The sequence below is a fragment of the Pseudorasbora parva genome, chromosome 17 (genome assembly GCF_024679245.1).
Source record: "Pseudorasbora parva isolate DD20220531a chromosome 17, ASM2467924v1, whole genome shotgun sequence".
Lineage (NCBI taxonomy): Eukaryota > Metazoa > Chordata > Actinopteri > Cypriniformes > Gobionidae > Pseudorasbora > Pseudorasbora parva.
This window is the reverse complement of record NC_090188.1, coordinates 11,577,323-11,828,451: the sequence shown is the minus strand read 5'-3', so window position 1 is coordinate 11,828,451 and position 251,129 is coordinate 11,577,323. Positions and strand designations below refer to the sequence as shown.

The window sequence follows — 251,129 nt, the reverse complement described above, 5'->3', positions numbered from 1 at the left end:
TGGATGGAGCCAAATACAGGACAATTCTGGAAGAAAACCTGATGGAGTCTGCAAAAGACCTGAGACTGGGACGGAGATTTGTCTTCCAAGACAATGATCCAAAACATAAAGCAAAATCTACAATGGAATGGGTCAAAAATAAACATATCCAGGTGTTAGCATGGCCAAGTCAAAGTCCAGACCTGAATGCAATCGAGAATCTGTGGAAAGAACTGAAAACTGCTGTTCACAAACGCTCTCTATCCAACCTCACTGAGCTCGAGCTGTTCTGAGCTCGAGCTGTCCAGGAATGGGCAAAAATTTCAGTCTCTCGGTGTGCAAAACTGATAAAGACATACCCCAAGTGACTTACAGCTGCAATCGCAGCAAAAGGTGGCGCTACAAAGAATTAACTTAAGTGGGCCGAATAATTTTGCACGCCCAATTTTCTGTTTTTGATTTGTTAAAAAAGTTTGAAATATCCAATAAATTTCGTTCCATTTCATGATTGTGTCCCACTTGTTGTTGAGTCTTCACAAAAAATTACAGTTCCATATCATTATGTTTGAAGCCTGATCAATGTTTATACGTGAAGCTTATTCATTCAGGGGTCCGTTTCAACCAACTCTGAGTTTAAAATTGAACCCTGAGATGGCTTACCCTGAGATGGGAAACTCTTGAGTTTTGGGTTTCAGAACAGCTGAATTGAGTTAGTTCAATCAACTCTGAGAAGACTGACTTGATGCTGAATCCAAAATCAATTTGTAGTGGTGTCCAAAACCATAGTCTATATAGCCTATATTTATACAATTTCACCACTTAAAGTTGTCATGAACTTTTTATACTGTTGTCTGAAGTCAACTATAATGTCCATGTGGTTTTTACATTCAAAAACATAACTAATAAGTAATAGGCTATTTTCTACACTGGTTTTGAGGCTCTCTCCTGAACGCTGGGTTTTGATGGGCGTGACGCACTGAAGACTTCGAAGTAAACGCCCACGGCTAGGATTGTATAAGATTTCCATATTTATAGAGCTTCATCTCTCCTGCCAGTTCAGTTCACATGAGGGAGGGATTGTTTTGAAAGCGGCAATCGGAATGACTCTCTCGACCACAGGGTTTGTAAACGTCTTTATCAAACAAACACCTTGATTTATTTCCTCATCCACCCGCGATTGATTGGAATATAGATTGGCCCACATGATCGATGGATATAAGCATGAACCCAGATCAAGAAAGGAATATTATTTCACTATTTGAGATTCACCGGCCTGCTGAAGGGCTTACGTTTTGGTAGCTCGTCTGGAAAACACGGGACTACTATTACATATAAAAAATAAATTTTATTAACATAAGTTTGTTGCACCATTTTTGTCGGAAGGCACAACATTGTGTATGCAAATCCACCTGAGACTTGTTTACAAATGATTCCGCAGTGAAATGAAGCAAACACGCGAACATGTCTTCCACATGAGCTGGAACTAATATTAGCAGCGACTGTATTCTTCCACAATATCTTGCTATCTTCTTCGGCATGTTTAATGCTGCTGGTTAGCGTGATCCGATGAGTCGGTCGGCGGGGCTACTGAATTACACATGCTTTATTCTGTAGAGGCGGTGTTTCGTTGCGCGAGGATGTAAGAATGAAGCACACGATTTTTTTCTGGGCCTGGTGTCTATAAAAGCTTTTCTTTGAATAACAATGAAGTTTTCAGCTCTGAAACTTACAGGATATTCTTATATTACCATGACCTTTTATATATCAAAAGCTCAAGGGAAAGTTAATTTCTCAATTTATCATCCCTTTAAATTCTTCTATCTTATATTTTGCTTGTTGGAAATGCTTGATGACGATCATGGAAAATAGTCTGTGTGTGCATTCAAGTGTTTATTTAAATGTTTGAGTGACAGGAAGTGTGTCAGTCACAGCTGTTCAAGGCAGTGTGCTTGAAAGTAGATTGGGTCAGGTTGTATTTGAGTATGTTCAGAAGAATGAGGAATTTCATTATGTAGAAGCCACTCTGTGATTCTGATCCCTGATTAAGGATCTAATTACCCAGTTTAGACTGTAAGTGGTCTATTTGCACTTGGAGCTGGAGTTGAACCCTTTCCAGATAACTATGTGTGAGAGAGAGAGCGCCCATGTGTGTTTCTCTTGGCCCAGATAGTGTGATTATGAATGTCAGCTGCACCTCTGTCTCCACTGTCATTTAGCAAGCGTGCACAAATGTTTAGTGTGTGTTTGAGGACAATGCATGTGAGGGATTCTTGTGGAAAGAGACATCTTACCTCTAAGAATAGCATATTAGAAGTTAATTAGGTCTAAAGTAAGACAGTCATGAGGGAGGAAGCTTATTCTCGTTCGGATTGTCATAATGTCATCAAGCAAAAGATGGGATTGAGATTTGTGAATTGAATAATTGAACTGATCATTAAAGGTTAGTTCACTCAAAAAAGAAAATTCTGTGATCAGTTATTCTCATCCAAAGTCATACACTTTTGTTAATCTTCAGAACATTGAAAAGATTTTTCACCCAAAACCAATGCTTCAAATTGTTCACAAAAATATTGTAAAATAAATCCATATGAATGGAGCAGTTTAATCCAAGTCCCCTGAAAAGACCTGGGGCCCGTTTCAGAAAAGAGGGTAAGTGAATATGTTAACCCGAAAATGAGGGAAACTCTTGAGTTTTCTGTTTCAGAATGGGAAGTAAGTCAAACCCAAGAAAGCAGGGAAAGTCAAGCCCGTTTCTGAAATAATACAAACCAAAACCAGATAATTTTTCTGACCCCACTGGCAGATCATTTGCAAAATAATACATTTGTCATTAGGTAATTTTTCTTATGTAAATGCATCTGATTTATGAATCTTTATAGTTTGACTGGAAACAAGTAGACAAAAACAAAGTAAGATTATACAGGACATTCACTTGATAAACCTGTATTGATGACACTCATATTCCCATCATCACACTTTCTGAAAATGTAGTAGGCTACTGTGTAGAGTTAAAAAAGGATGTCAGATGGACGTGTAGCCTGAGATATAGCTGTTAAAAAGAACACAAATTATTCACAATTTTATGTTCATCTTTATTTTCTACAAAAACTTAGTAATATTCCTCCGTCTCTTCTTCATCTGCCAGTGGTACTGGTGTTTTGCGAGCCTTCTTGCTGTTGGCTGGCCTGAGATGTTGAATGTTCATTTTATTACTCTAATTAATAAATGTAACAGGTTGGATCAGAGAACATTTAATTATGTGTAAAGATCATTAGACTGTGGAAAAAGCTGTTGCACATTGAAATAGACACTGGATGATATTTATTTAATGTCAAATGTTTGTAAAGTCATGAAACCTACACCCTCGAACCTTTATGCTTAAAGCTTTACCTGATTAAATAGTGTTTTATACTTCATTTTTAGCTGCTGCCACATTCTTTTTGTTTTTGTTTTTTGCCTGTGGGATACCATGAAAATGAAACTAATTAAGAATTAAACCTATATATTGACCCGGAATTATGCAGATGTCTTTTTGTTGGGTGCTGTTGCCACGGTGAATCATAATTTCGGAGCTCCATTGATCATGGATTTTCATAGACACTGCGCATCGCTTAACTCAGACTCAATCTGAAGTAGCCTCCTAAAACCCTCAATCACTATTCCCTGCTTTGGTCCACTTACTTGAAGGAGTGAATGAAAACAAGTGAGTGAATTAAGACAGCTGTTGAGTGTACATCGGCTATACACTCATTGTGGTGCAATATGGGATAGAATGAGTGCACATGATAACGTCCACTATAGGCTAGGTGGAATTTTATCAAAAATTTGTTTTTGTGCTTAATGTACTGCAAAGAGTTAAGTTAAAGGGTCAGTCATGAACAGACAACCTGTAGTCAGTTTCTCAGCCTATATACTATATATATATATATATATATATATATATATATATATATAGGCTGAGAAACTGATTACATAAACTATATAAACTCACCTAAAGGATTATTAACACCTCTTTAATTTCTCATCTAAACAACCAATCATTTAGGGGTGTGGTCCTGGTCAAGACAATCTCCTGAACTCCAAACTGAATGTCAGGATGGGAAAGAAAGGTGATTTAAGCAATTTTGTGCGTGGCATGGTTGTTGGTGCCAGACGGGCCGGTCTGAGTATTTCACAATCTGCTCAGTTACTGAGATTTTCACGCACAACCATTTCTAGGGTTTACAAAGAATGGTGTGAAAAGGGAAAAACATCCAGAATGCAACAATCCTGTGGGCGAAAATGCCTTGTTGATGCTATAGAGGTCAGAGGAGAATGGGCCGACTGATTGAAGCTGATAGAAGAGCAACTTTGACTGAAATAACCACTCGTTACATCTGAGGTATACAGCAAAGAACTTGTGAAGCCACAACACGCACAACCTTGAGGCAGATGGGCTACAACAGCAGAAGACCCCAACAGGTACCACTCATTTCCACTACGAATAGGAAAAAGAGGCTACAATTTGCACAAGCTCACCAAAATTGGAGAGTTGAAGACTGGAAAAAAGTTGCCTGGTCTGATGAATCTCGATTTCTGTTGAGACATTCAGATGGTGGACTCAATTTGGCGTTCATGAGAACATGAATTCATCATGCCTTGTTACCACTGTGCAGGCTGGTGGTGGTGGTGTAATGGTGTGGGGGATGTTTTCTTGAAAAAGACTAGGCCTCTTAGTGCCAATTGGGCATCATTTAAATGCCACTGCCTACCTGAGCATTGTTTTTGACCATTTCCATCTCTTTATGACCACCATGTACCCATCCTCTATGGTTACTTCCAGCAGGATAATGCACCATGTCACAAAGCTCAAATAATTACAAATTGGTTTCTTGAACAATGACAATGAGTTCACTGTACTAAAATGGCCCCAGATCTCAACCCAATAGAGCATCTTTGGGATGTGGTGGAACAGGAGCTTCGTGCCCTGGATGTGCATCCCACAAATCTCCATCAACTGCAAGATGCTATCCTATCAATATGGGCCAACATTTCTAAAGAATGCTTTCACCACCTTATTGAATCAATGCAACGTAGAATTAAGGCAGTTCTGAAGGCGAAAGAGGGTCAAACACAGTATTAGTATGGTGTACCTAATAATCCTTTATGTGAGTGTATATATATATATATATATATATATATATATATATATATATATATATATATATATATATATATATATATATATATATATATATATATATATATATAAACTCCTGGTGGCGCTGGTACATCATAGCGTCCCCAGCAGACGTTTTGTGACTTACGTGTAAACAAAAAAGATAAAATGTGAGACATTTTCCTACAGTAATATTTTGATAGGATTACAATGTAAACATGAATTTCATTCAGGAGCTTCCCCTCAGGAAGTTTTCTCTCAGACAGAACACAAAATGACCATTGCATTGACGCATGTATCCAGTTTTAAATGGTTTGGCACGGACTACCCAACAATGGGTTACAATGACCCAGCATAGGTAGCATATGTGATGACCCAGCAGCCCCCTTACAGAAGAACTACCCAGCACTGGCTAAAAATATATATATATTTTTCAAATAATAATAATAACCCGATAAAATGACCGGGCAGACTGAACCCATCATTTGGGTAAATAAACAAAAAAAAACTGCATTTATAGCCTACATGTGTCCCATTGTCTTGCAGATTCTTCTATTTATTTATGAACTGGTGGTCTCATGGGAATAAAACAAATTCCCCAAGTGAGAAGATTAATAATGTTTCCGCTAGGTCAGACGGATATTATCCTGTCAAAACAGCTCATGAGACTGCAGACGCGTCTCGCGGCCTTGTCCTGTACTAGACTGGCGTCGTGGCCAGTGCTCGCGGGCTCAAAGCGCACACTTGTTTGACGCAGCTGGCCGCGCGCTGCGCTTTTCTGTGTTCTAGGGCTTTACTCGCGGTGTCGACTTACAAACTAGAGGCATCAAGATTTTCTTTGAGTGGTTTAACTCGATTTAGAATTTAATTATCCGCTAAACTGCGTGCGGAAGCATTTTGTGGGAACAAGCGGCACTTCACAACCTCTCGTGTCAATCATACGATAAAGAGGGGACACAGATAGACTCAACAAGCGACGTTACCCAAATCACAAATAAACTAAAGATGATCTCTATTATAAAATATAAAAATCTTTTAACATTTCAACATATTTTCTTACTTAAGTGTCTAATATGATTTAAGATGTATTGATGATTTAAATAGGCTTTAGGTTTATGGACTAGCCTACCCAACACAGAATTAAGCTTGTCTATTGATATTTTACTTATAATTTTCAATTATGATTTTATTGGCTGAACAACTAATTTAAACATAAATTATGTAGGCTATAATAAAAGTTAAAACTGCTTTGCTTATATGTAAACATATTTTGCAGTGACTTATTTATCATATCATTTTTACAGCTTGTCACACATAGTTTAATTTATTTTATTAATTGATATTATTTATATTTAATTATAAATAATGCAGCACAATTCATTACATTTTGTCACAATCGTATTGCATTCAGTCCACTTAATTTTGTAAGATTAATGCATGTGTATTGAAAATACAGAAATAGTGTAAGTTTGCACTAACTGAAATTTGGCAGGGGTTGCTAATTCCCAGCATGCTTTGCATGGGACTGGATGGGAAGAGTAAAGGTTCAAAGTCTGCAGTGCACTGTTGCTAGCGAGTAACTGAAAGAAGATGAATTTACTTTTGACATGTCTAAATTTATCGGGATTACTTATTTTAATTTGTTTTGTAAAAAAACAGTGTTTCCCTTATAATGTTACAGCATGATATTCTGTCACATTGTCCGCTGGTGGGTTTTCACAACAAAAATTAGTTTTCATAAATGCCAGATCTGGTTCAGTAAAAAGGAGCACATTTTTTAATTTTGGAACAATATTACATAACACACACAATAACTATTATGTATCGATATTTTCACAGCACTCAAAAAGACACTTTACAGCATAAAAGAAAAAAGCAAAATCTCAAAAAACAACAACACAAAACATACAATTACATGAAAATAAAATCAAAAAGCAATATTTGAAACACCAATGCACGGAAACTGATTAAATGCAAATGATAGCCTTTACTCTTTAGGATAAAAAAAAGAAGAAATAACAAATGAGTCATATTCCTTTCCATGATGACAGATGTCTCTTTTAATTTCAATCACAGAATGATCTTTTGAACAGAGAAAGAAAGATTACAGACTCAATTTGCTTTAGGTTTTTGAGCTAACCATTGTGTGGAGTTTGAATGAGGGTCCGTGTTTGAATCATAATGGTCCAATCTGTCAGTGATCTTCAGTGTTTATCTAACAGCTTAGATAAGGCAAATAGACACTTGGGTTTGATCTTGAGGTCTATTGTGATTGGACACCACAATGAGCAGACACTTTTGAGCAGGTTAGAGGTGGCAGGTCAAAGGTCACAGGGTTTGTGGTCATGATCATGGGTGGCATATCCCCACAAACATCATAATTTGAGATTCTCCAACCATCTGTGTGCATTTATGTGTAAGATGATTGAGTATAACAGGATAGACACACAAAGCACACACCAACCTTTCTCCTCGTCTCTAATTCAAGGTCTATTGCCATGATCACTGCAAGGTCAAGAGATGGACCTCAGCGGGAAATATTGATTATGAAACTGTTAAAGATTCTTTGCTCTTGAGCCAATATAGACGAAAAAGTTCCATGTGGAACCTTCAAGGGTTCTGTCAGGTGCTTCATATAGAATCTTTCATAATTTTAGTTTATATATATATATATATATATATATATATATATATATATATATATATATATATATATATATATATAGCTAGCAAAGGGCTTTTCTTATCAAAAGTATTCTTCCCATGTTCATATTGACCCGCACACATGCTTCCCTTCTGTGTGACCCTGGATTAAAGGCGTACATGCACCATAAACTCTGGAGCTAATCGAACATCGTCTGCAGGTTTAGGTGTGTCATTTGTTTATTTGTTTAGAGGGAGGCCATCATCTCTGGCGGTCCACATGTCGTGTCAAAGCCAAAGGCGAATATCTCTGCGCATTAATCAAAAGGATTTTAGTTCATTTATGAACATGCTCGCCCAGCTCCGCTGTTTTAAACTCTGCTGTCTTAATCTGACTGAACTGTGCGTCTGCCATTGTTTTGGTCTTTGCCCTTGACCGCTGATTGATTTGTGCTCAAACGGGTCGGTAGGGATGCATCTGCTAGCAGTTTGGAAGCCAAACGTCATTAAACTATAAGCATGGCCTTCGATTTTAACTCCGCATAATCTGATGACCAGAGAGAAAATAACAGTTTCTTTTATTAAGACCATTATCGAAAATGAACGATCATTAAAGCTACACTATAGAACTTTTTTTTATTCAAAATTACCTAAGTTTAAATAATGAGTCAATATAATCAGTCCTTCTTCCAAAACATGTTTTTTGTCTTACCCTGATTCACTATGATAAGCATATTGAATGTTTTTTATATTTCAGATGTGTTGGGATGGTGAGCGAAAAAAGGATAACATGAAGCACGCTAAATCTCGAACCTCCAGAAAATCCCCCTTTAAAAAAAACATAACAGAGGAGCGTCCGCTCGCAAAAATAGAGAGCGACAGAGCGCGTAATAAAACAGGAATCAACATTGGCTTGGCTTTTTGACGATGGCGAGAACTGAGGGGTTTGAAATGTTTTAAAAGCAACGTGAAGATTACTTTTTTTTTGTGCTAAACAGGTGAGTAGGTATATTAGATAAACTGCCATAGCTCTGCAGAGTTCATTGTAAAGAAATATCAATTGTGATTTTTCATTAAGATTGTTGTAACGCTGGAATCCTTTCCATATTAACTGGTTTTCCATAGGTACTGTGGACAATATATTGGATAAAATATCTCACAATTATGTAACCAGAGAAGTAAATTATAAATTCTACTTTGGCTTGTATATGGATTTTCACATGTTATTGGGTGTTGGATGTACCATGTAAACATGAATATCTGATGATTTAATAACGAATGTGTTTTTCCATTTGTCTTATCAAAAGGTTTAAAATGAAACATTTTTATTTTACAGTGTAGCTTGTGTCGCATTAATATATATATATAAAAATATATATATAATTGGTTTAACTTAAAAAAATAAGTTACCTGGTTATATAGATATTCTATATTCTGAATATCTGAACCACATTAATGATGCAAATTTGTGATAACAAATCATGAAAATATTTTTTACAGTAGCAATGTGATCTTTTGAGTCTCATTCTAAAACATTATATTTCATTACATCAGCATTTCAGAAGATATTTACAGAATTGACACCCTGTAAACATGCGTGAACTCACTTTGCAATTGCGAATTTAAGTGTTCACCCAAAAAAGAAAATTCTGTCATTTACTCTCAAGTTGTTTCTAACTTGTATGAATTTCTTTCTTCTGCTGAACACAAAAGAAGCTATTTTGAAGAACATGGGGAACTAAACAGTTGATGGACCCCATTAACTCCATAAGAGAGGAGAAATACTGTGGAAGTCAGTGGGGTCCATCAACTGTTTGGTTACCAACATTTCTTTAAAATATTCTCTTCTCTTCATTAAACTCTGGAGTGAACTAAACATTTAGTTCTATGTGTGAATTCAGTTTGATTGGGACACTTTTGAGATGAGATGTCACATTTGGCAGTGGACTTGCAGTGCCTATATTAGACTGGGGAAATAAAACAGCAGGCTAACACAAGTCATTCAGCTTAGTTACCACATACGGTGCAAATGGTTCACAGAAGACCCTCGGTTTTATATAGGGGACGTGTAAAGCAACAATCAGAGAATATTCAAAAGAGTTTCAGGAAACGCTAGCAGATCGCTTAAGGGCAGAAAGCAACAGGAGAGGATTAACACAATTGAGCGCAGGAAATGACATTTAACTTGTTAATATTTCTAGCTTTAGATTAATGATAAATTGTCTATTATTTTTTCCGTAAAAGAAAGAGATAAAACTGGTGTTTGGCCGAGGGCCCGAGCGGCGTTCGTATGCAAAGTGACAGCCAATTAATGAGCGCTGAGTTCGGCTAATGACGTCATGCCTTTCAGCGTCTAGTTTCGGGTAATGACTTTCCAATTCATCTACTGATTGAAATGTAACTTGCCTGGCCTCGGGCGAGCAGCTAGAAATAGCTAGAACAGAGGCAATCAGAAGATGGTTGAAGACAAAGGATAGCCTACTCCGGTCCTTACAAATCAGTTTCTCCGTATAGAGCTGCAGCCAGCCGATATTGTGAATCTATCGCTACGCGAGGAGATAGGCCTATGCATATAGCCTATTGATGAAAAATAAATATTACGCCATAGACTGCTTCCAGCAAACATGCATTAGCATATTCATAGTAAATATGAAGGCTATTTACGATAATAAGGTCGGATTATTCAATTCAATGAATGTTAAATAGATGAGCAAATAGTATGCGTTATCTACAATGACTTCTATTTATTCTTCATCTCTTTCCAATTGAACTCTTCATTTCATTTAACTTTTCTCCTTTTTTTAATTTCTGCTTTTTTTTCTTTTTTCTTTTTTTTATAAGTCTACCTAACGTCCGGGTTATGTGCTGAGGGTAGTTTATTTGTGAGTGAAATCCCGCCCTGCGGCCAGCACGCGGGATAAGCGCTTTTTATTATACACCACCACAGATAACCGTGAAGATTAGCGCGCGCGAATGCTATGCATAAAAGTATATGCATGTGGATCAAGATAAAATGATGCCATTTCCGCGCGCATGTCGTCCCATTTTGTCACAGTTAGGGTAGGCTACTCTGCAATTGTGTGAGTCTATGAGAAAAGTTTTTAAAGAAGGGGGTCGAAAAGCAGGGCTAAAGTCCTGCAGAATATCTTCAACCAGCTTTTGCTCAGAATTAATTGCGCCTACTTGAAAATTATGTGGCAAGTGGACTGGAACAGGTTTGGAACAAGACTGCGGGCTGTGGCCCTTCAGGAGCTAAGTTTGGCACCCTCTTTTCTAACTTGTTCTCTTTCAAAAATGTAAAGAAAGCTATGGAAAATGGCCACGAGCTTTTGGGGCCGGTTGCGTAAACCTCTAAGTGTCAAGTCATCTTTTTTTCTTTTCTTTAAAGACTGTTAAAACAGTTTTAAAGCAGTTACTTTGGTCTAATGTGATACGTAAAGACTGATTGACCCTTGATTAATTGCTAGTTGGTCATACTAGTAACATAATGGCTATTTTTATGCTGCAACTGGCTCCACTGAATATAACTGTTCCAAGAAAAACTCAGGCACGTGTGAAACAACTTGACTAAGAACCATTAACACTAAAAGCTCCCTGTCAAAAGACAATTACCCCACCCATTTAGCCCTCTAAAATAATTTAACATGCAATACTAAAATATTAATGTTTATAGTGTATCTTGCGTAATTCTAATTACGTCATAATATATGTAGCCTACTCATAGAGCCTACTAAGTACTTTTTATACGGTTATGGTATTTGTCTTTATGGACTCTGCTGCCCTCTTCAGGATAGTTATATGAATTACAAATACATTTGTATCCCCCATTCATACAATTGAAAGCTGTGGAGATTTGATTCATTTTGTGTAACTTGATATTTGTTGGACTGTTGCACTTGCAAATTTTCAGAACGTTGCACAAAAAATATTCAAAATGATTTAAAAAAAAAAAAAAACAATTGTTTAAAGATAATTTTGTTTAATTGTGTAATTTTAGAATTACAAATAATAATAATACAACCCCAAATCAGAAAAAGTTGGGACAGTATGGAATGTGCAAATAAAAAAAAATGAAGTGATTTCTAAAATTACTTTGACTTGTATTTAATTGCAGACAATATGAACACAAAATATTTCATGCTTTTTTTCGTCAACTTCATGTCATTTGTAAATATGCATCCTTTCCTGTCATTCAGACCTGCAACACATTTCAAAAAAAGTTGGGACAGTAAAGCATTTACCACTTTGTAATGTTGCCATTTCTTTTCACAACACTTAAAACACGTTTAGGGACTGAAGACACCAAGTGATGAAGTGTTTCAGGTATAATTTTGTCCCATTCTTCCTGCAAACAAGTCTTAAGGTGGGCAACAGTACGGGGTCTTCGTTGTCGCATTTTGCGCTTCAAAATGCGCCACACATTCTCTATTGGAGACAGGTCGGGACTGCAGACAGGCCAGTCAAGTACCCGTACCCTCTTCCTCCGCAGCCAGGACTTTGTAATGTGTGCAAAATGTGGTTTTGCATTGTCTTGTTGAAATATGCATGGACATCCCTGGAAAAGATATCTTCTTGAAGGCAGCATATTATGCTCCAAAATCTCTATGTACTTTTCAGCATTAATGGTGCCTTCACAGAAGTGCAAGTTACCTTTGCCAAGGGCACTGACACAACCCCATACCATGAAAAACCCTGGCTTTTGGACTTGTTGCTGGTAACCGTCTGGATGATCCTTTTCTTCTTTGGTCCGGAGCACACGGCGTCCATTCCTCCCAAAAATAACCTGAAATACTGATTCATCTGACCACAGTACACATTTCCACTGTGTAATGGTTCATCCCAGATGCCTCCGAGCCCAGAGAAGTCGACGGCGCTTCTGGACACTGTTAACATAAGGCTTCCTTTTGGCACAGTACAGTTTTAACTGGCATTTGTGGATGTAACTACGTATTGTGGTACTTGACAAAGGTTTGCCAAAGTAGTCCTGAGCCCATGTGGTGATATCGCTTATAGATGAATGACGATTCTTGATACAGTGCCGCCTGAGGGATCGGAGATCACGGTTGTTCAGCTTAGGCTTGAGGCCTTGTCCTTTACGCACTGAAATTCCTCCAGATTCCCTTGAATCTTGTAATTATGTTATGCACTGTTGAATGTGAAATATCCAAATCTCCTCCTATCTTTCTTTGAGGAACATTGTTTTTAAACATTTCAATAATTTTCTCACGTATTTGTTGGTAAACTGGCGATTCTCGGCCCATCTTTGCTCCTAAAGGATTAGATATTTCTTGGATGCTGCTTTTGTACCAAATCATAATTTCAATCACCTGTTGACATCACCTGTTTCAAATCACATCATTATTTAACCCTTTTACCTCATTACTAGCCCTAAATTGCTCCTGTCCCAACTTTTTTTGAAATGTGTTGCAGGTCTGAATGACAGGAAAGGATGCATATTTACAAATGACATGAAGTTGACCAGACAAAACATGAAATATTTTGTGTTCATATTGTCTGCAATGAAATACAAGTCAAAGTAAATTTAGAAATCACTACTTTCTTTTTTTATTTGCGTTTTCCAAACTGTCCCAACTTTTTCTGATTTGGGGTTGTAATAATAATAATAATACACTTAATAGTTTAAATTATTGTTTAACTATATAACGGTAAACTTCTTGATTCTTCTTGACAATAACAAAGAGAAAAGAATAAAAGAAAGGGTAATACTAATGTCACAGTACACTCGCCTAACAGATTATTAGGAACACCTACTTATACTGTGTTTTACCCCCTTTCGCCTTCAGAACTGCCTTAATTCTACGGGGCATTAATTCAACAAGATGCTGAAAGCATTCTTTAGAAATGTTGGCCCATATTGATAGGATAGCATCTTGCAGTTGATGGAGATTTGTGGGAAGCACATCCAGGGCACGAAGCTCCCGTTCCACCACATCCCAAAGATGCTCTATTGGGTTGAGATCAGGGGCCATTTTAGTATAGTGAACTCATTTTCATGTTCAAGAAACCCATTTGAAATGATTCAAGCTTTGTGACATGGTGCATTATCCTGCTGGAAGTAGCCATCAGAGGATGGGTACATGGTGGTCATAAAGGGATGGATTTAGTCAGAAACAATGCTCAGATAGGCCGTGGCATTGAAACGATGCCCAATTGGGACTAAGGGGCCTAAACTGTGCCAAGAAAACATCCCCCACACCATTACACCACCACCACCAGCCTGCACAGTGGTAACAAGGCATGATGGATCCATGTTCTCATTCTGTTTACGCCAAATTCTGACTCTATCATCTGAATGTCTCAACAGAAACCGAGACTCATCAGACCAGGCATTTTTCCCGTCTTCAACTGTCCAATTTTTGTGAGCTTGTGCAAATTGTAGCCACTTTTTCTTATTTGTAGTGGAGATGAGTTGTACCTGCAGGGGTGTTCTGCTGTCGTAGCCCTTCCGCCTCAAGGTTGTGCATGTTGTGGTTTCACAAATACTTTGCTGCAGGGGGGACTTTTTCATGGAATATTCGACCTGGACAGATTCTGCCATAGTCGTTGCCTGGGTTACGTATGTGTGGGGCGGAGCTATCAAAATAGGGGCGAGACCCTTTTGGGGGTAGGGACGTGTTTGTTTTGGTGATTTGAAATAACAACAACGGTTACCAGAAAGCACTTACCCCACCTTTAAACAGTTGAGTTTTCTGGCAGTAGATCTTTTAGCATAGCTTACCATAGATCATTGATCTGATTAGACCATTAGCATCTCGCTCAAAAATTACCACTGACTTTCGATATTTTTCCTATTTTCGATTAGTCGAGACTGTTTTCCAAGATGGCGCCTGTCCGTGAACGTGTAATGTACTGTCTTTATAAAGTATCTTCTTATTAAACTGTTTGTACACTTACAAAGTTCTCAATCCTTCGGTTTGCATGTAGGGGCCCTCATTATGCTACTGTGTTAGTGGGAGGCTATTTTTAGCCTTGTTAGTGGTATTAAAAAAAAATCATGATTTGTTATCACAACTTTTGACCATTTGTCAAATCAACTTAGATAATTATAGTGGTTCAGGTAACACAATATTTTGAGGTTCTATTTTTTAACAGTCAATTTTAATTTCAATGAACTCAATTTTGAGGCAACCAGGTAACTTACCTTTTTAAGTTAAAACCAACAATTTCTTTTACAGGATTATTCCCTGTTTTGTGAGTTTATTTGATAAAAAAAGTCAATAAAGTGCTTAGCTTAGTGACATTAAGCTAAGAGCCTCCAGGATGTTTTGGAACCAGTTTTTGGAAACAAGAAAAAAAAGTCCATAGCCCTACCAGTGGATGTTATTTTGTTTGTTTGTTTACACTACAAATTATATTTTATATTGAAAAGGGAAAGCATATTTAAGCCTGGGTGTTTTCCTGCCTAAGGCCCAATCAGAAATAGGCTCTAGCATCCCTACAACCTGTACATATAGGACAAGCGGCTTTGAGAATGGATGGATGGATGAATGTGAAGTTTGTTTATCTGTTTAGTTTATCTCAATCAGAGATCCTATTTGCTGTTTTCCAAATACAAAACTCTCTCTGATCCTCTGCTGAAATTTCTCTCCATTGAATATGCTGCCCTTATTTCTCACATTGTTTATGTCAAAGACTGTTATTAAGAGATTTGTATTTCCCCAGGGCCAAATACATACATACGTCTAAAAGCACTGACTGACAGGAGAGAGAAAAAGAAAGATTGTGTGCGTTTAGAATCTTCTATAAAAGCTGGTCCCTCAAGTAAAAACATTACTTTGACCATCTGGGGAAATTCTCCAAGAGGGATAAAAATAACCTCATCAACTGACCAGTGCATGAAGCAAACATTTTTTGCTCTTTCTTTGTTGTTAGAAATTGCAAAAGCAAAGCCAAGGGCACTATGTCAAGAAGAAAGTACATATACACACTGGCCCAGAATGATAAAAGCAGGTCTGAAAGAGTGACTGCAGGGCCACAATATGCTTGAATACAGCCAGAATGATGTACTAAGAAATGATTGTGATAAATGCAGAAAAATACTTTTATTCAGCTGTAAGTCACACAGGAGATGCTGGATAAAACAAAATAGTTCAAATAGTTTCCCCCAAATCTCATGTTTTCAAATTCCACCGTAATCCTCCATTTATACATAATTGAGTTTTTTTTAAATAGTTGTTTTATTCAAAATCAAGCTCACAATGAGTGTTATGTTTTGATAATTATTTGAACGTTATCTTTTTTTTTTTTTTTTTACTTATTTTGAATTTGTGATCAGTGAATATTTCAGTCATCATTTGCCCTGTAGAAAAACACAACCCAAAAATATAGCCTAATACTTTTTAATATTGTTTACTTCGTTCAAACTGCACTGGTGAGAAAAGGGGGAATGCCATTATTATGTTTCAAAAGCATAAAGATAAAGCTGTGTTTGAGTTTCCCTTCAGCTACGATGACGTTGACGCTTGACGACACTGAATGGCATCTCTTAAAATATCGCATCTGCAGCCAAGCGCACGCACAGAAAGGTGCATCCACAGCAGAGCAGTTCCTACTGGAGTTGGACATGGCAGCCAACAGCACATTTGTGAGTTTCGACGGTGGCATTCAGCAGTTAGAAGGTGAAGATACTAAAGTAATCGTACCGGCTATTCTCAGCACAATCAGCGGGCTTGGGATCGGTGGGAATTTTTTGGTGCTTGTGATACTAATCTACGTTTTTGCCAGCCAGAGTGTATCCGAAGCATATGTCTTGCTTGCCAACTTGAGCGCAACCGACTTGTTGATACTCTCCCTGTGCGCTCCTGCGCGCGCACTCACATACTACAATCGCTCTTGGACACTCGGTCTACTGGCTTGTAGAACAACAGAGTGGATCCAGCATAGCTGTCTGGCCGTCAAAGCTTTCACACTGTTGGCGACGAGTCAAGCGCGGCATGACTTTTCCACCCATCCCGAGGACCAGTCGAATTTCCGTCAAAAGAACATTGTGATAACCTTAGTGCTCATATGGACGATTGCGCTCGTGTTTCCGGTTCCCGATATCGTTTTCTCCAGGTTAAAGGAAGAGGGAAATATCAGTCTGTGTGTCTCTGAATTTACCTTTCACTCCCAAGATGCTATGCGAGTGTTCAGTAAGATGCTACCGTTGGGTATCTATGTTCTTCCCATCATCCTCTCTGCGGTGTGCCACATCAGGACCATCTTCCTCATCAAACCGAGTACCAACGAGGAGGTTTATCTTTCACACCAATATGAGAATTCTTTGATGTATTTAAGTGTCATTGCCGTGAACACGCTCATGATGCTTCCCGAATGGGCCTCTTGGGTGTGGATGCGTCACAGCTCAGGCGAAAGCTGCAAACCTTCAGCCGGCTTGCTGATTTTCGCTCAGGTGTGCATTTACTTGAGCAGCATGTTCTTTCCCGCCATCCTTCTCACCATGCACGTGCCGCTCAGAGAAAGCCTTAGCAATCTGTGTTCGCTGTTGGCTTGTCGAGGTGCTAAACACAAACTGAGAATTGAGGGCAACGGAAGTGAGATGCGCACAATGGTTATGAAGGTGTTGGATGAGCGGGGATGTGTGATTATAAAAGAAAGGCGTTCAGATGCATCCTGTCAAACTCTCCCAGATCTTGAGCATTTTTGGAGCGAACGGCGAAACACCACAGTCATGGAGAATAGTGACCCATTACCATGGGAGCAACTTAATCAAAGTAATGTCAATCTCTAACCCTTGACCTTTCGTTCCTGTGTTGGAAATTCCAGTTTAGGATGATATTTTAGCTCAATCTGGCCTGGTCCAAGCTAACCCGCTGCCAACTGGTCATGCCATCTCATGTTGGTTCTTGGAACATAGTAGCTGGTAGCATGGTGAATAATATAACTCCTTATAAAAAAGTGATGACAGAAGTCTAGTAATATTTTGTACATATGACACCTTGGAAAAAAAAACTGTGCAGTCTATGTGCAGGTGTATTGACTAATGCATGTATTGACTACGCAAACATGTTTGATTTTTTTATGAAGTAAAGAATCTTATTGTCACTAGTCTGCTTCTGTTTTGTCGGTTGTATGTTTAATTAATATATGACATGTTCTCACTCAGAAATGTTTTAAGTATGTAGACAATAAAAATATGCTTTACAAATTATTTTAATGTGTATAGTTTATTCCTGTTGTTGGCTAGCTCTTTTCAAATGCAACTTAGTGTGTTGGCACTAACGTTTCAGAACATGATTTGTTGACAAATGTTTCGTAGAAATATTACATGCATGCATTTTACTCTGCTAGAAAATCCAGCAGAAACCAGTCAGAATTCCATGAGCAAAAGTTAACTGGTGTAGCTGGTCCACCAGAAACCAGCATCCAATGCAAAAACTTATGTTGGTGACCCGCAATGCTGGATTTTTCAGCAGGGACTATACACTATATATTTGATAATGTAGGGCTATTATGTCTTTATTTGTATGTGGTATCAAAAGATTAGAGAATGAAAGGAAAGACTGAGGCTCACAAAAACACGTGAGCTTGCTGTATTATCAGTCAAGAGCGCACAGTGGAGGCTGTTTTACTGTAGGCTCTATTAGTGCCGAATGGATGAGTACCTTTAGGTGCTTTTAGCAAGTGATGCTTTTAAAAGATTACAGTTCTTTCAACTAAAAGCCTCTTTAATACACTCTGACAGTGACATGCAATAGGCCTAATATACAATAGCAATGAATGGTTTCCCTATATGTGACTGGAATACACACACAAATGCATATGCTTTTATATATATATATATATATATACACTGTAAAAAATTATTTAGAAAAAAAGTTACCTGGTTGCCTTAAAGTTCATTGACATCGACATTTTTGAGATTCGACAACCTTTATTAAAATATTATTAAAAGATTTTGTAAGCATATTGGGTAATTGTGTGTGTTTTATTTCTGATGATGCAGTGAAACATGCCAAATAGTGCTATTTTCATGATTTATCAAATTTTTATGTGGTTCAGATAAAAAAATATTTTGAGTTTCCATTTATTAAACAAATTTCTTTCATTGTATCAACTCAAATTTTTAATTTCAATAAACTCAAAACTTTAAGGCAACCAGGTTACTTACTTTTTAAGTTAAACCAACAAAAAACAACCAAATTTTTATATAAAAATATATATACACTGGCAGGTTTCTTTTGTTGGTATATGCCAAGTCTCTACTGTATATCTATTGTTTCTTGAGAACGTACCACTACTTTTGAAAATCTTATCTCCTCCTGGGACCCAGGAATAGACTTGTGTCCTCTGTAGTGGACATTATATTTTAGTAAATTTCTCAGACATCATACATGTCACAGATTTAATAATAATAATATCCCTCACTCGTGAACAAGATCCCAAGATATACTTAAACTCCTCCACTTGAGGCAAGAACTCTCCACCAACCTGAAGTGAGCAAGCTACCCTTTTCCAACTGAGAACCATGGCCTCGAACTTGGAGGTGCTGATTCTCATCCCAGCCACTTCTCACTCGGCTGCAAACCGTCCCAGTGCATGCTGAAGGTCCTGGTCTAAGGGTGCCAACACGACAACATCATCTGCAAAGAGCAGTGACGAAATCGCGTGGTCCCCAAACTGGACACTCTCCGACCCTTGACTGCGTCTAGAAATTCTGTCCATAAAAATTGTGAACAGAACCGGTGACAAAGGACAGAAAAACTAATTTGACTTACTGCCGGCAATGCGAACCAAGCTCCTGCTCTGGTCGTAAAGGGACCGTACAGCCTTAAGCAAGGGGCCCCGGACCCCATACTCCCAGAGCACCCTCCACAGGGTGCCACGAGGAACACAGTCGAATGCCTTCTCCAAATCCACAAAGCACATGTGGACTGGTTGGGCAGACGGATCGGTGCAGCATATGCAGTAATGCGGGCGATGTACCGATCTGTCGTGGTGAAGAATGAGCTGCGCCGTAAGGCGAAGCTCTTGATTTACCGGTCAATCTACGTTCCTACTCTCACCTATGGTCATAAGCTGTGGGTCATGACCGAAAGGACAAGATCCCGTATACAGGTGGCTGATATGAGCTTTCTCCGCAGGGTGGCACCCTCCGCAGGGTGGCCGCTCCCTTAGAGATAGGGTGAGAAGCTCGGTCACTCGGGAGGAGCTCAGAGTAGAGCCAGCTGAGGTGGCTCGGGCATCTATTTCGGATGCCTCCTGGACGCCTTCCCAGGGAGGTGTTCCGGGCACATCCCACCAGGAGGAGGTCCCGGGGAAGACCCAGGAAACGCTGGAGGGATTATGTCTCCCGGCTGGCCTGGGAATGCCTCGGGTTCCCCCGAAGGAGCTGGAGGAATTGGCTAGGAAGAAGGAAGTCTGGGCATCTCTGCTTAGACTGTTGCCCCCATGACCTGGCCCCGGATAAGCGGAAGATAATGGATGGATGGATAATCATAATATTTAATATGAATATTGAAATATAATTAATTTCCTTATTCACTTATGTCTCCCAAAATGCTGGCCCTGGTGTCCTCTAAAGTGGACAAGTATTTAAAAATGTAAAGGGGGTATAGCACTCGGAAAGCGTTCCACCCATAGGGGCGGCCATTGCTAACCAAGCCATCACCTGCTTTTAGCATCCCCATTGACTCCCATTCATTTTTGAGTCACTTTGACAGTGAATAACTTTACATTTGAGGCGTTTAAAGACTCCATTTGTCCATTGTTTATTTCTAAAGAAACACGACAATGCATAAAAGGCTCCATTACCTTGTATTTTACACTATCGCCCCGTAGAAGCTGTTTTTGTAAAAATAGGCTAACAATTGCGCCATAACCAACGCGACTCTGTCGCACAGTTGAGAAATTACCGTATAGACAGGAGGAGACGCTCAGAGGCAATCTTTTACTGTCTACCAGACAGTCGGGGGGACGTGGAGACATAAAGTCTGATAAAGTCAAGGGAGAAGAATGGGGAGAAGCCCATAGTGAGCCAAAAGCAACGGGACAAAACATTTAAACAACGTGATTCAGATTTCACTTTCCACAACTACTATAAGACTTCCAACTGTCAGACAGGTTGCTTACGTCACATCTATGTCGACAAACTCTTGAGCAGCCTGTGCAGTTCGCTCAGCCATCAGGAAGTGAGTGCTTCTAATTGACCTCATTATCCGCCGTTGAAGTCTATGGGAACGCTCTCTTCATTTCTTTTACTGTCTATGACTTGAATGGGCTCTTTGCCAGACTACTTGCAGAGCAAATCTAAATTTGCCAGAAGCTGTCTGGGTCTACTGACCCGGTCATCTATCCATCAAAATGTGGCCCTTATCAAACTCAAATTTTTACGCTTGCTCATTTTTGCCCATCAACTTTGAGGACAAACTGTTCACTTTCTGCCTAAAATATACCACCCAATAATCAGTGTAATTCACTGGTCATAATGTTATGTGTATATCCAGCAGAGGGCCATACAGATTCATTTATTCTTCTGTATATGGCCAAATACTCATATCAAAACGTTATTTTTGGTATAGTGTCCGTTTTTGCAATAATGCTACATAAATTATTTATTTCAATAATCAATAATCCAAATGTAAAAAAATACTTAAAATATAAAAAATAAAATGTAGATAAAACTAATAAGCAGAAATGAACAGGTGTGTGTGTGTATGTGTGTGTGCGCGCGCATGTTTTTCTAGCCTGATGAGGACTTAAACATGAATGCACATAGATTCATGGGGACTCATGTCACTGTGGGAAACTAAATTGAGGCCCCCATGGGTACAATGGCTTATAAATCATAGAGAATCAGTTCTTTTGAAAATGTAAAAATGCATAAAAAGAGATAGCCTAGTGTAGGGGGATAGACTATATAATTTGTACATTATAAAAACCATTACGTCTATGGCGACGAGTCCCCAGAAAGATAGCGCACCAGACGCGCGCGCAGATAATGTGACAAAACTCACTTAATCTCATGCAAATATACATTTTTATTGAGGGAAATGGACCCCAAAGACATATGGGTTATAAAGAAGGTGAACATCAGTGTTATATTTTACAAGCTCATGAGGTTGAAACAGAATCAAATAATATAATAAAACACAGCTGGGATGTATATTAGTAACGCAAATCACTAAAGAATGTACATTTGGGAGAAGCCACTTTTTCTGTTAAAGCTGTTCAAGCAACGCGCATGTCTGAGAACGCGCGTCTGCGCAGTGGGTGTACACACACACACACACACACACACACACACACACACAGTCCAATAGAATAGATAGAATATTTGTACACATTTACTATTTATTTTTTTGATGGTAACATTACCCGTGCCACAAAAACTTCGGCTCAGGGACTTAGATATAACTGGAAATATAGCACGTTATCTGCCCTTCCTTCGGAGAGTTATAAAGTTAAGTTTTAGGTTTTATCAGCTTATCTGCTGCCATCCCTTTAGATACCGGTAATTAAAAATTGTAACCATGTAGGCTGCTATTTCAAAGTCTATCTGCCCAGGCATAATTTTAGTCTATTTTCGACCTCACAGTTTGTCCTCTTTGATTGCTAGGCTATTCCAGTCCAATGATACAAATAATAATATTATGTTTTTTTAAAGTTTGCCCATTCCATTAAGATTCCAAAAATGATTTTTGCAACACGGAAACTCCAACCCTAATATTGTAGTTGATACACAGTTCGGAGATCCAATGAAAAAGTCAAACAGCGTGTGATGCCAGGGAGGGTTGTGCTTTAAACGCTGAAGGGAAGACGTGCATATCGAAAGTGCCTCAGTCTGCGAAAGACTTGATAGACTGACCTTCCTATAATCTAAAGGGTAAGTTCAAATACCTTACATTCCTCGAATGTTAGCTGTTTTGTGTGTAAATTATAGGCTACTTGTGTGTCGTGAGTATTTGTTGCATAAAGCTCGCTCACCAGTTATGCTAAGGGTTATGTCCTAAACTAAGTCGTATTGTGTCTTGTAAACACGCTACCCCGTCACATTAAATAAATAATTTAACACGTTTATGCGCGTTTTGTGTTTCTGTATCCCGCGACTCGTTTTCAGTCGTAAAATCGACTTACATATGTTCTCCTATATTTCTGTGAACTCTTCGTAATCACTTTGGCTTGGGATTCAAAGGTTGTTCTTTTGTCGCTAATCTTAGTCATGCAATGTATACCATACTTTAAAGTGTGGTTTACTGTATATCAAATGTCACCTCAAAGTACTTGAGAAGGTTTCTTAAAGATTTTACAGGGAAATAGGACGGTCGTTTAGAGGACATTTCACAGTAGGTTTGCCAGTTTCCTTGAACTGAAGCCAATTAAGCAGTCTGTCATTGTGACCTCAACCTCGTGCTTTAAACCCTATAATAATTTATTAAAAACTGTGAATAGTCTTGAATCTGGCTGGCTGTACATTAGCTCCGTACAGCACCTGAATACCTGTCTAGTTTAGTGTGGAAGAGTGCCCCTCGTGTCTGTTATCATACAAGATGACAGATAATAACACATGGCTCTGTTCCAGGTAAAAAATTTCATGTTTGACCTTTGAGGGACATGAACTGTGGATTAACCTGCCAGCGCCTTAGTTTAAAAGAGCAGCACTGACATTGAATCTGACAACAGATTATAATTGCTGAGCTGTTTAAGTGCAAACAGACCAAAGTCTCTGATGACCTGTTCCCACACAGTTATTCTGTAGATTGAACCCGTCTGGACTACGGGTCTCATACGGGACCATGGGGGACTAGAGTAGTCAATGGCTGCCGAGATCTGCTTATCTACTAACATTCTTTCAAATATCTTCCTTTGTATTCAGCAGAAGAAAGACAATTCATACAGGTTTTGAACAATTTGAAAGTGAGTAAATGGGTGAACTATAATTTTAATAAGCCTATACTTTTTATATTGTAATGTATACTATACTGTTATAAAGTAGTATTATACATTATTCTACTGTTATTCTATTTATATACTACTCTTATACTAATATATAACAGAAAAGATTACTAATAATGAATACAAGGAGTACAGTTGGTGTGTGCTAGACTGGGTAAACCCAACCTAATCTGCCAGCGATTTGATTTCGCCCTCCAACTCAGTCTGGAAACCTGTACATTCATTTCTGCTGCTTCAGTTACACTTTTGCGGGAACCAATCACAGACTGGCTCATCCACCTGAAACGCTATTGGCGGGTTTAATACGATGACAGATAGAGAAATGATGGGTCGTTGCCCATTGATTGGTTGAAGGTCTATCCAATTGCGTACAGAGTCAATCAAATAATGCTCGTTTATCACGCCTCTTGTGCAGTAGAAAATACAGAGCAGACTCCCCGGACCAATGTTCAATTTTAAATTGAGCTTGGTCTGGTGATAGCCAGACAATCCTGGTAGTTTATGCCCCATAAAATGTTGTATGAATGGTATTGAGTGTATTTATTGCGAGTAAATAGCCAGACTGAACTGGTTAAATGGCATAGTTGAAGAGCAGGGCTTTGAGCTGTCACGACTCACTTTACTACATTGGCTTTTGGCATTAGTTTTGTACATGATTTCCTTCCTTCTAGAAACAGCACTGTGTAACAACATTTTGAGGGAAAGAGGGCAACGGTTGCAGAACAGCATTAGTTTTATGCTTTGATGTTCGGAGATCATTGATTTTTCCACCAGCTTGGTAATGCCCAGGTCACATCAGATTTCTACTTGTACCATATAGAAGATATTCATTCATTTTAAGGTCACTTTGTTACAGCTGTGGTGTTTAGTTCTAGATAATATGTCTACTATTGACCATTTAAAGCGCACTTATTTAAATGTTTTAATGTTTAAGATAAATGAAAATGATTTACAGATATACTGTACATATATTTACATTTACATTTAATCATTTAGCAGACGCTTTTATCAAAAGCGACTTACAAAAAAAAGGGGAGAGCAATAGAAGCAACGAAACAAACAAGGCCAACAACCTGTAAGAGCTGTAAGAAGTCTCAATTAATTAGCACAGTACACAATTTTTTATTTTTATTTTTTATTTTTTATAGCCATCTACAATAGCCACCTACAACAAAAACTCACGTACGTAAAATACAGAACACTGGATTTTGATAGCGATGATAACAACCCATTAGGACTAAGGCTGTTGCCCCAATTGTTGTCGTTAATGCAGATTCAGTGGCCCAATGGGTTGGTTTTGTATGGCATTCTAGCTAAACGCGCAGCAATAGCCATCTACAACAAAAACTCACGTACGCAAAATACAGAACACTGGATATATTCAGAAGCTTAACACACGTGTCTGCAGGAGGTAGAGATTTGATCTGTCCCGAAATATATTTTATAAAAATATATGCCCTCTTTACATGATTTAGAAATACATTTAAAAAGACGTCCACATCAAGATCATCAAATACTTTACATTATAGCTACATTACACTATTGATATGGTTCCCAATCTTTTTCTGCCAGGCCCCCATTTTGTTGAGAAAACTATTTTCAAGCTCCCTACATGCACCCAAATAAAGACAATCTCAGACATGACTTTGCTTGCAAAATCCTAAAGGGTTTATTTGAAACATTGTAAAAAAAAATTTTTTTAAATACTGTACTACACCTCACCTTCTCATAACTCACCTTCAACAAGCTTCTCTTTGTGTGATGCGAAGTTTCTAAGGCTATGTTCCCACTGTTAGTACAAATCAAATTCAAATCTGATTGAATCTAATTTAAAATTATTGACTGTTCACACTGTGTATTGCAACGGTTCAGATCCAATTTGTGTCTCCTGTGCCGCTCTTTCGTTTCTGAAATATCTGCATTGGTTTCTATGGCAGTGACATTGTGCTGCTAGCCAGAAACAACAACGACCGCAACATGAAGAGGTTTGCAATACAGATGTTTTCTTAATACAGTCTGAGGACTGCAGCTTCAGGCCAACAGTCTTTTTTTGTTTTTTTGGCAAGTGATACGATGCTAACGATTACAATTAAAACGACAGTTAAGAACAATAGGTAGGTATGGGAAGGTCTAAACATGATAGAACGTGTATGTGTTCTTAGAATGAACACAAAACGACAAACTTTGGTGTTTATGGAAACACACCCCATAAGAAACAGAAAAGTATTCTTGCAAATCTCGTTGCCTCCAATGAAATAAGTCGTTCGGGCACACTTTCTGTTTGCCGGGGTCTTCTTAGTGGATGTACTGTGCGTCTGTTTGAAGGGGATAAAGATAGAGAAATGGGTAAAGTCCGTAACCGTGGCTATAGTGTTGGGGTCAGGTGCATGTCATTAAGTTTTGACGCAAATCGATCAGAGGGTCAAATCCGCCTTTTGCCACACTCTCTAACCGAGAAACACTTATTAATAAACACGTTAGATGCTTTATTTCCACTTTTCTAATATTTTCTCAATTCTTTTTGAAAATAAATGCCTTTCCGATCTGATATGTGATGGGAAAAGGGAGTAGAGAGAGTGTGGCAAAAGGCAGATTCGAACCTCTGATCTATTTGCGTCAACTTGATGACATGAGCCTTACCCCTACACTATAGCCATGGTTACAGATTTGACCCATTTCTCTGTCTTTATCCCCGTCAAATGTTACTATCGATATAGCCTCTGATTTCTTACGGTACAACTCATCTGACGCCAGCATACATTCTTCCTCTTCTTCCCCTCAGTTGTAGATTAGGATATTATTCAGTCTTATTATGCCGCTTTCATCGTCGCTCAGATCATCTCTACAGCCGGCCAGAGCGCTGCATAAATAATTAGCCACACCTCCCTTGAAGGGCGGGGCAATAACAAAAGCCAGTATGGAAATACACACAGACAAAACAAGGCGATTTCAACCTCAAAATGTACGCTTTTAAATATACCATTAATGCCATCTCAAACACAGAGAGGTTTCTTCGTGATTTCAACTAACAGATTCTGCAAAAAAGCGAAAATCACATAATTTGCTCGAAAGTAGAGCTGCCGACTTGTGTCCCTGGTTTCCGTGAAGGGTCACATATCAGAGTGAAACGGCCTCTGAAATTAGAAAAAATGTAGGACGGGGCTTGATTTTGTCCATTAGGAATAGATTGGATCGTTGGAAGTTGGGCGTTGCTAACAAATTCGAGGCAGATTTGAATGCCAGTTTGCGCTCAGTTGTGGAGGATCAGAAACGATAGCCACAGCACATGACCAGGAGAGAAGAGAAGTTGCTTCGAGGGGGAAGGGGAGGTTAATGTATTTGATTATTTAGATACATTTATTTTTTTAAATTAATAAAGTGCACAGATAAATCATTTACAGTAAACACTACAATATTACATATAAAAATACAAATTGTAAAATTTTATTTCATGCTTTAAGGGTAGGTTTAGTGTGGGATATGCGATCACATCTGATAGTTTTGAGTTTGAGGTAGATTCATCATCTGCTTTACATTTACCTGCCACCGGCAGTCCTGTTATTGCACAACCGATAACAGATTGCTCAAGTGGGTACTGCGAGACATCTTGAGGTAATAAAAGATGACATTGTTCAATCATTTATTATGTGGCTGGTAGCTGCATAATAAGCTGGATAATTTCACTTGTATCACCCTGAAGAGGTTTCTTTTGCATAACAATCTTCTGACTATACACTATTCCTTAGCATTGCAGCAGCACAGAGGTCTAAGAGGTCTAAAGTGTGGCTACACTTTATAAAAGTAGATGGTGAGTTAGCAAAATGCAACATATGCGATAAGAGTATTGCAACCAAAGGCGACGGTGTACTCACATTAGGCGCTCTGAACTCTGCCCAAGTGCGCTTGAGCCCCAAAGCCCGGTTCGTTCGACAAGTGTGTGCGCTCCGTTCCGTGCCCTGGCGCGGTTAGTTTTGCTGGTCCTAGCCCGCTTTGAAGAGGTGAGCCAGAGCGCGATTCGGTTGGGCCAGAGCGCAGTTCGGTTGGGCCAGAACATGGTTCGGTTGGGCTCGAGCGTGGTTCGCACCCTGGTTAGCACCTTATTGATTAATATAAATTGCAGTTTGCGAGTAAAGATGTAAATTCGTCCATCAAAGTAAGCTACCTCCGTAATAATCTTTTGATATGTGCAGTGCAGTCAAGACAAACAAAAACGCTGCGCGGCATAAATGATAAATCTATTAGGCAGTCTATTGGTGAAAGCGCTTTTCTTCTGTTCTTCTTCAAAACAAAAAGTTGAATCATGAAAGACGTAAGCGTGCGGCCAGGTGCGTTAAGTCAAGTGTGAGTGCAGGCCAGCGGAGGAGAAGGGAGGGGGACAATCGTGCTCGGGGAAATACTTGACAGATAAGTGTAATTTCGCTACTTAAACTGAATGCATCCCCATAACATTGACTATTACTTTATGTATGTTAGCTTGTGCTGCTAGTCGGTTGCATATGGTATCGAAAAAAGTATTGTTAGGAACCGGTATCGAAATTGGCACTGGATCGAAAGATTTTGAACAATACACAACCCTAGAGCTCTGATATAATGATTAATGTAGTACACTTGTGAGTTTGGGGGCATTCATGGACTATCCCCTGTATAACATTTACTCATCAATACAGCCTGTATTGATGAGTAAATGTTGCAAAGATGATGCAAAATCTGCTCTACATTCTTCACATCCGCTCTACATTTCACAAAAATGTATGGGGGCATTCAGGGACATCCCCTGTACTGATGAGTAAATGTTGCAAAATGTATCTGCTTTACATTAATCACATCTGTTCTACATTTCTGGTTTGAGTTTGCAGTTATGTCAAATGGATTTTTGTTTTTTCCCTCTTTGTTTAAAACCCTTTTCTAATGAAGGCCAAATGGGAACTTAAGGATTTCCCTATAATTCTTAAATAGTTTTCACTTTCACTTTCATTTTAAGCTTTCCTTATCCAGAAGTGCTGTCCAGGATGGATTATGAGATGATGCAATCATGAGATCATGTATGATTCTAGTTCACAGTTTTCATGATGACTTTCATATTAAGCTTTTTTGAAGCTTTTAAGGGTTTTACATCAAAGATTTGAATGATAAAAAAATTTGTCTAATTCTTTTCCCAGCGCTGATTTGGAGTCCAGATTCAGGGACACAAAGAAGAGGCTGTTGAATTTTACTCTTTAAAGCAGGTACTAATATTCATTTTACAGTATGTGTTTTTATTTAGTGTATTATTGTTTTATTATAGTGTATTATATAGTATTATTGATAACAATAAATCACAAAAAAAAACTTTTTCTATCACTCTCTTTCGAAGTGCAAAAATGTCATTGACACGTGAACAATTTTATAATAAAGCGATCAGGCCAAATTTGGCTCGCTTTTCATCGATGGTCAAAGTGAGAGATATCATGCCTCACCTGTCATGCCTCACACAAACCGATAGGGTAAGCAGGATCACATTAAGCTCAAATAACATCATAACTATACCCAGATATGCAAGAGTGAAAAGCACAGTTAGTCAAATTGTTTTTGTTTACTATTTTATATTTTGCAGGAAGAGATCGAAGCTAAGAGAGATATGTCTGGAAACTTCATTGCTATGCAGACACTTCTGGACAATTTACGCAGACGAGAGAACTGGCCTGAGGAGTTCATCAAGGCACTGATGAACTGTGAACATAGGGAACTGGCTGATGAGATGAGCACTGCTTATGACAGGATCAGGGGAATCACAAGTAAGAGCCATCTTGCTTGTGTTCAAAGCAAATTATAAAAAGGGAGGGACATTATTTAAGAGTACCTTTTTTCTTTATGTTTTGTTTATAGATAATACAGCTGCTTCAGCTGCTCCTGTGCCCAGACCTGCACCTACTCCAGCGCCTTCTTATTCTTCTGCTGGTGCCACAGCAACCGTAATCCAAGCAACAATTCATACTGTCCCAGCGACCACTTCTCCTTTGCTGATTCCACCTGCAGGGGAGGTCCCAGCACATTCAAACGCCCCTTCCATCATGGCAGCCCCAGAACCATCTCCTGCTCCTGTTCTCAAAGTTCCAGAGACACAGCAAGTGCAGGAACTTCCTACTCCAGTTCAAGCACCTTCTCTTGAACCAGTATCCCAAGTTGAAATTGCTCCTTCTCAAGCACCTCCCCCTGCTGTAGTCTCCAAGGTCCCAACCCACACTGGGCCAGCTGAGAACAAAACACATGTTTTAGATACTCCAGATGGATTGGCTTTAGCAGACCAAACCACCACCTCATCAACTGGTGGAACTCCCCTCTCCACCTCAAGTGCTCAACCATCCTCCTCAAACACTTCTCAAATTCAAATTACACAGCCTTGCACCACTTTCCAGAGTTCTCATATCCAGGTGCCAATCCCAGTCAAGGACACTTCCACCTCTGAGAAGCTCCCTGTCCAAGACACTAATCCCCCTTTGAAAAAGGGAACAATTCAGGGGCCTACAGAGATTTCTGACCCAACTGCAAATGAGGTAATACTTAAACCAAAGCACTTCATTGTTGGTTTTTAGGCAAAGCTTAAGTTTGTTTTCTTAAATTTCGTACATTTGTTTTCAAGTTGTTGTTAATCTGTCACATTCTGTGGTTTAATCTTGTTTTCTCTGCAGCTTGTTCAGAGGAACAACACTGTTGGATTACCAGTTTTGAATAGCCAAACAAATTCAACTATAACAGGTCAGGCAACATCATCTGCACCTACTGAGGGTGTTATGCACTCTCCCTCTTCCATCGACCAGGAATATTTCAGCAAACCTGGCATCCTTCAGCCAGAACCACAACAGAACAGAGCAGAGACTCTTCCTGTCTTGCCAGAAGATCCTTGCTCAGTGGTTTCAGATGAATTGGAGATCAGCAGAGAAACAGAATGTTCGACAGAGCTTTCTAATATTCCTCCTCCCTTGACTCCTAACCAGCCTGAGGAAGACCACTATGAATCTGTCTTTGAGAGTCAGACACTGACCAATTTAATCCAGTATGCTGAACAGGCACCTGCTGAAAATTTAAATGGTCAGCCACCAAGCATGCTGCAACATAGCAGAGTCATCTCTGAGGACCAGCATACCCTGAACCATGTTGGGACAGAAAATATAGTTCCTCTCAGTGATCCATCTGGGCATGATTCAGAGGCATCAGACTGTAAGAAGTCAGCCACCATCAACTACCAAGAGCAAGAATCTAATGCTAGGCCGGCAACTATACTACAGCCAGAGCAGAGAGAAGAGGGCCGTCCAGAGTTATTCAGGATAAACAACTTCCAACTCATTGCTGCTGCTGCTACTGGGATCACTCTGTCTGTTTTCCTGGCCTGGAAGCTCAAGCATTAACCGAAAAGGTCTTAAAAGGATAGTTCACCACAAAATGAAAATTTGTCATTATGTACTCGCCCACATGTTTCATGGAACCCTTTTTGTTTTTTTAAATTAAACTTAAGGAACTTAAGCAGACTGCCCAGGCTGCTCTTTCCCACAGAACAAGAGTGGACACTAACAGCTAGTTTAGAAAAGGACAAAATGTACCATAAAAGTAGTCCATATGATCCGTATGTACACTACCAATTATTTTAAAGCCAAAACAGACTGAAATTTTAGTTACTTACTGAATATTCCCCTCTCCTAAATAACCTCTGTCACCAAAGTCTTTTGTTGCTTTTTCCTTATGTATTTATTTCCATGTGTGTGGGCAGTTGTGGTTAGAGAGTTGGACTTGTAACCCCTTGTTACGAGTTTGATTCTCAATATCGGCAGGAACATCTGAGGTGCACTAACTCCCAATCGCTCCCCAGGCACTGCAGTGTATGCTTAACGTGTGTGTGTCTTCAGTTTGCAATGTGTGTGTGTTCACTAGTCACTGCTACTAATATCTGTGCACTATGGACGAATTCCAAGTATGGGTTGCTTTGGGCTTATATATAATCCGGTTTTCCATGTGCCTTATACATGTCTTGCATGCCAGGACTGATAATGGATTTGACTGCCGTTGCACCTGTAAAATCAGATTCACTGCTAATAAATGGAGTGTCATGTACTTTTTTGTAGACCTAGTCTAGCCTAATTTGGAAAACCTAGCTTGACATGAATTACACTTTTAAACATTGCCAATTGCAAGAATATATCTTGTGTGTGACAGAGAGACTCTATTTATTAGAAAATGCTTGAGCAACTGCTCCAAATGAGTTATGTAGTAGACTGTACAATTGCTTCAACCCTCTCCGCTAGCCCCTCATAGAAGATTCTGCAGCAGTGTATGTTATCAAACTTGTTTCTTATGTATCCTCAATCACCAACATCTTAGTGAACTGTATCTCATCACTGTCCTGTAATTTCAGGGCAGTTTGACCTCTATGAAACTTTGTATTTTACGGAAACAATTAAAGCATACACACATACACACAGGATGCATTCCACCGTTGACAATAATTAAATGTTTTGCAGCAGGACAGGAAATGTGGGGAGGTTAAAGGGGACTATGTCCAGGGAATGAATTTCAAGGGTGGGACAGTTCTAGTTCAATGTAATAGCCTCCAAACATGTAAATTTCATACATAAATCTAATAGGATTTTCTGCATCTATGGTTTAAAAATATACAATATGTCCCCAACTAGGGTCCCCCCTGTAAATCTCTCCCATTTCCATCACTGGCTCTAAGAGGTACGTATAGCGGAGTAACTGTTAAGATGGATAAAGCTAAATTCAAATACAACCAAGTGCCTAATGTGGAGGAGAAAACGTTGGGTGTATATTACAGCCCTGATATATATGGTCTATGTCTGAAACAGTCCCCAGATGCATTTATCTTATTTTATTCAAGGTATATATATTTTTTCAGGGTACATTCTCTGGCATTCAAACTCATGTTCTTCTATGGGGTTGCTAGCGCCTTGCTATCTTTTGAGCTGGAAAGTGTGATTCATGCTATTAGCATCAAATTATCTGTGTAAGAGTAAACAGCATTATAATGTAAACATTGTGAATAACTCAGAATGAACGGAGTACACTTTAATGCCCGGTTTCACAGACAAAGCTTAAGCTAGTCCAAGTCTAAAATGCATGTCCGAGCTGTTTTAAAGGGGTGGTTGCATGCGATTACACTTTTCTAATTTTAGTTAGTGTGTAATGTTGCTGCATGAGCATAAACAGTATCTGCAAAGTTACAGCGCTGAAAGTTTAATGGAAACAGAGATATTGTGTTTTAAAGTTAAGGCAGTTTATTGCCTACAAAAACGGCCGGTTTGGACTACAACAAGCTTCTTCCTGGGTTGGTGACATCATAAACCCTTGCTAGTCACCGCCATCTAACCAATCTAAGACCACTGCGTTTTTCAGAGGGATGGGCTTCATAGAAGCAGGAAGCAAACGAGTCGCTCAAAGGATAGTGGAAACTGGTGTGGAATAAAGGTCAAATATAAGAAAAATACAGCATTTAAAAAAAAATTATTAAGACATGTTATACTGCACCCCATAAACACAACCACGCCTAGAAAAAAAACACGGAACCACCCCTTTAACTGAAAGAAACTTGCACTGACATGTCTTAAAATATGTAAGACTGCCATTGTTTTGTCTTAAGATGCACACTAGAAATGTATTTTTTTTTTCTACGGCACATTTATAAAAGCTACTTAAATGTTCTAATTTAACTAAGGCTTAATCCTGTCTCATTCTGAGCCCTGTCTGTGAAACCAGGGGCTAGTTGCATAACTTAGCCACTATTAAGACTGTGTCTTAAGCACTAATTTGTCCAGCTAGCAATTAGTCAAAATGTAATCAGTCTTACTTTTCTAATTCAAATTGAATTGATCTACCATTTTATGTAACTGATTTTAAAAAGTTAGGACCAGTCTTAAAGACAAACATTAGATGACTTACTTTTAAGACTTACGTTAGTCTAAGTGGTTTATGCAACCGGCCCCAGGCCTAAATGTAATATTTTAATCAGCAACTGCACTTTTATCTACACTTTTTAATATAAAGTTTAGACGTATGATCGAACATGATTTTAAACACTGTATGCGGTAATTGTTACTGATCTTTAATTAATTATTATCTGGGACTTTCTTTTTTGCTATACTGTATTTCCGAGGAATTATTTATACTTCGGCTAAACTATTTTGCTTTTTGTGTACTGCTCATTCGTAATCATGTACAGTCTTAATGATTTCCAGGAATGTTTCTGAATTCTGAAATAAAATGTCTTACCTTGTGTCTTTTTGGTCAGTCATAGCATAAAAGACCCAATGCTGATGCATGTAGTGTTGTATGTGAAGCGCGCCATCTGCGGGTGATGAAGACAACGTGATCGCCAATGAGGACTGAGAGAACTTGATTGGCTCGCTGCGATTTCAGTTGACAGGGAGAAGCGCATTCATTGGTGACTCGAGTAACTGCTTGTGTTGTAAACACAGCGACGTAAACATTTTCTATATAAATCTAAATAAGAAATACTGACAATGCATTTATATTTGTTAACGTTGGTTTTTCTGCTTGACAATCGATGTAGAGATTTTTGTTAAACTACATAATGGAGCTGAACGGCTTTCACTGTGACGGCGAGGGATGTGCGGAGGAGCAAGAGGAAGAATCTACAGCGCTCAGGCTGCCTCGATCAAAGACGGAGACGTCATGTAGCATAATTGCTACACCGGGTGCAGACAATGCAGCGGCCGGTGGCAGTGCACTCAGAGAGCAGCAGATGTCAAAATCGACACCGGCGATGCTGAGGCTCGATTCGCTGAAAAAGAACAGGCCGCGTAGGTGAACCATCTTGTTATGGCTGTAGGTAACGGAGTTAACGGAGCTCATGCTCACATCATAGGGATTCAAATGACGAATCTAAATAAAATAAAAACCAGTAGTCAAATATTTTATATCCACGTTTGTCAATTTTGTACGCCCAGGATTAACACCGATTAACTCCTGGTAAAAAAATGTAAATTGGAGGTTCCTGTTAATCTGCACAACATATATGCACTGTAAAATATATATTTTTTAACGGTGTATGATATGCAACAGTCCCGGAATTAAATATCGTTTAAATGATAGATGAGGTATAAATGTATTTAGAAATAAACGTAACACAATTCAGAATATTTCCGAATGGAATTAATAGTCTAATTTCCAGTTGATAAATTTAATAAGCAAATGATTCCTGATTTAGATTTTTTTTCCAGGTATTTTATATTGGACAATACGTGGTGTGTGAATATATATATATATATATATATATATATATATATATATATATATATATATATATATATATATATATATATATATATATATATCATGTTGTTTACACTAGATTCTGACCCGACCGACTGAATGTTGCAGCAGAAATCAAGATTCGTGCAATGATTTTCCAATTCTCTATTGTCCAATTTTGGTGAGCCTGTGCAAATTGTAGCCTCAGTTTTCTGTTCTTAGCTAACAGAAGTGGCACCTGGTGTGTTCTGCTGCTGGAGCCCATTTTCTTGAAGGTTTGATGTGTTCTGCATTCACAGATACTCTTCTGGATACCTCAGTTGTAACGTTATTTGAGTTACTGTTGTCTGGCCATTACTCTTCTGACCTCTGTCATCAACAAGGAATTTTTTCCCTCAGCCCTGCTGCTCACTGGATATTTTTTCTATTTCAGACCATTCTTTGTTAACCTTAGAGATGGTTGTGTGGGTGAAAATTCCAGTAAATCAAGCAGTTTATGAAATACTCAGATCAGCCCATCTGGCACCAACAACCATGCCACTTTAAAAATCACTTAAGTCACCACATAATTGGATGCTTATTGATTGCATCAATAACTAGATTGCACTAATAAGCAGTTGAACAGGTGTACCCAATACGGCTGGTGAGTGAATATGTATGCATGCATGCATGTGTGTGTGTGTGCATATATATGTGTGTGTGCCATCTCAAGCATTTTGATTTTCTCAAGTACAATTGGAGTCATTTTTGATAACCTATAATCTAATATTTAATTCTATGCAGTAAAATTATTTTAAATGAGTAAAATTTACTCATTGTAGTGTTGACATCAAGTGCAACCATTCAACCCCGCCCAAGTGATTGTGCGAAGAACAAATATTTGATTTATGAGAAATATAAGTTTATTATTAACTATTTCAATTTATTTAAAAATAAGCTTAAACAAGCTTTTAGTTTTATTCTAGTTTACTTGCAGAAAATGTGTTTATAAAATGCACAAGGTACTCAAGTCACTTACCTGTCATTGGTCCACAGCTTTCCCATGGTTTGGCATGGACATTGGTGGCACATTGGTGAAGCTGGTCTACTTTGAGCCCAAAGACATTACAGCAGAAGAAGAACAGGAGGAGGTGGAGAGTCTGAAAAGCATCCGTCACTACCTCACCTCACACACCGCCTACGGCAAAACAGGTATTCGAGATGTCCACCTGGAGCTGACTGACCTGACCCTTTGGGGCCGCAAGGGCAGCCTGCACTTCATTCGCTTTCCCACGCATGAGCTGCCTGCCTTTCTGCAGATGGGCCGAGACAAGCACTTCTCCAGTCTGCACACCACCCTCTGTGCCACTGGAGGTGGTGCATTTAAATATGAGGATAACTTCCGTAAAGTATGTACAAGCTCACATTTGCTGTTATGTATCATTTCTATTAAAAAAAATAGAAATAGTTTTAGTAAATGTTTCACTGTGCTGTCTCTCTTATCTTAGATGGCCAATCTGCAGCTGTTGAAGCTGGATGAGCTGGACTGTCTGATAAAGGGGGTTCTGTACATTGACTCAGTGGTCTCAAGTGGTCTATCCGAATGTTACTATTTTGAGCACCCAACAGACCCTGAGCGTTGCGAGCAAAGGCCATACAACCTGGAGAACCCCTATCCTTTGCTGCTTGTCAACATTGGCTCAGGTGTCAGCATACTGGCTGTATACTCTAAAGACAACTACAAGCGTGTCACTGGAACCAGGTTGGTCATGGCTTTATAATATTGCATTCATTTCTTAATAACTCTTAAAACTAACAGCTTAACAAAATATACAAGGATTTTACTGTAACGCTATATGGTAATTTTTTCAGTCTTGGTGGTGGTACATTCCTTGGGCTGTGTTGTCTGTTAACTGGATGCTCCACCTTTGAAGAGGCATTGGCAATGGCCACTGAAGGGGAAAGTACACGTGTAGATAAACTAGTCAAGGACATCTACGGGGGTGACTATGAGCGATTTGGCTTGCCAGGATGGGCAGTTGCCTCCAGGTACAGGCATATACACTACAGTTCAAGTATTTATTTTTATTTTTTATGTTAAAGGGTTAGTTAATCCACAAATTAAGAAAATTAACGTCAATTACTCAAGCTCATGTCAAAAATACTTTTGTTCATCCAATCACACAAATGAAGATATTTGAAAATAAATTTGACAGATTTCTATCCCTCCATTAACAGACCATTCAACTACCACTTTGATGCGTCAAAAAGTTAATAAAGAGATTGTAAAACTGATCAATTTGATTTGAGCAGCTTAGTCCAAATTTTCTGAAGAGACTTGTTTGCTTAATATGATCAAGACATTGAATTTTGGCTTTTATTCACATAAAAATATTGATCTGCGAACATAAACAGAAGCTCAACCGGATTGCCAATAAAGTCTTTATTTTTAAGAGTGTGTACTACTGATACATGTATATGGCAAACAATTACAATTTAATTCCTTATATGATATAGACTAGGTAAACCCAGCCCGATTTGATTTCGCCCCGCAGCTCAGGCTGGAAACCTGTACATTGTTTTATCCTGCTTCTGTTACAAATTTGCGGGGACCAATCCCAAACTGGCCTATCCACATTGCGCGCTATTGGCGGGTTTAACACAATGACGGATAAATAAGTGATGGATCGTTGGTCTGATTGGTTGAAGGACTATCCAATTGCATACCGATCATTTGAACTATGCATGTTGATCATGCCTCTTGTGCAGTAATCATTTTAAAATGTTTCCATTATGACACATGTAAACAATTTAATCAATATAATGTATGTGTTTTGTAGTTTTGGGAACATGATGTGCAAGGAGAAGAGAAACTCGGTTTCGAAGGAGGATCTGGCTAGAGCAACACTTGTCACCATCACAAACAACATTGGCTCAATCACGCGCATGTGTGCACTTAATGAGGTACACATGTACATCCACACTGTCAATTGCTATTTTGTTGTCCTTGCCCTTGTCTGTCAGCCTCTTTACGGTGCTGCCCTTGTCTGTCAGCCTCTTTACGGTGCTGCCTTGTGAAATCTTGATCAAGCAGCATTGTACAGGGCTATGAGAGACCAGGGGCCAATCAGCTCATGGGAAACTCCTCTTAAAAGAATAGCATTTTCTGGATGAATGCTTATTACGAGTTTCTTCTATTTAGAACATTGAAAGAGTGGTGTTTGTTGGGAACTTTCTCCGAGTGAACACATTATCCATGAAGTTGCTCGCTTATGCTTTGGACTACTGGAGCAAAGGACAACTCAAAGCCCTATTCCTTCGACATGAGGTATGTGCGAGTTTGTATAATGCCTCCAAAAGCTCAAACGATATCTAAACAAATCACTTATAACCATTTTATTTTGTTTTTCAGGGATATTTTGGTGCGGTGGGTGCACTTTTGGAATTACCAAACCCATCCTGATCTGCTAATCAGTCTTAGTTCATATCTTTTACCAAAGGACATATTTATGCAAACAGACCAAAGTTGCCTTCAAATATCAGACCATGCTCTCAACTATAAAGACCATGCCCTGTTATCTACCACATACCAAAAAAATTCAGGTCAAACTATTAGGACAACTACATGGTAATACTAGTTCTAGTAATTGCTGCAAATGTCAAATATATTTGAACCTTTTCAACGTCTATGGTATGTCAAAAATAATAGCTGATAGGAGAATAAACCAAAAAAATATGATCTATAGCTTACACACAATGAGGTGTTATTTATAATACTGAAATGTGTCCACTATCATATACTGTGTTACTGTTAACTGTTATTGAATTGCATCAAGCAGCTGACAAGGGATTGAAACCTGTGTTGTTTGTGGTTATAAGTGACAGTAATCATTACACCGGTGTACTATAGGTTTCAATATTTTTGAGGAACAATCATCGTTTACTCAAAATCAAGCAGATGTTACTCAAGCACCTTTCTTTTTCATATATTCTTTATATGACTGATGCAATGTAAAATGCAAAACAGGCAAATATAATTGTTATGGAGGTTATTTTATGTAAAGTGAGTTCAGAATCAGAATTTCATGGATATACGCAGCTCATGTTGTGCAGTGTTGTGTTGCCTGACAGCATTTTGCATCAAAAAAATCTATTAAAGAGAAAGGGATCAGGCAAACCTTTGACATTATCAGGGAGGGGAACAAACAATTGTACACTATGGATAATTCTCTTCAAAGCTGAGAGTCTGTCTAATCTTTTTGTTTTATTTGTTGAAATAATTTTGGTTCTATGAAATGACAACAAAGCACATGTTGGTTTCGTGGCATGAAACAACACAAAACCAACATGTGCTCGGGTACCATCTCCAGTCTGTTGTATATTACTTGCTTGATTGTTCATGTCTGTGCAGGTAATAGGCAGTTTGTTCATACACCGGCAAATATTATGCCTTGTGTTTTGTTTGTTTAAAACATGAGAAACCGGTATTGTATTCTTCAACAAAACATCCTTTGTAACTTTTAATCCAAATAATTTTCCTTTTGTATTAAATAAAAGATGTCAATCTTAATATAATTTGTATTTTTTGTGCTTTTGATATGTAGAAGCATTTTAAAATCGAATCTTACTGTTAACACTTTACAAGCGAGCAATATATTTGTTACAGTATTTATTTGTTAACGTTAATTAAAAATTCAACTTTTCAATGTTAATGCTAGCTCAGATCAAACAAATAATATTTACACCTACAACTTTTGATTTAAATAATGTATTAGTAAAAGCTGAAACGAACATTAACCCAACCCTTTTGCGATCTTATGGACATTGTTGTCTTTTTCATTTTTTTGATAATTTAGCATTTTGTGTAATTTTTTGTTAATGCCAACTACTTACTTTTTGGCACTGGTGTGTATCTTTATTGCAATTTAACTATTTCACCCTCATTTTCTTTTATAAACATATTTTACACCAGTAACACAAAATTATTTCTCTCAGGACCTTTTATTTCCCAATCATTTTGACATTTTTTATTTTTACTATATTTTATCAGATGGTTTCAAAACACTCGCTTTATTCATGTTTTCTGCTTATGCTTATAATAAAGCCATTTAGATCAATTATACAGCTATAATTGTGTGTGTGTGTGTGTGTGTGTGGGGGGGGGGGGTTGTTGGTATGGATGCCAGAGTGTGGTTTGTATGTGTGTAATACAAAAAAAAACAACAAAAAAATGTGTGTGCGTGCTTGTAATATTTGAGAGAGAAAAACTACTTTACTGTAAATCACAAGTTCACCCATTGTGTGTACCAGTGAAGCTTTGTCGGCATCCAATGGGGAAAAATGTTGTGCTAGGCCCAAACAAAATCTTACTGAAAGCTCCTTTTTTTGAGATATCAAACTCAAATTTGGAACACAACTTGTTTAGATTTATTTGATTTTCTAGCAGGTTTAGAGTTAATCATGTTTCATAAAATATATATTTTATATAAAATAATGTTCATAAATCATTTTCATTAACCTAAACCTATTTTTTATTTTATTTTTAGTTCTTGACCCTAATCTGCCAAGGGTCTTCTTCATATTTGTAGTTTTTGGTAACACTTTATTTCACAGTGTCCTTGTTACATGTTATTACCATATAATAACAGTAAATTATGTGCAATTACATGGAACTAACCCTCAACCGAATCCTAATCCTAACCATAACATTTAAGTACATGTTAATTAATTGTACTCAGTACTTAACCCTCTGGGGTTCTTCATTTATGGGTCACACTCAGGACCTTCGGGTCTAAAAGGACCCGGAGGTCGGGAATCAAAAAAAAAAAAATTGAGTAAAATCAATGAAATATATTTTTGTTCAATAATATTTTTTCTTTTCTTTTTTGGTGTTTTGAGATAATTTTATGATTTATAAATAATATTTATGCAATAATTATGACCCATTTTTTCCCATTGAATATAATAGAATTTTATTTTATTTATTTTTTCCTTTTTTTATTAAAGCTGTATTTCATTTTAGAGTCAAGCCTAGGCCTCATGAAAGCATTTTTTTTATTTGATTGGTGCCATCTGGTGGACACAGTGAGCATTTTTATCACGCAATAGCACATTTTTACCACTAGAGTGCATTACAGAACCTGTGTGTGTGTGTGTGTGTGTGAGTTTTTGTTTGTCTGTTTTGCACTCTTGATGTTTTAGAGATTCACCCCTTCACTGTTGAGTCCTTTTTTTCTGCATCCTGGCTGATTTGTAGATTATATGCACAAAAAACTCTGTATTTTCATATTTTTGCCAATTTCCCATTCATTTCCTATGGGGGTCTTTTTTGACCCGAAGGCCCCGAGTGTGACTATTTTTTTTACGACCACTTAGACTTTTCCAATCCTGTCCCCAATTTTTTTTTCTGTCCATATACCAAGTACCAATACCCTCACCAAGTTTCGTACCATTCAGATGAAGCTACGATTTTTAACATTTCTTTCAAAAAAAAATTCGGGTCAGAAATGACCGAAGAACCCCAGAGGGTTAAACATAATTACACTGTAACAATGATGCCTTAAAATAAAGTGTTTTTGACACAGACATTTTTGTCCACTATGGACCACTATAGTGTAACTTTTTATTGATTTAAAAAAAAAAATGTACTTAAAGCATTTGATTAAAATTTCACGAAGATAAAAATCCCTCCGTGTACTTTTACAAACGTAACATGTGTCTGACCAGATGAACGTTCCGTTATGTAGAATGTAGGAAAATCTTTTCCTGAACTGTGAAAGGGCTATGTGTTTTTCCTCAAATAAATCCTGCCCCTTTTTTATTCGTGTGAAGTCGTCCACGAGTCAGCTCCACCTCTCCCTCCTGTGCCCCGTCTCTCTCTCTCTCTCTCTCTCTCTCTCTCTCTCTCTCTCTCTCTCTCTCTCTCTCTCTCTCTCTCTCTCTCTCTCTCTCTCTCTCTCTCCCACCCGCACGACTGTCCAGCTGGCAATTCACTGCCATTATCACCGCTTATTAGGTGCCTTTCTTTGCTTCGTATAAAGTCTTGGTCCTGAAACAGTTATCCCATTCTTTTCTGGATGCTTTTCAGGTTCTGTGCATAAATACAAACCGCATGAAACTTTGCTAAGACTGTGTGGAGTGAAACCGACTAACTTGAGGTAAGGGAAACACTGAAATCTTTTGATTTCATCTAAAAGTATTTAATATTCGCCTGAGTATGTTGCAAAGTTTACTCTTTTGTGGAAAAAGTGTTAAATACTGTCGAATGGCTTGTTTGCACCGAGATCAGAAAGCAGCTGGACGCAGCCTACACTATACTGTATTTATCTGTTTTGTAAATAAAAGTTGTCAATGCATTTTTTTTTTTACTTTATAGGCTTTTTATACTTATGTTTCAAAGACTACTGATAACGGAAGTTTCTTTTCTCCTCATCCGCTTACACGTTATTTCTTAAGAATGGACAGCATAGTTCAACGGTCCTAGAGACGTTGAACTAGATTTGGAGTCGCAGTAAATAAATACATAAATATTCGCATTTCTCCGTCACACGTTTAGGAACTTTATGTTAAATACTAAATTGGTCCACGATCCTTCTCCACATACCTGGGATCCAGATCTGGCTGCGTCTCGCCGTTACCTCAGCAGATGTGTTTAGATAAGCATTTCAACGGATAAACTTTACAGATGAGATAATTTGATCGTGTTCTTAATCCTGTTAATTTGATTGAAGCATATTTACAGTTGAAATACCATTATAATTTCACGTGCTTGCGAATCATGTGCCCCTGAGCTACCGAAGATCTGTTTTCAATTGCGCGCCAGTCTCTTTACTACCTCAAGTATAATTGGATCCATCCATGGGAGGAAACTTCGTTTGTCTATTCAATTGGAGACGTTTGACATGTTTTAACAGGTTTTACACATGTAACACTCGAAATTACTAATAAGACTTGTCTTATACAACTATATAGATTGAATAGGCTGCTACTTTTTACAAAAGAGACAACGGGAATATGATACATTTGATGTAAAACGTAGATAGGTCTCTCTTGTAAACAGAATAGTTTTTTTTTATTTGTATGTCATATTAAATCAAGTTGTCATTTTGAAAAATTAGGCAAGTATGATACCTACATGCTAAGTTTGCCATTTTATAGCCTATAATAATAATTCTTCTGGGTTCCATATCCCCAGCTGTGACACTTTATATTGGCTGGACTTTATTATGTACTAACAAAACCTAAAAAAACCTGTGGATTTACTGTGTAACTAGCCTACATATCATTCTGTAAATGCCCAGATTTACTGCTAATGATTTTGATGTATTAGATTTGGAAGTAAAAGGTTAGGATTATAGAGTTTAGAGTGTAATTTGGGGGTTACAATTAAGGGTAAAAGTGTACAAATGTTAATTAAATGCAAGTACTTTTAATGTAATTACAATGCATCAACATGTATCAAATGGTAATAAGGCCACCTAAAATAAAGTTTGGCCAATGTGGCCATATTTAAAATAAATATTAGGGAATCACCCTTATATGAGGATCTGCATGTAAAGTCCAAACTCATCTTGCAGTTCATAGAGTTTGTGAAGTTTTTCTATGGATTTAAGTTTGTGTTTATGGCATACTTGATATTCAAATGAAGGTAATGCAAAGATGCCTTCTAGACCCAAAACTGACAGTTGAAGGACGTGTTTGGGTAACGGGTCTGTACCCGCTCACAGCACAGCAGTGGTCAAGATTTACATTCCTCTGTGGCCTACAGGCTCCAGAGTGACTTGTCTGTTAAGCTGTTGTTACATTAGTGAAATCCCAAAGCCACACCAGTGAGGGGCTGTTATATCATCACCATCACAATTTTCTGTGCAATGTTGTACTATATACAAAGGGTTTAAACTATTCTGTCTACAAACATTATGAGATGAACCTCATGTCAATCACACATTCAGTGTTACTGCTTTCTTTAAAGCCATTATACCAGCTGGTAATGGCTGCTGTATCAAGGGATTTTTTTTTTTTTATTGCAAAAATGTAACAATTCTGCTTTGAATCCAGAGAACTACATGTACAGCTTGTTCACACTGGGTGTTTGATTCATGTATATTTTTGTAAACTATACATAACTGTAAATATCAAAATATGTGTTTACACATGAAATTAAGTAAATGTTAACTGGGATGTGTGTGTCAAATTCTTGTCTGTTTCCAACTCACTTTTTCTACAATACAGCGGGTACCCAAGGGTGTGTTGGGAATCTGGGATACATGCACAGACCTTTGATTTGTGAATGAATCTCAAGAAATCATGTCTGAGACAAAATTTTGCCCCCTGAAAAAATAAGAACATTATAATTTTTTAATTCCAGCACTTTTTTTTTCTTCTTCTTCAGTGAACAGTCATTTTTTACATTATTTAGAAATACGTTTACGGTAATGAGAATATAGGGTGGGGCATGCTTAATAATCTTGAAAATTGTCACATGGCAAAAAAAACTTGATGGTATTAAAAATAGCATTAATGTTGGCAGGGATAATGTAGAGAAAAAAATGTTGTGCAGGGCTTGATTTTTTTCCATCAGGATGTCCATTGGTTTGCTATTGCTGTGATGTCCTGCCCTCGCGCCATGACATCATCAGATAAGAGAAGAGATGTTGCTATACAAGCGGAAGGGGAAGTTATTTTAATTAAAGATTATAAGGGAAATGTGAAAATTAAAATAAATAAATAAATAAATACTGCAATATTCCATTTAAAAAATAAGATTTGTCCATTTAGATTTCATAGTGACTTAAATTAATTTTAAGCAATATACAACTTTGCTGTGAAATGTGATCTGAACATATTCCCATTAATAGCTACCACCTCAACCAGTCGAATTTGCTGTACTACATGTTCTGATAGTGACCAAATCAATTTAAACTCACTCTCACAAAACAAGTAACTGTGCTCCCTCTCTTTGTTTCTATTCCCTACTCTAGAGCCACACATGGAGCTGTGTCACTGGTGGCTACACATTTTCTTCTTACTTATTTCTTGGATTCAATTATGCTTTGCCCAAACCCCACCGCCAGTACGCTCAAGCCCCACACCGACCCCCCAGACGGCAGAGGGACCAGAGACTCTGAAGTTCCGCCTGTCTGGTTTCCCCAGGAAACACAATGAGGGGCGAATTGAGGTGTTTTATAAAAACGAATGGGGGACCATCTGTGATGATGACTTCTCACTGGCCAATGCCCATGTCCTCTGTCGCCAGCTTGGCTTTGTGTCTGCCACGGGCTGGGCACACAGCGCCAAGTATGGCAAGGGCACAGGTAATCTGCCTGCACTCATTCGCACATTTACTCAGACCAGATATAAAATGTGATTTCTGCATGCCTGGTATGTGCTCAGACAGCTTGTGTTTGTTTCAGGGAAGATTTGGCTTGACAATGTGCAGTGCAGTGGCAGTGAAAGGAGTGTGTCGGTGTGTAAGTCTCGTGGCTGGGGCAACAGTGATTGCACTCATGATGAGGACGCTGGAGTGATCTGTAAAGATGAGAGACTACCGGGATACATGGACTCCAACGTTATAGAGGTAAAGGACCCTACACCAGTGCTGGGGAAAATTACTGTAAAAAAGTAATGTGCTACCGTATTACGTTACTCCCTGGGAAAGTAAGTAATCGTGTTACTTCATTACATTACGTTTTCTCGGCTGGGCTGGGCTGGGCTTGGTTGTTTGTTTTTTTGATAACAAAAAATATGTATTTTTGGTGCAGGCACTAATGAGGAATCTTTTTAGGAAGATCAAGATCAAGATGGCGCCAGTGTTTATGGCCTGCCGTCTGTCTCTGTGCTCTCTATTTGTATTTATGTTATTGTTGTCAATTATTATTGCAAATGTCAACTCTCTACTGGTCTACGACCGTCAAATACTTTTAGACCTTCGACCCTTGGTTACAAACGTGGTACCATTTGAGCATGATGGTCAAAAAACCTTCTGCCCCCCGTTTCTTACGGGAATACCAGCTCACCTTCGCCGTGTGTCAGTTCCACCTTTGCGCAGAGCGCGCCGTAGACGCCGGGGAAAACGTGGTGGCTGGCTGGTGAAACAGAGGACCTGGCTGACGTTTTTCTCCATGACATCGCCAGGATCCCGTTCGGAATTTCGCCGCCTCACGCCGTGGCGTTCTGCGGACCCGATCGAGTCCTGTTTGGTTCCGGTGGCTGGTTTGGACGTGAGGCTCTCTGCCAGCCGTGTACAGACTACTTCCCACCGCTGGCGCGGGGTGAATCACAAGAATCTCCGGCCGCTTGCTCGGACTACACTGGCTGCAAAAGCACCGGATCCAGCTAGGTTTGCCCTTGTGAATGCTAGATCGCTAGCCAATAAAACTTTCATCTTGAAGGACTTTTTTGAGTCGCGGGATCTGGATTTTCTCTGTATAACGGAAACGTGGATTCCGGTGGGTGAGTCGAGTGCTTTTTGCGAACTTTTACCGTCTGACTGTTTGTATTTTAACTTCCCGAGGTCGTCAGGCCGTGGAGGAGGACTGGCAACAGTCTATAAAACAAATTTTAAGTGTAAACAGCTCGCACTCGCTGCATCCTTCGCCAGCTTTGAGATGAGCTTGTTTGAACTGAGTGGTGCATCGCCAGTGCTGTGTGCACTTGTATATAGACCACCCAAATACAATAAGAATTTCATCAATGACTTTTCTCAATTTTTGGCTGAGTTTGTGCCAATGTATGACTGCCTCCTTATTGCAGGGGACTTTAACATACATGTGTGTTGTCCTGAAAAGCCAATGGCAAGAGCCTTTTTAGATGTCATTGAATGTTTTAATCTTGTACAGTGTGTATCTGGCCCCACGCAGGAACGTGGGCACACTCTTGACTTGGTTTTAACTCATGGCTTGGCTGTTTCTAATCTTGAAGTCTGTGATGCTTTTTTTTCCGATCATATGCCTGTTGTATTTGAAATTCCCCTCTCTTGTGTCGTAGTTAAACCGTGCGCTCCTGTGCGCCGTGGTCGGATAGTTAACCCTTCCACTGCTGCTAAGTTTTCTTCAGTTTTTAATTTAAACCATGTATCTGTCTGTCCTAACACAACTATTGATGATCAATGTGCTTTTTTTAACGCTGCTTGTCAAGTGGCATTAGACACAGTAGCTCCCATAAAAACCAGGCTATCTAAACCGAGACCTGCCCCTTGGCTGAACGATGTCACCCGCGCTGCTAGACGTGAGTGCAGAAGGGCGGAAAGAAAGTGGAAGAGGGACAAACTCCAAGTGTCATTTCAGTTACTAAGAGAGAGTTGGCGTTCGTATCAAATAGTTGTAAAAGCTGAAAAGACCAAGCATTTTTCTGAAATTATTTCTTCTAATGTTCACAATACGCAAGTTCTTTTTAATACCATAAGAACTGTTCTTAATGTCCCACAACTCCCATGTCTGTATGACCCATCAAAAATGTGTGACGAGTTTCTTCACTTTTTTATCCATAAGGTGGAGAGCATTAGGGCCCTTATCGGCCCACCCCTATATGACCCTGGCATCTCTGTAACCTGTTCTGCTGTTTTTAACCAGTTTGAGCCTGTTAGCTTGCCTTTTCTAGAAAAAATTATTGGACAAATGAAAATCACTAGCTCACCCAATGATGTGATTCCCCCTCGTCTTTTTAAAGAGGTTCTTCCTACATTGATTCCATGCATACTTGATATTGTTAATGGCAGTTTACTTAATGGAGTTGTGCCTGTGAGTTTTAAACATGCAGTGGTTCAACCCTTGTTAAAGAAACCTGGTCTGGACCGATTTGAGCTCTCTAATTATCGGCCTATTTCTAAGCTCCCTCTGCTTTCTAAAATTGTTGAGAAAGTTGTGTATCTGCAGCTGAGCACATTTTTAAATGATAATTGTATTACCGAAATGTTCCAGTCTGGGTTTAAGTCAGCCCATAGCACCGAGACAGCTCTGCTGAGGGTTTACAATGACATTCTTTTGGCTTCAGACTCGGGTGATACTGTTGCTCTGCTGCTACTTGACCTAACGGCTGCGTTCGATACAGTTGATCACCAAATCTTATTGTCTCGACTGGAGAACAATGTGGGCATTAAGGGGATGGCCTTGACCTGGATTATGTCGTATTTGGAAGGACGAATTTTTTCAGTTCAAGTTAATGAAGCTGTGTCCACTTCGGCTCCTCTGACGTGCGGAATCCCACAAGGGTCTGTCCTTGGGCCACTGCTTTTTTCATTGTATGTGCTGCCTCTTGGGTCAATCCTTAGAAGACACAATGTTTCGTTTCATTTTTATGCTGACGACTGTCAAATATATGTGCCGCTAAGCCAGTCAAAAACCCTTTTAGAGTGTCTAAATGAAGTAAGAGCATGGATGGCTATGAATTTCTTGTATTTTAATGAGAGTAAAACTGAGTTCGTGTTATTTGGTCCGAGTGACTCAGGTGCTGGAGTGCCTGTTGATCTGGGCTGTTTAAGCCGAGTCATTAGCCCAGTGGTTACAAACCTGGGAGTAAAGATGGACGGTTGCTTAAAATTTGATGCTCAGGTCAGTGCAGTGGTGAAGACTAGTTTCTTCCAGCTGAGGCAATTAGCCAAAGTAAAACCATTTGTATCTCCACAGAATTTTGAAATTTTAATCCATGCTTTTATCACTACTCGTTTAGATTATTGTAATGCCCTTTACACTGGTCTTAACAAATCACTACTGGCACGCTTACAACTAGTCCAAAATGCAGCCGCTCGTCTTTTAACCGGAACCCGGAAACATGACCATATTTCACCAGTTCTCCAGTCCCTACACTGGCTACCTGTGCATTTCCGCATTAATTTTAAAATTCTGTTATTTGTTTTTAAATGTCTTCATGGCCTGGCCCCCAAGTATTTATCTGATCTGATTGTGCCTTACACCCCTTCTCGCTCACTCCGGTCGGCAGATCAGGCTCTGTTAGTCGTCCCAAAGACGAAACGTAAAATTAGAGGTGATCGTGCGTTTGCCGTGGCAGCTCCGAGACTATGGAATGAGCTGCCTCTGCACATTAGACTGGCTGAGTCTCTCCCTGTTTTTAAATCCTGTCTCAAGACTCATTTATTTTCTTTGGCTTTTGGATCAGTTTGAGGGTTGACTTTGTTATTGTTGTATTTATTTTATTGCTATTTTGCTGTTTTTGTTTTGTGAATTGTGTTCAGCACTTTGGTCAACAGTGTTGTTTTTAAGGTGCTTTATAAATAAAGGTGGATTGGATTGGATTGAAATCAAAAAAGTGAAATTAATAAACCTCAGGCTGAAGGAAATGCACATTTGTGGCTGTACAGTAGAGGGCGCAGCTCAAACAAACCTTTAAGCTGTGCTGCCATTCTGGATTGCAGAAGAATAGGATGCTGGAAAAGAAAATTCAGTGCTGCGTCCGAAATATGTACCCTTAAACAGGTTACTAAATAGGGCTAGCGAATTTGACAGTTGCGCCAAATGAACTCCTGCGTCTCTCCATCTATCCATTTTGGAGAGGTCCAATGTGGCTGGTCCAATGTGGCTATACAATGTGATATGATACAGGTATAAATTCCTTTTTTATTTGGTGATTAAATTGTTTAATTAAGGTTTAGTTTCCATGACAAAGATCAAAATAAATATTATCATCTTACTACTGGAGCTGCCAGTTTGGTAAGTTTTAAGTGATTATTATTAGCATGCTCCTTCAAGTTGACTATATTAGTGGAGGAATGTAGGGAATAGGGAATTATGTTAAAGTGTTATGTTTAACTAAAGGTTTTTTTTTTCATATTTAATTAAACCGCTGTTCGCCAGCTTCTTTGTTTTCAAGTAGCAGGGAAACTTTAGCCTGACAAGCCAGACCCACATCAAGATGTTTGGTCTGGAAACTCACCATATACAGGGCTCAATCCGAGGGGCGGATAAACGGTTGTCTTTCAAACTCCCTCTGCACGCGATAGGATAGCGCTACACCAACCTTAGCAACGAAGGTGAAGCAGAGCTCGCTGACTGATTAAACATTCGCCGTATCCGGTCGGCTAAACTACGAACACATCTTCCCTTCTTAAGAATGACTTCAGTGCCGCTCTTTGTTCTTTTCTCAGAGAAAAGCTTAACTCCAAGTCTTCCAGAGTCGCGGTCAAAGCTGATTCGCCAGTTTCTGTGTTAACTAGAAGCACGCAAACGCAACTCGGCCGGGCAAATTAAATTTGCTGCCACTAGGGTGCGTCTAGATTTCTAGGCTAGGGAAACTTACGAGGAACCGTGCAACTCTGCTGTTATTGTGTTAAGCTTACCCACTGACTCTATGTGATTACACTATGTGATTGGCCGGACTAGATTTTGGTTTTTCAAGCGCACAAGCCAACGGAGAGTTGCTAGACGACCCTGGCTGCAAAATAACATTTGCTGCCACCAGGGTGTGTCTAGATTTCTAGGCTAATTAAATACTTGATTTCAATAAAAAAAAATAGTTTGAATAACTCTACACCCTTGCTTAATTTAGTATACACAAAAAAATTAATATACAAGTTTGCCCCGCCTCCACACACTCACATGAGCTCAGAGATCCACTCGCTCAACTTTAATAAAGTTACTGTAGTAAACGCAAAGGTATCATTCTTTACATTGTTGGACACATACGGTAACAGTAATTAATATGATTAGCCTTTTTCTTGACTACATTAGCATACATCTAATAATGTGTTGCCAATGTTAAACAAACCATGTTCCCGATCGGCCATCTCAGTTTGCCTTCTAAAAATCAGTATTCTTAGAAACGCCTTGAACAACTTTAAACAAAAATTTCAGTGGAGAAAGGCATATAGTTCACCATAGCATCGTAATATACATCATATGCATAATTTATTCATACATATACTCATGCTTTTTCACTCTTTGTTCTTGTTTGACTGTCCACATAGTTTCTTTTCTTTGCGTTATGCATTTCTCTCAGGTGCAGGTAGATGAAAATAAAGTGGAGGAGGTCCGTTTGCGTCCTGTGTTCACCATGGCAACTAAACGAATGCCGGTCACTGAGGGAGTGGTGGAAGTCAAGAATAAGGACGGGTGGGCTCAGATCTGCGATAATGGTTGGACACCCAAAAATTCTCGAGTGGTGTGTGGCATGATGGGATTCCCCCATGAGAAGAAGGTCAACAAGAACTTCTACAAGTGAGTGTTCATGACAGGCTGTAGATCTCTGAGATTTGAGCATTTTTGTATTCATATGTCTTGTGTGTGTGTGTGTGTTTCTGTGTGTGGCATCTATACTGTGGCTGTTTAGCCAATGTGAGAGGAAATTATGTTTACTTTCTCAGTCATCTGTGAAATGCAGTTTAGCTCAGCAACATACACACAGTTTAAACCACAGATAAACATCCGGACAAGGAAACTATTACATAGACGTACGACACTCATGCACACTAATTAGTAGAAAGTACACTGGGGTCTCATCCCCCAAATCCAGTGGAATGTTACAAGAATGTTCCACTGACAGGAATAAGCCATTTGCTGGCTTTACACACTTAGAAAAGACAACCAGTGAGGATTTGATAATGAGAAGAAGCTAAGAGGACATCTGCACTGTACGTCTGTCTGCATTTATTTCCCATGTGTTATTTTATAGACTACATAAAGGTTTCATTTCTCAACCTGTCTCCCCATGGCACGTATGCACCATTACCAACCCAACATTCTTGAATCAATGGCACACTGTGAATGATGTTTCCATAACCTCAGAAAATCCAAATTCGAAAAAATGCCATAAGCTCCATTAAAATATCCCAAAAACTACAATAACAATAATTTAATGGAAAAATAACATTTTCTTTTTGAATTCCAGCATAGTAAAATAGCAGCCTGATTTATGTTTTATATGGTCTGGTCAGAATAACACACAAAATACACTAAAATTAAAATAACTAAATGTTAGAGTAAATATGATTTGTATGCATATTGATTTTATATACCCCTTTGAAAAAGAAACACTTTAGCATACTTTAAAAAAAGTACTTATTATGAAAATAATGTACTTTAAAGGAATACACGGTAACACTTTTCAATAAGGTCTCATTTGTTAATATTAGTTAAGGTATTAAGGAACTAACAATAAGCAAAACATTTGTTAATCTTTGATAATGTTAGTTAATAAAAATAAGTCGTTCATTGTTTGTTCATGTTAGTTCACAGTTCATTAACTAATGTTAACAAATACAATGTTTAATTTTGATAATGTATTAGTAAACGTTGAAATTAACATCAAATAAGATTAATAATCCTGTAGTATTATTGTTTATTATTAGTTCATTATAAGTTCATATACTATGGTATAGTATGAATGTAATGTTTTCGGACGGATGCAGTCAAACCAAAAAATATTCAGACACAAGATATAATTTTTTACTAGTAGGTGCAGGACACTATAGTTGTTTATACATAAATAGTTGTATTTATGTATGTGAGGATAGCAAAATAAAGTAAACTGTGACATATCATTGAATTCCCAAACATTCTTCACACACAGAACTACCAGTAAAATTGATTTAAAAAATTGGGACCAAAATTATTCAGACACTTGACCTGATGTTTTTTCTTTAATTGCAAAAGTAACCTTTTACCCCACAGACTGAACACAATTAAGCATTGCTTTGTAATTGGTTGACCTAGATTGGTATTATCTAAATGTGTGCTTAAATTTTAATGTCATTTCTATTGAAACTTGGGTCATGTTGTATTTGTAATATGTAATGATGACATTGCAAAATTTCGTATTTAAGATATAACGATTTAACTTTAAAATACAGCATTAAATGTAATATTTAATAACAAACTTCAGTTGATAGTTTATACACTTACAGTTTATACAATGATACGTATTGTGTACAGTATTTTACTTGTATGTTAGTCAACGTACTTTAAAGCATAACAGAAGATTATTAAAACAATGATTAGAATATACTTTATCATTACAAAGTGATATTTTCTAAAACCTTTTATTTAATTCATATTATATTATATGCAAATACCGTTTTTTTATTTTAAATCTGTTTTGACATACACTGCAAGTGCACTTTATATACAAATAAGCAAACGTATTTTTTTTTATAAGAGTATAACCATTTCTATTAAGGGTTATGGTTATGCTACACAACCTTTCCATCTTTCCCAACCAGCCTGAAGTGGATCAAGAGAGAGATACTATAGACAGTGTGTATGTGTGCTTGACCCCATTTCCCTGTTTTCAACAGGCATCTCAAAAAGAGATCTGCTGAGACAAAAGCTAAAGTTAAAGTAACAGCGTCCAGGTACCATCTCTGAGGGAAAGAAACCAGTAGTGTTCTTCTTTCCCTAGAAGACTGAAGCACATAGCGTGGCTTTTGTAGTATCTTAAACGCAGCACTATTAGTGTTTGTCATCCTCTATACTAACTTCAATCTAATGTGTGTTTTAGTCATTTTGTGAATGAGTTGTGTTGAGATGTGAGTGTGTATATCTGAAAGAGTGGCGGACGAGACATTTCCCCATGAAGAACTTATTACCATCTGTTAGTTTTACTCACATAGTTTTGTGATGAGGTTGTGCTTTTGTTAGAGTAAAAGCTTTCGGAGAGAGATCTCTTGAAACAGACACGCTCATAATAATACTACTAACAGAAATTCCTTCTTCTGCTTACTGCATGTTTACCTCAGATATGTGCGTTTCTAATGTGCATGTTTCAATGTATATAACAGGCATGGGAAAGTGAAATACCACTAACATTGGTCTGATGTGGGATTTTGTAGTTACTGTCACTTAGCATAATTATTATATATCAAATAATTATTCATTTAGGTTTGTGCCGCACTGCATCTTGTTAAATCTCATTGCTCTCTTTCCCGTGCAGCTTGTATGTATATGGATGTTTCGGTGGACATTTGAGTGTTTCTGAATGCTAAATGGATGTTTGCATTACAGGCAGGAGCCCAAAGCTAAGGCTATCACTAAAACTAGCTCTAAGCCTAAACCGGGCAAATCAGCTGCAGCTCAAAGGTAACCTTGGTAAAAAGGGGAACATATACCTTCATGTCTCAGACATTTCTATCCTTCTATTTTGTTCTCTAAATCCAAATGTGTTGCCTGTCAGAAAGGTTGCATTTCAGGTGATTCTGGGGCAAATTCAACAAATTATTGAAATTGGTTAAAAGATAGAGTAAAAAAAGATCTACATAAAAAAATATGTAGAATACACTGCCATTCAAAAGTTTGGAGTCAGTAAGATTTTTTTTAATTCAATTTGTACTTTTATTCAGCAATGACACCTTAAAGGGGGTACACGTTTTTTCATTCAAGAATTGTCATGTGTAAATCACTTTTTTATTGTCAATGTGCGAACAGCCTGTAAGGAAACCTTTCCTGACTTCCCCTGGTTGTCTATGAAAGCCTGTAGACTGATTTTTGTGTGAAGGCAATGCAGAGAGATTCATTCTGTACTGTCAGGTCAATGTGTCATGCACAGAAAACCGATTCATTCAAATGATAGTCTAACATCTATATCGTCTATGGTCTCAAATAAAGGCTTAAATTAAAATGAAACTATCAGACCAATGTAATTTTAATTACCTCATATGTCAACATGATGCAGAGACAAAGATGGTGCAAACATGTCCATATCGCTACGATCAGATGCTTTCTTAACTGCTGTTTTCTCACTGCTATCATTTTTGTTGTGTTTATTTTGTTATCAAGAGGAAAGTTGCTGGCTGTAGTTCACGTAATGGCCACGTAACGGGTGTCACTGATAACAAGGTTTTTTTTTTTTTTAATTCTGCATAGTCCCTTCAAATTGTTTAAAAGTACCATTAAATACATTCATGAAGTTACAAATCATTTTTAATTCAAATAAATGCATTCAAATCAAATGCTTTTTGAATGCATTCTATTTATTAACGAATCTTGGAAAAAATATTGTGGTTTCCAAAGAAATTTATAAGGTACAAAATGTAAGATTTTTTTAGTTAAAATATCCAAAGACTACTAGAACAATGTTTTATATTTTGTTGACTTTTGTACTTACATTATCCTAAATGTTTCCAAGAATGTTTAAATCCAGAGAAATAAGCTATTTTAACCAGGACACGCTCCATGTCTGCGTGTCACTTATCAATGACATCATACCAGTATTACCCTCGATTTCCAAAGACTTTAATATATTACGAGTTTTGTTAGACAGGTGAGCAACTGTTTGGATACATTCATCGACAGAAAGCGAATCATTGTGTTAAAGCTCAACACAGTTAGTCTTATTGTTTAAATTGCATATGTTATTTTTGATTTACCGTGAGTACCATGTTTTACCATGCCTAATATCAATCTAGCGCACTGCAGTTTTTAACAAGTATAGTTGCCGATGACAAACGCACAGTTGCATTATAACATAACTTTCAACACACTCAAATGTGTCTAATACGATAAAACAACAGTGTTACCCCACATACACGAGCGGAAGAAGCGGAAGCGGTCGTCTGCAGCATAATAAAAGCCTCATTAAATAATTGCGTCATCAAGCTACGCCATTGTTTTGAATAAGCGACTGACCTCTAGTGGCGAAAAATTACATTTTATGACTTTTAAGCAGTACAACTGTTTTAACTTTGATGATAATAATAGTAATAACTGTTTATTGAGCACCGGAAGAATGATTAGAATAAGTAGAATGATTTCTGAAGGATCATGGGACACTGAAGACTGGAATAATAAGTAATGATGCTGAAAATTCAGCTTTGCCAACACAGGAATAAAATATATTTAAAATATATTTAAATAGAAAACAAATTATTTTACATTTTAATAATGTCACAACATTACTGTTTTTTTGTTCTAATAAACTAAGCCTTGGTTAGCAGAAACTTCTTTTTAAAAATATTTTAAAAATTGTACCGCCCCCAAACCTTTGAACGGTATCCAACATTATGCAATTTTGCTGTGCTGTTGTATGTCAATGTTCAGGACGTTAATTCAAGTTTATTAATGTCCAAAATTAATAAAATGTTGCAAGCACCACCAATATTTCGATTAAGAAAATCTGAGAAAAAGATTATGTGGCTTATAGAAATTATGCTAATTATATCTATGCAAGAATATTGCAGTAGCTGTTGAGTGTGTAAACATATTTCTTAGAATAATGGCTTGACCTGAATATGGGCCTTAATCTGGAAATGATGTGCATGTAAACATGGAAAGTGTCTCTTTCACTTCTCCTCTCTCAGGCTGTATGCCGAGCGACAGAAGAATCACTTCCTGGTTCATTCAGTGGCATGCTTAGGCACAGAAGTGCACTTGGCTGCATGTCCTCTAGAGTTCAACTATGGCAATGCCACAGAGTCATGCCCTGGAGGAATGCCTGCTGTGGTCAGCTGTGTACCTGGCCCACTGTACACACAGAGCACTACCATGAGGAAGAAACTCAAGATGCCGGTAAAGTGTTTTCATGTGTATGATGCATGCAAAAGACTCAATTATACATGTACTGTATTTCATTAGTGCTGTGGTCACTACTACTACTTATTTTCTTCCTCCCTTTTTTATCAGTCTGCTATACGCCTGAAGGGTGGAGCGAAACATGGTGAGGGCCGTGTCGAGGTGCTGAAGGGAAGTGAATGGGGGACGGTTTGTGATGATCGCTGGAATCTTCTCTCTGCCAGCGTTGTATGCAGAGAATTGGGCTTCGGCTCTGCCAAAGAAGCCCTCACAGGTGCTCGCATGGGACAAGGTGAGAATGCAAAGGAAAGACAAAATAGATTAGATGTAATACAAAAAAAAAAGTGCTTGCAGCAATGGAATGCACAAATGACTTATTACCTGATGAGTGAGTTTGACTCTCATATCTAAGGTCATCAGAGATAACAACCCGTCACTCAATATTATAAAAGCCCTCATTTATTACCCGACTGCCTGGAATATGTAATTCTGAAGATCATTGGTCAGTTGCTACAATCTGCAGCCATATATAATGACCAGGAAACTGTCTACCTTCCCTGACAAACTAGTCTCCTATATAGCTATGCTATTTTTATATTGTGTAACTAAAGCATTGATTTCTTTAATCTGCCCTGCCAAAACAGCTTAAAAGCTAATGGATTTGTAGACACCCATTGTGAAAAAGAAGTGTGCTTAATTACATTGTGAACTTGTAATCTTAAAAGTATATACATTTTTAACTATTTGCAGGTAACATAACATTAATGAAACAAAAAGCTACATAGGTGTATTTAAAGAGAGTACACTTTCATCTGAACATTAAAGACTGGTAATGTGTAATCTTTTTAAAAGTTGTGTACATGTATTGTAATCCAGCCTTTCATTAGTAAATAAATCATTTGGAAATGTATTTTGTATTATAGCAACATTCATAATTGTTTAATTGTTTGTGGCCTATCATGTGTTGTAATATTAGAGTCAACGTTTTACATAGGTACAGGTCCTAGGACACTAAGTCTGAATTTTTGTAAGCATTTTTTTGTGTTCTCTTTCAGGGTTGGGGCCTATCCATATGAATGAGGTGCAATGCACAGGTCATGAGCGCTCTCTGTTGAACTGCCGCTATAAAAACATCACTGCGGAGGACTGCAAACACACCGAAGATGCTTCAGTCCGCTGTAATGTCCCATATATGGGCTTTGAGAAGACGGTCAGAGCAACACACACATACTCGCACTCATAAAGTTTCTTCTTTTAGTTGTGTATTTGTTATACCAAAATAACATGTTTATACACATTGTTTAGAATCTTTACATGTGTTCATTTATGTCATTTTAACACATAGGTCATGTGTCTGTCATTCTGATGTTTTCCGAAACACTATATTACACGCACTTTTTTATTACACTGTTTCTCAAATGAATGATTGATGTTGTGCTCAATATTCATTTTGACTCAAAATGGATGACTGGAGTGTTGGGTGTCATTGTCTGTATCAAGAGACAATTACTTAAATTAATCATCTGTTGCAAATTATGACAAATAATCTAAACAGATGATAACATACCTCAACCATTATGCACCTACTACTACCTTTTTGCATGTAGAGGTCACCGGGGATAACTGTCACACTATATAAACTCACACACGCTATCTGTCTCTCTCTATATATATACTGCTCAAAAAACAAAACATACAAAAATTATATATTTATACACACTTACCTAAAGGATTATTAGGAACACCATACTAATACTGTGTTTTACCCCCTTTCGCCTTCAGAACTGCCTTAATTCTACGTGGCATTGATTCAACAAGGTGCTGAAAGCATTCTTTAGAAATGTTGGCCCATATTGATAGGATAGCATATTGCAGTTGATGGAGATTTGTGGGATGCACATCCAGGGCACGAAGCTCCCGTTCCACCACATCCCAAAGATGCTCTATTGGGTTGAGATCTGGTGACTGTGGGGGCCATTTTAGTACAGTGAACTCATTGTCATGTTCAGGAAACCAATTTAAAATGATTCATGAGGACATTGCGCTGGGGCCTGATCTATGGAGAAGGCTGGGGCACTGAGGAGGCCATGGTTGTGTGCAGGCAGCTGGGCCTCGGGTACGCCAACCATGGCCTACAAGTAGGATGCTAACAGTAACAGTAACACACACTTCATGCTAACAATTCCTGGAACTTTCTGCTACCATCGAAAATAATAATTGTCATGTTCAAGAAACCAATTTAAAATTATTCGGTCATTATCCTGCTGGAAGTAGCCATCAGAGGATGGGGTCATAAAGGGATAGACATGGTCAGAAATAATGCTTAGGTAGGCCGTGGCATTTACACTATGCCTAATTGGCACTAAGGGGCCTAAAGTGTGCAAAGAAAACATCCCCCACACCATTACACCACCACCACCAGCCTGCACAGTGGTAACAAGGCATAATGGATCCATGTTCTCATTCTGGTTACGCCAAATTCTGACTCTATCATCTGAATGTCTCAACAGAAACCGAGGCTCATCAGACCAGGCAACATTTTTCTAGTCTTCAACTGTCCAATTTTGGTGAGCTTGTGCAAATTGAGGCCTCTTTTTCCAATTTGTAGTGGAGATGAGTGGTACCTAGAAGCCACTCATCTATCAGCTTGAATCAGTCGGCCCATTCTCTTCTGACCTTTAGCATCAACAAGGCATCTTTGCCCACAGGACTGCCGCATACTGGATGTTTTTCCCTTTTCACACCATTCTTTGCAAACCCTAGAAATGGTTGTGCTTGAAAATCTCAGTAACTGAGCAGATTGTGAAATACTCAGACCGGTCCGTCTGGCACCAACAACCATAGCCACGCTCAAAATTGCTTAAATCACCTTTCTTTCCCATTCTGACATTCAGTTTGGAGTTCAAGAGATTGTCTTGACCAGGACCACACCCCTGAATGCATTGAAGCAACTGCCAGGTTTATTAGATAATTGCATTAATGAGAAATTGAACAGGTGTTCCTAATAATCCTTTAGGTGAGTGTATATATAAAACATACAATCAAAAATACAACCTGATATATATTTACTAGAGTAAGTGTCACAGTTAGCCCCAGTCTCCCCTAAAATTTAACTGTACTGCCTCTAACCCCTTGTCCCTGGTTGTGCCTTGCTCAGGTGCGCATCTTAGGGGGCCGAACTCGCTATGAGGGCCGTGTGGAGGTGTTACACACTGAGGCCAATGGGACATTGCGCTGGGGCCTGATCTGTGGAGAAGGCTGGGGTACTGAGGAGGCCATGGTTGTGTGCAGGCAGCTGGGCCTCGGGTACGCCAACCATGGCCTACAAGTAGGATGCTAACAGTAACAGCAACACACACTTCATGCTAACAATTCCTGGAACTTTCTGCTACCATCGAAAATAATCAGATGGTTGCCAGCTTACACACTCCCACACACCTTTTCAAAGCCTTGAACTTTAAAATCACATGAAACCAGAGTCAGTGCATGTTGTAGTAGAGGGACAGAAGGAAAAAAAACCCTGCTGAAAAGATCAGTCAGCTCTAGCCACATTTCGCTGAAGAACAACTTGGTTATACTAGCTAGACCAACACCAAACTAGTACTAACCAGTCATGCTGTTCTATACTAGGGCCTCATTTATAAAGACATGTATAGAATGATCCTAAATGTGAACAAATTATAATTTACAAAATGTTCTTATGAACGATTTATGAACATGGACGGAACGAAGGGGATCAGACCAATCCACAGAGCGCCAAAACACTCTTTTAGCCAATCAACAATAGGTGGCGTATCCACTCCTGATGAAGGCATATTGTAGGCATAATCCACATTGTGGTTGTCATTTTATCTCACATTTTAATATACAATGTTTAATTTTTTTGATTACTGTTATATACGTGTTCAAAAAGTTTGTACGGATGATGCTCCTTTAGGATCTGATTAGATTGTATGTGTGTTTTACGAATGAGGCCCTTGGTCTTTTCAGCAGGGTTGTCTCTGCCTTTTTTTGGGAAAGCATCGAATGGCAGGAACCAGGTTGATAAGCGTGGTAAGATATGAGTGTGTTTGACGTTGCGTAGGTTGTGATTTCAGGTGCGTCTGTCAGGTGGGCGCTCACAGTATGAAGGGCGAGTGGAGGTGCGGGTGGGGCAGCGGTGGGGCAGTGTATGCAGTGAGGGCTGGACCACCAAAGAGGCCATGGTGGCATGCAGGCAGCTAGGGCTGGGGTTCAGCATGCATGCTATTACAGTGAGTACATGACATACACAAATGATGACGCAGAAGCTGCTGTTTTCAGCTGTAGTAAGGAATAAGATGTTTCTTGTATTTTATTTTTCAGGAAAATATGTTTAATATACGAGTATAGACTAGAACAACCACTGACGGTTTGGATGTTTTACTCTATTTTTATTTTGTGAAGTTAGCCCATGTCATATTTTACCCCAAAATAAATCAATTATAGAAATAATTCATGACCAAGATTTTTTGCATTGTGACCTTATTTTCATAACAACTGAAACATATAATAATAATAATATAATAAATCATCTTTTTTTTTTTTTTTAGAGTGATGGTCTTGTTTTCCCCAAAATAAGGAAATTACAGAAATAATATTTTTATGACCAAGATATATTTTGAATTGCAACATTATTTCCAAGCCATTCAGCACATTTCCCCAAAAATTCTTAATACCATAATAAATAAACAATCTTTTTTTGTTATTATTATGAGATGAAGTGTGACCTGGTCATGCTCTACCGAGTCTACCCTAAAAGAAAGCATTGATAGGAAATACATTTTAAGAACCAAATTTTATGACAATTAAGCAAATTTCCCACTAATTCCCTAATTACCCTTGTGCAAAAAAACAAATATATATATTGAGTATAAAAGGAGAAAGGAGTCTAAGAAACGTAATGCAATCTTCAAATAGTTTGGAAAATGGCATGTTTACCATATAGGTCTGTGTTGGTTAAAGTCCAATGAATTTATGACCATTTCATTCTCTACATAGTAAACTACTTATCACTGTCTGTCTGTGTTTGTTTGTTTTGATGCGTGTTTGCTAAGGAAACATGGTATTGGGATAGCAGTAACGTGACAGAGATGGTTATGAGTGGAGTGAAATGTACTGGAGATGAGATGTCTCTAAGCCAGTGCCAACACCACAGAACGGTCAACTGCCAGAAAGCAATTGCACGATACTCAGCAGGAGTTATCTGCTCAGAAAGTAAGTAATCCTACATGCACACACGGATACAAAGTGACATGAACACATTTAAAGGTCCTGGAATTTGATTGGCTGAGCAGCTGATATTAAAGGGTTAGTTCACCCAAAAATGAAATTGATGTCATTAATGACTCGCCCTAATGTCGTTCCACCCGTAAGACCTCCGTTCATCTAAAGAACACAGTTTAAGATGTTTTATATTTAGTCCGACAGCGTATCTAAGTTTATTCACACTATACTGTCCATGTCCAGAAAGGAATAAAAACATCATCAAAGTAGCCCATATGTGACATCAGTTAGTTATTAGAATCTCTTGAAGCATCGAAAATACATTTTGGTCCAAAAATAACAAAAACTACGACTTAATTCAGCATTGTCTTCTCTTCCGCGTTTGATTTCAAACCTCAAATAAAGATTTAAACAGTCATGAATCAGCTTATTGATTCATGATTCTGGACATGGACAGTATAGTGTGCCTAAACTTAGATATGCTGTGGGACTAAATATAAAATATCTTAAACTGTGTTCTGAAGATGACAGAGGTCTTATGGGTGTGGAACTACATTAGGGTGAGTCATTAATGACAAATTTCATTTTTGGGTGAACTAACCCTTTAAGCTGGTATTTAGACCAACAGCACGAGGACTTTTGACTGATTGCAGCTCTTCATCTGGGCGACCAAATATGCCTGCTTTCCTACTAAATAGTAAAGGAAAAAGAGTTAATGAAAATATGATGTCTGAATATTGAAACTTAATATGTGATTTCTGATGTCTTTTTGAGTGAGTCACTAAATCATCCACTCAATCGATTTGTTAAAAAACCCTGATTCATTATAGCAGGGGTCCCCAGACTCAGTCCTGGAGGGCTGCTGTCCTGCAGAGTTTAGCTCCAACCCCAATCAAACACACCTGAACCAGCTAATCAATGTCTTACTAGGTCCTGTGAAGGCATTGGTTGGCTGTTTCAGGTGTGTTTGATTGGGGTTGGAGCTAAACTCTGCAGGACAGTGGCCCTCCAGAACCGAGTTTGTGGACCCCTGCATTATAGGATCGAAACGCCACTACTTGGTGTTGCTCGAAAAATTGACAAAGTAATTGGCAATATTGTGTCTAAAATGTAGGTTACCCAGTATTAACTTATTGATTATGGAATGATTGTTTAAAAGCCATTTCAAATCCAGAATCTTGTACTGTATAGTACATTCAGTCATTATATTCAAAATATGTTTAATGGATGACTGGAATTCTCTCCTCAGACGGTCAGTCTGCTGCTGATAGTAGACCTAAAGCTGTGGTCAGTCTTGTTTATCTGTCTCTGAGAACTAGGCTGTAATTAGTGAACCTCACATGGCAAAGGCTTGACTTCAAATTACTTACACCTGTCTGGATTATGTATACAAATGAGGCAACATATCATTTTCTTTACTGTTGTACATTTAGCAAAACTGTTTGTTCAGACAACAAAACCTCAGAAATCCAGTTCTGAACTCAACATGTCCAACATGCATAAAAATAGAAACAAAACTCTAAATCAAATTCCTGGACCAACAATATATATATTCATCTTTGAACTTTCGTTTTAACTCTGAAATGGTATGCTGCCAATTTGTAGCTTGATCTTGATGTACAAATGTATTTCCTCAGCTGCATCAGATTTAGTGCTGAACGCACCATTAGTGCAGCAGACAACATATATTGAGGACCGGCCGTTACACATGCTGTACTGTGCAGCAGAGGAAGACTGTCTGTCCAAGAGCGCTGCTGAAGCTAACTGGCCTTACGGTCATCGCCGCCTGCTCCGCTTCTCCTCACAGATACACAACATCGGACGAGCTGACTTCAGGCCCAAAGCTGGTCGTCACTCGTGGGTCTGGCACGCGTGTCACGGGTAACCGTACTGTTAAAATTTCTTCCTTAGAATAAATTAATTGTTAATCATGTTGTGTTGAAAATCTGGGTATACCTTTGTGTTGCAGGGTCATTGGTTTCCATGCAATTGATATGAAAGCTTATTTCTGCCACAGAATACAAAAATACAAACGGCAATTGCAAAGTTTCACAATTTTAACTGCTTTACTTGGAATATCAAGTTTATATCTCACAAATAATCCTCTTTTTCTCAGAATTCCAAATTTACAGTATATCTCACAATTCAGACTCTATAACTTGAAATTTTAAGTTTATAAATTCACAATTATGAGGAAAAAATTGCGAGGTATTCTTTCCTCAAAATGGCAAGTTTATACACTACCAGTCAAAGGTTTGGACACACTTTCCATTCTTTTTGATGGGAAAGTGTGTCCAAACTTTTGACTAGTGGTGTATCTCACAATTCAGACCTTTTTTGCCTCAGTATTGAAAGAATTAAACTTGAAATTCAGACTTTTCTGTCTTAATTTCGAGGTTACATCTATTGTGAAATAAAAATTGCTATTACCTATTTTTTATTCCGTGGCAAAAACTAGCTTCCATAAATTTGGCACAAAAAAAACAACACTACAAAAAAAAAAATAACTAAGGATTAATGGAAAAACATGTCAGAGATTAAAAATATAAAATATGATAAATTATTAACTATTTTCTTCCTTTGTGTTTGGGGTGAATTTTACCCACACATTTTGTTTAAAATTAGCTGCATAGACACAAAATGAAACCATATCCTTGATGTTTTTAGTTTTTTTTAATCTATACTTATGGTGACTATTTGCACAAATAGTATCTAACATTTTTGCTTGGTGTAAATAGTATGTCATATGATATAATACAATACAATAAATAGGCTCTTCTTTTTTAATATCTGGTTTTTAAACCTTTTTAAAAAAATCAACAACCAAAAACAATTTCACAGATTTTTTTACTGATCAAATTGATGAAGAAACAAGAAATGTACTGTTTGACTTTGCATTTAAAGTTAAAATTAAAAACTTTTAAATTAAACGTGGGTCAAATTGACCCACAACAAAACATCCACTGCTTTTCTAGCTGGTTTCATTTCAGTCAGTTCTGATGGGCTAAGGGTGTACAAGTTTATAAATGTTTGATATGCGTGTTTGTGACTCCACAGGCATTATCATAGTATGGACATCTTCACGCACTATGACCTGATGTCTGCCAATGGCACCAAAGTGGCAGAAGGACACAAAGCCAGCTTCTGCCTGGAGGACAGTGATTGTGAAGAGGGTAAATCACACTCCCACACACACCATAAACATGTGCAGTCAGCAGTGTTTAGTTAGACACATTATTAGTTATTTAAAAATCTGTGTTCATTCTAGGTGTTTCTAAGAGATATGAGTGTGCTAACTTTGGTGAGCAGGGCATCACTGTGGGATGCTGGGATTTGTATCGCCATGACATTGATTGCCAGTGGATCGACATTAGTGATGTCAAACCAGGAAATTATATCCTTCAGGTCAGAGAATGAGGGCAGATCATTGTCCCAATGACCAAAAACATGTCTTTTATTGATTCAAGAGTATCTGGACATGTTTTTTCTTGCTTGTTTGTTCTAGGTTGTCATAAATCCTAACTATGAGGTTGCTGAGAGTGATTTCACAAACAATGCAATGAAATGTAACTGCAAATATGATGGCCACAGGATCTGGCTCCATAATTGCCATATTGGTAAGACACGTATACAAAGGTTAAAAATTGCTAGAAAATGTGTATTGGGTTCTACTTACTGAATTCTCTGCAGTATATATAGCCTACTTTTAAAAGTAGTTTAAGAAAAAGATTTACGCAAACAGTGGTTTGCTACATTCCTGTCACGTGACCTCACAAGATCAATGACATCGTATATAATTCAGAGAGTGGTTATTTTTCATATAATTCAGTTTTTGACAAACTTTCTTGGCAGTCTGATCAAACAATGATTCAAGAAAAAGGTTGTTGTTGTAGCAAGATAGTATGCTATTCTGAATATTGTCAAAATGACAATGTATTTAAAAGAGAAAAGTGTTCCCATTGAATGTCAAATACTGAAAGATTTCTTTTTCCATGTCTTCATTTCAGGTGATGCTTTCAGTGAGGAGGCGGAGAAGAAGTTTGAGAAATACCCTGGACAACTTAACAACCAGATCTTGTAATCATATCACCAGAACTAATTAGCATATTGAGTAAAATATGTATTCATTCAAACCAGCCATAAATTATCCTCTCAGTTACAGAAAACCTAAAATCTACAATATCCAGTGTTTTAAAACCAAGAGTATAATTGGTAAATAAACTCCAAAAGACACTCTGGGCCACAGAGTCTGGCTCAAGTAGTGTGAAGATTAGATGGAAATGAACATTTGCCTCAGGCCGTGCGGTTGTACAGCCTGCTCTGTGAGTTTACAGTGCAATCAGGTGCTTTTGTTCTTAAAGGTTTAAAAAGGCTTGTTGATGCATCACACAGCCAATGTGCTGCTGTCTCTGTGAGTTAAAAGTACTTGAATGTTTCGTATTCTAGATGAGCATTCGTGTTTAAAAGCTGTTGCAAAGTGTGAATGTATGTTATGCTTCAAAGCTCTGACTCAAATGTAGGATCCTATTTTACTTTCAAATTGTCTTTTATGTATGACTTGTTAAAGCTTCAGTGACTTTTTTTTTTTTTTTTTAAACACACCGCCCTGTTTATGCATTCATGTGTTCAGCTACAGTAAAATGAATCTTCAATGTCACGGGCAAGTTTTAAAGATGAAAAATAAAGTATTTAAAGTTGTAATACAAATAATTTCAAGTATTTAACGTTTCATGAGCTATTAAACAAATTATTAGTCATTCTTTTATAAGCGTAAAGAGCTAGGGGAGCAACATGCATTTTGACAAGAAAACTGGCCATTGCTTTGGGCCGTTTTATCAGCCACAGATACTGTACTGACAATCTGACCCAATACGGCTTAGTTTTTCTATGTATGTTGCTCTGTCGAGCAGCAGAAGTGATTCTAGATAGGCCGTCATCGACAATTGTAGTTCCTGTCAAACACATTTCATAACCTGCCTGCTAAATATCTCTTTCATGTCGGTGACGAATCAGAGCTTCTCTCAGATCGAATCTTCGATAATTCAAACATAGCCATAATCATTTATGTGAACGACCACTGATTTGATTACAATTTTGGGCCTTTTTCTCTACACTATCCATTAAACTGTCAGCGATATATGTGTGTGTGATTCTATAATTGGAAATTACATTTTGCATTTCAAAAAGTAAAAAAAAAAACTGTTCATAAACAGGAAATCTTTTCAGCGTCTTATAGAAAACATTCAATTTGCGCACAAGTTACTTCCTTTTTTTACTTTTGATAAAATTGTTTTTTATAGCATTGGTTGTCAACTCTGTTACATAAATATTAGGCAAAGTGTAGAAATAACATTGGTAACATTTTTTGGCCAAAAACTCCACTTGCTAGCATAAATGCTAAGAGCACATGGCACTAATTAAATCAGGATTAAAAGACTTAAACAACCCTCTGTGTGATCAGTAATCAATTCTGTTTTCATTTTGATATTGTGCTAACAGTTTTAAGGTTTTACAAAATATCTATTGGTCTAAGAACTTTTCAGATATTTTCTCAGACAGAGCACACATACCTTTCAGTGCTTCAGATCTTATCAGTGGAAAAGTGACATCATTTCCTGTATCTTGCATAGTTGTGGGAGATAATTCCACCCATGTAAAGGCAAAGTGTGGTAACAGAATTGAGTAACAAATTATTAAAATAATTAAAAATATAACCATTTGAAAATAATGACTTTTGACACTTTATATATTTATTTACATAGACCCTTTTTGAGATCCAAGACCGGGGCCTGTATCATGATGGTAGTTTAACAAACTCAGGGTTAAAGGATTAGTTTCAAGTTGACAAAACCAAATCAATCTATTCAGACTTTGTTGGTACCACGATGCTGATCATCAGCTTTCTCTGTCAACTCAGACTTTGATCCTAGGTTCATCAGTCTAGCTGTGACACCTGTAGTGAACAGCCAATCACATGCTGTGGATCAGAGGAACTGAGATTCACTTCTCACGAGAGAGAAGCAGTGACATTAATTTCTCTCTTCTGCAGAATATTACATCATTGAAAAATATTAAGAATTTAAACAAATTTAAATTTTAGAGAAGGACTATTAAAGAGGACAACTTAAAGAAAAAAATATATGTCAATGCAAGTAAAAGTTAGTTTAGTTGATATATAGAGAGAATTGAACATTTAAGCTAAGTAAGCTAACCCACTTTAATGGTACCCAAAACCCAGGACTGGCACAAACTAAGCTTAAACATATCTTGCTAGCCAGCTAAACCGACTTCATGGTATAGGCCCCCGTAGTGTGAAATTGGCCCCCTGTGTTTTGACAGGAACTGATATCGGCAACGACAGTTATGAAGAGTGAAAAGCACAATGGACATTTTTCACACACTTTCACCAATTAGGTTAAGTTTTATATATTTTCATAAAAATAAAAAACACATTTATAATGCTACGCTTGGGTCTAAAAAATTATATTGGCTTTCGTCTCCCGTTCATTATTATAGCCTAGACTAGAGGTTTACCAAACTATGATGATTTCTGCTTCTGGAAATGTGAAAACGGTCCATCAGACAACTTTTAAAGCTGTGTGTAGGTGGCTTAAGCTGATATTAATTTTCTGGATCAAAGTCTATTTGGTTACATGCACATGAGCTCTGCACTATTCAGAATGTAAATTCAGTAACCACAAAGCAGGATGCCGTTATCAGGACGGTACTAAAAGACTGAATATTCTAGAACTGATTCTGCAATCTATCAAAATGAGTCAGGAGTTGATTACTTTCTGAAGGTGAATATAAAATGGAGATGAGCCAAATAATTTGATATTCCAATGATTTAATGCAAAGTCACAGCTGTTTTTATAATGCATTAAAATACAAATGTTGGAACATGAGATAAATACAAAACATCTGCAATGTCGTAATAATAGAACCCCCTTTTATTAGGGCGGTCAAATGTTCATCGATCTTTTGACAATCCCAAAAACGAACAATTAGTGGTTTTTCCTTTAAAAACAATACTGATACCGTGTCATTTGCAAGGATGCACTGATATTAAATCAGAATCATCCACACCAATCCATATACTTCCAAAAAAACACGTGCACAAGCTGCACAATTTCTACGCGAATGTCCACCTATGCTAAACAATCTAGACAGTTCAGCCCTTTACATTACCTTCTTAAACAAAATGTCAACAATACATTTTCCTCACATTGATTGTCATTTCTCTATAATTTTTCACCATCTATCCTCAGCAGAAGGTTTTCTTACTCTCTTTTTTAAATGTATAAGCTTCACATAATGTCACTCCGTGGACTCTGGGGTCATGTGCAGCATGAGGAGGTCGGCACCCCGGCGGACCACTGCGTTTAAGCTGTCACTTGTCCTCACAGCGTTATAGATCTCCTCTGACGTGTTCACCTTCGCCCCGTTTATCTCAACAATAACATCCCCAGGTTTCATTCCGGCTCTATGAAATAGAAAACAGGAAATGGCATCAACAATAGGAGGCTTCAAATCAACAGACCACAGCACTGAGAAGAGCGCAGTCAGGTTAGACCATTCCTGCTTACCTACTGGCTGGAGATCCTATAATAACACGGTGGATAAGAACTCCATGAGAAACATCAGGAAAGGACATATCACGCATTTTCAGCTCTTCGATAATACTGGGGGATAAAAAAAACACCACTGAAACTTTAAAAAAAAGTCACTTGGCTTGACACTTCATTATCTCACACATGCTTACGGACCTGATACACTTCAAGCGGAAAAACAAAGAATGACTATTAAGATGTCATTTTGAACAAAATAGGGCCAAACAACGTTTGCTTCTGGAGTTTGGAACAGCTTGCCAAAGAAAACTTTCTAGAAAAACCCACATCGCTATGATCAGAGGATTTCTTAAAGCTACACTGTCACTTTTTTAGTTTATTCTTATCTAAAAACGCTTAGTTCTTTCAAAAATATGTGCTCATTAATGTTTCTCATAAGTTTATAATATGCCATTGAAAATACATACGGGTGAGGGGTTCGAATGCCCCTCCATGCTGCCCCTCCATCTTGACAGTACATTAGCCAAAGAGGGACATACCCGTAAATTCAAGCTTCGCCTTTCGCGTTTTAACACTTGTTGGCACTCATAGACGAGGTCGAACTGGAAGCCATGTAAATCTTGGACTAAATCGGCCACCGTAGGAGTTAAAACGAAATCGGAATTGAGAGGAACAGAAACTATTATTCACTGGATGGTCATATACCTTTACACCGCTAGATGGGGGAAAATATCACACAGTGTAGCGTTAAAGGGTTTGTTCACCCAAAAATGAAAATGTTTCCATAATTTATTCACCCTAAAGCCATCCTAGGTGCATACGACTTTCTTTTTTCAGCCAAACACAAGTCTTATTAAAGCTACACTGTGTGATATTTTCCCGCATCTAGCGGTGTCAAGGTATATGACCATCCAGTGAATATTAGTTTCTGTTCCTCTCAATTCTGATTTCGTTTTAACTCCTACGGTGGCCGATTTAGTCCAAGATTAACATGGCAATCCCCCTCTTCACATTCGACACGGTGCCATCGAGTGTTAAAGCGCGAATGGCGAAGCTTGAATTTACGGGTATGTCCCTCTTTGGCTAATGTACTGTCAAGATGGAGGAGCAACATGGCGACCGACATTCGAACCCCTCACCCGTATGTATTTTCAACGGCATATTATAAACTTACGAGAATACTTTATTACTTGAAAGAAGTAAATATACATTAATGAGCACATATATTTTTGAACCCACCTACAGGGGGTTAATAAATGGGTTTTTGTAAGATTTTTTTTTCTTCATATTTATAACTTTTATCAACTAATTACTGGCTTCCAGTAATGGCCATAAACAAGTTGAGTTCTGGCCGAAGAGTGACCTCTGACACGATGTATGACGTAGGCTTAGGTGAGAGTATATGCATCTCACAGTTCAAACAAATAGGGCAACAAACTTAAGCTCCTCCAAAATTTTGTTTTGCTCTATCCTTTGTGCTTTCGTGTTCGTCAATACGCCAATAGGATGATTTTCATTTTTGTGTGAACTTTAACTGCCGCTTTCTCACGTGTGTTAAATTTTGTTAGTGAGTGGAAAGCATACAGCACAAATTAACATTAATCTAAACACCGATCCCAGTGTGGGTCATGTCGGATGTTCACTAACAGTGTATTGCTGCAAAGGCATTTCCAACTCCTTTTTACCCCCAAGCAAAAGACCAAAAAAGAACTTCACTGTGAGTATAACGGGCCCTTTAGGGTGTGGAATAAATAAATAAAAAACAGCTTGTCACCTGGGGGTCAAAGTCAACATCATCACTCCAATGTAACGCCGTTTCGATCCAGATTCTCCAAACCAGGACTCTGGAAACAACCAATACACATCAAAAACAGTCAATGAGCTCAAAACAAGTGAAGACAAGAACCTGTGAGGTCAAGGGTCATTCTTACTCTGCTTGTCTGCAGCATGATCAAGGAAGAGGCGGACTCTGTCTGAGGGAATAGCGAAGGAAATCCCTGCAGTCACTTTCATGGTATTAATTCCGATGACCTCCCCATCCTGAAGGTTACAAACATAAAACATCATTCCATGAGGCTACCATGTGACCAATCATTAGGTTCCCAGATGGAATGATCAGATATTTGTTCTTCTTGTGGCTTATATTTGTTTTATACAAATGAACTGTAAATGAAATTTGATGTGCGAAATGAAACGCCTCAACTTCTACGTTCCTAAATACAAAAGGCTCAAGCATTACGTTGCGTAAATGTCTGTGACTCACCAGGTTTATAAGGGGACCTCCTGAATTTCCAAACTGTAAAATAGAAATTAACTACTGAGTGATGCAATATATTTATTATTTGATCAATTAAATTATTGTAAAGACATAAATATAGCGTTTACATGCAATTACATCCAAAATCTTCAATGTCATTTCCCCTGTGCACTTACATCTATGGTAGCATCAGTCTGGATGTAGTCCATGTTGGAGTTGGACAGGCCCAGTTCTCTACCACCTCTCTGGGCGGAGCTGACGATTCCAGATGTGATTGTGTTTTTAAGAGAAAAGGGGCTCCCCATGGCCACCACGAATTCACCCTGACGCACATCAGACGACTGACCAAGACGTAGCGTTGGTAGGGGATGCTGGGGATGAGACGGAGAATACAATGAGACTAGCGCTGCGTCCAAAATCACGTACTGTCTGAGTAGGTACTACATTTGAATTTGAATTCCCTTTGTGACCATTAAAAAAAGTTCTCTATATATACAGGGTTTGAACTTTGAACACACACCTTTCAGGCAAGCAGAGCATCCCCTACCATTGAAGAAGTTTTGAAAGAAGTCTCACTCACTAAGGCTGCATTATTATTTAAATTTAAAACAACTGCTATCAATTTTCATATATTTGAAATAGATTCCTTTGATTAGCTGAATGGTACCTTAGCGTTGATTTTGATGGTGGCGATGTCTGCAGCCTGGTCTACATCCTGGACTGTGGCATTGTAAGTCTCTCCATTGGTCAGTTTGACACGGACGCCACGCTTGTTGGCAACCACATGGGCATTGGTCACTATCAGGCCATCACTACTTATGATGAAGCCGGAGCCATTCGAGATAGCAACTTCACGCCCAGAAAAAGGGTGTCTAAAAAGAAACAGTTTATAAGAGACAGTCATTTCTTTAAAAAAAATCAATATACATATGTTAATTGATTCAAAAGTTCCCTGTTGAGATAAACAACTTAAACCAGCCTAGGTTTGCTCAACTCCAATTCAGGTCATGCTGTCTGGTCTGCTGGCTAGTTTAAAGCCACATTAAATTGTCATTTTTTCGCAAGGAGACCATATTAACCACACACCTTTAAACCAGCTAAGACAGTTTAAGTCTAGTTTAATAGGTTTTCAGCAGAGCCAGTACACTGTTTCATTGTGTTTTTGATAGACTTACCGGCCAACGATCTCGATGTAGACTACAGCAGGAGTGGACTTCTCCACCACATCCGCGATGAAATTGTACTTGTACCGCGGGCTGTCAGGTTTAAATGGAGATGCACATTGGACAGTAGGTAGTATGCTGTCAATCAGCAATTGTCTGACTGACACTGTGCTCTGTATGGCATCTTTATTGTTCTCGTCTCTTAAAGAAAACAAGACTGCTGCTGCTCCTCCGAGTCCCAGTCCAAAAGCGACTGCCAGGCGAGCGGTGCGACTGCTGCCTCCTGAACTCCGGTGTGAAACTACAGTTCGTACTTCTACATGTTGCTCCTGCTTACCTGAAGAGGAATTGGAAAAGTGTCCTAAAGGCCTTGCTGTCATCAAATTTGGTTGGCGACGGCTGTCCCGGAGACATCTCGTGAGAGTCCTTATGAGACATCGATTTACATGTGTACTTGCCATGTTGCATCAGATGTATCGTAGTAGAAAACACTCAGTCCAGATGGAAGCAGGACTCTGACATCGCTGTGTCTAACACATTATATTAACAAAAGTTTTTTCGAAATTAAAACAAATATTGAATCTTTATTATATATAAGAATATGCTGTTAAAATGTTCAAATGCCTGTAGAGGTGTGCCTGTCCAATCCTCTGCTCGGACTGTAGTGTAGTCTGTGAAAGGCACCGGAAGTTGTAGTTGGCCAACGCTTCTGCGCATGTATAGACATGTCTGATGAGAGTGGGAAAATCACCGGTGTGTAAATTACAAACGTAACTAATCGGAAATATGATCTAGATTTTAATAGACGAAAGTGTAATAAATATAGTCTTATTAACAATGACCTAATACTATTCATTTAACTAATCTTTAATAATTTTATGAATATAAACAATGTAGTATTCCTAACCTATTACTGAGTAGAATTATTCAAGATTAATTTATTTCGGAAAATATTCACGTGAACGAACTAAGATCTGGGCGGCTGGGCCCGTATTTATCAACTTCATTAAGCATCTTAGAATTACTCACAAGAACAATGACTTCGAGTAAAATAATTCTTTGCTCGCTGCGCTTAAAAGTTAGTTATCAAGCATCCCAGTCATAGGCTACTCTTAAGTGTAGAACTAAATTTTAAGCGTCATTGCGTCAATCTGTTGATTCACGACACTTTTCTACGGGATTTTAGAGAAAAGTTTTTTTTTTAAAACCTCGAATCTTGCAAAATGATTTCGAAGCTCGCGTTGGTGACACCTGTTGGTCAGACCAGTGTAAATGCAGCAAAAACCCAGCCCACATTCCATGCAACACATTTTACAAACCAATTGCAAATGTTTAATTTGAGTAATAATTAAATATTAAGTATCTTTATGTGTGATAATTAAATTGTAGGGCTTATGTCCATTTTATGGAGTTTGGTAAATCAGACTTTTAAATACAATTCTTCCTTTTCATTATACAAATGTGTGTCATATCTGTACAAATTTATAAAAATCTATCAGGTAGAGATTGCCCTAACAATTTCAATTTCGAAAGTTGTGTAACGAAGCCTCGTGACATTGAAATTATTCGCAAAGGTTTCACGAAGCGTTTTTCTTTTTCTTTCTCTTCTCAAAAAGCGTCCATTATTTCTGAATGGAACTCATCCACAGTATCTTTGTAACAAGTTTGTTAAAGTGTTCATGGCTATATTTTTTGGCACTTCACAATCTGAGGGATGAGACAAAATTATCTGCTGAAGTTTCTTATTTTTACATTTAAGGGAATTATGATTCATTAACAACACACCACTTTACTGGAACTTATGCCAGGAATTTACTGTATGGACTGCTTTAACTAATGAACACCATCTGAACAAATCACTTCCAAGAGATTTAGTATATTTGAGATGTTTTGAAAATGAGTTCCTCACAAAGTACGCACGCACACACACATAATCCTTAGAGGGTCAAAAGACAAAGAAAAATGTTTTTGCCCAAACAAACGGTTTAAACCATGACACTGCAGTATGTACATAGGTATATTTGTTCTTTTAATTGAGTATTTATCACTGAAACGCAGTCCGTTTGACAACACGTCCTTCTTTATCAATAGCAAAATTATAGTTTTTCGGGTTGTCAAGAGCCTCTTCAATCCGCTCATCTAGATTGTCCAGTGTGATGAAGTCCTTTGCCTCTTCCTGAAACAGATGAAGGCAAAGGGTTAAATCATAAAACCATAAAAACTGTATCAAATGTACTTATTAAATGCACAATAATAATAATAAACATCCTTTTCAAGAAATATATAAAAACTTAAATCGTGCTAACAACTCATACTTTGTTTAAACTTGGACAAAATGTATGCAATATAGCCATTGTCAGAGGTCTTATATTGTGTTGTTGCATTCTGTGTATAGTACTGTAGGATTCACCTGTAGTTGAAGAATTTGTCTTTCTTTCTCTTTAATGTAGTTCTCTAGCTCTTGCTGGCGTAAGAGGACTGCTTCTGTCCTCTTTAGTTTTGCGGCCTCAGCCTCCATCCGCACGCGCTGCTCTCTGGAAGACCAGATGATACACATCCATTTAAGTCAGCAACAAAATGCAATGTATCCGACTGCGTCCAGCAGTACTACAAATGAATCAGAGCGGTATTTAAAAGGTTAGTTCACCCAAAAATGAAATTGATGTCATTAATGACTCACCCTAATGTCGTTCCTCACCCATAAGACCTCCGTTCATCTTCAGAACACAGTTTAAGATATTTTATATTTTAGACTGCATATGATCTGTGACTATGCACACTTTACTGTCCATGTCCAGAAAGGGAATAAAAACCTCATCAAAGTAGTCCATATGTGTCATCAGTTGGTTGATTAGAATCTCTTGAAGCATCGAAAATACATTTTGGTCCAAAAATATTAAAAACTACGACTTTATTCAGCATTGTCTTCTCTTCCGTGTTCCTCGCATAAAGATTAAAACGGCCATGAATCAGTGAATCGATCAATGATTTGGATCGCCAATGTCACGTGATTTTAGTAGTTTGGCAGGTTGACATGTGATCCAAACTGCTGAAGTCACGTGACATTGGCGATCCGAATCATTGATCGATTCACTGATTCATGGCCGTTTTAATCTTTTTGTGAGGAACACGGAAGAGAAGACAATGCTGAATGAAGTCATAGTTTTTGTTATTTTTAGACCAAAATGTATTTTCGATGCTTCAAGAGATTCTAATAACTAACTGATGTCACATATGGACTGCTTTGATGATGTTTTTATTCCCTTTCTGGACATGGACAGTATAGTGTGCATAGACTGCATATGCTCTGGGACTAAAATATAAAATATCTTAAACTGCGTTCTGAAGATGAACGGAGGTCTTATGGGTGAGGAACGACATTAGGGTGAGTCATTTATGACATCAATTTCATTTTTGGGTGAACTAACCCTTTAAGGCTAAATGCCCGTTCACACCAAGAACGAGAACGATAAATATTTAGTTCTATAAATTATTTTAAATATAAAAGAATACCACAACTCTACCACAACAATAATGATAAATGCAAAGAGAAACAATATAGTATAGTTAGAATAACTTTCAGAACGTTTTATTTTTCAAGCTGATGAATGATAAAAACAGACAGCCAATTAGAATCCATCCTGCTTTAAAGTGCTCACCGATTTAAAGGGATAATTCAACCAACATTTTAAATTAGCCCATGATTTACTCATCCTCAACTCATTCTTAGATGTATATGACATTCTTTTTTCAGACTAATAAAATTGGACGTCTGTCAAAAGCTCGTTATTTTAGTTTATAAAATGAAGTATCAATATTTTATAAATTCGCTTCAGAAGGCCTTTATTTTAATCCCATGGATTACTTTTATAATGGACAGATCCACTTTTATTGACTTCATAAAACAGAAACAGCCATTTGCTGCAATTATAAAGCGTGGAAGAGCCAGGACATTTGTATTTATATAACTCCGATTGTATTCATCTGGAAGAAGAAAACCTAGGATGACTTAAGGGTGAGTAAAATCTATATTTTATATATATTTTTTTTATTAGATTTGATTTACAGTAAATTTAAACTTCCATAACTTTTTCATACTTTCATTTTTATCAAGTGCTTTCAGCAATAATCTGCTGAGAGTCTTCTTTAAAGGAGTCATATAATGTCATTTTTATCAAAGTTAATATGATTCTTTAGTGTCTTAATGAAAACTTTGTAATATACTTTAATTAATAATTCTCATTAGTATTTTAAGAAAACACTCATTTTACCTGGTCATAAAAACAGCTCTGTTTTCACCAAGACATTCTAGTGCATACGGCTTTAAATGAAGAATGACCCCACCCCTCTGTTCTGTGGGGCGGTGCGAGGAGTGTTGCCATTGACAACAGAGGCGAAAGAACTGCTACACGAGTCTCTGAGAGGACAGATCATAGACCGTAAAAAAGATCAACTCTATCAATTTGAACCAGAGTCGGACCGGGACAAGATGACAGCTCCAACGAAATTTGACATTTAAGGCTAAACAGGACGTTTCTGAATGGTTGGTTAACGTAATGTCACTTTGATCTATCGTTATGTACTGGCAGGGTAATGTTAGCACAAATGCTATGTGTTTACTGATGTATACATTAGTTCACTGACATATTGATGTTACACCTAATGCCAATAAAAACTTTTTTTCTGTTAATGTCGATTTGTCAGTGATGCGTAACGTTATCTATGCATTGTAATAACTGTTACAACTGTTATTTTTAGACAGTAACAGACACCGTTATAAACCATCTACATAATTAAGCTTAGTGTTAACTTACAACATCCACGTTAACTTTAAAAACAGCGTACAGTTTGTAATAACACAATAACCATAACGTGTTGTTCATTATAAACGTGGGATTATGAATTATATTGAGAGCATCATACATAGAAAGCATGCCGCAATTTAACGTTAACCTGTAAACTTTAGCTGCAGTTCATCATGAAGCGTTTCGACTTCTTGTGGAGGGGCAGCATAAACACGAAGAGCTGGTACAGATCTTTATTCAGGGGCAGCTGAATTAAATGTTGGGATTTAGGAACATCAGAATGACTGCTGTGTTCATTATTACACCCAAGAACAGAACACTACAATCGCCCAGCGTCTCTACTTATACAATGGCGGACTGTAACGACGACCATAGACATCATATAGATTTGAAACCTATATGATGTCTATGGTAACGACGACAGCTTGAGCTCACTCAGGGCGAGTCTGAGATGAAACGCTGCTGTCAATCAATAGTCGTGGGAGGGGTGTCTGATCATGTGACGCCACACAGCGAACGGATCGATTTGAGACATATAAGGAGATTTAAAAAAAAAAAAAAAAACCTTTTTTTCATTATAGGATGCTTGTGTACAGGCACTGCCAACACACATTTCCATACAATCAGCTTGTTAAAGTGCATGTACCATTATATGACCCCTTTAATACAAGACCAAACATATCTTGAATTGAAATCATGAATTATAAACATTTAAGTTTGAATAGTGCATTTTCATGAAAATTCTTCAAAAAGGGGGTGGCAGTTAAGGGGTAAATTACGAAACGCAGTATTTTTAATTTGATTGAAGGGGAACAGTAAGGGTTAGGTTTGTAGCTATAGCGTTACCATACAATAGATCTGTATTTAACTGTATGGTTTATTTTACCTTTCAATAGCAGTTATTTCACAACTTTAAGCAATATAATTTAGACTTACAAGCCTTTCTTACATAAAAAACATGTACACGAATAAAAGTACTTTGATGACATCCATGCTTTTTTCTTGAGACGTGGTTTGCAGTACTATGGGACGCAGACAGACCCTTCTCGCAAAATGCCCCTCGCGTACAAACCTGACATCTCACAGTAATCAAATCTACGTTACATTACTCACCGCATTTTACGCAATCTAAGGTTTTCAGCATCATTCCAGGCCATTAGTGACCGATGCTCTTCAGCCTCCCTTTTTGCTCTCTCCTCTGCCGCGGAACCAACCTCATCTTCATATTTCTTCCTCAACACCTGCTCCTTGAACTCCAGTCTACATGCAGAAAATGTTCAGCTTGTCAATCTCAAACTTAAATGACAAAAGATACCACTGTAATGATGAAGAAACAATTAGACGGGCAGAGTGACCTTGGTAATCACAGGTCTACATTCACTGGTCATCATAATCCTGACTGGTCATCATAATCACTCAGGAAATGTCTTACCGCAGGGCTCTGAGGATCAAATTGTACTCAGTGAAACGCTCTTTTAGTACAAGCATTTCCACTGGATCCACGGGAGGGGGAGTCTTTATCCGGTCCAGTTTTGACTTCGCTTTGGGGTCTGTGCGAGATTTTCTTCCCCTGACAGTTTCGACCATAACAGTAGTGCGGGGAGCGAGAAGACGGACTACAGGATCATGACACCTCGATAAAGCCCGCAACATGTTGAAGATTATAAATTGTTATGATTAACGGTAAGCGTCTATACAGTTAAAACCTCAATGAATGCATGGATGAATATAGCATAACAAATTCCAGCATGGCTAATATAACATTGGGCAGCTTCACTTAGGCCGCCATGTTCTTGAACTTTAACCGCGGAAGATGTTGTTGCTTCACTCGATGTACAGTCACGGCGGACCTGAACGCAAAGCGCTCTCTACTGCCGCGCGCTGTACATAAACTGAACTGTCTGCGAACTGCAGCGAAGGAAATCGTGAGGTAATTATCGATTCTGATTCATCTGAATGATTTCATTCTGTAACTAGGGCTGGTCGATTCCGGAATTTTTGGAATCGATTCCGATTCCAATTCCTGTTTCCGGAATTGACGGAGTCGATTCCAAGAATCGATTCCGCACTGTTGTTTTCGATTCCTTTTCGATTCTTCTTTTTTTAACAAAATCAATGGAGGAACCTAGTTCCGGAATGACCGCAGGATGCAAGGGTGTAGAAAGTATCCTTCTCCGAAACTTTATTTGTAAAATGATGATACATTTCCATAACTCTGATGAATTTTAAATGATGGATTCTCCTGAAATGGCCCATATAGCCCAGAAGTAAATGCGATTTAGCCTAATAAATAAAAAGGATAGCGCATTATTCATGGATGTGCATTTATTGCATGTTTAAAACTACATGACATGTCTAAAATGCATGTGGCAAAATAACCACAATATTAACGAAAACAATAATATAAGAGTGCGCAGTTTATTTGTCAATCAGATGCGCGAGCAAGTTGCGTTCATTACTATAGCAACATTAAACTCGGTCATTACTCTAGTCTAGGCGCATTTTCTTCTATTTTTTTACAGTCTATGATTTTCTTTCAGTTATCAATGGATTAAAGAGAAAAAACTAAAGAAAATAGAAAATTAAAATAAGATCTTCACATCTGCATCTGTAAGCAGCGCTCAAAACCTACCGTTGTGGACAACAGAACCATTTCACAATTTAAAATTATGGAGTTTTTGTGTGCAAAATGTAGCAAACTTGTCCATGATGCAGGATCACAGAAGGAAACAATGACAATAAACACTATTAAACCAAGTGAATGAAAGGTATAGTAATAATCAGCGATATGCGTTCACATATGGCTTGATTTGAACGTTTCATACCATAAAAATAAGTAGTTAGAATTACGTTCTAGGGACGTCATCACGCAATGACGCAAAAAACCCCAGCTGAATTGCTTTATTTTTAACTCGTTATTTGAAACTAACTGTTCAAAAGAACCTTTTGCAAAAATTAAATAGACTTCCAATCATTATTATTAAGCGAGAGACAAGTGAAAAAAGAGGAGTCGATTCCCCGCGATGGAATCGATTCCAAACGTTGGAATCGACTCTCGATTCCCAACGCCTTGGAATCGAGGAATCGATTCTTTTTGGAATCGATTCCCAGCCCTATCTGTAACGGTTCCAGCCTTCTCAGGAAGAAAAAAGCCGTTGAAGGCGGCATGAATTAGGTAATAATGTAATCAGGTAACGTTAGTCCTAACTGTTGGATAAAAATACTAACGTTAAACAAACAAGCATTTTTCATATGTCGTTTATTCATTGTTGATTAAACACTAGGCTACTGACAAAAACGCATAATATTTACACAATGTCTTATGAACAGCCATTAACTAAAACTGACATAATATAGGCCAAATAATGTGTTCGTAAATAGCAGTTATAGCTAGCATTAAAAAATGGTAGGCCTATATGTCCTTATTGAAATAAAAAAATAAGGATTATGTTATTAAGAGTCGAAATTATGATACAAAAAGTGGAAATTAAATTTAATTGATTTGAATTCGTATAATTACAACTGCCATAATATTTACTGTAATAATTTTTAATCTCATGACATTTTATACTTTAAACTTTTTCATAGGCTGATTATGACTTCTTAATGTCATAATTACACCTTGTCACAAATCATGATTTTTTATTATTATGTTATGAATGTGGTGTAGATTTAATTGTCACAGTTTGTGATTTACATATAGGCAGGATTTGACTATTTCAACATGCGCCAAATTGTGATGGCTAGATGACTGGGTCAGAGCATCTCTAAAACTGCAAATCCTGTGGGGTGTTCCCGGTCTGCAGTGGTCAGTATCTATCAAAAGAGGTCATGGGCGTCCAAGGCTCATTGATGTACGTGGGGAGCGAAGACTGTCTTGCACACAGGCTCACACTCAAACACACAGCAGAAGAGGTACTGTTGCTTTATTCCGCATGTTTTAGGTACAAACATACAGCACCATTCAGTTCAGAGACTGTCATGATAAACAGACTCGGTTTCTTGTTCATTTCCAAATTACTGATAACTGACTAACATTATAACTTAGATGACACAACAAAAGCAGATGAGAGCCATGAGTCTAAAAACTCCAGTTCTAGAGCTATTTTAATTTCTACTCTTGATTTTTCCGTCATGCTTTTATCATGTCAAACACTGTAAAATCTAAAGCAAACATTTTAAAATATCCTCAACAAAACAAACACATCATAAGCAGAACACAGACAGATAGCAAACTAAATGTTAGGCTACTACAATGTTTGCTACAAAATAATAAATTCTAACATAAATAAAACATGACTGTTGCACTAACTGCATATAATCTAAAGTGCCAGGGATGGTGGACAGTGTCCTGTTGGCTGATTCTTGGTCTAATGTCAAATCAACAAATTGGCTTTAGTCTATTCCAAGCATCCAAAGCAAGTTCAGTTAACAATGATTCACCTCAACAAACAATTGGTTAAAAGTTTGCATATCGGGGATCATTGGCTTATCGGATGCTCAATGGGTGCTGGGAATCAAATAAATTACAAATCAATGTAAATTTCACTGGATTTATTTGCAGAAGAGTAATGCTCTTCAAGCAGAACCTTATATGGTCCTCCATGAGAATCTGCCAACATGACACTGAGATCTGGCTGAGTGAGTGCTGCCCCTAGCGATGTCTCCAAGGTGGTCATTTTTCCATTTCTAGTGTAAAGAAGAAGGGGGACCTCCTTATGTGTACCTCTTGTGTGACACAAGGGCTCGTCTGACTTTAAAGCAATGATATGCTGAGGCTTAGTTTCATGGTTGAATGGTGGACCTTGGGTGTAAGTAAGGATCGGAGGTAAATACAATGCTTATGGATATGAATCTGGCAAAGAGGGTCTTAAATGGTGGTCCAGGGCTGCGTTTCTCTAAAGCATTGTGAGACCAATCATAGAGACCATTGGTGCAATTGTTCTACAATCAACTTAAGCTTACGATGCTTTTGGGAAACACAGCCATGGTTGTAGAGTTTTTGGAGAGAGAAAAAAGTAGGTTTATTCACTTATTAATGTTTGAATCAGGGGGATGATGTCACAAGTTAGGATCTTAACATGGTTCTCTCCCTCAACGGCACTCAATATGAATGTGAGTGTGTGTTTTAGGGGGTTAGGCAAGGGCTGGGAAAGTGGAATATGTAAATCGAATTTCTTCTCCCTCCAGGAGTTTCCTGTTAAGATAAAACTGAAAGTCAGTTCAAAACAAATGACATCACACCAATACCCATTTATTATCTACCATCCAAATTACTTGAGTTAGTACTCACAAATTTGTTATTCTTTTGACAATGAACTGTGACTCACATGTGAGTCATACTGTCAAAGTAAATCATACCTGTAAGCTGCAATCTCAACATCCAAAGCCATCTTCACGTTAAGCAGATCTTGATACTCCCGCAAATAGTGTGACATTTCCTCTTTCGCTTCCGAAATGTCCCTCTCTAGGTCACCTATCCTCCCCTGGAAGTTATTCAGAGAAAATTTCACAGCATAAATTGATGCCTAAATGATTAGCTGACAGAAACATTCCTACATCCTGCATTAGTGCCAGATATACAGAGTGATACCATTATAGATCTAACAGATTTTGCTCAGCAATACCTTTCCCTCTAGAGTCAGTCTCATCTGTTCTACTCAGTTTGTCAGTCATGACTCAGCACTGATGGAATGAGTCAGCATCAGTAACATTTCTGCAACTTTGGTATCACTTGGACAAAAGCACAGCAGAAAGAGCATTCCATCAATGTTGAAACAATGAGTAGAACAGACGTATGTTCCTGAGGCTCTGTCAAGTCTTTGTTTCATCATTTGTTTTCTTATGAGGAAGCACAAAGACTTTAGACAGAAAATGGGGAAAATTTGTCCCTTTTATGGGTACAACAGCTTATAACTGGGGCAATACCCTTAAGGAACAACTTTTTTAACCTTCTAGGTATCACAGTAGTAGCTTGAGGGTACATGTTACAAACAATCTGCATATTTTATAGTAAGATACGGTACAAAGTTGAACCTTTAGGGTTTGGCCTCAGTAACAAAATCTTGTTTCGGCAGTCAATATCAAAATGATCTCACTTTTTTCAGTCTCTACAGAGGAAATTATTTGGTTGTACTGCAATTATGATTAATTAGTGCCAGTGATCTATACCTGGTACTTGGTGACCTCAGTGTTCTGCGTCTCCTCTAGTTCCCCTAGCTGTGCATTCAGTGAATCGATGACGTTCCTCAGTGCTTCAACCTCAGCTGAACGGGACTGCAGCAGCCGTCTGTACTCAGTGGTCTCCTCACGTACCAAGCGCACAGCCTCCTCCTGCTTATCTGTCAGCTCCACTACGCTCGCCACCTTCCCCTGGAACCAAGCCTCGGCGGTTTGCATGTTGCGCCCAGCCAGGCTCTCATACTGCGCTCGGATCTCTCTCAGAGCGGCCGACAGGTCAGGTCTGCTTGTGTCCAGCTCCACGCTGAGGCTGGCAACCTGTAGCTGGACCCTCAGCCCCTCCTGCTCCTCCGCGAACACTTGCTTCAGGAAGGCCATCTCCTGTGCCAGGGAGACAACGCTGGCCTCCGCATCACAGCTGCACAGGGCGGCTTGGCCTGCCTCCTCTCGCAACCTCTGCACATCCGTCTCTGCCTGGCCACGCCGCCGCGCCTCTTCCTCCCAGCGCTCGTGCAACTGTGCATGCGCCTCCTGCAATGTCTCCCTCTGTGCCTCCATGCGCGCTTTAGCCTGGGTCTCTTGGTGCAGCTGCTCCCTGAGGCCCCGTATCTCCTGAAGGTAGAGCTGCTGCAAGCGGGACGGTTGACTCTGTCTTCGCCGCAGGGCCTCCAGCTGCAGGAGCAGAGCTCGGTTTTGCTGCTCGAGGTGTCGGACCTTCTCAATGTAGGACGCAAATCGGTTGTTTAGGCCCACCAGCTGCTCTCGTTCTTGGGCCCGCAGATCCAACAGCTCTGCGTTCACTACACTCACCTGACTCAGGTCGCTCTGCTCCCAGCGCTGCAGAGGCTCCAACCGCATCGGCCACCTGGAGGAAGACAAGGGCCCCCGGGAGAGCCGATAGGTGGTGGTACTGGAGTAGGAATCTCCCCTTCTCCGGGAGAGGGAGGAAGAGATGAATGGGTCAAAGCTCATGATGCAGGATTTTTTGTTGTTTTTTTGTTTGGTTTTCAAATGATGTTAATGTTTTGTTGGTTGAAGAAGTTTTTTCTTTTTAAGTCCCCCTTGTTCTGCACACCATTAGTGGAGATGAACCGGCACTGCACCAGTTCAGAAATGCTGCAGAGCAGTCTGCTTTATACAGGACACACACACACACTCTCTCTCTCTCCCTCTCCACACACACAGGGATCCTCAGCCAATCAACAGCTCAGCAGTGTCATGATGCTGCCGATTGGTTTTGTGTTTCTTTTTTAGCTAGAGTAGCATATCAGGAGAAAGGGCTGATTTATATATTTTTACTATAGGCTCAGTCTGCATTTTTGCAGTTTGAAATGTTATTCAAATGGCTATATGAATCTATGTGTGATTTTTTTTTTTTTTACAGAAATCCATTGTTTAAAATAAGAATATGGGGATGAACAATAATGTTAAGGTATTTTTTTCACTACAATTTCATATACAATTAATTACTCAAAGAATCAGTAAAACATTTAATTGTACAATAATGCTTGATTTTTTTTCTATTGAAAGAAATTGAATTAAATACATTTTAAATTAACATTAGCTCATCATAATTGATGTTACTGTTTAAACTACCATTAAACCTATTGTTCTTGCTCTCCCAGGAATGAAGCAGCCTCTGGCTGACATCTTTGAGTCTCAGAAAGGTGATTATCTAAGCAATGATCTGATTCACCAATGTCTTCTTCCTGTAATGGTGAACACACAGTTATTTCAGGATTTATAGGATAAATACTAAGAGCCCCATTGAGGGGTTTTTCCACTAGATTCTGGCATCAAAACCTAAATATTAGGTTAACCCAAATTACAGCAATGCAATAAAGGTTTTAAAAAGTGTTTAACATTATTTTGTCCCTTAATTGTTTTAAAGAACAAATTAGTTTTTAGTCAAACAGCTTAAACCTGTGACTTTATTCTTTGTAATCAAATATTCAGCCTCTAAAACAAAGTTACCTGTGTTGTGCACTGTGCCGCAATGTCCCTTAGCACATACAGTTCCTTTTGTACACTGAAAGACATTAAATTAAACAATGCAAAATAATACTAATAAACTTCAACTGCTAACTTGAAATCCAACAGTTAAAGGGAAAAAATGAAATATTTAAACTTACTCTCTCCCTGCATCTGTCCCTGTAAATCATGAGTAAAGACAATGACAGTGAGCTGTGTCATTAAAAAATCTTATACATGTTTCAAAATGCACCAATGAAACTTACAGTATGCATGGATCTGTAAAACCAGCCACACACCAGACATAAGGCTTTCAAACGGCAGCACTATTACACGCAGATCATCCACTGTTCTCTCCCCCTTGTCTTGTAAACACAAGAATTTAGTGTCCTTTCCAACAGAACCGTACAAAAATATTGTTTAGATATTGACACTTACACACTTGCAGAAGTAATTCCATAGCAAGAGAAACAGAGTTGACCACTGGCAGACCTGCCACCCCATACATAAACAATGTAGTGTAAATAACATCTGCAAAAGAGAAAAAGTTATATTTTGCCACAATGTAGCCAAAAATCTCAATTTTTTCTTGACTTTCTTTTCTTCGTTTGTTACCGGGAACTGTTCTGGAGAAATGTGAGGGTGAAATCGCAGTCAAGACGTGGAGCAGAACTGTGACAAAGATCCATCCAAAACGCTCTATGATCAATAACACATTATAATAGTCAGTTTACAATTGCTGGAAAGCCATGCGATACCATGACAGCTAACAAAAAAATACAAAGATACATTTTAGCAAAACACACAAAACATTGAGTAACAATGCAAGCATTTAAAAAAAAAATGAATAGGGCAACAGATTTTGCTGACGTTTCATACCAACTTACCGTTAGTATACTCCAGAATCTTGTTAAGATAATATACAATGAATGCACTATGTCCGATGAGTGTACAAACCATAACGTTTACCCAAACTAAATCTAGGAAAAAAGATAGCAAGAGACAGAAAGATCATCATTAATACAGCCAACATGTTTAATAATATAATATAACACATTCAGAGTGAGGGGATCTAAATTTCAGTCCAAATTTTCAAAGTCATTCCCAATCAGCAATGCTGTCTGCAAGCTAATTATTTACATGTCTTAAGTAGTGGTTCTCAACCCGGGGGGCGGGGCCAGATTTCCAAGGTGGGCTTCAGATGACTTAATGGTATTAAAATAAGCTAAAATGACTTAAAAGGTCAGTTCACCCAAAAATGAAAGTTCTGCCATTAATGACTAAATATAAAATATCTTAAACTGTGTTCCGATGATGAACGGAGGTCTTACGGGTGTGGAACGACATTTGGGTCATTTGAGTCATTAATGTCATCAATTTTCATTTTTGGGTGAACTAACCCTCACTGTAAAAAATCCAACTTATGTTTTGTGTGACAAATTCAGGTTTTAAAGTGTATTCAACTATTTATCATGAATAAAGTTTAGACAACTCAAACAAAGTTTGTACAACTATTGACCCTACGTTGAGAAAACTCAAAAATGTTCTGCAGCTGGTTGCCGTAAACTTTTAAGTTTTCTCAATTTTTTTTACAATTTTTTTTACAGTGCTTTAATGTCAAGATATATCTTATTTTAATTCAATTCCCTTTTTTGTCTCTGACAAAAAACAGAATTTCCAAGGTCTAGAAAAACCTTGATTACAGGTGGTTTCATATAAAAGTTACTTTATTTATGACTTAATTTAAAACTCTGTGGGAAATTTTAGAATGGATATGCATTCTAGTTCTGCCAACCTCTAAAATATTTCTAATAGAAATAGTGAGTAAAAAACTTATCTATTACATTATGAACAACTGGCAAAGTTATGGAGCCTTTTAATATTGTTGTGGACAACAGGGGGCCTTGAAATAAAAAAGGTTGAGAACCATGTCCTAAAGCATTATTTCCTGACCACCATTTTGATTTAATAACGACATGGTTAAATATTTAATTTAAGCAGCCTCGTCATCAGCCAGAGGAATTTTTTTTTTTGATTTGTGACTTAAAATGACTACAAAAAACTATATTTGTTGGTGTACTTACAACATCTCCATTTAAGTGCATACAGTTGTATTGCGTTAAGTTTTGAACAAAGGTACTGTCGAATTGCTGGAATTGGAAGAACTATGAGTGATATGGCAGCAGATATTCCCCCAAAAGCATATGTCATTATAATCATGGCTGAAAATGAAAACAGACACATTTTAATGACTGCCAGTAAATAAATGATCTTAAAAAGAGTTTCTGGATAACTTATAAATACAATTACTATACTGACATTCATCAACGCTTGATGATCTATAGAAGAGAAGACGCATTTGAAGAAAGTTGCTTGACTGCATGAGAACATGTCCTAACGACTCTATGACAGAAATCACACATATGACCATAGACCATTGCAAATAACATGGAGCCTAAGATCTGGAAATCTGGTCTTGCCGTAAAGAATACATTTTTACATACCTGCTACAAATCGAAGGGAAAAATGAACATCAAAAAAAGGTGTCAAGAAAACATTGCTTAAAGCTTGAAGAGTTGCTGGCATGGATGACAGCAGAATAACCCCAACACTGAGAAGCACAGCTTCACTCCACTGAGATGCATTCCAAAGATCATGAAGAACGGCTACAAAAGAAAGTTGATACAAGAATTACGCGGTACATACCATAAGGCAGGCCCGATTAATGGACTTTACGGGATATTCCGCTAAATTAAAGTCCTCTGCAGTCAATAATTGTATCCCTTAAAACTCATCTTTGATAATCAAAATGACAAAGTATATAACCGTTGGAAATTGTACTACAATAACCATATTAGAAACATGGCTAAAAATAGCTTGAATGTATTATGTACCCGTTTTTTCTTTTTTCTTCCACAGGAGGTATATATCTGAACATAGTAAATTATTATATTTTTAAATTAAGACTTCAAAACTGGCTTCCTTACCTGAGCAAAATGCAGTGGAAATCAGAAGATATGCAATAGGAACACTAGTACGTTCAATTATTCTGTGGATCAAATCTGGAAAATCAACTGGGGGAAAAAAAGGTACATTTGTAAAACTTTCCAAACATTTACATTTTTTTAAAGAATTTTAGAGAACTAGAATTTAAAGGTGCCCTAGAATGAAAAATGTAATTAACCTTGCCATGGTTAAATAATAAGAGTTCAGTACATGGACATCACATACTGTGAGTCTCAAACATCATTGCCTGCCTCCTACTTCTTATGTAAATCTCGTGAATCCAAAACACCACAGAAAAAAAAGTGCTTCTCAACATAATGCCAACTGTGACGCAAGCATTAAGGATCATTTATATGCACGCCCCAAATTGTCAGGCGGAAATGACAGAGCGAATCACAAGCTGCTCGCATGGACACGCTTCATGTTCCAGGCTTTTCTACCCTTCCCACAGATAAAAAATGTCAACAGTCACGGTTGATGTTTATAATCCTATACCACAACAATTTAATTCAAGATCGTTTGTTTGTTCGGCCCATTTCAAACAAGCTTCGCTCAGCGTCTTAAACTGAAGAAAGTGGCAACTATATTCCTGCAAGCAGTAAGTAGCGATTTATCCACTTATTGATTTAAACAATTTCTGATTAAACTGAAAGTTTCTGAGAGAGGCCGCATTGATAACGCAAGACGCTTAGAGTAACAATAGGAAACTCCAAGCACCATACAAAACTAAATAGTGTCTAATGACAAAGGGTAATATTATTTTGTATTAAAAAATACAACCGTAGATACTTTGCTTAGATCGTTCACTGGATCCTTTTAGCAAACGTCACCCTTTCCACCATATAAGTTAAAATGATAGTCATTTGACAAGGCTATTCATTTTGTAAAAATATAAGTTATACAGTATATTTATATTTTGGAGAACTGAAGTATGGTGTTTCCTATGATGTTATTGCCTATTTGTATTTCAGATTAGGCTACATCACAGTCACTGCGTAACATTAGCCTACATTGTGACTAACGTAATATAAACATGCAATATCGTTGACGAAAAAAGGCAAGTCTAAAATGTAGGCTGAATGACACTTTAAGCAGAACATTCTCGTGCGCAGATGATCTGAAAACACCAATAAACAAGTAAGCTGCATTATCAATCTTTATTTGAGATGTTTTGCTTAAAGTGTCATTCAGCCGGCCTGTGTTCTGTCAGGAGCTGAACTGCTGTGAGCTGTGAGCTGCTGAAATAAGCCAATCAGAGCAGAGCTCAACATTAATTCATGACCCTTCCAAATTAGGCAAAAACCGAGCATTACATCCTAGGGACAATTTCTAGGGTTGTAAATGGACCTGTTAAACTGTATCTGGACATTTTTTTTCCCTTAAATAAGCCACATACCCTCTATGTAGATATCAGAGAACAATTTAACATATCGTTTCAAATCATTCTAGGGAACCTTTAAATGTAAACCATTTCATAAAAACAAAACCATATTAATATGGTTATATTTGCAAATGTATATAAACGTATTCATTGTCAACATAACAGCTTCTAATTACTGTAGAATTTACTGGAAAACTAAGAATTTCAATTCACCCACAAAATGTGAGGTCTGAAAAAGAATTCTTAGTTTTGTTCATTCTACAATGTACAATCAAACAGTGTCTGTCTTTCATTTAAAACCACATACCAGAAACTGTTGTATTCCATTTATAATAAGGGGCCATGAGAAACAATAAAATGATCCTTGTCAGATTAATTATTGCACACGCTGTTACCTCAACTACAGACCCTGCAAAGAAAAGCAGTAACAAAACAACAAAGTCATCAGAGAAAAAAAGATGGGAAGATAAAAGATAATGCTGACAGCCTGACAATGCATACAGGCTTAGAAAAGTTCATGACACGTACCTTCAATTACACCCCACAGAACAAATGCAATAGATAAACAGATGTTGGGACAGACAACTTGCAAATAATGTATGTACATTGGCTTTGTCCCGGTATCTGCAGAAGAACATAAACGTCATGTGCAGTTAATATGTCTTTTTTATTATTATCTTCCCGTGTATCACTGTAAAGCTGCTTTGAAACAATCTGTATTGTATAAAGTGCTATATAAATAAAGGTGACTTCGATCCGGTGGAAGAATAACCAAACAGCAACATCTTATTAATTTACATTTGCTATACATTAATAATATAATTCTTAAAAGCATACTTCATAATGCTTGGCCTACTTACCTTTTCGGCTTATATTGATTGTGACTGGAATACTTAATACAAAAGTCACGAAGAGGGAAATAAAGCAAAGCATCAGTGTAATGATGTGCAGAGCAGACATTCCTACATGAGAGACACATCGATTTTACTGGCATTAGATTAAGTTTGACAGATTTGACATAACATTTGAGTCAAATAATTTTTTACAGTGCCTTGCGAAAGTATTCAGCCCCCTTGAACTTTGCGACCTTTTGTCATATTTCAGGCTTCAAACATAATGATATGGAACTGTAATTTTTTGTGACGAATCAACAACAAGTGGGACACAATCATGAAGTGGAAATTTATTGGATATTTCAAACTTTTTTAACAAATCAAAAACTGAAAAATTGGGTGTGCAAAATGATTCGTCCCCCTTAAGTTAATTCTTTGTAGCGCCACCTTTTGCTGCGATTACAGTAAGTTACGTCTCTATCAGTTTTGCACATTATTATTTTGTTACTTTAAAGCGGTACAGTGCAATTCTCAGGTGACTTACCCAATCGCCCTATTTCCACAGTTGCAGAGCTCACTGAATATTCTGCGTGGACTTCACACATGTATTCTCCCTTGTCGGCAGTCTGGACATTTTTTAGCCTCATTGTGAAGTTGCCTTTGGGAATTTCTTCTCTGAAGAACTCTGCTCTGTCTCTGTAACGTTCGTGAGACGATCCTGGGAATATTGTCCCATTTTGAAACAGCAAGACAGGGATGAAGTCTGAGATCTTGTCCACCTTCTTCCACGACACCTCATCAAATTGTTGAGGAGGAATATGCGAGTCAACCATGCAATTTAGGACAACCTCCTCGCCAACATTTGCAAACACAGTTTGATCTTCTCCTGTCACAACTACACGCTCTGTCATAAAAAAGAAATGATCATTACAACAACAAAAACAGACATGTAAAAAGGCACAATATGTAAGATTAAAATATCTAAAAACCACTAGAACAATGTTATATATTTTGTTGACTTGTGTACTTGTATTATCCCAAATGTTTCCAACTATGTTTAAATCCAGAGAAATAAGCTATTTTAACCAGTATAACCTATTAATGACATCATACCAGTATTATTCTTGATTTCCAGTTTTATTTTGTAGAAACCATGGTAACACCAAAGACGCTTTAATATATTATGTGTTTTATTAGACAGGTGAGCAACTTTGGATACATTCATCAATGGAAAACTAATAAATGTTATATAGCTCAACACAGTTAGTCTTATTGTTTAATTCTCGTTTTCTTAAGTTACAATGAGTACCATATTTTACCATACGTAATATCGATCTAACTCACTACAGTGTGCAGCAAGTGTGTCATAGTCACCGCTGCCAAGTGAACACACACACAGTTGCATTATAACACAAGTTTCAACACACTCAAATGTATTTAATATAATAAAAAAGCACTGCATTACCCCACATAGGCTACACATGAGCGGAAGAAGCGGAAGCGGTCATCTGCAGCATAATAAAAGCTCCACTAAATCAATGCATCATTAAGCTACGCCTTTGTTTAGAATAAGCAACCTCTAGCGACGAAAAATTACATATTGTAGCACTTTTTAAATTGGATACTTACCTACATATTGAACTGTAATGGGGATCTCTCCAACATCCTGGTCAAAGAAAACTACACATTTGTAGATACCAGTGTCCACGACTGTTATATTTTCCAACAGGATTGAAAAGTTTCCCTTTAAGACCTGCTCGGGGAAAAAATGTGCCCTGTCCCTGTAAGACGGATACTGAGCCTCAGGTCTGTCCTCTCCATTCTGAAACAAGTGCACTAATGTCTCTTCATCAGTCTTCCTCCATTCGACTTCCAGCTCATCTACAGGTAATGGGGTTTCCACAGAGCAGGGCAGGAGGATGGAACCCCCCAGTTGTGCAACCAGAGACTGGGCTGGTCCTTGAACCAAGAGCCCTTCAAAAACAAAACATGAAACAACAGCAATTCAGACTGTTGGTGAAGAATATGCAGTGCACTAGTTATAAACACATGCAAACAAGGAACAAAGCATCTTTACCTTTAGTTGTAAGAAGAGCTGCTGCTGCTATCAAGAATCTAAAAGTGTTTGAGGTGCACATATCTACAGAACTGTGGAAATATCTGCAATAAAGAGTAAAAATAAGCAGCCCTATTAAGAACGGACATGATTTACCCAAAGGTCTTCCTACTTTAATTTTAATCAAGGTGTGCAACATAGCATTTGACCAAAGAATGACCTCACACAGCCATAAAGGGTGTTGTTGTTGTTTTTTAAACCCCAATTGATGGCTCACTCTTAGTTCTACTCTACTAATCAAAAGTTTGGGGATAGTACGATTTTGTAATGTTTTTGAAAACGGCCCCCAATGCTCATTGAGACTGCATTTATTTGATCTAAAAATCAGTTAAAAAAAAAACAAAAAAAAAACACATTAATAGCTTTAAAATTAAAATTAAAAATAGCTTTTTAGAATTTGAATTTTTTTGAGGTCTAAAACCAATGACATGGCATATGTTTTTTTTTTTTTTTAAATATAAACTCGGGCTGTCGGTGTGAGAGAGAGAACGAACTCTGATTTGGTGTTCAGCTAGCGAACGAATCAGTGCACGAGCATAAGAGATAAGAGCTAGTGATGATAACGCGGGTAGACGGTAGGCTATGTTTGACGTCATCTTACCTGAGCAACTCTCCGCGTATATTTCGATATTTTTATAATAACATGAACGGAAAGGAATAAAGAGCGTGATTAGGTTATTCAAAACGGTAAGCAAGCGCTGCTTTGTAGCCTATGCAGTTTCGCTTTCATTTTTGAATGAATAATATCCTTAAAGGGATGCACTGATTAGCATTAAGCTTTACCTGAGAAACAGTAGGCTATTCAAATGTTCGTGTTTCCCTCCCTCATGTCCCCTTAAGACTTCTGTATTTTGTCTGGAAAAAAAAAAACTCATATGACGTAAAACTCGTCATAGTCACCTGGGGCTTTTTTGGGTCAATGTTCGTACTGTGTATTCTCCTATGGTATTCTCGTACTTTAGTACTAATGGTGAATAACGCAATGAAAATTATCACCTTCACCCGACCCTACCTCCAAATCCTACCTATATTGTGGCATGGGGAAATCAGGTAACAGAGGAAAACGCCCCTCTGTTTATGGCCTCACCCACTCCTATTACTATCCTGCAGACCTAAGGTGTGTTCGACATCGGATTGGGCAGCGAAGCGGCTACTCTCGCCGATCGGTTACAGAGACATGAAGTCGGACACTTTCTGCTTCCCGTAGTGACGTGTTTGCATATTTTATGATTTTAACACAGCTGAAGTAAAAAATGCAATGCACTACACAGATGTTTCCTGTCTATGGAGGTTTTAGAAATTCATGTTATACTTTATGCACTGCTTAATACAGCATTTGTTTGTATAAGAATAAAGTTTAACATATAAGCCTGCTATCACTGAAGTGGTCTGTTTTTTATCAGTTTTATTTCAACAAACATGACCCTGCTGGAAAAAACAGGTCTATGCTGTTTTTTCCAACAGGGAATATAACATTGCGAATACATGAAATGAGGTTTTACTGTTATAAAATACAGATATGTGAGCATTATTAGAACGGAGGAAACACTGACCAGTTTATTTTAGAATAAACACTGTCACGTGTTGAATCAGTCAGTCACTCAGAAGCTGCGCAGAATGCACCAGCCGGCTGCTCTGGTATTGCTATCGCTGCATTTTGTTGACATACAAAGTCACGTGATGTGGCCGTTGCCTCAAGTCGGACAAAATTTCTAACCGACATGCACTGCTTCGAATCAGCCGCCGATCGGACTGCGCATTGCTGTATGAAGTCAAACAAGCCTCTTTACTTGCTTTTTTGGCCAGAGGATAGAGACTAGCCAGTAGTAGGAGCTAGATGCGCATGTTTTAAACCTGCCCACAAGGTGTGGGATGTGAAACAGAATGTAAAATACGCATGGCCACTCGGGCATTCATAACGGAGTAATGCGGAAAGCAAGTGTTTTCAATTATTTCAATGAAAGTCAAGCTTCCATAGGCATGAACTGAAAATGAACCAGACTGGACACGCACCGTGAAGGAATGCCCATGCGGCTGTGAATGAATGCTGTGTTCATTTTAGTTTCGGTTTAGAATGAAAGCCAATTTGTGGGCGTGTAGCTTGAATTGTGGGTTCATTATTCTTCTTAATGAAAAACTCAACAACAAAGCGGTACAATGATAAACTTTGGCTTTGAAACCAAATCTTCTGCGATCATCTTGTCTGTCAGCTCCTCACTCTCATGATCAATTAAATCCGACTCCTGCTCCTGATCTGTGCTGCGACTCTTGTTCAGTTCACGCTGTATTAGTCAGACATGTTTTTTTTTTTCAAATTGTAGTGTCTGAAAATTGAAAACGGCAGTGGGGGCAGTGCCACAGTGGGCAAGTGATCGTCTTTAACCGGTTGGAAGCTGTGGCTTGTGAGTGGCCCATTTGGGCAGTTAAGCAAATACATTTTTGGAAATGTCTTCCATCCACTAGCAAAAAATACATTTTCAGTCTAGAAGGCACCAACTTCTAAAATAATTTCACATTTCTACTTCATAAATGAATGATCCAATTTAAATACACATTCATCTTTCCTGCAGTGAAATATATATATTAAAGGTGCCATAGAATGCATTGATACAATATATTAAATTGTTCTCTAATATCTACATAGAAGGTATGTGGCTTAGGTCAGGGCCATTTTCAACCCTAGGATTCGTCCCTAGAATGAAATTGGCTTTTTATACCTTATTTGGAATAGTCATGAATAATAATGTTGAGCTCTGCTCTGAATGGATGTTTCACAGCAAGGCTCATTTCAGTAGCTCACACAAGTGCAGTTATTCAGCAATCACAATCGCAAACAGCACAAGCGGCCCACAATTGGGAGTTCAATTTAAAAAAATGTCCTGGATCTTCCAAGATTTATAATGGCAGTGAATTGCCGTTTCTGTTAAGTCCATAAAAGTGCATCTATCCATCATTAATGTAATCCATATGGCTCCGGGGGTTAATAATAGCCTTCTGACATTTTATGAACTTCACAAACTGTAATCTCTAACTTCTTCTAACTTGGAGATATACAGTTTGTAAAGTTTTAAATACGGATTTGTCTTAATCGCTTCTCTTCGGAAGGCTATTATTATAACTGCCACTGATGGAACAACAACATCGACCAGAAGTAAACGGTTAACTGCCATAGCCCAAGAACACAAAAATCACTAAGCAACAATAAGTAGCAGTTAAAGTCGCGCATGCGCAATAGAACGCAGTTGCCGTTCCATCAGTGGCTGTTGCTTAAGTCCCTATTTACCCCCTGGAACCATGTGGAGCACTTTTATGATGCATAGATGCAGGTTTATGGACTTCAAAACAGCCATTATAAAGCTTGCAAGAGCCAGGGCATCTTTTTTTTTTTAAACTATAACTTGTCTGAAAGAAGAATGTCCTATCATAAACACCTAGGATGGCTTAAGGGGCAGTAAATCATGGGATAATTTTCAATTTTGGGTGAACTATCCCTTTAATGAACCCTAATATAAATTTTCTTTTTAATGAACTTTAGTTGCAGCCAGAATATTAGGTAACAACTGATTAAATAAAACTAAATAAAAAAAGAAAATAAGATATTACGATTTTTCAGGGCACCATTTATTGTATTAGAGAGCCATTTTGCATTGTTTTACCACTGGTACTCAATTACAATTTATTGCAAACTTTCCCTCGTCAAGAGATATGACACAATACTGTTTATGCTGAATCGTTTCTATAACAGAGGTGGTACAGATCAGCATGTGTTTGGAGAGATCTGAATTCAACTTGACACATTTTAGCTGTTACAGAAGCAGGTTAGAAGTCCAAATAAAATTTCTCAGAGAAAAACAATACTTTGAAACCCTCAGACAGGTTCATAAGGCAAATATTTTCCCCAATGGTTTAAAAAAAGTGAACATTTGCAGCGACCATTCATTAAACTTTTGACAGCCTTAAAATAATATAAAGCTTCTAGCTACGGTCTTGCAAAACATTAAAATCAATAACTGACTTATTAAAAGGGAATGCATTATTTTGTGGGACAAAATAAGTTGATTAAATCTCAACCATCATACCTGTTTGTCCAAACTCAAACTCTCTTTAACTTGTGTATAGACTGATATTAAGACTTGAACTATTTTTAAACAAAATGTATGAAATATTCAGATGAATGACCAAACAAAAGCCCCAAGCTGTTTTATGCATATGACATTTTAACTATCCAACTAATTACACTGATTGAGATGTTTAAATCTCTGTCAGTGTGCTGCGAATCAGGGGTGTGGTTTGGCTTTATGTCGGTCAATGCCCTTGTTTTCTGGAATATGCTTGTAAGTGCAGCGATCATTTTTTAAGCAGCCAGATGTCCTCCAAAAGTAGCACTCATCAGGCTGTTTGCTGAGAAAAAAAAGGAAAGACAAAAATGTAAAATTACCATGAAAACATAACTATTAGCCTGAGGCTATTTGCAAATAGCGAGATAAGCCATTTACATTATTGTCTTTGCACCTCAGTGTATTATAGTACATTGTTAAACAGCATGCAATAACATTCATTGTATTATATTTATTAAAATCATAAAATTATACTGCCTTATTGGGACATTGATTGTCCCTGTCCCTAAAGCCCTCCCGTACAGCTAAACCAAAACACATTGATCCTGCTGATCAGTAAAAGTGTCCCCAAAGGTTCAGGAAGAAAGCCATGGTTATATGGAGTATACTTTAACAGGCTATGAGTTCTGCTGTGTGCATACTCTAGTAATCACATCCTTTTTTTTTATTTAACATCTAATAATTCAATGTTTAATAAAAGTTTTAATTGGGCTTAACACAAGCTGCACAAGCAAGAGAATGCTTTCCACATTCGTTAAAGCTTATGTATTCACAATTGAACTCCACAGAGTAGCTACCTTTTAATGAAAGAATGGGAGATAGGATGAGATGAAGAATGGGATCAGAAAAAGGCGAACTTATAACGGTTGCGACTAAAGAAGTTGTCACTATCCTTAATATTCGTACCACTATTCCTGTGATCTTAAAGGTTTCTTTTTAAAGTTTGTCTGGTTTAACCAGGTTGCACTAGTGTATATAGCCACAGCAAACAAGATGGGCAATTTGCAATGACACTCTAGAAGTATTAAGCTACATAATATCAAGATAGTTTCATTTTTTTTTCTACTTCTTTTATTAAATTAAATAAGTTTGTGCTAAACACACCCCCATCAAATTATTTGTGCCAGTTCTAACCTCTAAACACAGTGATATTTCATTTGTGTTCAACAATTCAAATTCAGCAAGTTTACTCACTCAATCTTCACAGGAGCCTCTGTAGAGGCATCTCTGGACACTCCAAGACGTGCGTGAATCCTATCAGGGTAGCGCACCACAAGAGTTGTCCCATCAATGGCATAACCCTGCAATACACAAAAAGCATATATAAACTGTAATGTTTCCCCTCATTGAAAAGACAAAATGTATTCCATCCCCACTGCAAGACCTTTATCCCAATATCACCTGACAAGGGTTACACATTATCAGCAACTATTATTTTATTAGCAGCATGCTTAACATTCAACTAAACAAACAATGCAACTGAGAAAACGTACTTACATTTAAGTCTTTTATAGCTTTTTCACAGTCGTCCTTCTTGGTGTAGTTAACAAATGCACAGCGTCTCATTAGTAACACTCTTACGCTATGGACTGGTCCAACACTGTTTCACAAAGAGAAGCTCCATCACATCAAAACGGAATTAAACATTTTACTGGTTTTACAGTTATCAAAATCAATGAGGTCACTTACAAGCTGAATAGGTCATAAAGCTTAGCTTCAGTTATAGAAGGCACTAGATCTCCCACCCAGATAGGGAATAGCTCTCTGTTTAGGGACGAAAGACACACCAGGATTGAGATGATTTTAAAGTGAAAAGTTGTATTATGAAAGCCTGAATGTGTGCATCTTACGGGGCATGATGATGAACTGGAGAAGCGTTTGGCATACTGGGTCGAGGCTCATTCTGAGGAAGAGGTCTGAGAGGGAGTTTAGCTGGAGATTGTGGATGATACGCTACAGACATAAACTCATTTTCTCTGGGAACTAGGACAGGGGCAAAACCTAAAAAAAAAAAAGGTTTTAAAGTAATACATTTCTCATATTGTAAAACATTACATGAGCTCAAAATTATTACGTTTTGAAAAAATGATTACATTCTGAACATTACAATAATTATAATTTAATAATTATTACCTTATGTGCAGTCATTGCATTGAGTTGCTACACCCCCCAAATTCAAGCTCATTTAAAAAATAATTTATTTTACTTAATTGTTCATATAAATAACTTAATACATCACAATGGGAAAATATGGGAAATATCCCCATAGGGAAAAAATATCCCCTGAAAGGAAGTGTTCATTTCTGACCCTAATATGTATCATCATACCTGATAGCCCAGAAAGAGCTTCTAAGGCTTTTTCTACAGTTCCATGAAGAATAAGGGCATTTGAACTCTGCTCTTTGGTGAATCCCATTTCCTGTTGGAGCAGCAAGCATATTTTGATAGGCTCACTCAGATGATTTATAACAAATTGGCAACTTAAAACCAATATTCAGCTGCAGACAACATTCAAGCAGTATCAACGCTGAAACAGTGTGATTCATTAGTTACTCATATCTACTTACCATAAGCTCCATGAGCTGCACCCTCATTATCTCCTCAGCTGCATCCTTACATGCAACGTCCAATTTTAACACTTCATTATATGTAAGTCTGGCTTCAAAATATCTCTGACAGAAGGGAAAACAATAAGATTGTATTAGAATAAAATAGCAGAGGGGCTTTTGTAGGTCAGTCTGTACTCTAAATGATGAAATGACACTGGCAAAAAGTTGTGGTAATACCTTCAAACCAACCAGCGCTTTGCCTTTTCTGTAAAGCCCTTTTATCCATTTGGGGTTCATAGAAAGAGCAATATCAGCATCAGTTAAAGCTTTCTCATACTCCATCATCTTTTCATAGCAGTAAGAACGATTTCCAAACAACCTGCAAAGAGACACACACACTTTATATAAAGGTAACCTCTTCAAAGATATACATGATTTATAACCAATTTATTCATAACTGATGTTTGAGTGTTGGCATGGACTCTTACTTATACTCTTTAGGGTTGTTTTTTATAGCATCTGTAAAATATTTCACAGCCATCCCTAGGTTTCCTGAGGCGGCATACTGGTTACCTATAACTATAAAAATAAATGTGGGAATTAGGACATTTCATTACTAAACCATTTTTAAAGAAAAACTCTAGTCACACACCTGCCAGCTCCACACTTCTTGTAATACAATCATTTGCATTGACAGTCTCCTCTGACTTCTCCTCCGACTTCTCCTCCTCGTTATCAATCTACAGGAATGACAAAGAATTTAGTTTTATGGACACATAAGTGAAGAATTGGCTACATCAGAAAGCCTGTCTCAAAAGGGTTTGGTCATGGTAATATACAGATACTTTTGCAAGAATATGGTTATTAAGCCTGCATTTACTGGATCAAAATACAGTAAAAATAGTAATATTGTCAAATATTATTAGTTTAAAATAATGTTTCTGTTTTGATATGCTGTTAAATGTAATTTATATTGAACTACAATTTCATAATCATCGTGTGAAAATCTGCACTACTCCATCCTGTTCTGCAAATGCTTATGTGAACACTGTTAAACAGTAACTACTATCAGGGCTACTTCAAGGGTTAGTTCACCCAAAAAAAAAAATTCGGTCACCCTCATGTCATTAATTTGGAACACAAATTAAAGTACGCTTTCAAGGCCCAGAAAGGTAGTAAAGACATCGTCGCTTCATAACATTAAGGTTAATCCGCTGGAGTCGCATGGGCTTTTTTTTTAAGCTTTATTATTTTTCTGGGCCTTGAACGTGTTAATGCCGTTGACGTCTATGTGGGGGTCAGAGAGCTCTTGGATTTTAACAACAACCACAAAAAAAAAAAAAAAAAATTGTGTTCTGAAGATGAATGAAGGTTTCATGGACTTGGAACGATATGAAGGGGGATAAATTCATGACAATTTTCATTTTTAGGTGAACTAACCCTTTAAATAGCCTTCTTTAACATCCTATCAAGGAAGCACACCTATTACAATTTTCATTTTTATCTCTCTCTGGTTTTCTTTCTGGAATATATAAACATGTATTTTTATTGCTTTGTATAGGCCTAAATACTCACTCTATAAACTTTTTATTTTATTTTAAATAAATGACTTAAAAATGTGTAAAATCAAATGTTCAATGTTAATCACTTTTGTTGAGGGATGTGTCAGTCAGCTACCACAGAGGGCAAGTTATAATGCTGACCGAAACACCAACTTACATTTTAGTGCATGTGAATGTTGTTTTAGTAGACATCGGGACAAGTAAAGTACAAAACTGTTTACAAAAGAAATGATAGGTTAGTAACCGAATGTTATATCGCGACCATGCATTTGGATTTGTGCCGAATTAGAGAGGTACATGTGAGCCCATACATTTTAGTATTCTGTTTTGCGATTTTACAAATTTATTAGCTCGTTCCTCTGGACATTGAATCTCTCGTTTCTTTTCCTAAATCATCACTACTCATGTCTCCTTTCTAAAGGGGATTATAAATCGCATCCTTTACTATTAGCCTACTTTATCTTGTTAGTTTCAATCTTTATCTCATCAAATAAAATGTGACACTGTTTGTGCTTGTTAGACAAGTTAAGGCACATCAAGTTTAGCACATTTCACATGCGCAGGTAATTCAGTTTAGTTTTCTTCAGGCTCGCAGCATAGCTATTCATATCTAGCTCATGTAGAAGATAAAATTTGCTCTTCTGACCTTTTACAATCAGTGCCCGTTGCTTTGGAACATTGGGAGAAAACAAAGATATTAGACAAGAGATGGGCTCTGTCCTGCTCGTTTTCCACGGTCCTCTCAAAGCACAGAGCGGGATATACGAGACAACATTAACCTTTGTGGAAAAATATAATTAAACTCGACAAAATATCATGTAATTTCTTGCTTCCATGGTCAAGGTTTAGCTTTGCCTATTGTTTTTATTTTGAAATGTCCTTTTAAAGCTTGAATCACATTAAAAGTAATTTTTCACACACAAAAAAAGTAATTTTATGCAATTCCATTTCTAACTGTCCATTTTTTGGGGTCATTTTACGAAATAGAATTTATCAAAAATTCTGTAATCAAATATCAGAGAAATAAAGCTACTAACCGACACAATTGATGCTGAAGCATTGAATCATTTAATGCTCACTTTATTTATAATTGTAAGCTTGAGGCTGTTTTGTGTCATGAATTTTCTTTTTGGGGAGGGGGTCCCAAAGTTATCATGGTCAGGCTGAAAAAGTTGGAGAACCACTGCATTAAACTACCCAGTTTTATATAACAATGACAACTGTTAACTTGTTGCCTTAATCTCTTATATCAGTAACTGTTAAAGTTCCGTTAAATATGAAAGAACACTGCATTACACCTATCTTCCCACCCTTAAAAATCTATTCAAAAATAAATCTAATTTATAATCCTGTGTAAACAATTGGGCAGTTGATCAAAAAATACTCGACATAATGGAATAAATATCTCCGTTCTTTCATAAATTGTTTAGTTTCAACTAAAAATGTATAACTAAATTTCCACTAAGACTTAAGAACTAATTAAAGGGTTAGTTCACCCAAAAATGAAATGTGTCATTAATGACTCACCCTAATGTCGTTCCACACCCGTTAGACACGGTCATGAATCAGATCACCAATGTCACGTGATTTCAGCAGTTTGGCACGCGATCCAAATTATGAATCAATCCGCTGATTCATAACCGTTTGAATCTTTATTTGAGGTTTGAAAATAAATGCGGAAGAGAAGACAATGCTGAATAAAGTCGTAGTTTTTGTTATTTTTGTACCAAAATATATTTTTGATGCTTCAAGAGATTCTAATTAACTAACTGATGTCTCATATGGACTACTCTGATGATGTTTTTATTCCCTTTCTGGACATGGACAGTATAGTGTGCCTACACTTGCATGTGCTCTGGGACTAAATATAAAATATCTTAAACTGTGTTCCGATGATGAACGGAGGTCTTACGGGTGTGGAACGACATTAGGGTGAGTCATTAATGACATCAATTTCATTTTTAGGTGAACTAACCCTTTAATTTTCACCTGGTTGTATCCAAAGTTCATTTGAATTTGTTTCTAGATCAATAAACATGACACTGAATCACTAGGCAGTAAGACAGCTGATTTGTATGTTAGACACACCCAATAGCTATCTTTCCATCCATCATTTCTTTGTTCTGCTGAACACAAACGAAGATATTTGGAAGAATGTTTGTTACCAAGCAGATCTCACCAGTCATTGACATGACATTCTTCCAAATATCTTCCTTTGTGTTCAGCAGAAGAAAGACATTTATTTGGGTGTGGATCAATTTAAGCATGACTAAATGATGGCAATTGTTATTTTTGGGTGAACAATCCCTTTCAAGCACAAAACTGGAATATCATATAAAATATCTGTGAATAAAGCAGCATTTCCATCCCTGGTGTTCAAGAGAACAAAATAGTCACTTCCTGCGAAATTGGTCCAGTATAATATCTACAGTATAATAAAAAAGGAAGTTGCTGCAACTGGGGAAGCTATTGTGGCTCATTGTCCTACATCATAAACGACTTGCATCTCAGAGCGCACCGATAATACAATAAACACTGATGAGTTTCTTACTATCACAACAAGAACCCATCAAAAGCAAAACCCTCACAATTTTCCTACATGTCATCTTTTCACATTTCTAACCTGTTTTTGTGGCGTAGTGGTGACTTTCTGCTCTGACCCACGTGGTTTTCTTGAGTTTGTTTGAGCAGGTTTCTTGTCAGGTTTGGGTTTTTGTTCTAGTTTGCGCTTGGCGATAGCAGCTGCGTTTGACACAAAGCAGCTATTCATGTCAAGCTCCTAAAAGACACAACCATCATGAAAACCAGTATTTTCCAATGAGTGAAGAGCTCTTCATATATAAAGCAAAACACTTTTGTAAATGACAAGTCATATTGCCCACCTCTGGTTCCATATTTGACTCCTCTCTCTCTTCATCATCTTCCTCATCATTACTGCTATCACTGCTCTGCACAGGTGCTGAGGTGAGTTGAGGACCAGATGAGCAATTTTTGTTTTTAATTTTATTTTTATTTTCATTTTCATCTTTATCTGCATGTTTAGTCTTCTCAGGTCCAGGGTCAACTTGTACCTTAAAACAAAGCAGCACCAAGATAACATTTAGTCTCAAAACGATGGAGGTATGACGAGTGGCCACAAACTGCATCAATTCAACTAATACTTAAACCATATACAACATATCAAGTCATTAAATACACAAAAATTCTCTCTCACCAGTTTAGTTTGTTCTTTATCTGCATTCTCCTTCTCTATTTTTTCCAGCCAACGCCTCTCTTTCTGTCTCTGTAATATTTCAGAAAAATTTAACTTGAAAAAATATTCCTGCTTATTATAATTAGACAAAAATATTTTTTTTCCATGTATGCCCTTACTATCTTTTTCTGTTTCTTCTTCTCTGCCTTTTTCTTAAGTTTTTCTTCTTCATCCATTAGTTCTTTTGCATTTCTTTCTGCTTCCTTAAAAGAAGTTAAATAATGTTAAATGACAAGTTAAAACAATGAGTGAACCACAAGTGTTTGACACAAACCTCAGCTGTAATGCGTTTGGATGGTTTTGGCAGGCCTCTATCAAGAAAGTTGCGAGAAAAGCCACAATATCTGTTGTTTGTACGGATGTCATTTTTATCATTATTGTCGACATCATCATAATAATCCTCATCAGATGACCCTTCATAGCCGGGAAACTGAGCTGCAAAGTGGTCCAGTTCTGGAACTTCAATAAAAAATAAAAAACAATTACCTTAAATACCACACAAATCAGCTCATTAAGTTGAAATAATCAATACAAAAACACAAGTTATACAGATTATATTGTGACCCAGTTCATCTTTTACCTTAAAAAAAAAAGTTTGAAAACAACTTTATTAAAGTCACAATGAAATGGAAGTTGTGAAAGACTTTTCTTCCTGTGAAGTATGTAAACGAGTGAAACCGCTTCTCAAACAAGAAAAATAAAAAAATATAGATGTGCATGGATAATTCATTTATAATAAATTCTGCAATATTCTATAAAATATGAGTAGTCAATTTTGAATTCAAGGTGACTTTAATGCCTTTATACCTTAACGAATCAATAATGACTTTAATATAGGACAAAAATATTTTTCAACTATTTTAATATCCAAAAACATAATGCACTGTCAGTTTTGAATATTTCAATACGAAATGCTGAATAAAGTTCAAGTTGAATGCACATTATCTTTTTATTTATTTAAAACTTTAGAGCACTAGAAAACATTTTTTGAGGTAGTTTTAAATTATTGCAATGATAGCTAAATTTGAATTTTAGAACAGCCCTACTACCGGTATTAATGTTCTAAATAAGTGACCATGTTTGAGTAAAATAAAGCAATGTCTTACCAAATCCATAACCAATACTCAAGGCATCAAAGATGTTGCGATTTGGCGATCTATCATTTATCATATCGACCACAGCCTCCTAAAAATTTGAAAAATATAAATTACGAACTTAAAATTAAATTAATCATGTTATCAATTAAATGCAGTAACCTAATAACTCACGTGAGTCCGCATGAGGCGCTCGTCGTCACGAAACCGGAAGTATTCTGAAAGAATCATTGGAAAAATTTAAAAGTTTGAACATGACTTACATAAACACAGATATACCAAAGTGCATTGTGTGACTCAGTCCCGCCATATGTGATCAAACATGGCTTCTCTTTCGTATTCTGTTGAAGTCTGAGATATACAAACACCTAAAATATACTATAGATTAACAAGACAGCATGAATAATAATACAAGAGAAATTGGTAACTCTTTCAGAGCCTCTGAACAATTTCCAGGTCTGTATTGCTAAACGACACGATACGATACAAATCTATTGTTGTTAGAGCTACATGTGTTTGCATGAGCTGGCGAAGTTTTGTTAGACGACATGGAAAGAGCCGAGCAATACTTACCCGGTCCCATGGTGTTTTTTCTTGACATTTTAGCGAATATATTTATATATGTTAAGTAATTCTAAATTATAAAAATATTTAAGTAACTTCTAAATGGTTTTACATTCCTTCCAATCGTAGTGTTTTTTTCGAGATTCGTTTCCACCATAGACTCCACCTTTGCACATACACAGTGCCCTCTAACACGCATGCGCACATATTTTCTAGACGGACGCGTGGTACACCACGTGGTGCTACGTGCATTTATGATACGTTTACCGTGCAAGTGATCCATTTATTTACTAAATATAATAATGTAAACACATTTCCCCTTTCTGCATTTTAGGTTGCTTATCGAACAGATTTACAAAATAAAATGCTAAAGATATATGCCTATCTATTTTTCTTAATGTAATTTAATTTTTGGTTAAGATATTAAACTAATTTGGAACACCAACATGTTTAGTTTAGTTTAATCATTTCCCCCACATAAATCCACTGCAACCTGAACTATTTAGATTAAGTTTATAGTCTGGTCAGTGCATAGGTTTGATATTGCAATATAGCCTATATTTTTATTAGAAATACCCTACAGTACTTTTGTGGAAAGGCTTTGGAGCACTATGAGCAGCACTAAACTTCAAGTCTTTGTAAGCTCTCTTTTTAGTGAACCGTAAAAGTTGAAGCTGGAAGCTGTTCTGCAGGCATCTCAGATTTAGGCCTACATTTGAAAGTGAGAAGACAACAATAAGAGGCAACACCTTTCTACAACAATAAGAGGTAGGCTACAATATCAGTTTACCTGCTGGTTTTCCTCAAGGAAAGATATTTAGCTAAATAGGCCCACACATTTGACACTTTACCTTGTAAGATTACTTTTGTGTTGTAGACTTTCTCTGGATCACAAAAGTATGATCCTAACAGGTTTTAAGGGCAACTAAAAATTATAGCCTATCTCAACCTGTAAAAACTTCAAATTTATTTTTTTAATAGATTTTAGTTACCTTAATGATTATTTTAAACTATTTATAAGTTAAATAGTTCCTACTCTATGAACTAAATTACAGGCAATTAAATACATCTTTAGTTGTTTATATAAATAATATAATTAATTTACATTTTCTCTAATATATCTATGCAGGTTTCTGATTCTAAAAAAAAAATCGACATAATAGCAATGATCTTAAAATAATGCTTTCACCACTTATGCCTTGTAGTCTAACTATGTCAAGACAGAAAGATAAGAAAAATATAAGAAAAGATCGAAAGATAAAATACTGGCTTCCCGACTGTCACTTCCCGCGCAACGCTGCGGGCTTTTCTTTTTGCCATAGCAACAGCGTCATTTCGATTCGCTACTGGATTTCTTCTTGCATTTATCTAAACAGGTGTGGATATGGGATCTTATGTTTAACATCATGCTCAGAGATAACTAGATTCACACAATAGAGAACAGTACGTTTTGTTTCTGAAACCGTTTTAAATACACGGTCAATCTATCTAACCTGCCTTTATTTCATTAATTCAAACGCCTGTGCAGTGTGCAAGTGCGCATGCGCGCCAACGTCTGTGTCCGTCACAACATGGATTTAAAGGAGGATGCTGCAAACGTAAACAATGTAAGTATATGTAAATTGCTGTAACGTAATACAACTAGAAATAGTGTTGCTTACGTGTTTTTGTTCTGGAATGTGCGAGCTTTTGATGTAAGTTCTACATAACTGCTCTTAACTCGTTAATGGAGACAACCTTCTTGTAGATGGCAACACTGCATGGCAACAAGTGAGCTGTGCTCAAAGTTAGCTCCAATGACTGTCCAGTGACTTTCTGGCACTCAACGTATGATTATTAATTGATATCGTGTATAAAGCACAAGAAGAGACTTGGATAAACGTGGAAAGCTTTGTAGTCATCGGCTACTCACTTGCTAACTAGCTGTTTCAGGCTAAATATAGTGGGTAACGTTAGCAGATAAAGCATCACCAAAACAAGAGTTTTAGCAGTGTAAAGTTAAATCTCTCTACTGTAACTTACTCCACTTTACTGATAAAGAACAACGATCAGTTATGGAAAATAATGGCCGAATTAAACACACAAACATTTGCATGATGCTTAGATAATTGTGTGTTTATTCCTGATGCAGTGTGATAATCAAGGCAGACGAGAAATAATATAGAAATCTAATTGTATTAGTAATAATAATACATTTGGTTGTACGTATCATAATAATGATCATGTCTAAATAAAATGAAAGCATAAATCAGATTTATGACAATTAAATCAGTTTCAGTCCTTAAGCACATGAAATAATATACTAAGATAACGAAATATAATGATTAATGGATTATAAATGTATGGAAAAATAATCACAAAATATACAAGGTATACATTGAAAATCTGGTTATAACTATGTGAGTATAATGAAAAAGATCACAAATAAAAAGACAATCTTAAATACACAAATTCCTATTAATAGGTATGTTTTTACCTTTCCAGACCCCTGCAGAGGCTCCTTGCCAGCAGCATGGACAAAATGTGCTTTGTTCAGAGGCTGGCAGACCATACGCTGATCCTGGCAATTCTGGAACACCATTTAGTAACACTCAGGATTTGAGCGTACAACCACTCATAGATAGATCTGAGACTCTAAAACTAGGTACAGAGAGCATGTGTATTTATACAGTGGGCTCCAGAGATCTGTGATTCAAACTAATTTACACCTGGAAATAAACAGTTTTTGGATTGTGACATTTTGAAATATTAGGATCTCCAAGAGCAAATCTCTTTGTACAGATGGTCAGATGTTTTTCCAGTGAAGTGCAAGGTGCTCTTTGGATCATCTCAAATCATAATGAAAATAAACATGATCATCAGGGTTTCACACAAATGTGTCTAGTTCAAGCAGCTTGAGTGATACTGTAATTAAGCGGGTTAAACAAATTCTAAGCCATTCTTGTAATTTTTTCAGATAATCTTTTCACTTGAATGCTGACAAATTTGTTATGGATTTTTTATTTATTTAATTAGAAAAACATAAAACAGCATTTCTCAGATGTTTGAACCCCACTGTACATTACTTAATGCATCAGTGCACGTTACCTACAAATGTGTTTCTTTTCAAATTTACATAATGACATTTAAAATCATTACATCAATTGATTTTCTTTTTCAGAGTTTCAGGATAGCCAGATGTCACCTGCACTTACCCTTCTTCCCTGCCTGGACAAATCTCACCTTCTTTCTGACTCCACGTTTTTTCAGCACACGGATGCAGAATTTGTCCCTCTTCGGTACTGTTTGTTTACTCATGTTCATTAGGGGTGTGAATTATGATTACATCAATTAGATTACATTATCATGTCAACGATTCAATACGATGCATCACAATGTTGCATCCTCAGTTTTTACCATTACTGCACATGGCTTTTTCGTCAATAAATACAAGCAGTCAGATATGAACTCCTTTTTTTATTTGATATGCTCCAAGAAAGTATGAATATAGCAAACATCAAACACAACTTAGGTCTGAAGTATGAATGACTGGTGCATTTAGAACTAATAAAAACGAGTAAATAGGCTACTAAAAGCACATGGAACTGTCAAGTAGTGTACTTAAGTTACAATAACATTCGCACACACATGCTAGCAAGCACACATGCACCCGCGTGCACGCTGTAAATATTAAAATTGACAACAATTTCACGCTGTAAGTTTTAAAATAGTGGTTTTACATTTTTGTGTTAATCACTTTTAAGTTTCACCTCCCATCCCCATTACTGCATCGATGCAGAATTGTCCACGTCTCTCGATGCAATGAATAATTTCAACACCCCTAATATTCATGCATAGTACTTTTGGCTTTTCTTTCTTTCTTTACCTTTGAATTTTTTAGATAATATTTTCTCTTGTATTCTTGTACACAGGGGATTTCCTGACCTCTCAGTTGTCTCTGAGAGATCTCCCAGGATTTCACATGAGACACTAACTGATGCTTCCCACCTCCAGCATACTATTTATGAGCAGTCTACACTTTCCCAGCATCCTTTGGAGGTACCAGCAGCCCTGTCAGAGGGTGAAAAAAGCTGCTGTTCGCTGTCCCAGCACAGCTTGTCACCTGGAGACCATTGCAAAGGACTTGAGGATCAATGGAGTATTTCATATGTTTCTGTGGACAAAATCAACAGACATATGGAAGGAGAGGAGCAGACCACTGCTCAGCAGCTTAGTGAGGGAACGTCTGCGCGGCTCCTATTAGATTACAGGAAAGAGGATGTTGTTGTGGCTGTTAGCAGCAGTAGTGCTGTTTCCTCTGCCTCAAATACCCAAAACACAGACAAAAGCCAGTTAGATCATTCAATGAATCTTCTAAAAGGCCGAGAGCAGCCACAAGGAGGCTCACTTTCATCATCGTCTTCATTTCAGAAGGCTGCAGTTTCAGTTATTGGATCGGATGTGTCAAATATTACTTTTCGTGAATCACAGATGCATTCATACCAATCAACTGACCATCTCCAGGATCAGCTTCTGTCTGAAGGACAAAGAGGCTCAATCTCTGCACCAGCAATTAAGCATCATAGTGGGAACAAAAGTGGACTATGTGTCACACCAGCTGGTGAAGGTGTGATGCATGTACCAGGTTTTCAGAGAGTGCTCTGGAGCTCTGGTCATCTAACAGCAACAGATGGCTCATTCTTGAGCTCACAGCCTGTGTCTCAGTCCACACCTGCAGTACCTCTCATGAGACCCCCGCCAGCATTGACCAAACTCTCACTTATACACTCCAAACAAGAGGCTATTGCCCTTGTGGCTGCATCAGCCCAAAACAGTCATTCCAAAACTGGCTTAATGCCATCATTGGACCTAAGTGATCAACATTCTTCTCCCATCTACTCTGAAACAAAAGCTACAGCCTTTGTTGGACCTTCAGAGACATCACAAATTATGTCACATGTTCATCCTGTCTCAAACGAACAAGCCCCTTTACCTGTTTTAAATCCACCAGCCTCTGATACACTTCTCTCCATCACTAAGCCCTTTTACTCTGGTACAAAGATGAAAGATCAGGTTTCTTGTTACCCCCTTGGGAGAGTACAGTCTCTTCCCAGTCTGAGCTACTTACAAAAAGTAGATGCCTGGAAAGCCAATCAAAGTTCTAGCAGGTCGTTTTATGATAATTTGGACCTACAGGGGTCTGATGTTGTGTCGCCCAAGAAAAAAACACAGGATACAGTGTCTGAGGCACTTAAGCACATGCTTTCTCGAGACACGCATCAGGCATTTTGTGCTAATGCAAGCTCCCAAGTGATTCAGCCACGATCCTCCTCTCATTCTGGAAGTGGCTCACCCCGTCGGGTGGATGTAGTTGGGGCGGGTGCATGTAGAGGACAAGCATCTGACTCGCCTGTCAATCGTTCACACTCTCATTCCTCCTTGAGCTCTGTGGTGACTTCTATTCAGAGAGACACTGGCACGCACAGTCAGCAAGTTCCAGCTGCACAATCTGATGACATCATTCCAGCCACCAGATCACTGGACAGTCAGCCATCAGTACTTTCAGGTGGAAGAGGTGAAGGAGGGAATAATTCAGCTCCTCACATGGACAAAAGCTCCATCAAGATGTCTCCTTTCCTTACTCTTGGTCGCTTCAGTGATGTGTCATCAAGCCTCAACATGAGCAGCACTCTCTCCAGCTCTCAAGGCAGTTGCCATGGCGAGCGGAGTATGCGGGCGTCAGTGGGTGCTGCCTCTTCTGTAGTGAGTCTTGAGGTAGATAATTATGCACCCTACTGGACCTCCAGACCTGCGTCTCCTCCTTACACTAAGGAGCTCAACATTGAAGACAGAATCCCTGTAAGTTCACATAGTGCTGTAGAAGAACTAGTAGGATGTAGTTAAGGAAAATGAAATAGTTTTTCTGTTGTATTTTCTTAATCAGTGTTTCCCAACCATGTTTCTGGAGGCCCCCCAACACTGCACATTTTGCATGTGTCCTTTATCTGACATGCCCATTTCAGGTCTTGGAGTCTCCACTAATAAGATGATAATTTGAATCAGCCGTGTTTGATTAGGGAGACATGCAAAATATGCAATGTTGAGGGACCTCCAGAATCGTGGTTGGGGAAACACTGTTTTTAAATGCATCTTAAAGGGGGGGTGAAACACTCAGTTTCAGTCAGTGTCATGTCAATCTTGAGTACCTATAGAGTAGCATTGCATCCTGCATATCTCCGAAAAGTCTTTATTTTTTTTATAATTATATAAGAAAGATGCGCTGTTCCGAGTCTTTCCGAAAAAAGCCGAGCGGGTGGGGGCGTGTCGTGTGAGCGGAGCTAAATAATGACGTGTGCTCGCTGCTGCTATTGTGTTGAGTCAAGTGCGTCGTAAAGCTGTGTCATCCCTAACAGCGGGAAAAAAACTTTATTCAAAATAAAAATATGGCTTTTAATCAGATACAGCCATACATCTATGATCCGGAATCAGACCCAGAGGCTGCAGTTGAACAGGAGCAGCAGCAAAAACGACTAGAGCAGGACGTCTCTATGTGGTACAAGTTATACACTAACTATATAATATGCTTAGCGGCTTGTGTTATTTACATATTTATACTTGAATTATATCGTCGTATTTTTGTCTTTGAAGGTGTACATGTGGGAAGTGCAGTTGTGCACGTGTGTTTGTGTGTTTACGCGTGGTTTGTGTAACGTTAGACAGTAAGCGGACTGGTTTTGCACGGCAGGTTAAGTTAGTGTTTACATAGAAAGACACGGAATAGTAGCGCATTTGAATGAAGAAGCGTGCTTATTTAGTTCAACATATTTCCCCCCTCTTTGTGTATTGTTGTTTGGAGTGCTTTTACAATACACAAACATAAAGTTACACATATAGTGGCCAGCTAAACAAATGTACACGCACTACACATCGCATGCTCCATTGATCAATTAACTATACGTGATCATGTTTGGGCTACTTGATGAGCATTGGCAATAACACAGACATTTGAAGCAGTCTTACTCACCGCCTGCGGTTCTAACGTTGGGACTGCTCCATCCTTCAGCATTAGGCGATCGGGAAAATCCGGCGTCGAGCTGGGCCTTGTTTATGAAACAGTCGGCACCGAAATGCAGCGAACAGATATAAACATTCGCGCAACTCAGTTGCTGATCCGGAAAAGCAAATTACATCCACTGTTGCCTTAACGCGGGGTTTTGGGGGAATCTGTGCAGGACTGTCTTGGTCTGGCAACCAAAAACGCACTTTTTTGGTGACATTGTTATGTGCACATCACCTGTCCAGCATCCTACAAGCCAGCGCTTTGATGGGCGTAGCTTGTTACTTTCGCTCTCTCCCTCTCTCTCTCTCTCACGCGCTTCCGGTAGAATTGTCCGTAAGGCCCATACAAGGAAATTCCGCCCCCATTAACGTCAAAGGGGACGCATGATCTCAAAAAACTTGCCGAAACTTATGACTAACCGGAAGTAGTATTTTTGACAAAGAAATACTCCCATCAAACGTCCACCTTAACTTTTGAAACTTTGTCTATGTTTAGTATGGGATTCCATGTCTTTAACAGTGTAAAAAGATCAGTATGCATGAAACAGCATTTCACCCCCCCTTTAATCTTATTGAGATCAATTTATTTATGCATCCAAGTAGGAGGAACCTTTTTAACATTCAACCTTTTTAACTCTCATGACTCCATTGTCATAGTCAATAATCAAGAGGCCCCTGTGGTAGATTATACCCTAGATATCATCCAAGAAATTATAGGGGTTAGAAGTTCATCTGACTACTCTAGTCAGCTTCTCAACATTTCCACTGTTTTAACATATCAATCTTGGTAAATACTTTTTGTTCTCGAGTGTTAAAATGTTAGGCCTGTAGGAATAGGAAAAATAAATTTTAGTTAATTATGATTAGTTCACACCCCTAGGATATGACTTTAAGAGTTAGTTCACCCAAAAATGAAAATTCTGTCATTAATTACTCGCCCTCATGTCGTCCCAAACTTATAAGACCTTTATAACAAATTAAAATTATTTTAATTAATCTGAGCGTTCACTGCCATGGACAGCTATTTAATTATTTAATTAATTAAGGCCCAGAATGGAAGTAAAGAGTGCTGTGGTTCAAACCTTAATTTTATGAAGCGACGAGTATACTTTTTGTGTGCAAAAATAACAACTTTATTCAACAATTTAGCCTGTCAGTCTCCTACACTGTTTACGTTGCTTTCATGTGAGCACCACGATGCATGCATGTGAAGATGACGCAGGAGTTGCGCTGTATTTTCAACGTAAGCTGCGTAGGAGACTGGCACAGGCTAGAAGGAAATTGTTGAATAAAGTCGTTATTTGTTTTTTCAGTACAAAAACTATGACAGAATTGAGTTTTCCATTTATTTAAAATTAGCAGGGTTCCCACTCATCCTGGAAAATTGATGACACATTTTCCAGTCCTGGAAAACACGTGGAAAATTAGAGAAAATGTCCTGGAAAATCTTGTTGTCCTGGAATTTTTTTTTTTTTTTTTTAAAGCTCTTCATATGTGTGACATAAAACAGTTGCATAATTGTTATAAAGTCATTATTGCAAATTCTGACTTTTTGCAATTACAAGAAAAAAGGTCAGAATAGTGAGATAAAAAGTCACAGTTAACTTTTTTAAATGTATTTATTCTGTGGTGGAAACAAGCTTCCATAGTCATACTGTATGATTAAGAGCTCATATTAATAATGTATTTTCTAGTTGAGTCATGGCAATATACTTTTTTAAACACCTTATACAAACTTTTTTATTCTTTTATTCCCGTCGTATTAAAATGTTAGATGTAATGGAAAATGATAGCTGAAAAAGAGTGGGAACCCTGATTAGGTTTCCTCCTTTATCAAAGTTTTCCTGGCTTCTGAGGGGGTGAATTAAAATAAGAAAATATCTAGATTTTTAGCTGTTTTATTTTAATACTTATTTTTTTTAATACTTCTTTAGGTCCCCTTATAAATTTGCTGTGAACCCTTGTGAGCCCCAGACCCCAGATTGAGAACTGCTTATTTAGTGTGATTTAGTGTGATTTAGTTGTAATTTGGTTATCTACCCTTATAGATCAGCCATTTAAAGTTATGATTCTGTTTTAATATATCTATAGATGTACCTCCTTAATTTGGGTATCGACCAGTCACCTTCAACAATCCTGAATCCATTTACTCGGCGAGGACCAATCAGAGAGCCTGAATTCTCTCCTACTGACTTATGTACCATCAAAGGCTCCATAGGAACACCAACTAAAAGCACACAGCCATCTGAAGGTAAGCCAAAGACATTTGACATCTTGCTCATTTATTTTATTTGCATACTGTTGCTGGTCATATTTGGTTATAAGGCCGTATGTTTGTTTTCTATGTGTAAGTTGACAGTCTTCAAAAGGAGACATTCTCCAGTTCTAGCCAGCTCTCAGCTGATTCCAGTGCTTCTGTCACACACCACCAATCAGTGCATGAGCAAAGCCAGCCAGCCAGTGACAGAAGTGTTAAGTTGATATTCACTGAGGCGGATACTCAACCACTTCATTCAACATTACATCTTTCATCAAGCCTACTACAATCTGAAGTTCCACAAAGTGAAGGTAGTGGCCTCCCAATCCAGCTCAGCCCAGAATCTGTGCCTCCTCCAGGTCCTAGAGAAATGGTAAAGAATGATGATGACTCTTTAGTGGGCTCTGGCACACTGCATGAAATCAGGCGTTTGCTGGGTCGTGCAGAAAGCCTGGTTTCTGGTCGATCCTCTCTGTCTTCCTCCCCTGGCTCACACCGCCTCTCAGAGAGTGACACATCCCTTGTTTTAGGACGAAACACTCAAGGTTATCACGATGACACATCTCTGTCAACTGGTGGGAACCTTTCACTACTGCTAACTCGCTCTTCATCAGATTCGGCTTTAAAAGGAAGCTTATCGTCCTCTCAGGGGCCACAACAGACAGACCGCACAATAGAGCCTGCTGCTCTCTCTTTGAGCAGAGAGGAAAGTTTGAAGTCACGTGACCTCTGTGTGACCCCAAGGCGGGCTGAACCTGAGGGCTGCAGTGCTGCTGACCCAGACAAGGCAAAGCCATCTACAGCCACATCTGTCATGCAGATTAATGTCCCTTCGATACCAGGGAACCTTCAGCAGAGCCAGGACAAGACCGAGGATGTTGCGATTGGTTCCTCCGAGAATAGTTCATCTCATGTCTCAGCTGAGGTTGGAAGTTTGAGTGACAGCGGCAGCGAGAGTTCATTGGCTGCCAGAGTGGCCAAGCTTCTGAAGAGCGAGTCACCTGTTTCTATGGTTACAAGCCGGCCAAGCACCGCTGACCCAGAGGAGAGCCGTGCCCGAGGTAAACAAACTGATTTGTCAATCAGGATGTGTCATATACACGTTTTGTCACAGTGGTTGTCACTGGTATTTAAAAATTTAAATTTTTTAATCTGTTTCTATAGAATGGATCCTAATGAAGGTTTCTGGCCGCCGATGTGAAAGCTTAGAACTAAATGCAGAGGACAGGGAGAGAATTGAAGATATCAAAAGAGAACTTCTATTAAACACCAAATACACCAAGGTAACATCCATACGGCAACACAGTAAACAGAAAGATCTGCCGATTTTATTTCTTTGAATGTCAGCATTGATTGACTTGCTGTTGTACCCAGTTCTATCAGATCAATTAAATATGTGACAATAAATACCGTTTTTTCTCAAATAAAAGCCTGTAGTCAATTAAACGCTGGGCCTCTGATAGTGGCTGGGGGCGTGGTCAACACGAACAAATAAAGGCCGGTCACCAAAAAAGGCCGGGGGAAAATAAGTGGATAATCTCCTAAATGCCGTTAATTTAATGCGAAACCATCCTGATGCCACTCGCCCAGATGCGAATTATGCCAGTGCGACACACATTAATCCTGGTCTCTTCTATAGTTAACCTAAAAACTTTACAGGGATTGCTTTGTAAATTAAATTGAGAATATAACGGATGCATGTTTCATTTTAAATAGGCTACTGTAGTCTATGAGAGATGCGACGTCTGTGAAAATACCTGTCACCAGGCAGGCTACAAATATCGATCTTTAAAATGCGTGCGCCTCAATCTGCTCAGTCAGTAGTCAGGGCACTGACTACTGAACTAGGGAGCTGATTAAGACGCACCTAATATTAGCCTCTCGTCTCTTTTATGTCTTCTTAAGGGGGTCGCACCCAAGCCTCGAAGCTCAGCTCCGCACAGCGCTGCGCCACGTCTCAAGCCTTGTTTATACTTTGCCTGTCTCCGCTGACTGCGCGCGCTCCTCCCCAAACAGGCGAGGCGTTTATACTCGGCGCGCTCGCCCACGTGCTATTCTTTGAAACGACAGAGGGCGATTCGAAGTAATTGTTCTATAAACCAACAGGAAAAAGCGTCAAGTAGAAGTGGGATGACATGCACAGGTGTTGATATTTATTTTAGTAGGCTACATTTCACCAAAAACCACACTACTAAAGAATCGTGTAAAACTCAGTAAACCTTGGCTTGATATTATTACTTGTGACATAAGAACAAAATATGCACTAAATTAACGATCTTGTAGCCTAAATATTTCCTAATTTCACTAAACTTTAATGTCGTGATTTATTTATTTATTTGCTTAAATTTACATAAAGCAATTATATTTCAAACAGATGAAATTAGAAATACAGACATGCCCCTAATTTAATTGGCAGTTCAGGTAAATAAAGGCCCCGGTCTTTATTTGAGGAATTACGGTATGCACCATACTGGTTATCAGGTATATTTTTTATAATAATTTAAATAATTGTATTCAGTATTGGTAGATAGTGGATATGTAATTGTGTGTGCTCAGTTTCTCATTTTTGTACCATCTACCAGTCACTTAAAATTAACTTTTAAAAACATTAATAATTTAATGACACTGTTAAATGTAATCTTTAGCACATCTGGAAATTTCAGTTTTTCATAATGGACATTATAATGTTGGGATGCCTAAACATTTAAAACAATTGTAGCTTCTTCTTTTTTTTGGAACAAAAAAGATAATACTTCATATTATCTATTTTTGAAATTATAATTTTTTATATTATGGCCAATTGATTACTGATAATTATCATCATCAACCAGAAATTTAAATTTGAGTCTGAAATAATACGAGTTTTGTTTCTGGTGCGGCAGACTGCATTGTGGACAGTCCTGATAGAGAGTTTAAGGTAAAGCTGTTGTTTGCTCTCACGCTTGCAGTGTTTCTATTGACTCTCCCACTCAACGCTATCTACTTCCCACAGTCCTCACCAACCCTAGCTTTCATCAGCAGTAACACATCGTTGTTTCCGTTCTCTTACTTTGTTTCACAGTGGAGCTCAGATTCTGAGGGCAGTGCTCAGTCGAGTGTTGGTCCTGGATCTCAGCAGACAACGAGCTTTGTTGGACTGCGTAACATGGAGAATCATATCTCAGATCAGCTGCAGAAAGCTGGTTTAAAACCTTTGGACACCATTCCAATTTACATGCCTTTGCAACAAGATCCAGGGGCCAAAGTTCAGCAGATTACTAAAGCAACCGATCACCACACTCCATCTCCACAGTCACTGCCAAATTTCCCTATCACAGGTAGTGCAGAATTGGATGATGTTGGTCCTGAGTATGAGACGTTAGAGCGAGATATCCACTACAGAGGAGTAGATGCCAAAGTGGGAACACAACTGAGACACCAGCCAGTCATTAAACCTAATGTATCTGGCAGAAAAAAAGAGACGGAGAGAGAAGGACAACATATAGAAGAAGAGAAAAGAGAAGAAATGACTGATGACAAAGAGAACACTGTTACGAATGATTCCAAAAGTGTCCAAAGAATGCCTCAATTGGATTATACTGTCACAGGCAGTAACCAGATATTATCCAGTGCTGCGTCAGTCTCAACCTTTGGCTATAATTCCCACCTCTCTCACATGCATGTGACCTTATCACCCAAACGTGCATCCAGTCGTGTGAAATACCACTCAAGCAGACTATCCAGTCAAAACGCCAGTAAAGATGTCCCACTTCAAAGATATTCACTTAAGGTGTCAAGCATGACTGATAAACATCTGCAGTCTATCCGCCAAATCTCAACATCAAATCATGCCAGTTCCTATGAACACAGAGAGCCGGTTCAAGGCCAGAATGCAGGAACAGCCAATGTACACTTACAGGCCAGATGCCCACAAACCTTTGTTCCCGCTCAGAGGATGGCTGGGACATCCAGAACGCTCTCTGTCCAAGCAGCAAGTAAGACAGCATTGATATACGCTTTTTAGTGCCAGTTCAATATGCTAATTCATGTTGGTAAATTAATCAGTTGAATTGTTTTTCTCCTATGTACACTTCCTGTAGCTGTCCCAGCACTATTGCCATACAAACCTCATGGCAGCTCCGAACTGTTCTATGTCCCGCAGGCAGATGCAGAGCTTTCTCCTGGTCGCTCTGATACAACTGTAGAAAGCTCTCATCCAGGTACTGTATATCGCAGAGAACTGTGCTAAGTTATTACATTACAGTATCCTACATAACATTACCAGTGTATTGGCCAATTATACCACAATGTTGCATTTAATAAAATGAAAATCCTCGTGGGAGCTGTGTAATGAGTCGGCATGAAATTAAAATTCACTAAATGCATGTTGTTGATCTTATTGTAACTATTTTTTTGAATTTGCTTTAATAACAACACTGGTTTCAAATGTTGAAATTGGCCCTTTCTTATAATCAACTGCAACTTTGCATTCAGATCTGCCTCCATACTTTATATTTTCTAATAGTTTTTTAAATGCCGATACAACATTATTTTATGGACCACGACAGTTTATTATAAATATCAGAACAACAGAGGATATTATGAATTTTCCATATATTTTCCGTATGTAACCTGCAATTGCAAATGTGGGTTGCTTGCACCTCTACTGGCCCCTCCTCCCGAGTCTTGCAGATGGTTCGTGCTCTCACCCATCCTGCATTATTCATGGTCTTTGTCCATGAGAAAGGCAATCCAGGAACACAAGCCTCATTTGATCCACATGCCAAACCCTTCTGTGGCCCTCTGCCTCAGTGCTTTTTGAGGATCTGTTTGCGTTCTGTCTGATCCAGCTCTCTTGCTCCCTTTGCAGGTTCTGATGATGCTGTCCCTCCACACTTTAATATAGACGTTTTAGGCTCTAGAGAGCTAGAAGACAACATAATTACACCAAAACACAAGGAAGGCATCTACAGTAAGAGGGCCAATATGAACAGAGGTAAGATGAACATCAGTGTTTTTAATAGCTGTGCAATATTTGCTGAATTTAAAAGAATAGTTCACTCAAATAATTTAAATTGTCATCATTCACTCACCCACTTACGACATTTTTGTAAAATAATATATTTTATAAATATTGTTATTTTTAAATGCATTTTTTTTAGCCATTGTGTTTTTCCAGACACAATGTCATTATACTAGTTTGACAACCCCATCTCTCTTGTGAGAGTGCTAGGATGGAGATGGAGATATATTAATTATAGTTTTCCCCATAAAATGAAAGCACGGAGTAGCTGTCAAGCTCAGAAAAAACCCAGAAACAAACCGTGAAAGTGGTCTATTCAACTCGAGCACAATTTTAAGTCCTCTGAAGCCATACCATTATTTGTTTGATATACATTTATAGTCAGGTTTTTTGCTCTTTTGTTGAAGTCAACAACCTCTCGAAATGCTTCAGAATCTCTTGACACGTTTTAAAGTGTTGAACTTATTTTAGCTTGAGCACAGCATTTTTAAAGAGCACTGTCATGCACGAGACACTGCCATGTAGTGCAGTGGTCGAACGACAATAGAAGAGTAGCGCAGTGGAATAGGTTCTGTGTGAATGGATTTGTATGTTCCATGGAAGACAAAAGTCGTATGGATTTAAAATTAAATGGTGAATAAATGATGACATGATTTGTAATATTTGGGGTGAACTTTTCCTTTTATTTTTTACAATTTCTTTTTCTTTGGACCATTGCTATTACATATAAGACATGCATATATAAGCATCTTTGTCTCTCCCACTGTCAGTTTCAAGTGTGTCTGGAATTGCTGACCAAAATGACAGGACTGCTCCTGAAGTTTCTTATGTCTCTAAGAAGAACATGGATACTGTTAGTATAAATGAACAGTATAAAGATGAGGAAGAAAATTTTGTCCCTCTTCAGATGGAGGCAGACTACAGTACCGATGATGTGCATCTTCACAGCAGCTCCATGCAGGAGCCTAGATTGCCTCTAGAACCACTCCATTTACCTTCTCAGCCAATCAGAAAATCCTACAGGGGGAACAAGAAAGGGCTGGATAGAAGAACACCTCATGATGTTAACATGGAGATTAGCAGTTCTCTGGATCAGCTGTGGCGTCGCTTCAGTGAAAAATGGAGCATGGAAGAGACACGACTCACCAATGAGGGAGAGATTTCTCTGCTTGATAGATTGGAGCGTTTGTCTCGTCTCATTAACAATACCACTCCAACTGACCAAAGTATACTACAACCAGACAGCAGGAATGGAAACTATGACAGGAGGAGTGATCGAGTGGATGAGACCACTGAGGGAGAAGAGCAAAGAGAAAGAGTTCATTTCGAAGCGGCTCCACAACATGCATGGCCTGAGCGTGAAGAGTGTCAAGAGAAAGTGCATCGCTGTCCTGCAGAGAGAGATGAGTCTGCAAGTGTGTCCATGGAGACGAGCAGTAGCCTGTCCACCGTTGACACAGAGCGACTGTTGCGAGCTTTTGGACCCCACCGGATCACCAGTAAAGGACTGAAAAGCAGTGACAGCTTGCTTAAACTTTACAACACCATCAATATGCAGAAGACAGGCCGAAGGAAACCCAGTACTAAACATGTGTCTGTTGCTACCAATGATGTGAGCACGGATGACTCCACAGTAAGCCTATTCTTGATTACATTTTTCACAGACTTAATTTAGTTTTCTGTTCAAACTTAAAAGATAATCAGCAAATTGAAAAGAAAGATGCTATTAGCTTATATATATGTGTGTGTGTGTGTGTGTGTGTGTGTGTGTATTGTTAAAAACGTCACAGTATAAATCTTAGTATTTGTCAGCCTTTTGACCATATTAAACATAAATGAATGGTTTTCAATTTTCTTACCTTTATAAAAAAAAAAAATTGCTTAAAAAAGGCTTATTTTATTCAACAATAAAAAATAATAACAACAATAAACAATAATTTCCACGAATACATTCAGGGTAATTTATTCAGTAAAACGTCATATAGTAAATACATCATAGTAAACAGCAGTATATACCTGCATACTTTTAGAACAGCACGTCATGCACAAGATGCTGACTGTTCTCTATTTTAATATTTTAAAATGTAATTTACTCCTGCGATGGCAAAGCTGAATTTTCACATTTACATTTATGCATTTGGCAGACGCCTTTATCCAAAGTGACTTAAATTGCATTTTAAGGTACACATTTTACATCATTGTCAGTTCTTGCTTTCCCTGGGAATCGAACCCATGACCTTTGTGTTGCTAGCGGCACACTCTACTGGTTCAGCTACAGGAAAGTCAGAAATCATTCTCTAATAATCAAATTTGCTGCTCAAGAAACATTTATTATTATTATCTATGTGAATCAACAGTTTTTTAGAAACCGGATAACTTTTTCAGGATTCTTGATAAATAGAATGTTCAAGAACAGCATTTATTTAAAATTGAAGTATTTTATAACATTATAAATCTCTTTGTTACTTTTAATCAATTTTTGCTGAAAAATAATTCTTTAAAACAGCAAAACACAGTCTTTTTACATTTTAATGTGTAAAAAGATGCAAACAGTTTTGGGATAAGCATTTTGAATCAGTTCATTCAAATGGTCAATTTTAACTGATTGCCATCTTGGCACTCTCACAATAAATACTGGGGTTGTGAAACTATAATGGCCTTGTGTCTGGGAAAGCATAATGGTGAAATAAATGCATTTAAAAAATGCAAAAATACTATACTGCCAGCAAATTAAGTACAAATTATATATCACTGGTGTACAATATATTGCAAAATTCTGTATTTTTGACTCATTATTTAGCTAATCTTTTGTTGTTTGTCCAGGTTTCTGCGGACTCTTTGTCATCGTCAAGCACTATTCCCCATCATTCTCTAAGAGGTGTCTCCCACAGCCTCAATTCCAAACGGTCCAAGGTAAAATTGCTCAGCAAAGGTGTACAGGCAGGTCAGTTACACAACATCAGTCCGCTTATTAAACAAAGAAACCTGTGTAAATTTGACAAAGATTATATTGGGATATTGTTCGGTTTTTTGCAGGTGATTTGGAAATTGTGATAAACGCCACGCGCAGACACACTCGGGACGTAGGAACCATCTTTCCCTCCCCAGGTGCTTTCAATAATTCACCAAACACATTTGACAGAGGCAATCCGAGTGGCATTCACATCCCCACCGCTTCCACAGCTAAACCCACCCAAGGCCAGACAGCTTTAAAGAGAGACACCGGCAACAAGAGTGGCCGGGCCCATTACCCAAACGGTGCATATTACACGTTCACAGATGAGTGCATTTTTCATTTTTAATCTGTTTTCTCTTTTTATCTTACTGTTTTATATATCACATTCTCTTAAAGGTGTGTCATGGTTTGTCTCAGCTGATGAGCTGAAGTGTGATGGTCGCAAGGAAAACCAGCCGCAGAGGGAATCAGTACCTAGCCTAAGCCAAGCCTGGTTTGAGCCTTACAGTAAAATCCGACCCTGGAGAGAACCGAGCAGGGAACCTCTAAGAGAGAGACAGAACCAACAAGAGCATGAGAGGCCAACAGAGTCTAGAACAGCTCCCGAGACTGATATCAGCAACAAACCCGCTGCTCTTGTTCGCATTTCACTGCAGGTGTGAAAAACAACTAGTTTTAAGCCCTGTTTACACAAGGACAATAACTATAAAGTTTTAAAGGAAGTGTATGTAAGATTGTGGCCACACCTGGTACTGCAATCACTTTCAATTGACTGTAGAGCGATGTATCCCCTCTCCCCCTCCCCCCATTAGCCACTACATGTAAATAATTGGGCAATAACAAGTGCAGTAAACAACAGATTTATTATTGATTTATTATGATAACCCGTTTGCAATATCACACAGCATGACAAATTTTGTACAGACACAGCCTCTATAGACTGATATAGAGTAGACATTATTGTGATAATTCTGTGTGTGGATGGGCCTTTGCTTTGATTTTGAGATTGGACATTATTAGCTAGGGTTCATTTTGGACCATGACTGTGTGGTTTTAGAGCGGGCATGGATGTTGATTGTTGAATTTAGCATGCCATATAACATTTGCATTGATGGTTTTCCTACAGGAAGCTCTGGCACTCCATCGGCCGGAGTTTGTGTCTCGTTCACGGGAGCGAATGAAGCGCCTGGGGTTGCTGGTTGAGGAGAGAAGGTTGCAGGCAGTCTTCAGCAGAGAGAGAGAAGAGCTCTTCAACTGCCCCGGACCATCACGTCCACTCAGACCAGGTGACCTTATACCCTAAAATAACTTAGGTATTACTTGGGTAAGATTACTGACTATTTAGAAGTCAGCTCAGTATATATTTTACAAGCTTGGTACAGCTCTCATCAAGATGTAGACTAAAACATACCTCTTTCACCAGTACCAGTACCCCGTAGACGAGTCGTTCCAAGAAGAGAGATGGTCCAACGATCCAAAGAGTAAGTATCCATTATCACCCAGACTATTTTCAAACCAATGGTTTATGCGGTGGTAACAGACAGAGCACATAATACCCAAACATGCAAATATGGGTAATTTAGCTGATTAAAACAGGATTCCACGACTTCATGTTTTATTTGCAAGTTGTTTTGTGCGTTCTAAATGCTTTCAGTTGGGTAGAGAGGAAATCACACAGTCAGAGAATACCGGTAGACAGGACAGACAGATTCATAAGGTAATCGTGTGTGTGTGAGTGAGTGTGTGAGTGTGAGTGACCAAATCTCCCCAAAATTACTTTTGGAGACATTCCTATTTGTAAAAACAGTATATTTAAATGTACAGCTTAGGTTACAATATTTATAACTAGCTGTGTATAAAAACAATTGACACCTATGCAATCTCCCCATTTAGATAGGTGTGTGTGTATTCTTTATGTGGAATACCTGATGTGATTTAAGTTAGGCCTAGTCAGAGGCATGTGTACCTCCAGTCCAGTTTAACACTTTATGTGGATTTTATTGACGTCACCTTTCAGATGATTATGCATTTTAGTTGTCAAATAAATGTGTATTTCCTTAAGGAAATATGCCCAACTTCCTGAGGTCCAGAAGAGAAAGGAGGAGGAAAGGAGACGGGCAGAGTATTGCTCATACCGTCTTAATGCTCAACTCTTTAACAAGGTATACACCGGCTGTCCTGGACCAGCAGTTATACAGGAATACACATGACAGGAATTTCAGGACTACATATGACGGCTTAGATTAACAAATCTAATGCACTGTCTTTCTTTTGCAGAAAGTCACCAATCGTGTGCTGGGAAAGAGAGCACCTTGGCAGTGAGGTCCACTAAAATATACTCAATTTCAAAAAAGCCTTACTGTTCTGTGAATGTCACGCTTTTTATGTGGGGTGATTTATTTTTATTTTTATAATGGTTGTGTGCATTCTGATTTTAGGTGTAAAATTTTATTTAAAATAGTTGTGAATGTGTATTATTTATGGAGTTGTGGTGTTGGATTGTTTGATTATGATTTTATATAATAATTGCAAAATACATTTTTATTATGTCTTAGTTTTACTAATATTTTTATAACGCAAATAAACAACTATTTGTAAGAGCTTTTGTGTGTGTGCTTTTTATGTGGCTCATTAACGACAAAAAAGGTTTGGTTTCTGTTTCTAATTAGAGTAATGCATAACCTTCAAAAAGAGAATGAGGCTACAGTGTAATGGTCATGGTTACTATAAAAAGATAAAGATAAGAGCTTTTTACTCTAAAAAGTAGTTAATTAGGATATGAAGTACATGTACAGTACATTATTGCATTTGTACTGTTATATACAGGGCTACATTATAAATATAAGTACAGAGCTTCTTATTTTTTCCTTTCAGTTGTTCACAAATATTTGATAGGAAAAAAATTTAAAAGGTTTAATGGGAAAAGAAAATGTGTGGACCACTGATGGCAGTTTAGAACGCGATGAGCAATCCGTATGGATATTATTGTGTGACGTAGACGGTTTCCATGGCAACCGGTAGTAAACAAACCAATATTTCAGGAGCACATCCATAGGAGCACATCACATTGAACAGCTGATGAACGCAGAGAGATGCCGATTAAAAAAGGAAAGAAGGGAAAGAAAGGAAAAGGGTGAGTAAAAAAAAACATTGCTCTGCCCGGAGATTAACGTTATATTAATTGGAAATATTTTTGCGTTTGTTTGATAAACTGCATCCGCGTTTGTTTGATAAACTGCATCCAACTGGTCGTAAGACTTAAAAAAATAAGTAACGTTAACGTTAATTTTACTATGTCCTGAGGTGGACCTTAGTGAAGTATTTTTACTTTCTACTCAATTAATTTTTTTCAACTAACATATATTCCAAAACAATGTACTTTTTGCTGTACTATACTATTATTCACAAAATAATTGGGAACAACAGCAACTCAACCACAAAGTGGCAGGCCACGTAAAATCACAGACTGGTGTCTGCGCATGCTTAGGAACACAGTGCAATAGCTACAGACCTCCAAACTTTGTGCAGCCTTCAAATTTGTTCAAGAACAGTGCATAGAGAGCTTCATAGAATGTGTATCCATGATTGAGCAGCTGCATCCAAGCCTTACATCACCAAGTGCAATGCAAAGTGCAATGCAGTGGTGTAAAGCACGCCACCACTCTAGAGCAGTGGTGACGTGTTCTCTGGAATGACGAACGATGAATCACGCTAACATCAGTGCCTGACCTTACAAATGCACTTCTAGAAGAATGGTCAAAAATTCCCATAAGAACATTCCTAAACTTTGTGGAAAGCCTTCTCAGAAGTGATGAAGCTGTTATAGCTGCTAAGGATGGGCTGACTCCATTTTGAACACTAAATATTAAGAATGGAATGTCATTAAAGTTCAAATGCATGTTAAGGCAGACGTCCCAAAACTTTTGCCAATATAGTGTATTTCATAAATAAACGTTTTTTGTTTTAGTTTTTTTTACCTAAACATTAAATTACTTTAAAAATGTAGTACTTTCTTACTTATACTTGAGTAAAAGAAAGTACAAAAATGTTAATTTAAGTATTCAATTATATTCATTATGAAATGTAGTGCAGTAAAAAGTACAATATTAGGCTTTGGAATGTTGTGAAGTAAAAGTTTTCCAAAGAATCTAATAAGGTACAGACTTAAATGTACTTGTACTTAAGCAGAGTAAAATACTACTGTCCTCCTCTGGTTATATCTCACTGTATAGTTTTGAATTATGATGTTGGTGATGATTTGCCTTCCTCTTAATTTTTTTAATATAGAAAAGGGAAAAAAGATGGCAAGCAAGAGTCTAAACGGGATAAAGAGTCTGATATAGAGAAGGCGAAGGCAAACGCGGCTCTGTGGGAGGCCAGGTGTGATATGACAGAGAGTTCACGCGTGGAGTATTCTGAAGCAGCGCGACGACTGAGCAAAGCCAACCAGCAGCTCACTGATCTACAGCACAACACAGAGAAGAGCACCATCGACATCATCGCTGTTCTGAGGAAGAAGGACCTCCAAAATGAAGAGAGGGTGAATGCATTTTATTTATTTTTTGTTAAAAGCTACAGGCACATGAATTAAAAAAAAAAAAAACTAATCCTTTATATCACTCTCTCAGTTAACTAAAGACCCAATATAGTCTGGCTATGAGTAACCCACTTCTCTAGCCAAAGTGTGTTAACCTTGAAATTGGTTACATGTAATTTTTGCCAAAATAACTTGCGAGATATATGATATTCCATCATGTAAGCAAAGTCAAACGGTGACTGCAAGGTGTCTGGTTTAATTTATTTGACATGTTCATGATCTAGGTGACATTGGCTAATTGGCTAATTAGACATCTATTACATTGTCACACATATTGCTTAGTTTTAGCCTAGACACCGGGGCTGTGTTTGGACATCTATTAGACGTTTTTTGAATGCAAAATTGCTTTCTGGGTTATGACAGGTTTTCATTTTGAATAAACTAACCATTTAAAATATTGTCTTCTCAGATCACTGCACTGGAACAACAAATACAGCTTGAGAAAACAAGGGCCTCTCAGGAAAACGAGAATTTGGTGAGATGCCTTTCCTCATATGAAAACAGGAATAAATTCAGTTATATCGCTCATCATTGTTGTTTTGAGTTTTATTGTGCCCCTTTAATCTGTTAGCAATACAAAGATTGCAATATCACAGAAAATACACCATCCATAAAAATGTATAAAATCATGGAAAAAAATTTTTTAAACCATACGATATGATCCAGTCATCCAGTTTAATTACAATATAAATGTTCATCCATTTAAATAAGTAAATACAGCAGTTCATTTAAAAAAAGATCAGCATTATTTTAGTATTATTTGTATACTGTTGTAGTATTTAATAACAATACTGATTGGCATTACAGGTCACTGAATTCACGCTAAAGATTAATGAGCTGGAGGAGAAATTTAAGACAAGATCTAGCGAGTTCAACGTGATTCAGGAGGAGCTTAAGATCATCAATGATTTCCGTAGGAAGAAGCCCCAAATGGAGCAAGAACTCAAAAATGTATAATGCACTTTATTAATTTTATGTACACATTATACAGAAGTATATCTGTTTTCACCCTTGTGCAGTGTTGAAAACCTTTACCTATTTTAGTAAATAATTACAATTTACTAATAATCAAAATTATACAGCGTAATCCCCATTGTTTTGTATAGATGAAGGAAAATATGGACAACGCAGATCTAGAACACAAGAAAACACTTGCTAGAATGGAGCAAAAGTTCTTAAATGACAAGGTATTTATACAGGAAAAAAAAACTTTTCAACTAAATATTTCTCATTCGTTCTCAAAGCCTCTCTCCTACTTTTTCTTTAGGCTCACCTAGAAAAGGATGCTGAGCAAAAGATTGCTGTGCTGGCAGAAAAAGCTCACAACGAAGCCATCATGTAAGCATCTTCTCCATATATCCCAACACAAACACCACTAAACATGTCCACCTGATGCCAATGGAACTGTCTGTGAGATACATTTTACATGAGATAAATGAGATGATGTTCTCCATCTTGGCCCCATCAGACAGCTGGATGACGCATCTCGCTCGATGTTCAAGGAGAATGTGCGTCTAAATAAGGCATTGGGTTACCACATCAAAGAGGTGGAGGATCTGCGGAAGAGAAATGCTGCGCTGGCAGAAGAGAACGACATCCTTAGTCTGCATAAGGTGACAACACAACACGCCATATTAGTTGCCATCTTTGCAGTGTAGTTCACCTACACTTCCAGTCAAAAGTTTGGGGTCAATAAAATTATGGTTTAAATAAATTATTACTTCTATTCAGGAAGGATGCATAAAACTGGTCAAAAGTGACATAAAATAAATTTACATTATTATAAAAGCAATTCTATTTGAAATTAATCCTGTTCTTTTGAACTTTCTATTCGTCAAAGAATCCTGAAACAAAATTAAATGTTCAAATATAATAAAATAGAAAACAAAATTAAAGGGGGGGTGAAATGCTGTTTCATGCATACTGAGCTTTTTACACTGTTAAAGACTTGGATTCCCATCCTAAACATAGACAAAGTTTAAAAAACTAATGTTGGACGTTTGATGGAGTATTTCTGTGTTAAAAATACTCCTTCCGGTTTCTCACAAGTTTCGGAGAGTTTTTTTCGAGTATGGGTCGGCTTGACGTCGATAGAGCGGAAGGTCCTTGTATGGGCCGTACGGGCTCTTCTCCCGGTAGGGTGCGCGCGCGTGACTAGAGCGAGAGAGGAAATGCACGGCCATAAACACTCGCTCAGGTGCAGATCCACTCATCCGTGAACACTTGTCGTTATAGTCCGCGTCGCGCTCCACTTTATTCCTATGGGTGACATCAAGTGACTTCAACGCTTCAGCACAGCATTCTGGGAAGGCAGCGCTGCATTTGAAAGAAATGACGGGAAGCTTCACAACATCGCTTCAGTCGCGTAGCAAAGTGGATCTCCACGGTCACTGGTGTCACAGGACTTCACCAAATCATACCAAAGAAGTGTGTTTTTGAAGGAGCGGTCCCAGCGATAAAGGTTCGGTCCTGCTTTGGAAGCAGCCGGTGAGTAAAACTGCTTCAAATGTCTGTGCTGTTGGCTATCGTCGCCTGAGTAAACATCAGTAACCGACACGATCGCGTGCTTCGTCATTCAAATGCACTAACGTTACTCCATTGTTGTTTTATGTATAACGTTACACTAGTCTGACGTGCAAAACCGTTTTGCTTGCTACTGCTAAGATTTAGTCGCATACAATAGTCCATAAACCGAATCATGTCCTCATAAACTGCGAGTAAAGACACACAAATGTTGACAGGCCACTAAATACAGTACATACCACAAAGACGGACGTCCTGCTGTTGTTGTTTCTCCTGTTCAATTTATTTCAGCCTCCGAATCTGATTCTGGTTTGATAGCCAGGGTTTCTCCACGCTTGAGGACGTCACCGCTTTGGGTGTGCTCGTCATTCTTTAACTCCACCCACACGATACGCCTCCAGGCGCTCGGTTTTTTCCGGAAAGACTCGGTACAGCCTATATTTCTTTTATAAATATAATAAAACTAAAGACTTTTCGGAGATATGAAGGATGCAATACTACTCTATAGGTACTCAAGATTGACATGAGATTGACGGAAACTGAGTGTTTCACCCCCCCTTTAAATTTTATTTATGATCAGATAATTGTTGCACTGTGACATTATTTAATTTTAATTAAGTACATATAACCTCCCAAATTTGTCAGTATTCTACTGTTATAAATTGTAAAATACATTTTTATAATTGCAAGTATACATCATGGTTCTAAATTACATTTATGCAGATTTAATTAAAAAAATATCTGGACGGGATGACAATTACGAGAATGAATTTTTAAAATATATATTTTTTATTTATTTTTATTTAACTTAGGGCAATTTGAGAGATGTGCTTTTGAATTAAAAAAGGGTTCTAAATAGAGGTCCAGCAGTCACCGTCAACTGGAAAAGTGACAAAAGGTGTGATGCTACCAAAAATCATGTCCGTTGATTACGCCTCGTGTGCAGCAGAAAATACAGAGCAGACTCTCCAGACTAATGTTCAGTCTTAAAAGATTGAGCTTGGTCTGGTGATAGCCAGACAAGCAGACATTAATAATAAACCCAGAATTTTATTCACCCTGCAGGAGATGTGTCAGGGCACCTCGAATGACACCATATCTACGCTTACAGCCCAGCGGACCACAATTTCTGAGCTGAGGGCAAAGGTGTTGACATTGGAGCAGGCCCTTGTCAGCATGGTGGCTGAGTTTGAGCGGAAGAAGGCTGACATCAAGCAGCGTGCTGCTGTCAGAACTCAGGCCAGCGGAGTAGAGCTGGACAAACTGCAGAAGCTACTGAGCGCACGGGACAGGGAGTTGAGCCGATTGAAGAGAGTAGCCCGCAGCGTCGTGGAGCAGTGCTCAGACATGGAGATCCTCTTCCATGAGGCTTTAAATCATGTGAAGCAGGAGATGTTAACACACAGGTGCACTTCTCATTCACTCACTTTGCAAACACCCACACCTTGAGAGTAGGCTACATGCTTTCACTGTGTGATGTAGACTAGTTTTCAATCTCTTAGATGCCATTGACCCCAAATATGATGTGATGAATCCACATCCTAAAATTTAAAAGGCATCTGCCTTTTATAAACACCCAATTTATACACTGAAAAATTATTATAAAATCATCAATATATCATTATAAATAGAAAGTTAACAATCAAGCATTGCAGGCTCCATTTACTGCAGAAACTTCAAGCCGTTCGTAGATACATTGTTATAAGATACATTATGTAATCCAGACAGGAAGGAGAGGTGAATCGTAGCAGACGGATGGATGAGTTCTTATCAGGTAAAAGGGAGTTCAATCCTGTTTACACCATCAACAAATCCCACAGTACCAACAGCATTTCCAGTGGTATGGAAGCGGCCGAAAAAGGGTAAGTCTTAAACGTTTTTTTGTGTTTTTGGACTATTTTTAAAATTCTGATGAAAAAACTCAAAATATGTTATTACCTGGAAGATGTGTACCCATAACAAACCTATCTGTTATTTCATCAGTAATCTAAAGAAAACCAAAATTAACATAGAGATGAGTTGGGAGCAAAAAGAAAGAGTTCTCAGATTGCTCTTTGCCAAAATGAATGGCCTGTTATCAAAGTAAGTACTTGCTAACACTGAACTGTATTTTGGATGACAAACAATTTAGCACAAATGTTAGAATATATGTGGCATTTTAACCTTATGAGGCAAATGGAACCACATTAAGATAAATAGTAAATTAGTCATAATCTCCTAAATTATTTTGGAATAATTAACCTAGAGAAAAAAAAAACTTTTGGTGAGACAAAGATAGTGATAATGATCGTAGTAAAAATAAATATATAAAATAAAATCTCAAGCTTATTTCCACAGAATAAGCAGAATTATAACATTTTAAAAAAGGAGTATTTTTATTTTACATTTTTTCCTACATTTCTGAAGGAAACCAATTCATGCTCCGGCACTGGCAGATTCTGAATGGAACCAGTGTAGCAGCAATCCAGGGTGAGACATGCCAAAAGGTTTTCTATTTGATAAAACAAGATTAAACTTATCAAACTGAAATGTTTCTATTGTAATTCCAAAAGGAGCAAGTGCTCTTTAAATATCCGGATGATGCACTCAATTAACTGAAAAGGGGGAAGGGCTATCAGACTTTAATGTTGAGTGAAAAAATTACTTTATAAAATTCATACATTACACAGTTTTTTTTTTACTTTACTAAAGCATAACAATACCATAATATGTTTCCAGAGATTTAGGAAACATCCAAATTCAAATACTTTCTCCGAAAAACAATGCTACAGCCAATTATTCTATTTTTTAATGTGTGTTCTGTGTCGGAATGTCCCAATAGTATTTCAACACCCCGGGGTTGCCAGTTGGCGGAAAACACTGTGTATTGCAGCCGTGGAAGCCAGCAAACAAACAGGGTCAGAGATTGCAGATTGTACCCAACCTAAAATTATTGCTAACGTACACATTAGCTGATCCACAGTGTAAGACCCATCGCTTTCCAGTTGCATGTCCTCAGTCTGGCAATCTGTGTGAGTGTCAATTCTAAGGAGGATGGGGTGGGGGAACAACTCTCTCTAGTATTTTGAATTTGGATTGCAGTACCCATTTCAGCCACTAGCTGCCAATATTACATATTGCATCTTTAAGTACATAGTGCATGAGTAAATAGTGTATAATGTAACATTTAAGACACGACTATAGACTCATAATGCAGTGATCTTTCTCTCTTTTCCTCAGGAATGATGAGGATTCCCATGTGACCTTTTTAACCCAAGCAGTTTCCAGTATGACCTCCAGTGATAATTCCAGTGCTCTGCCAGACCTGTAGATCACATGACCTCATCACAGATAAGAGAGTTAAATAATGTCAAAGTATAAGTTGGATATTGCATATGATATACCAAGAAATGTTAACGAATGTCTATACCACAACTTAAAAGGAGACCAAAAGTTGTTGTTCTTTATGAGTAGAGATGCTAGTGTACCAATACTGATACTGATAATATGGCGTTAAAGACTTTAAAAGTATTGGCATGGCACGACCCACGTTTCTAAATTTATTGCAAACAAACAATTCAAACTGTACTTCATATAACAGAAAAGAAGTTAAGCAGTTAACCAAACATGGCCATAAATTTGACTTTGCTGATGATTTAAATCTTCTAGTGCAGTTTTATACTTGAACTGTTTCCAAGACAGTGAATTACATAATAATTTAATTGAACAAAAATTGCTTTTTTTGAGGGAGGATGGTAAAATTGTTGTAATGAAAGCTAGTTTTCCTAAGTAATGATATATTTTTGAAATTAATACTGTATTATGTTGGTGACTCATATTAAAGTTGGCATTCAATGGAAGTTGCGATATTCTTTTCTTCTCTGTTATGATGCATACAAATGAAATGGCTTCTCGAGCAGCAAAAATGATGAGCAGGGATAGATTTTGTCTATTAGGAATTGATTGAATGGTTGTGGTTTGTTATTGCCATTATGTAATGTGAGTGACAGATAGTCACGGCCTCTTCACGCCAGTAAACGTCATCCGAGAAGAGAAGTCGCTGCAAGCGGGAAGGGGAGTTATTTACATGAAAGATTATAAAGGCACTTTTTTTTCTTTTCTTTTTTTATTATGTGCACTGATTAATAATTTAGGCCTATAATAAATACTGAAATATTCCATCAAATATTAGAATTGTCAGTTTTGATTTATTGGTGATTTTAAAGAAGGGGAAATGCATTGTATTAGTTTCTTTGCCTACACAAGTGTATGCAGACATTTTTGTTTGTTGTATTTACAAACATTTAGCCAACACAAACTGTATAGTATGTTTACATTCATTTTTGCGGTAATAAAGCATTATACATCACACCAAATTATGTTTGACACGTATCTTCAAATAGCAAATATATCAGGTTTTTTGTCCTACCTATGTCTGTAACCACTTTACAAGAATCATATTCATGAATTGATACAGAATATATAATGAGTGGTCAGCATGTTATCAGTCAGTACAGTAGACTGGTCAGATCTAAAGATCATCAGGATGGCGTTAAAACATGACCTCCTTGCACTGTGACAGTGCTATGAAGTAAATATAGAAGACTATTAATAGCATCATATACCAACATACAGCAAAACAGCTGCTCAGTGAACTAGCAAAGCCTCATTACAAACAAGCCAAGGTCTTCAAATCAACTTCTAGGACTAATCAAAGACTAATAAAGGTAAGAACATAAATTCAGAACTGGCTCATATCACAACTGAACTTGTATACACATGCCTCTTTGATTTAAACAGAATGGGAGACTTTCAAAACTTTGATCAAGAATTCTATCAGTCTGGATATTATATGGACAGTCAGCAGGAAGAGGTATATGGCTATGATCCAGCCTACGCTAATCCAGAATACCATGAAGCGTAAGTGTAACTGCATACATGTGTTTTATACAGCCTGCCATTTTTAAATGTATATCAGCTTACTTGTTTCTGTGTGCAATGTTAGTTGTGCAGTTGTGATTCATTGTTTACCATCTGATTATCAGTGATAATTCCGCACACTTAGCAGATGAATATGCCACTGGAACATCTTATACTGGGCAAGTGTATCAGCCTGTAGCGCCACCCGAGCAAACAGAATGCATAGACTCATATGAGGAAGAACCGCCACTCTTAGAAGGTAATAAAACATCTTTCTAATAAAATATCTTTAAGCTGAAGTGTGTAACTTCTGCTCAACCAAATGGAAAACCACATTCCAAAACAGATTTGTGAATACAGTCATCCATTAAAGTCAGAATATTATAGAAATTGCAATAATTTTTATTCCTAATAGACGTGTATCCGAGTGAAACAGCTTTTCGGACAAGAAAAAATGTTGGGCGAGACTTGATTTGTCCCTTTGGGAATTGACTGGATCATTGAATTGCTTTTGCTGTGATGTCATGTGAGTGACAGGTTGTCCCGCCTCCTCGTGCCAGTAAACTTTGTCAGAGAAGAGATGTCGTCGTAAGAGGGAGGGGAAGATATTTTTGATTAAAGATTATAATGATTTAAAAAATCTTTTACAATAAGTACTGCAATATTCCATTAAAAGAGAATTGTCCATTTTGATTTCATGGTGACTTTAATCAAAAATAAAAACAGCCATACTCTGACTCATGCCATTGGTTGAGTTAAGGGGCAGTCACATTTATCGTTGGTCAGCTCATTTTTGAGAGTGAGATTTTAACTGGAATACCTATCAGGAATTTCATTTGAGGGCTATAGACTTCCCCATACAGGTTTCACAACAGGTTCAAGCTTTTCAGGCTAATTTACCACGTTGATCACCAGAAAGCTGATTGGTTTGAAAATGACTTCTGTGTAAGTGGTGCTTCATGCATCTCTATGGACAATAGACAATTAACCTTTTTACCTGTGAAATTTCCCTAATGTAACGTTACATATTTTGTTGATCCTGGAACAACATTACTGTCCAAACCCTATCCTTACCCTTAAACCTAACCCTACCCATACCTTATACCTATGATAGGTTAATTACACTGATGTAGAAGCACCTAACCCTGATTGTAAGCCTAAACTTGACAAACTATGAACTTATCCCACAGATCTGATTGGTTGATTGGAATGTTGTTCCAGGATCAACAAAAAATGTGCAGGAAAGAAACCCTGACTAATGATGAAGACAAATTACATACTTCAGTTTTAAATGCTTTATGCATTAATCAACCTTAACAAAAAAAATGTATTCAAAATGAAAATAAAGCCTATGTGTGTTTTTTCTCAGAGTTGGGCATTAACTTTGACCATATCTGGCAGAAGACTCTGACTGTGTTAAATCCACTGAAGCCTGCTGATGGCAGTATTATGAACGAGACAGACCTCACTGGGCCTTTTCTCTTCTGCATTGCTCTGGGAGCCACACTATTGATGGTACAAACTACACCTTGAACCTTGAACCATAACTAGAGGTACACAGTGATTTATATTGCACAGAGGAAATGCAAGCATATGTAATGTCCAGAGCACGTACCTGTGTACGGTATTTGTGTGAATTCTCTCCGCAGGCAGGGAAAGTACACTTTGGATATGTGTATGGCATCAGTGCTCTGGGATGTGCTGGGATGTACACGCTGTTGAACCTGATGAGCATTTACAGCATATCCTGTGGATGTGTGGCGAGTGTACTGGGATACTGTCTCCTACCAATGGTCGCGCTCTCTGCCTTTGCTGTTGTTTATTCACTTCAGTGAGTATCCATAACTCTATAGCAGCATTTTCCATTCTATTTCTTGAATTGTTTTAAAGCCACTAACAAAAAGCAATTTTAGGCTACTACATTTGTCAAAGGTCTATTCACATTTGCCATACACTCTTAAAAATAAAGGTTCTTTATTGGTGTATATGGTTCCATGAAGAACCTTTAACGTCCATGGAACCTTTCTATTGTATGAAAAAGATATCACAGTCTGGAATGGATGCCAGCCGAACTCAGCCCCGCCCACACCATTTGAGGCAGTTCGGTCTGGACTTGATCCATAGAGGAGTAATTATGCCTGAACAGAAACTGTTCAGACCAATGAAATTGTCAGGGCGGGCTTCAGACAATGATGAACAGATGATAAACAGTAACGTAATCATCCACATGAGAAAGATAAACGGAGAACTTGTTCGTATGCATTTACCTTCACTGTTTCTCTCAGAAATGATGATCATGTTGGTATGTACTCCATGTATCCTTCAATTATTTGTTTACAACACTTGCAAAAATCGTTTACACTCATCTTTTTCTTCTAATATTACTTATTCCAGAGTGCTTGCAGACAGGATTGGCAAGATTTTACAACAAAACTCTCCAACTACAACCTGGGGGTAAAATGTGTGTTATTTCAGCAAGGTTGCCTGTTAAATTTCGCATTCCCGAGACTATATATCACATAATTGAGGTCGCTTCGCGGACATGGAAAAGAACATGGAAAAAAAAAGTTCTGTTGACATTTGACAACTAACGTTATGCGTCGCTCTGTTGCTCTGATTGGTTGTAGGTCTATCCAGTCGATGTCTTTCATGGTTCGGTTGAAACGCACTATAATCACAGCCCAATGGAGCAGTATCAGACTCATATTCTCACTAAAATTGAGTATGACAATTAATGATATTAATATAATGAACCTAGTTCAGTCATGAAACTCTAGAGGCCACATGCAGATTATTCCTTTACAAGCTTTCTTACCATGGCACAAGCGTTGCAGATTCTGCAACCAATGAGATTGCTTGCTCAACATTTAAGTAGTCAGGGTTAGTGCTAGTTGTAGGCTAGTCCTGCAGTGTACTATCAGAGTTAGTACGAAACCCTCCACCTCCTCCAGCTCCACCTTTCTAGATCTGCTACTGGATTTATGTATGTTTATTCATGCAGCAGAAGCTCAATGTTACATTACAGCAGGTGTCTAGGCTATCTATTAGCAGCAGTGTGGCAGATCAAGTCTGCCAAGACCAAATACATTAAATGAAAAGATCTTTGGGGAACCGAAAATGTTTGTATGGCATTTAATATGAAAACCATAATATATTTGGAACCTTTATTTTTAAGCGTGTATAATTTCAGGTGCATTTCATTTGAATAACAAAAGGCTTTTATTTGAATGCAGAGGGCTCTTGGGAACGCTGTTGGCCTTGTTTGTGGTTGGCTGGTGCAGTCTATCAGCTTCTAAGATCTTCAGTTCCACTCTTAACATGAGCGGGCAGCAGCTGCTGGTGGCATATCCCTGTGCTCTTCTCTACGGGGTCTTCGCTCTCCTTACTGTCTTCTGATAAACGTGAACTATAAGAAAAAATCTCTCTAAGATCAGATGAAAATCCAGTGCATAATGCAAATTGCTGTGGCAAAAAAATCAAAGTTACTGTAAATCCGAATTTTCAGATGAATAAAAACAAATTATCATAGAACTTCATTGGGTTAGTAGAATACTTTCTGATATTTGAATGCACACATAGTCAGATAATATGAACTCGGCCACACTAATTTGATGCTAAGCTTGATCCCAGAGAGTGAGAGAATAAGTGAGTGAATTTTTCTCACTCTCTGGGATCAAGCTGAATAATGCAAAGAAGGCCGAGCTAAACCTTATTCAAACCTTACACTATCTTATTTATACAAGATCATGACCAAAAATTGATGTTGATGGAAATAACACATTTATATCCATCAACAGGTGCATCAAGTTTTGTATTGACAATGCAAGTGCACACAGAAAAATAGGGTGTCAAAATTGTACCTTTAGGGGTACAACAGCTTGTCACTGGGGCAGTACCCTTAAAAGAACAACGTTGTACCATTTTTACCACAAAAAGGTTCATAGTAGTACCTTAAGGTATGCATTTGTACTCAAAGGTACTAATATGCACCTTTTAGGAGTAAAACAGGTACAAAGATGTCCTTTTATGGGTACTGCCCCAGCGACACATCCCAAAGACTTTCAATGAATAAGGTCTGGAATTCATGTGTGAAAATGGTTTTTCATGCTCCCTCCCAACCATTCTTTCACAATTTGAGCCTGATGAATCTTCACATTGTCATCCTGGAATATGTCCATGATATGTCTTCCTGCATGGTTGTTTAAGAAATGAAAAGCTACTACACACTCCATCAATTAGGGTTAGAAGAACTGTTGCCAAACATACATGCTAAAAAGATTATAATAACTGCAATAATGATTAATCTAATATAGACTCTTAAGCATTTTCCACTCAAATCGAAACAGGGAATGTTTAAATTATTGAATAATATGTGTGTAGAGAAGGCAGCTTTTTTGTTTGACTTAATTTTATTAAGTTATCAAGTTAATTGCTTATGCATAATTCTTCAAAATCCAAGAAAGTATCAACAAAAATAAAAAGGTTGTTATAACTTTTGTTTTTATTGAATTAAAATGTAACATAAATACGTATAAAAACATCTTATTTTCTACTAAAAAATCATTATAATTTCATCACAAACAATGAAAGGTCAAAATAAAGAAATTGCACCCCAAAACAGGCAAAAAGAACATTCCAAGCAACCAGTTGACTTCACATATTCCCTAGGTTCCTTTATTCAAAAATGCTTTTGCAAAAAGTTAATATAAAATATATTTACAGAACTACAATATACACAAATATTGAAAAACACATAAAAACAAAAACATTGGCCGCTGTTCATCACTTTCACTCGGTTAATCCTGCTGCACATCCACCCAGGGTGATGCCCTATTTTGTGTCCCAGCATCCTCTGCTGCAAGCAATCTCATGGTCTTTTAGGCCGGTTCAAAATATGCGAGTCCTTTGAGAGACACATATTTATTAGACATTATAGATCAATGGTGTAACAGTCCTCAATAATATAACAACTGGCAACTAGAAACTTAGTAAAAGTCATCTTTATAAATAAATCTGAAATTTGCCTATGTTAGAAGAATTAGGAGGGCAGATATACAAAACATTTTAAAAGTAAATATGGCCTACAGGTTAATTATAGTAACAGTATATTAAAACATATTGAAGTAAAAAAAAGAGATGTATTCCATAAGTTAAGTTTGATCATACCTAACAAAAGGTTTTTTGTGTAATTATCTAAAATTAATTTTGTACACAAACATAAATTGTGCCTCATAAGAACTTTACAAAATTATTTGTTTTAATCATTTTATTTAATTAAAAGAAAGAAGCCTGGACTGGGTAGTCAAAGAAGTCAACAAATGCAGTTATTTCATAATTTGTATATTAAGGTATAATGTTAAAATAATAAACAATGACTATAGACTTCCTGATTTCATTAAATCATATTTTTTTTGCATAATGCATATTTTCGTGTTTAATTGCCATATATAACACACTGCAGAAAAGTAGGCCTACATTCTTTATTTTCTACGTTGTGATTTGTTTTTTCTTGTGATTTTTGGGTAAAATATATCCTGGACATGTTCTTGAAATGTTATTCTGTAAACACAGCCTCTTTAGCCACATAGCCTCTCTTAAAATCAAGTCAGTCGTTAATCCCAAATGTCGTAATAAGGGTTATTAAGTTCCTTTTTCCAGCTATATAACTCCCTCTTCCATTCTCATTTTACTCTCTTATAAATTAAAAATCCGTTTACAGCTGTTTTAAACATTAATACACGTATTAAGTAACTGTATTATTCCTCTAAATAGAACTTACCCCGTACATTTTGGACAGGTTGTTAAACAACACCTGTCCCGCGCTCACTTTGTCTCTCACGCCCCGAATAGTTCCGTTCTTGCTGAAGATGTTCACGCGTTTCCCGGTGAAAAGCTTCTCCTTGGTTGCACTAGCGTACATGAGCAGCTCGTCGGGTTCGCTGCCGCTGTCGTCCGGTTCTGGTCCCACCAAGCCGCTCAGGTGGCTGTTGGCCTCCGTGATGACGGGCGAGCTCGCGCGCTCCGGCTCAGGCTCTGAGCTCACAGTGGTGTCTGTGTCTGCGGAGTCTTCGAGCGCGTGCTCTCGGAACACCTCCCGCAGGACGCGACCGCTGTGCGCGGACGCGACGCGGAACCTCACTCTCCTCGGCCCTCGGTCCTCATCAGCCCTGGATGTGCGTCGCTCCATTCTGCCTTTAAAAAACATCTACATTATACAAATTTTGTTTGAATGAAATTAGAGTGTGCTCCTGGAGTGTGCATTGCCATGACATTAAAGGTCTACCCTGATATTCAGATAAAGGGTTTGTGGCACGAGGGCGTTAATTCGACACCACATTCTTTAATATTTAATAAACGATATCCATGGAAACTGTGGAGGCCGACTTGTGTTCTCTTATGAATAAAAGATAACTTACGTGTGGGTCAAAGAACATATTGTGTATAACTAATAACAAAAGCACCTAAAGTGTGAAATGGGTTTTTACCCACTTTTGGGGAAATTGTTTGGTTTGAGGCCCCTTGAAATTCATCAGTAGCTAGGCTAAGTGAGCAGACCCATCTTTAACTATAACACTTTTAATATTGATATGAATGTACGGGCCATGGGCCATTAAAAATATCAGAATTTCATTGCATTATTCAAAAGATCAAGCCATGTGGCATTATGCAAACAAGTGATAGTTTTCTCAGAACACCAACTTTTGTCACTCAGAAACAAATTTCATTAGGCTATGTGAAATGTTTTTTGTGTATTTACTGGTATAAAGCATTATGTAAGTGTATGACAGTGTATCGCAAATCCTTATGTTTCCAAGCTTTATAATGGCAGCCAGTGACAGGGCCTATGAGGCTGAAGCTCAAAAAGTGCATCCATCCATTAAAAACGCACTCCACGTGGCTCTGTAATAAATGCCGTCTGAAGTTGAAGCAATAGGTTTTTGTAAGAAAAATATAAAGTAAAATATTTAGCTTATGCCAGACCACCTTTCGTATTCAACTTACAACTTACGCCTCTTACAGTTCAAAATGCTTAGGCCTACGCTATACATCCGACATCAGTTATGCTTTTTTCGTAAGCTTAATATATAAGGCAATGGCGGAAGCTAGATATTTTACTTTATAAAGTGTTAAGTATGGATATTTTTCTTACACAAGCGCATCGCTTCGGAGGGCATTTATTAACCCCCTGGAGCTTCCGTGTGGAGTAGCCTACGTTTATGATGGATGCACTTTTTTGAGCTTCAAACTCTTGGGCCAGTTCACTGACATTCATTAAAGCATGGAAAATCAAGATATTTACCGGTATTATTATTGCATGGGAAAGCATAGGTAGTTTGGTACACTTTCCATAACGTTAATGTGGTACAACTTCACTATATAGATACAACTATTGGTTTTACTGCCTGACATAAAATTATTGAATTGTTATTTAATTGAACAACTAAAACATGTTTAATTCACATTGTTCATGACTCAGAAATATGCAGTAGCCTACTTCAGTTTGAAAAGAATAATAAATAAAACGTAATTTAAGGGGCACCACTGTTATATTTGTTTTTACAGTCTATGGTCAAACACTTAGACCTTTGCTATTTTGCGAGGTTGTTACACCGTGATGGCGCCAGATGGCGATGTGTCTCCGGGCTCCACTGCGCTGCTCTTTTAATAATTTCATAGAGCGAGAAAGTCAGGAAAAACAAACAACAGATTGAGAAATTTGACTGTCGATTTCTGAACCACCAATTATTCAACGCTTACACAAAAGAAAGGAATTGCATTGGCATCGCATGAACAGGAGGACACGGCTGGTGAACTAAGTCACACATACTAATGCTAACTGGTGTGTTAAAGGCATTAACGTTAATTCATGAAATCATATTAGACAAAACCTATGTGCAAAATGTTTTTAAATACCTTTGCTGTTTTTTTTAGTCCTCAAATCACTTTGAAACAGCAGCGAGTTGCATCGTAATACTAGACCAAATGCATTACGCATTTGACCAGTTGACACTCCAATAAGACAATTCTCCCAAAATCTGTCATGATGTTACCTTCAAATAACCCAACCCTCTTATGTTCCTCATTTTCCCCTTAATATTTGTCTGAAATCTCTTTATATGTTTTATTCATTAGGTTAAGATGTCATTATGGGTGGCACGGCTGTCTATGGCATCACTGGGGCGAGGTGTGGACCGCCCGCAGTTTTGCTTTGCCTGGCCGCTCTCCTTTGCGCCAATCTACTTCTGTATTTCTACCTAGATGCCCTGTACCAGGACACTAACCCTCTCTCGACTCACACGCAGTGCCCGCTTCGCCACTTTAAAGTGGGCACAATGACCGCCTGCACCCCTTGGCTACGGTGCCCGGAAATTCGCGCTGAGGTCCGTCGTGTGAAGCTCATCGGACAAGGGGCTGTAAAAAAGGTGAGAGGTTTTGAGACGATTGTTTTGATGAACAATTAATCTGTTGATTATTTTCTTGTTTATAAAATTATTTTAAAAATATATAAATGAAATTAACATATGAATCCATTAATTAAAAATTTGATTTGCAACCTCAAGGCAATAAAAACTGACTGTTTACCATTTGAAAGTAAAAGTTAAAATTATTAGTGCTGTCAACTCGATTAATTGCATCCAAAATAAGTTTGTGTTTACATAATATATGTGTGTGTACTGTGTATAATTATTATGTATATATAAATACACAGTCATTCATATATTTAAGAAAAATGTGCATATAAATAAAATCTTAAATATATATTATGTAAACAAAAACTTTTATTTTGGATGCTATTAATCAATTTGACAGCACTAAAAATCATATAAAAATGAACAGATTAAATGTTAACTGGTACAAGGTAGGAGGAGCACACTTTTACTCATGGGACTTAACGTTTTACATTTATACCCCATTAGCATCATGTTTAGGGATGTGAAAATGTAAGGTCAACATCTCTATAACAAATCGCAGTGTAAACTTGTGTGTCTTTTAAAGAGTCTATGTTGTGAAGTTCACACACTTAGTTAAAAGTTATTACTGTCACAGTAAACATGACTGCTTTCTTATTCCATGAGGGGTTAGTTTCAAAACGGCTTTGTTTTCAGGAGGTCAACCAATCAGGTGATGACTTGGAAATTACTGAAGTGTTTCTTATTTTGTGTGACTAATGAATTAAAATGTTCAGCCGGCGATCTGTGGATATTCCCTCAACAAAACTCCAAAGGATTTTGAATTATTGCAGAAAATAAGCTGTGTGTGTGTTCATCATAATCATCTTTACAAATGAACACAGCTTTTATCATTTTTAAAAAGCTACATTTTTCTTTTCTTTACTCAATCTTATAAATCGTCTCCATCTTTATCACTTTGCACCCTTGATTTCCATTATCTGGTCAGTATATTATGAATGTATTATTTACTGTATTTATTAGCAATGATTCATACACTATGTATTCTAAAATCAGCTCAAAATATCGAACATGTTTTGATATCTTCCGACTGGATGGAATCATAGTCTGAGGCACAAAAGTCTGAGTCTGTGCCAATCTGCAGACTGGCGCAGAAATTCGGCAACTATTGCTGACTTGAATTGATAATCAAACTAGTTGTCAATTTTCATTATTGATTTTGTTTATTAAAATAGTTGATTGTTGCAGCCCTGGTTGAGTTTTTATTACATCCATAGAGACTTACATTAATGCATAATTGTGTTTTCTAGGTGTATCTGTCGGAGTGGCGTGGGCAGAAGGTGGCGCTCTCTGTCTTGTCATCAGAGCAGTATACAGATGATTTCATCCATGGACTGTCAATGCTACGTGCCTTGCAGAGTGCCTACGTCGTGACGCTTGTGGGGGCGTGTGAGGAGGATGGTGTGTTTGTTACGGAGTACCACCCTCTTGGATCAGCACTAATGATCGATGCCACCCTTGAGCAAGACCGATATCACTGGCGAAACTCATGGCATACTCGACTACAGCTGGCAATAGACTATGTCGCATTCCTGGCATACCTGCACAACAGCCCAGTGGGCGTCCGGGTCATGTGTGACTCCAACGACCTGCACAAAACTCTCAGTCAGTTTCTTCTAACATCCGATATGCGTCTTCTGGCCAACGACCTGGATGCGCTGCCTGAGGCAGAGAGAGGAAGCCAAGGAGTGAAATGTGGTCACCATGAGCTCACCGGGGACTTCGTTGCCCCCGAGCAATTGTGGCCTTATGGGGAGGATGTTCGGTTCTCGGATGAAGCCATGCCTGGTTACGATGAAAAGACGGACATCTGGAAGATTCCAGATGTGACGCGTTTCCTTTTGGGGAATGTCCTTGGAAGTGATGTCATTCATTTCCACTTGTTTCAGATCTACTCAGAATGCAAGAGGAAGGAGCCTCACACCCGGCCCACGGCACTCGAGGTCCTCAGTGTGTATCGCTCAGTCTACGACAGCATGATAGAGAGTCAATCCCAGAGAGTTAGAGATATGTTGTAACTTGTATAGCGTTATGATCATTAAAGGGGGTGTTTACCCAAAAATTCTATCATTTACTCAAAACCTGAATGACTTTCTTTTTTCTGTGGGACATAAAAGATATTTTGAGAAATGTTCCATGTAGAGGAAGGCAACGGTTTGGTTACTAACATTGTTCTACATTTCATTTTGTGTTCCACAGAAGAAAAACAAACGGGTTTAGAACAAAATGAGGGTGATTTAAGTTATAACAGAATTCAAATTTTGGGGTAAATTATCCTTTGAGTTTAAGAAAGATACCAGTGCAGTACAATGGGTTACGTCATACTATTGTTATATGGCACTGAGAAGAAAATGCAGCAGAGGATGATATGCAGCATCTCAGGGTTTCAGATTTAAATTCAGCTCAAAGCTCTTATGCTGATTAATATAGTTTGCATAACTATACCTCAAACAAAGTTATTTTCAGATAAGTTAATAGGACTAATGTAGTAATTGAAGTCATCTTATTTCAATTATAATGATTATCATTCTTAACACAGAACCTGATTTGTGGATCATTTTTGTTCTCAGAATTTGAAAGCCTTTAATAAAAAAATTCTCAAGAACACACTGGGTCGTGTTGTCGGTAGTAGTCATACGCTTTCGAATCGTTTATTTCGAATCAGTGGTTCTGAACTCACTTTCAAACTCGCCAAGGTACGTGATGTCAGAAAACACGTTAAACTGTTTTGTGTAAAATGTGTTTTTCATGTTTGATCCATAGTTTGGACTGAGCTGTCATTGTATTTTCGCCGATTTGACCAGCAGGTGCTGCTGACCTGTGGTGTTTCGAGTGAATCAAGCTTCGTTTCTTCACTAGTCAAGTGAAGTGAATCAAGTGAAGTTTGATGCCAGTTCGCTAAGTCTTTTTATCCTACTAGAAAATTAAATGTAAGTCAGTGAGTGAAGTTTCACTCATTGAATATAGTAAATTAATAGTCAATAGTTAAATAAATAGTTAATAATTACATAAAAGCATTTTCATTTTTTTATCGGAAACGTGCGTTGTGCTTTTTTTTCTTTGTCAAAAAGAAGAAGAAGAAATCATTAAACGTACATCTATGGTTTTAATTTATGCGGAGAAGGAACCGGAAATACGTAATCTGTTGTATCCGCACACATCCGCAGGACTCAAGTGTTTGTTTTAATGGATGTTTAAGCATTATCTGCACACATTGCAAGACGGCCTGGCCAACAGATCCAGTGCCTGTCCCCCCACTGCAGGAAGGTGAGTTTGGAAGAGTCTCAAAACGGAGCCGCTAGCGACATTCGTGCAACAATGAGCTCGGGACAGCCGAGCAAAAATGAGGAGCCCGAAGAGCCGCGCGAGGAGGATGAGGAGGAGGACAGCGATGAAGACAGGGGCTCCACGAGACCATCATCACCGCAAGCGGGCCGCGAGAGTGCCGAGATGCAGGGCAGCTCGAGGCTCGAGTTGGCCCCGGATGGCGGGACAGGCTCGGGATGCAGGGGCTCGAGCGCATGCGACTCTCTGTTCTCGTGGATTTGCAGGAGGACAATCCGCAGGGGGCCGTTCGTAGACCCCGCGCGGGATCAATTCCGTACAATGACACGGCTTTATAAGTCCATGAGCCCGGCTACAGATTCGGTAAACCTCAGTACACAAACTCACGGCGCTGTCTTCAACTTGGAGTACTCACCGGACGGGTAAGCGCAGAATCTGTGTTGCCCTTGTCATGAATCCCGTTCTCAATCCATTTATGAATTTCTCTATAATGCACTTTTGACTAAACAAAAAACAAACAAACATATGTGCTGGAATACATGGCCTTCAGCAATAATAATAAATAAAATAAAAAATGTGTCCCTTCTTTTTTTTATTTATGTGATGTTTCATTTTTAACTTGCTTGATACCCTTAATTAACTATCATGTTGTTTTTGATGCTTAAACATATAAATACATTTAGTTTTTTGATTTTAAATGTTACTGTCTTGGTTAGGAAAACTGGCTTTATAAACAAGTTTTAAATATATATTTTTGGTCTGGGATTAGCTTAAGCCTTGACTGTGGGAAAAAAGTTATGACAAACAAAGCGTAAAATCAATGTTCCATCACAACTGCATGAGAGAGATCAATATAATGGTAATGCAACAATATCAGATTGCAAAATAGGAATTTATAGGCCCTACTTATATTTATTTAAGTAGGGAAATTAAAATGTATTGCTAAAAAGAGTGCTAGGGAAAAGTTTAGAGGAGAACTGTAAAAAGAAATACAAATGAATAATTTAAGCTATTGAAATAAAATGTATTTCAATAAATACAGTAATTAAAATTAGACAGAAATCCTCAGTGTATAGAATTGTATGATCTATTTCAAATCAATTAAATCTATGCAAATTATTCATGTATTAAAAGGTTAAACACTATAGGTATCTATTCTATATATTTAATTTATCCTTTTTAAGAAAACTTTTTTTATAATAGGGTACATCCATGGTACAGAAAAGGTCCTCTAATTGACAAACACCCTAATGTTTTTTTCTAGGTCAGTTTTGACGGTAGCTTGTGAGCAGACAGAAGTGCTTTTGTTTGACCCCGTTTCTTCCAGACATATTAAAACACTGGTGGAGGCTCATGAGGACTGTGTAAACAACATAAGGTACATGTGCACACAACATATAATCGATTGTAGGAACCTCGGTTATGTGAGCAAAAGATCTTTTTAATAACAGACATTTTTAATGTGAGATCTGATTCAAAAGCATCTGCATGTTGAACACTAGGATTTGCATAATGCAAAATTGAGTTTTTCCATCATAAAGTTCATGAGGATGACTGCCACGACGTCTGTGTGCTAAACTGTATGGTTGATGTCATGTACTATTCAGGTTTCTTGACAACCGGCTGTTTGCGACCTGCTCTGATGATACCACCATTGCGTTGTGGGATTTGCGGAAACTCAACTCGAAGGTGTGTACGTTGCATGGCCATGCTAGCTGGGTCAAGAACATTGAGTATGATACACACACCCGTCTGCTTGTGACATCAGGATTTGATGGAAATGTCATCACCTGGGATACCAACAGGTACGTGTGGTTAGGAGTGTTTCCTATCTGTCTTTAATCAAGGGTGTGTTTACGCTTGGCAGGTTTGGTTCTATAAAACATACTCTGGTGCATATACTCTGTTAAAGGGTTAGAAAAGGAAATGTATGTCATTAATGACTCACCTTAAAGGGGGGGTGAAACACTCAGTTTCAGTCAATCTCATGTCAATCTTGAGTACCTATAGAGTAGTATTGCATCCTTCATATCTCCGAAAAGTCTTTAGTTTGATCATATTTATAAAAGAAATATAGGCTGTACCGAGTCTTTCCGGAAAAAAACGAGCGCCTGGAGGCGTATCGTGTGGGCGGAGCTAAAGAATGACGATCGCAAACAAAGCAGTAACGTTAGGATTGCCACCCGTCCCTTGAAATACGGAATCGTCCCGTATTTTCAGGAAAAATGACTTGTCCCGTATTTTACATAGGTCCACCCGCATTGTGTGAAGACACGTCCTATTCTGCCCCTAATTGGGTCGCTGCCGTCGTTGGTTTGTTTGATTGGTTTGTTTCAGGTTCACGGGCCGTGAATCACGGCCAATCAGAGTCAGAAGAGGTATAGGTTCTTTTCTATATGGGCAGAATCCATTTGAAACGATGGCGGAGGCAGGTCCAAATACCTCCCCGCGTCCAGCTGTAAAAGTTTCAGAGCAGAAACGCAAGCGGATGCAGAGGTACAGACGAGAGTGGGAAGAAATAAATATTTGGCTGGAAAGTGTCCGCGGCAATGAATACCAAGCCAATTGCACAATAATTATTTGTCGGCGAGTGTTTTCAGTGGCGCACGCTGGCCTGTCAGATGTGAGACAGCATGCTACGGGAGAGCAACATTCACTAAATGCAAGAGCTCACCGAAATCAAAGCACTGTGGCACAGTTCTTCATACCTCAAGCATCTCCTGAGGCAGACATTATGTTTTTTTGTTTTTTTTGTTTTATCACCTCAATTTTTTGATTGATAACGTTAGATTTCATAAATGCTGCCTATTAAGAAATAATGTTAATAATGTTGGCTACATTAATGATGTTATGGTATGATTTGTTTATTAAGGTTAAGTTGTATAGTCAGACACAAGCATTACTTTAATAAGAGATAAGATCTGCGGCAGGCGTCCCTTATTTTTCTGTATTGAAGGTGGCAACCCTAGGTAACGTCCTCAAGCGTGGAGAAACCCAATGGCTAACTCAGCTAATACAGATAATGATCCACAATCAAATCTGAGGCAGAAATAAATTGAACAGGAGAAATGGCAACATCAGGACGTCCGTCTCTGTGGTATGGACTGTATTTAGTGGCCTGTCAACAGTCTTTACAAGCAGTTTATGAGGACATGATTCGGTTTATGGACTATTGTATGCGACTAAACCTTAGCAGTAGCAAGCAAAACGGTTTTGCACGTCAGACTAGTGTAACGTTATACATAGAACAACAATGGAGTAACCGTTAGCGCATTTGAATGACGAAGCACGCGATCGTGTCGTTTACTGATGTTTACTCACTCAACGAGCCAATAGCAGAGACATTTGAAGCAGTTTTACTCACCGGCTGCTTCCAAAGTCAAAAACACACTTCTTTGGTATGATTTGGTGAAGTCCTGTGACAGCAGTGAACGGTGGAGATCCACTTTTAGACGCGACTGACGCGATGTTGTGAAGCTTCCCGTCATTTCTGTGTTCAAATCAGTTCAAATGTAGCGCTGCCTTCCCGGAATGCTGTGCTGAAGCGTTGAAGTCGCTCGACGTCACCCATAGGAATAAAGTGGAGCGCGGCGCGCGACATAAGTGTTCACGGATGAGTGGATCTGCAGCTGAGACGAGAGCAGTGTTTACGGCGTGCATTTCCTCTCTCTCGCTCTAGTCATGCGCGCGCGCACCCTACCGGGAGAAGAGCCCGTACAGCCCATACAAGGACCTTCAGTTCTATTAACGTCAAGTAGGGGATGGATGGGATGGGAATCCAAGTCTTTAACAGTGTAAAAAGCTCAGTATGCATGAAACAGCATTTCACCCCCCCTTTAATGTCGTTCCACACCGTAAGACCTCCGTTCATCATCGAAACACAGTTTAAGATATTTTATATTTAGTCCGAGAGCGTATCTAAGTGAAGGCACACTATACTGTCCATGTCCAGAAAGGGAATAAAAACATCATCAAAGTAGTCCATATGTGACATCAGTTAGTTAATTAGAATTTGGTCTAATTAATTAAGAATAATTTTGGTCCAAAAATAACAAAAACGACGACTTTATTCAGCATTGTCTTCTCTTCCGTGTTTGTTTTCAAACCTCAAATAAAGATTAAAAACGGTATGACACGCGATCCGAATCATGAATCAATAAGCTGATTCATGACCGTTTGAATACAAACACGGAAGAGAAGACAATGCTGAATAAAGTCGTAGTTTTTGTTGTTTTTGGACCAAAATGTATTTAAGAGATTCTAATTAATTAACTGATGTCACATATGGACTACTTTGATGATGTTTTTATTCCCTTTCTGGACATGGACAGTATAGTGTGCATACACTTAGATACGCTCTCTGACTACTGGCTCTCTTAAACTGTTCCGAAGATGAACGGAGGTCTTACGGGTGTGGAACGACATTAGTCATTAATGACATCAATTTCATTTTTGGGTGAACTAACCCTTTAAGCTCTATTCGGGCGGGATTAGTTTTACAAGGGTAGATGGAGTAATGTAATTTTACCACAGGATGTCTGTAATATTAATGGCCAATTCATATGGGATGAGATATCTCAGTAAAACTAGCAGAAGTGGGAGGGGTAACTAAATTTACCCACCCCCTTCACCTCCTTGTCAACATGCATGTATTAAGTTGCTTCCTGATATCACGTGCAAACAAATAATTTATTCATAACAATTAGGTCTGGTCGAGCAATTTATTAATTCAATTTTGATTGGATTCTGTTGGTTATGGGCACTTAAAGCTAAAAGAAGTGTTTGTCTCTGACAAGTGCTTTCAACCTTCTTTTTTTTATCTGAATTTAAAAAAAATTAAATGACAGAATATTTACATACGCATTTATAGTGGGTCTATTCCCACAGACTTTTTACAGAAGGTAAAAGTCGCCGTAATCTTTACTGACATACAGTAATGATTACCGAAATGGCACATTTGGACGGTACTGAAATCACTGAGATGCTCTGGTAATAATTACTTTATCCTACTTCTCCATGGTAAACTAATCTGGCTTTAAATGCGGTTCTTTTAGAAAAATTGTAAATGCTGCCATCCGAACTTTGGTACAGATCTTAGGGGTCTTATTGGTCCATTTCAAAACAAATTAAATTGCTGTTTGAGGGAAATATGTTTGGTGTGTTCTTTAGTAAAATATATGTCATAAAAGCGGTCTAATCAAGCTGCTATCTTGCCCCACTGCCATTTGTTTTGTATCTTTAAATTCAGAGTTAAAATGTCAGTGTGAACGCTCGCTAAGCGAACAGAAATGCATCATTTTTTTTGTTGGTCCAGACCAAGAGAACCAAACCATGAGTGTGAACACGACTTAATTAGTGAATCTAACTAATGAGTCTTAATTAGGATTGCAAGTTGTGACATCAGATGTGACTGTGTGTCATTGTACTTTCTGTGCATTTAGGTTCACAGAAGATGGCTGTCCGCACAAAAAGTTTTTCCACACACGCTATCTAATGCGGATGCGTCTGACTCCAGACTGCAGTAAGATGTTGATCTCCACATCCTCTGGTTACCTGCTCATCTTACATGACCTTGATCTCACCCAGAGCCTTGAGGTCGGGAGCTACCGCATCCTACGGGCCCGCAGGGCTCCGCTCAGCACAGGTACATACATAAAGTATAAATAAGGTATATGCGAGCTGGAAATTAAGAATCCAGAGATCTGAAATGAGATGATATGAAGGGAACATGGAGATGGATTAGTATTCAAAGGTGCATGTGTGCTAGATTTAGGATTGGGCAAAATTCAGAATTTAAGAATGGTCTTCCTTTAATTTAAACAGATTTTTTAGAGAAATTTAGCACAAACTAAGTCACTTAAACTTCATTAGTCCAACTATATTAATACAAATAGTTTCTATATTGGAAAATGCTTTGTTGTTAAGCACCATTAAGGTAAACTTAAGATAAATCAGATCATTTTGGATAATTAATTACTGAAAAATGGCAACATTATAGATGTCTTCATTGCAACTTTTGATCAATTTAATTCATCCTTGCTGAATAAAAGTAATATTTCTTTTTTTTATTATCTGATCTCAACATTTTGAATGGGTGTATGATAACATGTTCATAGGTAATTCATAAAATATTAAGTAATATTAATTTTAAATATAAATTAATATTAAGTATTTTTGAAAACTGGTTGTATACATTTTATGAATTTATTTATTACATTTTAATTTTTGTGTTCAAATCTTTTTATTAGGGAATCCAACAGTTTGACAATCATTGTACATAGCTTTTATGATTCCACATTATAAACATGAGAAACAAACAAACAAAAATAAAAATACAATAACTGAAAGGAAAAACAACAACAAAGCAATCCCTATTCCACCCACCCCACCCTAGGGACTTCACATCAATGGGACAGTCAGTGCTACAATTACTCAAGCTATGCTATCGAGGTAATGGAGAAGGGGAAACCAAATTTTATCAAATTGATCCAGCTTGTTTATCAAAGAAAAGCGGATTCTTTCCAGATGTAATAACCTTACCATTTCATCCAACCACAATTTAACAGTAGGGACTTTGGGGTTCTTCCAAAACTTTAGTATTAGTTTCTTTGCAACAATAAGCCCATAGGACAACAACTGTTTTTGAGATTTTTGAAAAGAAGTGAGGTTATTTGAGGTTCCAAATAACACCACAAGTGGATCAGGCTCTAATTCAACCTGCAACATTTCTGACAGTATTTGAAAAATATTAGTCCAGAATGGGGTTAACTTGGAGCAAAGAGCATAACTATGCAGGAGAGTGGCTTCCTCTGTCTGACACTTATCACATATTGGGGAAACACTTGAAAAAAATCTATTCAGTCTGGTTTTAGAATAATGGAGTCGATGAATAATCTTAAATTGAATAAGACAGTGGCGAGAGTTAACGGAGCATTTATGAATATTCTCTAATGCATTAACCCAAAGCTCGTCATTGATCTCACCCCCTACTTCCTTCTCCCACTGTGATCTTATACCCTGCGTAGAAGGCGAAGTAGTGGATAGTAGAGAGTTATACAGTAAAGAAATCAAGTGACTAACCCCAGTTCCAAGTCTTAAGAGCTCATCAAACTTTGCAGAAGAAGCCTCATTAAGACAAGGCAAATGCTTACTTACATAATCCCTGAGTTGTAAATAACGAAAGAAATTGTTTTTATGCAAACCGTATTGTGCCTGCAGCTGACTAAAGGAGGCAAAAGAACCGTCAATAAATAGATCACCAATAGTTTGAATACCTAAGTCTCTCCACTTTATGAACGCAGAATCCATAGTAGAAGGAGTAAATGAGGGGTTCCCTCCAATTGGTAAGAGGAAAGATAAGGACTTTATAACAAATTTTGATTTAATCTGCTTCCAAATACGAATAGTGCTATGGATTATACAATTATTATTATAGGCCAATTTAGCTATTTTTGTAGGCGACAAGATCACCGCCCCAATATCATACGGGCTACATGCTTCTCTTTCCATTTGGATCCAAGTAGAATGTGTAAAGTTGTGATCTAACCACATTATGATAGTATGAAGAGCACAAGAATAATAATAAAGAGAGAAATTGGGGAGTGCCAACCCACCTTCCGCTTTGGATTTACAAAGGTGAGATTTGCTTATTCTATGGGCTTTATAATCCCACAAAAAAGGGATAATAATTGAATCCAGCTGCTTGAAAAAAATCTTAGGTACAAATACTGGGATGTTTTGAAAAAGATAAAGAATTTGAGGTAGAAAAATCATTTTAATAATATTAACCCTTCCTATCAAGGAAATAGGGAGTGACCTCCAAAACTGAATATTATTTTTCAATTTCGACATTAGGGGGGGGAAGTTCGCTTTAAATATTGCTTGAAAATCCTTCGTAACTTCAATTCCTAAATAAGTAAATTTATGTTGTGTTATTTTAAAAGGAAAGTTTAAAGCAACAGAAAGGTCTTGTACCTTTATAGGCATTAACTCGCTCTTAGACCAGTTTATCCTGTACCCTGAGAAAGTACCAAAATGAGAAATAATTTCTAAGATTCTTGTGATAGTAATCTGAGGTTTAGTAATATATAACAGGATATCATCTGCATATAATGAAATTTTACTTATAGTGTTCTTTGTATTATATCCATGAATATTGGGATCTGACCGAATCGCATGTGCTAAGGGCTCAAGTGCCAAAGCAAAGAGCAAGGGAGATAAAGCGCAACCTTGTCTTGAACCCCTATGTAGTTGAAACGTTGAAGAGAGCATTTTATTAGTAAGAATTCTTGCACATGGCTTGCAATAAAGAATTTTTATCCACTTTTCAAAACTATCACCAATATCGAATTTTCTCAAAACTGCAAACAGGTAAGGCCACTCTAGTTGGTCGAAAGCCTTCTCTGCGTCAAGAGAGACAATAACAAGATCCTCTGTATGTGTGTTGTGGGAGTAGATTATATTAAAAAGACGTCGAAGATTGGAGAAGGAGTGCCTATTTGGAATGAAACCTGTCTGATCAGGGTGAATAAGTTTACCAATTATAGATCTAAGCCTGATGGATAAAACTTTGGCCAAAATTTTTTGGTCACATGTCAAAAGTGAAATTGGCCTATAGCTACCTACTTCTTCTGAGTCTTTACCCTTTTTAAGTAATACTGTTATGGTAGCCTCATTTAAAGTAGGAGGCAAAATGCCCACTGTATTCGCATGTGTATACATATTAAATAAATAGGGTGAAAGAAGATCAGTGAATTCTTTGTAAAATTCACTGGGGTACCCATCAGGGCCAGGGGCCTTACCACTCTTCATTGACACGATTGTATCTCGTATTTCTGAGACTGATAGTTCAGCATTGAGGGAGTCACGATCATTCTGAGCTAGAGTAGGGAGGTCACATCTATCCAAGAAGTTTTTGACAGCCAGGTCATTGATTAAGGCCCTAGAGGAGTATAAATCCTCATAGAATTGTTTGAATCTGGTATTAATGTCCTTATGAGACGTTAATATATCACCGCTTTCTGACTTAACTTTACTTATAGTATGATCACTTTCCACTTTTCTAATTTGTCTAGCCAATAATTTATGAGGTTTTTCACCAAATTCGAAAAAAAATTGTTGTGTAAATAAAAATCCCCTAGTTATGCGATCTGAAAGAATTTGATTGTATTTAAACCTTAATAAAAGGATTTTCTTATAGATCTCCATGGATGGGAACACAGCATTTTCTTTATCCAATCTATTAATTTGTTGTTCCAGATCTGCCAATTCAGCCCTTTTTCTTTTCTTTCTCGCAGCCTGAAACGAAATAATACACCCCCTAATATAAGCTTTCATGGTTTCCCACAGTATTGAGGGGGACGTTCCGGGAAGGTCATTCATTTCAAAGAAAAAAGAAATTTGTTTTCTTATAAAATTACAAAACTGTGGTTCCTTTAAAAGCTGTGGGTCTAATTTCCATATCCTGTCACAATGAGGCAAGTCAGCTAAATTTAAAGAGAATGAAAGCGGAGCATGATCTGAAATCACTATATCATGATACGCAACTTTACTAGCAAGTGGCACCAATTTAGCATCAGCCAAAAAATAATCAATTCTAGTATATACATTATGAACATTGGAATGGAAAGAGTATGCTCTGTCTTGAGGGTTAAAAATTCTCCAAATATCAAACAGATTAGAATTCTTACAATACTCTTTTAAAAAAATGCTGGAATTAGAAGGCGGTGCTCTACGGGATGACGATCTATCCAGATATGGATCCAAAACTAAATTCAAGTCACCTGCAATGAGTAAATTTGTTTGCGAAATGTCAGGAATCTGAGCGAGAACCAAGCGGCAACCTCCCGCGATCTCTCTTGAAGCCAATACGGAAGTAATGTAAACTGCCATTCCTCCACTGGCCACTAGGGACAGGCTCCAGAAGGGAGCAGAATCTCATTGAGCCCCATGTTAAAATTCTCAACTTTAAAGCAGAAAAAAACATGTTTACAGCCTGGTACAAATTGTGGTTTTGGCTTATAAGGCTAATTTTGATCTTCATGACAACTCTGAGGGGGGTGAATTTTTTTATAACTCATTCGTTTACGTTATATAAAGCCTTAAGGCTCTGCATAATTAAGGGCGCGGTTACAAGTGGATAGCCATTTATCCGCCGTCTAGAGTTATTGCGTCACCTCAGCTCCGTGCACATCCCGCCTTTTTGCCCATTTTCTGTTATCCGGGAGTGACACGCGATGACTCGCTCACAAGATGGCAACGCCCAGCTCGGCCATACTTTAAGCTTCAGAACGGCTTATCGGAATCCTATGGGTGACGTCACGGACACTACGTCCATATTTTTTTACAGTCTATGGCGAGAACATGTTTAAAAAATGAAGGTGAGTCTGTGTTAGGACCATAAATATTAACCAATGTTATGGGTAATGAATATAAATCTCCAATAACTATTAAATACCTTCCCTCCTTATCTGCAATAGTTGTCCTATGGGTGAATGGAGTGCCCTTCCTGAAGAGTATGGCCACCCCTCTTGATCTAACTGCACATGTAGAGTGATAGGTTTGACCAATCCATCTACCTCTTAGCTTGATGTATTCATTTTTATTTAGGTGCGTTTCTTGGAGAAAAATTATGTCACTAGATAACACCTTTAGATGAGCCAAAACCTTGCCCCTTTTGACTGGGTGATTTAACCCTTTAACGTTCCAAGTGACCACAGTAAATTTTCTCCCCTTATCCTGCTGCGTTAAATTATCCTGCATGGCATAGACTTATTTAGTATGATTAAAAAACCCATCAGTGCGAAATGTGTAGTCAAATCTTGAGTATACTTGTCCCTAAACAACCCACCCTTCAACAAACTCTTGCCTATACTACAAGAAAGCTTCGGAGTAAGGCGCGACCCCACTAAGGAAGTTACAAAATACAAAAACAAACGTGGAACAGCAATAACAAGAAACCAAGAAATAGACATTCACTATGCTAACTTCCCTCACTAAACCCTTCTAATAAAAGAAGTATAGAACAGCCCCGCAAAAGGCAAATATTGAGAACTAAAAAATACGTATAAATAACTTCAGACCAAATTTAGAACTATGGAAGAAAATGATACTAATAAGAAAATACTTCAATAAGAGTAATCCTAACTTATTTGCTAAAAAAATAGACAGAAAACGGATTCAATAGTGATGAACATAACTAAAGACAATCCGTAAACTTAAACATTAGACCTATCTGACGCTTTTCATTACCCAGCGCGGTATTTATCAACAGCTACCGGTCCTCAGCATCCTTCCGGCCCGTACCAAAGTGAAACTCTGCAAACTCTTCAGCTTTCCTCGCGTCCGTGAACACTGTCTCTGTGCCATTAAAAGTCACTCTCAACTTCGCTGGAAATAATGTCCCATACCGTACCCCTGGCTTATCCCGAAGCATTGCTCTGGCTCTGTTGAACGCAGCTCTGCGCTTTGCCACATCAGGAGTGAAATCCGGGAAAACACGAATCTTCTGACCATCATAAGTAAGATCCTTTCGTTCAGCGGCTTTTTTGAGGACTGTTGTCACATCTCGAAAGTAGTGAAGTCGCACAATAAGTGATCGGGGCGGCTCGGTGTCATCCGGGCGCCTTCGCAGAGCCCTATGGGCTCGATCGACTAGCGGACATTCTTCTAGTGACAGCGCGCCTTTCAAAAGTTCTGAAACAAATGCGTTGATGTCTTTGCCCCTCTCCGATCCTTCTTTTAGCCCGGATATCCGCACATTTTGTCGTCTAGATCGTCCCTCTAAATCCGTGCACTTGTCTGTGAGTAGATTAACTTCAGCACCTAAACGTTTCACCTCCGATTGAAGCTTGGATATGGCATCCGAAGAGTGAGTTGCTGAGCGTTCTAGGTCGGCAAGAGTAGAACTGTGTTGCGCGGTCGTACTCTGCAAGGCCAAAATAGCGACTTGAGTTTCAGATTTGAGAGCAGAAATTTCACCTCTGATAGTTGTGGCCATCTGTTCAATACGAGTGTCAATCGTCTGGCAAATTTCCACCTTAGTGGCTCGTAGATCGGAACGAAGCGAATTAATAGCTTCCAGAACTGTGGTATCTGCCGACCGTTGCGAAGATTCTTCCGGCGGAACATCATCGTCAGGGGAGGCCGGTGCGATAGGGCCTACCTCATTTTGCTTTTTGCTTTTTGAAGATTGTGTCTTCGAGCTCGCTTTCATCTTGTAACCAAAGAGTGTAACCAAGACTTGAGCTAATATAACTTGCAAGAAACAACTTATTATGCTGGAAATATTGTTACAGATGTCAATTTATTACATTTTTTGCGGGAGCTGCAGGGGAAAGCGACCTACCGACCCATAGCTCACTAGCGCCCCCATTTTAATTTTTAATTCTTTCTTACATTTAAATGATCACTTTGTTTGCTACCTTAGGAACTGAACTGAAATTTAAAAACATCTTAATTCAGATTTGAATGGCAAAAAAACAGCTTTGATATGATATGGCACAGTGATCTGTACAGGTGAATTGTGTGGCCAAATCTTGGGCCTGTTATTATCATCTCTTCTTTCTCTTAGAAGGTTCATCAGCAGGTTCCAGATCAGGTGGCTCTCGTCACACCATTGACGGCAAAAACCATCCACACAGAGAGGGTAAACTTTACAATGATTTATGAAATTTGCAACATAGCCATAGAAGCTGGAGAGAAAGAGGAAAAAAATAAACGAAATTTGTAAATGCATAAATAGTTTAGTCTTTTTTTGTTGCTGATTTATGATCGTACACTTTTCTTTAATCAACTACTGGTTTTACTAGTTGTTGTTTTTTACTCCAGTGTTCACATTTTGTCCTTGCCCAGGTTTGTCACCCAGAAACAGTCTTGAGGTTTTAACGCCAGAGATCCCGGGTGAGAGGGACCGTGGGAACTGCATCACCTCCTTGCAACTGCATCCTAAGGGCTGGGCCACACTGTTACGCTGCTCCAGCAACATGGACGACCAGGAGGTCAGTGATGGAACCGAAACCAAGTGTGGAACGTGCAGTCTGAAAGCAGAATGAATTTTAAATAATTTCTGTGTATTTCCTGTTTCTCAGTGGACGTGTGTGTACGAGTTTCAAGAGGGAGCTCCACCTCGACCACCAGTGTCTCCTCGCTGCTCTCTGCGTCTCACGCACTACATCGAGGAAGCTAACGTCGGCCGCGGCTACATTAAAGAGCTGTGCTTCAGCCCCGACGGCCGCCTCATCTGCTCGCCGTATGGTTACGGCGTACGTTTGCTGGCGTTCGATGAGCAGTGCGCCGAGTTGACGGACTGCATGCCCGTGCGGACGGCTCTGCTGCGGGAGGTCCGTTCCATCTACTCTCACAGCGATGTGGTGCTCACCTCAAAGTTCTCACCCACTCACTGTCAGTTTGCATCAGGCTGCCTTAGTGGACGCGTAGCTCTATATCAACCACACTTTTAACATACAAATTCATTTGAATTTACACTGATATCCTGCAAATGGCAGAAGCTTTTGATGTTGATGCCGGACAAAGGGAGAACTTAACTACCTTAAATGGAGTATTTGTGTGTGTGTGTGTATGTGTGTCTGTGTGTGTGAGAGAGAAAGAGAGAGTGAGAGCGAGCGAGAGAGGTCACGCTGCATGTGAATGACCTTGTACGTTTTTGTCATTTTTAGATGTAATTGTTCTTTACACTGTGTAAACTCTGAACTTATCAGTCTGTGCGAGAATGAAAGTGAAGAGCATTAGTTTTTCTCCGTGATGGAGGATGAATGAGTCACGTAAGCGTTAGAGAATTGTGGGATGTTTTTCTGTTTGTTTGTTTGCTCATCCATGCAGCACTGCAGTAAATGCTTAAGCCAATCATTTTTATGTATCTACACAGTTCAAGGCAAATTTTGCATTTTGCCAAACATTTTAGACTTTGCAATGCCATATTCGTTTTCAGAAAAATTCTGGAAGTACGTCACTTTTACTAATTGTTTGTATTTACTTTAGGACTGCTTGTCCTTAACACTAACTGAGGTCTGACTTGTAGATTGTCAATGCAGTATGTACCATGTACGTGTGACTATGGGGATGAATATGACTTCTGTCAATGGTAAATTGAATGGACTGGGAATTTTGTAATATTCTCTTTTTCATATGCTTCTGGATTCTACATGGACAATCAGCAGTTATGAAATGTACTGATGCTCACGATGCACACTAGTGCTTTGAACTCAGGACATAAAAACAATGGGATATAGCAGTTCTGATGCAGGTTTAGCTGATGGATGAGGGCTTCATAGGGCTGGACATGATGAGATTAGCCTTGTTAAGTTAACTAAATAGAGGACACAATCTGAATGTTCAGCTTCTCCGGGACTAATATTAGTGGTTCCTCCTTAGCTGTTATTTAAATAGTGAGCGTTCTTAAAAATTGAAATTTAAAAGCAGAGTAACAGTAAAAGTTACCATAACTTTATTCATCCTTGATTCTCATTTGATTCACTCTGTTCCTGTTAATGTTACTAAGGATGCAGTGCTACAGATATATTAAATAAAGAAACCTTTCCATAGCTTTTGTTTGGCTTGGGGAAGGAAAATGCTGTAAACAAAAGAGCTGTTTGAGATTTTTAAGAAGAACTAAGACTCGTATTAGCATTCCATAGCCTGATGTACTACATACAGATTTGGGACAGGGGTGTCACTTGTTTTAGGTTGAGCTCTATTGGCTGAGCTTTATTGGCTGAATTTCTGTGAAACTTTGGTGTAGATCATGCATAAAAAAAACTGAAAATATGTGGAATTGATTAGTGTCACATACCAGCAGGTTTTATGCTACGGTTTAAAAGTTTGGGATCTAAGTTTTTTGTAATGTGAGTCTCTTCTTATTGCCAAGCCTGCATTTAATTCATCAAAAATACAGTAAAACAGTAATATTGAGAAATATTTCTGCAATTTAAAATAATATTTATATTTGAATACATTTCCAAATCTGATTTATTCCTGTGATGGCAAAGCTGTTTTTTTTCCAGCAAATTTGTGTTGCTCATGAGGCATTTTTCTAATCCATCCATCCATCCATCCTTCCATCTATCCAACTATCCATCTCCATATATATCAGGGTCCCCGCGGAGTCTTAAAAAGTCTTAAAAAGTATTAAATTTCAGAATCAAAATATAAGGCCTTAAAAAGTCTTAAATTCGCGGAAGCATTGCGTTCTAGGTCTTAAATCATGTTAAACAGGTCTTAATTTTCCTACGTCCATGTAACGCTACCTCATTGAAACGCTCTCACGTCCCGCAGCACGCGAGCATGTGTGTGTGTGTTTGTTCCGTGGTGTTTGTAGTTCTTTCTTTCGCTAGACCAACTATTGTTCGCTCTATTACAACTACAAATTAGGCAAGCATGCCACGTGTATTGCAGCCAATCAGCTTTCGTGTTATTGGCACGAGCCTCTTTCTGATCGTACCTCACAGACGCATAAAACGGATTTTATTCTTCAGCTGAGTCTGACGGTTCTTGCAGTTCCGCGATCATGAACGTGAAGGCGAATCTTTCTCACCATCTTGCATAATGACCAAATAAAAGTATAATATACCCGATTGCACTAAATAGAGTTAATAACAGTGATGCAAACGCCGAACTCCGATGTCAGACTGTAACGTTATGTGTTTGCTGCCTGTCAGCGCTCGCGCGAGTGTATTGAATGTGTTATTTTTAGGCTCATTAGCCTAACGTTACTCTTGAACGATCAAATGTACACATTATGCATATGTCTATATCCTGATTTGAGTTAAAAAGTGTGGGAACTGTCAGTAAGTACTGGATCTGGGCATTAAAGCTCTCAAAGTGAAAGCAAACTAATATAGCTTAACAACAACACAAACGGGGAAACAGCACTTACACTTAAAGGAACACTCCAACTGTTTTAGAAATCGGGCTTATTCTACTTAGCTACATTTAGATATGTGGGGAAATGAATTTTAAGCTAAGCTAGCGGCGACCCTGCCAAACTAAAACAATGCATGCACTGAGACAAATGCATTTGCCGACATATCTAAATGGGGTTTATCCAAAAGAAGTTGAATAAGCCCTATTTCTAAAAACAGTGGAGTGTATGCATCTTTATATGCACTTTGTATGCATCTTTATGTTGTATTTATTTTTCCTATTGTCATTTGTTTATAAGTATATATTTTATTACTGACCGATTACTTGATTACGTACACTCTAAAAAATGCTGGGTTAAAAACAACCCAAGTTGGGTTGAAAATGCACCGACCCAACAATTGAGTTGTTTTAACCCAATGGTTGAGTTGTTTTAACCCAGTGGTTGAGTTGTTTTAACCCAGTGGTTGGGTTAAATGTTGCTTAAGACAACCCAATTGCTGGGTAGGAACAACTCAACCATTGGGTTAAAACAACCCAATTGTTGGGTCGGTGCATTTTCAACCCAACTTGGGTTGTTTTTAACCCAGCATTTTTTAGAGTGTAATTACTTAATAACGTTTTACTTATATTAAGCAATTGCTTATTGCTCTGGTTGGTCATATTTCCCACCCCAAGCGATCGTGTTATTAAAGATAGATAGTGCACTACTGGAACAGCCTTTGTTTTTGTAATATGCCTACCAAACAAGATTCATGCATTTTGTTAGTTTTATTGCCATGTGTGATCATTGTGCATCTAACATAATAATATGGTTAATGTTGCATCCTAATTATGAAAAAATAAAAATGTATGAAAGTGACCACCACAAAAAAAATATATATATATATATTAGGGCTGGGTATCGATTCAGATGTTCAGATTCGATTCGATTTTGATTCACAAGTCCTCAAATCGATTCAATTTCGATTCAATTCGATTTTCGATTCAACTCAAATGAATATAGATTTAATACAAATACTGTAGGTATTTATAAAAAAGAACAGTGAACATAAATGTGTAATTAAAAAGAAATGAAGAGCCACAATCATGTATGTTAAACTTTTTATTTTAGGTACACCTGAGTACATTAAAACAGAACGCATCTCTATATTTCAAATCCATACAATTGTTAAATACAATTTTGATGCAACTTTATTTAAAAAAAAAATTATCTGAGAAGTATTTTATGGATGTTTTGATATATTTATTCTAAAACATAAAAAGCTAGGATATTGGATGTTTTTTTATAGCAATTTTCAGTACACGACAAGCTTTTCTTGCAATTTTGCTGCTCATGTGTGCAAATTTACTTTTCATACATGAGAAATGCGTACATAATTTTTTTAGTCTATGGGTGAGTAGTTGTCGTGGTAACGGACAACAATACCTTAACTGACTTAAGTTGACTGTGGACTAACTATTATTAGAGGAAATCTGTTTATAATATAAGCTATTAGGGTTTGAATCATTATAATTTGAATATGTCTATAATGGCTAACATACATGCTTAAGTGACTGCTCAAGTTTGATCCTAATGCAAGGCAAGCATTCGCGTGTATGTAATTATTTTTAGCAGTTGTGTGCTCGGCTGTGTGTGTGTTGTCACATCAAATGGTTCCGCATATTTTTAGTATTACTACAGTATTTCACCTCAGCATTATAAAAGGCGACAATGCACCGGAAGCTGCCATTTAAACACTGAATGGATAAATGATGTGCGCCTCTTGCTCCTTTGTAAGATCGCGCAAGGCAAATGGGTGACATCTAGTGGAGAAGACTAGTAATTAGATTTACGTTAAGCTTATGTTCAATGTTAGCGGAAATAAATATTTTAAAAAATCGATTCATGGCCTTTGAGAATTGATTCTGAATCGACCAGATTTTAAAAACCGATTAATCGCAAAATCGATTTTTTTTTTTTTGCCCAGCCCTAATATATATATATATGCTAATCCTGGTGGGATTGAGCTATGAATAATAAGTTCACTAATACTTTGTTCAATTTAAAATAAATTAAATAATATAAGTTTAGGTAATTGAGTGATTCTGGATTTCTTATGCATGTTTTTTTTAATTGCGCAATATAGGTCTTAAATTTTATTCATAATGGTCTTAAAAAGGTCTTAAAAAGTCTTAAATTTGACTTGGTAAAACCTGCAGATACCCTGTATATATATTTATATATATATATATATATATATATATAAAATTATTTTAATATTTTTTTTTACATTTCTTTACTGTGCCCTCGTACCAAGGACGCAATTCTGAGAAATGCCTAGAGTAGAAAACCGAATTGCATATAAACACACGGGACCACTCCCACCACCACAATGTAAAACCCCAAAAAACCAACCCCCTAAAAAAATTATCAAGGCTAGAAATTATGAGAAAAAAAGTCACAATTACCTGTTTTATTCTGTGGTGGAAACAAGCTTCTATACATCACTGAATGAGAGATGTTTTCTGTAAACTTTTTTTATTAGTTTTATTGAGCTTTATTATATCATCAAAATCATATTCTGAGTGTAGAAAACCAGCTACAATCTCAGAGTCTTGCTCACATGAGGCATTCTTAAAAATCTGTGTTAGTGGTTAAAAAAAAACATTCAAATGTTGAACAGTCAATGTCTCTTCAATATCAATGTCCTTCAACCTGTGACAGACCAGCTTATTGTTTTTTAAACGGGCTCCTTACTTTCGTTTAACTTTGTTAAGGCGCTGCTGTTGTTCTCTGCGTCGGTTAAGAATCTTGGTGCTGATGCGGAGTTTGCGCATTCGCATTGCTCGGATCCGTACCTGATCATCCTTGGGAATGTTCCTACCGCTTGCCAGGATGTGTTTTAGGCGTTCCTGTGATGTCTTGGTGAGGGTGAAGTCACAGATGGTTGCGTGGGGCTCTGACCCTACAGTGCAGCGGCGGATGCGGGGGAAGTAGCCTTCTGCCCACACTGTTATCTTGTACTCACCTGGGTTCAGCAAACGCCAGTAATCACCATCTAGAGCTACAAACATGTGAATAATTAAATGTATTATATCCTGTATTGAAAAAGTTTTTTTTAAAGAGGACCTATTAAGCCCTTTTATAAAGTCTTGATTTTGTTTTTGGGGTCTACTAGAATCTGTTTTCACGCACCTTACCATAACCGCAAGTTCAAAACACTGGCTGTGTCCGAAAATAAGCTAGCTACCATGCTGCCTTATCAGGCACATTTCTGAGGCAGCGTAATGGTTTAATGGTTTGAACTACACCAAAATAGAGAGAGGTTTGGTGATAACTAACAAATATTTAAGTACTACGATAGTAATTTCTTGCACGAAATGACCACAGAAGTGGTCAAAATCGTACGTTTACACACAAACTGACCAACAACCGCAACTTTCGGTTGCCATCTTTTTTTTTTTAGCTGAACTGTCACATAATGGAAAGCACAGGATTGTGAGATATCGAATGATACATCTATGCTGGCTTCAAAAAAATTCAGATTATGGTATCTCAGGAGACAGGAGGTGAACTATCATTGGATTCGGAAGTGCCTTGATGCCTTCTTTCCTTGGAATGCATTCTCCGAAGGCAGCAACTCGACTTTGTTGTCTTGGTTTTTGTTGCATATGTCTTGGGTGGGAATTATTTAAATTATGAATATTGTGGCGTGTACGTTCCCAGAAAAAAACTTAGAACCAAACTAAGCATTTCAAAAATAGTGCTTAGTGAAATTGCGAATAACTCACATTTGAGTAGACTTTGTGCTTTAATTTACAGACCCTTTTCATGCTCAAACAGCAACAATACACTGAAGAAAATTGCAAATATAAAAAGGCATAATAGGTCCTCTTTAATGTAGTTTTTTTGGGCAAAAGTATTTTAGAGGTATACCAGATCTTATGTCATGGTCCAGTCCATCCACCTTAATGATAGCATTAGCAATGCCAGCTTTAGTGTCCTTATCCCTGATGATGCCCTTTATACCTCTGTGCACCTGCAGAAGAGTGAAAGACCAGATGAAAATGGAAAAGGGTAGGATCCATTAGAATCTCATAGGATCATGTTTCCATACAGGAAGTACTGACCTGCTCCATGTACAGCAGGAGAGACTCTTTGTTGTTCTCCCACTCGATAGGAAGCTCACTGGCATGTGGGAACTTATCACAGGACAGTTCTACAGTTATTTCGAAACAATTCGTGTGGAGATAACTAAAGTCATTCATGCCTATAAAGCAAAAATAAAATATAAGAAAAAGAATATATGACATTGAATCTCATCAGTACATAAAGCCTTTTATATAATAAGCATGTATATATATATATAATAAAATATATTATACATTCCTGAACAAAATCTTAAGACCAGGGGATTCATTGCAAATTTTACACATTTCGCACTAGTGGATCATAACCGGGTTGTAAGCACTGATTCAAAATGCCAAAAGAAGAAACAGGAGCAAGAGACAAAAAACAGAGAGTAGGCAATTTATTGAAAACTGCATTTAAACTGAAACAGGCCGTTCATCAGCTGATCAAAAGTTTAAGACCATAGCCCAAAAATAAACGCACAACAGTACTAAAAGTGTCAAAAACGGACTCAGTAGTGAGTAGCCCCACCGTTCTTGTTGATCACTTCAAAAACTTGTTTCGGCATGCTTGATGCGACTGTTTCCAGGAAGCTGGTGGGAACGTTGCTCCATGTGGTAAAGATGGCTTCATGAAGGGCATCCACGGTCTGGAACTGATGTCCATTTTTGTAAACTTCCCTTGCCATCCATCCCCAAATGTTCTCAATGAGATTTAGATCAGGGGAACACGCAGGATGGTCCAAAAGAGCAACATTATTCTCCTGGAAGAAGTCCTTCGTCAGGCGGGCTTTGTGAATTGCAGCGTTGTCTTGTTGAAAGACCCAGTCATTACCGCACAGACGGGGGTAACGGGGGTAATCCCTCGGTCAAGAGGGATGCCCGCTGCAACAGATCCACGTAGCCAGTCGCCGTTTGACGCCCCTGCACAACCTGAAGCTCCATTTTCCCATTGAAGGAAAAAGCACCCCAGATCATGATGGAGCCTCCTCCACTGTGCCGCGTAAAAAACATCTCAGGTGGGATCTCCTTGTCATGCCAGTAAACTAAAATAAAAATTTCTTCCACTTTTCAATGTCCCAAGTTTGGTGCTCCTTTGCAAATTCTAAACGGGCAAGTTTTTGTCGTGGGAGGAGACGTGGCCTTTATAGACGTTTTTTTGTTCTTGAAGCCCTTCTCTAGCAGATGACGTCTTATGGTTATTGGGCTGCAGTCAGCATCAGTGAGGGCCTTAATTTGGGTTGAGGATCGACCTGTGTCTTCACGGACAACCCGTCGGATCCTGCGGCTCAGTGCAGCTGAAATCTTTTTGGGTTTACCACTTCACTTTTTTGTCCCATAACTCTCAGGATTTTTTAAGAAATGTAAAATGACTGTCTTACTGCGTCCAACCTCAGCAGCGATGGCGCGTTCAAAGAGAGAAAGCCTTTTTGCCTTTGCCATCAGGAGATCTTGACAGTATGTCTGCTTGAAGGACAATGCCATGAAAGCCATATTTTTGTGCAGATTTGACCTTTTTAAAGGCTATGGTCTTTAAACTTTAAACTTAAACTTTTGATCAGCTGATGAACGGCCTGTTTCAGTTTAAATGCAGTTTTCAATAAATTGCCTACTCTCTGTTTTTTGTCTCTTGCTCCTGTTTCTTCTTTTGGCATTTTGAATCGCCACTTACAACCCGGTTATGATCCACTAGTGCCACTATGATCCAAATGTGTAAAACTTGCAATGAATCCCCTGGTTTTAAGATTTTGATCAGGAGTGTATATTATATATATATATATATATATATATATATATATATATATAAATAAATAACATTTATTTAAATTAATATAATATATTTATAATCTTATTTTATTCTACATGCTCCTGAATATTCTACAAGACTTTCACTGTGAGGACCTCTATTTGAGTTATGTGTCATCTCTTAAAACTGAATTTTAGAAAGTACCCTGTTTCAAATGAGTAAAGTTACAGAAATGGCCAGAAAGTCTTTGATGTTTACTTACTCCCTGGCACAGTGTGCCAGTCTGCTCCATTGATGATGTTGTTGTGCTGCAGGAAGTCTTCTGAATGACAGATCCTCCGATCTGGGTTTGCCATCACCAGATTGGTCGAGGCATAGACGGTAGCCAACCAACGGAAGAAATCGTTGTCTGCGGTGGGTGTGTCCTGGTGAGGGATCCAGTCCCGTGTGCAGTCGAAAGGGTAAGTGACCACCAGCTCTCCCCCGTGCAGATTAGCACTTAGTACAAAAGGTATATCTTGCATCCAGCTGATTACAGCACGTGTCTCCGGGGCCACCTTTGACATGAATAGACATGAACATGTGCAAATATTTAATAATATACACTAGCAGTCAAAAGTTTGGAATAATTATGATTTTTTAAATGTTTTTAAAGAAGTCTATTACACTCATTTCATTTATTTGGACAATTAAAGTAAAAACAGTAATAATGTGAAATACTTAAAGAACTGTTTTTTTATTTTAATATAAAAATCATTCTAATTGATTTGAAGCTCAAGAAACATTTCTTATTATTATCAGTGTTGAAAACAGCTGAAAACATGCAACAATGTGATATACTAAATTTAAAATTTTTGGAATAAATCAAGTTAAAAAAAAAAAGTATGAATGATTTTATTTAGCAAGGATGCATTAAACTGATCAAAAAAGACAGTATAGACAATTAGACATTTATAAGATTACAAAAGAGTTCTGTTACAAATAAACACCATTACTTTCACCGTTACATTACTTGATACATTTTTTTATTTTTAAGCATACAGGACTTCTTTAAAACATTGTTTAAAGTTTATTCTAAACATCTGGTAGTGTATATACAAATACAGTTATAGTATATATAACATGTAGCCTACTAAAGACAGTCTGAACTGGTATGGACACAACTGTTCTACCAAAATGTGGTTTAGACTGTAATTCAAGGGTCTGGGTCTAGTTTCTTCCCCTGTTGCCCCTCCCCCCAGGCAGAAAAGTTCATCTTTGCATAAAATAATAATAATAAATATAGCTGCAAGCAGCCATTATCGGGGCCAAGCGCAAAGAAGAAGACAAGACATGCCAGCATGGCTGGAAGTCTCAAGCCAACTGCAACAATGAGCCATTAAGGACCTATTAAGTTGATTTTAGGCAAAATAGCAGTCAAATTTTAAATACAGTCAATAATAATGGTTTAATGGTTTATCACTTTCGACCAATAGGTGTCACTGTTACGAAACTGATGTGGTTTAGTCAGATTGAGATGACAATGACACATGCAAAGTTTGGTGTCAATATGTCAAAGCATTGCAGAGATACAGCCTCAAGAGTAATTTTTGCATCATGGCTCAACTCTGTTGCAGTGGTATATGAAAACTGTTTTGTCTATCAATCCGAAATCCATAACTATTTGTCAGCATGGTCTGAAGACGATACGGATCAATTTTGGTGAAAATCGGACAAACGGTCTAGGATGAGTTTGAAAAAGTAGGTTTTTAACAAATAACAAGACGGAGGACAGATAGGTTTGCAAAATATGGCACAATTGGTATCCATGTTCTCGGCATGAGCCATTGACTGTATTATGACCAGTTTCATTACAATGGGTTAATTTAATCAAAAGTTATTCGCATTTCTGTACATTTTATTACAACTTTTGACCACAAGGTGGCGCTACCCCGAAACTTTTTGAGTATCTTCAGGAAATGGAGCGGAAGACACATACCGAGTTTTGTAACGATACGCTAATGCATTCTTAAATTATAGCATTAGCATTTTAAACCATAATACTGCATTGAAGTCAATGGGAATTTCATGTTTTGTTTTATTATAGCGCCACCAAGAGGCACAATCCCACCAATTTTTTTATGTGTCCTCATAGTGAGCCCATACATATGTGTGTCAAGTTTGGTGAAAATATCTCATTTTGTTTTGGAGTTATAGACATTTATATGAAAAAACACGTAAAAAAGGACTGACACCTGACTTTGATTGGATTTTACTACCCCTTACTATCAATATTTTGAGATTTGGGCATTAGCGTATAGCTATCGACCTATGTTTCCGAACTTCTGAGGCTGGTTTCGTCTCGATCGGACTAGCGGTTTCGAAGATATCAGCAAATGTTTTTTAAGCACTAAATTACAACTCTGCGCAAACCATATGCCGAAACCTGGCAAGTCTGGTATCGTTGGAGTCGGCAAGGATTCAGGAGACCAAAAAACACACTCCCATCAAAATATGTCAACCACACCCAAAGTTATAAGCGTTTGAAAAAAAAAATTCTCCACTAGGTGGCGCTGTTTCGAAACTTCTCAGGCTACTTCAGGGCATCGTGGTGATGACCCATACCAAGTTTCATAACAATCTGTTCATGCGTTCATAAAATACAGCATTTTTGCACATAATTCAAAATGGCCGACATCCAAAATGGCCGACATGGTAAAATTGGATATCAGTCGACTCGGCATGACGCCCTGAATCTAATGAGACCAATTTTATGATTTTTGGATAAACGGTTCAGAAGTTATAAGCCAAAATAGGCATTTTTCGTATCTCCGGACAGGTAGGTGGCGCTGCGCCGAAACGCTGCATGTTGCTTCAAGTCATGCTTGTGATGACATGTACCAAGGTTGGTTTGAATACGATAAAGCGTTGCGGAGATATAGCCTTTAGTGTGTTTTTGCAACCTCCACGTAAAATTTGTTTGTGCGTTTATTGGAAACGATTGGACGAATCAACTTGAATTCCATAACTTTTTGTCAACATGCTCTGAAGATGATCTGTTTCAATTTTCGTGAAAATCGGAGCAACGGCCTAGGAGGAGTTCGAAAAAGTAGGTTTTTCAGAAAATTCAAAATGGCGGGAAAATTTGCATACCGGAAAATGACATCATAGGGTGAAATCGAATCGGCTTGAGCCAAGGAATCCGATGAAAAAAGAATTTTGTTTCTAGCCCTTAGGGGTCAAAAGTTATAAGCATAAATATGAGTGAAACTTTGGACAGGTGGTGGCGCTAGAGGGATTGAGTTAGAGGCACCAAATTTGCTATAGTGACAGCTCAGACTGGCCTCTATGAGTGTGCCAAATTTCACAACTTTTTACCATACGGTTCTATGGGCTGCCAGAGACTCCTATGGCGGAAGAAGAAGAAGAAGAAGCAGAATAATAATAGGAACACTAACGATTTCAATAGGTGCCTCCGCACCTTCGGTGCTTGGCCCCTAATAATAATCTCATAATCCACAGAAAATATGATAGTTGTGTGTCCTTTTACATTTCTTCATATTTGAGTCTCCCTCTCTCATCTTTCATGATGAGGTGTAAATGTAATTTCTAATCTGTGTATGGCGGCATGTTTTCCTATTGGAGGCCCAGCACAGGGAGTTTCAGCTGAGAGGAAGTGCTCACATTCTTCACAGATCTGCTTGACCTTGAGTCCTCTGTGCACAACATGTCCTCCTCTGTAAGGCAAAGACTAAACGTCTATTCAAAGGTTTGATGTCACCATCAAATCCAAACTGATAGTTCTTGTTTTTATTGAATATTGAGGTTCTTATTATAAACAATTTATCCACATCTTAATTTTTTTTTATTCATGTGCTTTCCGAATCTTTAACCAAAATATCTTCTCCTCCCTTTTGCAGAGACATCTCTTCTCTTCTCTGATGATGTGTTTACAGGCGGGAGGAGGCCGGACAAACTGTCAGTCACATGACATCACAGCGATAGCAAACCACATCCATCTAACAACCAGATCAATTCCCCATGGACAAAATCATGTCCCGTCCTACATTTGAGCTTGTTCGAGAAGTTTTACTTGGATATAAATCACAGAAATGAAAAAAAGTCATGGAGACTTTAATAAATTTGACCCTTAAATCCGAGAATTCTTTGCCTCCAAATAAAACAAACATTATGAGGAGACAACCTCTGAAATAGCTCTGCTGTTTTTTTAGATAAATGGATTACATTGCTTATCTAAAAAATGATCAACTGAAGAATAACATGACATCTAGGGGCTGGGGAAGGGCCAACTGGCTGCACAATTTTTTGTTGTTGTTTCGGAGTAGTGAACAGTACCCAACATTTTTATAAGTAGGCGCCACATATTATAAGCTTGTACCAAGAGAGCATAACAATGCTTATGTATACATACCAATGCTTCGGTTGAGGTGTAGTACTCTGGCATGGGAATGTAGTGGTTGCTCACTCTCCTCTTGTCCGTGGCCAACTCCTGAGCGTCCCACATGATGTTGTTGAGGTCAGGGAAGTTATGGTTCATGTCAATGCCCTCAAAGCTGTAGCGTCCAAGAGCCCAGCCAGCGAGTTCTGAGCCCTGTTGAAACAAACACATGCACAAGTTCAAATACAAGACAGTCGGTGATCACACTATAGTGAACTAGTTCTGTGTGATTGCAAATTGAATGCACAATCATAATTATCTAAAAACTTCCTATCCAAAAACCTAACTATAACTTTTACATTAAAAAAACTAATATTTATGCACACACAAATAAGGCAAATGCTATTTAAAATTAAAATTTGCAGTATTTGCTGTGTAAATACTAGTTAGATGCTATTTGCAGTAAGTGTAAGTATTTTTAGTGTAATAGTAGGAGAACCTCAGTGTATTGTAGTACATTATAAACAGTATGCAGTAAAAATATATTCAGTGAATATGATTATATTTATTAAAATCACAAATGTACGCCAGCTTTTTGGGACATGACCCCTACACCCCTAACCCTACCGATTAAACACTTTATTCCCACTATTAAAATAACTGCAAGGTACTTTTTGTCTCACTTTTCAAATACTTTTTACATTTTTATTTAAAATAAATGCCTCTCTGAGCTGATATGCAACAAGGAAAGGCAGAGAAACGAGTTTGTAAAAAGGCAAATTCGAACTTGATTCGTTTGAGTTAAAATCTAACTTTTCACACCACTGTTACCTAGTTCTGGCATGAAACTCTAAATGGCACAGGCTGATAGGTCTTTACCTTTAAAGTGTAGTGACCACATCATTATCTACATAGCACAGCTGATTGGTTGCTGTCACATCAGCGGACAATAAGCTGCGGCTCAACATACAAACAAATACCGGTAGTGTTGCTGTTAACTGTCTGCAGCTTCACCTTCCCCAGCTCACCCTGTATTATAATAATTCATTAATAAGTTGTTACATTTATATAGAGCATTTCAGGGCACTCAAAGCACTTTACATGGAAGGGGGAATCTTCTCAACCACCACCAATGTGCAGCATCACCTGGATGCCAGAATGCCCACCACACACCAACAGCTACCTAGTTTTCCCATTTGGTCTCCCATCCAGGTACGGACTAGGCTCAACCTAGTCAGTGGGCTACAGGGTGATATGGCTGCTGGCATATGTATATATCTGCTATGAGGGTTAATTCGTGTATATTACATGTGCAGCAGCATATCTTACATTCTCAAAGCAATGTCTGTGAATGTATTGGCAGTAGAAAGTCTCTTGTTACTTGCTCAGTAGAAACAGCTAGTAGAAAGTACTTGCCCTGCAGCAGCAGCAGTATAGTGGATCTATTCAGCCAAGACCAAATACAGTAACATTGCCATATCCATTACCATGCCAATCTCTATTAACATACCAATCTCTCTGAAAGTTGTCATAACAGAACTATTGTTTCTTTTGTATTTTTTCTGGCTCAACCAGCCAGTGGGCAAAGTTAGTGTAAATAGCCTCTGCCATCAAGACAGGCTTTTTGTACATTGCATAAATAGATCCTCTGTCAAAATAAAGTTTATTTTTGCTCTGATGCCATAGAAGAATAACGCTTTCAGTGAACTTCTTAAAATAACCTTTTTTTCTTCTTAGTTTGAAGAAGATTTTAACAATCTAAAGAACCTTTTTGTGAAAAGAAAAATAATCACAAAATAATCTTTTGTTTAATGGAAGTTTCCATGGATGTTAAAGGTTCTTTGTGAAAGATATATGCCAGTAAAGAACCTTTATTTTCATCAGTGTTTCTGTTTTGGCTCACCTTCTCATAGGCGGTTTCATATCCGTCTGGGTTCATAGATGGCAACAGATGGATGCGTATGTCCTTTACCAGCTGTATGACACGCTGATTGCCTCGGTTGTATTCACGGCAGATGTACTGCATAAGATTTAGCAAGAGCTCCCGGCCCAAAACTTCATTCCCATGCATCCCGGCAACATAGCGAAACTCTGGTTCTCCTATATGCAAACAGTAAAAAATCATAAACGGTAAAATCTGTACAGTGTGGAACAGGAATTTATTTAAAATTACAGATTTACACCATGAAACAGTGCACAAGAAAAAATAAGGTCAAGATTAAGGACAAAGGTTCTTTATCCCCAGGAGTTGTATAATGAAAAAAAAAATTAATATGGAAAAATGTTTACCCTTATAGGGAGATTAAAGAAGACAAATTGCTGACAATGTTTCTTTGGCAAAAGCTTAACAGCATCTGATCAATGATGGAATGTTTATTCTGGCCAAATGACTAATGAAAAGCAGATGTGTGACAACAATGTGTTATGCAAAGGTATGATAAATTAGCAAAATAAAGTCTAAAAGCAAAGAGAACATATTTTTCTATCTGTGTTAAGAAAATTAAAAAAGGGCATAATCAATGAATTCTCTGATGACTTCTTCTTATTGCACCAGAATATATATATATATGTGTGTGTGTGTAGTCTATTAGATTCAGAGATCTGAATAACAAGCAACAGAGTCTTAAAGTGAACACTTACCCAGCTCATGTTTTCCTGGGTTATCAGATATTTCCATAACATAAAGCTTCAGTCCAGTGTAGCTCCTCCCAATAGTGTAGATCCGTGTGATATTTGGACACTCGTCATTCACAGACTTCATTAACTAGAGGGAGAGTAATTGGTGTCAGTTCACAGTTACATGAATAAGCAGGAAGAATACAAAGGTCTAAAATCACTCTAACCTTCCTCATCTCATTGTAATTATGGTGTCTGAAATCAAGGTCATCTGTGGATCCGCTCTCAGTTTCAGAAAACTGTGGGCTGTCAGGATCTACACATACAGACAAATTTAGTCAAACTGCATTTTTAACTGAGTGACTATTATGTATTGACCCAAATATTTCAATGTACAGTCATGTAATATTAAACCTGGAACTGGGCAACCCAGCACTTCAGCCCGGAGGCAAATGGTGCCATTGCTAAACCAGGTCTGTGGGTTAATGCGAATGTACTGGGCCAATGAGGGCTCAGGAAACAGAGCCAAAACCGGCGTCTCCAAATCTTCATTCCCTACAAACACCTGCACAGAAATTCTAAGATCAGGAGAGACAATATAGTACACATATAGAAAATATACACACTATACGCTTTAAAGATTTACATGCTCCTCTACTCTGACAAACTTCTTAGCCATGACTTACAGGGAACTCTTCAGGGAAGCTTCATGGTGCAGATTTGACAAAGGTTAGCAGTACTAATAAAACTCATAAACTTACGGCCTCCTCTGATCCATTCATGCAGGGCTGCCAGACTGATGAGTCATTACTGAACTGCACCTTATACGTGTGGACCCAGTTAGAGCTACACACACACAAATAAAGACTTTTGGTAAGACAAATATAATGAAAAAAGGTTTCATTTGCAAACATCCTGTAAAAGTTGAACCTTGTGAAAAAGAAGTACACTTTAGCTTACCGGTACTTTCGGAAAGAATATTATTATTATGGAAATGAGTGTAAGCTGAATGCAATGTTTTCAGACACTTTGTTGCAATGTTGTATTATACAATGAGACACACAATGACCTCCAGATAGAGTTTCTGCCCTGGAGGATGACACCAGTAAAGAGTGTCAGTCTGAGAGCATCCAACTGCAACCACTGTTCCTGATCCTCTTCACCAGCACACCACGCTCCGCCATACTCATCATCATCATCCATTCCAGACTACAAGCACACATAGGCAAATTCATAACATGCTACATTAAATCTACCTTCAAACTCTTATTAAACAAACACACACAGTGGGCTGACCTGTATATTAAGACGTCCTCTGTGAGGACCGAACCCGATGCTCAAATACGAGGAAGACTCCAACTGATCATCAGAGACTTTCAGAGACTCCAAACCCAGTGGTGGACAATCTAATAGAGATTGAGACACACAAATGTTAAGCTGATGAACAATTACTTATTAAGCAAAAGAGGAGCCTAGAATGTTTGAATGAGTGATAATGGACGTAGGTCAACGGTTAACTGTGCATGTGAACCTCACTCCCCTGTCCCCAAAAGGACCGCTAGCAACTGACACTAGTGGCAATGGTCTTTAATATCCTTGTAAGGTCCCCTGCCTCCCTCACAGGAGAACCCGGTTCGAATCTTGCTTGGAGCAGGTCGAGTAGGACCGGTTACATTTGGTGCCATGGCCCAGATGTGAGTGAGGTTTAGTGTAGTGTAATGGACGTATAGTAAGAGCTGTGTGTGTAAACCTTATTTCCCTAAGCTCAAGAGGTGCGCTAGTGACTCATGTGACTGACTGGCTGCGGTATTTAGAGTCCTTGTTAACTAGCCCGCCTCCTACACCAAAGGCCGCGGTTAGAATCCTGATCAGAGTGGTTTGAGTAGACCAGTTACATTTGGTGCCATGACCCAATGGGAGTGAGGTTTATGGGAAGGTAAATGTAACGGACGTAGGCCAGTAAGAGCTGTGTGTGTAAACCTCACTCATCTGGCTCAAGAGCCGTGCTAGCAGCTGTTAGCATGCCCACCTCTCACACTAGAGACTCAAGTCAAGTAGGACCAGTTGCATTTGGTGCCGTGACCCGGATGGGAGTGAGATTTAGGGGGTGAGTATAACTGACATAGGCCTGAAATAGCTGTGAGTGTAAACCTTACTCCCCTTATCTCAGGAGGCGCACTAGCGGTTTCCTTAAAAATAACCTATGAATCTAAACCTTATTCCACTGTAAAGAACATTTTGTGCAGTGAAAGGATTCTCTGGATGATCTTCATGGCACCGTCAATGCCAATTAAGAACCTTTTTTTAAAGTTAAGGCAACACTTGCTCTCTCTTCTCCAAAGGGTTTCATTTGGTGCACTTTTGAAATGAGCTCAAGAACTGAAGGAATACAGGAATGCTGAGTAAACAACTATCACACTGATTCATTATTGTTGCTTAAAACAGTCTGGTGAATCAGCATCATGTTTGCTGCTTCAGCATTCCTGTATTCCCACCAGTTCTTGAACTAATATCAGACTGATTTCAAACAGAGAAGAGACCAGATAACATCATGGCTGTATATTGTAGAATAGAAAAAAAAAACACATTACACATTTTGGCACATTGTAACACTTTGCAAAACGTTAAGCACTGCGCATAATGAATATCATTAAATTAATAAGTGTGCTTAATAAGTAATATAGGGTTGAATTCAGGTTGATTGGGACACTTTTTCCAAGTCATCTCAATAGATGGCAAAAAAAAATTCACCCTACTAATAGTATGTGCTGAATAAACACTAGTGACTATTGGAATAAGTAGGCTATACAATAAATAGTGAATCAATATATGAAAATATAGTGACCATATTTATAACCTGTTGGACATTTTAAAGGCATAATTTACCCCAAAATTAAAATCTGTCATAACTAACTCACTCATATCCATAACAACATCATATGTCATAACAACATCACTCCAATCCGGTATGACTTTCGTTCTGCTGTGCAACATAAATTAAAAAATATGTTGAAGAATGTTGGTAACCATAGTTTTGAATACCATTGACTTCCATTGCATGGAAAATAAAATTAAATAAAAATTACAAATTTTTCTTTAAAAGAAGAAAAAAAGTGAACGAAATGTTGGTGAGTAGGCTAAATGTCAGTGTCAGTTTTAATTTTTAAAACTTAAAAATGCAATCACTTTAACATAAACAAATTGTTATATTAAGGGGATCTACAGAAAAAAAGCTAAATTTACTTCAACTCTCAGATTGATCATAACTCGCCTGCTTTTACTCCATGGGTCTCTTTGTTCATCTGTTCTCCATCTTCACTGGTATTCCTCTGTGGTTGAGTGTGGTCTTCAGCGGGTTTTGCTGTCTCTAAACTTTTAGTAACATTTCCAGCCAGATTAAGTATTGACTTTAAATCGTTAGATTCAGAATTAGTAACATTACTGACAGACTGATTTTCAGATGAAAGACAGTGGTGTGTAACGCAAAGTATTATTGCAGCACAAATGTGTACGCTTTGCATAAGCATTTTTTCTCCAATAACCTATATTCGTGTCCAAGACTCCAAGCAGAATTTAAAAGTCAGATATTGGACGAACGCTTCGTAACATAATACCGGTTGCCGCCACTACCGTATATTGTAGAATAGATGCCGCACGAACCGTGGTCGTGTTTATAAGCGAAGTTTTAACTCTATACACTACAGCCTGTCATATTTGATACACGAATTTCTAAGGCTTCTAAATTATAAATTATATGCCCTTTGGTTGACATAGAATATATTATTACTATAGGCCAATTAATAGCTATTTTAGTAGCCTAATTAGGCTAAAAAATAACTAGGCTACGTAAGAATATTTTTGAATAGTAAGAGCTATTTATTTATTTTAGAAAAATCATGCTAGAATGTATGTCACATATAATACAACAGGCTTTTTATCATCATTGTTTTGCATTGCATTCAATGTTTTGCCACCACAAGCCAGAGCTTTTATCATAAAACATTGAAATATCACTTATGATGATTATTGAGAGTGAAAGTCTCTGAAAGTGTACTGGAAGTGTAAGTTTATGTATTCTTTTCATATGTCATATGGCTTTACAGGGTTGACAGAGAAGTCTCTTTATTTTCATGTTTGTGAGGTGTTAAATGACTACATGAAGCGACATGTCACATTATTTCTGCTGTTTCATCTCTTGTTTGGCATGTTAAACACTATGCAAATACTTTTTGGCAACAGCTGGTTTTGCAGTTATTGGTATCAGGTTTTTGCTTAACCACCACTTTTCTTGAAAGTGTAGGCCTACATTATCAGTAAAACAGCAAATTTGGTTAAAAAATAAGAAGTAGTTTAATAAATTAATTAAAGGCTATATTAAATAACTCCCAGTGATATTTTAGGACAGACTTTAACAGTCTTATTCAGATGTAGCCTATGTTTTTTATTTTGACATGACAACATACATACATACATAGGCCAACATACTTAACACACACAACACACACACACACACACACACACACACACACACACACACACACACACATCTTGTAATATTATATTTAATCATACAAAAAATGAACAGGATTAAAACTTAGTGACAAAATATTTTTGTCCAAATATTTAGGACCACATCTTTTAATAAGTTACATTTTTAAATTAGTTAAAGATTGCAGGAGATAGAGAAATAATATGTTCTTAATTGTATTGATCTTTTTTCCTGAAAAACTTATTTTACATATTGGAGTTTCTATTGGCTCAATTTTTTTTTTTTTTTTTTGTGCTGCTGGAAAGACTGCATGCGCTCGCTCTTAACGCCCTCTAGTGGTCGTTTCCGGGAACTACACCATCGATCGCTCCTCCTACCTACAGATGGCGGCTCCCGAGTCCGAGAAACACAACAGCCCTTTCATCATGGTCATGGAGTGTATCAAATAAACTTACACAATGACTGGTACGCATCGCATACAATTTATTTTGTACGTTTTTTTATACATACATTTTAGTATTTTTCAGAACTGCCGTGTATGGCAAAGTCAGCGCCACTCACTGTGTTTGACAGATAATACGGATTGGTTAACTAGTGTACGTTGACATTGAATACATAATATTTTGTTAGAATTGCGAATTAGTGTTTTATCGGACAGTTGTTTTCGTTCGACTGTGTTAAAGCTACTGTAAAGATTCGTTCTGGAGTATCTACGTTACGTTAATGGTAACGTTAAGTAGCGTAAGTTATTACTAACGGTTGCTTTTCTGTGAAATTGTTTGTTCATGGTTTTGTCATAAAACAACAAACACTTCGGTTAATCTAGGTCGAAAAGTTGAACTGACGTTCAACTGTTGGTGCACTGTTGTAGCCAGTACTTTCGTTTCTCAGGACTAGCATCTACGTTAGCGGTTCTGTTCCCGCCCATACACGTTTCGGTTACAAAGTACAAACAGTGAAAGTCGACACAAATAACTGGGATGCGCTGAAAGTATTTCCTTTTCCCCCAGGACCAGCAGCAAAATGTTTCACCTTTGTCTTTCTTTTTGCAGACACACGCCCACCTTATAGGAAACAGGAAGCATGTAACTTAGCACAGGTGGGTCTTTCATCTATTACTGATATGCTGTCCTATGCACTGTGGTGAATGGCACATACTTCACAAAACAGGATTTGGTTGTTTAAACAAATTATAGTTTTTGCATGCACACATGGAAGTTCACTTGTTTAACAACTCTTGCGAGGACTGCAGATGAAGCAAATTCTGAATCAACATGCACCAATGCAAACATTTTCTATAAATCCTAATAATTTGTTAACAACATGTATTCTTTTTAATGAACTAATATTTTCTGCCTTAAATTAATACATTTTTTGAGTTAATACGCTGTGTGATCTGTGATGTATACATTAACTTGGACACAGACAGTCACCTCTGATAACAGATCACTCAAAATTGGACTGTAGACGCAAGTATTTTTTAAAGCAGCTTTGAAATGATATGCATTGTGAAAAGAGCGATACAAATACATGTGAATTTAATTGTTTTAACACTTGATGCATGCGTCTCACTTTGTACAGATCATCAGAAGACTTTTAAAGATTCCTGTCTGTTTTTCATCTGTATAAAATGTCAAGTTTCCTCAAGAAGCGCATCACCTCTATGGGTGAGATATAGATCACGAGTGTGGTATATATTGTACAGGGATGCTAGGTGTGTTGGGCTGCTGTTGATCTGCGCTGTTGGTCTGCTTGTGGGCTCTGCTGTGGCAACAATGGTAATGTTGAATGGATTTGCTTGCAGATTTCTTTCCCTGTTTTGTAGACATAACCCTGGAATACACTACACGATCATTGGAACTGATTTTAAAGTGCCCCTATATGCTAATTGATTTAAAGCTTCCTAATTTTGTGTTGGAGGTCTACTACAATAGATTTATGTGCAACCAATTTTCTCATGATATACATTGCAGCATCACCTGTTTTCTCACAGTGTCTGAAATGTTTCAGTAAAGGATGATAATTACAGAAGGTCGGACTCCATCTGAGATTTCATTGGCCAAGGGTACGTCTTACCGACATGTAAAGCAACCTGAATCATGTTTAGGGGCGTAAAATGTAGTCGATGTCCCTACAACCGGCGTGCATCTCATAAATTATTCTTTTAAGAACGTTGTGCAAGTTTACTTGTACAATGGCGCCTCAAAATGTGCAAACTTTTGAAAGTCCAGTGTTTAGTTGATCCTAATAAGCGATAATTGCTGTAAACACGATGGCTTTCTTCTTCCATGATGGGGTTTGCTGTCACGACTGCTTTTTTCCCAGACGGACTGTTAAAGAACACAACACGCGTCTCCTGGAAATCCTGTAGAATTCAACCAATCAGATGATGTCTTCGAAACTCCCGAAGTAAATCTTGCGTGCCTTATGCATCAGGAGTTCAGCCAACGGCTTGACGTCAGAGGCAAAGGCTACCCATAAACCCCTAATTTTTGAGAGCCTACTCTGCTCTGATTGGTCAGATCATGACACACAGTGTTGTGATCGGTCTATTGCTTACAGCGGGTGCCGGAAGCGAAGCGTCCCTTACCATATTGGCTCCTGAGGCTTCCTCAGCACTTGTATACACGGTGATATGAACATTAACCATGGCCTTTACCATATAAATTTGAGCCGAGTCTGATAATGCAACTGGAAGTAGCTGATTGACCTGAACCACCATCGCAAGCATGATTGAGCAGGATGTTTCTATGTGGTAGATGTTATTTGTGGCCATCTAATTTAGATCAAATGCTGGCATTATGCACAGTTAATATGGGAAGTAAGGCTGGGATTACTGACGACTCATTTCTTTCCTTTTGGAGACAATATCTATCATGCACTTTGATCTAGCGAAACCCTGCAGACCTTTCACATTCACAAACAGTTATATTACATAGATTCAAGATAATGTCAAAAAGGCATAATAGGGGTACTTAAAAAACAGGCATCATACACTTTCAGACTTTGCAATAGAAACTAGGCATTATACACTGAACTCACTACCAGACTTTGAAGTTGTTCTGAAGACAACTCGCACATAAACGCTTGTCAAACACCAAAATATCAAACATGTTTGATATTCTCCCTCTGGATGAAATCTAATTCTGAAAAAGCTAAAAAATTGAATCTGGGTCCATCGTACACTACGTGATTTTCTGTCATTTTCAACACGACCACCCAAAATCTGCAAACTGACTAACCTTCAGCAACTATTGCCGACTCCTCCTGACTGCAGATTAGGATGACAATTTGTAGAAAAAGTTGTGTAGTGTATTCCAGCCAACTGTCATAATATCATTGCTCTTTAATATTTGCCTGTCAGTCTGATTTATGCCAGCAAAAAAATGTAATAAACATGCTGTAATATTTAATACAGGTTTGTGAGGTGATTGAGCTTCCATGGTGATATGAAGGGGCTGCTTTTGCACTTTTTGTGTAAATGTCTCACAGTGTGTTTTGTATTTTATAGTGAAAGAAATAATTCCACTTGGTATACCACGACGCAACAGTTTAGATGCCATGTCTCATCCTGTGTCAGTCAGTCCCTGTCTTGAATCTTCTGAGAAGACTCCAAAACTCTTGAGCGCACCGCCTAAATGCATCCCACTCACTAAAAACCCTGAGCTAGAGCAGAAGGACACGTCCACTTCAGCTGCACTCAAAGCCTCAAACAAGCGAACAGAACAGGATAGTATTCTGAATTGCAAAGTTGTTATGAAAAAACTACAACCAAACCATGGCAACATTAACCTCAGTAAGAATGGCTCTCTTAATCCCACGGTTAAAAAGGACAATCTGCGAAGGAACAGAGAAAGAGAAATTTCTTTTGCTCTCAGTAAGGAGCTGAATGAAAACTTAAGGGTAAATGCAACTATTCATTTAATCTTAATTAAGTTATCAACATTTGTAACGGTGTTCTAATGCAGGGATTTCTAAACTTTTTTGGTCAGATGAACACTTTGATCTAATTGGATCCGTTGACAAATTTGATTTTAATTCTACACAATAGCAAGCTATAGCTGATGAAATTATTAGAGCTGAGCATAAATTATATATTTTTTTAAAAGAAGTCTCTTCTGCTCACCAAGACTGCATATATGTTATAGCAATACAAAAAAGTTGTAATATTGTGACATATTATTAAAACATAAAATAACTGTTTTCTATTTGAATATATTTTAAAATGTCATTTATTCCTGTGATGCAAAGCTGAATTTTGAGCATCACTACTCCAGTCTTCAGTGTCACATGATCCTTCAGAAATCATTCTAATATGAAGATTTACTACCATTTATGTTTATTTTCAATGTTGAAACAATTGTGTATTTTTTTTCTTTTTTTAAGAACAGCATTTATCTGAAATATTAAGCGTTTGCAACATTATAAATGTCTATACTGTCACTTGATCAATTTTATGCATCCCTGCTAAATAAATGTTTTCATTTTTTTAACTTTGTTATTTCACACACAAAAACAAAAAAAATAGTACCGACCCGAAACATTTAAATGGTAGTACAATGTTACTAAAGCTTTTTATTTCAGATAAATACTGTTCTTTTGAACCTTCTATTCATAAAGTAATCTTAAAAAATGTTTACACAACTGTTTCAACATTGATAATAATCATAAATGTGTATTAAGCAGTCAATCATCATATTAGAATGATTTCTGAAGGATCATGTGACACTGAAGACTGGATTAGTGATGCTCAAAATTCAGCTTTGCATCACAGGAATAAATTACATTTTAAAATATACATTTAAATAGAAAACAGTTATTTTATATTTTAATAATATTTCACAATATTATAGCTTTTTTTGTATTTCAAATAACATAAATGCAGTCTTGGTGAGCAGAAGAGACATCTTTAAAAACATTAAAAAATCTTACCATTCTAAACCTTTTGACCGATATTGTATATATAAAATATTATTTATTTATTTATTTATTTATTTTTTTTTTTATTATTTTATTTTAAATAATAAAAAATGCCATTAATTAATTTACATACTGGAAAACTCAATAATGTATGAAAATAAATCACATGAATAAATAAACAATTTAAGTGCCTCTATAGAATTTAAGTTAATATTTTAATAATTGAACAACACATTTGCATTTTGAAGGTTCATTGTACTATTGAATATTTATTTGCTGTTGTCTTTAAAAAGTAAACATATTATAATATTTTAAAATAGGTTTTTCCAAGATGAATAAGTGATGAAAATGAATAAATCATAAGTCATGATATATATAAACTTGTTTTTGTGGTGTCCGATTTTGTAACAGTTTTTTTTCAGTGAATATATCAGAATTGTTCTCAAATCAATCTGAATGATTCATTAGTGTATCGGTCATACATCAGAAAGATTATTTTAGTTTTTACATTTATTTTCTAGTCGTTAATTGATTGGAAAAGCCAGTATACTGTAAATGAATAATAAAAGAAGGGATTTTTGACTATTATATTCAAAATTGTTATAGCTTGTGGTTGGTGTCTCCTTACTGGATTCTAACTTCATGATTATTAATGCTTTGTTTTGTCTTCAGGTTGGAGGAGGTTTGTTTCAGTCAGCTGTGAATGATCAGACAAGAACATTTCCTCAGTCATCTCACTGCAGGCGTAATCCTGAGAGCCATAATTCCTGCTCATTCCAGCAAAGGCCCAAAACCCCAGTTAATGCATTGCAGCGATTCATCCATAGATCGGAGAAAATAGACCACAAAACCTCCCATTGTAGCAACATGTCCTTACAGAAGGTGCAGTTGAAGCTTTTCATTTGCATTAAACATTTTTAATGATGTTACCTTTGTGGAAGTGGCTAGTGCATGTTAAACATGTTTTCACTGGTTATGTTACAGGAATTAAACACCCCTCATCGGAAAATTAGTCCAGGTAAGGATTATTAGCCCTTTTTTGTATTACTGATATTGCCTAGCTGTTTATTTTATAACTTCTCAAACTAAACTGGTTCACTTTCTGTGTAAATTACTCCTTTTTGCCAACAGAGGGCAGGCTGTCCTTATCTGCAAAGAGAAAAAGAGAGGGTAGTACAGACAGTGAGACGGAAATTAAACGGCCATGTGTTGATTTCCAACACACTCCCAGCTCTTCCATTGTGAACTCGCCTTTAAAGTACATCAGACGTGCTTTTGTGAAGTCCAGCAATGAGTCTGTGATAACTATAAATGAGAAACTGTCTCCTAAAAAGCTTCCTTCTACATCAAACATCAACAACAAACCAAGACCTTCATCCTCTCTCCCCAGGGAGCTGTTTAAACCATGTAAGGACTCAAACATGGGGAGTGGCAAACCTCACTCATTTCAACTCACTAAATCACCCACAACTGCAGAGCCTAAAGACGCTATGGTGGCACGTGCCAACAAAAATCCCAAAACCAGCCAACCGCATTTGCGCAAAGTCTCTCCGAAGTCAAGCACAACATTCGATAATATCGAGACCCTCTTTACTCCAGACTATTGCTTTTCATCAACCAAAACTCATAACAAAAAAACAAATGGTGAGAGAGAAATTTGTACTGTTTCCACACACACAAGCCCCTCATCCAGCCATAAGGAGGGTGTTCAAATTCCCTCATCCCCCCATCAGACTGATCTAAGATCACCCAGCTTTGCGGAGCAAGCCAGTTCATGTAAGATGGAACCGGATGAAAGAACACCGTTGAAAGTGGAGCAGTCACGCAGCCCCAAGGCTATCATGCCTGGCCCAGCTGCATCTGTGAGTGTAGAAGGATCAAGACAACAGAAGTGCTGCCTCCAGTGGAAAGATCCCTTAGATATTGAGCTGGGAGACGACTCGGCCGATGAGCTAAGAGAACCCTGCGCTATCAGCCTGAGCAGCAACAGCAGTAATCATGAAGATGAGCAGCTGCCATCCCTAAAGGACATCTTAGATTGGAGTGTCTGTGTACCGGTAACTCCTGAGAAAGATGCTTTCTCAGAGCCCAGCACACCGGTCAAAAAAGCAGCAGTAAGTGAATGTTCAGAAAAACACATCATGACCTCATGTATCATTAGTCAATCGTTGACATGCCTGATCTTCTTTTTGCAAGCACCAACGCCAAATTCTTTTTTCCCCCTCCAACTATATTAGCCCGAGGCAGTGAAAACCAAAGCCGTTAGTTATAGAAATACACTGGAGCAGATGCTGCAAGAGAAGGAACAATATCAGAGGTTGGTTTGAAAACCTGATTTGTTTTCCCCCCAACTTTATTCCTAGCGTGTCTCGTTTTGTGCTTGGATTGCTGCAGTGCTTTGGATATCAATGATTGAGAGGTCAAGCAATCAATGTTGACCACTTTTATTAGTGTTTACCAAGGCAAGCAAACCCAAAGACTTTCATTCATCTTCAAAAACACAAATAAAGATATTTTTAGGGAAACTCTATTGAAAGTCCATTCCACCAATAATCTCATGCTTCAAAAAGTTCATAAAGACATCACAAAAGAAATCCCTATGAATCGAGCGGTTTAAGAAAAATCTTCTGACAAGACATGAACAGAACTGATTTAATTGAATTTATTTACACATTAACACTGATCACTTACATAGAGCTCAGTAAATATGGTAAATGGAAGCTCATCCATACTTGCATGATACACAAGAACAAACCTCATCAAGCAAGCATGTTTATTATATTTGATGTGCTGTATGTATGTGTGTCGGTTTAAACAACACTATTCATGTTGATTTATTTTACAAACTATAAACTATAAAACTTTTTGAAGACTAAGTTTTGGTGGAGTCGATTTTTAATGGAGGTACAGAAATTGCAGGTTTAAATTATCTTCAATTGTGTTCTGAAGATGAATGAAAGTCATGGGGTTTGGAACGACATATATGTTAGTAAAAGTTAATCTAAGTGTTAAACTTGATTAATTCTGAACTATGGACATGAATTACGGTATACCTCAAATCAATAATGCAGTCGTAAAATGTATGATTTTTGCCTGGTAGACAATATACCTCTGAAAAATCCCACCACTGAAGAACGAAGAATGCAAAAGAACTTCGTTGTGAAGTTCGGGATCTTAAGTCCCTATGGTAGTATAAAGGAAGGTTTTAGTATCATACTTTCATACTACCATAGAGACTTATGGCCCGAACCTCATATGAAGTTCTTTTGCGTTCTTCATTTAGGGGTAAAAGTTTTAAATATGTGAGCAGCGATATACTGTTATTGAACATCCAACGCCGCACACACTGCTGAGAGCAGCGTTTAGATGAATATTTGAATATGTACTGTGCTCTTTCATCAATAACAAAATAAACAAAAAAAGCAAACATTTAAATAAAGCATAAGAAAAGCATCAGATCATAGCAATGTTGATGTTTGCACGAGCTCTACAGCACTTAATTTATATATCACTTTATACAATAGATAGCTTAAAATCAAGCAGCTTTACCGTAAATGATAAACTGTCAGTGTCTTGTTTCATCAGAAGTACAACTTCATTTTGTACTATAAAGCAGCTCTCCTGTATGTTCAAGTTTTGAACCGGTTGACTGGTTGAACAGGCCAAATGAACCAGAAAAGATTTTCACATGAAAGGAGGAGAAGCATTCGGCAGTCGCGCACACTTACCTGTTATGTAATAGCAATTGACCAATGGTAATACGAAGGTGTTTAGCAGCCGGTGCAAACTTCGAACTATCAAAACAAGCTCCAAACAAACTGTTTCAGAAATGACATCACAATAGTTCGTTCAGTGATTTTGAAGTGTATCAGGGCTTTTAAGCCAGATTCACACTACGATTTTGGCCATGATTTACTCGTCTGAGACATATTTACAAAAAAATCCTAAAAGGTTAATCTAGTACCAGGCTAAAATCTGTAGTCTTTGGGCATCACCGACAGCCGATTTTACCTCCAAATTCTGTCAGAAGTGTTAGATTTGGCGCACAGTCCTGCAGTGTGACTTCTCCTATGACAACTGTCAAATTGACTTGTTTTTCAAGACAGGCTAAGATCAAAATTAACGCTAGAGATTTCTTTGTTAGCCACTATTTCAGTCCTGTCTGTAATGCAGCTTACAGTCACCAACATGAATGGGTTGATGATGTAAAACTGAGATGCCACAGTGTGACATGAGATTATGTTCATACAGTTTGACAAGCACATTCGTAAAGAACTATTATAAATTGTACAGTGTGGGCCCGGCTTTCAGGCTCTCCTGTGACAATATTAGAAGAACCAATACTAGAACCACCAGTAATGTGCTGAAAACTACCCAAAATACCAGAACAACAACATTTGTTTTCTTCTAAAAAAAGTAATAGTATATTCCTAATTCATTTATTCTTATAAGTACTTTTGCCATATTGATGTCAGGCATTCCAGCTGACAGTGACACTTTGGGTGTGTAAAATCGACAGATGTTGTTCATTTATACCATCTCGCCGACCTGTGATTATGCCATGACAATTTGTCAAGATGAAGCATGCTGCATTTAGCCTACAGTCTCACCCTAATAAATATCTAATAATATTTAATTTCTTACTTTGTTTTTTTATTTTAATTCACAGGTCAAAAGAGTTTGAGAGACAGTTACTTGAGTCATGTGAAGAGGATTTGCTGAATTTAGATGAGGATGAGTACAGTGGAAGTAAAGAGGAAGACATCTCACTTGAGCAAAGGTATTTTGTTAATGGCTGGCTTCTTGGATAGAAAGAAAGCTTCTTGGCTATTTATCAGTAATCTGTGATTATTTTTATTTTTAGGGAATTTTTGCAAAAGTTCTCGGTCGCCTCATGTGCCATCAGGGACATCCACCCAGGAGAGGAAGTATTTATACCTGCTAAGTTCGGCCGACTCTTCAACCACCAGACGCTAGACCTGAGGAAGATTAGTGTGACTCCGCACAACAGATCACAACAAATCCTCCTAAAGTACGACTAGTAATAATGTGACACTCTGTACCTGAACCTTGCTTGTATGATAGCTAGGGGTGTGCAATATTAACAAACAATTATATATCTATATTTTCTATGATTTTATTGATAATTAAACAATATTTTGCTGAGTGTGACTGGTATTTTGGCAGGTTTAGGACTGCTGTGGACTCCTAAAGTTTTTGATATTCTTCAAATTCTGTATGGTGGTTGGTTCACAGCAGTGACAGAAATCATTTTTTTCAGCACATTTCAATTGATTTGTACCTTTTACTAGTACTTTTATCTTCATTTTTTGACCTAATTATATGCATGTATCATCTTTTGTGTCAATTTCGTACATTTTTAATAAAATTTAATTATAGTTATAAGTTACCAATACAAACTGTTACCAATAAAATTAATTATTAACAAAATTCATCTTTGCAATGCAAAGAAAACACAAAAGCTGGCATCTAAAATGTTGGTCAATTGATATTAACTTCTTGTTTAGTAAATTGTATCAAATCAATATCACATTTGTTATCATGCTGATATACCTGAAGAAAAACGGCACTCTTCGAATGATATGTATAACTGTATTAAATTATATAATGGAGTAAATCGCGCAGTGAAAAGATTGCACTCTAAATGCACACCCCACAAGACTACGTCACTTACAGCACTCTTGGTGTTTGTGAGGGATATACTCGATAATGTCAGATCAATTACAATTATATTATTGCAGAATATATATATATATATATATATATATATATATATATATATATATATATATATATATATATATATATATATATATATATATATATTGTGATATATATATCACACCTCTAATGATACCATTTAAAAAGGTGTTAAAAACTTCAAAATTTGTATCAAAAGTATACATTTACGAAATGCAGACACTAATTATTATTACTAATCATACCCTTAAACTCAATATCAAAGTATGTCAATGTGTTCACTTATCAAAGGATGAGTATTTATTATAAATATTCATGTGAAAAAGGAATAAAATGAAGGATGCTTATGTGCTGTTTGCTATATAAATGTTTTGATTCTTTTTCTATAGGGCCGGTACTGAACATGTGTTGTCTCTGATCAGTGCTGGCTTGTTGAGGAAAGCCTATTTTTCTTTCCCTTGTCAGCCTGAGGTTACACGCTGGCTTTTCCAGGTAAAATCAACCTCTTTCCTCATATTTTATGTCCTACTAAGCACTGTATGCTTAGTCAATAACATCTGGAATTATGTATAGTGGCCCAAAAAAACTTAAACATCACTTAAAAACAAATGCTATTGAGTATTCTGTCATCTAATGCAATGCTCTTTTTGGGGACAATATGTTTTGGACACTGTATGTTTTGTCTTATTTGTCGTAAATTGTGTACATTTTTGAGTTTTTGATCTGTTGATCAATTTTTTTTTATGAGCTGTAATAGGTAATTTTAGTTATTTTTAGTTATTGGTTTGGTTATTTTTAGTTTTAATTTTGTATTGTTATATGAATTGCAGTTTTAGGGCACACTGTTCCCATGATATACATCTGACGTCAGTTATAAAATGTGCCTTGTTTCATTTTGTTTTGTTCATGCCTGCTTATATTCTCTCATGGGAAACCTGCATAACCTAAGGACATATACGTTTAAACCTGTCAAAACTAATGCATTACAGTCAGGTTACTTTCCTGAGAGCTTATGCTTGTGGCACTCCAACATGCATACAAATTTGCAGACTCAACTCATATCTTACAATAGCCGAAATCAATTCAGTTTATTCAGTATAATTTTTATAATTATAAACAACAGACAGTTTAACAGGCAATTATCTGCCGCAAATGTATATACAGATTTACAGCTAATAACAATAATGCTTTTTCAGATGATGTCAGTTCACCCAAACCCCATCATTTCCTCACTGATCATGCAGTCCCTGCAAACCATCACTCTATCTGCTGCTCAACACATTGGTATGCTCAAAATACCTCATAAAGGCCAACTGTGCTGTACCTGTATAAGTGATGAAGTACTGAAATTGACGGTTGTGTTGTAGTTGATCACCAGAACCATCGTTTTAAAGTGTGGGAACCCTCAATACGAGACATCACTCTGGTTTTCCTGAACATGGGGGCGTCGTTTGTCAGTCTCTTCCCTCTGGAGGCCCTGCAACCCCCTTTTACAGAGGGAGACCTTTTGTGAGTATTTTTATATACCTTTTTATCTGCAGTTTTAACTTTTGTAGTACTGTTATGTTTGGGTCTTTTGAATATTTGACATAAGTCATGATTATTGCAAACATTTCATAATAATGCTAAGTCTGCATTTTTAATGTGTTTATATGTTTTGACAGAGAGGGCTTTCAGCCAGAAGAAACCAGCCAAGACAGAGTGATATCTGACATGAAAGACAATGCCATTTTACCAATGCATAATTTAGAGTGTGTTCTCAAGGTAAGCTGAATATTCGAAGAAATGTTTTATCATGTATAAGTAGTTTGTTTAAAGCCGCACTTGGCTACTTTTGGTCTCGGGTCCCCCTACAGTCTGGAAAAAATAATGTCCTCAACTACTGTTGTAAGCTCTGTAATCCTACAACAGGGGATGCCATCGCACATGCATTTGTTGACATGACAACCCTGATAGCCCTGAACTAGTGATGCGTGGCTCGTCTCATAACCCGCGGACCCCGTATGTCTATTTAATGGTAGCGGGTGCGCGGCGGGTTGTAAAAATATATACAGTGGTGCGGTGCGGGCCAAATAACTTCATAAAAGTGGTGCCGCGGGTCGGTGCAGCACTAACAGTTCCCCTGAACACTGCAGGAGGAGTTCAGAGTTCTTCTGGCGTCGCGTGTGAAATGTCTTCATCCCAGGTAACGTTACAGTCAGTGGCATATGCTTCAGCATGTCATATGAATATAATTTCATGGGTTTTATTTTTTTCAAACGCCAAATAATCACGATGCTCACGTTTACAAGCCAGCGTCATTATAGTAGTCTATTGGTTACCGTTTTACAGAATCTATATGATACTTCAGTTCAATGTTTGAGTGGTAGCTCACCGTAACAAGCAGGACAGCATCGGTCGGGCACGCCTCCTTCAGCTCACGCCGACGAGCAAACGCTGGTCACATGATGATCCTCGTCCTGCCTTTAATCCCAGCACTCTCTCGTTTCCTCTTATTGCTTTCCTCCAACAAAACCTTTTCTTTCTTATGTGTCTGTGCTGCTTAGGACATGACTATATTATCCGATGAACAAAGTTGGGCTCGCACGTCCGAATTTAAGGAAGTGTGTGTGTTGGTGGAAGTGACGTATATGCCGTAAAGCAGTCGAATTTTGTAGTTCTTTTTGTTCTCGGGTTACTACCCGAAACCCGAAGTTTAAAAGTACAATTAAAAACGATACAGACCCCATCAGGCTATGGCAGACGTGTCATTCAACCTATTGTAAGTCGATTTATCATCACAAGAGTCTTAAAAAATATATTATGAAGGTTGAAAAGTTACCTAGTGCTGCTTTAATGCTAAATTAGCTTTAAATGTAATAAGTCATTCTCAATATAATTTGTGTCTGTGTTTTTATTGGTTCAGTACCTTTCTCTGTGTACTGCGCTGTGTCCGAGAGCGTACACTGACGAGGAGCTGCTGTTGCTTCTGACATTGGTGTGTAGAATTGGACTGGAGACTCATTTTCAGCTAATGCCAATTGGAAACTTCAGCCTCCTTCTCCAGAATCTGCTCAAAAACATCACAAACTGGGATGAACAGGTCAGAAACCGTGTTCAATGGTCACCATAGTTCTCCCAAAAATAAACATTCTGTCACCATTTACTCACCCTTATGCCATTCTAAACAATTGTCATTTTGGAGCCTAAAATTCATCATTATATAATGAATAAAAAGTCAGTACATACTTCTTTTGTGTTCCAAATATAGGCACATTTAACACTTAACACATTTAAGAGTTTCTTTTTTTTTTTAAATATGTGTAGATATCTAAAGCTTGCCAGATCCTGACTGATTTGTCAGAAGATCATCACAACCTCAGGAGACTTGTTTATCTTCTGCCAGATAGCAGTCGTGGAAAGTAAGTGAACACCTGTAATGTAAAAACACTTTTTAATGTTGACTGTAGAGATAAGTAGGTGAATCAACGTTTACTGTAAGAGCTTTCTGTGATTTATTCATCAGCTGTTTCATCAACAGGCAATTAAAACGACATCTAAGTGTGTCTATCATCTCAAAGCTTCTGAATCACACCTGCACTTACAAACTCTCAGGCACAGAATTTAAGGTGAGAATAATCTATAGAATAATAGCTGATCAATGTTTAGACAATTAAGCTCTATAGACCATTTGTCACCAGTTTCGTCACTTGCTGTTGCGCACACGTTCTGGTGGCAGAAAAACTGTGGCAAAAGGTATAGGAAAACAGCCAATATCTATGAAATAAGAGGAAAAAAGGTCTTCCTGTGTCAAAAACGATAGTCTTAATTTTTATAGAAAACTGTTGTCGAAGATGCACTTGATGTTTATGGTGACAAGCCAAAGACTGGACTGACAAAACAACACTAAAAAAGTGTTGATTAGTCTATTATTAAAGCGTGCATTTGATGTAAACAATATATTTACATAATATTCACATATGCATTTCATAGGGGACATAATGTATTAGCCCTACACTTATAGCATGAAATATTTAAAAACATGCAATTCGTAAAAGATACATAGATAACATTTAAACCTGTAACATTTTTAGCTCACAATTATTCCCTCACAATTGCAAGTTTATATCTCCCAATTACTTTATAACTCACAATTGTGAGTTTATATCAATTCTGAGGGGGGAAAGGCCAGAATAATGGTATAGATTCTCACAAATATTTTACGTCTCCTTATTCCTTTTCTTCTCAGAATTAAGATAAACTTGGAATTGTAAGAGAGAAAAAAGTCAGAATTGTGAGAAGCTCGAAATTACCTTGATTTTTTTTTTTTGGCTTCCATTGACTGCTACTGCAGAAATGTCATTTTCTGTCACCAGATAGACTCTGCCCACAAAATGGATCATTGCTATTTACAGACACTCAAATGGTCTATAGATGGTTTATCATTTGTGATGGGTGGAATTATGCAGATGTATCATACACATTATATATGAGTTCATCTTAGTTTCTGGCAATGTATTTTTTTCAGCTGTCTGAGCTGAAAACTTTCCTACCTCAAATGCGTCCATCGTCCCTGCTGAAAGTCCTGAAGTCTGCAAGGAGAGCAGAGGATTGTGATGCCAATCTAGACCAACAAGTGAGCTGAAAGTCATTTAAAGGCTGAGAGCTATTGGATCATTTTTTAATATCCAAGAGTGATATAGTGAAACCACTTAGTTTTAATAAGCTGATAAATGATCTTCTTTCATACAGGCATATTACCTCTGCTACAGCCTTTTGTCTTTGACAAATGAAGCCTCCAATTTCGAGTTTTTACCCTCAGCCCAGAGAGTAAGTGTCCAATTTCTGTTTTTATACCAATTAAGGGAGGCAATCTGCACAATTTGATTTAATTTCAGGGAGATACAATCCAATTCCAAAACAGTTCTCTATGTATCTTAATTTTCATTGTTGTGCCACTTTTATTTTTGGTTCTAAATATACTTTTCCATCCAACAGAATTATTAATAATGGGTTTAGAAATCAGATTATGATTTCTTTTTTTGGATCAATCTAGAAGAATAATGCATCTGTGACTAGATTTTTACCGCAACCTTATTTTACAGTGCAGTCATAAAGGAGCAGTGTTAATGAATCAGTCACAGAAAGACCCTGTCAGTGGACACAGCGCCACTCTGTCTTCTGGTACCACTCTCACCCTCAGGGACCAATTATGAATATAACTTATTTTACTCTCTAAAGAGAAAGCAGTTGTGTGAATTGAAGTGAGGGATGATTTTACTGACTAGAATGGTGATGTTCAGAGGGATTTGGTTCAGCATGCATGAATCTGTTAACTGCCTTTCTTTTCTTTTTTTAGCGTTTTTCAGTGTAATATCAGTGTCATTCATTCATTTTCAGACTTTTGACAATATTCAATACAGTATATGTCAAAATTTGTTTTTCTATAAAATGGCTTCACAAGGTTTTTTTTTTTTTTAAGTAGAGGAGTCATTGCTGCTTATTAGAGATAAACGGTTTCAGGGTTAGTACCTACCTAGTTATTATTACCCAGTTATATGTAATTGCTATAATAAGTACAGAGTATGTACAAACATTTTTTAAATATTAAGGTTGTATTTCACTACGTGAACTCAAGGAATAATTATGTATAATTAATTTTAATTTATAAATGCACTACTATTATTAAATGAGAGAAAATGTATAGTCTGATGGTTATAATGGTAAAATAAATCCGACAGGGTGAGCAGAATTTGTCAGTTCTTGCATCATCCTTAAGGGGATGACTGTCCATTATCTTACTTTTTACACAGTTGCTTACCAATAAGTTTGTTTGTTTGTGTGTGTGTGTGTGTGTGTGTGTGTGTGTGTGCGTGTGCGTGTGGTTTTGTAAGATGAGTTGGAGTGCAAGTGGTTGCCAGTGTTATTTACACAAATGTCATTATGCAAAAATATTTGACAATAGAATGTCATGGGTTTAATATTTAGGAGAGTCTTGCAATGACCAGCAGTATTGTCACTGCATTGAGTTGTGACTCAAATGTACCAATTCCTAATGCTATTTTAGCTTCTGAAGTTTGAATCTAAGTGCAAAAGCTTATGATGTCAGGGGTCTAATTTATTCTCTCAATATTGTTTAAATAATGTGAAGCACATCTGACTGTGCCTTAGTCTTTATCTTGTCTGTTTTGTTTTATATCACAAGTTTATTACTTAACTGGAATAACTTGAGCCCTCTTTCACTGCCAGAATGATCTGCAGAGTCTTTCTTCTCAGCTGGAGAAGCACATTAAGTGTGACATAAGGGAGAGCGAGAAAATGCTGTACAGAAGCAAGGTGAACGGCAGCTTCATACAGTTCTCTAAGAATCCCTCATTCTGCTGATATCAAAGGGATTCAGATTTTTATTGGCAGTGTTTTTGTCTTTTCTTCTGTAGGTGAAAGACTTTGTGGCAAGAATATACACCAAGTGGCAGGTGCTTCTCACACGAACAAGGCCTCAAGAGGTAAATTCTGAAAGAATACAGTTAACGGATGCAGATGAAAGCTGTTATTACTTAACATTTTGCTTGCATGTGTTTTCATAATTTAAGCAGCAGGAGTTTTTCACAGTCATAATATACAGTGTATATATCTTTAGCTTTGAAGGATTAGTGACATTGTTTGAAGATGGAAGAATTTTGTTGTGTCAGTGATGTCTTTTTTTTAACTTTTTAATGCATTACTAGGAACAGTTCACTTAAAGGGATAGTTCACCCAAAAATTAAAATTAGACGAATCAGAGTTTTATTTAAAAAAATTCCTGGCTTTATAATGAAAGTGAATGTCTGTTTCTGTTTTTAAGTCCATAAAAGTGAATCTATCCATCATAAAAGTGCTCCATTTTTAAAACTTTACAAAATGTAATCTCTCAACTTCCGCTAACTGTCATACCCGTGTTCACCAGAGAATAGCATTCCAGCATTTTTTCCTAAACCTGATCACTTCACGATGACATCTTCTTGAATAATGTCCTGGTTGCTCTTCAGGCTTGGAAAAAACCCAGCAAAAGCCCCATAAAAGTATCATAAAAGTGGTGCATATGTGTACTATTTTCTTACAATATGATAACTTCAAGTTTGCTGAAATCTGTGTGTTCAATAAATCAGTTGATCGCAAACCCGGTATAAGCTATTTATTTATTGCATCTGGTTGATGCTGGAGCTTAAAGGGTTAGTTCACCCAAAAATGAAATTGATGTCATTAATGACTCACCCTAATGTCGTTCCTCACCCGTAAGACCTCCGTTCATCTTCAGAACACAGTTTAAGATATTTTATATTTCAGTCCCAGAGCATATGCAGTCTATGCCCACTTTACCATCCATGTCCAGAAAGGGAATAAAAACATCATCAAAGTAGTCCATATGTGATTTCAGCAGTTCGGATCGCGTCAAACTGCCAAACTGCAGAAACCATGTGACATTGGCGACCCAAATCTTTGATCGATTCACTGATTAATTAACCGTTTGATTCTTTTGGAGGAACATGGAAGAGAAGCTGAATAAAGTCATAGTTTTTTATATTTTTGGACCAAAATGTATTTTCGATGCTTCAAGAGATTCTAATCAACCAACTGATGTCACATATGGACTACTTTGATGATGTTTTTATTAGCTTTCTGGACATGGACAGTATATTGTGCATAGACTGCATGTGCTCTGGGACTAAAATCTAAAATATCTTAAACTGTGTTCCGATGATGAACGGAGGTCTTACGGGTGTGGAACAACATTAGGGTGAGTCATTAATGACATCAATTTCATTTTTGGGTGAATCAACCCTTTAAGTTAAGATATTCAGTGAAAATCATATAAAGCTATTGTATGATAGACCCGGGGGCTGTTCACACAGAACATGTTTTTGAATTCCACTGCTTTGCTTTTTATTGTTCTATATAAATGTGCTAGACAGATATGTTGACTGTTGTGTTGTTGTCTCTTGCAGCATCTCGTTCATGACACTGCATTCTAAAAATGCAGCATTCAGATTAAAAGAAGTTCAGCTTTTAAAAATGTGTCTCTAAACCTTGCCTTTCGCTTTAAACACCAAAATGCATCCTTTGTGAATGGCCAGTAAGAATATTGTTTTCACACTACTTTTATTATACTGTTAATTGCATGGGGGGAAAAAACAGCCCAGCATGTTCTAGCAAATTTTTCCTTTCGTGTTGCATGGAAGAAAGTATGTCACGCAGGTTTGGCACGACAGTTGAGGGTGAGCAAATAATGACTGCATTTTCATTTTTGTGTGAATTATCCCTTCAGTTGGGCTCTTGTGTAATTCACAGGGAAAGCTGTATGATTACTGGAAGCCCCCACCAGAAGATGAGCTGCCAAGCAGTCCTCAGGGCCAGTCCGGCATCAAAGCACAAGACACTTCAGAGAGTGCAGAAGAAACTCAGACCGAGGACTGGAGCAGTACAGAGTCAGATGATGATGCTGAGAGCAAAGAGGAAGAGGTTGACTGGCCAAAAGAGTATGAGGAGAAGATGGAACGAGGCAATGACAATGGTGTGGAGGACATCGGCGATGTAGAGGAGAAAAGTGACGAGCCAAAGCAACAGCCAATGGAGATAGGTGATACAAAGTTGGAAGCCATATCTGATGAAGAGCTGTTCGAAACTCATAAAGACTTAGAGAATGAGGATGAGGATGATGATGACGACGATCTTATGAACAGAGAGGAGGAGCTTCTTAAAGATGAAGAGCCTCATGAAGAAGACAGAAAGCACATACCTGTCGAAGAAAACACAGATGCATTAGAGGAGCTTGAGGACTTGTTAGAGAAAGATAAGGAGCTGTTAGAGATGAATGAATAAGGGATTGGAGAGAGGATGTATTTATATTCAAAGGAGTTTGAGAAAGATTGGTTGAAACATTCTCAGGTCATGTTAGAATTTTACACCACACCTTTGTTGTCCTCCATTCAAATGCACATTATGTGAGGATTTTTGAATTAATTAATAATAGAGTCTTTAAGTAACACATTTTACAAGGTTCAACTCTTTTAAGGCATAAGACATATTATAAATGTTTGGCCTCTGTTTCTCTGAAAACGAGACCTGTAACATTTTTTTATGCACATACATTTCATTTGTTAAAACGTAACATGTAGTTGGGAAATGTGCACACTGGTAGTTTATAGGATCTCATCTTTATGCTGCTGTGTAATCTATTCCGTTAGTTTTTTTAGTTTGCCAAAAACAGCAAAAGCAAGGGCTTAAGTCATTGTCAACTTTTTTCTGTAGGTTTCCGGATGTTTAAGCATCCCAATAAGAACATAGTGGATATAGTGTATTTTTATTATTATTGTGCTATTGCTGGCAATCCAGTCTTCCTCAAAAAAGAAAAGTTACACAGATGTTTATCATACAAATTAATTATTTAAAAATGCTGAATTTCTTAAAAAAAATAAAAATAAAGCCCTTTGGTTATTTTTTATGAAAATAAATACTTGTTCTAATAAAAAGGTCTGTGTGTTTCCACTCACCCTCGAGACCAGCCTGGTCTTACAAGTGTTTACATCATAGTCTTGTTCATAGTCTAGTCTTGCATTGTTCATCTTCCAAATGGTGGTGGAACGGACGGAGCAACACGTATGGTTTTTAAAAAAGAAGGCATGCTTCTTTCATGGGTATGCACAGTTTTGTAGTGAGCATCTGTTTTTCAACAACATTCAACACTAGATTGCTTTTTTTTAAACAGTGCTCTTTGTTTATTATAGCTAATAATTGCGTAACTGTGGTTTGTCCAATAGATAGCGAAGGAATGTGGTAGCTCAAATTAAATGGTTTTCCCCCAAGAATGCCGACCGTCAAAAGCGTGTTTGTTGTTTGAGCGCATTTTGAGACGCTGGCGCAGGAGGGCGTATAGTTTACCTGTGACGACTGACGAGGCGCGCGCACGGGCACAGCGATTATCACAGCTGAGTTCATTCTGCTCCTCTGCTCTTTCTCACGTTACTTGGCTTTACAGTAACTACTAGCCGACTTTCCAGCGTTTTTGGACGGTTTGTGACGAAAGGCACTTCAGTAAGTAGATCACTTTATAGTGCACACGTTTTCTTTTTATGATATTTATTGACGGCAATGCACGTCTGTACGTTAATGGTGAGCATCGCATGAAAGTGAAGTTATTTCCGACGGAGCAGTATGAACAAGTGTCTGACATGTTGAGTGAAGACAACATCATTTAGACGACACGGAAAAGCTGGAAATTATAATTTCGCTGAGAACATCAACGAAGCATCAACGTATATGGCAAGCCGTATTAACATTATTTCCTTAAAAATAGCCTATCTGTTTTACTAGTGCCTATAACTATAAGAAAGAAATCCAATAGCATAATCTTGTTTTAAAGTATATATTTAATTAGTCTTTTTTTTAATACCTGTCACTAATCAAGGTAGTGAAAATTAACTATTCCTTCTTTACTGAGAGCAAATGTTTAAAAATAATAATAATTTGTAACTACTAAAATATTTGCTAGTATCTATTCTAGTCTTCCTAACTGGACAACTATTCATTAGACAATGCTGTGTATTCAAATTGTTATTAATATTTTATTCTTGTTAGTTAGATTTTTGGGGAACAAAGGTTTAATTAGCTAACAGTAGTTAACTACATTTGTTAACCATGAACTAAGAATGAGCAATGGTTCTACAGCAATTATCAATATTTTTATTAATGTTAATTTCAACATTTACTAATACAGTATTAAAAGCAAACGTTGTATTTTTTAACATTAGGTAACACACTGTGAACTAACATCAAACAATGCATTTTTATGAACTAACAATAACAAAAGATAAATTGTAAAAAAGTATTACTTATTGTTAGTTCATGTTATTTAATACATTAATGGTAACAAATGTAAATTGTTACCGATGTTTGATTGGACTACCATTCTGACTAGTGATTTAATATGACAAGTAAAACAATTAGCTAGTGAGATAAAAATGTTACTGGTAACAATTAGGATATATACTATTTTTTTCCTTAATACATTTATAAAGTTCTAATAAACTAGCAACTTTTGGGATATATATTGGTAACTATACGAAACTAGTAACGGCACATAATAAATATTTACTACTAATAAAACTTAAATATGTGCCAACAGCAATTAAAATAGTCAATATCTAAACCACAAATCCTCACATAATTTGCTATTTGTTACCAGTAACTCAAGAATACTCACTTGTAAGTATTGGGATAGTGGCTAGTGGCAAAGTATTAAGACCTAGAAAATGGTTGCAAGCATCTAAAAATATGTGCTATAGGAGAAAGTAGAATAGGAACATTTGGAAAACATACTAGTAGAAAGTGAATATTTAAATTAGTAATAAAAATAGAATACATGTGAGAATGGCTTGCCATACAACATTTCTGTCAAGGAGCAGTTCATTAAAAGTTAATCATTAAACTGTGTTAAAGGGCTGAAAGATGGGCTATACTTCAGGCTATGGGTACGTGATGTGAAAGAGTGTCAAAAAGACTGCAGACACGTCTGCGTTTATTTAGATTAATAAACGCAGACGTGGCACAAAAACATATAACTGTCCAAGTAAGATGGCATCTAAGAATTCTTTTTAGTGACACACCAGTAGCGGAATATACTTGCCAAGAATATAAGCAAATTGAAATATCTAATATTTTCTTTAATATGTGAACACACAATTGACACATAATACTGAAAGTCTTTAGCCTTTAATGCTGATTCTTATGCTGAAGCATTGCTGTCTATATGCTGTCTTACATATTATGATTTTAAATAACAAAATATATGCTCTTTCATGGCATCCACAAAGTTTAACGCTGCTCTAATGCTGCATAATTTTACACAGATGCAACTTAGCATCAGCAAATCTTTACTATGACATTTATGTGGTATTGTTTCTTTAAACAGATTTTGGAGCAGATACAGAGCTGCTCAGATCAGCTATAACTCAGCGTTGTAAAGAAGCCTTAAGAAAGGGATTTATTGCATACTGCCATATGATTTTTCTTCTCTATGAACTGCTTTTATAGTTCAACAGAATCTCATTTTGATTCGCAACTGAAAAAGAGACAGTCCCTTAAGGGATTCAGCATCCGGTCAATGCCCCAGTGTACAATCGGGCACTATCGTTGCTTGTTCTCAAGGTCTTATACATGCAAGAATAACATTTTGATAAAAGACGGGTTTCATAATTACACAGTTCTCATTCATAAGCCACACATTGATTTAGTTGTTATACCGATATCTTAAGCTAGCTTTAATGGTCTGCCATTCTCTATGAAAAGTTTATTTATTTATTTATTTACTTTGTTTGTTTATTGCCTTGTTGTAGAATATTGATGGGTCATGTTACAGCGATGATGAACTAGATGCCGGATGTGCTGTTGAATGTCTGTAGAAGATTAGGCAGATTTGTCCAGACACTCAAAAGGCCTTCAGCTGATCTGCTTTTTAATTCAAGAGTCTGTAAATTAAGAAATGCAATGTTTAAATGTCAAAATTTTGGTTGTGCTCCTTCATTCACAAAGACTCTGCAAGTCATTAATGCATGGAATATAGCATGTCGTCATCATTCGATTACATTCGTGAAATCATGATGTGAATTTAGTGTGTTTGTCGGTGCTGCTCTCTCTTTAGGGGACTCGGATGCAAATGTGCTCAGAGTGATTGACAGCTGGTTAAAGATGCATGAAGGGTCTCATGCAGTCACTGTTGAGCTGAGCTGCTAGCAGAAACAGAGCTATCGTTTTCTCTCTGCAGCTGCTCAATTCTTGTCACTTGATTCAGTCTATCCTACGGGCTGATGCCATGTACCCTGTTGTACAACTCGACACTTTATTTTTAAATGAACTTGCAGCTGATCTTCTATTGTCTGGAATTGGCTTTGGCCCATCTGTACTGCTCTGTAGCAGAATAAGAAAGTGCAAAATGTGTTTGACTGATCTCTTTCTGTCTGATGTGACCACACAACATAACACCACTGTGCTGAGCTGTGGGCTACAGTGGGCTCCAACCTGATATGCTTTCATTTGCTTTCTTATGCCGTTTGTGCTAAGAGATTTTCTACTGGGAAGATCTTGTTCCTCATGTCTTTGACCTATTCTTTCTTTCTTTCTTTATAATTCTCGTTCTCTCTAGCGCATCTGAATTGGCAGAATAATAATACTGCTGATGGTTGTGTAGTTATAATCCTGTAATGGATTTCATTCATAAACCTCTTACACTTTAACTGGATTTTAGTTTTGGACCAACTATTATTCAATCCACACTGTTCTCTTAGCGGTTCAGCAGAAAAGTTATTTGATTCCTGAAACTTTCAGTGATATTTAATACCACATAATGTCATATCTGCTAATGCTTTGTTGGCATAAATCAGCCCCTGAAGGATTTTTTTGCACAGTCCTTTCAAAGCATATTTTTTAAAATGAAAAATATTCCCTTATTAAAACCAGTTAGGTTTTTTTCATATGTGATTTTTTTTTTTTGTATTTGATTTTTTTTAATGATTTGAGCAAAATGTGGATATGGCCTTAACTATGACATTTTAATGAATTTATCTAATATTTGAACTATTTAATATAGTATTTTTTATAATATGCATATTATCAGCATAATTATCATGCACCAAATCAGCACATTAGAATGATTTCTGAAAGATCATGTGACACTGAAGACTGGAATAATGATGCTGAAAATTCATATTTTCCATTAGGAATGGGATTTTTTTCCCCCAGCTCTTTGACGTTGTTTCTGTTGTTGTTAGAGAACTGTATTGAGGGCAGAACGAGAGATGCTGATCTGTTGAACTTCTCTGGCACAGTACTGCTGATTCCTGAGCTATAGCAGGTGTGAATTCAAGCACATCTGTGCAGTTATGTTTGAGAGAGTTTGTTTTGTGTGTTTCATTTAAACAGAGAGGAAAGGAGCTAAATAGTTTTGAATGAACACGAATAGAGAGGCCTAGAATCCACTGGGAATGCGCTCTCTAAAGTGGAGATAGAGGGAAAAGAAAACAGTGCTCATCTGGTGTGTAAGCTTGTTTAATGGAATGAGGGCGAGAGAGAGTGTTTATCTGAGAGAGGGGGAGAAGCCTGGAGTGTTTACAGAAGAGAGGGATTGAGTGTGTTAGAGTAGTGGACGAAGGGAGGCGAACAGTTGGGTGTTCAGGCCACTGTCCTTCTAAATCACATCAGATTGTGTGCTTGTGTATGTGTGTGTGAGTCTGGGACACAATGACTTCCTTTTTAAGTAACAACCATACTCTTACAGTTCAGGAACAACCAGGAATGGATAGTTAACAGTGTCAATATGGAGAAAAATGTTTTAGAACTGAAGAGGTAAATGGTTGTTTTGATAGATATGGTTATTAAAGGTGCCCTAAAATGATTTGATTTTTTTTTAATTGTTCTCTGATATCTAAAAAGTCGGTATGTGGCTTATTTAAGGTCAAAAATTGTCCAGATACGGTTTTACAGGTCCATTTACAACCCTATAAATTGTCCCTATAGGATGTAATGCTCTGTTTTTGCCTTATTTGGAAGGGTCGTCGTGAATATTAATGCGGAGTTCTGCTCTGATTGACTGTTTCACTGCACTGCTCCTTCATTACAATGACTTACAATTATAGCTTCTTAACTTTGAATCAGAAACTGAACTGGGTAGCGCGTAAATATGTTGTTTGTAAAGTAACGTTACAGTTTTACAGTAGACGTTTGATCAGAGTACTGATTTAAAAGTTGATTTATTTAGCCAAACAAAGTAATTTAGAAGCCACTCAAAATAGTCAGTGTCATGTTTACTACTCACCCGTTGCAAAATAATCATACTTCAGTTCTCAAAAAGGTATATTTATTTAACAAATTGACTAGAAGCCTTGTCAAATGACTATCGTTTCAACTTAGATGGTGGTGAAGGTGACGTTAGCTACAAGGATCGAGTGAGCGATCTGTAAGCAAACGGTAAACGTAGTTAGCTTCTGAGTTATGTGTTGATGATGAAATTTAGGATAATTTAGATTTCAATCTGTCAAAAGGGATCGACATACGTATCTACTGTTGTATTTTATGACTGATGACACTGGCAGGAAATAATATTAACTGTGTCATTTGACAAACTGGTGTGCTTCTTGGAGTTTCCAATTGTTACTTCAGCATCTTCTGTTGGATCTAGACAACACGGGATATTATCTTTAATGTTGTCTTACTAAAAAACTTTCAATGTAATCAGAAATGGGTTCGACAATGAAGAAGTGGATAAATAACTACTTACTGTTTTTAGGAATATGGCTGAGCGAATCCTACTTAAATTGTCCCAAGTTAGAGAAACTCTCCTTGGTGAAATGGGCCGAGCAAACAAACAACTTTGAATGAAATTGTTGCGGTATCCGATTGTAAATTAACATCAATGACTGTTGGACCGTGTCAGCCAATGTTGAGTCGATGTTCTGACATAGAACCTGGAAGCACTGTACTGTGTTTACTACATGAATAGTGTAGGAGACTGATACAGATGAGAAGAAATTGTTGAATAAAGTCGTTATTTTTGGGGGGGTTTGTGCACAAAAGGTATTCTCGTCAGTTCATAACATTAAGGTTGAACCACTGGAGTCACAAGGATGATAACGATGTCTTTACTACCTTTCTGGACCTTAATGTTGCAATGACGTTGCTGCTGGTTCAGAAACCTCTCCGATTTCATTAAAAAAAATCTTAATTCGTGTTCCGAAGAGGAACGAAGGTCTTACGGGTTTGGAACGACTTTCTTGTTTTGCAATAAGAATCACAATTGAGCAGACTTTTTCTAATGTTTTAGACATAGATGGAGGATTTAAAATAAGTCGGTAATTTGACTCATTTGTATCAAGTCATTTGGACTGTATTTGGATGTAGTTGTGTTTTTGTAATGAGAGGCTTAAGACCTGCCAGTTTAAAGGCTCTTGGGACATGTACTAAAGGTAAAGATGAGTTAATAATATTGAGAAGAGGCTCTTCTGCTACAGGTAACAACTCTTTCAGTAGTTTAGTGGGTGGATCTAATAAGCGTGTTGTTGGTTTAGATGCATTACAGCAATCTGCGGCTGTCAATCATTCTCCATTCAGCTTTAAACTGTGTCACTTTCGGTTACAACAGTCAACACAATGAAACTCCAAGATGATTCAATGTTCCTGTTATTATGCTTGATCTGAATATAACAGTCTATGGTTTCGTAACAAAAGAGTGATTATTAGTTCAACACACTGCGGTATAGAGATTCTATATTGAATTTTTAAACAAAACTGCATTGGTATCGGATTGGTATAAGTATCGACCGATACTTAAAAATGTTAATATTGGATCTGATTGGTTCTGAAAAAATTGTATCACTGCATCCCTAGTTTTATGTGATCTGAGCTAAGCTATTGTTTCGAGTTGCAGATGTTACTTACTTGTTCAAAGGAAATTTTCTGGTGAAATTTTTTATTTTTGTCATACTTCCAAGACATAGAATCTCTGATTCCGAAGGACAGTATCCACATAAGTGTGAGGACTGAGAGCCAGGCATACAACCTTCTAAAAACTTTAGATTATTTGTGCTGAGGAGCCGTGCTGATGCGCAACCTACGTAAAAATGAAATAACTGCATTTTCAGGTTTCGAACAGAGATGGCGACAAAGAGGCAAAACTTACAGATTCCAGCTTTAAAGGGTTAGTTCACCCAAAAATGAAATTTCTTTCATTAATGACTCACCCCAATGTCGTTCCACACCCGTAAGACCTCTGTTCATCTTCAGAACACAGTTTAAGATATTTTAGATTTTTTCCAAGGCCTTTCTGTCCTTTGAATGTAAGTGAATGCCCACTTGCTGTCAACGTCCAGAAGGTAATGAAAACATCATCAAAGTAGTCCATATGTGACATCAGTTGGTTAGTTAGACTCTTTTGAAGCGTCGACAATACATTTTGGTCCAAAAATAACAAAAAATACGCAGCATTGTCTTCTCTTCCGCGTTTGTTTTCAATCATCAAATAAAGAATCAAACGGTCGCGAATCAGCAGATTGATTCGTGATTCATATCACCAATGTCATGTGATTTCAGCAGTTTGCCAGTTTGACACGTGGATCAGAATCTTGAATCATGACCGTTTGATTCTTTATTTGTGGAACACGGAAGAGAAGACAATGCTGAATAAATTCGTATTTTTTGTTATTTTTGGACCAAAATGTATTGTCAATGTATTGTTTATTGCAGTATTCTCATGAACTCAGAACATGAAAACTCTAGAGCATTTTCAGACTAAGCCACCCTGCTTTTGATGCAAGGTGAGAGAAGTCAGAGATGAGCTCTGGCTGAGTTTGTGATATTTGGGTAAAGTCCTGGCTCTTTTGGATTAGGACTCACTATTCAGTTGTCATACATTAATCACTGGCTTATTATTCAATGCAGTCACCTCAGACAGAGTTTAGGATTAAAGGCCTAAAAGGTCGTGTCATTAGATGCGGCGTTGCATCCAATAAAGCCCTTGATCTTTGTTTGACGTATATCTCTGGGTGTCCATGTGCTTTGTGCATGTGTCACTCAGACTTTTTTTATATTTCAAAAGAAGACTTTTCTATTAAGGCAACCTTTTAGTGCCACAGGCTTTACTGGTTTCCTTTTAACATGCCCACGCTCCTTTGTTCCGTGCAAACATGAGAATCTTGATAGTAAGTTTTCCTGAGGCGATATGGGCAGAGAAGCAGGGTTAAATTGTGTTATTTGAGAAACCTGATTTAACTACAGCGACAGTGCACACGCTTCACCTGATCACCTGTCAGATTAGCTATGACATCAGCACTGACTAGTCATTTCTGTACCTGTTTTAACCGTCTTGTTTTTTCTTGTTTTGCAGAGGGAACCTCTTGAGGTGAGGGCAGCTGTTCTACTTTTTACTGAAGAAGAGAAAACAACCGCATTTGCACACCAGAGGAAAGGGTCTTAAGAGACGGCGTGAGTGACTTTCTCCTCCCTTGAGAGAGGGGATGAGCGGCGGTCTCGAGGTACTCACCCCTCCTGGTCAGCCTGAAGATGATGACCCATAGTGCATGGCTGCTGTTCCTGCTGTTGCTGTGTATTGTGTCCACTCTGTGGGGTTACCCCTTCAGACCCCCGTTAGACCTGGATGTGACCCCCAGAACTACGGTCTTCTTCAACGGTATGTTACAAATGGTGTTTTTATGAAAAAAATACTTGTGTGATGAAAAACTGTGTGTTGTGTTTATATTCTTAGTTTATGGCTTACCATAGTATACATCATATTATGCATCACCAATAATGTGTGTTGAATTTGGTCTTAATATCGCAGTCTTACTAGTACTTTTATATTAGAAAAATGTCTGGAAGGCAATGGAGGAAATCCTTGTTTTGCCCTCCATGTGGCATTCCTATAAGGGTGTGAAGTCACGTGAAAACTATGTTTTAAAGGGGTGGTTGATTATGATTTCTTGTTAGTGTGTAATGTTGCTGTTGGAGCATAAACAACATCTGCAAAGTTACAATGCTCAAAGTTCAAAGCAAAGGGATATATTTTCTTTTAAAGGACTTATTTTTTAAGGACTACAACAAATGGCTGGCAGGGACTATAATGGGCTTATTCACAGTTTCACAGTTTCGAGACATCACTAACCCTAAAATTTACATATACCCCACCCCGGGAACACACAACAAAGACCATGTTGAGAAGAGGAAGAGTTGTTGTAGAAGAGCACATTTGGGAGTCTGCTCAGGCTGTCACTTCTGTCTTTTCACCATTTATTTTGCAATACAGTACGTAACACAAAAGCATGTCATAAAAGCAAGATGATAACATAAGTTATAAGTGTAATTAAACTAAACTATACCTGTTCTATCTTCATCCAGCATATATTCTCTGGCTCTGAAGCCATCTTGCAACAATGACAAAATATGCTTATTAATGACTTGAAGATAGTCATCTCCACATCAGCTACATAAATTCATCAACTAACCATTAAGAAACGACCTTTTGCATTCTACATGTTGTCACTTCTTGAGTCTAACCATCATTGTCTGAATCCATCTATACATGAAAGGCTGAACAGTTTTGAACATTTTGAGTGTGTGCCTGTGTGAGCTGCTAATGCAATCTCTTGAAGCTCCGCCCTTTTTCTGAAAGGGGGCTGGGAGCAGCAGCTTATTTGCATTTAAAGGGACACACAAAAACAGTATGTTAAAAATTGACAATTTTAACATGCTATAAAAAATATCTCTGTATAAACTTAATATACACACTCTGGGGACTTCAGATACTTAGTTTACATATTGTAAAAAGGGGCACTATAAGACCCCTTTAGATATGATAATCATTCAATAACATGGTAACACTACAGTACCTTTCAGTATGGGGTTAATTTTCAAGTAAATAAAATGGCTGCTCAAACAGATGCAGAGAATCGGCTGTGTGGTTACATGAGGGGGAGTGGGTAAAGGGACTGTTTATAACTATGTACTTAATCATTCAGATGTAAGCAAGAGCTCTATCACAGCCGTTTAGATGACTCGCTGCTTGCCAGCTTGAATTTTGTATCTCTCTTAGCTGTTGAACAATAAAACCGCTTTCTCTCACATCTGTGAAGCAGAAATGCTGGAGAGAAGGCACATTAAGTCAACCCAAGGTTTCCTTTATCGCCAGTGTTTAGTTACACAATTGCAGAGAGGTCAGAGGGCTGAGTCTTGAGGCCTGTGTTGAGTGTAAAAACATTGAAAGAGCAGCAGGTTCACTCTCCAAGACTAGTCCTACCTTTCCCTGCCAGGTCAGTGACCTAGAGAAGAAGTGTTGCTGCAGATTTTCAGTGCAGAAGACGATCACGAAAAGGTTTGGAGGATTATAATTGTATTAAGTAACTCATTATGTTAAATATGTGGAATTACTTTTTCTCACCTCCAGACGATTGAAACTTTCGTCCAGTACAATAATGTTGTTTTTTGTTGGTAGACAAAAGTTAAGTTAATTGTTGTGAACACGTTAATTTGCTTTAAAAATCTGAGTTTGAAACACCATGTTATAAATAATCCTCCAACCCTGTTTGTGCTGTTTGTCTCGTCCTTCGGATGAGATGTTAAACTGAAGTCCTGACTTTATGTGGTGGTTAAAAATCCCAGGATGTCCTTTCAGTAAAAGAGTAGGGGTGTAAACCCGGGATCCAAATTTGCCCATTGGCCCCTGTCCCATACGGCCTCCTAATCATCCCCCTCTCCTGATTGGCTTGATCACTCGGTCTCCTCTCCACCAATCAGCTAGTCTGTGGTGGGTGTTCTGGCGCAATATGGCTATTGTCGCATCATCCAGGTGGATTCTGCACATTGGCAGTGGTTAATGAAATACCCCTTCCATGAAACACGTTGAGGACCCAGAAACAATGCTATATAAAAGTAACAAATTATTAATTATTATTATGTTATTCATTCATTACTTCCAAACTGATAAATTATGCATTCATAAACAGCTACCCATTGATGCTACACTGTTATTTTAGGATCTTTGACATAGTATAGTTTTTTTAATATATTTTGAAATAGTTTTTATCTTTCCTAGTATACATTTTTTTCCGGATATTAGTATTTTTTGTAGTATTTGATGAAAAATGTCTATTTAGTTTATATACATTTGTTTAATCTAAGTTTTAGTAAGTATATCAACTAAATGAAAATAAGAAATGTTGCCTTGAAAACCTGTCTTTATATTTTATTTCAAAAAGGCTTTTAGTAACTATAATTTAACTCTGATTTGCACTTTTGTACCATTGAGGTGTGTAAGCCCCGGCCTACTCTGTATAAAAACACCTGATCTTATGATTGATTGCAGTTGTGTTGCATCAAGCGGTGTGTGACTTTTATTAGATTTTTATTGAAATACATTTTTATGGTACCTATAAACATGACCCATTAACTTGCATAGTGCCCCAGCTTAGAAATAGCAGAGAGGGAAGTGTAGCTAAGAAAAAGAAGTGGCTTGAGTCTCACATACCCATAATCCATCCCTGCATAAATCAGTCTGACAGATCTTTTCATCAAAATACTTAGCAGCTTCTACTGCACTTACAAAAACCAATGAGCTCATCTCCCCTCATTTCATTTAGCATCCCTGTGTAGGCATGAGCTTAGATTATCACTGTAAGTGGAAAATGAGAGATCAATTAATGATTAAGAGTTAATATCAAACCCCTGCTCAGCGACATCAGGCAAGAGATGAAAGTGTGTAAAAAGGAATACATTAAATGTAATTGTTCTTGACTCACTTGGTTCCCTAAGTGAGATAAGACATTACCAAAGGAAAAAAAGAAACTTTTTAAACCCTAGAATGCTTAAAGCGGATCAAATTTACCCAGAAGCCAATGTAAAATAAATAAATAAATAAAAATGCACTAACATTTTTTATTTATTTCAGATTTCATGTATTCTTCAAAGAAACTAGTATTTTTTTTGGTCATAGCATGGGTGAACCCAAGATGTGCAAATGTGACCTGTATTAATTGCCTAGTCTTTTTTATATATATATATTTTTGTCAATAATAATATTTATTTTCTTAAAGGACAACTCCGACGAATTTTTAAGTTTATCTTGATCGTTATATCTTTGTGAGTACAGTCTATAGAAAAAAAAATGAACCGGATTGGTGCTTGCAACACAGAGTTATTACAGTTAATGCCCAGAGCCCCCCTCAGCTAAAACGGCAGCTTTGGGGGCATACACGTAAAGGGTGACTTTGTGCCTCTTAACAGACACAAAATGCAATTAAAATGTCCGTCCAACATGAACAGGTCCCTCACACGACAACGAGATGCGTTTAGCCATTGTTTAAATTCACCTGTTTTAGCCGGCAAGCTGTGTCTCACGCTGAAGTCCCGTGGGAACGCAGCGCTAGACGGAAAATAAGATAAGATAATAAAGATAATGTTAAATTATTGTATACTGTTTATTGAAGTATTATTTTTTTTATGATTATTTTAAATTTGATTACTTTAGATTTTTCAATAAATATACTTTTAATGCTAATATAGCATAAGCCTGCCCGAATTGTCCCAATGGAGGCTAACGATTGATGGATGAAGGTCGCTTGGCATTCAATCTTTGAAAATCTCAATCTGACTTCTGAAAATTACTTAAAGTATCTGGAGACTCTCAACGTTGCGGGCTGACCCATATAAAGATTCGGCCCGATCTCTTTGTAGCATTTCTTTAAATACCCAGACCAAGATTCAAAAACTCTTTGAAATGTAAACATGAGTTCACAATGGGAATTTGCATTAATCAAGTCCTATAGACCTGTATTGATGACAGAAGGTAGAGATCATTAGGCCGGAAACACCCACCATAATAGGCAAAATATCTCTAAACTCTTAACCGTTATTACCTTCTTGTTTGCTTCAGTGGGAATGAGATATTTGTACCAGTCACACTGAAACATTTCATATGATACCATACATGTATAAGCCTGTATAGTATTTGTTCACATTAAACGGTATAGATTTTGGGGTGAATTTGATGTGATCTCAGCATGAGAGTAGGAGTTGGGGGAGAGGGGGTCAATAGAGGAAGATGTAGATTAGGATACTGAGGTGAGACTTGCGTCTCCAATGGTGTGTGAAAGACAGTTCAGATGTTAATTTCCTGTTTTCTCAGAGAGTCCTCATTCCTCAATTAGACATTCCGGCATATGCTAGTTTTTTTCCCAGTCTTACAGTGTAAATAAATAAATATTTCAAACCAATTTATTTATTTATTTTGTAAGTACTATGTGCAGCTTGTCTGTCATGATTGCAAATAAAAGCCTTCCTGTAGATGCAAGATCATTCAATTTAACATAAAGACATACAGTCAACTTTTAATTTGGACGGTATGTCTCAGGAACGCCAAAGCAGATAGAGTCAGTATCCTGCACCTCTAAAACCAACGGTTTCCTCTCTCTTGGGCTGCTTAATCATTAATGAGTTCAGAGAGCTCTGTACTTTATACACTATAACCCTCAGAGACATGAGACAGAGTCGAGACTTGAGATAGTGACAGGCTACCTGAGGGAGGACACAGAACAGTGTAAATTATATTTGCACTTGGATGTATTGTACTCCTCAAAGACACACTGAACACACTCATTATCAAATATCAAAGCTCACACTGCTGTGAAACTGCATGAAGTGACTGGTTGAAACATGACAGTGAACGCGTTGGTTCTCGGGAGACCTTCACTTGTTTATTTAGCAAATACACACGTCTCTCTCTCACAACAGATGCACAAGGCCTCTGGGATGTCAGTCTGAATCATGTTCTGGAAGTCATATTGATTTGGTAATTAGTTAGCCTTTTCAGATCAGAAGACGGAGGTGCGTGTGTGTGTGTGTGTGTGTGTGTGTGTGTGTGTGTGTGTGTGTGTGTGTGTGTGTGTGTGTGTGTGAGAGAGAGAGAGAGAGAGAGAGCCTGTTTATGTGGTTTATGAGAACACAAATTTGTATAACTACATGGGTATTACACTGGTATTACAATATAAATGTGGTTTATGAGGACTTTTGAAATGTCCTCATATTTCAAATAGCTTTAAAACATACTAAATTATGTTTTTTTTTTTTTGAGAAAGTAAAAATGCAGAATTTTTCCTGTGATGGGTAGGTTTAGGGGTAGGGGCAGTGTAAGGGGATAGAAAATACGGTTTGTACAGTATAAAAACCATTACGCCTATGGAGAGTCCCTGTAAACCACATAGACCAACGTGTGTGGGTTTGTGTGTGTGTGTGTGTGTGTGTGTGTGTGTGTGTGTGTGTGTGTGTGTGTGTGTGTGTGTGTGTGTGTGTGTGTGTGTGTGTGTGTGTGTGTGTGTGTGTGTGTGTGTGTGTGTGTGTGTGTGTGTGTGTGTGTGTGCACAGACTGGATAGGAGTGTCTTGAATAAATACTATAATGTCAGTTGTTAAGGTCTGATGTTAGTCATTCTGCTTTTAGCGCTCAATTGTATAGTCACTACATGGATAACTGCACGTTGACATCCCCTTCTAACTGACAGGTTCGGTTAGGCACTTAATTCCAGTGAACCAAGTTTAATGTTACAGTTTATAATGATATTCTAAAGAGTTTTGACCTTCCAGTTTTGTGGATTGTGTTTGGTGAAGGCCTGTTTCTGTTTCAGTTTCAGAGGGATCTTATCTCTGCATATGAGACAAAACAAAAACAAACACAAAAAAAAAGATTTTTAAGTAATTTCAACTTAAATTGCATCAAACTGTCTTGAAATTAGTTGAGTCTTGAATAAAATGTTTAGCTTAACTTTTTTTTGATGATTTAAAGCAAAGTAAAAAAAACATGTTGTCATAACTTATTGGACATATACTTTTTTACAGTGTAGAGACTTTTTTAAGTCAGTTTATTAATCTATTAATACTGATGGTTTTTAAATTAAATTCATACTTTTGACTGTATAGGATAGATGCATATTGCATGCTTGAAGTGGATAACTATTGTTTAAAACTGTGGGGTTAGCATAATTTTTTGAAAGATGTTTTTGAAATAAGTATTTTATGCTTACCAAGGCTGTTTTTATTTGATCAAATATACAGTAAAAATAGTAATATTGTAAAATAGTATTACTATTTTAAATAGATTTTTTCTAGCATAATATATTTTAAAATGTAATTTATTTCTGTGATGCAAAGCAGAATTTTCAGCCGCCTTCACGCCAACTTCACTTTTAACACTAGTGTGTATTGTGAGTTTCTTGTTTTGTAATGCAGTGGATGACAAATAAAATATGCAACAGTCAGATGGTGTTTCTTATAGCAGGTGAGTCATTATGGTGGGCTGCTGCCTCACCTTACCTGTCTCAATGGTTGGATTATACTTCATCCAGAGAACAGGAAATGCTAGTATTGTTCTCTGTTGCTTCATTGTTACACCACAGTGGATCTTATATCAGACTGAAATACATGAATCTGTGCTAAAAGCAGTGTCAGTTGTCTTTGAGGCTTTTAGGCTAATTGAATGTTTGAATAACAATAAATGACTGTTCACACCACTTTTTATTCCCAGAATATTTAAATAGAACCTTCTTTAAGAAAATTACTATGGTTGTTGCATTGAACAATACTGCCAGAGGGTTAGGCTATGCCATTGTATCGAATGATTATACCAATGTACTGTATATGAATGTAGAGGAGTTGTACCTGTAACATCATCCGCTTCACCACATCAGACAGACTCTTTTATGTTTTTAGAGTTGTTAGTCTGTAGCTAACATTGTTACAGCTAGCATTTTCTATTAGCGTTAATGGGATTGGCTGGAACAGCAGCACTCTTTGTACTTGGCATTCATTTACATAATTTAGTGATAAATTGTAGGTTTGTAACTCTGGACTGAGTTATAGTACAATAGGGGAATATTACATCAAAGTTTAAGACCCAACACATTACCATTGCATTTAAATAATAAGCATGGTATCATGTCCAAAAAGATATGGTAAAAAAAAGAAAGATTTATCAGCAGTGTTAGGTAAGTTAATTAATTACTAGCTACTTATTACATCTTCAACAGTGTAATTAGATTACTATACTACTTACTCTCTCTAAAAAAGTATTGAGTTATTACTAATTATTTTCTAAATCCCATATCAACCTCCACTAGTTGAATAATACAAGAATGGACATGAAACTTCTCTTTTAATTCTTTCAAATAAATAATAGGAAATTGCATATATTATTATTGAACCGACCAAAGTATTTAAAGGGAGGTTAGATTAAATCCACTATTTTTTGATATAGAATTGTTCTTTACAGTATTTAATTCAATTACAGTTAGTAATACATTACACCAAACACTGAGCTGGACTGATAATCCCAAACTTTATGCTGGTAGAACATTATGGAGGTTGAAGGAAAAACTCATTCCCACGGAATAAACTCATTGTCTGTCTGTTTAGTTTGCCAATGTTTCAATGATCTCCGTCAGTTTCTTGTAAGATCCCATGACCATGTTAAACAGACAACCATTTATACAGCTTTAAACTCTTGAGAAGCTCTATTTGAGCATTTAGGAAAACAAGTAATTCCGGTTTTGGGAAACAATAGCTTTCCTTCACTCTGCACTACAATGTGCCTGAGAATGACAGGCACTTCTAGGTCGTGTGGTTTGTGTCTGCGTAATAGCAGGCCTTTAGACTGCCGTCAGTCAGGTTGCTGGTCTGGTTAGGATGGGCGTTACTTCATGCTGGGCAAGTGCCATTTTTACACATCTTTTGACATTTGTTTGTAGTTCAAAGCTGCTCTGCTCAGTCCAACGCAGCAATATTGTGGAGGTCTCTGTGCTGTGCTCATGTACACTTTGGTTGTGTTTGAATAACCTTGGCTTGTGATTCGTGTACCATTTCGAACATCTGTTTGTGTTGAATCTGGTGCCTAGTGGCAAAGTACAAATTACATGTGTTGTGTCAGTATGACAACGTTCAATATGTGTAATGTCTTTTGTGAGCAGACATCTTTAACATTGCTATACACTAATAATTTGTGCAAGTCTCGGCCCAGTTGGGCTCCTTGGGTTTGAGGATGCCCTTATGCTTCTCCAGGCTAACACTGCCCACTGAAGAGTGGCAATATGATATCTGGAGAACTGTGGGAAACACATTTTGTGATGTGATAGTGTATGCCTGAATGAGTCAATCTGTTCTGTTAACATTGTTGGCTCTGTTCTGGAGGGTGGAGGGTGAAGATATTGAGAGGAGAGATGACAGCAATTGGAAAAGAACACAGTGGATCACTCTGCTATTTAACTTTGAGCCAGCGGATTAGACTCATAGCTTTTCTTAAGGTTCAAGAAATTGGTTTGATAAATTAAATCTTCCAGTCTCATGACCTCTTGCCCACAAATTATTATTTAATTATTATATGACTGTTCAGCACAAGTTGAAGCAAGATCACAAGCACCAAAGAGAACAATATTCAGAGTAATGGTTGAGTTATTATTATTATTATTATTATTTTTTCAATTGTTGATTTTTAAATGTCATTCACTGCAAGAGGACACATTTTTTGCCAGTTTGCATTGTCAAAATCCCTGTAAGGCAAGTCATTTGGTGGTTATATATAATGCTATTTGTAAATCAAAGTAAAGCACTTTAATTAGGAGGAAAGCCTGAAATCTATTGATTGTGAAATACAATTTCTATTTCTAATCAGGAATACGATCTAATTGTCATTTGTGGCTGTATAAAGTGCACAAACAGTAAGGAGATCAGCAAAATAATGCAACCAAATAAAACCCTGACGAGACAGGTCAAAGGAGTGAACAAAACAGGGAGAATATATATATATATATATATATATATATATATATATATATATATATATATATATATATATATATATATATATATATATATATATATATATATATATATATATATATATATATATATATATATATATATATATATATATATGTATTTGTGTATGTGTGTGTGTATATGAGACTTAACGAGGGAAATAATGAGACAATTACCGAACACATAGGTGAACAGAATGAAGCTGACACAAGCTTGGAAACTAGGTCACACAGGAAAGCAGGGATAACCAAAACACAATGAAACAGCATACGTTACTAGGATAACATCTCAACCCATTTTTATCTCATCTCAACCCATGCAAACAAACACGCAAAATCTGAATTGTTTGGGCTGTTTCAGCTATTGCGCATTCAAAAGTAAACAAATAACTTATTTTCGACTATTGACCATGAGACTTTTGGAAACGCTTTAGATCCCGTTTTAGTTTGAAAACCCCAGGGTTGTGTTTCAATGTAAAAGGACAAAAATGGAGACTTTGGGGGTGTTCCAGAAATCAAAATTAACTTACCGTCACATATACCTAGGACTCTCAGTTGATTAACTCACACCTTGCTCGAGGTATGCTGGTTCCAAAAACGTGAGTAAGTTCAGACAATTCAGAGTATGTTCCCGGTTAACACACAAGACATTCTTAATAGAGAGACGAATCGATGATTCACCATGGAAACAGACGCTACAAAAAAAATCTTCTTCTTTTGTTTATTGGCAATTTACATAATATTTCCACCTATTTGGTAGTTGTTACCTTTTGACAATTGTGCTTTAGAATATATAATATTGTATATTATGTAACTGTAACTATAACAAAGAAAGAGTTCAGATGCAAAAGCCTATAAAAGCCACTTCAGTCAAAAATGAGATAACGTGAATGCTCTCTTCATAAAACACTTTCACAAACTCACTAAATCCCAGCCTCAGCCCATTCGAAGTACCAGAACTTAGGTAGAAACCTACACTTACCTAAAAGATTATTAGGAACACCTGTTCCTTTCTTTCCAGCAATATCTCATTAATGCTCTTATCTAATCAACCAATCACATGGCAGTTCCTTCAATGCATTTAGGGGTGTGGTCCTGGTCTAGACAATCTCCTGAACTCCAAAATAAATGCCAGAATGGAAACGAAAGGTGACTTAAGCAATTTTAAGCGTGGCATGGTTGATGGTGCCAGACGGGCCGGTCTGAGAGTTTCACAATTTGCTCAGTTATTGGATTTTTCATTCACAACCATTTCTAGGGTTTACAAAGAATGGTGTGAAAAGGGATAAACATCCAGTATGCGGCAGTCCTGTGGGAAATAATGCCTTGTTGATGCTCGAGGTCAGAGGAGAATGGGCCGACTGATTCAAGCTGAAAGAAGAGCAACTTTGACTGAAATAACCACTCATTACAACCGAGGTATGCAGCAAAGCATTTGTGAAGCCACAACACACACAACCTTGAGGCGCATGTGCTACATCAGCAGAAGACCCCACCGGGTACCACTCATCTCCAATACAAATATGAAAAAGAGGCTACAATTTACACAAACTCATCAAAATTGTATAGTTGAAGATTGGAAAAATATTGCCTGGTCTGATGAGTCTCGATTTCTGTTGAGACATTCAGATGGTAGAGTCAGAATTTGGCGTATACAGAATGAGAACATGGATCCATCATGTCTTGTTACCACTGTGCAGGCTGGTGGTGGTGGTGTAATGGTGTGGGGGATGTTTTCTTGGCACACTTTAGGCCCCTTAGTGCCAATTGGCTATCATTTAAATGCCACGGCCTACCTAAGCATTGTTTCTGACCATGTCCATCCCTTTATGACCACCATGTACCTATCCTCTGATGGCTACTTCCAGCAGGATAATGCACCATGTCACAAAGCTCTAATCATTTCAAATTGGTTTCTTGAACATGAAAATGAGTTAACTACACTAAATGGGCCCCACAGTCACCAGATCTCAACCCAATAGAGCATATTTGGGATGTGGTGGAACGGGAGCTTCGTGCCCTGGATGTGCATCCCACAAATCTCCATCAACTGCAAAATGCTATCCTATCAATATGGGCCAACATTTCCAAAGAATGCTTTCAGCACCTTGTTGAATCAATGCCACATAGAATTAAAGGGGGGGTGAAATGCTGTTTCATGCATACTGATCTTTTTACACTGTTAAAGACTTGGAATCCCATACTAAACATAGACAAAGTTTCAAAAGTTAAGGTGGACGTTTGATGGGAGTATTTCTTTGTCAAAAATACTACTTCCGGTTAGTCATAAGTTTCGGCAAGTTTTTTGAGATCATGCGTCCCCATTGACGTTAGTGGGGGCGGAATTTCCTTGTATGGGCCTTACGGACAATTCTACCGGAAGCGCGTGAGAGAGAGCGAGGGAGAGAGCGAAAGCAACAGCCTACGCCCATCAAAGCGCTGGTTTGTAGATTGCTGGACAGGTGACAATTACACATAATGTCACCAAAAAAGTGCGTTTTTGGTTGCCAGACCAAGACAGTCTTGCACAGATTCTCCAAAACCCCGCGTTAAGGCAACAGTGGATGTAATTTGCTTTTCCGGATCAGCAACTGAGTTGCGCGAATGTTTATATCTGTTCGCTGCATTTCGGTGCCGACTGTTTCACAAGGCCCAGCTCGACGCCGCATTTTCCCAATCGCCTAATGCTGAAGGATGGAGCAGTCCCAACGTTAGAAGGGTGAGTGAGACTGCTTCAAATGTCTCTACACAAACCACGCGTAAACACACAAACACACGTGCACAACTGCACTTCCCACATGTATACCTTCAAAGACAAAAATACGACTATATAATTCAAGTATAAATATGTAAATAACACAAGCCGCTAAGCATATTATATAGTTAGTGTATAACTTGTAACTTACCACATACAGACGTCCTGCTCTAGTCGTTTTTGCTGCTGCTCCTGTTCAACTGCAGCCTCTGGGTCTGATTCCGGATCATAGATGTATGGCTGTATCTGATTAAAAGCCATATTTTTATTTTGAATAAAGTTTTTTTCCCGCTGTTAGGGATGACGGACTCGACTCAACACTACAGCGCTGCTGTACACGTCATTATTTAGCTCCGCTCACACGACACGCCCCCACCCGCTCGGCTTTTTTCGGAAAGACTCGGAACAGCGCATCTTTCTTATATAATTATTAAAAAAATAAAGACTTTTCGGAGATATGCAGGATGCAATGCTACTCTATAGGTACTCAAGATTGACATGACACTGACTGAAACTGAGTGTTTCACCCCCCCTTTAAGGCAGTTCTGAAGGCGAAAGAAGGGTCAAACACAGTTATTAGTATGGGGTTCCTAATAATCCTTTAGGTGAGTGTATACATGGAAGCCTGACAAAAATACTTATTTTAAAGAAAAATGTCAGATGGATTTAGAGGCTTTTGCATCTGACCTCTTCAAATTTAGTTATATTAATATAAGTATATTAATTATAACACACATCTGAATATCTCTTAAGCAAACTAACCCTGGAACATAACCTGCTCCAGAGCAGGTTATCGGAGAGTTAGTTGCTATCGCTAATTACATACCCTGGAAGTTACCTCCATTTTTGGAACCGAAAGTTGAGGTTATCGGCTTGCTTACTCTTGAACACAGGTATGTCACACAACCTGATTTCTGGAATATCCCCCCAGAGCCGACTGTGTCTCTCAACAACTTTGTACCAGACCAGCCTCGATGACAGTTCACAATAACATGGAGACGTAACTGCAAGCTTTGCTGATGTTGTTGTCCTTTTTTGCAGCCATTGTGCAGTTTAACTACATTTTATAATACTGCAGCTGACAACATGAGCAAGAGGCAAGCCATTATTAAAGAAATCAGTACTTGTTTCCACTTGTACGCCCGTGCCCAGTGTGAATGAATGGTCATGTGACATGCGCTTTCTGTCGTTTAGTGTGGACGGAGATCTTTTCTGAAAGACATTGGAAATAGATCGTTTTCAAACTAAATCTCACTAGTGTAAAGGCCTGTTGACACCCAAAAAGAATATAAATAAACCTATAAATAAACAATAACTATGTTAGTATCCACATTAACGGATAATGTCATTCTGTTTTTTATAAGGGCATTCTGCAGTTATGTTGTCAGGTGGAATCTGATTGGCTGTCAAATGTTTTTATCGTTCATCAGCAGGAAAAAATCATTCTGAAAGGGATTCCTAAAATATCCTCTGTGTCGTTATCGTTGTGGTGTTGACTTTCTCTATTCTAACAGAATTAGAATGACTACAAATGTTATAGTATAGGTACCTGTCATCATCCTTGGTGAAGACGTTTGTCAAGAATTGAGTTGCTGATGGTTTGCATGTATTTGATGAAGTTTTGGTCGTTAATAATATCATTTGTTTGTTTGGTGAGACATGTAAAATCACGAGTAGGTCATTATTTCTACCGCAGTCAACCTCAGCAAACACACGTCGGACACAAAAACATATGAGTGAATGAATGGGACTGCTTAAGCATTAGAGGTTTAATCAAGTCAATTGAGCATGTGTGTGTGAGCAGGAAGCATTAAGGAAATGCAGAAGATACTGCATGTTTGCGAAATACAGCAGTGCTGTGTCAGCAGGGAGTCACAGGCCACCTTAATTATCCTCTCTTTTTCTGAGCATCTCAACATCCGTCTGCCTCTCTTGCGCTGTGCCTGTGGCCGGCTCCCCTCTTTCTCTCCATAGCTGTATTTGTCAGCTCTGCTGTCATTGTGATGCTCTGGGTTGTCATCCAAATCTGGCTGCGCTGCATAACCTGTCCTGTCCCTGCATGAAGTGCTGCCGCACGCTGCTGCCTACACAAGAATGTGTGACGCCATGTGTCCTGTGGGCTGCGTGTGTTGATGCTGTGGAGCGCGTGGTGTTATTTTTGCAGTGCACATACCTAACACCACGTGTTGGTGACCACACATCATCACAGTAGTGCAGTTCACAACAAGCTTTTGTGCAAACAAGGATCCAGGAATGTGTGTGCGTGTGTGTCTGTGTGTGTATCAGTTTAAAAGGGCGGTCTACCTTCTACACTTATGGAATGAGTGATTGTCTTTTACTACTACTGGTTTTATTTTATTTTTACTACTTGGATGTTTCCGCTTTAGCTACTGTTGTTTGCAAATCAATTAAAATACTGTTAAAAAGCTTTGGGTTGGTAATATATATATTCATATTTTGAAGTTTCCTATGCTCACCAAGGCTGTATTTATTTGATCAGTACTACAGTAAAAAAAAGTAACATTGTGGAACATTTTGTTACAATTTAAAATAACTTATCTATTTTAATATATTTTAAAATGCATTTTATTCCTGTGATGGCAAAGCTGAATTTTCTGCATAATTACTCGTCTTTAGTGTCACATAATAATTCTAATATGCTGATTTTCTGCTCAAGAAACATTTATGCTTATTATTAATTTTGAAAACAGTTGTGCTGCTTAATATTTTTGTGGAAACCATACATTTTTCCAGGATTTTTTGGTGAATAGAAAGAGTAGCAAAAATTTAAATAAAGAGTAGTTATTTAAAATAGAATCATTTTGCAACATTATAAATGTATTTTACAGTCAATTTAATGTATCCTTGCTGAATAAAAGTATTAATTTCTTAAAAAGAAAAAACTTTAAAAAATCTTACTGACCCCAAAAAAGTTGATTGGTAGTGAACATCAAAAGAGTTCACTGTGCTTGGTAGAACACCACATAAAATCATCAAATATGTTTGTTTTTTTTTTTTTTTGACTTTTTGACTTTTTGACCAAAACCCTCAATATTTTGAATGAAAAAAGTTTGTTCTGAAATTATTCAACAGAAAATAAGAGACCATGAATGATTCATTAAGGTTATCGTCCATAAAGGAGTTATGTCAGCATGAGGTGTGTTGTCTTGCCGCCTCTGCAGGGTGCCTAGACATCGACATGGAAACATAAAAAACAACAATAAGCCCTGTCCCCTTGGTTACTGTCTGTTGCTAGGCTTGACAAGCTTTCCTACTAGTTATAAAGCTGTTAAACATAAAGAGAGAAGCATGTCATTAAGTCAATTACCTCAAGAATTAATAAATGTGACTCTGGACCACAAAATCAGTCATATGGGTAGATTGTTTTTTATTGAGATTTATACATACTGAATAAATAAGCTTTCAATTTATGTATGGTTTGTTAGGATAGGGCGATTTGGCAGATATACAACTATTTAAAATCTGGAATCTGAGGGTACAAAAAAATCGAAATATTGAGAAAATTGTCTTATTAAAAAAATATCTTAATGTTACATGAGCTTTACTTAATATTCTAATGATTTTAAGCATAAAAGAAAAATCGATAATTGACCAATACTGACCAATTTTACTAATAAATTGACCAATGTATTGTTGGATATTGCCACAAATATACCCGTACAACTTATGACTGGTTTTGTGGTCCAGGGTCACAAATATGCCAGTATGCTATATTGAAAAGTAAAAACCTGCCAAGAAGTACTTAATTAATAATCAAGGCTATCACTTATAACGGTCATTGAAAAAGATTGATGCCTCAATTAAAATACGAATACAATTGGAAACATGAATTTATCTTGGAGCAAATGTTGGTGTCTTTACTGATGTTGATATGTGAATGATGGGGACACACGGGAAAGGAAAGCTGGAGTTGAATGTCAATAAGTTTAAACATGGACTCGCTGACACAGGAAACAGCACGTCTTCTCAACACCAAGCACTCACAGATCCTACTGAAGTGTTTTACGGATCCCTTTTATGGATAAAATATTTCTTTAACTGGTATGTCCTGTGTGTTTCAGGGCTGTTGGGCTGCAGGCGCTTCAGAGGCTTGACACTGAACTACAGTTTATTGCTGCTGGAAGAGGAGGCAGGCGTGTTGTACGTGGGAGCTAGAGGGGCTTTATATGCCCTGCAGGCTAGTGACATCTCCAGCAGCTCTCCACAGACCGTATGTACCCACAAACACACCAGCACTTAATTACAGAGCTTGCCTGGCAAAATTGTATTGATGCAAGACAAGTATTGATGTTCTTGAAATATGCTATTTTTGTTCCTCTTTCTCTATAAAATGTTTTGCATTTAATTAAAACTGCTTAATTAAAATATTATGTGAATCATTTTAGTGTTAGGTGCCATCTATTTGTGGTTTATTTGAACTTATACGTTTTGAGAAATGTAGGGAATGTGCATTGTTAGAGGTTGTTCATACTAGATATAGAACAAACTGCACATCTTGAGCTGTATTTTAAAAGTATTTTATGACCACCTTCTGTAATGCTCTGTTTTTGCCTTATTTGGAAGGGTCGCGAATATTAATGCTGATTGGCTGTTTCACTGCACTGCTGCTCAATGACAGCTAGCACATCTATACCATCCTTCATTACAATGACTTACAATTATAGCTTCTTAACTTTGAATCACAAACTGAACTGCGTAGCGTGTAAATATATATTATTTGTAAAGTAACGTTACAGTTTGACAGTAGAGTACTGATTTAAAAGTCGATTTATTTAGCCAAACAAAGTCAGTGTCATGTTTACTACTCACCTGCTGCAAAATAATCATACTTCAGTTCTCAAAAATGAATATTTATTTAACAAACTGACTAGAAGCCTTGTCGAATGACCAGGGGCGTGGGACTGGGGGGATAAAGGGTACTGAGTAACCAGGGCCCGAGGCAGGGGGGGGGCCTTAGAAGTCAGTTTTCTATACATACACATACATGGTACGGGGGCCCAGCAAGATGGTTTGTACCCAGGGCCCAAAATTTGGTGCTACGCCCCTGCGAATGACTATCGTTTCAACTTAGATGTTGGTGAAGGTGACGTTAGCTACAAGGATCGAGTGAGCGATCTGTAAGCAAACAGTATGTGCAGTTATGTGCTGATGATGAAATTTAGGCTAATTTAGATTTCAGTCTGTCAAAAGGGATCGACATACGTATCTACTGTTGTATTTTATGACAAACAACACTGGCAGGAAATAATATTAATCTTTGTCATTCGACAAACTGTTATGTGTGCTCCTTGGAGTTTCCAGTTGTTACTTTACTAGCATCTTGCATTGGATCTAGACAACACAGGGTATATTATTGTTAAAGATGTCTTACTAATAAACTTTCATTGTAATCAGAAATGGGTTCGACAGTCAAGAAGTGGATAAATCACTACTTACTGTTTGCAGGAATATGGTTGGAATCGGCTCTTTCTTCAGTTTTAGATGCTGAGCGAATCCTGCTTAAATTGTCCCAGGTTAGAAAAACTCTCTGTGGTGAAATGGGCCGAGCAAACAAACAACTTTGAATGAAATTGTTGCGGTATCCGATTGTAAATAAACATCAATGACTGTTGACATTTTTTATCTGTGGGAAGGCTATGCAAAGTTCTCACATCCCCTACACAGCCTGGAACATGACATTTATTTCCATGATCTGCCGTTTTCACTATCCTCGCGTGACGCTTGTTTACCTGAACTCCCGATGATTCAGCCGCGCAGTTCCGCTTGACAATGAACATCGTCTGGCATGCAAATGTTGGGGGCCGACTTATTAATGATTCCAGCGATTGCGTCACAGTTGGCGATATGTTGAAAATAGCCTGTTTTTCCGTGGTGTTTTTCACAAACAAGATTGACATATGAAGGAGGCGGCAATGGTGTTTGAGACTCACATTTTTTGATGTCCATGTACTGAACTCTTTTTATTTAACTATGACAAGGATAATTACATTTTTCATAGAGCACATTTGATGACGGAAGAAATAAGTGCACAAATGGGCACAAAAGCATTTTCTATTTTTAAAAAAATATTGCACAGGGTGTTAAAATGATTATTGCACCAAGATGAAACGAGCAAAAACACTTTAGTCGTGTCTGGCTCCGCATTGCGCCAGGTCTACAATAGGGCACATAAGCTCAATATTATGCCATTTCCCCTCAGATTTTTTTCCCTCAGAATTGATATAAACTCAATTTTAGTTATAACGTCCAAATAGGAAGACATAAACTCGCAATTGTGAAAAAAAAGGGCTCAAGGACACCTTGGTCGCTTCCTGCCAGTTTTGAGAATCGAACCCACGACCTTCCTGTTTACAAGTCTGATTGTCAAACCATTAGGCCACAACTGCACAGAATATTGTGTACTATGCATCAAATTAATGCTTGAATAATTGTCCCAGTCTAGACTGTCCGTTTAATGGCTTGCAACCATAAACGTCTGCGTTTAGCTTCAAAGTATATTCTATAAAAATAAGGCCCATCTTTTTTTACATGCCGACTCTGATATCTGACGGCACAAAAAGACATCGTCTCTCTTATTCTGTGGATTATCTTGTTTTTTTCCCTCCAATTGTTTCAACTGTTTTTTTGCAGGGACATAACTGTGACGTCTGCTCCCAAATGGTCTATTCTAAAAATTCTTCAAAAAAAAATTCCTGTCAGTTCCTTGACATCACAGCCACTATAAAATCACTGTGATATTTGGATGCTGAATTGTAATTAGTCTTCTTTCTTTTTTTATTTGCATAACAAATTGTGTGTTGCAGTATCCAAAAAAATGGATACGGGATAGTTAGTACCCTCATGTTGTTCCTTACCTGTATGACATTCATTCTTTTTTGAAGCACAAAAGATGCTATTTTGATGGCCAACAGTTTTGGTGACCATTGACTCAATTGCATTTTTTTGTCCATACAATGGAAGTCAATAGGAACCATTGTTCAGTTACTAACATTTTTTTTTGTGAGTGGTCTATTGCTTTAAAACTTGTAAAAAAATTTTTTTGAAGAAATACAAATTTAGTGTATTTTGTTTTTTAAAGATCACAGAAGACCACTTTTTAAATATAATTTGTGAATGATTTCCTCCTGAGAATTCAGATTTTGTTTCACTGCGTTCCAACTGCATAGTAGGTCAATGTGTGAGTTGTTTACAAACACCAGCTGGTACAATTTGGCACTGAAACCTAGAGCAGGAAGTTGTTTTATCAAGGAAACATTTTTATAAGTCTTGACAGTTCAAGAATCTTGTTAATCCTATACTTGGACAGATTGACTGGGAGGCATCAGATGATCAGAAGCAGCAGTGCTTGAACAAAGGGAAAGATAACAAGGTTTGTCAAGATCTTCATCTATTGTGTTATCATCTCTAGTACACGTACTGACGTAGACTTACTCATCTTAACAGACGGAGTGTTACAACCACATACGATTCCTGCAGAAGTTCAACAGCACACACTTGTACACCTGTGGTACACATGCTTTCAGCCCTCTATGTGCATACATTGTAAGTAACTTTAATGGCTACTTTTTTAACCTCTTAACACACAGCTTAAGATGAGAATCTTCATGCCTAGGATTCTTGAAACAATTTTGTTTTGTCTTTTTCAGGATGCGAAGGAATTTAAAATCTCATCAGCCTTCGAGGAGGGTCGAGAGAAATGTCCATATGACCCCACCAAAGGATACACTGGCATGATAATTGGTATGGCATCAATAAATCAATTAGCAATGCACATTTCTCCCCTGGTTCCTTTTATTAAAAACAATCAATAGATATTAACAATACTAAAATCTTATTTTGGCCTTCTGTTTCCCTTAGATCAGCATATGTACACAGCGTCTCAGTATGAGTTCCGGAGCTTTCCAGATATCCGACACAACTCTCCGAGTCCCACATTGAAAACAGAAGAGGCTCCAACTCAATGGCTACAGGGTGGGTCTACTGCAGCACATTTTATTAGTAAAATATTTCATTCCTCACCATCAACATTACTGTATGCGTGGATCTCTCAAGTCAGAGTTAATAATATTTGGACATTTACCACTACAGTGGCGTCCACAAGTCTGAGACCACCATTTAAACTAGGAAATAAACAAAGTTGTAGGTTGATTTTAAAAATGAAATGTAAAAAGGAATTTAAAGTGTCCCTATTATGCTATTCTAAAGGCTCCTGATTTTGTTTTGAAGGTCTCCTACAACAGGTTTACATGCATCAAAGCTGAATGAAAACACTTACAATTTCTTGTAATATACATTGCACATCACCACATTGTTCAATGATTCTCAAACTTGTTGGATGAATCAGTCTCTCTAAATCCCACCTTTCCGTGAGCCTGCTGTGCTTTGATTGGCCAGATGGCCCAGTATGTTATGATTTGTCTGCTGCTTATAGCGTATGTTGGAAGCAAACGGCCATTACAATAACCGAACCACAGCTCCGTTTCTTCAGTCTTTAGCGAGTGTGCTAACCGTAAAGACAGTACTGATGGCATCGATTTTACCATATCAATCTGAGCGTGAGTGCGATGATAAAAAAATGGAAGAACTTATTCAACCCGAACCCTGCATTGCTGCACTTTAAAAGGAAAGAAAACTGTTAAATGATGTAACATTTCTGGATTATTTTAGGTCATTAATCAAATATAAGCAAATGTAAATATAATATAATCATACCATTTAAATGTTTTTATTTTAATTAAATTCATATTTTATTCAGCAAGAATGCATTAAATTGATCAAAATGACAGTAAAGACATAAATAATGTTCTAAGCAGCACAACTGTTTTCAACATTGATAATAATAAGGAATCTTTCTTGAGCACTAAGTCAGCATGATTTCAGAAGGATCATGTGACATTGAAGACTTTGAAAAAAATCAGCTTTGCATTACATGAATAAATGACATTTTAAAGCACATCAGAACAGAAAACAGTTATTTTAAACTCTTAATAAAGTTTCACAGTTATTTGTGCTGTATTTTTGATCATATAAATGCAGCCTTGGTGCACAGAATAGACTTCTTTGAAAACATTAAAAAGAATGATAGTATAGTTAATTTAGTATAAAAAAAGATACTTACTTTTAACTAAGCATTTTAATGTACAGCATTGTATTGCATCATATTTTTTATCTTACTTGTTACCATTGTGGAGATATGTACTAACAGCAATCCACTGTCTTGTCCCACACAGAAGCTGATTTTGTTGGCTCAGCACTGGTGAAGGAGACAGTGAGTAGCTCAGTGGGAGATGACGATAAGATTTACTTCTTCTTCACCGAGAAGAGCCAAGAGCTCAGTCCATACTTCAGTCACAGCAGAGTAGCACGGGTCGCACGTGTGTGCAAGGTATGAGGCTACATATGATCTCTGCACTCTACACGTCACTGTGCCTTTTCTTTTTTCATGTGCATTGTAAGTCGTTTAATTAAAGTGTTAAATTTAGTGGGTATAAATCCAAAGTGTGGTAAATATGCTTTGCATAGCAAAGTGGAACAAAAATGGTTGAGAATTTAATCTTTTCCACAGGGGATAGAACAAATATTTTATTTTCTCCACATGGTCCTCGCATTTGATTTGTTCAGTGACATCCATCTCCCCTACCCTGGAAAATAACACTCATACACAAAAGTTCTTCACAAATGTGTTTTAAGCGCTAAACTGTTTCATTCACAGCATTGTAAGGGCACTGTCCTAAAATGCTCCTTTATTTGAAGTGTGGTTTCCTACAGGTTTTCTAATAGAGTTGTACAGCAACATGGTTGCCAGACATTTCTTTCTGTACAGCTCACTTCCCACGGGACTTGCCTCTCTGTTGCTTCTCAACCCATCAGTCTAGCTCTACACTCTCTGATCAAAGTGCCAATTGAACATGTCTGCGATTTCACATCTTTTCTAGACTTCTACTCTACAGTGTTTATTTACCATCTGATCCAGCTCTCACATCTAGCTGTTACCATATGAGATTTGAATTGTATTTAGGTTCAGCTGACATTATTATGAAATTCGACATTATCACATTTACGAATTTTTTATTACGGGGATACACGTGAATTCATTCCTTTTTACTAAAATATAGGCTACCCAATATTATATAAATGACTAAATATACCATTAATATATACTAACAAAAATATGAAAAATATATTTTGATGAAATAATCAATTTAATTAGTTTTTAATAAGTCATGCAGTTTCCATTTGAAAATTGCACCTGACCTCCCAGCTGTGATACAATTTTGTAAAGTAGCCAGCATTTATTTGATGCAAAAAACAGTAATATTTTAAATGTAATTGTGGCAAGCAGCGAGGCGAGGGACCGTGAGAGCGGGCCGGTGGTGAGTGATAATGAGCGCCAGCTGCTCGCCACACCGGTCTCGTCTCACGGCAGAGTGACGGGAGTATAAAAGGAGGAGCGAAGACAGTGGAAGACGAGAGAGGACCAGGCCTGGACTTTACGTTGAGCTTTGTTTATGTTTTGTTATGTGTGTGCGAGCAGTCGTCCGTGACGGGCTGCCCGAGGTGCCCGCTGCCTCGCAATTCTGACTTTATATCACGCAATTCTGACTTTATAACTCGCAATTGTGCACTTATATCTGGCAATTATGAGAAAAAAAGTTACCTTTTTCATTTTTTTATTCTGTGCTGGAAACAAGCTTTCATAGTTATCCGTCATGATAAACGTCGCTTCGACTGGTTTTCATTCTCAGAAAGACTGGATCTTAGTGATCTGTAGTATAAAAAACTGTAATATTTAAAATGTAATCAATAATCAAGGTTAAAAAAAAATGTGTTTTCAGGATTCTTTGATGATTGGGAAGTGCAAAAGAAGAACATTTTATTTAAAATTAAAAAATAAATGTCATAAATGCTATCATAAATGTCACATCTAATGTCCTTGGTGAATAAAACTAACCATTAAATAAATTAAATAATATTGACTTTTGAACAAATATTGCACATAATAGAAGGTTAGATAACATAGACTGAATTACACTACATTCAACCAGATTGAGGCCGGGGCTGGTGAAGTGTGTTAAGCAGGATGTGAGGACTGAGGGTAAAATCAGCTTCTCTGTGGCAGTTCGCACAGCAGGGTCACATTAATGAGTAGATTATTGTTCATTATCCACATGCTAGTGGGGCTTAATGCTGTTACTACACATTATCTGACATTGGACTGGGGGAAAGCCATAATTAAGGATAGTAACTCAGTTGTTGTCAGTAATTGTCTATATAAAGTCTCAATAAAAGTTTTCGGTTTCTACACACTGGTGGCTAGTCACGTCCTTATTTTGCAGAGTTAGACGTGTTCCTAACATTCAAATCAATTCCAAAAATGTTGGGACACTGTATAAATTGTGAATAAAAAAATAACACAATAATTTACAAATCTTGTAAACTTATATTTTATTCACAATAGAATATAGATGACATATCAAATGTTGAAAGTGAGACATTTTGAAATGTCATGGCAAATATTGGTTCATTTTGGATTTCATGAGCTACACATTCCAAAAAAGTTGGGACAGGTAACAATAAGAGGCCGGAAAAGTTAAATGTACATATAAGGAACAGCTGGAGGATCAATTTGCAACTTATTAGGTCATTTGGCAACATGATTAGGTATAAAAAGAGCCTCTCAGAGTGGCAGTGTCTCTCAGAAGTCAAGATGGGCAGAGGATCACCAATTCCTCCAATGCTGCGGCGAAAAATATTAGAGCAATATCAGAAAGGTGTTTATCAGAGACAAATTGCAAACAGTTTGAAGTTATCATCATCTGCACTGCATAATATCATCCAAAGATTCAGAGAATCTGGAACAATCTCTGTGCGTAAGGGTCAAGGCGGAAAACCATACTGGATGCCTGTGATCTTCGGGCCCTGAGACGGCACTGCATCACATACAGGAATGCATACTGTAATGGTAATCACAACATGGCCTAAGGAATACTTCCAGAAAACATTGTCGGTGAACACAATCCACCGTGCCATTCGCCGTTGCCGGCTAAATCTCTATCAAAAAAGAAGCAATATCTAAACATGATCCAAGGCTTATTTAAAATGGACTTTGACAAAGTGGAAAACTGTTCTGTGGTGAGACTAATAAAAATTTGAAGTTCTTAGTGGAAAACTGGGACGTCATGCATCCGGACTAAAGAGGACAAGGACAACCCGAGTTGATATTCCAGCGCTCAGTTCAGAAGCCTGCATCTCTGATGGAATGGGGTTGCATGAGTGCGTGGCATCGGAAGGTTACACATCTGGAAAGGCACCATCAATGCTGAAAGGTATCTCCAAGTTCTAGAACAACATGCTCCCATCATTTTAGGGCAGACCTTGCATTTTCTAATATGACAATGCCAGACTACATTACTGCATCAATTACAACATCATGGCTGCGTAGAAGAAGGATCCGGGTACTGAAATGGCCAGCCTGCAGTCCAGATCGTTCACCCATAGAAAACATTTGGTGTATCATAAAGAGGAAGATGCGACAAAGAAGATCTAAGACAGTTGAGCAACTAGAAGGCTGAATTAGAGAAGAATGGGACAACATTACTATTCCTAAACTCGAGCAACTTGTCTCCTCAGTCCCCAGACGTTTGCAGACTGTTATAAAAAGAAGAGGGGATGCCACACAGTGGTAAACACAGCATTGTCCCAACTTTTTTGAGATGTGTTGATGCCGTGATCAAGAAGCCAAAATCAACTTACTTTTACCTTAAAATGATACATTTTCTCAGTTTAAACATTTGCTATGTCATCTATGTTGTTTTCTGAATAAAATATTGACATTTTAAACTTTCACATCATTGCATTGTTGTTTTATTTACAATTTGTACAGTTTATTTCAAATCAGGTTTGTATGTTGTTGATCCTGGAACAACATTCCTGTCTAAAAATGTAGTCCTAACCCTATCCCTAAACATAACCCTTTCCATAGTATCCCTAAAATCAGAGGTAAGTGATTAACACTGATGTAGTAGCACCTTCCCTGACAACTAACTGTCAGCTTTCCCTCAAATATGATTGGTTAAATGGAATGTTGTTCCAGGATCAATAAAGATGTTGATCCAGGAACATGTACTTACGAAATCAGGTTCTGTGTAGGCTAGAAATAATCATTTTTTTTAAATCTTCAAAAAGATCTGCAGTGGATTATTGTATAAGTCCCTGTGTTTTGTGCTCTAGTTTTATATCACCATACATCTGCCTGTGAATATCACCACCTGAGATGATGGCATCATAAATCAACATTCAAAAGCCTTTTTTCCCACAGTGAATTAAAGGTTGTTACATTATAGTGTCAGTGTTATTACTGGAAACTAAGTACTGAGGAAACCAAGAATTGCTAAGAAGCTTTGGGTCCCATCAAAGTCATTCCTCCATGAAGATTTATTTTCCTCTTTGGAGGCAGCATGGAAAATTCACTTTATCCCCCTGACATGATAGGGGATTCCTTTACATGCAAAAAAAAAAAACCAACAACTCCAATTTAGTGCATTTTCCTTTCCCACAGTCACACTGACACAATGTGTGCTGCCAACAGCCAGGCCAATAACCAGTGATTCATGTTAAAAACTCAATGAAAAAAAATTGTTGTACGCATTTTTCTGCTGTTTCTCTTGAGTTTTTCTAGTGTTTTTTCAAAAGGGTTAAATAACTATAAGGTTTCTATGCCACTAGGTGCGCCTTATAATAATTATTTTCAACGTGTTTACATTTACGTTTACTGTTTACTTTTATTTGTAAGGTTTCATATGCCTAATGAATATAAATGTAGATTACTCTTCAACATTTTAGGGTTAATAAGTTAATAATAGTGTTGTTGTTGTTGTTTTTTAAAGTTTTTAAAATTTTACAGAAAAAAACCCCCACCCCATGCCAGCTAATGAGTAAAAAATAGAGTAAATAAATATTATACATCAAAATAATAATAGTAAAAAAAAATGATAATAATAAATGCCTATATGAACAAATACATATACACACATATAAACATACAAAATCCATACATACATATGCATATACACATACAAATATCTACATACACATACATTAAAAAATAAAATACTTAAAATAGAATGTCAATATGAGTTTGCATCCTGCAAAACACTATGTAATCTACATTAGCACACCTTTTAGAGCACATGTCCATAATGTTATTCAATGATCAGGGATCACCTTCCAGACATTAAAAAAGGACTTCCAAATCTGTAAGAATCTCTTTGGTTTACCAGCAGTTTCATATCTGTTATTTTTCATATGTAGTACACACACAGCTGAATTTTAATCGGTATTCTGTCAAACTTTTGAACGGTAGTGTTAGTACAACTTCTGGAATCTGCTGTTGCATTTTAGGATTTTCTTACAGCTGTTTTGTGTCCTTCATTTTGTAGAAAGACAGAGGAGGTCTTCTCACGCTACAGAAGAAGTGGACCTCCTTCCTGAAGGCACGTCTGGCGTGTTCTTTACCGGACTATGAATTTCACTTCAACGTGTTGCGGAGTGTGTTTTTTCTGGAGGGCTCCAGCTCTCAAGACTCTGTTTTCTACGGCATCTTTGGTCTGGAATGGTAGGATCAATTTTGTACAGTCTTTTAACATCCGTTTTCGCATAATGAGCTATTTATTTTCTTGCAATTGTGTTTTGATGTAGGCTACATTACATTTGGTATCTATGGAAGCTTGTTTCTTCCACAGAATAAAACTGTTTTAAAAGATAATTGCAACTTTTTGTTCATATCTCGCAATTCTGACATTTTTCTCAGAATTGCGTAATATAAAGTCAGAATTCTGATTTTAAAAAACAGTCAGAATTCTGAGATAAAAAGTTTTTATTTATTTATTCTGTGGCGGAAACCAGCTTCCATAGTTATCTGTCATGATGAATGTCACTTCTACTTGTTCTTATTCTCAGAAAGACTGGATCTTCGTGATCTGCAGTGTGTTTGAACTCTTAAACTCTTAAATGAAAGCAAACCATCTTTCTTAAATGATCCTGGCAGTTGTGTATGGAAGCTTGAAAGTGTTGTGCTTCCTTACATGCGGGGTGGCATGCAAATGACGCCTCCGTCGATAGTAATTAAAGGATTCTGCGAGGTAGCATCATGTAATTTTGCTGTGACTGGTGGGTTTGTTGAAATAGATTTAGTCTGTTAGTAAGTTCATCTGTCAGCCAGGACACACTCCTTTCTTTGGCTCATTCTGGCCCTATACATCAAATGAGGCGACAGCATTTACAGTCCACCAGGATCATGAGAATGAAAATCGCTGACACGTCCTCTGGCTGTCTGTAGCACGAAACATGTTTTATTCATAAGCAGGTCACAGTCTCTCAGGAGATCAAAGAATTTGCTATGGACACGTATAGCCAGGCTTTGACTCATTATTGATAAAATCCAAAATGCTGTACTTTGAAGCTTGAGGGCCACATTTCTATTTTTGTCAGTGTGACAGTTAAACATTTTCTTTTTATTCAATTGTTTCCTTAAACACATATCTTCAGAGCTAAACTGGTTATAGCACATAGGTCACACACGCTTTACGTCTGCAGCTTTGACAGAAATGACAGTCTTGACGCCCTGCTGAAACCAGAGGGGAGGATCTGATGAGCTGCCAGGCAATCAATCTGTGGGTTGCGGCTGCCTGAGGTGCAAACCGCAAACATATGAGTAACAGTGATGAATGACAGGACAGGCAGGACCATAATGTCTGCTACGCTAGAAAATAATTACGCAGAAGAGAACGAGTGAAACAGGGAGAGACATATAAAACGAGAATGAGTGCGTCAGCTGAGCTCTGATGACATAATCACACCGACCTCTCTAGCAGGGCAAGGTTGAATGACTCTTGTGTCACCACTCACAATGTCATCAGTTTGGGTGTAAAGTTTACATTGACGTGGGTGTTTGTTTTCCTATTAGGCAAGTCTTAATCATACTTGGAATCTTCTGTAAAAGACATTATCTCTTAAAGGAATAGTTTGCCCAAAAATGACATTTACAAGAAATTTACAAGACAACGATTTACTAAAAACAGAATACATTGTCAAAATGATCCCCATTCACACAGATCTGCTACATTGACTAAAAAGACTGTGCTACACATGCCAGGTCAGTAGTTATCGATGTCACTTTGTCAAGAAACAACCTGGCGAACACGTGTGTGAAGTTTGTGAACTTTAAGGGGTGTGACGAGACACTTAGCTCACGAGACAAGACACAGGACACGAGATTGGGTTCACAAGAATGAGACGAGACAAGATATTTGCACAGTATTTTTAAGAAATCCTCAATGATGAAATTCATGACTGGAAAAATAGTCTGTAGGTGCATTTTGAAATGATTTAACTAATCATCCTGTAATGAATGTCATGTCAGCTCTACTTTCTGAGTATGAATTATCAAATGCATTGAAAGACAACAATATACAAACACTGCAACAAACAAACTCAAATGACTGGCTACTCCACGTGAGTCTCACATCACTCTCTTCAGACCTTAGGCTACTGTACATGAATTATTAGCTTCCAGAACTTCTGATTGAGGCTGTGTGTGACCACCTAATTGAACTACTTTCCATAATGCCTAGTTCACAGCTTCACACTGCCCAATTTTAGCCCCGATTATGACTCTCTGACAGGTTTTCCAAAATCGCAGACAAATGCCAGAGATCATAGGCAAATCAGTGCTTGTGCACGTGAGTGACAATCACGCAGTGTGAATGATCAAAGATTAGATCAAAGAGAATCGCAGATGAGTCGCCGACGCCCGCAAGATATTTGGCATGCTAAATATCTGGACCTGTCGGAGATTCAATATCCTACTGTGTGAAATGAGTTCTGACTGAAAATTACATCGGTGATGACCGACAGCCAATGAGAGAGTGAGATACAGGGCAGCGGGAGGTTCAGGGAGGAGTTATAGAGCAGAATATCAGCATTTTAATATATAGAATATATATTATTATATTAGCACAAATATTTGCTTGTCCAGCTGCAGCAACATATTGCAAAATAATTTATTTACCGCAAACTCTCTTTTGTAGAACACAATCTTTGTTCCCTGTCTGTCCAACAATTTTCTCCTCCATAATCTTAGTTATTTTTCTCCTTTTCGCTGCAAATCCGTGCACAGACCATGGATAGCAAACTTTCTGCAGTTTATCATTTTTAATAACAATTCCAGTCTCGCGCATATGTGATCTTGCGTTGTTTACTTGTCACATTGCATGTGTTTGGTTGAGAATGTTGGGAAATGTAGCTTGCGCACCGGGGAGAGAGAGTTGTCGGCAATTGTTCCTCTTATATAGTCCTGCAGTGTGAAACCTCCTGTCCCTGATCCATTGTCCAGCAGCCATATCACCCTGTAGCCCAAGACTGGTTTCCCACTGAAGCTAAGCAGGGCTGAGCCTTGTCAGTACCTGGATGGGAGACCAACTGGGAAAACCAGGTAGCTGCTGGTAGAGGTGTTAGTGAGGCCAGCAGGGGGTGCTCAACCTGTGGTCTGTGTGGGGCGTAACACCCCAGTATAGTGATGTGGACACTATACTGACAAAGAGCACAGTCTTTCGGATGAGACATTAAACTGAGGTCCTGACTCTCTGTGGTCATTAAAAATCCCAGGATGTCTTTCGGAAAAAGAGTAGGGGTGTAACCCCGGCATCCTGGCCAAATTTGCCCATTGGCCTCTGTCCATCATGGCCTCCTAATCATCCCCTTATTCTGATTGGCTTCATCACTCGGTCTCCTCTCCACCAATCAGCTGGTGTGTGGTGAGCGTTCTGGTGCAATATGGCTGCCGTCGCATCATCCAGGTAGATGCTGCACATTGGTGGTGGTTGAGGAGATTCCCCCCTTCTATGTAAAGCGCTTTGAGTGCCTTGAAAAGCGCTATATAAATCGAACGCATTATTATTTATTATTATTATTGTGCAATGTGAGAGCTACCCCAGATAGTTATGCAGTATGAATAGAGCAGTGACCCGACGAGTTTGAAAATCGTGCAGTCTGAACTAGGCATAAATTGAACATAGCAACAAAAACAGTGTACATAATGGAAAAAATAATAATTTTAGTCTTAGTACTCTCTCATTATTCAAAGTGCAATCAGAGACAAGAGTTAAGAGGTGGTTACAACTACACAGCCCAGCCTAAAATAGCGTTGATACTGGGAGACAGGCTATTGTATGGTGCCATTTTTGCGCGAATCAGGGAGCTTGCTTTTACTTTCGCTTTCACTTCACGATCGCATGTATTCTATGTATAAGGAGCGGCAGTGTTGCGTGTGCGTTCTAAAAGATAAGACGTTTATCAGACGTGTTGGCTCTGTTTCGTACAAATCTTTGGCCATGGTCCTGTCAGTCAACTTACCTTACTCTCATCACATGATCAGCGAACTGTGGACAGTGGAGGATGTTATGTTAACTTAGCAGTGACATATTCTATGCTAATTTCACTCTCACACTCTGTCACCCCTCTAGTGAACATAATATGCATGTGCATGACACAAATTCACATTTTTGTTGTTTACATGGAGACCTTACACTTTGTTTTCAAAAGCTTGTGTTTCTTAGGTCCCAAAAGCACTGTTGTAGTGTAAATGAATGGCCAAAGTGCATACAGTTTTTCCGATTTTAGTTGAAAGGGGTGTCGTGTAACCCTAAACTTTGCAGGAAGGTAGCTCTCCAGGAAAAGGATTGGGCACTCCTGGTTTACCCCATTTGATCACATTGATTTTTTTTGGAACCTTTAAAAACTCTGGCTCCTTAAAGGTAGTTTTTTATGTGCTATACACTGTTTTATAGACATTGAATCATGTAAATCATATCAAATCAACTGATCTCTCGAGTCAATCTTGCAGTTTCACAAAAAAATCACAAGTAACATTACCCTGATAATGCATTCAAATCAGCAGAATTTGCAACTACTAGGCATATTTCAAGGCTTAATGACACTTGTACAGTGTTAATAAGCACAAGACATATTGGAACGCAACAGTCTAATGCTGCCTTTCCACTATCTCTGACATTTACAAACGATTGTCACATTTCTCCCCCCAGAGCCAGGTTTACAGAACTTTTAAATTGTTTGTGACACAGCTGTTATCCTCTGCTTATTTACCATAGTAAAATGAATGAATAAAGAATGAACTGTATGATTATATCCACCAAAGGTGACAATACTGATAAAAATGTTGAGTGTTTCTGTTACTATCTACTGTCACTGTATGGAAAAGAGCAAATTCTACAACATTTTCTTTTGTGTTCCATCCATGGACAAAGTGTCATTGATAGGCGCCGCACGGACAAGGACAAATTGCTTATTTCTCTGGATTTAAACATTAATTCATGGATTTGTTCTAGTGGTTATTGGATATTTTACCCCAAAAATCTTACACGTTGTGCCTTTAAGCTAGACTGGGTAAACCCAGTATTTCTACTTGATTTCATCTCAGTCTAAAAACCTGTACATTCATTACTGCTGCTTCTGTTTCACTTTTGTTCACTTTTGCGGGAACCGTTCACAGACTGGCTTATCCACCTAGCGCACTATTGGCGGGTTTAACACGATGACAGATAGAGAAACGATGGGTCGGTGCCCATTGATCACGGCTTTTGTGCTCTGATTGGTTGAAGAAATATCCAATTCATTTGAATTATGCTCGTATATATCACGCCTTTTGTGGTCTGATTGGTTGAAGGACCATTTAATTGCAGTCATTTGAACTATGCTCGTTGATCACGCCTCTTGTGCAGTAGAAAATACAGAGCAGACTCCCCAGACCAATGTTCAATTTTAAATTGAGCTTGGTCTGGTGATAGCCAGACAATCTTTAAAGGGATAGTTTACTTAAAAATGAAAATTTTGTCATCCTTTACTCACCCTTAAGTTGTTTCAAACCTGTATGAATTTCTTTCTTAAGCTGAACACAAGGGAAGATATTTTGAAGAATGCCAGTAACCAAACAGTTAACTGGAGCCATTGACTTCCATAGCATTTTTTTTTTCCTACTATGGAAGTCAATGGCTCCAGTTAACTATTTGGTTACTTACATCCTTCAAAATATCTCCCCTTGTGTTCAGCTGAAGAAAGAAATTCATACAGGTTTGAAACAACTTGAGGGTGAGTAAAGGATGACAGAAATATCATTTTAAAGTGAACTATCCCTTTAAGCTACTATTGGAAATGCTCTTTTAACTCCAGTACTGTTTTTGTTTTTTTACAGACAGTCACTTCTAATAAGTGCCACTTCCTCTTACTAGTACTGATCACTTGAAGAGCTTTGTCTATGTTCCTGTCTTGCCCCCTTCACCCACTCACTGTCATCCCTCACCTCTCTCACACACTTTTTAATAAATTTGTAATCTATTTTTCGTGTTTCCATGGTTACACAGTGGGCTTATGAGGGTTCTATGCTGACATGCCAAGACCTTGAGAAACAATGAGCGCAGCACAGGCTGAGAGGCTCTTCGGTTAATAAACCCAAGCATAGCAACTGGAAGCTGGATCAGCTACAAAGCGCTCACACCTAGGCTGATTCACCACTTTCATGAATGCACCATCTATTCACAAATTTTCTTTGAGCTCCCTTGAAATATATTCTTAAGAAATGGCTGAGTGTGGGTGTACGTAGTCCCAGCATTGGTTCAGGGTTTTACCTGACATCATCATGTAGTGTTGAATTTCTCTCCTTTGTACTGCTTTGAAAAAATACTCACCAGAGCTTCTTTTTCAGGAAAAATGTAAAAGCATCTGCTATCTGCCAGTACTCCATTTCGGATATCCAATGGGCATTTGAGGGGCCTTACATGGAAAGCAAAGAAGACTCCAGCTCTAAATGGGCACAGTACACAGGGAAGTTGCCAGAACCTCGACCCGGCTCGGTAAGGCCAACAGTAGCTATACATGATTACAGCTATACTGATCCCGTTTCATCTTACACTGGCCTGATTATCCTCATCCCTGAAACTCTGCCTGCCTGCTGACTCTGATGGGGAAGCACAAGTCAGCACTTCACAGGTGGAGCTACTAAAGCTCTCTTACCGCTGTGCAAGGTACAGGTAGAGCGTTGATCTGGTTTCATCCAGTAATCAGACGCTGATGAGCAATTTTACAGAGAGCACATGGAGAGAAAAAAGGGCTTATTTCATCAAAGCTTTTGCTATGGAGATTATCAGCAGGCAGAAAATCTTTGCTGATTGGCTGTATTATGATTTTTGAATGGGTGATATTTCTAATGAGTGAGCCTGTTTGCGAGTGAGGGTTTATACCTTTAATTGATGTTTGGAAAGTTTTAGAAATGTAAAGGAAAGAACATTTTTGGTTTTCCCTGGCCTATTTTAGGTTTTTGAAAACGTAAGATTGAGCGCTTGAACAGTTTCTGTCAGATAATTAAAATGACCGTTGAATTGTCAATTTTCAGTCAAAAGACTGAGAATAGCTTATTGTCCTACATTCTCGATGGGAAATTAGTAGGTAATCCCACTGTGCAAGAAGAAGGGGGGATTTCAGACCCTGCATTATTTGTATGTGCCAGCTGTGAAGACGCAAATAATGCAAAACTGTGAAAATATGGCATCAAGTAAGACAGCGGCTATTTGCACTGTAAATAGTGATAAATGCTATTTACACTGAAAAAGCAGTATTTTCTTAGTAATATGCTATTTACATTAAGTGCAAAGCAATAACATTTATTTACACTATGTGAAAATAGCAGTGTTTTCTTTGCAATTAGTGTAAATAGTAGTTAGATACTATTTGCACCTCAGTATTTTAGAACATTATGAAAAAGAATAATAACATATTGAGTGTAAATGATAAAATGTTTTAAATAAATTCCACGTTAATGAGACAATAAAGCCCTCCCTACACCTAGTCCTAACCCTACCTGATAAACACTTTGTTATTGAATAACCATTTGGCCCTTTAATTCCACTTTTTCATATTTTCTTAATATTTATTGAGAATAAATGTCTTTCCAATCTGTAATGCAATGGGAAAAAGGAAGAAGAAAGAGTTCAGCAAAAGGCAGATTCGAACTCTGTGTCGATCGTGTCAAAATAATCCGTAACTACTCCCTACGCCACTTTTGCTGACAGATCACAGGTTATTTTTTGTACTTTTGTCTAGTCCAACCAGACATTTGTGTGTGGAGTTAGTGTAAATAGCCTCTGCCAACAAGGTGAGCTATTTGCACTGGCCAGAAGTGATGTCCGGAGGGGTTATTTGTTTCGATTAAATCATCAAAATATAAGGAAAATATTGTAATTTCCTGAAATTTCAGGAAAGAATTAAAAACACTAAACTTAGTAACATTAAACCTGTAACTGTAGTTTGCCTTTTTGCCAAATAATTTTCTCAGATAAATACCTTAACTAAGCAAAACAAGCATAGAAAAACAAAAATTCATACATTTTTCTGTTCTCTTGTTTTTGCATGTGTTCATAATTTCATTGTATGACAGTCTGGCCAAAATGGTCCACACAATTTGTTTGCATTATCACTAATACAAAAAATTGGCTCCAAGCACAACTATGCAATATGCTTACAAAATCATTAACACATTTTTTATAATATTTGAATAAAGGGTAAATATGTCCATTTTCCTAGGATGGACATGACTTTTGGCCATTACTGTCTATGTATTGTTGGAGGGTGACTTTGCCTTGCTTGTGCTTTCCATTTCTCTTCAGTGCATCACAGATGAACTCAGAGCAAGAGGCATCAACTCATCCACCCAACTCCCAGATGACGTACTTCATTTTGTCCGGCGCCATCCGCTCATGTACAGGCAGATCCTTCCTCAAGGACAACGCCCCCTGCTGTTTAGGAGGAACGTGGACTACACTAAAATTGCTGTACACAGAGTGACTGGTCTAGATGGTCAGATATACCACATACTCTTCATTGGGACAGGTACTGCAGTGAACTCCTCTTAGCTGCTTCTTAAAACAATTTATATTAAAGTATTCAATTTATCTGAAATAAAATAAAAGCGGTATGACACTGGGAATGTATTTCATCTGGTTTCGATGTTCCTCCAGATGAAGGTTGGCTACAGCGAGGTGTGAAGGTTAATGGTCAGCTGCACATCATTGAGGAGCTGCAGCTGTTTGAGGAGCCCCAGCCAGTGGACAGTATAGTCATCTCTGAGAAACAGGTGAGAAATGAGTGTGTCTGCACTCTGGAAGTCGTAAATACATTATTACAACAGGTTGTTCCCATTATAAATCCATTACATTCTGTTTGAATTTATATGAGTGTAATTTGATTTTATGCACAGCCCACAATGTGAATCTTACTACCCACTTGAACCTTTCTTTGTCAGATGAGTGTGTATGTGGGTTCGCCCAGCTCAGTGGTGCAGTTGCCCTTGTCCACATGCAGCAGATACTCCTCGTGCTTTGACTGCGTGATGGCACGTGATCCCTTCTGTGCCTGGGATGGACTGGAGTGTGTGGACATTACATCACACAACAACAGGTACGAATGCATGGTCATGGATACTAGTACCTCTGCTGTATTTATTAACTTTTTCTTTTAACATCTTATCTTAATGCAAGTACTCTGTTAATAAGGACATAGCTTGATTTTAGTAATCATTAGTAACGCACTATATATCTGTACCATAATAGTTACAATTCTCCGCGTTAGAATATTTAATCATATTTTATATTTGAATATTTATTTGTTCATGCTAATTTCTAATATTTTTACATTTAGATTACATTTGTCATCCTCTAACACTCATTTAAATGTTTCTTGTAGTACCAGTAAATTAAAATGAATATCCATTTTTTTCATACTGTACATTGATACCTAGATTCACTTGTAGCAATTCTAGTTTTTAATTTTTAATTTAAATAACCATACATTGATCAGTTATCATGCGTCACCAATAATAACCTTTCTCTTTCTACAGAGCTAATCTGACCCAGGATATTCTGAATGGAAACCAGGGCTGTGATGATTCCACAGCAGATGGTATGAAACATGTTTGTTGTAATAGTCAGTATTAAGATTCAGTGTAATTTTAGTACAATCTATATACTGTTTTTTTATGTTTTGAATTTGCTTGTATTTTTATATATTTTTTAGTTTTCATTTTAATTCCGCTAGTCATTTTTATCGTGTTTTTTTCTTTTTAAAATTTAATGGATTTTAAACTTTGAGTAATTTTAGTACTTCGATAGATTTTAGTTCAGTTGGGAATATTTGTAATTTTTCATTTACTGCTTTTTTTTAATATAGTTATATTTCAGGTTTATTTCAATGAATGAAAACTATTTTAATAGTTTAGTTTACAATAACAGCACTGTGATTATTTCTTTCTACATCAGTGTAGTCAGTTTGTTGACTTATACCTCAGTTAGTCACAGCAAAAGGTATTAGCCAATATTTAAGGTTACAGATTATTCCTAATAAGAAGTGTCCAGTGATTTACCATTATTGCAGTGATATAATCAAGGTAGTTAACCCTAAACGTGTACTCCAATATTGCTGTAACTGATGTGTGTGTGTCATGACTCTGTCATAGACCAAGTGTTACACCGCTCTCGTTCTGTGATGGCGGGCGATGACGTGCTGCTTCAGTGTGAACTCAGCTCCAATCTGGCAACCCCAGAGTGGATGCTGGATGGGAAGAAGCTACAGGGTTACGGGCTGGACTCTGGCTACCGTGTCGGCACTGACGGTCTCCTAGTCATCGAGGCGCGGCCTTACCAGAGCGGCCACTACTGCTGCTTCGCCCTGGAAAATGGAGTCCATGTTCCTGTGGTGATCTACAGCTTGACAGTTCGCCAGGAGCTTCCTGCGCCTCCTCCTGTGGAGCCAACGAAGCCAGCGCAGCCACGCTTGACCACAGCGATCTACTGGAGCTTTCAGACTTCCCAAAGTGACTCCCCGGAGAACTTTCATCCAACCCCCATGTCTCCTCGCTTTGAGTTCCTGTCCGTGAGGAACATGGAGGCCATGTACCTATCCCTAATCACAATCCTAGGAGGCCTTTGTTTTGTTCTAACAATTGTCCTGTTATATGTGGGATTCTGTTTGCAAGGGCGGAGAGGTAAATACTCTTTGCGGGCCGCTGCTCATGCCGAAAGGAAGCGAGGGGCTCAGATGGAGCTCAAGACCATCTCCAGCCACTGCAACGGGAAAACCGACGCTCACGACGGCCTGCTGCAGATTGTTCCAGGAGAAGCAGCAACGTCACCCAACAAAGAGCTTCCTCCTGCTCCACCTCTCCCACCGCCTTCAGAACCAGAGTACGTCAATGGATTCTCTGCCACCTTACCCAGTGTCTTACGCAAGATGAACGGCAACAGCTATGTGTTACTGAGACAGACCGACGGAGATACGACATCTCCGCTCTATTACTCCTTCACAGAGGAGCTCAACAGGATCCTTGAGAAGAGGAAGCACACACAGCTGTGTAGTAAACCTGATGAAAGCTCAGTGTGAACCTTACCTACTCTGTGGAGATGTTTTGAAACTACTTGTGTCCTCTAAAGTGCTCAAGGGCAGTATCATTGTCTATTACCCCTTTTTTACTTTAACCGGATGTTAATAAGTAGCCGCAGCAGCAGCTTTTATTGGAAGATAAACAAAACATTGGTGTTCCTCTAAAAGGCCAAACTGCCTCTCCGTTTACATTTCAAATGTAGAGCTTTTGACTTTCAACAGACTGAGGAATGCCCACTGGTTACAAAATAGCAAAGAACGAACACATGGAAATTCTACCTCAGTAAATGATATCACACAGCTTTCGGCTTATTTCTGAGTGCTTGTGTGTAATAGGGGTTGGAACTTGGGATGTATAGTTAGGGACACGCGGCAAGGGAATCTTCAAAGCAAAAGATCCCATCTGGGGGAATCAAGTAAATGATTCCGTTACGAACTGGTTGGAAGAGACGTTTACAAGGCAGCATTGTAAAACAGCTACAAGATGAACTCAGATGGAGGTTTTGTGCCTGCAAGTCGTGAGAAAACTAGTGCTGTCGAGCACTGAATGTCTTTGTATTTGTCCTTTATTTGAAATTCTTAAAATGTAAAAGCCAACACTGACCATAGAAGTAACAGCTTGTAATAATAATAATAATCATGATTAAGAAGAGCAGGGATAACAGACTTTGAATTCAATGAGAAATGCACTTGATGTTACTAATTATGTAAATAAGGCTTTTATTAATAGTTTCACAAGCGTGGGAACGCGGGAAGATGACAGTATTAACCACTGAGATGCACTTTATGGACCGGTAGCATTTGTTTTCCATGAGGTGCTGCTTATTCTGACAGATCTGGAGAGGATGGAATGGAGTACAAGGGCGGGAAGATTGTGAACGATGTGAAAGTGACAATACGATAAAACTGTGTTATACTCTGAATTGAAAATGCTACGAAATGGAAGACTAAAGTTTGTGGACAGAGTGAGTACGACCCTGAGAAATGGACAACTAAACATGCCAAGTCTGTATTTGTCCGATTCGGATCTGTATGTCTCACATGCACAAGAACTGACATGATTCCTCATTTGATTCCTTCATTAGAATTCCAGAGTCATTAGCTGCAAGGTTTCCATGGCAACCACAGAGTAGAGGTAAAGCTGACGCTGACCTTTTTAGATTATCCTTTTGACATGACCAATTATTTTAGCACCTCTTACAGTCAGGTCTCACCGTCTTAACTGAGATTAGCGAATTAGCGGGACATCATGAAATGGGGTTTCTGCTGCCAGTAAATAAACTAAATTCAGTTCTAGTCGGGACATGATGAACAATGAGTATTGTAACATGGTTCTATTGGGGGGTTTAATAATCCTTTCTCTTCCAGTAAGTCCATTAGACTGTTGTGTAAATGTTCGTCCTGGAACTGGTCCAGCTTCAACTGCCCACACTTGCGTGCAAGAGAGGTTTTGGCGTATCTCCCACTACTTAAGAAGAGCGTAGCACCTGGTTCTGTCTGTTTAGATCAGAATATGCAGATTGCAGCCGAGTGGAGAACATTAAGGCCACATGTTCAGAACACAACTAAGATGAGCACTGCTGATAGTGTACTTTGCTTTCTTCCTTTACACTTTGCGCTCAGACTCAGTTTTTATCTTGTTGAATGATTCCGTCTTGTTTAGAGTTGGGCCTATTTTTTTCACTCTTTTTTTTTTTTGGTTTGTTTGAGGCATAGTGCATGTAAAAATTTAAATAATGTCATTATTTAATTATTTACTTACCTTTATGTTGTTACAAACCTGTACAGTATGTTCTTACTTGTTCAAGGGACACAAAAGAAGATATTTTGAAGTATGTTCCCTCAATTTGCTGAATTCGAAACTGCGTACTATACTACTTTAACCATATCTTTCTATGTCAGATAAAGTAGGAGTGGTATGCAAGTATGCAGTTCCGAATTCAGCAATAATGACCAACTAGGATTCAATAAAATAACACACATTTCAAATCTTCTAAAGACAGATTCAAAATGTGTCACGAATATTAATAATTAGTGACTTAGCGAATATAGCACCTAAGACGTGGACCACTTTTATGATACCTTTATGGCTTTGTCATTTTTTGAGCTTCACTTGTTTTTATATCTTTCATTTTTTTACTCCATCATCTCTCCCTCTCTGAATCCCCCACAATTTCCGTTTGACAAATGGCATTCATGTCCGTGCATACACCTCCATCGTAGTCTCTAATGAGAGCAGAATACATCTGCATCCACGTCTGACCTCCACTCTCCCAGAGGGTCACAAGCTGTGATTAGATGCTTGTCTTCATGCAGCTCAGACGGTCTGTGCTTGCAATGTTTACATCCCTTGAGACTTATATTCCTGTGAAAGAGGCACTCCTGCAGAATCTTCTAACATGCCAGGACAGGTTTGTGGATGAGAAATATCTCGACCACTGCCCGCATTCAAAGTGAATTTGAAGTGCACTAGAGAGAGAACGAGATTGACAGAGAAAGATCAAAAGAGAGTCTGGAGATTGCATAGGAATAGATTGGGAAATGTTCATTAAGCCTTTTATCCTCATTTAGGGAAACTACATAAGGCATTCAGCAGTGCTCGGATTTGCTTCCAGATTAAAAAATGGCATGTTAATGTTGCCAAAATGCCATTGGTTCTCCTGGGTGTAGTAACTGAACAAGGCATGAGCAATTTCGATCTGTTCATCACATTGCACGTCTTCAGAAGAGAGCACAAAACGAGTCATATCAACACTTTTTTTTGAGTGACTTTTTTTTATTATATACTGTTTTTAATGGCACATAATGATTTAAATTTTAGCAAATAAAAGTAGCATACATGTTTGGAATGACATGAAGGAGAGTAAATAAAAAACTAATTCTTGGGTAAAAAATTGTTACATGGTTATCGTTACTCAGAATTTGTCCTCTGCATTTAACCCATCCAAGTTAGTGCGCACACATTAGGACTATTGAGTAGTGAACCCACACACACCTGGAGCAGGGGACGGCCATTTTGCTGTAGCGCTCAGGGAGTGATTGGGGGTTAGGTCCAATCTCAGTCATTTCCTGCTAGTACTGAGAATCAAACCTTACCAGTCTGACGCTCTAACCATTAGGCCCCATTATATACCTTCAAACAAAACAGAACCTTTATGCTCTTTAACATTTTGGGTTTATTTTTGAGATGTCAAGAGAGCAGGACCTGCTTCTGTTTGATGCAGTCCAAAGAAGTGAAATGAATCGAACAAGGAAATATGGCATTGTCAAAATATGACATGAGACATTTCAGTCCATACAAAACCATACATCTCTCTGCAGTGTAATCCATAAAGCAAAAAGGAGTCACCGCTGAGGTATATAGGAGAATTGTTATTGATCGTGTGTGTTTTGTTGTTGTACTATTAAGCCATTTTCAATATGAACTAAATACTTAATAAATTATTAAATAGGTTTATGTCCTGTATAGATGACCAGAAAAAAACATATATCAAGTTTATTGGTCCCTTCAGTCATGCATATTTTATTCCAGTACATACAGTATAATACAAAAAAAATTGTCAGTGGAAATATTTATTTTATAGCGTTGTACAGTTTTGTGTATATTTATTTAATTAGTGTTTCAAACTGGGATTTTTAAAATTGTGGTTGGTTAATGGTGCATGGCTATGCATTTTTGCAAACATTATTTACAATTTTTGAAATAAAAAAACTATATAATAATATAGATGATGCTGATGATAATAATAGAAATCAAATACCCTAATAAGTCCAATAAAGCATGTTTCTATTATTACAGTATTTTCCAAAATCGTAAAAAATGTTTCCAGTTGTACATGCGCTAAATGTTACACAACATTCCAACTAAGATTGTATGCTTCCTATTTCTTGTGTTCAGAAAATATTGTTAAATCTCCTGCAGTCACTTCAGTACACAGTTGTATGCCTCTTCAGTCGTGGGTAGGTTTGTGTGGGCTGCCTCTGGAACTGCATTTAATGAAGCTGGTTAGACCTCTGCCTGTCACCATGGTGAAAACAACGTAGAATTATGAATTCATGTTTAATTCTTTACTGCTCTCTCCATGCAAGAAACATTCTCGAGTATCTTGCCCCGTGTTTGTTCAGACAGTCAAATGTATTCATTTAATGTGTATATCTTTCCCTTTGTCCAAGGGCAAAGTGTTGTTTTGTGTTTAATTAACAGTAATACCACAGGGACATGCTTGCAGGGGAGGAGGCTGAGAAGTGTGAATCCATTATGTTCAACGTTGGAAACTTGTAAGTCTGAAATTTGATCCGTTTACATTTTACCCAGTCAATTATTTTAATAAACAGTATTGAAGCTTCTGTTTGTGTCTTTCTGGATTGGTATTGCATGAAATAAATGCAAATTTCAATCAGTCTTCTTTCATGAGTCAAGCTTATGCAAAATGAGGTTAGCATACCTCACCTGTGTTGACATGTAGGTGCTTTAACACAACGGGTTATTACCACTTACAGCTGGAACAGGTTGTTCTGTGTTTAAGTGGTGTTCAAACAGAATATGTTTTACTTCAAATCTCCTGCAGAGA

At 37.7% G+C, this 251,129-nt stretch overlaps 17 protein-coding genes and 1 long non-coding RNA gene across 38 annotated transcripts; 11 read left to right on the top strand and 7 right to left on the bottom strand.

Moving 5' to 3' along the window:
* The first annotated feature begins 22,522 nt into the window (after positions 1 to 22,522).
* On the top strand, positions 22,523 to 33,956 carry mavs (mitochondrial antiviral signaling protein). The gene is made up of 6 exons (XM_067421557.1): positions 22,523 to 22,625; positions 28,855 to 28,920; positions 29,049 to 29,178; positions 29,289 to 29,469; positions 29,561 to 30,228; positions 30,364 to 33,956. Exons 3-6 carry the CDS (start codon positions 29,056 to 29,058, stop codon positions 31,078 to 31,080), a joined length of 1,689 nt encoding a protein of 562 aa, XP_067277658.1. The 5' UTR covers positions 22,523 to 22,625; positions 28,855 to 28,920; positions 29,049 to 29,055; the 3' UTR covers positions 31,081 to 33,956.
* Positions 33,957 to 34,037: 81 nt separating this feature from the next.
* pank2 (pantothenate kinase 2) lies at positions 34,038 to 39,508 on the top strand. 2 transcript variants are annotated; one of them, XM_067421558.1, is made up of 8 exons: positions 34,038 to 34,162; positions 34,254 to 34,503; positions 35,990 to 36,342; positions 36,442 to 36,695; positions 36,806 to 36,982; positions 37,774 to 37,897; positions 38,136 to 38,261; positions 38,346 to 39,508. In XM_067421558.1, the coding sequence occupies exons 2-8, from the start codon at positions 34,275 to 34,277 to the stop codon at positions 38,394 to 38,396; spliced, it is 1,314 nt and encodes a 437-aa protein (XP_067277659.1). In that variant the 5' UTR covers positions 34,038 to 34,162; positions 34,254 to 34,274; the 3' UTR covers positions 38,397 to 39,508. The 2 variants fall into 2 exon arrangements, with proteins under 2 accessions (XP_067277659.1, XP_067277661.1); XM_067421560.1 differs by having other exon boundaries at positions 34,107 to 34,124.
* Positions 39,509 to 41,893: 2,385 nt separating this feature from the next.
* On the top strand, positions 41,894 to 67,072 carry loxl3b (lysyl oxidase-like 3b). 3 transcript variants are annotated; one of them, XM_067420920.1, is made up of 17 exons: positions 41,894 to 42,090; positions 44,914 to 45,246; positions 45,346 to 45,509; positions 50,882 to 51,099; positions 53,175 to 53,231; positions 53,881 to 53,955; positions 56,172 to 56,379; positions 56,494 to 56,674; positions 57,438 to 57,592; positions 59,540 to 59,710; positions 60,480 to 60,635; positions 61,458 to 61,617; positions 63,264 to 63,507; positions 64,684 to 64,799; positions 64,895 to 65,031; positions 65,132 to 65,243; positions 65,634 to 67,072. In XM_067420920.1, the coding sequence occupies exons 2-17, from the start codon at positions 44,922 to 44,924 to the stop codon at positions 65,705 to 65,707; spliced, it is 2,553 nt and encodes an 850-aa protein (XP_067277021.1). In that variant the 5' UTR covers positions 41,894 to 42,090; positions 44,914 to 44,921; the 3' UTR covers positions 65,708 to 67,072. The 3 variants fall into 3 exon arrangements, with proteins under 3 accessions (XP_067277021.1, XP_067277020.1, XP_067277019.1); XM_067420919.1 differs by lacking the exons at positions 53,175 to 53,231; positions 53,881 to 53,955; positions 59,540 to 59,710; XM_067420918.1 differs by lacking the exons at positions 53,175 to 53,231; positions 53,881 to 53,955; positions 60,480 to 60,635.
* A 1,384-nt stretch (positions 67,073 to 68,456) lies between these two features.
* LOC137045519 (serine protease HTRA2, mitochondrial-like) lies at positions 68,457 to 73,417 on the bottom strand. The gene is made up of 8 exons (XM_067422200.1): positions 72,627 to 73,417; positions 72,119 to 72,323; positions 71,628 to 71,822; positions 71,458 to 71,490; positions 71,126 to 71,234; positions 70,969 to 71,038; positions 69,213 to 69,308; positions 68,457 to 69,109 (listed from the first exon to the last, which is right to left on the bottom strand). Exons 1-8 carry the CDS (start codon positions 73,073 to 73,075, stop codon positions 68,944 to 68,946), a joined length of 1,323 nt encoding a protein of 440 aa, XP_067278301.1. The 5' UTR covers positions 73,076 to 73,417; the 3' UTR covers positions 68,457 to 68,943.
* A 1,205-nt stretch (positions 73,418 to 74,622) lies between these two features.
* Positions 74,623 to 79,226, bottom strand: mrps26 (mitochondrial ribosomal protein S26). The gene is made up of 4 exons (XM_067422203.1): positions 78,852 to 79,226; positions 78,533 to 78,679; positions 75,025 to 75,148; positions 74,623 to 74,790 (listed from the first exon to the last, which is right to left on the bottom strand). Exons 1-4 carry the CDS (start codon positions 79,070 to 79,072, stop codon positions 74,659 to 74,661), a joined length of 624 nt encoding a protein of 207 aa, XP_067278304.1. The 5' UTR covers positions 79,073 to 79,226; the 3' UTR covers positions 74,623 to 74,658.
* Positions 79,221 to 81,704, top strand: LOC137045522 (uncharacterized). Of its 2 annotated transcripts, none has more exons than XR_010898789.1 (2): positions 79,221 to 79,349; positions 81,127 to 81,704. It is a non-coding gene; the product is annotated as an uncharacterized lncRNA (long non-coding RNA). The 2 variants fall into 2 exon arrangements; XR_010898790.1 differs by having other exon boundaries at positions 81,123 to 81,704.
* Positions 81,329 to 84,585, bottom strand: neff2 (neuronal intermediate filament family member 2). Its single transcript, XM_067422201.1, has 3 exons — positions 83,591 to 84,585; positions 82,781 to 82,905; positions 81,329 to 82,616 (listed from the first exon to the last, which is right to left on the bottom strand). Exons 1-3 carry the CDS (start codon positions 84,569 to 84,571, stop codon positions 82,556 to 82,558), a joined length of 1,167 nt encoding a protein of 388 aa, XP_067278302.1. The 5' UTR covers positions 84,572 to 84,585; the 3' UTR covers positions 81,329 to 82,555.
* On the bottom strand, positions 84,504 to 94,201 carry LOC137045517 (uncharacterized). 3 transcript variants are annotated; one of them, XM_067422198.1, is made up of 18 exons: positions 93,690 to 94,199; positions 92,868 to 92,950; positions 92,420 to 92,764; positions 91,335 to 91,694; positions 90,818 to 90,919; positions 90,486 to 90,581; positions 90,265 to 90,366; positions 88,558 to 88,644; positions 88,075 to 88,236; positions 87,890 to 87,973; positions 87,655 to 87,792; positions 86,458 to 86,550; positions 86,186 to 86,269; positions 86,009 to 86,101; positions 85,837 to 85,935; positions 85,732 to 85,750; positions 85,574 to 85,628; positions 84,504 to 85,308 (listed from the first exon to the last, which is right to left on the bottom strand). In XM_067422198.1, the coding sequence occupies exons 1-18, from the start codon at positions 93,779 to 93,781 to the stop codon at positions 85,204 to 85,206; spliced, it is 2,199 nt and encodes a 732-aa protein (XP_067278299.1). In that variant the 5' UTR covers positions 93,782 to 94,199; the 3' UTR covers positions 84,504 to 85,203. The 3 variants fall into 3 exon arrangements, with proteins under 3 accessions (XP_067278299.1, XP_067278300.1, XP_067278298.1); XM_067422199.1 differs by having other exon boundaries at positions 86,009 to 86,269; positions 93,508 to 94,201; XM_067422197.1 differs by having other exon boundaries at positions 86,009 to 86,269; positions 93,690 to 94,201.
* A 2,308-nt stretch (positions 94,202 to 96,509) lies between these two features.
* Positions 96,510 to 106,246, bottom strand: si:dkey-33c12.4 (uncharacterized protein LOC560112 homolog). The gene is made up of 18 exons (XM_067421794.1): positions 106,056 to 106,246; positions 105,657 to 105,700; positions 105,495 to 105,573; positions 104,663 to 104,847; positions 104,508 to 104,591; positions 104,350 to 104,418; positions 104,018 to 104,206; positions 103,759 to 103,914; positions 100,226 to 100,313; positions 100,062 to 100,152; positions 99,811 to 99,952; positions 99,592 to 99,696; positions 99,353 to 99,443; positions 98,875 to 99,025; positions 98,714 to 98,788; positions 98,522 to 98,624; positions 98,219 to 98,325; positions 96,510 to 97,307 (listed from the first exon to the last, which is right to left on the bottom strand). Exons 1-18 carry the CDS (start codon positions 106,081 to 106,083, stop codon positions 97,184 to 97,186), a joined length of 1,911 nt encoding a protein of 636 aa, XP_067277895.1. The 5' UTR covers positions 106,084 to 106,246; the 3' UTR covers positions 96,510 to 97,183.
* Positions 106,247 to 106,668: 422 nt separating this feature from the next.
* alms1 (ALMS1 centrosome and basal body associated protein) lies at positions 106,669 to 125,899 on the top strand. Of its 4 annotated transcripts, none has more exons than XM_067421372.1 (20): positions 106,669 to 106,814; positions 107,575 to 107,653; positions 108,531 to 108,690; positions 109,207 to 109,324; positions 109,958 to 111,884; positions 115,176 to 115,335; positions 115,437 to 116,402; positions 116,506 to 116,624; positions 118,403 to 119,315; positions 119,421 to 119,540; positions 120,191 to 120,316; positions 121,114 to 121,976; positions 123,167 to 123,287; positions 123,380 to 123,601; positions 123,696 to 123,955; positions 124,426 to 124,585; positions 124,723 to 124,780; positions 124,954 to 125,016; positions 125,362 to 125,461; positions 125,577 to 125,899. In XM_067421372.1, exons 2-20 carry the CDS (start codon positions 107,588 to 107,590, stop codon positions 125,619 to 125,621), a joined length of 6,567 nt encoding a protein of 2,188 aa, XP_067277473.1. In that variant the 5' UTR covers positions 106,669 to 106,814; positions 107,575 to 107,587; the 3' UTR covers positions 125,622 to 125,899. The 4 variants fall into 4 exon arrangements, with proteins under 4 accessions (XP_067277473.1, XP_067277475.1, XP_067277477.1 ...); XM_067421373.1 differs by lacking the exon at positions 106,669 to 106,814 and adding an exon at positions 107,406 to 107,422; XM_067421374.1 differs by lacking the exon at positions 124,954 to 125,016 and having other exon boundaries at positions 106,670 to 106,814.
* A 459-nt stretch (positions 125,900 to 126,358) lies between these two features.
* On the top strand, positions 126,359 to 133,778 carry bbof1b (basal body orientation factor 1b). 2 transcript variants are annotated; one of them, XM_067421115.1, is made up of 12 exons: positions 126,359 to 126,432; positions 127,587 to 127,839; positions 128,306 to 128,371; positions 128,704 to 128,847; positions 129,003 to 129,083; positions 129,164 to 129,234; positions 129,365 to 129,509; positions 131,485 to 131,825; positions 132,144 to 132,281; positions 132,403 to 132,501; positions 132,826 to 132,888; positions 133,639 to 133,778. In XM_067421115.1, the coding sequence occupies exons 1-12, from the start codon at positions 126,392 to 126,394 to the stop codon at positions 133,727 to 133,729; spliced, it is 1,533 nt and encodes a 510-aa protein (XP_067277216.1). In that variant the 5' UTR covers positions 126,359 to 126,391; the 3' UTR covers positions 133,730 to 133,778. The 2 variants fall into 2 exon arrangements, with proteins under 2 accessions (XP_067277216.1, XP_067277217.1); XM_067421116.1 differs by lacking the exon at positions 128,704 to 128,847.
* Positions 133,779 to 135,023: 1,245 nt separating this feature from the next.
* Positions 135,024 to 138,822, top strand: zgc:123321 (Protein YIPF5-like). 2 transcript variants are annotated; one of them, XM_067421117.1, is made up of 6 exons: positions 135,024 to 135,125; positions 135,199 to 135,318; positions 135,444 to 135,577; positions 136,688 to 136,833; positions 136,968 to 137,149; positions 138,552 to 138,822. In XM_067421117.1, the coding sequence occupies exons 2-6, from the start codon at positions 135,200 to 135,202 to the stop codon at positions 138,712 to 138,714; spliced, it is 744 nt and encodes a 247-aa protein (XP_067277218.1). In that variant the 5' UTR covers positions 135,024 to 135,125; position 135,199; the 3' UTR covers positions 138,715 to 138,822. The 2 variants fall into 2 exon arrangements, with proteins under 2 accessions (XP_067277218.1, XP_067277219.1); XM_067421118.1 differs by lacking the exon at positions 135,024 to 135,125 and having other exon boundaries at positions 135,183 to 135,318; positions 135,464 to 135,577.
* Positions 138,823 to 139,930: 1,108 nt separating this feature from the next.
* Positions 139,931 to 141,510, bottom strand: grxcr1b (glutaredoxin and cysteine rich domain containing 1 b). Its single transcript, XM_067420947.1, has 2 exons — positions 141,098 to 141,510; positions 139,931 to 140,221 (listed from the first exon to the last, which is right to left on the bottom strand). Exons 1-2 carry the CDS (start codon positions 141,503 to 141,505, stop codon positions 140,186 to 140,188), a joined length of 444 nt encoding a protein of 147 aa, XP_067277048.1. The 5' UTR covers positions 141,506 to 141,510; the 3' UTR covers positions 139,931 to 140,185.
* A 1,480-nt stretch (positions 141,511 to 142,990) lies between these two features.
* Positions 142,991 to 146,394, top strand: pomk (protein O-mannose kinase). The gene is made up of 3 exons (XM_067420945.1): positions 142,991 to 143,158; positions 143,452 to 143,741; positions 145,040 to 146,394. Exons 2-3 carry the CDS (start codon positions 143,466 to 143,468, stop codon positions 145,805 to 145,807), a joined length of 1,044 nt encoding a protein of 347 aa, XP_067277046.1. The 5' UTR covers positions 142,991 to 143,158; positions 143,452 to 143,465; the 3' UTR covers positions 145,808 to 146,394.
* A 438-nt stretch (positions 146,395 to 146,832) lies between these two features.
* On the top strand, positions 146,833 to 161,969 carry wdr32 (WD repeat domain 32). Of its 2 annotated transcripts, none has more exons than XM_067420944.1 (7): positions 146,833 to 147,496; positions 148,339 to 148,452; positions 148,682 to 148,879; positions 152,516 to 152,718; positions 159,649 to 159,720; positions 159,927 to 160,072; positions 160,163 to 161,969. In XM_067420944.1, the coding sequence occupies exons 1-7, from the start codon at positions 147,108 to 147,110 to the stop codon at positions 160,532 to 160,534; spliced, it is 1,494 nt and encodes a 497-aa protein (XP_067277045.1). In that variant the 5' UTR covers positions 146,833 to 147,107; the 3' UTR covers positions 160,535 to 161,969. The 2 variants fall into 2 exon arrangements, with proteins under 2 accessions (XP_067277045.1, XP_067277044.1); XM_067420943.1 differs by having other exon boundaries at positions 146,838 to 147,496; positions 159,646 to 159,720; positions 160,163 to 161,965.
* A 3,485-nt stretch (positions 161,970 to 165,454) lies between these two features.
* cpxm1a (carboxypeptidase X (M14 family), member 1a) lies at positions 165,455 to 179,401 on the bottom strand. Its single transcript, XM_067421759.1, has 13 exons — positions 179,076 to 179,401; positions 177,101 to 177,210; positions 176,874 to 177,013; positions 176,566 to 176,650; positions 176,219 to 176,369; positions 176,032 to 176,120; positions 175,829 to 175,952; positions 175,092 to 175,288; positions 173,222 to 173,401; positions 169,073 to 169,367; positions 167,064 to 167,203; positions 166,870 to 166,972; positions 165,455 to 165,997 (listed from the first exon to the last, which is right to left on the bottom strand). Exons 1-13 carry the CDS (start codon positions 179,329 to 179,331, stop codon positions 165,687 to 165,689), a joined length of 2,181 nt encoding a protein of 726 aa, XP_067277860.1. The 5' UTR covers positions 179,332 to 179,401; the 3' UTR covers positions 165,455 to 165,686.
* A 1,237-nt stretch (positions 179,402 to 180,638) lies between these two features.
* Positions 180,639 to 200,428, top strand: slf2 (SMC5-SMC6 complex localization factor 2). 9 transcript variants are annotated; one of them, XM_067421410.1, is made up of 22 exons: positions 180,666 to 180,758; positions 181,346 to 181,392; positions 181,875 to 181,960; positions 183,805 to 184,196; positions 185,886 to 186,095; positions 186,198 to 186,231; positions 186,345 to 187,327; positions 187,451 to 187,530; positions 189,883 to 189,993; positions 190,078 to 190,245; positions 191,324 to 191,426; positions 192,131 to 192,218; positions 192,302 to 192,443; positions 192,599 to 192,698; positions 193,840 to 194,016; positions 194,241 to 194,335; positions 194,455 to 194,542; positions 195,442 to 195,549; positions 195,666 to 195,743; positions 197,163 to 197,249; positions 197,351 to 197,419; positions 199,242 to 200,428. In XM_067421410.1, exons 3-22 carry the CDS (start codon positions 181,924 to 181,926, stop codon positions 199,770 to 199,772), a joined length of 3,681 nt encoding a protein of 1,226 aa, XP_067277511.1. In that variant the 5' UTR covers positions 180,666 to 180,758; positions 181,346 to 181,392; positions 181,875 to 181,923; the 3' UTR covers positions 199,773 to 200,428. The 9 variants fall into 9 exon arrangements, with proteins under 9 accessions (XP_067277517.1, XP_067277511.1, XP_067277513.1 ...); XM_067421412.1 differs by lacking the exon at positions 181,875 to 181,960 and adding an exon at positions 181,999 to 182,071 and having other exon boundaries at positions 199,242 to 200,427; XM_067421411.1 differs by lacking the exon at positions 180,666 to 180,758 and adding an exon at positions 180,844 to 181,019.
* Positions 200,429 to 200,821: 393 nt separating this feature from the next.
* Positions 200,822 to 250,905, top strand: sema4ga (sema domain, immunoglobulin domain (Ig), transmembrane domain (TM) and short cytoplasmic domain, (semaphorin) 4Ga). The gene is made up of 15 exons (XM_067421419.1): positions 200,822 to 200,984; positions 208,822 to 209,124; positions 225,120 to 225,268; positions 228,365 to 228,427; positions 228,502 to 228,600; positions 228,705 to 228,798; positions 228,916 to 229,029; positions 230,289 to 230,443; positions 235,497 to 235,672; positions 241,835 to 241,982; positions 243,792 to 244,014; positions 244,143 to 244,258; positions 244,427 to 244,581; positions 245,021 to 245,082; positions 245,636 to 250,905. The coding sequence occupies exons 2-15, from the start codon at positions 208,998 to 209,000 to the stop codon at positions 246,556 to 246,558; spliced, it is 2,604 nt and encodes an 867-aa protein (XP_067277520.1). The 5' UTR covers positions 200,822 to 200,984; positions 208,822 to 208,997; the 3' UTR covers positions 246,559 to 250,905.
* The last annotated feature ends 224 nt before the right edge of the window (positions 250,906 to 251,129 follow it).

Coding starts and splice junctions, on each gene's coding strand:
- mavs (XM_067421557.1), top strand. CDS start 29,056: ATGTCATTGACACGTGAACAATTTTATAATAAAGCGATCAGGCCAAAT. Junction 29,179..29,288: donor GCCTCACACAAACCGATAGG/GTAAGCAGGATC, acceptor TATATTTTGCAG/GAAGAGATCGAAGCTAAGAG. Junction 29,470..29,560: donor CAGGATCAGGGGAATCACAA/GTAAGAGCCATC, acceptor TTTTGTTTATAG/ATAATACAGCTGCTTCAGCT.
- pank2 (XM_067421558.1), top strand. CDS start 34,275: ATGGAGCTGAACGGCTTTCACTGTGACGGCGAGGGATGTGCGGAGGAG. Junction 36,343..36,441: donor ATGAGGATAACTTCCGTAAA/GTATGTACAAGC, acceptor CTCTTATCTTAG/ATGGCCAATCTGCAGCTGTT. Junction 38,262..38,345: donor CCCTATTCCTTCGACATGAG/GTATGTGCGAGT, acceptor TTTGTTTTTCAG/GGATATTTTGGTGCGGTGGG.
- loxl3b (XM_067420920.1), top strand. CDS start 44,922: ATGGAGCTGTGTCACTGGTGGCTACACATTTTCTTCTTACTTATTTCT. Junction 45,247..45,345: donor CAAGTATGGCAAGGGCACAG/GTAATCTGCCTG, acceptor TGTTTGTTTCAG/GGAAGATTTGGCTTGACAAT. Junction 57,593..59,539: donor ATATGGGCTTTGAGAAGACG/GTCAGAGCAACA, acceptor TGCCTTGCTCAG/GTGCGCATCTTAGGGGGCCG.
- LOC137045519 (XM_067422200.1), bottom strand. CDS start 73,075: ATGGCAAGTACACATGTAAATCGATGTCTCATAAGGACTCTCACGAGA. Junction 71,491..71,627: donor AGACTGATGCTACCATAGAT/GTAAGTGCACAG, acceptor TCTATTTTACAG/TTTGGAAATTCAGGAGGTCC. Junction 69,110..69,212: donor ATAGGATCTCCAGCCAGTAG/GTAAGCAGGAAT, acceptor TCTATTTCATAG/AGCCGGAATGAAACCTGGGG.
- mrps26 (XM_067422203.1), bottom strand. CDS start 79,072: ATGTTGCGGGCTTTATCGAGGTGTCATGATCCTGTAGTCCGTCTTCTC. Junction 78,680..78,851: donor TTGATCCTCAGAGCCCTGCG/GTAAGACATTTC, acceptor TTCTGCATGTAG/ACTGGAGTTCAAGGAGCAGG. Junction 75,149..78,532: donor CTTAGATTGCGTAAAATGCG/GTGAGTAATGTA, acceptor CTGGTCTTCCAG/AGAGCAGCGCGTGCGGATGG.
- neff2 (XM_067422201.1), bottom strand. CDS start 84,571: ATGAGCTTTGACCCATTCATCTCTTCCTCCCTCTCCCGGAGAAGGGGA. Junction 82,906..83,590: donor CTGAGGTCACCAAGTACCAG/GTATAGATCACT, acceptor AATAACTTCCAG/GGGAGGATAGGTGACCTAGA. Junction 82,617..82,780: donor GTTGAGATTGCAGCTTACAG/GTATGATTTACT, acceptor TTATCTTAACAG/GAAACTCCTGGAGGGAGAAG.
- LOC137045517 (XM_067422197.1), bottom strand. CDS start 93,781: ATGAGTTTTTTTTTTTCCAGACAAAATACAGAAGTCTTAAGGGGACAT. Junction 88,237..88,557: donor TTCCACTGCATTTTGCTCAG/GTAAGGAAGCCA, acceptor TTTCTTTTGTAG/CCGTTCTTCATGATCTTTGG. Junction 86,551..87,654: donor TGCACTTAAATGGAGATGTT/GTAAGTACACCA, acceptor CTTTTTTCCTAG/ATTTAGTTTGGGTAAACGTT.
- si:dkey-33c12.4 (XM_067421794.1), bottom strand. CDS start 106,083: ATGTCAAGAAAAAACACCATGGGACCGG. Junction 104,592..104,662: donor CCAAACGCATTACAGCTGAG/GTTTGTGTCAAA, acceptor ACTTCTTTTAAG/GAAGCAGAAAGAAATGCAAA. Junction 98,326..98,521: donor AAGCTATAAAAGACTTAAAT/GTAAGTACGTTT, acceptor TGTGTATTGCAG/GGTTATGCCATTGATGGGAC.
- alms1 (XM_067421372.1), top strand. CDS start 107,588: ATGCGCGCCAACGTCTGTGTCCGTCACAACATGGATTTAAAGGAGGAT. Junction 111,885..115,175: donor ACATTGAAGACAGAATCCCT/GTAAGTTCACAT, acceptor ATATATCTATAG/ATGTACCTCCTTAATTTGGG. Junction 125,462..125,576: donor ATGCTCAACTCTTTAACAAG/GTATACACCGGC, acceptor TTTCTTTTGCAG/AAAGTCACCAATCGTGTGCT.
- bbof1b (XM_067421115.1), top strand. CDS start 126,392: ATGCCGATTAAAAAAGGAAAGAAGGGAAAGAAAGGAAAAGG. Junction 126,433..127,586: donor AAGGGAAAGAAAGGAAAAGG/GTGAGTAAAAAA, acceptor TTTTTAATATAG/AAAAGGGAAAAAAGATGGCA. Junction 129,084..129,163: donor AAAAGTTCTTAAATGACAAG/GTATTTATACAG, acceptor CTTTTTCTTTAG/GCTCACCTAGAAAAGGATGC.
- zgc:123321 (XM_067421117.1), top strand. CDS start 135,200: ATGGGAGACTTTCAAAACTTTGATCAAGAATTCTATCAGTCTGGATAT. Junction 135,319..135,443: donor AATCCAGAATACCATGAAGC/GTAAGTGTAACT, acceptor TCTGATTATCAG/TGATAATTCCGCACACTTAG. Junction 137,150..138,551: donor GCTGTTGTTTATTCACTTCA/GTGAGTATCCAT, acceptor ATTTGAATGCAG/AGGGCTCTTGGGAACGCTGT.
- grxcr1b (XM_067420947.1), bottom strand. CDS start 141,505: ATGGAGCGACGCACATCCAGGGCTGATGAGGACCGAGGGCCGAGGAGA. Junction 140,222..141,097: donor ACCTGTCCAAAATGTACGGG/GTAAGTTCTATT, acceptor TGTCTCTCAAAG/GACTCGCATATTTTGAACCG.
- pomk (XM_067420945.1), top strand. CDS start 143,466: ATGGGTGGCACGGCTGTCTATGGCATCACTGGGGCGAGGTGTGGACCG. Junction 143,742..145,039: donor GACAAGGGGCTGTAAAAAAG/GTGAGAGGTTTT, acceptor TGTGTTTTCTAG/GTGTATCTGTCGGAGTGGCG.
- wdr32 (XM_067420943.1), top strand. CDS start 147,108: ATGAGCTCGGGACAGCCGAGCAAAAATGAGGAGCCCGAAGAGCCGCGC. Junction 147,497..148,338: donor TTGGAGTACTCACCGGACGG/GTAAGCGCAGAA, acceptor GTTTTTTTCTAG/GTCAGTTTTGACGGTAGCTT. Junction 152,719..159,645: donor CAGGGCTCCGCTCAGCACAG/GTACATACATAA, acceptor TCTTTCTCTTAG/AAGGTTCATCAGCAGGTTCC.
- cpxm1a (XM_067421759.1), bottom strand. CDS start 179,331: ATGCTTATGCAAAGCGTACACATTTGTGCTGCAATAATACTTTGCGTT. Junction 167,204..169,072: donor CTGGCACACTGTGCCAGGGA/GTAAGTAAACAT, acceptor TTTGCTTTATAG/GCATGAATGACTTTAGTTAT. Junction 166,973..167,063: donor TCCTGCTGTACATGGAGCAG/GTCAGTACTTCC, acceptor ACTCTTCTGCAG/GTGCACAGAGGTATAAAGGG.
- slf2 (XM_067421410.1), top strand. CDS start 181,924: ATGTCAAGTTTCCTCAAGAAGCGCATCACCTCTATGG. Junction 181,961..183,804: donor GAAGCGCATCACCTCTATGG/GTGAGATATAGA, acceptor TGTATTTTATAG/TGAAAGAAATAATTCCACTT. Junction 192,219..192,301: donor ATCTGCTGCTCAACACATTG/GTATGCTCAAAA, acceptor GTTGTGTTGTAG/TTGATCACCAGAACCATCGT.
- sema4ga (XM_067421419.1), top strand. CDS start 208,998: ATGATGACCCATAGTGCATGGCTGCTGTTCCTGCTGTTGCTGTGTATT. Junction 235,673..241,834: donor GGCATCTTTGGTCTGGAATG/GTAGGATCAATT, acceptor CTTCTTTTTCAG/GAAAAATGTAAAAGCATCTG. Junction 244,015..244,142: donor CATACTCTTCATTGGGACAG/GTACTGCAGTGA, acceptor ATGTTCCTCCAG/ATGAAGGTTGGCTACAGCGA.